The sequence below is a fragment of the Lissotriton vulgaris genome, chromosome 1_1, assembly GCF_964263255.1.
Source record: "Lissotriton vulgaris chromosome 1_1, aLisVul1.2, whole genome shotgun sequence".
Classification (NCBI taxonomy): domain Eukaryota; kingdom Metazoa; phylum Chordata; class Amphibia; order Caudata; family Salamandridae; genus Lissotriton; species Lissotriton vulgaris.
In genome coordinates, this window is record NC_141685.1 from 1409915128 (window position 1) to 1410203485 (window position 288358).

At 44.6% G+C, this 288358-nt stretch overlaps 1 protein-coding gene across 1 annotated transcript; it reads left to right on the forward strand.

Annotated features, from left to right (window-relative positions):
• The first annotated feature begins 36673 nt into the window (after window positions 1–36673).
• Window positions 36674–227087, forward strand: SLC26A4 (solute carrier family 26 member 4). The gene is made up of 22 exons (XM_086967193.1): window positions 36674–36699; window positions 40310–40465; window positions 51865–52004; window positions 74770–74880; window positions 87523–87704; window positions 154594–154758; window positions 176884–177036; window positions 189847–189929; window positions 194546–194693; window positions 199516–199629; window positions 202597–202674; window positions 203075–203170; window positions 205395–205501; window positions 207135–207204; window positions 207324–207416; window positions 207513–207608; window positions 211759–211989; window positions 214798–214852; window positions 217452–217597; window positions 219115–219198; window positions 221878–224771; window positions 224952–227087. The coding sequence occupies exons 2-21, from the start codon at window positions 40329–40331 to the stop codon at window positions 221899–221901; spliced, it is 2313 nt and encodes a 770-aa protein (XP_086823319.1). The 5' UTR covers window positions 36674–36699; window positions 40310–40328; the 3' UTR covers window positions 221902–224771; window positions 224952–227087.
• Window positions 227088–288358: the final 61271 nt, after the last annotated feature.

A 288358-nucleotide genomic window follows, 5' to 3' on the forward strand; every position in this document is an offset into this window, starting at 1 on the left:
GCAATTTTTTAGCGATTTCTTAGTATTCCTTAATTGCGATTAGCAAATTGCAAATCGCAATTAAGGAATACTTTCTCATTCATTTCTATGGGCCAGGAGGCCAATAGGAAGGAATGGGAAGTTATTCTCAATTTGCGATTCGCAATTTGAGAATCGCAAATTGAGAATAATTTCAAGGGTGCAGGGGTGTGACACCCTGTTGCACCCCTGAAATTAGCATGGGTGCACATGTGGCGCACATACATGCCCTAAAGGCATGTATGTGCTTCACATTGCACTTTAAAAAATGCAAAAAAGTGCATTTTTCAAGGAATTCGCAAATTACCACCAACTTGAAGTTGGTGGTAATTTGCGATTCCTTAAGGCCTATTTGCATTTCTTTAATGCTTCTTACATTGCATTTAAGGAATCGCAAATTTTGCGATTCCTTAAATGCAATCGCAAAATAAGGAATTGCAAATTTTGTGATTCCTTATTTTGCATGCAGATTTCTTTCATACATACCATTTAGCACTAATGCGTTCGCAAACGCCGAAATTGCGAACGCATTGGTGCTTGATACATATGGCCCTTAATCATTAAAATCCACCAGAGGGTTCCAGAGATACAGATTTTAGAACTTTAATAACTTTTGAATCAACTACAAACAATCATTGACAAATGTAAAGTTTGAAAACTTTAGAGAAGTTTGTAAAAGTTAATGCGAGTGTTCCGGCCCGACTTGGGCAACCAAATCCAGCATGGACGAGGTTTAGGGGGCTAGAAAGAATACTTGGGATAGTTACCTGGCAAATTACCACCAACTTGAAGTTGGTGGTAATTTGCGATTCCTTAAGGCCTATTTGCATTTGTTTAATGCTTCTTACAATGCATTTAAGGAATCGCAAATTTTGCGATTCCTTAAATGCAATCGCAAAATAAGGAATTGCAAATTTTGTGATTCCTTATTTTGCATTCAGATTTCTTTCATACATACCATTTAGCACTAATGCGTTCGCAAACGCCGAAATTCTGCGAATTTCGGAGTTTGTGAACGCATTAGTGCTTGATACATATGGCCCTTAATCATTAAAATCCACCAGAGGGTTCCGGAGATACAGATTTTAGAACTTTAATAACTTTTGAATCAACTACAAACAATCATTGACAAATGTAAAGTTTGAAAACTTTAGAGAAGTTTGTCAAAGTTAATGCGAGTGTTCCGGCCCGACTTGGGCAACCAAATCCAGCATGGACGAGGTTTAGGGGGCCAGAAAGAATACTTGGGATAGTTACCTGGCCACCAGAGAATTTAAGAGCGAGTTCCAAACTTTGCAGGAAAATCACCATTCACATCTATGGAGTGGTCCTGATGCTGAGGGATGAAGGCTTAAAGATGCTCAGTGATGCCCCCGATGCTGTGCGGTCCACAGGGATGAAGTCTGGTTGAGTCCTCGGTCCACAGGTGAGTGGGGGTGACGCTATCCTCGGGTCATGGGGTCTCAGGAAGTCCTCTATGCAGGGTTCCAAGGGCTGACGATGAAGACCTTGTTCTTTGCAACACAGTGGTCACTGTGCAAATTTTTGGTGGGAGCTGGTATCCGCCTTGGGTGACGAATCCAGGTAGAATCAACACTCATGGGTCCTGCACACATGGGTGCACCTTTGGATTGTCTTTTGGGGTGCCCGACGTCCAGTAGTAGTAAAACATCTGTGGTGGCTACCAGAGATGTGACTTGGGCTCTTTCAGCTTTAGTATCCCCAGTGCGCCAGTCTGGGAGGTCAGCCAACTGACCCTTGGAGTCTCTGCTTCGGACTAGGAATCAACTTTCCACAAGCTAGGCATGAAGAACAAGGTCCAAACTCCGCCAGCCCAAAGTGCAGCAGGTGTAGTCATTCCGACGTAGCAGCCTCTCTTTGTGTGCTTCAAACGGGTGCAAAGCGCTCTTCTTCCAAATCCAATAAGTACTGAAGTCTCGGGTGTCTGGGGTGCCCATTATATCCCAGTAAAGTGCCCTGAGGGGACAATGCAGTCACTTGCCAATGGGCTAAAAGGTCCCCTCCTATCTGGTGACACAGTTCCGGTGATGTGTGGAATCTGGCTATCCCAGAGTGCAACCTGAACAACACAAACAACATGGCTGAAGGCTTCCTCAAATGTAAAGACCTTGGTAGTCCACTCCCAGGGGTACGGCTACCAGGGGCTGCACATCCACGGAAAACTAGTTCTGAAACCGGTTTTTCCTTCCTTGGTCCTGGAGCTACCTTGTCTGAGAAAACAAAAGGCTTCCTGCGTGGGAGTGCTGTTACAGTGGCCCTTCAAAGGAGGCATCACCCTTTGATGCTTGCCTTTTGGGCTAATACCTTTGACAGCCCATCCTGTGGAAGGGGGGTCACACTATATAATGGAGCCACAGTCTTTGTTCCTGGCCTGGGAGTCATTCACACGTCTCCCCAGGTGGGCAGAAACCTGTCTTAGTCCCATTGCCTCTGCAAGGTCACTGGACCTGCTGGGTATAAGAATGGCAACTTTCACAAAAGTGTCAAGCATTAAATTGGACATAAATGTCAACTGCACCATTGAGTCACATTTAATGTTCCCTTTAATTTGATACCTTACATGACATAGTTAGGTAGCCCCTGTCAGGAGTTACATGGATTGGAATGCCAACAGTGAATCCTGCAATTACCTTATAAGGCTGCTTAACTATCCTCAGCAAACACCAACACTTTAGGGTTTTTCTGTACATACAAATCAAAAATATGTGTCTGTCTTATCAATGTACAGCTCCTTGCCATAGGGCTTCATAGGCCTGCCTTCGAGGACACTTATATATATAATTAAGGGATTTGTGCACTTTGCCGATAATGGTAATGGCAAAGTTGTGTGTGCAGTGCATGCACAGCCTCTTCAGTCTGCGATGGCAGCTGAAAGTCGTGTTTTAATTTTGTCACACACAGAATGGCACAACCAGTGCTGCAGCTCGTGTGGACAGCCAGCTTTACATGCCTTGGGTACCTGGGTACCATATATTAGGGACTTAAAGGTAAGTCAGCATATGTCAATTGGGGTCATCCAAATAAACATACCATTTCGAAAAGGAAAGAACACAGGGGCATATTATCAAGGGGGTTTATCTCCGCTTTTTTGGCTTTAAAAGCCAAGAAAGGGGAGATAAAATTATCTCCCTATTACCTAGCTGTCGCTAACACCAGTTAGAGACAGCTAGTAGGAGATAGCGACCATCTTGGGACCCGCTTTGCATGTCAGTGATATTTATCACTAATGACATGCAAAGTGGGCGTGCCAAGATGTTAGCGACTAGAAACAGTCGCTAACATCGCTATCTCCTATTACCAACTTTTGGAGATATTCGCGCTAAGCGCGAATATTTCCAAAAGCTAACACCTGCCCTGAGCAGTTCTTAGCCATGCTATCCAATGGGAGGTGGATAACATGGCTAAGAGCATTAGCTCGCTAATGCATGAATATCGCTGACTTTTCAGCGATATTCATGCATTGCGGCCGATTTTTATCGCATTTGCGATAAACCTTGGTAATACCAAGGTTTATTTGCGATAAAAATCGCCGCAGCTCAGCGGTAAATGTTTGTCTCTAACCAAGCAATAGCGATAATTATCGCTATTGCTTGGTAATATGCCCCACAGTCACTGAAGTCTGGACAGCAGGCCTCAGTGCACCGTCAAAGTCGAAAACCTGCAGTTAGTGGTCCAAAATGGGGCAAAATGTTGGGGGAAGCCACCAAAAAGCCTGTTTTCACACTGTATGGTCTGTCATTGTATATTATGTAATGGCAAGATATGGCACAGTATACGTATGGCCTGTCCTATGTTTGGTATGTTCTGTCATTTTATAGTATGGTATGGTAGGGGTATGGTAAGGTATGGCTTATTCTTGTATGGTATACTATGTTATGCTATAGTTTGGTACGGCTATTTTATAGTGTGGCATTGTAGGGTATAACTTGTCATTGTATAGTATGGCATGGTATGGTATGGCTGTCATTGTATGGTATGGTATGTTATGGTATGTATGATATGGTATGGTATGATATGGTATGGTACTGTATGGTATGAGTATGTGTTTATCTCACATCTCAGCCATGCGTTTCTGCTGGCACTGAAGAAGGAGTTGTATGGGCTGATCCAGGGTTAAGGCTTGGTGAAGGTCTTGAGTTTTGTGCGCAAGTAAAGAACTGAGGGAGCGGCTTGGATGTGCAGGGATAGATTATTCCAGGATTTCGGAATGAGGTAGGAGAAGGCACAATCACCAGATCTGGTTCTGCAAATGAGTCCAGCTGAACAGTGGTGTCTGGTAGTTTGTGAAAGTTTATGTGATATTGAGGTACGTGGGGCCAATGTTATGTAAGAATGTGCATAAGGGCATGAGGAGTTTGAAGAGTGTTATTTTATGGATTGGTAACCAGTGGAGCTCTTTGAGGTGCGGGGTGATGTGTGCACAGAGTGAGAGGCTGAGGGTGAGCCTGGCGGCAGAGTTTTACATATTCTGGAGTCTTCTGGTCAGTTGAGCGATGATTCTAGCACACAGTGTGTCATTGTCCAGCTTACTGGTGGTGAGGGCTTGAGTGACGGTTCCATGAGTGATGAGGGGAGCCATTTGAAGAGCTTCTTAAGCATTTTGAGTGTGTGGAAGCAGGAGACAGAGACTTTGTTAGTGTGTGGTCGGTCGTGGTGAGTTGTTTGTCAATTCCTGTTGCAAGGTTCTTTGCGTGGGCTGCCGGGAAGAGTGTAGGTCCAAGTGCAGCAGGCCACCAGGTGGAGCCCTAGAGCTAGGTGTCTTTACTGAAGATTTAGTGGAGAGGTGTGGCTCACTGGTTAGAGGCGGCAGACCCGAGTGCAGAGAACGTCCCGGGACCAGGGTTCGATTCCCGACGCGGCAGGGTCTTGGACCAGGATCAGCGGACTGATAATTCTCGCATCGGTGCCTACTTCGACCAGGGAGCACACTCGGCAACTCTGGGCATTAGCTTGCCTCATCTCCACAACGGCCCCACACAAACGCCGGGGATGCCTGGTTTCACCTTGGAGACCCCCAGGAGGGACTATCTCACAGGGAAAGCCAGGACGGGTTCCCCAGCGGTCTATAGCGCTACGAGGCCTCCGGGTAGCAGTGCGCTTTACAAGACACAACAATTTACAATTTACAATTTACTACTCCTGTCTTGTCTGTGTGGAGGGTGAGGCAGTTGGTTTTCATCCATCTTATAGCTTTACTCATGCAAGCGGAGAAATTGTTCCTGGTTTTTTGCGTCTTGTCAGAGATTGAGAGTATGAGCTGGGTGTCATCAGCATAGGAAATTATGTTGATTTCATGGGTCCAAATAATGCTGATGAGTGGGCTCATGTAGGTGTTGAACAGAGTGGGGCTGAGTAAGGATGCTTGTGGAACTATGCCGATGAGGTAGATGATAGGTGAAGGGGGCCAAGCTGACTGACTGGGTGCGGCCTGTGAGGAAGGAGCAAATACACTGAAGTGCAGGACCATAGATTCTGGCTTCATGCAGTCATTGGATAAGAATGGAGTGAGAGATGTTGTCGAAGGCTGCAGAAAAATACAGTAGGAAAAGTGTTGTGGTGCCACTTCTGGCCATGATCATCCAAATGTTGTATGTGGTAGCTATGAGGGTGGTCTCTGTACAGTGGTTAGGACTAAACCTAGATCGAATAATGTCAAAGGGGGTTGTCAGTGATGTGGTTGGTTGGGGGTTTATTATCTTTTCCAGGACTTTCACTGGGTAAGAAACCAGGGGCATGGGCTGCTCGTTAGCTACCTTTTTCGGATTGGCTGAGAATTTCTTGAGGAGGGGAAATACTGGTGCGCCATTTCCAGGCATTCGGATAGGTGGCTGTGATGTTGAATCATTCTGAGAGCTGCGCTGATGTTATTCAGTCCTTTAATGAAGTCCTGGTGTGGGCAGGGGTTCAAGAGTGTTCCAGAGTGTATGAACTGCATGATGATTGCGGTTTCTAGAGTAGTGATAGTAGGCCAAGTGGCCAGGGTGGTCCTCTGGGTGTTGGTAGAGATGGACAGGAGGACTGCGAGAGTAGAAGGGTCTGGTTGGAGCTCAAAGTTTTTGTAGATGCTGGTGCATTTGTTGTTGAATAATAGTGACAGCTGGGTGCAGACTTCCTGAGAGGGATTACGCAGGTGGATCTTGCTGCCGGAGAAGTGAAGTCTTTCACTATGGCAATGATTTCCTTGGCACTGTTGGTGCTGCTTTTGATGCGGTCGTGAGAGCAGATAATTTGGGGGCTCATATTTCCTGATGGTAGCATTTGATGGCGGATTGTTAAGTCGTCTTGTTGGTATTGTTCTAAGTTTGTCTCCATCTGTGTTGAAGTTGCTTGTAGTGGTGTTTGGTGAGCTGAGCTCCTTGCTTGAGGTCTGTTTTTCGTGATTTTTTTGTGGCTTTGAGAGGAGACAGCTTATTTGCAAGGGTGGTGATCCATTAGGTGAAGTTGGAGATGGATTCAAGAATGTTGTCAATCTGTTGATCCAGTCTCACTGTTATGCTTTGGTGATGGTGTTTCTACAATAGTGGGGGATGAGTATGCTGAAGTTAATGAGGGTGTGGTAGTCCAGGTGATCAGTGTAGAAACGTCTACTGTGATACGGCTGAAGCTGGCATAGATGGGGTCCAGTAGGTGTCCAGCGCCAAGTGTGGGACAAGTCCTCGAGGAGGTTGGTTGTGAAGGAATTGGTGTGGTCCTCCAGGTGGTAGTAGAGGCATCCAACGAGGATGAAGGTGCTGGAATCAAGGACCGGGGGGGGGGGGGGGGGGGATGAAGTCTGCGATATTGCTGCCGAAGTTTGAATGTGGTCTGGGAGGGCAGTAGACGAGGGTGCTGCTCATGGTGTAGTTGGCAGTGATGAGGAGTTTGAAGGTCAAATGTCCTATGTTGATCATGGTGTAAACTCTAGGTGGAAAACCACTGGATGATTCTTTGAGGATGACAGCGATTCTGAATCCGGGTCTGTTTGTCCTGTCCTGTCTTGAGTGTTGAGGAGTATGCAAGGTGGGGTGGGGTGTAGTAGGGGTCTGTGTGTGGTCATTTGCGTGAGTGTGTATGGTATGTGGAGTAAGTGAGTTGGGTGCAAGTGGGTGCATGTGAAATGGCAAGTGGCGGGAGAGAAAGCACATTCAGTGTTGGGTGACAAGACACAGCAGTAGTGCTGTGAGATATGACTGGGATTCAGGAATTGTCTGACCCTCGAACATGCCCATAATATATCATGGCTGCAAAACGTTAAAGAAACCTTGTTGATATTGGACTTTGATTCCCTTTTTAATGAGCCACGTACATGTCAGTCAACTTCTAAAGTTTAAATTAAATCTCAGCATAGATTACATAGGGAAAATAAAAGACATGTTCAAAACAGGGTTAAATCCACGGTAGCCATCTACTTGGGGCTGCCCACAATTCCCGATTGGGCAAATTCACATCTGTCTTTTGTGATTAATACCTCCGCACCAAATTTGAGGCGTCATTCTAAGATCACGTATTATCACCTTGCCATCCACTCGAGCGCTTCACTGGAAACCTGTCCACTCCTGCCTCTCAACTAATCTTCGCGATTATATCTCACTTTATCATGCCCTCCCTGGCTCAGTGCAGACTAGACTCCAGACTAGAGAAGCTAGGTATGAATATCTACATCATTAATTATCTGCCCAACCTGTCCAAAAACGCGATTAAATCCCTGAAACATAGACTGCTCAAAGCTAATCCAGAAACCCTTATCTCTGACCCCTATTTTTGTCTTATTAAAGAGTTGATTGATAGTGATCTGATTTTTTTATACTAAAAGAAGAGCTCAGTGGAGAATGGCATTCCATTCATTAGTCAGAATCGCCTCAGCTAAGAAATTTCCTTATGGCCTAAGACTCTCGGCTATGACATCACCCACATTCAGAGCAAATGCTACCATATCCATCTACAACAATGGGACTATTCTAATTCAAGCCACCGATCGGAATCTGGGTACTTTGATGACAGAATCTCCCTCATTAAAAAATCGCTGGACCAAAGTGACACTCTTAATCACTCTAGGGACTTTCTTCCCTTAACTTTGCCACAGGACCTTCAGAATCTCTCTCTAATGAGCCACAATCACCTGTTGACTGCCCTGCCTACCTTGAACAACATTCATAGGGCCCGCCTACCTTGAACAGCATTCATAGGGCCTTAGTTCTGCCAAATTCTGGCTCCACAGACTCACCCACCATCTACCGACCACCCAGACTTGACCACCTCCATTCCAGTAATGCTGGAGCAACAGTTATCTTTAGCTCCGACCACCTCACCAACACTTCCCCCACTCTCCTTCCTCCTGGCTCTATCATAGATAATTCCCTTTCTCCACAACAGGCTCGCCCACTCTCCACCTGGCAGTCAGCTCCCTCTAACCTCATCAACACCAAGAGACCCGCTCCCTTTCTAATCCTCAACTCTTGAACCTTTCCCTCCTTTTACCCAACCTCCTTCCTCATGCCAGTTCTAGATCCTACTTGCGTTGCTCTCCTGACAAACAGAGACGGAAATCCTCCTCAAGGGACGAGCCCTCTACTCATCAGCCCCTTTTTTCTGGGACACGCCTACCTCCACCCTAGTGAAGAACCCTCCTCCTCCCCTCCCCAAGAGCTATGAACCACAATCTGGTCCTTCATCTAAGCTCAAGGAAATAAACTGGGAGATCCTAAAACTCACAACTGACATACAAAAACATTAATTTCACTTCAGAGCTGGCCCTTGACTTCTCTTCTAACAAGACCTTGCAGGAGATCCTGAATATGATCCACCAGTACCCTAAACTACAATCTCCTTCCACTATGCTATTGAGTGACCTCGGACAGAAACCCCCAGGCCCAAACTGGAATACCACTCCCTACCCTAACGCCCCATCTAGACCCGCCAGATCCAAAAATCATTTATCGGAACCTGATATTCTATTCCTCCTCCGAGCTTCCACCTCCTCTCTTTCGGTCATCCCAGTCCCTTCTGGAACCTCTCAAACCTCTCCTATAAACTCTCCTGGACCTACTAATCCCAAGCAAGGCAGTACGGAGGCTATGCAAAGCATCTCATCTATCACGCATAGAGCTCCCATTCCCAATGCTAATGCCTTAAACATTATTAACCCCATGCAGATCCCCATTACACAGCCCTCTCTCACTAACCACAAATCACACCTAAAATGCATGTTACTTTACTGTAGCTCAGCTGTGAAACATGCCACATACCTTGCCGATCTCATCCTTGTTCAGGAACTAGACCTCCTTATCCTCACCAAAACTTGGATTATCGACTCCTCAGGTCCCATCCTTGACATTCTAGTCCCGCGGAGCCACAACATTATCAGACTCAATCGAGTTAATAGAAAGGGAGTTGGCATAGCCTGTATGTACCACAACTCTCTCTCAGCAAAGCAGTCCCCTTTGGAAACTCTCTCATCCTGGGAATATTTATGCATAGACATCACTAGCAAACATAGACCATTATGCAGCCTGCACATCTTTTACCACCCTCCAGGAGACAACCTCCCTCTGATTGAACAAACTATGGAAACCATCGCCTCCAACCATGGTCTGCACTGCTCCAGATCTTCCTTGGTGACTTCAATCTTCATTGGAATGACCCAAATGATCAGGCGGTGAACAGTCTCAAAAACTTCCTAACTGACCTCAACCTGACTCAAATCTGTGACAGTCCTATGCACAACGTAGGCTTGACCCTCGATCTAATCATCTCCAATACCAACTCCATTCATGAATCTATTCTCCCCTGTGACTGATCGGACAATCACCATATCACCTTCCGTATCCTAGAAAGTTGGAACTCCACAAGATCACCACCATTAAAACAAAAACATTGGAAAAGATCGCTCCAAAATACAAACGTAAATGAGGTTATATCTCAATGCAATATCTCCCTACCGCCGCCTGCACTGAGAACTAAAACAACACAATGTGGACTGCCCTAAATGCAACTGCCCCCCTTCAACTAAAAAGAAAGTCCAACAAAGACTCCAAACCGTGGTTTAATGATAGCTTAAATGCTGATAGACGCAGCCTGAGACTAGCAGAATGCTCTTGGAGATCCGCTCCATCTATTGGTCTCCTAAAAAATTTAAGACTACAGAGGAGTAGATACAACAAACTCATCAGAGCGGCAAAAAGAACCTTCTTCAAATCCCAACTTGACAAAGCCAAATATCACCCGAAAAGGCTGTTTGAATTGATTAAGCTACAATCCAATAACACTCCTATCCAATCTCCTCCCATCTCCTGCCCCAGCCAAACTGTGATGCCTTTGCTGACTTCTTCCTTGAAAAGGCGAGCAAGATTGAATATGATCTATGGTCTGCCTGATCGATCTATCACCCTCTCCTAACTCTTCCTTACCCTTTCTCCCTCTTACTCCGCCCTGTCTCTCCCCTAAAAACAATGCTTCTTGCAGTCAATTCACACCCCTCAACAACACATCCATCTTCAACATTCTCCCAACCCTGAAACCTTCAAATCACTTCAATGATCCCCTCCCCCCCAACCTCTTTAAAGAAATGATGAGATAACTAGTCCCGCTCTGGGCCAAAATCATCAATGCTTCTCTTTTTCAAGGTGAGATCCTTGACTACCTGAAGGCGGGGCTGGTTCTCCCTATTCACAAAAAAACAACAGCTGACCCTGAAGACCTGAATACTTTTCGACCAATCACAAACATCCCTACTCTGGCAAAACTCCTTGAGAAATGTGTCCATGAACAACTGTGCAACCACATTGAGGAATTCCAACCTCTTGATCAATTCCAATCTGGCTTCTGTCCCGACCACAACACTGAAATGGCCATTACTCATATAGTGAAAGACGCTCTCTCATTGCTTGGCCAGAATGAATCTTGCCTACTAATACTACTAGACCTCTCGTCTGCGTTTGACACTGTCAAGTATGACAATCTACTTAACCTTTTGGAATGTAGGATCGGGGTCTCAGGCACTGTACTAAAATGGTTTGCCTCTTTTCTCAATAACAGAACGCTGACAGTCAAATCCAATCAAACTCTATCCAACTCCAGTCCTTACACAATGGGGGTGCCCCAAGGGTCCTTGCTCTCCCCAAACTCTTCAACCTTTTCATTGAACCACTTACTGTAATCCTCAAAGCATCTAACATCCAATATCACAAGTATGTTGATGACACCCAACTGTACATAAAAATCTCTTCCCCTGAAGATATCAAGATACTCAACGGAACCCTGCACAAAACCCTAAATTGGCTAACATCCAACCACCTCAAACTGAACGTCCTTAAAACAGAATTCCTCCTCATTTCACCCACTAGGCAAACCCCCATTGTTGAGAAATATCTGAAAAACCTCTCTGCTCTAAACTGCACACCACACATCATTGATTCCATGAAATCACTGGGAATTGTGCTAGATAAGAACCTAAACATGCAAGACCACATCAGAGTATCTACCAAAGGAACAAACTTCCAACTGGGCAACAAACATGCTGTAAAATCAAGGAAGATGACGAACCTTACTACAAGGAAATAATGGTGCTCGAGTGGACCACAAGTCCCTACATGCAACACAGAGACCACGCCCACTGAGGGTTAAAAGCATGAAAATAATTGAAGCATCAAACAGTCCTTCCGAGCAGATTCCAAGCCAGCTATGATTAAGAGGCTGAAGGCTCGAAACGCGTCAGCAAAAGCGAGGAAACAAAGCAAAAGCAAGGATGCAAGGAAAATGAAATGGATCCAAATACCGGACTGAAGCTGCTGGTGTCCTTTTTAATACATCTTTTGATTTCATCAACTGTGTGTGCGTCCTCAACGCTCTTGGGCCATTGCGTAACATAAATATATATATACATATATATATATATATATATATATATATATATATATATATATATATATATATATATATATATATATATATTCAATGAAAAAACCATAGGTTATAGACCATATATAGTTAGGAATTAGCATTTACAAAACCTTATTTTACTCGCACAAAACCATTGAAATTCCATATATAGTTAGTTGCACTAACTATATATCGCGCACCCGCAATCCACTGCTGATGATGTCACATATTACATCATTCATGACATGGTCAGTGACATCACTGATGACATCACTGATGACATCTCAAATGACATCACTGATGACATCACTGATGACAACATCCAGTGACTGTATGTTTCTGTAAAGTTAAAATATGTCTTACATATTGAAGAATGAGTGGATGTATAAGTGTCTGGATGAAGGATTTAGTAGGTGCATGACTGACTGTATGAGTGAGTGATTAAATGTGTCTCACTGAGTGCATGGGTTAGTGACTAAACTGTCTTAATTTGTGCATCATTATGTCTGTTGTTCTGTAAACTGTTGCATGTGTTGATAAGTAGCTATATGAGTAACTATATGGGTTATTGATTGGTTGCCCAAGTATTTGTATGGGAGACTGAGTGTGTGTGTGGGTGGCTGGGAGGTGTATGACTCTGTGCATAGATGTGTGAGCAGTTGATTCACTAGATGTATGGTTTCAAAAGTGCATGTGGAAACAGCTGTATGGGCGGTTGACTGTGTGCATGAGTGTATTGGTGAGTGAATGGATATCTCAGTGCTACATGTCAAAGTAAGTACATATGTAAAACACAGTACATGTGAGAGTTGACATATATAAATAACTGTGCATAAGAGCCAGTGAATGTGTGAGTGGCTGTATGGATCATTGTGAACTTGTATCAGGGATTGTATAAGAGAGTAAATATGTGTTAGTATATGTTTCAATAAGTAAAGTTTGTATAACTGTATAGTTGAGGAAATGGAGGTGTGATTGATTTTTTGCATGACTGACTAGGTGTGCGAGTAACTCCATGGATGAGTGACAGTCTGTGAGTGTCTGTTTACACTGATTGTATCTAAGGTTATATTAGAGTCTGAAGAGGTTCATCGTATTATCACATGAATGATATCATCAGTGATGTGATCAGTAATGTCAAATGAGATGTCATCAGTGATGTCATCAGTGATGTCATTTGAGATGTCATCAGTGATGTCATTTGAGATGTCATCAGTGATGTCATCAGTGATGTCACTGACCATGTCATGAATGATGTAATATGTGACATCATCAGCAGTGGATTGCGGGTGCGCGATATATAGTTAGTGCAACTAACTATATATGGAATTTCAATGGTTTTGTGCGAGTAAAATAAGGTTTTGTAAATGCTAATTCCTAACTATATATGGTCTATAACCTATGGTTTTTTCATTGAATTTCAATGGTTTTTTAAATGCAAATTTCTAACTATATATGGTCTATAACCTATGGTTTTACGTTCTAGTAAATTTCGAAAAACAATCCGAAAAATAAAATTATATGTAATATTAAAAAATTGTTTGAGTCTTTAATCATTTTTATATGTAATTCATAAAGTAGTTAAATGTTAGAAATGTTATTAAATTTTTAAACACAATCACAACAATAAAAAATTGCTGAAAAAATAAAAATATTAAAAAAAAATCAACAAAACCAACAAATAATTAACATACAGTATTAGAAAAGTCTTTCATTCTTTTATCCATAAAGTACGCTGCCCAGAACGCTTTCCGGTTCGCGAACTTGGCGCTTACCACGCAAAAAAAAAATTTTAAATTTTTTTTTTTTGGACCCTCCTAGGCCCTTTTAAAACCTCCACATAAAACCTAGGGGGTCAACGAGGATCTACTAAGCCCCCTTATGGCAATTTCCCCCTTTGTTTTGGCCTCCTCTTGTCTCTCGATCCTACCGAGAGACAAGATGGCGGCCGCTCCGGACTGTTTAGAATGTTGACAGACACCGGAGGGCCAATCAGCTTCGCATCGCAAAGTTCCGATACGCGAAAGGTTCGCGAACCGGATCGCTGCCCGGAGCGCTGTTACAGATATATATCTTGATTTAAACGTTAATTTCTCAAAATCCACTGAAGCACATATATTGAGACCTAGCAAAGGCACATCGGGCTAACAGTCCCTACAATTTTGCCAAGTTTCGTGAAAATCCATTCAGCCGTTCGGGCTAAAAGTGAGTCCAACCGCCCTATGGAAATTAACATGGGAAAAAGGCGTTTTGGGACCCCCCTTTTTTCTCGGCCCCCCCTCCACAAAACCCGCCCAAATTTTCAAGGGCTGCTCAGAAACAAAATGTGCCATTTTCCTGAAAATTTCAGCCAATTCCGTCCACAAACGCAAAAGTTATTAGGCATAGAATTTTCAGAAATCCCATAGGGAAAAAATCCTAACTATATATACCTACTGGCGACCGCCAGTAGGTAATATATATATATACATGCCTGTTAGTTCCGAACACCAGCACGCCCTCAATTCAGGAAACGCCGCAAGAAGAAGGAACAGAAGACCCAGGATGCAGGTGAGTATTTTATTTGGCACACCTCGTCAGCATAACGTTTCGGCCTACCAAGAGGCCTTGGTCACATGACGCAATGGGAGAAGTGAGCAGTATTTAAAGTGCTAGTGCAAAGAAACAAAACATTTCATTGGCTATCAATACAAAGAGGTAGTGGTTTAAAATCCTAGACATAGACAACACACTGAAATAGTATCGGACACGAACTAGTTCTAGGGCATTCATAATGATTACTGTATAAATACAAAAATATATATCCAAATAAAATAACATTCATTGTCCTGTACAAAAATACTTGGATAAGAATCAATAAATATTTTTTTATATACAAAATTATTTCGGATTATTTACAATTATGAAAGTTTTATGTATAAATACACATAATTCATCAGTGTTTGCTTTAGGAATACCCAATCAACACTTTTCTCCACTATTGTCCGTATAACCTCTATTTTGATTTTTATATCAGAAAAACCAACATACCTAATTGACACATGACGTTTAGAAAGGACAGCCAGTGTGTAGTGAAATTGTGAAAAAAACAAATTTGATTTTTATTCCTTTTTATCCCTTGTTTTTCATAAAATAGTTTTTGAAAATGTTAAAAGCAGCGAGTAATGCAGATGTTTCATGTAGGTTACTCCTAATCTACAGCAAATACTCTAGGTGACGCACGATAATTTAGAACCTTATATCGCGCCTTTTACGGCACTCTGCCCTGCTGTCCAACCTAGTTGTTAATACATATATAGTTGGGTCAGTGTAAAACAGAGTTTTGGGTAGTCTGCAAAGTCTCAAAGCTGTTACAAGACTGGTCAGTGGCACAAATAAAGAGGGAGACAAGCATAAACCTACTAGAGACAGGTATAAAAATCTTCAGTGGAGTTGAGGCCACGTGGGGTCTTACTATCCATCTCTAATATGTATCTTGTCTCAAGTGCTCTTAAGATACCTTCTCTATTTCCACCTCTTCTTAATGGACCCACCATGTCTATGGCATAGTATTTTAGGAGTCCACTGTTGTTATTGTGGCACTCCTTAAAATGCCTGGCAACTGGATACGTGGCATCGTTGGTATTGATTGCCCTGATGTGCTGGAGTATCCTCTTGTGGACCTGCAACTTGGTGCTACCAATATATTGCAGGCCACACGGACACTCCAGCACATAGACCACTTATTCACTTTCACATGTCAGTTAGCGCCGGGACACCTCCATTGCGAGGTAGCTGTTCGCGCTTTATAAAATGCAGTATTATTATTATTATTAGTTGCTTAGTGATTTTACGGGGCACAGTGGAAAAGGCTGTCAGAAATTCGGTTTTGTTGATGCCATGAGTGCAAGCCTTACAGCTTGAACATTTTCTAAACCCCTTACTGGTAGCTAACCAGTTTGAGGGGGGATCACTTCGGGACCAGATTTCACCAAAGCGTCCTGCATAGAGTAGGCTTTCCTGTATGTAATCGATGGTTTGCATGGTTTGCATTGGTTTCACCAATCACCGGATCAAAGCGAATAAGATTCCAGTGTTTATTTATTATCTTCCTTAATGCCCCATGTTGTCTGCTGTAGGTCCAAATGAGGCGGGTTGGTTGATCTACATTGGTATCATGGATTTTCTGAGCTTTCCTGTGGACAAGAGCCTCATCTCGGGATAAGGAATTTGCCTTGTTGATGGCTGCCTCTATGAAGTTCTTTTTGTATCCCCTAGCCAGGAACCTCCCTTTACTGGCTGGCTGAGCTAATGTGCATTTATCTTTAGTACTGCAAATTCGCCTGATTCTAAGCATTTCCCCGTAGGGGATGCTTCTAATCAGATGCGGGGGATGATGGCTATCAGCATGTAAGACAGTGTTGCCCGCAGTGGGCTTCCTGTACAGTTTTGTTTCCAACTTATCCTATATATGTATGTATATATATATATATATATATATATATATATATATATATATATATATATATATATATATATATATATATATATATATATATATATATATATATATATATATATATACACACACACACACACCGGACTCCTTCCTCACGGACAGAGCAGAGGCCACACTGGGGAAAAGCGGAGAAAACACTTTAATTATAGCAAATGCATTTTGGCCCGACGGCCTTCCTCAGTGCCCAGCAGTGTGCAGGAGGTTTTTGCAGTCCCGATTATTTGAAAATCCTACTGCGTTGTAATAGGACAGCAGCAACTCCGCCCCCACCAGGTGTGTCTGTTCACTGCCCGAGTGTTCGCATTGGCAGTGAACTACATGTCCCAGAATGCTGTAGGCTTTCAGGTGACAAATGCTGGGGGTGGTAATATTGTCAAAGTGACCTTGCTGCAAATTAAACAAACAAAGGGGCTGTTTAAAACCAATGTCCTGCTGCGATGTTGATCGAGTGCTCCCCGGGTCCCCAAACCACGCCAACCTCACAGCACCGGAATCCATCCAACGGGGGCAGGTATGGCCATGCATCCCGCCCAGTGCGAAGTGGAATCACTTGGCTACTGTCTTCTTTCCCTCCGGTAAGTAAAGGTGGGCTCCAACTCCTTCAATAACTTGAATGTTGCCACAAAGCTGCAGAGGCAGCAGCCAGAACAGTGGGTGCCAACTTGCAGCGTGGGGGCCTCTGTTAACGCGTCACTGGCCGACGCGTATAACATAACACCAGACTCCTTCCTCACTGACAGAGCAGAGGCCACACAGGGGAAAAGTGGAGAAAACACTTTAATTATGGCAAATGCATTTCGGCCTGACGGCCTTCCTCAGTGCCCAGCAGTGTGCAGGAGGTTTTTGCAGTCCCGATTATTTGAAAATCATACTGCGTTGTAATAGGACAGCAGCAACTCCGCCCCCACCAGGTGTGTCTGTTCACTGTCTGAGTGTTCGCATTGGCAGTGAACTACATGTCCCAAAATGCTGTAGGCTTTCAGGTGACTAATGCTGGGGGTGGTAATATCGTCAAAGTGACTTTGCTGCAAATTAAACAAACAAAGGTTCTGTTTAAAACCAATGTCCTGCTGCGATGTTGATCGAGTGCTCCCCCGGGTCCCCAAAACATGCCAACCTCACAGCACCGGAATCCATCCAACGGGGGCAGGTATGGCCATGGATCCCCCCCAGAGCGAAGTGGAATTATTTGGCTGCCATCTTCTTTCCCTCCGGTAAGTAAAGGTGGGCCCCAACTCCTTCAATAACTTGAATGTCGCCACAAAGCTGCCTAGGCAGCAGTCAGAACAGTGGGGGCCAACTTGCAGCGTGGGGGCCTCTGTTAACGCGTCACTGGCCGACACGTATAACATAACACCAGACTCCTTCCTCATGGACAGAGCATAGGCCATATATATATTCACTGAAAAACCATAGGTTTCAGGGGCGTTATATTTATCTTGACATTTCACTCTTACAAAACAATTCAAATTCCCCAGTTATAGTTAGTTAGGGTTCCCCCTGTGATTAACATGACCTCCCCTGTAAGCCCCCCCTAGTATATATTAGAGCAGGGGGATTAAAACTACCTCTTAAAATGTGCCACAAGGCGTTCTTGCACACGTCACCTCAGGCCCCGTCCCCTCCCTTCACCGCTGTGCAAACACACTCTGTGGCCGTTTTAAGTTGGGAGAATAAGCCCCCTTGAATCCTGAGGATCCCTAAGGTCCACCTAACCGACTAGGTACCTCCAGTAAGCGCCACATAGCTGCGTTGCAGAGAGACGTAAAAAGTGGCACGGCCTGGACCACCTCTCTGCAACGCAGCGCTGTGGCACTTACTGGAAGCACCTGGTGGGCTAGTTAGTCCCCAGGGTCCCTCAGGATTCAAGGGGAATTATTTCCTCAACTTAAAACGTGCCACATGGTGTGTTTGCACATGTCACCTCAGGCTCCATCCCCTACCTTCCCCACTGTGCAAACGCACTCTGTGGCCGTTTTAAGTTGGGAGATGAAGTCCCCTTGAATCGTGAGGATCCCTAGGGTCCAGCCCGGCCTGGACTACCCCTCTGCAACGCAGCGCTGTGGCGCTTACTGGAAGCACCTGGTGGGCTAGTTAGCCCCCAGGGTCCCTCAGGATTTAAGGGGAATTATTTCCCCAACTTAAAACGTGCCACAGGGCGTGTTTGCACACGTCACCTCAGGCTCCATCCCCTACCTTCCCCACTGTGCAAAGACACTCTGTGGCCGTTTTAAGTTGGGAGATTAAGTCCCCTTGAATCCTGAGGATCCCTAGGGTCCAACTTGCCCACTAGGTACCTCCAGTAAGCGCCACATAGCTGCGTTGCAGAGAGGTGTAAAAAGTGGCACGGCCTGGACCACCTCTCTGCAACGCAGTGCTGTGGCGCTTACTGGAAGCATCTGGTGTGCTAGTTCGCCCCCAAGGTCCCTCAGGATTCAAGGGGAATTATTTCCCCAACTTAAAACGTGCCACAGGGTGTGTTTGCACACGTCAGCTCAGGCCCGGTCCCCTCCCTGCCCCACTGTGTAAACACACACTGTGGCCGTTTTAAGTTGGGAGAATAAGTCCCCTTGAATCTTGAGGGTCCCTAGATGCAAATTACCTGCTAGGTACCTCCAGTAAGCGCCATAGCCGAGAGGTGTAAAAAGGGGCACGCCCTGCACCACTTCTCTGCAACACAGCACAGTGGCACTTACTGGAAGCAGCTGGTGGGCTAGTTGGCCCCGGGGGTCCCCCAGGATTGAAGGGGAATAATTTCCCCAACTTAAAACACGCCACAGGGCACCCTGCGCAGATCTTGAAATTTTTGTTGGCCTTGGGGGCCCTTGTGGGACCCCCTGAGCAGGCCTAGGGGTCAGAGTGTTTCTACCTTGCCCCCTTTTTGCGTTCTGTGTGTTTTTTCTTCTGTTGTTTTGTGCCTCAGTTCTACCAAGATGGCTGCCAACACGTCCTGGTTTGAAGTGTTGACAGCCAATTAGCATACAGCTCGTGCTTGGCAGGGTGTGTTCAGGGTACCTGGTTCCTCCGCGGCCATAGATATTTATGTGATTTTACTTTAGATTTTCTCAGGAACAACCAAACGGATTTACACCATTTAACCAAGAGGCATGACTCTGAACCAAGGGCTACCTTTTTGCAAAATTTGGTGTAATTCCGTTCAGTAGTTCAGGCAGTAGCTGCGACTAAAGGTTCCTATGGAAAATTGCATGGGGAAAACACGTTTTGGGACCCCCTTTTTTCTCGGCCCCTGCTTGACGAATCACCCCAAGACTTTCAGGATAGGAGCGGACCGGAGCGCCCCACCAGTTTTGACAATTTCACGAAGATTCATCAATCGGCGCCAAAGTTATTCCACATAGAATGTTGCGGATTTCATATAGATAATAGGTCCTAACTATAACTACCTACTGGCGGTCACCAGTAGGTAGTTATAGTTAGGACCAAGTTTCCATAGGCAAAGCATTTTGTGTTTTGCCTATAACTTTGGCGTTGTTTGATGAATCTTCATGAAATTTTCCAAACTAATTCTTTGTTCATATTAGCGCCTATGTTGAAAGTTTGAGGTGATTCATTAAGGGGGAGCCGAGAAAAAAGGGGGGTCCCAAAACGTGTTTTCTCCATGCAATTTCCATAGGAAACTTTAGACAAGGCTACAGGTCGAACGGGTGAACGGATTACCCCAAATTTGGCAGGGAGAAGGGTATTGGTCTAGAGAGCATGCTTTTGTTTATTTTGTTGTAAATCTGTTCAGTAGTTTTGGAGAAATATCAAAATTTACAGATATCGATATTTGGGAATTCTGCCATCTGATTTTATTTTCAAGCACATTTCACTCAGGAAACTCTTAACAAACATTAAAAAATAATTGAAAAGTGTCTAAATTATAGGAAAACACTTCCCAAGACCTAATTTATTCTCCACTGTTCTCAGAAAAGAAACAAATGCAAGAAGCATTTGGTCCTCAGCAGTAGCCCAGGGAGAGGATTTGTGGGTATCCAGGAGAAGAGAGATCTCCGTTTTAGTCATGGTACACATTCTCCCTCAAATTTCAGCTGTGTGAGTGCAGCAGCCGGCCTTTCTCATAGCGCTATATAAGCCTTTGCGTGCCATGACCTGTGCTTTCATGCAGTATGTGGAATGTAGAAGATAAAACAGACAAAAGCATTAAAGATTGATCTTTAGTTTTACCCTGGCAAAATATCTTTGTTGCTTTTTTTTACAAACAAGTTGGAAGGAGTGGGGAGCAACACTGCTAGCCCAGTGGGTGGGTGTTTGATGGGGTTAAGCAGCAATTGATATGGGAAGAGGTAGAAAACGTGCACTTTCATGCAGGGTTGAAAGAAAAAGAAACAATCATTTACAATGCAATCAGCCTCGCCTTCGGGACCTTATAAGGATTTGGTAAATGCAGCGCATTGTGCGGCCCTAGAGGTTTTAGGGTGCTGAGTCGCTGATGAGCAGTGGGGCCGGGTGGGGTGGATTTTGACAGATGACGACAAGGGAAAATTAGTTATTTATTTAATTTTCCTTCATGGTTGTCTGTCGAATCCCCGCCCCACCGCTCTTACCTGTACGGGCCACTCCTGCATGCTACGTAGGGCCAGACAGTATCAAGATGAATCAAAGCTAATTTAAAAAACTTGAAAAATTACACCTAACAATTACAAGAGTTTATAATAACATCTGTGTAACCTCTCTATGTAGGGACATAACAAAGCCCAAGCAAAGTAACTGGATGGCACCTCAGTTCAGGGTTTTGAAACAGAAGGGTTTAGATACATGAAAAAGATGTTAAACTAAGTCTAAATGAGCATGCCTCTGCCATGAACACTTATTCTATTATCCTGGCATGATTATCAGCCATATTAAATAACTCTGAAGTGCAGAGTGTGTTGCTTTTGGGTGCTAGTCACTGTAAGGACATTTTACCATTGAATCCCTACATGTCCTAATTTTAAATACCATGCACCCTGCCTTGTGGATGACAAGGCCTACATACAGGTGACTTATTAATATTTTTAAGGGAGACAAATCAAATCACAGTTTTAACACTTCTACCATCAAGTCACGCCTGTAGGCCTGAAGCCCTGTTTTACATTGCCATTCTAGTGAATGGCACAATAGGTATTGCAGATCCCTAGTGACCTTTAAATTACATGCTTTTTACCATATACTAGGAACTAAAAGTTAGGTTGAATTTACCAATTAGGAATATGCAAATTCAACCATGTTTAAAGGCTTGGCACAGGCACTTTACTACTGGTCAGCAGGGGTAAAGTGACCAGAGTTCTAAAACCAGCAAAACTGTAGGGTCCAGCACTAGGCAAAAAATCTGGGTTGACCATGCAGATAAGGTGAATTTCCTACATCCTTGTCTGACAATGACCTCCAGATATTGTTTGATAACTTAAGACAATAGGTGTCTTGGGGTAGAGGGACTTGTAAGTGATGCAGCTGATCTTGAAGATGATCCTTGCTTTCAGGGGGGTTCAATGAAGTTCCTTTAGTGTGGGGACATGGTTGAATGTCTTCAGCCTCTTGATAAACAGTGCTGCTGCGTGAAGCATGCTTTTCTGTGGAACGAGGGTGGTCTCCGAGATGTGGTTGATCAAGGTGTTAACTTCAGCTAGGTAGGGTAGGTCTTGAACTGTCATTTTGAAATCTTTGCTTTTTTGGGAGACAGAGTTGGATCCAGGCTGTTTTGCTCTTCTTGGCAATAAGTTCTTTAGGTGAGATGTTCAATTTGAGCGAGAATCTGAGGCATTTTGCCAATTCGTCAGCTGGGATGTGAAGCCAATTAGGTTTTTGTTCAAGAGCCATTACTGAATTCGAGAATCTATGGAGTTACGGGCAAAGAGAAGGAGTTTGGTCTTTGTGGGGTTTAACATCAGGTAGTTTGTTGAGATCAAGTTTAGATGGATTAGAGGCAGGCTTGAAGTCTCTGTATGTTGTTGGTTGAGGAGATGTTGATATATATTTTAGTGTATTCAGGATACTGGTGGATTGTGATATTGCTATTTGCAAAGTATGCCTTCCAATAGTTCCTTGTAAAGGAGGAAAATTATGAGTGACAGGATTGAACCCTGGGGGACACTGCAGGTGACAGGCAAAGGCTGGGATCTGGTAGCTTCTATCTGAACAAGTTGAAATCGGTTGGTGTGGTAGGATGTACACCATTGTAGGATTGTGCCAGTGAAGCCCATGTGAGTTTTCAGAGTGTGGATCAATGCTGTGAGGTGAATGGTGGAAAGCTGCCAAGAGGTCAAGGACGACCATGAGGCAAGGGTCCTGTGTGTTGTTAAGGAAGACAAAGTTGTTGATTACCTGTAGCATGACTGTATCAATACAACTGTGTGCTCTGCATGCTAACTGATGGTCTTCAAATAGGTTATTCTTGCCGATGTGCTAATGTAGCTGAGTGTCAACTGCGTGCTTGGAGCGTATTTAATTTAAAGGGGAAGCACTGTTTTTGCTAGACATTTTCTTCTGTTTGTGGATCCGCAAACAATGAGATAGGAGGAAAAAATGGACTGAAGGTGGCTCCAATGTACCCCAGGATCTGTCAGGTGACCTGATAGTGTTTTATCATAGGATAGGATAGGATAATATTTATAAAGCGCACTTATACCCACGGGTGTCAAGGCGCTAAGCGAACGGGCGAGGAGGAAAAAGTACCAACATCCAGCTAAGAGGCAAATAACCAGGTTTTCAAAAGTTTCCTGAAGACTGGAAGAGAGTCTGCCTTTGAAATGGAGGGGGGCAAAGAGTTTCAGAGTTTGGCAGCCGCCACAGCGAAGGAGCGACTACCCCATCTAGACCTGTAAAATCTGTGAGAAACCATTTTTTTGTGAGGAGGATCTCAAGGTCCTCCCCGGATTGTACCACTGGAACATGGTTTTAAGTGTGATGAGCCCTTGCTGTGCATAGCCTTGTACACCATACTCAAGACCTTGAAGGAAATGTGCTTCCTAATGGGGAGCCAATGCAAGGCTCAAATTCCTTACCTGGCTGACTGATACTTTGGGATGTTAAGGTACAGAGCATTGCAGTAGTCCAGCCGGGAGGTGACTAGTGCGATGATAGTAGGCCGATGCAGTTCAGATGGAATATACAGCAATACTTTCCTCAGGGTTTTTAAGATGTAGAATCAGGTGCTGACTGTACAGCTAACCTGGGTGTCAAAGGTCAGACCCTCTTCAAATATTACCTCCAGGGGTTTTGCAATTTTGACCGGTACAGTAAGGTGACCATAAGGATCAAATGAATCCTTGAGGATGTGGCCTCCCCCAGGTGACTGGTTGGAAAGTGAAAGGTGGTCGAAAGAAAAGTCTTTGATTAGAGGAGTGTCTTGGTGAACTCTGACTAACTAATCTAAACATGAGTTGTTAAGTTAGCATTTGTAAGGTTGATAGGAGGGTATTAGTAGGAGCATAAACTATCATGAGCTGCCGCTGCAAAGCATTGACTTGCGTGTTATCTCTACCTCTACTGCGGATCGATACTCAACCTATCGATCACAAGGGAGTTTTGAGAGTCAGGAAGGACTTTTTAGCCTGAAACATAAAATAAAACCATATCCACTCTATGCCACTCCACTCTGCACTATTCCACTATAGGCAACTCCACTCTATGCTATTTCAGTGTATGCCACTACACTGTATTTCCCTCCACTATCCACCACTCCTTGCTATGCCAATCCACTCTATGCCACTCTATTATACGCTATTCCACTGTATGCCATTCCACTCTACATCACTCCACTGTAACTGTACCCTATTCTACAGTATGCCACTCCTCTGTACCATATTCCACTCTACTCCACTCCATTCTACTCTAAAGCACTCTACGGCAGTACACTTTACAACACTCTCCTCCACTCTACTGTACCACACTCCACTTAATGACACTCCACTTGATGACAGTAAACTGTACCGTTTCAAAAATATGTTTCATTTAAAAATAAAAACCACTGTAATTCCATAAATAACAAATGTTAAACCTTTGTTATAGTTAGGAACATTTTATTTTTTCTTAATTTTTTTAATAAATTCATTCTAAACAAACCGAACCTAAAATATACAAACAGTAGAAATTCTAAAGTTATAGTTATAACTAACATTTAAAATGTATGCAACTCCTTCAAATTACTAGAAGTCACACACGTCCATCCACAGACTTGACGCATCACTCCCCACATTATATTAACTATAACTCTCACCTTCTCCATGCACTGCTTATACCCTTTTATATTACATCACTTAAACTATATAATATAATTGTTTTTACAATAATACGTATGACATCGTACATCACATCATTTGTTAGAACACAATGCACGGTCGAATAGAGCGTTATAGTTAATGTAGTGTGGCTATTGAGTTGAATAATTGTGTATGAAGGTAAATGAGCTATAACAATTTGAAGGAGGTGTGTAGTTTTAGTTTGGATTGTAGAACAAGAATAGATAAAGGTATATTGATGTAAGTATTGTGTGTAAGTTATAAATTAAAGGTATTACTATAAGTGTAGAATTGGTAAGGCTTGTGTAGTTTAAGTTTGTTTAGTTTACTACAGAAAGAATAAATTAGGTTTTCCTAACTCTAACACAGGTTTAACATTTGTGTTGTTTTAATTGAATTTCAATGTGTTTTCAAAAAATAAAAATGTATTTGAAATTGTAGAATGTAGTGTTTAGTCATTAAGTAGAGAGTGGTATAGCAGGGTGGAGGAGATTGGCATACAATGTACTGTCTTAGAGTGTGGAGTAGTAGAGTGGAGTGTGGTACAGTGGAATGGCGTAGAGTGGAAGCATATAGTGGAGAGATGTTGAGTGGAGTGGCGTACAGTGGAGTGTTATAAAGTGGAGTAGGGTAGAGTGGGGTGGTGTAGAGTGAAGTGTCATAGCATATAGTGGACTAAAGTGTCATAGGGTGCAGTGGCTTGTTGTATAGTACAGTAGGGTGGAGTGCATTAGAATGTACAGGCATAGTACAGTGTTGAATAAACTGTCATAAATTGGAGTGGGGTGTTGTACAGTACACTGGATTGGTATGTTTTAAAGTGATGGAATGTGTTTTACAGTGGAGTACACTGCTGTACAAGGAAGTGTAGGGGCAAAGAGTGGGTAGAGGGTTGTACAGTGTAGGATAGAGGCAAAGAGTGGAGTAGAGTATGGCATAGGGGCACAGAGTGGAGTAAAGTCTTATACAGTAGAGTTGTATACAGTGGAGTGTGGTAACATTAGTGGTGTAGAGTGGAGTTCTGTTTAATGCTGAAGAGTGGGTTGTGTCCTGCAGTCGAGTAGAGTGGAGTAGAGTCCCGTGCATTGGCATACTGGAGAGTGGAGAGGTTTGTTTTGTAGAGCAGGGTGGCGTTGAGTGGAGCAGAGTAGCATGGACTGGTGTAGCATACTGTAGAGTAAAGTGTTGTAGAATGGAGTGGTGTGTTGTGAAATGGATTGGACTGGTGTGTTGCAGAGCATCATAAATTGCCATTGAGTGCAGTAGAGTAGTGTGCCACAGAGTGCATTACAGTGTTGTTGAGTGGAGTGGGGTGGGGCAGTGTATAGTGAGGTAAGGTATTGTAGAGCGGACTGGCATAGACTGGAGTGGTGTACAGTGAAATAGCGAACAGTGGAGCAGTGTAGTAGTGTAGATTGGATTGTGGTAGAGTGGAGATGTGCACAGTGGAACAGAATACAGTGGATTGTCTTACAGTGGAATAGCGTACAGTGGAGCGCTGCAAAGTGGAGTGGCATAAAGTGAAATGGCGTAAAGTGGAATATGGTACAGTGGAGTTGTGGAGAGTGGAGAGGGGTAGAGTGTAATAATGTACAGTGGAGTAGCATACATTGAAGTGGTGTAGAGTGGAGTACATTGGAGTGAGGTAAAGTGTAGTGGCCTACAATGGAATAGCGTAGAGTGCACTTGAGTAGAGTGGACTGGTGTAGAGTGGAGTGTCATAGAATGGAATGGTATACAGTGGAATAACGTATAGTGGAGTGGCATAGAGTGGAGTGTGGTAGTAAGTAAGCATGGGCGGAAAATCCGTTTCGCTCGCGGATTTTGCGGATTTTCGGTAAATTCGCAATCCGCGAGATTCGCGAATCTCCCGCAAAATCCGCAAATCCGCGAGCAGCGGATTTTGCTCGCACTGTTCGCACTGTTCGCGTGAGTTCGCGGCTTCCCAGTACAACTTCGCGCCCCGCGAATAAGTGCAAAATTGCAGAAATACGATCTTAGCAAAACTGAAACTACTTACCAGGTTCAAAAGTTCAGGCTCATCATTAGTAGCCATTTCCTGTAGTGCTTCCTGAGGGGCCCCTCCAGAGTTCAGTTGCCAGTTGCAACTATTATGTGACCCTGCTCTGAACCTCAGAATAGTTACACATATGCCACAAAGGTCCTGAATTACAGCTAAGGGAGACAAGCAGGAGCCAGGCTGGAAGTTCAAATCCATTAATCAGCCCCTAATTCATTATTGTCAGTTGGGGCAGGGCAGGTGTTGTAACTAATTTTGCAACAATGAAAGCACTTAGCAAGTGCAAAAGATCACTAATCAGGAAGCACTAAGGAAGCAGGTGCCAGCTAAAAAAATATTCTGTGACACATTAATCAGCCCCAAATTAATTCAGGTCACTTGAGGCAGGGAAGGTGTGCTTGCGTTGCCACAATAATGTACACTGACTGGACAACCAGAGGGTGCTGTGATGAAACAGAGGGTGGCATGGGTGGGCCAGAGGGTGGCATGAGTAGTCAGAGAGTGGCAGTGGTGACAGAGAGTGGCAGTGATGAAGAAGAGTGTCCCAAACAGGCTGGACACGTAGAAACAACAAGTTCGCGAAACTTGCGACCCGACAGGTAAGTTCGCAATTTGCGACATTGTACAAAACCCTCGCGAACTGGCAGAAACCCGCGCAAACACAAAAAAAAAAAATCCGCAAATTCGCGAGAATTCGCGGATTTTGCGGATTGCGAGTTCGCAAATCCGCAAAATTCGCGAACGCGAGATTCGCAAAATTCGCCCATGCTTAGTAGTAAGGAGTGGTGTACAGTGTAAGAGTGTACAGTGGAATGGCATAGAGTGGAATGGCATAGAGTGGATTAGCGTACTGTAGAGTGGTGTGGTGTAGAGTAGAGCGGCATAGAGTGGAGTGAGATAGACTGTAGTGGAGTATAGTGCAATAGCGTAGAGTGGCGTGGCAGAACGTGGAGTGCTGTACTGTGAAAAAGCATACAGTGGAGTGGGGTAGAGTGGAGTGCCATAGATTTGAGTGGCGTAGAATGGAGTGATGTATTTGGAGTGAGTTAGAGTGGAGTGGCATATAGTGGAACAGCGCAGAGGGTAGTAGCGTAGAGTGTAGTGGTGTAAAGTGGAAAGTGGAAAGGTGCACAGTGGAATAGCATGCAGTGGAGTGGTGTAGAGTGGAGGGTCATATTGGAGTGGCATAGAATGGAGTGGCATAGAGTAGAATAGCATACCTTAGAGTGGCATGTAGTGGTGCAGAGTGGAGCAGTGTAGAGTGGAGTGAGGTAGACTGTGGTGGCATACAGTGGCATACAGTGGAATAGCATAGAACAGAGTGGTGTACGGTGGAATAGCGTACATTGGAGTGGGGTAGAGTGACGTGGTGTAGAGGGGAGTGGCGTAGAGTGGAGTGGCATACAGTAGAGTAGTGTAGACTGGAGTGAAGTACAGTGTAGTGGCGTAAAGTGGAATGGCATACACTGGAGTGGGGTAAAGTGGAGTGGGGTATAGTGTTCTAGCATAGAGTGGAGAGGAATACAGTGGAATAACATACAGTGTAAAGGTATAGACTGGAGTGCCATAAAAAGGTGTCGTATACAGTGGAATAGCATACAGTGCAGTGCCATAGAGTCGAGTAGCGTAGAGAGGCGTAGCGTAGAGTGAAGGATTTTTAAAATAACTACATGTATCTCAATGGGGCTATCCAAAAAATCTGGCATGGATCCGGCCCTCCAGGACCGGTTTGGGGACCCCTGGTGTAAAGTGTAAAAGTGCACAGTGGAGTGGTGTACAATAGAGTGGTGTAGAGTGGAGTGGCATACAGTGGAACGGCATACATTGGATTAGCATAGAGTGGAGTGGCGTATATTTTAGTTATGTAGAATGTAGTGGCATAGAGAGGAGTGGTGTAGAGTGTAATAGCTTAGAGCGCCGTGGCATAGGGTGGACTGTAGTACTTAGAACAGACATAGCGTGAAAGTGGGTGAATGAATGTAGATGTAATATGGCAGGAATATAGATTGTGAGGTGTAAAAAGTAATTGTTGTTACTAGGTGTAAATAATAGGGTTAAAGTTATGTGTTCAAATAGTTATATATTGTGCATCTTTATACCCCGGTAACTTTATGGTATACCATTGCACATGCCGATGAGAAGGCAATATGTGATTGTTTAATGTCTGTTTTTACAAAATCCAAAAGTCAGCCATGTTATTTTCAGTACACTTTCGCTGTGTTCTGGGTTAGGGCCTCAAACATAACTAAGTAGTAGGTTTTATTGTTGTTCCCTGTCTATTACCTCTTTATTAAAGTAGTAATAGGTAGATAATTTTTGTTTATGTTTAAATAATTTTTTGCAGCAATTTGGAACATCGCAGGAATCCGCCCTAAACTCACGAATGAGGTATGGCTAGAATATATCACAGGGTTTGACATTGTCTGCCTCCAAGAAACTTGGTCTGGGGATGATATTGTTCTAGACGGATATCGTTCTTTTACAGTACCCGCAATATCCTCCTCAGCGAGAAGAGCTAAAGGAGGGAATGCGCTGCTAATCTCAGTGAAAGATGGAACTTTAAAAGCCTTCTATATAAGCTTGTTAACCTGGTACCAATTGATTATGTTATATCATTTAATTAATACTAAGATATTAGTGGTAAACTGGTTTTACAATATCTTTGATCCAAACAGTTGTCATGTTATCAAATCCTTACAGGCGGAAGTTACAAAAATAACTGGGGAGTGGCAGCCATTATGTATATTATGGGTGGGGGACTTTAATTGCAAGTATAGTTCCACTGTGTCTGTGGGCTGGTGGATACTGAAGGTCAGCCTCAGCCACATTTTACTCATTTACCTCAAGGCGAAGCTTTACATTCTATTCTCGTTGGGAATGATCTAGGTATTATTAACAACTTGGTTTGTGGTCCCTTTTCCCAGTATACTACCTATGTTGGTGGAGGTAGGTGAAGTTTCATTGACCACATGTTAATATCCAGGACATTCATTTCACTTGTACATGATTTTATGGTGGAACCCAACTGTGCGAGTGACCACAATCCCCTTATAGTCTCTCTAAATATATTCATCCAGGCGGGGAGGGCGATGACTACCCTATTTATTACAATCCAAACAAAAGGGTAAGACTAACTTGGGGCAAGATAAACCGTCAAAAATTTGAGGAACACACCATAATTGCAAATTATCATTCTATTATGATGTGTCTGCAGTACGAATCACCCCCAGTTGCGGTTGTCCGGGAGTTTGGGCTGCTCTGTGCGGATGTAGCTAAGAGACTGACTAGACCTACTTGCTAAAGGGAACCTCAAAAGGCATGGTGGTTGAATACTGAGTGTGAGTGCATAAAGGCCCTAAAGAATCTCGAAAGGGCACTTCACACTATACCTAAACATTTCATTAAAAGCAGAAGGCAAACTTACGAACTACTATAGGGAAAAGAAAAGAAGAATTGAGGAGACAGGCATGGGAAGACTTGGAGAGAGATAACTCCCTGAAAGACTCTAAAAGCTTCTGGAGTATTATTAACCAACCGTTATTTACGGAAGAACTAACACAGATGGGCTCATTGATCCTGGGAGATGCCTGGAAAGGGCACTTTACTGCCATATTTAACCCGCAGTTTAAGCAGCTAGAGGAGAACACAGGTAACTTGCCTGTAGAACAAATTGCAGCCTCCCACTTAAGTTCTTTCAATACAGTATCTGAGGTTGAGGAGGCATTAGCGCAGGGAATTTGTCTGAAAGCCCCAGGTCCTGATGGGGTCCCAGTAGATTTGTTTAAAAGGAATCCTAACCTGTGGGCCCCTCTATTGACAAATGTTTTTAATGCAGCAATTATTAGCTTCATGCCAGCGACCTGGAAGGAGGCTATTCCGGTCCCCGTTTTTAAAAAAGGGCAACAGGAGTGACCCGGCGTGTTATAGACCAATTTCTCTTATTGATGCTACAGTAAAAGTTCTGGCGAGGGTTCTCCTTGCCCGATTGGAGGCATGGGCATTCGAAACAAGTGCCATGTCTAAATTACAATAGGGTTTTAGGAGGGGATTGTGCACTACTGAGCAATGTCTCAACTTGTCCCTAATTGTCAACAAGTACATGAGGGCCAGGAAGGGTTCCATTCACCTGGCATTCATTGACTTGTCCAGTGCCTTTGACATGTTAATCTGGATAAATTGTGGGACATGGTGGGGAAAATGGGTGTAGAAGAAGCACTGATATCCCTCCTTCGTAGGTTATATTCTAATATTCAGTTGTTATAAGATATGGCTCCCATGGCGAAAAGACCAAACCGATCATGTCCACAGTAGGTGTTCGGCAAGGCTGTATTTTGGCCCCTTTACTCTTTTTAATCTACACAAACAGGTTAGAGGTTTATTTAGTAGGCAAGGAGATCGATTTTCCTCGAATCTGTGGTGATTCTGTTCCACTATTATCATACGCGGACGACACAGTGCTAATGGCATTGACAGCAAATAGTCTTCAGAAACCACTTAGCGCTTTTACTGACTTTATATTGTTGCTTGACTTAAAAGTCAATTTTACTAAATCTTATACAATGGTGTGTGGCCCTAAATTGACAAAAAACAAGAATTTTGCTATAAGTGGAAAACGATTAAAAAAGCGGAATAATTTCAGTTATCTGGGGAACTTATTTAATAATAAAATGAACTGGGAACCACTTATCACAGCAAGGGTGCATCACACAAAAAGGGCTGTGGGGGCTATGTCCATTCGCATGCAAATTAGGTCACAAGCCGGTGAGGGATAATTACCCTTTACAAAGCTAAATGCTTGTCTGTTGCAACATAAGGGGCAGGGCTGTGGGGACACCACAAAAGTCACCAATTACAAGTTCTGGAAAATACATTTATAAAAAGACTACTAATGACCCTGATTAGTGCCCCACACTCTTCTGTCATAAAGAATAGGGATTAGAGTTTATAGAAGACCGCATAGATAGCGGCCATTTACTGTTATGGGCAAAGATGTGGCTGACCAATGAACTGAGGTTCTCGAGGGAAGTAATTAAAGATTGTATTAGTCTGAATAATACCCTAACGATTCTATGGCTTCAATTTGTGAGAGCTAAATTCCAAGAGATAGGATTCGGGCACTTTTATCACAATCCAGAAAGCATACCCACAAACACAAAAGCCATTATCAAAGAGGCATACCACTCAAAGGGCGCTATGTGCTATTTGTAACAGGAGGAGATAGGTCCTTCACGCTCCTTTTTCGTGCTACAGCAATACTATTTAATTTTCAACACTAATGTTCAGGCCAGATTTTTTTCGACCAGATTCCGTCTACGCACCTTATACTTTCTAGTGGCCTTCCCGTGCCAAACAGGGCGGGCTGATAAGTTCATTGCGTGTCCATGCGATAATTCAGCCAGCCAGGGCCCTATGCACTTTATTCTATTTTGCACTTTATACAAAGAGGCGAGGAGCAAATTTTTGAGTTTAAAAGCTTTATTGAATCAACAAGATATAAAAACAACAAGTTGACATCAGGAGGAACAAAAAGAATGGGAGAAAAAAGGCAATGATAATAAATATTCAACTACTGATGTCACAAAGAAAAACCAAGCATTTTCTAATTTTGAGGAGGGGAAAGGGGAGAAGGGAAGGGAAGAAGGGGAATAAAGAAACCATGTTAAACAACAATCATAAATATGAGTAATTATAAAATAAACAGTTATCGGCATATAAAAGCAAAAAACAAGTGCACAATAATTAAAAGCAGAATAATAATAATAACATATGTGAAAAACCTAAACTGTGAAATTTAAGGAACGAAACTGCGGACAGAAATACATATGTTCAAGAGGCGAGGAGCAAATTTTTAGCCCCATTATTATTGAAGATTAACCCTTGTACTTATATTGAGGGTTTTAGTTATTTGCACACATTGCCCACCCGTTATTTGTTTTGTGGTTTCTAATTATATTAAAGTGTTGATGGCTATTAGAAAGTGCTATGATTTTTAGAGGCTGATTAAGAATGATGCAATTTTCAGTTAGTTAAATTTTATATTGATGGAATTTGGCCTGATCTATGGAATGGTATGCCGTTCTAAACGTTTTATCCTCAGTATTGAATATTTTTAATTACAGAATCTTATGAATTGCTTTTCTTCTCCTTTTTATCTTATTTACTGTGACTGTTTAAAAAAAATGTAATCTGTAAAGCTTTTATCTGTCAAACTTTTATGGTTTGTGAACCGCAATAAAGTTATTCTTGACTATAAAAATTTACGGAGAACTGTGCTTTTTAAAAAAAAAATTGCGCTAGAATTTGCAGGTATTACTGCGACAGTCCATAGCGTTTTTTGTAAACCAATATGTTAAAAATTGAAATACACTGTAGTACACTATATTTGTGAAATATAGTGTAGTACAGTGTATGTTACATTTTTTAACATACTTAATTTTTTGTCAAGGTTAAGTACCACTGTGCTTCCAATGCAGTACCACGGTACTCTGTACATTTTTAAAAAAATATATAGAAACCTATAAATAATTTCCCATATCTGCAACCACTTTAATTATGTGGTAATAGGTATGGAAAAAATATTAAATCTAATACTAACCTATATCCAAGGGTGTAACGTAGAACACAGCCAATCTGTACTGAAAACAATATGGCTGCCTTTAATTTTTGTAAAGGCAATCATTAGCCAATCACATAATGCCTTATCATCACTATGTACTGTGATAGTTTCACGAAATACCGCAAAATTACATGAAACTACTGCAACAACAAATATCACTAGGTTTAAATGTCTTATAACTTAAAAAATACTTACCCTTCTTAGTGTAGGACCCAAAAGGATCATCTGTGCAACATAATATATAATCCTGCCAAATGTCATGGAAATCTATTTAGCTATTTTTGTCTTACCTGCAAAACAAAAGTCTATGGAAAATGCATTGGTGGAAAAAAGTGTTTTGCGACCCCCCCTCTTATGTTTGCACCCCTCTTAACAACATATGTTGGTGTAGATAAGATTTTTTCTTTGGAAACAAAAGGTCTTAGCTACTGACAGACATAACAATAAAGTAGCCCAATTCTAAATTCATGATTTTTGTCAAAAACATGAATCCCATAAGGGTCAAAAGTTCCATCCTACTTAATCAACTCCTTGAGAACGTATGTCAATGAACCATTTTTATCAACCTCCCAAAAATAATAAAATACTTTTCCCACAAAATGTATCCGGAAAGCAGAAATTACTTCAAAGAATGTCCATCATCACATTGAAACAGTACGGCCAAGCACTCAACATTTTGTTTTAGGCACACTTAGGAGACGTTTTCCACATATGTGGACACCTATGTACAAAGCTCAATATATTTGAACATAAATTGCGAAGGAGTCTAATTTACCCACAGCTATATTGGCTCTGCACTACATAACATTAGACTGTTAAGCCTAGTGATTACCTATGAAATATTCTTTGAGAAGGACCAAAGGACTACAACTAGATCTCAGTCACCGGTGGTGCTAAAAGGTCGTGTCAATTCCCTGCCAGAAAAAACATTCTTCAAAAAAACATTGACAAAGCAAACACTCTTCTTCAAGATCCCAACCTTTAGTTGAATCTTATTTGAAGAACAACACAATACAAAACGTTGATCCATTAAATCCAGGTATGAGGAGGTCTAAGCCAAAGGGTTATGGGAGGTGTACATTTTTTTAATTCCATCTGATGGGTGGGACTTTTTAAATCTAATATATTTACACAATAATGTATCCTTTTCAACATAACGAGTGCTGCTGCTGCAGGCTCTTGGCATTTCACAAGACACGTATTGGTACCCACAAAAACATTTCTAAAAAAAAGTCGCTGAAGCCAACTAGAGATGAAAAACCCCAAATAAGGCCCCTGGGTCTAAGTTTAGGAGGAGTGCTGGTGTATCCCTTTTATAGGATGGTTTCCCTCACCCACCCCAAGGTGACATGCTTCATCATAGGATAATCTCCTAGCATTGTGACTAGGTCCACAATGCTAGGAGCTGCATTGTGGACCTAGTCACAATGCAGGCTACAACACCCTCTCTGAGAGCTCCGGAATGTTTTCAATGTTTCGAAAGAGGTATCCTAAAACCTGTAGATGAGCAGGGTGTGGTGAGGAGTGAGAAGGATGGTGTGCATGAGATACATCTAACTCTAAGGTACGCCAATGTTTTTATTGAGGCGTCCTAAGGTCAGAGGTAAAAACAAACTACGACAGAAGGTATTCAACCTGTCAAAGAACAGTGAAGGTCGACATGTTTCATCCTTATACCCTATGTGGAAATGTGGCAGCTTTCTTCAGGACCAAAGTGAGAGATATACAGTATGGTGATATCAAAAACATACTAAACCAAAAAAAATTTGGTGGTATACAAAACCAGTGGTTGGAGTTGATTGCCACTCAGCCAGAGGTCCACTGGTAGATGTATTACCCGCAATGTCAAGTAATCAGTGACACCATCACCACGGCGCAAACTAGAGGGGGCATCTAAGTCCTTGACTCAAACATGCAGCTGGCACAGGTTTGTGCCTCGGAAGTATCTAGATCTAGAAATGCTAATGAAAAATCAGAAAAGTCTTTAATCAAAGAGGTGTTGGGCATGGGTCAGTTTGGCGTGGACGCTTAGTGGATTTGGTGGATAACCACTGACGATCCAAATGAGTTCCATCTAGATTAGATCAACCTAAATTTACCGTAAGTGAATATCCTGAAAATCATGACATGGATACGACCGTCCTGGACATATATTGATGAGCCATATTTTATAATCTTGTGTATTTTCATCGAAGCAGGGAAATTCAGCCCCAACAGCGCTGGGATGCCTGGCTTCACCTTGGGGGTGCCCAGGAGTGGACATTTCACAGGGAAAAAGCCAGGAAGGGTTCCACAGCGGTATGCGTACAGCGCCAGGAAACCCCGGTTGGGGTATAAGTGCACTTTACAAGTACAAATTCTTTCATTTTTCTTTTTTATTCAGTTATAGGGTATCAGAGACCCTAGAAATATGTTTATCTTGCTGTTAGCAGATCACTATAATCGAATAACCAAGGCTTGAGCAAGGTAGGTGAGGGAGGCACTGGGGCTCTCGAGAACGAGGACACAAGAGGAATCTGACCACCCTGGCACCGAAGTTGCTGGCTTAGGATACACCCAGTTTGAGTCCCATAGACCGTTATTCTTCAGGCAGGCCAGGACAGAGTGATCTGCATTTTAAATTTTTGAATTGTGAATGGGGATTATGGGGCATATTATCAGTTATGTACTGACTTTTGTCTTTTTTCCATCCTCTGTCCACGGGTTAAGCTAGCCTTACTTCGAAAGCAAAGAAATGTGTTTTAGATCTGCTGGTGACTTTTTGGTAACAGGCCTATTCACGCTGCTAATGTTTTTAACCGTTTTTTTCTTTTATATATGAAAAAGTTGCATGTGGAAGTGCATCCTCACACTGTGGAGTTGTATGACATAGGGCTGCAGAGCTCTATGTCCATTTCAAGGAATGCTTCATGGATCCCATAGTGAGGGGGGGGGGGGGGGGGGGTCTGCGCATTCGCGAAGGAGTTCCTGCAGGGTTATGCGGTCTGGGCATGTCAGTGCGGTAGAGGCCCTTGTGCACATTCGGTTTGCCCACAGAAGGCACTAAGTGGAGCTGGCTTGCCGTTGCCCCTGCCCTGTACATATAGTAAACTGCTCATTGTCTTCACAGTGCACAATTGCCACAGTTGAGCATTTAGGATTTTTGCGGCCTATGGAATCTTCATTTAAGTGGACAGATTTTAGGAGATGGAATAAAGCAATGCAGGGATAGGGTACACCAGCCGACAGGCGTAGGGGGTGAACCTAGTGTGAACTGTTGTTTCTGCTACTGTGTGTATGTGTGTGTGTGCGTGTGGTCTGCCTGGCAGGTAAATTCCCACTCGAACCGGAGCTCGGTGTGTTTCTCTATAAACAGCTGGCACTGCCCAGTATATAATGCCTCTGCAAGGAGACATTCCCTTTCAGGTCAATGCCGCTGGGCTTCCGACAGGTAAGGACGCCATTGTGTATGTGTTTTCAGGGCGTTTGTGTCGCACACACAAATGTGTTGCAGCTTGTGGCGTAGTTTAAGAATACGAGTCATTTTGTCCTGAGGCAGTCATAGATTGATCAGTACGCTTGCTTATTAATTTTAGGATTTTTTTCGAAACTAGGCACTGTTATGCATATGTGTAATTGCATGTAGATTGAAAGTGTGTGTGCAGAGGAAATAACCCGTGGGATTCTATCAAACATTTGATTACAGGAGGCTTAGTAGCCTGGGGTGTGTGAAAGAGAGACATTTTGTTTGTTGTGCGTTTAACACGCTTGATAACGTGTAAAATCAGGATCGGCGTTAGGGAAGTGCGACTGGTGCGGTCGCACTGGACGCTGACCTCAGTCCTGGGAGGGGGCGCTGTGTTTACCAATAACTTATTATTGGAGAGATGTGGGGCATGTTCGCCCTGTGGTAGTGGGAGAATTCGTGGAGATGGTCATGGGAAGCGGGCCACCAAAAATTATTGTCGCAACTGGCGCCACAAGCGCATTGAGAGAGCAATATATAAAGTATACGTCCGCTTATGATTTTAAAAAATGTATCTGAGGGAAATGTATTGTTTATGATGTTACATGTCGTCCATAATGATGTGCGGATATAAAAAAAAATGTCTGTGCGACAAATGATGTTGAGTGACACAATTAAAATGATTTGAAATGTAAAGAATATATGTTGCAGCTGACATCTCACCGAAGCCATTGTTTGTTGCCTGGTCCAAGGAGGTCGCTCCTTCTCGAAGTTGCGTTGAGTGGTGCAATGAATAGTTACTGGACCATCAGGTGGGCAACTTTAAAAGGTGCATGTGGAAATATATACGTAATATAAATATATATGGGTTCGTGCGTGGCAGGGCACTAAATGACATCGAAAACCGTGGTAACCAGCAGTATCTATGCGGATCGGATCCATGCCAGAATTTCCGGATAATCACGGAAATTCGTTTGATTTACGGCCATTGTATATACATATGTGCCATGGGGATAGTCTGAAAATATACCAGCGGGGGGCCTTCCTAATCTAAAGTAACGAACAGACCAGTAAATAATTTTAGCATTTTGCGGTAGTTTGTGATTGATGGGTTGTTAGCTATTTTTTTAAGCAAGGCACCTACTTCCAGCATGAATATTTCCTCATGAATGTTCGCAGACGCAATACTGAATTTCTCACTGCCAAGCACTGTGAACTCCTGTATTCGGCGAGTCGGGCATGGTTGTCAGTGAAAGACTGGGATGCGTTTAGTTTGTGGGTTGCTACTATTGGGGTCCGTCCTGGCAATGGTTTGGCTGCTCCAGGACACGTGACCTTGTCAGGGGGGGAGGGGGGGATGTTTGCATTGTCTAGCATTCTGTCCATCAATTTATTTCTTTTGCGTATGTCGCCCTAAGTGCACTGGGTATGCCCAGACGTGGGTCCCGTGCTCCCTACACCACTGGATTCAAGCTAGCCTGGCTGATGAAGGGTGATGCCCTGAAACCGGTCCTAGGATGCTTGTTTCCGGTCCAGGGAAGGCATGGCTTGGCAGTTTGGGCTGGACTGTTCCCACGAGGAACAAGGTCAAGACTGATTCTACAGAGAGTCCTTTACAAACTGCCTCAAATCACTTTTGAGTGGAAAAGTTGATGCATGTATGAATCAGAAAATGATTTGGTTAAGGCCGTATCCTCAACTTTGTCTCCTCGAGAAGCTGTGTAAATCGAGGTACAAAAGGGGGTGGTGATGGACCGAGCATCTGAATCAATCAAACACTCACACCCAGTCAAAAGATCTGGGTTTAATCCATCACCTTCTTTAGCCCACTCTGCCACCCCAGTTCAGACATGGCCATATGCAAATCAGTCTGACCTTGTGCCTCATGGGAACAGTGTAAATCAAGCTCAGCACAGTGTGCTAAAGCGCTCATTGTAGAGGTCAGTGTGTAAACTGCTGGTCATAGATTTGAAACCAGAAATACCAAGCCAACCTTTCATCCTTGTGAGGTTGATAATACGAGTACCGTTGAGTTGCAAAAACACGCTGTTATTTGGCCACCGATTTCCTCTCGGGACGGATAAATTACAGTTTTTCAAATGTAGAATATTATGGTTTAGGCTATTTTGAATATATGGCATGGATTTAGAATTCTCGGATCTACTTTCTGTAGTTTCGTGAGAACTACTGGTAGTAAGCAGAGAATGAATGGATGGCCTCTTTGTAGAGAGTGACAGGTACCCATCTAGGGTGCTAACAAGGCAGACATTAAGACTAAGAAACAGGGGCATAATTAACCCCCACTCTAGCAGCTTGAGTTGGGTGGGGGTTGAGTGTGTGTTCAGGGTTGGATTGGGATCAAAAATTGCCCCAAGCACCCTAAAAAAATGTGGCCCACATTTGTGGATTGCGCTTTTTCACAAAACACTGCTCCAGTGTTTTAAGTATTATTGGAGGGGCGGGTCTCTAAAAGAGGCATGTTTTCTTAACTTTACTGAGATAAAAAAAAATGCAAATGTTGCCAGGACTCTTTGTGCATAGATTAGTTCACAGTTGAACCTGACTGTAAGTGAGACCACTTCTACTCAGACCTGTCCCGGCTCAATCTGCGTACATTAACAGGCGGCCCAGCAAGAGACTGGGAATGACACCTTCATCCCGTTGGCAAAAGGGAGGTAATCGAGGCACATCTGCCTCGAGAAAGGTCGCTCAGGCAGCCACTGAGTCAGTGGCAACACTTGAATGGCACAGACACAGCCCAAATCGGCTAGCAAGCTAGCCAGAAAAGGGGTCCAAAGCTGCACCAGAGAACCCGGCCCTTCGCCCGAGTGCCCGCCTTATCCATCCGACCCTGTGTGTGTATGTCAATGGGCAATTCTGTACAACATGAAACATTTAAGTTGTGATTTGTGGCTCCTTCATGTTTGATTGGAAAGAGGGTGGAAGAGTGAATAGATGGATGAAAGAGAAGAGGATACAATGGGGATGGATGGGTGGATTATGCACAGACGGGGACGAGGAGGAGAGTGAAGGAATGGTTGATGAGATGGATGGAGGGACAGATGAAAAGAAGGATGGATGCTAGATGGGCAGAGAAAGGATGCCGGAGAGAAATATGAATGGGCAGAAAGAAAAGATAGTAAAAATGGAAAGAAATAAGAGAGGTAAGATGGTTGGATGAATGGACTGCAAGAAGGAAGGATGGATGATGGAAAAAGGAAAGAAGGAAAAAGACAAGGATGAAGAGGAGTATGGAAACAAATGAAAATGGAGAAAAGGATGAGTAGATGGAAAAACAAAGATGGGTGAATGGGTAGACGGATGAGTAGTTGGATGATGCAAAAACATAAGGATGGAAAAATGGAAGGAAAGCAAGATAAAAAAAGACAGAAAGAAAGATGGAGAGAAGGAAGGAAAGAAATGGAATAATTTCCCTCATTGGGTACAGTTCACTCAGAGCTATTTGGGACATGGTTCTTCCTTGCTTAAACATATGCAAATCAGAACAACTAGGCCTTGAGGAAAAATTGGATAGTTTTGCCCATGCCTTAGCAAAAAGTAGTTGGGTTTTCACACTTTTCCTTCTTTCTTACAGGTGTCCATCGGAAGGAAGCATGGACATCCCAAACCCAGAGTATAACCACTATTTAGTGTCCAGGGCAATCTACTCGGAGCCCATCTTCCAGGGTGAAAATGAGAAGAAAGTGCGAGTGTCGAAGACTCTTCGCGAAAGAGTGCAGAAAAGTTGCAGGTTATTGATTCTTTTCCTAAGCGGTGGGAGTAGATCCGGTCTGTGTGCACAGAAGTTACTCTATAGCACTTCAGGAGGAAGGAAGGTCAACAGGGAAACTCCGTTCTGTATCCCCTTCTGTTGCACAAGACATGTGCTAAAAGCTGTTGCATGTCCATGTGGTGCTTCACCACATAATGTGCTTTTTTTGTGGGCGTAGTTGAGGAAAGAGGTTGTGTACCAATTTTGGTTATTTTATTTCTGATGCAGATTCTATCTGACCAGTTACAAATGGTCATTATTGGATTAAGATGCTAAAGTATAGATTTCTACACATCTAGTCACAACATTTTTCCCAGGAGCTAAAACGTATGTTCTGTGGTGTGACCAAGGGCCGCATTGATGCCCGGAGGTTGGGGGCTCACGGAGGGGTGCAAGGTGGACTTAGGGAAAAGCAGCATGTGCATTGTGTGGGCAGTGAGTCGCTGAGTTATTTTGAGATTTTCATTCTGTATTGCCCTCCAAATTAAGCCTCTTGCCTCCAGAAGACTAGTAGATTCGAAAATACTGTGTTATGCTGTATCTTAGTCATTATCCATCCATCGCACTCTGGTTAACCCTTCCCTGCATACTATCATTACCTTCAGCCAGTCAAGCGTACAAAGGAAATAACTTGATTAATGAATTAGAGTGAAATTGAATGTTAGACCTCACAATCTCTGCTAGACCTGTCCGCCATAGGGTGGTCTTCCCCCAAATATTTTGCCTACTCCTGTACTGTTTTCTTAAATTCGTTTTTGTTGGCTTCAGAACTCTGTGCTTTACCACTTCTAACCAGTGATGAAGTGCTTGAGCTTATTCCTTAAAAAAATGGTAAATTAGCTTACATATGATTGGCACTTTTAATTTATTAATAACTAACTAGTAAAGTGGTACAGCATATACCCAGGGCCTGTAAATTGAATGTTACTGTGGACCTGCAGAACTTTTTTTGTGACTCACTTTTAAGTTGCCTTTTATAACATGTCTCAGGCCTGCCATTGCAGCTTGAGTGCAGTTTTAAACTCTCAATTCGACCTGGCAAATTAAACTACCAGGTCTAAAGATCTCTTTTTAATACATATAAGTAATCCCTAAGGTGGGTCCTAAACAGCCCACAGGACAGGGTGCAGTGTATTTAAAAAGTTGGATATGTACTTTTAAGTTTTACTTGTCCTGGTAGTGAAAAACTCCCAGATTCGTTTTTCACTACTGTGAGGCCTACCTCTTCCATAGGATAACATTGGGTTACCTCATTACATTTAATACGTGATAACATTTGTTTGTGAACAAGTATAAATCTCATGTTTGGTCAATAAAGATTTGTAACGTAAAATCTGCTTTGATGGTAAAGTTGGATTTTTCAGTCACAATTCTTAAAATACCACTTTTAGAAACTTGGCATTTTCTTGTGCTAACCATTTGGTGTCTGCAGCCTATGTCCTGGATCACATGACTATGATTAGAGTGACAGTTGGCCTTTGTGTGCTCCTCTGACAGTGAGAAAAAGGGGAATTAGGTGTTGGCAGGATAGGCAATCCTGCCAGGATGGGAGGGACAGAGATGTTTCCTGCACCACTTACATTTCAAAGGAGCTGCCTCAGCACAGTCACAAACACTTTACACCAGTCTTTTGTCATCCTAGACCTCTTGGAGGTTGGCAGGGAGGAAGGCAATTCAACAACCAACAGTGGAGGGGAAACTCTAGATGCTTGTTCCACTTCAAAGCTGGCACCAGGTTCAGATATAAAAATAGAACCCTAGACTGACATTCAGAGGGTCTGCCTTGTACTTCAGAGGACTGCCGTGCTGCAACCAGAGGACCGCCCTGCTACTCAAGGACTGGCTCGCTGCTTGGACCCAGCATTACAAAAGACGCTCCTAGGGCTAATTGGCTGGCCTCCAGTTCTGAGCTACAGGGACACAAAAAGCTCCAACAACTGAACCCTGCACCTGGGCTCTGCCTGAAGTGAGTCCTACCTTCCAAGTGGTACCAACCCAGTCCTGACCCCTTGAAAGTTGTGCTAAAGGTCCTAAACAGCCAAAACCCAAATCTTGGGACTTAAACAATTTTCTGACAAACAGTGCGCTGAGAAACAACTGGAGACTAGGACATGCCATCTCACTGCATCACTTGTCCGTCTGACTTCGTGGTAGCTCCTGCTATGGTCTTCTCCACAGCATCAGCTGCTCCTCGAGGAGGGGTTTTCAGCCTCTGGAGCCCTCATTGGCTACAGCCTGTTTCTTCCTCCTGCTGGAGATTTTCAACTTTCAAAAAAGTGACAGAGTCCGAACATAGAAACCTTCGCTGCGACTTTGTCCAGTAGCTCCCCGAAGACAATCCTCTCTCCTTGGACACACCTCCTGCAGCCTTGCTCTGCTGACATTTTCCATCAAACTTTCTTCTAATTCCAAAGGTAAGCTGGTACCAGGCCCAATCCACTCCATGTATCCGAACTGAGCTCCTTCGCGGTCGGCCATAACTTTTGGCTTCGTCCCTGTTTCGCTCAACAAGATGCCCATGGTTGGCACTTTTAATCTTTTAGACGCTAGTTCTTGTTAAAATATTAAAACATTATAACTCCGATCCTACTAATTGGATTATTTTCCTTTTGGTGTCAAATAATTTATTAAATTTTTCTCTATTTTTTTACATTTGTATGGGACTTTTCTTGTTTTGGGTTTTCACTTTATTACTGTGTGTGCGCTACATAAATACTTTACACATTGCCTCTAAGTTAAGTCTCACTGCTTTTGTGCCAAGCTACCAGAAGGTTAAGCACAGGTTAATTTAGTAACTTTATGTGGTTTATCCGGACAGAGACTGTGGTTGTTGTTTGAGGAGGGTTCACACCTGCCTCAACCAAAACCCCAATTGCCTGCAATCTCCGTCTAGTATATGTAAACATTAGCAGTGTTTAGAAACAGGTTATACTAAGTTACCAAGTGTTATAAAAATGTCTTGCCAAAGACCCCCAGAGAAGATGTGCAATTCACTAAGGTGGGTAAACACAACTACCCAATCTCTTCTGCTAGACATGGGACAGTGGGAACTTTTTAGCCATGACATTGTGATATTTGACATTTAATTCTGGCTTTACCACTTTACCAAAATATGCTGGTAGAGAACTGGTTGTTGTGTAATGAGCAAGATGGAAACTTTGGAGCTAGAAGTCATATTTTTTTATCAATCTGGGCCTCACTTATGACAAATTGCATGCTCTTGGGTAATCACTTCCTGAAAATATTTCTCTGCTACTTTTTTTAAGAGATGGGAAAAAATAAATCAATCTACACACTAGTAGTAAGTATGTGATAAGAAAACAGGACTGTACCCCGAAATTATTTGATTTTACCCATTGGGGGTGGAAAATGGTGTAGTGAGAATGTTATGAATCTTGAATCAAGGGGCCCTGTCCTGTGGTGTTGGTACTCCTATTTGCCAAATTGGTTGGGGATAGTCAAATCATATCCTTATGCTATGCCTTTGTCCGCTTAATTGCCATTATGTGATAGAGGTGGAGGAGCAACAGAAGGCTGGAGCCAGATGCCCGGCTGTGGCTCAGCTCAAGGTTATCTTGGATCCATGAGCCCACACCCAGCTAAGCCTCAATGTGACTTCTGTCAGCCACCCGCAATGCAACCTTAGGCGCCAAGATTTATTGACAAATCATTAGCTTTTTGTAAAAGGAGGGAGGAAAGTGATACCCTTCTAGTGAGAAATTGCACAATATGAAACCAGAAAACCTGAGATCAAGCATGGCCTCTTCACTTGACAAAATTGGGTCATTCTGGGCAACACTTTGCCCCTTTTTCTTCATTATCACATATGACAGCACCTTGAAATACATGAGTTGTGGATGTGAATCGAACTTCTTTTGTATTTGATGTAACCCGTTAAGTGCTGCGAACGTTCGGCGGACGTCGCGTGCACTACCTCGCTAGTGCTGCGCACGTCCCCTGAACGTTCCGATTCCACCCGCGCAATGGAACGTCCGCACTGGGGCGGAGTTTGCGGCGCGCTTAACGGTTAATAAAAAAGAATGTTTATAATATAATAAATCCGTAGGCCACCTAGAGGGTGCACGTGACAAAAGACTTTCCGGTTAGCTCGCTAATGGCATTTTTGTCAGGGTGGGGGAAGAATTAATGTTTTTAAGTTCATGCGTGAAAACTGTCACTTTTAATATATATCTCCTTATGCAGGGATATAATATGATTTACAAAGGTGAAACGCTTATGGATGTCAATAAAATACACTTTTTAAAAATGTTCAGAAACGTTATCATATTACATATGATTGTTGCACAATGTCTTTAAAAATTAAGTTGTTTCAAATGTAAGATGTTCTGAAAGATTTGTGGTGCAGGACACTTTCTTTGCGTCTTTTCCTCTGCTTTAGTTAATGTGCAAATACATGATTGGCCGTTTAGCAGCTTTCTGAATGTTAGTGCCCAGTCAATTAAACAGCAGCCCGGTGCACTTGTTTACCATGTAATTGACGAAAGGACCTCAAGCCCCCCCCTCCCCCCATACATTCAGTATCCCCAACGTATTGTATTGTCCTTTAAGACATCCTATCGTCATAAGGATATGAGGAACCTGCGGCAAAGAATCCCACCATGGATATTGAATGCCACTTCCTATTCGAAGGACTGGACAGAAATTGAGGGGTAGAGAAAGGCATTTTATAGAAGGGCGGTATTTTGAGCGACAAGTTTGCTAAGAAGCAAAGAGCAATGTATCATAGAGGACCACAATAACAAAAAGTAACTTTGTAGAACTGTAGGAGCTGTGCTTTACATGGGGAGGTACTATCAAGAACTGAGTCCATGCACTTTTTAAAGTTTTCTAATGAATAGTGCGCTGTCAGCAAAATAAATTGTTAACAAAAAAAGTTTTAAAACTGGCTTAGAGCCCGGCCATTAGATCTTTGTATGCATGGGCAGTGCGTATACAACTCTTTATGCATTTAGACTAGGGAATGTGTTCTTTCCTTAAATATTTGAGTTAGGTGGTATCGGTAACAGGCGCCACATTCAGACTTCTCTCCTTGCAAAGCTGAATTAAGGTGCAAGCACATATGGCTTCCCATCGTGCTTCTAGGAGCGATGCCAAAGGGCTTGCATACCTTCCTCTAGAAGCTAGCCTGCTTCTTGGAGTTTCCCAGAGGCCTTGTTGGTATGGCTGCAGGAGCTAGCCCTGAGACCTTGCTTCTCTTCCTTCAGGAGCTAGTTCATACACCTTGCTGCCCTGTCACTGGGGACTATTCTAGAGGTCCTGCTGACCTGCCAGGAGGTGGCCCAGAGGCCTTGCTAACCTGCCTCTAGGAGCAAACTGAGAGGCCTTTCAGAACTGACTCTAGGAGCTAGCCAAGAGGCCTTGCTGACCTGCATCTAGGAGCAAACCGAGAAGCCTTGCAGACCTGCCTCTAGGAGCTAGTCTATAGAGCTTGCAGCTCTACTTTAGAAGGTAGCCCAGAGGGCTTGTTGATCTGCCTCTAGGAGCTAGCTGAGAAGCCTTAGCCGAGAAGCCTTGCAGACTTGCCTCTAGGAGCTGGTCGAGAGATCTTGCAGCTCTACTTTAGGAGGTAACCCAGAGGCCTTGCTGATCTGCCGCTAGGAGCTAGCCGAGAAGCCTTGCAGACTTGCCTCTAGGGGCTGGTCGAGTGATCTTGCAGCTCTACTTTAGGAGGTAACCCAGAAACCTTGCTGATCTGCCGCTAGGAGCTAGCCTAGAGACCTTGCTGCTCTACCTTTAGGCGCTGGCCCAAATGGCTTAATACCCTACATCTTGGGACAGTTCCAGAGACCCTGCTGAACTGTGTAAAGGAGCAAACGCAGAGTCCTTGCCCCCTGCCTATTGGAGAAAATTCAAAGACCTGACTGGATTCATCTAGGGTCCACCACAGAGGCCAAGCCACTCTACCTCTGTGAAAGATTTCCCCCAGATTCCACGGGGCTCTCTGTCTAGAAGCTATCCCAAACACTGAAGTTGACCACACAAGAATACCATGAATATTAGATATTGAACCAGTCCTTTCCAACAGCGGTTAGAAGCGGATTGCTTTGTTACTCATTGATAATAGTTCAAATGCGAGGGAACTGGTGAATATATCGGTAGTGCAGAGCAGACGCTGTAGACCGAGCAAGGCTGGTTCTTGCAGGCACCTGGAAGATGTTACAGGCTGACCCCTGGCAGAGAGCAGTGGCGCGTGGCACACAAACAAGGCACGCGGGGCTTACCAGCAGCTCGATGCCTCCTCCCTAGCCTTTGAAGGCTGAGCATGGAAGTCAAAGGCCTGCTGTTGAGACTACTGAATCCCTAGCGCCCATTGGCGTTCAGTAGCAAATACTCTTAAACGTTCTTGACTTGTGCAAAACAAGTCTGTAAAAAAAACTACACGTACCTTCTCCCTCAGTGTGTATTTTCTGTGCCAAAGGTTGCTAGCCCACGTTTTTTTTAATTCACAAAGAAACAGCATGTTGCTTTTGGGACCTGTGCTTTTGTTTTTAATTTTGCAAGTATGAGCTCGCAAAATATCAGCATCGAAGTACGTTAAATTGGTATAAAAAAAAGACAAAGACTGGGAAAAGGTGTTCCAGTTTGCATGGGGTAATCTGGCCCCCTTGTGTCACCTCATCCAGTTCTGAAAGCAGCCATGAGAGCTGAATCTTCTATAGGCACATACGTGATTTATTGTTGGGAAGGAATAATGCTCTCAGGAACTGAAACGAACTTGACTTTTTGGAGAATTACTTTTCAGAACTGCCTGTACAGTTTATGGATTTTAGCTCACAAAGTTGGAAAATTGTGCTGTAAGATTGATAGTTTCACCCCATTTTCGAAAAGAAAATTTATATGGATGGGACCCTCCAGGCCCATCGAGAAACTAAGGTTTATTTACTACATCTTTACATATTTTGTAGGTTTCATATGAGCTCCAACTCAGTCCTTCTCAAGTTGCCAACAAAGCAATATCTGAAGCTCTGGTATTATAATACAGTCAAATAATGGTAATTTTTTCCGTTTTCAAAAGGATGCTAAGACTTGACATGTTTCTGCCCTATATAATGGTGTGCCCTCTTGGAATTGTTTTTCAACATATGTGACGCCTCCTTTGTACATCATCAGGGGTTTCCCTAGCTGTATCAGTGGTCTCTAATTTATCTGTCCATCGACGTTACTGTACCAAATCACCTGGTAGCAGAAATGAGATCATATCCTCTTTGTCCCCAATGACACCATCTGAAACGACATACCACAACCTTTATACCACTGATGACTCGCCTTTTCTGTTTTTTAAAAATATGCCTTTTTTGCAAACTCGGGGCTGCAGCATGTCAGTGAGGGTGACTGGGGAAAGAGACAAACAGCCAGCTGCTGTAAACAGCAGAAACCAAAGGCGGACTAACCTCTAAAAGATCAGACCTCAGACTGGTTAATTCACCGGGGTTACAAAGGACATCCCATGGGCCTAGAGTGCGACAACGTCGGTTCAGTGGGGGCGACTCGAAGCTCCTCCTGATGTTTCCCCAGTGACCCCCTTGTCTTCCCTCCTGGTGTGTTCAGTGACCTGACCTGGTGTGGGCTAAATGGCCCCCTAGCCGCTGTGCATATGGCGAACTGAGGCTAAAGGCAGTGCGAGATTCTCACAGTGCCTGTCGGTGTTCAGTATGCATGCCCATCCAATCCTTGTCCCCTTTGCAGAGCACACAGAGCAATGGTGAGGTGCAATTGAAACTGTGATTATATTTAAGCATGTGTGAAGGAGGAACAAAGTCGTTGAAATATTGACACGGTAAAAGGAAAAGAAAAGTACTTACAGGTGAATAGGTAAGTTGTGTTGGTGGGATGGTAAAGAGAAGGAGATGCAAGGAATAATATCTATAAGAAGAGAGTGAAAAGAGGTTGCGAAAGAGGAAACGGAGGAGGTGAGAACAGAAACATTTCCACATCTAAATATTCACAACACTTAGGTCCTGATTATGATCAGTTGAAGTGGAATTAGTGCATGAAATTCCACTCTGCCTGATTCCGAGTAGGCAGTGTAGGCAGTGTTCCTGCACCCAGTTTTTCTGGGTGTTGGCATGGGCGTAGCTTCAGGTGGGTGTTTGGGGTGTGACACCCTAAAGTAATTCTATTCATGGTCTGGTAGTTGGGTGAGAGGGCCCTGTGTTGGGTCTACTATGTCGGTGCTGGTTTTTCCTCTTCCATCACCACCCCCTTTTGTACCGCTTTTGGCCGCCATAAGTGTGGCAGGGTATGCTCAGACGTGTGTCCCTTGCTCACTTTGCCACTGGATTCAAGCAAGCCGGGCTGAAGACGGCTGGAATGCCAGAAACCGGTCCTTGGAAGCTTGTTTCCGGTCCAGGGAAGACATGGCTTGGCAGTTCGGGCTGGACTGTTCCCATGAGGCACAGGGTCAGACTGATTTGCATATATCCATGTCTGAACTGGGGTGGCAGAGTGGGCTAAAGAACAGTGATGGATTAAACCCAGATCTTTTGACTGGGTGTGAGTGTTTGATTCATTCAGATGCTCCGTCCATCACCACCCCCTTTTGTACAGTTTTTTCCTCGTGGGCAAAGAATAAAAACCAAACCAGTGGCCCTTGCTGTAAAACCGGAAACCAGATAACCTGGCATCAATACCGGCTTCCCTGCATGTCCAAATTGTGGGAGCCTAGGCAGGCCGGACTGACCGTAGCTGGCATCGAGCCTTTGCCTAGGAGGCTGGAAGAATGGGGGCTGGTTTTGCAGTGATGCTGCAATATGGCCCCATGTAACAAAAACAGCAGTGCTGGGGGTCAGTTTTGTTAAGCAGCATTCCTTCACACTTTACCCCCCTCAACCCCCCCATTGGTGGGGGTCAGTCCAACAAAATTGTCAGGGGTGCTTTGGGTTCCCAGTCCGGCCCTGAACCTAGGCAAACATTTTATTTCACAGAGCTTCCTTTTACTTTATTATCACAAACGAGAGCACTTTTAAATACTTGAGTTCAGAATTTGTGCGGTGCATAAGACCGCTTATGATTGATTTAATAGACTATAATATTGATCCATCTACAATAAGAATCAGAGCAACCTTTTGGGTTTTCATGACTACTTTAAGGTTTGCATGAAGGGCCGGCCGCTATTCAAAAACTGCATTGTGTAGTGCATTTTGAAGTACTACAATACCAGTACAAACATACTACAAAATGCTATTCACAAACTGACCTCTAAAGTACTACTGTTTTTTCAGTAATACTTTAGAAGTAAAGTTTGTGAATGACATTTTGAAGTATGTTTGTAGTTCTATTGCAATATTACAAAACATTTTACAATATGCAGTTTGTGAATTGCCCCCAGGCATTTAATTTGGTGGAGACATTTACTGTTTTGGAGCAAATTTACACGCTGATTTTGTAAATAGGCAAAACAAAGTAAATTTTACTTAAAAGTGTAAATTAATCTAAAGTGTAAGTTACCATTTGTGAATCAGACCCATATAGTTACTAGTTTACTAATAAATACTAAATCTGCACCTATAGAAGTGCTCCTTAAATGGATGCAAATGTACCACTTTTTGGAAATCACAAACATTGGCTCTTACCTCTTTGGCCGGCCTCGTCTCTCCTACGCTACCCTGCCGGCGTCCCAGAACGGAAGCAGGAACTGGAAGCACACACAGGCCCCCTTCCCTAAGCCAATCATAACGCTGCAATGCAGTGTTGTGATTGGTCTGAACGTCATGGGTCGGCGCTCAGACGTGGAATGGGAGCCTGGGCATGTTCCTGACCAGGCTGTGCATAACAGTCTGGTGGGGAACATGCAAAGTGCGCATGACTGCTTGGCCAGCCCAAGACGGCCGACCAAACAGTCATGCACACTTAAATTATGCCCACAACTCCTCCCACTGTGACTCCAGCCCCACCCCTCACTGCCCTAACCCAGCCTCACAGCTACCAAAAATAAAATGATAAAGTTATTATCATTTATTTTTTCACTGCTTTGAAAGCAGTGAGGCGACGCTCCTCCACCTTAGCGGAGGAGCCGCCCCTGCCAGTCTCGGGGATTCCAGGCACACTACTGGCAAACACACAAAAGTTGATAGGATGACTACTTGCAAGTAGTCTAACCAGTGGCAATCATTAGGGGTTGCATTCCATTTCATCACTTTTCGCCCACTGTGCCACACTAGACAAAGACCCACCTAATGCAAATCGGTACGGATTCTGTTCCTCATGGAAACAGTCCACCCTAAACCTTGGTCACCTCACTACTCTACCCTACAGCTCACTGTTTTTATAGTCGGGATATTTAAGATTCACTCCCCCCTGAATCTCACTGAGTAAGGTATGCCCCTGAGTGTTAGAAAATTGGATTAATTTTACCAGGCAGAAATACCATCCAGAAAATTTGTATGAGGATTTGGCTGCAGCACCCAACCCATTTTACCGGATTTTACCACTTTCTGGCAGGAGGAGCGCACAATGCTCACCACTGCCAGAAGTTAGCTTCCCTTTCTCTCCCATACCGCCTCCACGCCCCACACCGCACAAAGACTACAGCATACATTTACCACCTGCTTTACTGAAATCTTCTGCCACATGGTCAATCCCCTTTTCTTGGCTTTTAATTTGCAATTGCATAATACTGGTGCAGTGCTATGACAAGGTAAGATAAATTCTGTATGCACAGTTTGCACCCTGCCAATATCACACAACTTGTAATCAGACCCTATGTCTCTTGAATAAAACATTGAGCTATTTACAAAAAAGGAATATCCATGTAAAATTAATAAACATTTAAAATGTAAATGCCCTATTTAACACATTCATAAACGGAAAACCAAAATAACCTAACACAAAATAATTTACATACTGATTTCCTTATGCAGAAATAAAAATCAATGTAAAAATAAACATAAGGAAGCTGTCATTAGATTTTCTGGACCTTGAAAGAACAGGTGCTCGGAGACAGGTAGTTATTTAAGGTATCCATGGCCGGTGCTGTTGGTTTTGTCTTTGTCAACTGTGGCAGGTAGCAGGCAATGTGAGGATAGTTGATTTTTAAAATTTTTATTCTTGAATGTGTGATCTGAGTATGCAGAGTGGGGCTGGAGGCCTAGTCAATGTCTAAGGAAGAAAAATCTTGATGGACACCTTAGTCCTACCAGAGTCTGTGATGTCACAGCCACCTTTCTACTTTATTGCAAATGATCAGGTTAGTTGGTTGATTCAGTAACTAATGATCTGGACTATGATGGAAAGTGTAACCTCACCAGAGAACCTGGAAAGAATGTAGCATACGTTGCTTTGCAGTAGGTTTTATTTAAGAACTATGTGAATGGCGTGCCACCATAACTTCGGATGATAATGATTGCTTTGTTTCACAGTTGTACCACCAGAAAGGCACTAAAAGTAACCAAGACATTCCTGCCGGTTCTGGATTGGCTGCCCAAATACAAGTTCAAGGAATGGATAATCAACGACCTCATCTCTGGCGTCAGCACGGGGCTTGTGGCCACTCTACAAGGTAGGGCTTGTTTTTGCAATTCCCACTAGTCTTGTAGATTGGACTAATACTGGCAGTAACATAAATGGTTCTAAGCTGTTCTCATCATCTCCTTCAAGGTTTAACCGCATCGCTGCAGCGTCTTTTCCCGCTGTGTGCGGCAATTTTCAAAAAGCCGCGTTACATGACGAGCTCAGCTCATCATCAGCATACGGCCGCCGTAGCTGATGACGAGCTGAGCTCGTCATCAGCAGCGAAGAGGTTAATAGTGCTGTGAGCTAAGCTAAGCCTGTAACTCAAAAGGGATCCACTTGCCCTCTCCAATGCTGTGGTGTCTACCATTCCTAGATGTCCTATTGGAGGCTTCCTGTCTGGAGACGTTGCATGAAAGATTGTGCATGGTGGAAAACAACATATATTGAGGTTAAAAGTATCAAACTGCAAAGTATCAAACCCCACTATATTGTCAGGGGCAGTATATGTACAGAAGTGTAGATTTACTATATTATTCTTAACACCAACTCATGCTATATGGTTGTCTACAATGTGGAATCGATATTTTTGAAGGTGACTATTTCAACCATGAGATTGTGACCTCCAGTCCATTGTATAAGTTCCTTCCATGGTTACAGTAGGCAAACAAATGTGGGTTCTGGAGAGAGTGACACTTTCTTTCTACCGAACCAGTACCACCACACACTTGTGGGCTGCAGATAAACATGACTTTTTGGCACTCTCGGGGTCTGAGACTGCAGATAGACGCAGATTCTTTTTACCTCTCCAGTGCCTAGATACGTTTGTGGTGTCGAGACAAACACTTCTTCTAAAGTCCTTGGACTATCTAAACAGCAAGGCCGGACTGGCTGAACCGAGCATCGGGTGTTTTCTCCGGAGGCTGGAAGGGTGGGGGCCGGTTTTGTTCCTGGGGGATGATTTTGTTACTGGGGGCCGGTTTATCGCTGAGCTGTGGGGTATTGTTTTTTGCAAATTGTTATGGGTTTAAAATCAACATCTACAGAGTTCCTTTAGTATCCAGCAGTTTTCATGCAACAATAAAAATATCAAGTTAACGCTGGTAATTATTGTTCCTGCTGGAGAGGGATTGGAGGTTTGTCTAGTGGCAGTTTTGACTCCTCTAAAGTAGTGCAGAGGATTAACATGCCATCTGCAAAGAACGTGCACCATCCAGATCACAGAACTGTATTTTATGTGGATAGCTCAGTGGGTTACTGCTTTTGTCATAGAGATCATTTTGTTACTTGCAGTTCCTAAGTTACAATCGTAATATAGCACAGTGAGCTATAAACTGCCATCAAAGACCTACATGCAAACTGCAGGATACAGGTTAAAACAAATAAATGTCTGTTCTAAGTCTTTCATTATACTAATGTTATTAAAAAGGGTTTGTTTCTGTAGAAATATATAATTATTATTAAAGCCAACCCTAACCACTGAGTTAGATTTTGAGTCCTGGGTCTGGGCTTCTCCTGACCAAGCATTCTTAAAAAATACCTGAAGTATTGATGACATTTGAATCCTACACCTTGTAGTCATCTTTGTCTTATGTAATATTTTCTATACACTGATTTACATACGTATGATTCATTGTCTCTGTATGTGCGTGTGATGTAAAGCGCTCCAATACCCTACGCTGGTATGAGAGGTGCTATAAAACAAATTAAATCCATGTGAGAGAAGGCCTATGGAGAGATGAAAGGCACTGTTGGAGAGTAATGATGAGGGAATCTGCAGACGAGTAGGTCATGGGGGGGGGGGGGAGTCCAAAAATATTGTTGCAATCTAGGTGATAAGCTCCTGAACGGTTCAGAGTAACTTGAGGCAGGTAGATCTGAGAGTGAAAGCATGAGGCAGACAGGGTCTACCTCAGTGGCAGTGAGAAAGGGGCTGCGAGAGATGGTCCATCTCAGCTCCAGCTAGGATGTGAGACTCTCAGGGAGAACATGCGACTGCGAGAGAGGGCCTGTCCCTATCAGACAAGGCTACCGGCTTCCAGAGAGTGCCAGCAAAGATGTGAGACTATCAGTGATAACATGGGGTGGCCAGAGAGTGCATTAGACTGACAGATAGTGGCAGTCTCTTTTTCGATGGGGAAGTGATTTTGCTAGAGACAGCCTGTTTCACTGTTACAAATGCCTGTCCCACTGTTAGGCTTGTACCACTGTCAGAAAAGTCTGCCCCACTGTTAGAAAGGCCTGCCCGGGCCGACCTGCATGGCATCTCCCATGCCTGCTAGCCTGACCCACAACCTCTGCCATGATCTTGCACACCTTCTCAACCTTCTTCTAGCCCCTAGCCTAAGGCATGGCCCTTCTTGTGCGCCTGCACGTCGGCTAATATCATACTGGCCAAAATAAAGGGGAACATGCGGTGCCAGCATTGCAAACAAAACATCCTTTAATTACTTACGTGCTGTAGAATATCTTTTGAAATCAAATGCGTGCCACGGACCCAAAGCAAAACTACGTACCGACAACGCCTGTTTCTGTTCGTGCTGAAAAGGGGAGAGAGAGAGAGAGAGAGAGAGACAGACAGAGACAACCCCCGCCCTTCCTCAATCAAGTACACACAGTATGCATCAGAGCCGAGGGCCTGCCTGGTAACCAAACCACCTCGCCTCTCAGCCAATCCAGATGCTGCTCCTGCTGTTACAGCAGCACCTCGATTGGCTAGGGCAGCCAACCTCAACGCTCATTACTGAGATAGGGTGCTCCGGCTTTAAGTCCTCACTAGCGAAGGTGTAGAGACTGTAGGAGGCCCCTAGTGCACATGTGGGGTTGGCCGGAGAAAAGCAGCCGTCCAACTTGACATGCGCACTTGGGCCCAGGTGCCCTGGCTAACTCCAATGAGTGTCAGTCACTGTCAATAATATTAATGAGGCCCCACCTCCCTAGGCCTGCACTGGCTTAGGACCTGACTCAGCCTTGATTATGAAACCACACCGCGGCGAAGGATGCCTGCAGAGGGCAGAACGAATACAATTAAAAATAAAACTTTGTCGCTTGTTCGCAATAATAAAGTGGAGCAATGCCTCACTGCCCTAATAGAGGCAATGCCCCTGACGGTCAGTCTCACTTGCTGCGCTCGCTCGCTTGGAATAATAAGGGGACTGACCTGACAACAATTGACAGTGCTGCTCTAGGATTCCAGTCCGACCCTGCTAAACAGACACAATGTCTTCACATACTTAGGATCTGGAGAAATGTTTGACTTATTTCAAACTTTGAAGTAGGCAGACACACTCATAGTATAGAGATAGACACGATTTCTACACCTCTCTTGTGCACAGAAACACTCTACTCCGGAGCAGCCTCTACATTACTCAGACTGTGAGGCTGCAGACAAAGTTTATATCTTAACATACTCGGGGTCTGAAGACAGACCTGACTTCTTGACAGCCTCGGGGTCTTAAGACAAACACAGCTTCTGTCCACTTCTACCCAGATACACTCGGGGTCTGGAGATAGATTTTACTTCTTGATACATTCACGGTCTGAGGACTGACACAGCTTTTTGACACAATCAAAGTCTTATGATACTTACGACTTCTTGACAGGTCAGAGTCTGTATACAAATACATATTTTTACACAACTAAGGTCTGGAAACAACCATGTCTTCTTGACATATTCAGTCTTGCAAATGGATAGTGAAATGGGCCATGTGTCGGTCGACTCATGTAACTTTCATCTCTGGATAAATCAAATGATCTCAGACAATTCCAATCCTAAAGGTGACCGTGTGAAGTGTTCCAGAAGGAAGCTGAACGCCCCTTGGTATACCCAGGCCTTAACTGAGAGCCACCTACTTTGCAGGATAAAAGAAAGGAAGTGGAGGAAAACATATGATGAGGCATCCAGAGCCCTCTATGTTCAACAGAGGAAACTATACCTCTCTAGTATAAAATCCGCTAAAAAAGAGTATTATACTAAAGCCATCAACGATGCCCACCAGAAACAAAAAACGGTTTTCTCAATCGTAAAATCCTTCACCCACCCCAAAGCCCTACAGCCTGAAATCCCTCCCTCTGAAACCCTGTGCAACAATATTGCAAATTTCTTCGGGGAAAAAATTGCCAACATTCAAAAGGATTTCCCGCCCCCCCTGACCGTCCCCATTCTACAACCCCAGAAGCAGGTAGCCGATAACCATCATTCTCTCTGCAGGTTTCAACCCGTCTCCCTACAGCAGACCCGTAAGGCGATCATGGCCTGCAAATCAGGAGCACCCACTGACTCCTGTCCCCCACGTATACTGCATCACTTAATTGAGGCAGTCAATCCGAACATCAACGCTATCATAAATGCTTCTTTAGACAAAGGGGTAGTGCCCAACGAATGGAAGAAGGCCATCGTGAAACCCTTGATGAAAAAACAAAATAAATCCCCCACAGACCTGACCAACATGCGCCCTATCTCACTCCTGCCTGCCCTAGGAAAGATCACGGAGCAGATAGTGTACTGGGAGCTGAAAGCCTTTGTGGAGGACCATAACATTCTGCATCCCCAGCAATCTGGCTTTCGCCCCAGCCACTCCACTGAAACAGCCCTTAAAGAACTCTCCGACTCCATCAAGTTCCTGCAGGATGAGGGGAGGAAAGCCGTCCTCATCCTGCTCGATCTCACAGCAGCGTTCGATACAATTTCTCATGCCATCCTGATTGACAGGATGCGTGAGATTGGCGTGACAGACACAGCTTTGGCATGGGTAACATCTTTCCTGACCAATAGGTCCCAATCTGTGTCACTGGGCCCCCATCTATCCAGCGTAAAAACCATTACAACGGGAGTACCGCAGGGGTCCATACTAAGTCCATTATTGTTTAACATCTACATGGCACCCCTCCTAGCTGTGATAGAGTCCCATGGGATCCTAGTCACGTCTTACGCTGACGACACACAACTTGTCGTCTCTATCGTCAAAAACTGCACGGACACAGAGCTGCGCTTCCAGAATTGTCTCACGGATGTATTTCAGTGGTTGAACAAAAACCACTTGAAGTGCAACAGTGGGAAAACTGAAATCATACCACTCGGTAAAGATCTGCCCTTCTGCCCTAAGGATTGGTGGCCCAAAGACTCAGAGGCCCCGCCTAGTGCAGTGACCTCTGCACGTAATCTTGGCGTGCAATTTGATACAGCCCTCTCCTTTGATGATCACGTCAGGATCACGGCAGGCTGCTGTTTCGGACTTATCAAATCTTTAAAAAAATTCTTTGACTTCCTCCCCATTGCATCCAGGAAATCGGTCGTGGTCGCATTAATACTCTCCCGACTCGACTATTGCAATGGGTTGATGGCTGGAGTGAAAAAGTCCACACTGAAGAAGTTGCAAAGTGTACAGCACGCAGCTGCAAGATTAGTGTTAAAACTTCCCAGGAAATCCTCAGCCTCAGCAGCATTAAATCGTCTTCACTGGTTGCCCCTGCACAAGAGGATCCTCTTCAAGCTTCTACTAACAGTTTTCAAAGCACTAAAAAACATTGGTCCGAAATACCTTGTCAACCGCTTTGTTCACTATGACCCCGCACGAAGTTTGAGATCCTCCGGTGGTAACCTTACCAAGATTCCGAGGTATAAATATAAAACCAGGGGCGGAAAAACTTTCACAGTCCTAGCAGCAAGGGCCTGGAACAACTTGCCTTTACACCTCAGACTGGTTGAGACTGAGAGTCTTTTCAGGAAACAACTGAAGACCTGGGTCTATCAACAATCTGATGCTTATGTTATGGCCGCTATCTAGAGCTTCCATCATCCAATCCCATCCACACACAATTTCTCAGCGCCAAGATGCTCCTTCCGGAGCGATAGGCTGCGCTTAATAAATACTCACAAATACAAATACAAATACAAATACAAATATTCTCTAGCTGAATGTCCTCTCTGCTTTGCCCCAGTTTATAACTTCTTGTGTGGTCTTTCTCTTTGTTCAGATGTCTTCAGAACAGGTCAATTTCTCTACAGGGAAATTTGATTTGATCTTTAGGTCTCTATAACTATTTGACGAATAGGACAACTTGGTGGTTATGGAGCTCCACCTCAAAAAAGAATCCAAATGAGAAGGGCATGTTATCCAGTCTGGCTGAAGCTGGCATGGTTTGCTATGTTTTACTATTGTATAGTAGGGTATGGCATTGTATGGAAAAGTAACGGATGTGAAATTTGACAGCATTATATGATATAGTATGGTATTGTTTTTATGAAATGTAACAACCTAGGCAATTCAATACTTGGTGCTCATAAAGAAGTGACAAAGGAGAGAAAATTTAGTGACTTTGATTTTATTAACATGAGAGATAAAACACACTAATGAAAAGTTGATTCTCTAATATCATTAATCAACTGCAAAGAGTGTAAAAAGAAGAGGGGTAAAGTGAGAAAAACGTTATGCCACTTTACCCCTCTTCTTTTTACACTCTTTTTTAATTGTGATTTTTAACTGTATTGTGATATTATGTAATGTTGGTTTGATTAATCTTTACAGTTGATTAATTATATTTGAGAATCAACTTTTTATTAATGTTTTTTTATCTCTCATGTTGATAAAATCAAAGGCACTAACTTTTTGCTTTATTAGTAATTTTCTCTCTTTTGTCACTTCTTTATGAGCACCAAGTATTGAATTTCCTAGGTTGTTACATTTCATAACTTGTTTATCACTGACCTAGGAATTACTATATCCATATTTTCAGGGGGTCCTTGTTACCTATAAATAATAGTATGGTTTTGTTCCACATGCTATGGTTAGGTATAGTATGCAGTATAGTGATGCATTTGGTCCTGCGCAGTACAGTCAGGTATTCTACAGTAAGGTAAACTATGGTACAAAATAGTATAGTATTGTATAATATAGTATGTTATTGTGTGGTTTAGTATTGTATGGGATGGTGCTTATTGTACAGCATGTAATGATTTGATATGTTAGGGTGTGGTATTGCATCATACCTTAGGGTCGAAAATCCCTGGCATCATTTTCCTTTTCAAACCAATCTTGTATGCTTTCAGCAGACGTTTGATTACTTGGTTGTGTGGGACATTTTATTTTTGAAGTTTTATGTGGCGTAAACTCGACCTGTAGTTAATGGAGCGTTTTACAGGAGCACCAGTTAACAATACTCAAGGACACATTCATTTTTGGTAGGCTCGTGGAGATTAAGCGGTTTGCCCAGAATCACAGGATGTTGAGCAGACGCCGAGACTTTCCGATATTGCATACTGCACAAACTGCTCAAGATATCCACGGTGCAGCACTGTCTCCTTGGCATGTCCCCACGGTCAAAAGCCACAACAAGATTCATCGACTTAGCAGCACCATGAGGGCAGTGAGGAAATGATCAAGTTGACAAAGGTGGTCAGCACAGGACTTCGCAGGGAGGAAGAGTGGGGCTTGTATAAGTGCCCCCTGGCAATTTCCTGGACAGTGGCGTAGCAAGGGGGGGTGGGGGGGGGGGGCGTTGGCGGTGCCTGGGCAGCATGAGTTGCGGGAGCGGCAGCCTCCCCCTGCTCTTACCTGCGACCGCTTGGGGTGGCAAACTCTGGATTTGTTCGCCAGCACACACCTCCCCCTGCTCTTACGGCCACCACGGGCGGCAGAAGGCCTATAGTACATCATGGCGACAGACACTCCCCCCCCCAAGCACATAGCATGCATGCAAATAAATACACACCACACACATTTTGTTATGGGAAAAACGTCTGCAGGTTTATTACATACAACGTTATGTAATATGGTGGGTTATCTTACGGGCGATCCAAGGGCAGGCAGCATTCTCGCCACCTGCCCGCCTGATGAGCCAAGCAGCACTGGGGCGAACCCCGTCTGTGCTGCCCCTACTGGTGATCCTCCTCCCCACCCCCCTGCTCTTACGGCCACCACGGGCGGCAGAAGGCCTAGTTGCGCTACTGTTCCTGGGACACTGTTCTTTAAGACTTCATGGAACACGCCAAAGAGGACTCCCGTCCACCCAAAACACCCAGCTAACCCCTAATTCTTACCCGTAATTCTAGAGCCCCACGGGATGGATCAGACTTGCTCTGACCCCATTGCTCCCCAATTTGTCCCATCTTCTAAAGCACTACTGTACAGTGATGCCCTTGCACAGGGTACAAGGTAGCCATTGTTCTGGGGTGGTGGGTTTCTATGAGGGAGGTGGAGGGTTTGTTATGTTAATTTAAACACCACTATTATCTTCTGTTTTCTCTCTTTTTTCTATACCCACGTGTAACTGGCAGGATTGCTTACCCTTGTTAAAACCATTGAGACGAATGTATGACGGTGGTTTGTTTGTGAACTAAAAATGGCAATAAATATATATTTTAAAAATGGATTATTGGGATTTACAGGGCTTTTCATTTCTTAATGCTACACAGGTGAAATCTATGCAATTCACAAATTCCACATTAGTAGGGGTCAAGAAATACATGTAAATAATTGCCTTTTGAAATAAAACTAAAATGTCTATGAGCAGCTACACAATGTAGGCATGTATAAATGAAGTGCCCGTGGAATTGTTTCTCATTGTGCGCATAGGTCATAGTTACCCTTTCTTGAAAATTGGACTCTTTGCCACTATCTTTCCAGCCTTTGGGCTTTAGGAGTTCATTTTCCATAGCATGTTGGTAGAACCAATAACCTCACACTGACTAAACCTCTCTGTTTCTGCGCCGTTCTCTGCCCAGTGAAGACTGACTTCACAAAACTTTACCACACTTACGTCCAGGTCCCTAGTACAGCTTCAGAAACAGTTGGATAAGTACTGTAATTATATGCTCTCACTCGGGTTAAAGGTGAATAAGACCAAGACCTTTGTCATGCAAACAGGGCCCAAGATCAAAAGCTCTAAACATCTCTGTATTGAGCAATCCAAACTGGAACGTGTAAGGGAATACCCCTATCTGGGTATTTTAATAGACGAACAGCTAACGTGGAAAAGGGCACTGGTAACCAGAAAACTGCTTTACCAACGTGCCACCTCTGCCCTTGTCTCATTTTCCAGAAAATTGGGTAAACCAAACCCCCCTGTATTGCTTAAAATTCACCAAGCTAAATGTCAGAGCATTGCTACATATGGAGCCGGTGTATGGGGCTATGTAAACACGAACAAACTTCAAAAAATTCAAAATGGCTTTGCCAAATATCTGTTGGCCCTCCCACAGAGCGCCCCCACATACGGATGCCATATTGAGCTTGGGGTTGACTATCTAGCTGATTACATCAAATGTCAACCAATGCTCCTATGGCACCGTATTTGGTCTAAGCCAGAATGTCATCTCACTCGTGCCTTGATCTTAGATTGCTTAGGGCTGACATCCTGGAAAAATTTTCCATGGTTGGCTTACGTTGTCAACTTCTTGAAAGATTTGGATCTTAACCAATATGTTATAGAGCCATCACTAATTAGTGAGTTAAGCAGAAAAAACCAAACCCTTAAGCGAAACTGTCTTAACCACCTTAGGGAACTTCGTTTGTGCGGCGAAGTACCCAAGCAAACTAATGCTCACATATTGATGGTCCAAGTGTCACCAGGAATACAGCCTTATCTCACATTTTATTTATCCAACCACGAAAAATACCTATTAACTAGGTTTTGTTTTAATTTGTTTTTTCGGTTGGTAACTTTTCCAAACCTTTTAAATTGGTCTCATGACTTGGAGAAATGCCCTTGTGATAAGGTCTCGTCCCAAACAACTATGCATGTAGTTTTCTTCTGCCATTTTTACGCCACAACACGCAAACGCTGGGTTCTTCCAGTGCTGCGTCAGATGGGGCTGAGGACCTGTCGACCAGCGTTTCTAGCCCTACAACAGCTTGAATCACAATACGTGGCAAAGAATTTAGCCATGTTTTTGAAATCATGTCTAACAATTCGTAAAGCAATGAGAAATGAAGACCTAAACCCTTGATAATCTGCATTAACTGTGTAATTGTTGCAAAGCGTATTTTCCCTTTTTTTAATGCTTTTTAATCCTACTGTAACATTGTAATAATAATAATGTGTTCCTTTACATGAGGTTATGTTTTTAAAATAGTTATGATGTACTTTTTATGATTAACAAATGTTTAATCGAATAAAAGACTTTGACTTGACTACGTCCAGGTCTCTATTATTACGTAAAATGTAGTAATGCCTTGTCAGTCCATCAAAGCATATTTAATCTTTTTCTGGTGTATCATAGAATAATGTAGCGGTATTTTCCTCATTTAAGCAAGCATTGGTAAAACGAATAGGTCTGACAAAAACATTAAAAAAATAGCCTCTCAGTGAAAAAAAGAATGCTTTCTCCATACAATGCACCTAAGGAAAAAAAATTGTTATGAATCAGAGTACATATTATATTTAAAAAAAAGTTCCTCGTGCATTGCAGTGCAACCTATTCAAACGAGGAGGAACGATACACTAAAGAGTCAATAGCATGAGGTGAAAGAGAAATACTGCTCTGGAGGAAGCCAACGCCCACTCAATGCATATTTTGAAGAAGTGGCTGCCCGAGGCCACCGCAGGAGGCCACTCAAGAGGGCATCCCTCTAGTGGCATCGGGCATCCCAACCCCCCCTCCTCCTGAGGGGGCAGGGACTCTGGGAGTCCCCTTCCTGGGCACCGGCGATGCTGTGTCATGTCTGGTGTGCGCGGCGGGGTGAGGGGTATATAGGTCCCCCTCACCACGCTGACGACCTCTATGTCGTCGCACCGGACATGCCACGGCCACTGCCTCGGGGGTCACGCCGTCTGGGAAGTTGTGTCCTGCCCTCGTCGCTGGTCTTGGGGCCTGGGCTCCTTAAGCTTCGTCTCTGCGGTGAGTGCTGCTCTGCGATCCCCTACCCCCCCGCCCGTCCCTGGGCCGTACCAGGTTGCACAGGGGCCATGGCATGTCCGGCCATGGGGGAGGGGGCGCAAGCTCATGGGAGGCACTTTCGCCCGATGAACGTTTATGCCCTTGGGTGGCAGCGCAGGACTTTGCGGGGCGGGACACATTCGGGAGCAGGGGATGGCCAGTCCAAGCCCCCGATGGCGGCATTAGCTGGAGCATTGGTGGCCCAGTGGGTCCCGGCCTAGGCAGGGTGCAACCCGACACTGCCCGCAGTGCCGACGGTCGGGGAAAATTAGCAGGGCAGGGCTTTTCAGAGTTGGCGGAGAGTCGCACTACCCCCTGCAATGTGAGCAATAGCCCACTCCCCCGCCATCATCTTGTCGAGTGGCGGGGAGGGAGTAAGACAAGCCTTGTCCAGCGTAAGGTGGCAGGCCGAGTAGCCTCGTGCAGCGAGGATGGCACGGGCCCCGTACTGCCCCGACTTGGCCTTGCCCACAACCATGCCGAATCCCCCCACCACCCTTAGAGACTAAGGATGGGCGAATTTTGCGAATCTGGCGTTCGTGAATTTGCGTATTTGCGAATTCGCAATCCGCAAAATCCGCGAACTCTCGCGAATTTGCAGATTTTTTTTTGTGTTCGCAAGGGTTTCTGCCAGTTCGCGAGGGTTTTGTACCAGTTCGCAATTGCGAACTTACTTGTCGGCTCGCAACGGTCGCGACTTTGTTGTTTCTACGTCTGGTTCATCATCACAGGTTCACAGCACCCTCTGTTTCACCACTGCCACCCTCTGGTTGACCCATGCCACCCTCTGGTACATCACTGCCATCCTCTGATTCATCACTGTATATTATGGGGGGGAAAAGCAAGCACACCTGCCCTGCTTCAACTGACATGAATTAATTTGGGGTTGATTAATGTGTCACTGAATTTAAACTTCCTGTCTGGCATCTGCTTCCTTATCTGTAATTTGCTTTCTGTTGCAGTGCAATTTTTTTTGCCAGGACCTTTGTAGCCTACTTGTAGCTATTCTACGAGCCTGCTGTGAGGGTCAGAGCAGGGTCATAGAATAGTTGCAAGTAGGCAACTGAAATCTAGCCCCTCAGGAAGCACTACAGGGAATGGTTACTAATGATGAGTTTGAACTTTTGCACCTGCTGAGTGCTTTCAGTTTTGCAAAACTTGTTTTTCTGTGGGGCACTTCCTTCCTCCCCCTCCCCCCAAAATGGACTCCTTGCAAAAAAAAGTACAGGCAAATGTCAACCTGAGGAGTTATTCTGATAAAAATCATAATTTTCAGAAGGTTTATGTTGCTTGCTGGTGGATTTATTGTGCAGAATTGCAAATTTTTTAATTTTGCAAGTGCGAGATTGTTGCCGCCCGCCGCATCTACATGTTCGCAATTGCGAACTCTCGTGATGCGTCGCCAAACTCCCGCGGGATCCCGCAGCAAGATCCAAAATGGCGCAGCACTCGCAAAATATCTAGAAAAGCAACTCGGCAAACGCTGAATGACGGTAAGTGAACGCCGCATGCCTCAATATTGTATCACCAAGCAAAAAAAATCCGCAGTGTGCGAATTTGCGGATTTTCGGTAAATTCGCAAGAGTTCGCGGATTGCGAATTTACCAAAAATCCACAAAATCCGCGAGCGGAACAGATTTTCCGCCCATGCTTATTACAGACATTTAGTGGCCTATTTGGGGGCAGTGGTCGCGCAGGCCAGAGTATTGATGTGCATTTAACACCGGATAGGGCAATACCCCAGGGGTGCCGGCGGCTGCCCTTGTGTACCGTCATTTGGCAAGCTGGGTTCTGGACGACCATGGAGGGGAGGTGGGCTAGGCTCCTGGCGAATGGTCCCCCCTGCCATGCCTAAACGCCGGCTCGGTTAAAATTTCATGTGCTACGAGGGAGGATTACGAGCACAGACGTGCAGCGGAGGGCTGGAGATGAACCTGCAGCCGTTCTGGGAGCACCGGATCCTTGCCGGCTGCCTCCGCGCTTCACCGCCCACGTTCAACCCTCCATTCAACCCTCGCTAGTATTCAAGGGTTCCCAACACAACGTGTGGTCACCACAGGGTCGCCTCTTCATGTATTCTCTGCCATTAAACACCTCGAACCCTGCCTCACCTCCCTGCTAACCCCAACCTGCGCCTTCCTGCCCTAGCTCCTACCAACTATGGTGGCCAGCTCAGGCCCTGGTATTCGCCTCCCCTCAGCAGGGGGAGGGGTCCACCAAGCAGCTGCAATGTTGGGAAGGGGGGACCTTGCGGGCCGCGGGCTTACCTCGGCTTATAACGGGGAGGGTGGCGCACCATGCTGCATTTGCGTGTCCCAGGGCCGGCGTGTTTCCCTGCGGCACATCCATGGGGGTGCTGCGAACGTGCGAGGCGAAAACCCAGCCCCCTGTTGATGGCTCAGAGTCTCTAATTGCGGGGGGGGCTTGAGGCTGTGCACATGGGGAGGGACCCCAGCCGCCGAGCCGCTGGCGATCCTCCCCCCTTCCGGACTTTCCTCAGGGGCTCGACGGGCTGAGGGGTCCACATGTCCTGCATGGTAGTTCCGGTGCAAGGACTAGGACGCTCCTCCTCTTCGATGCGGTTGGGGCAGACCGGGCACCCAGCTTGGGGCTTGGACCACTTGGGAAGTACTCACCAAAATAGAACTCGAACACGGGTAGGGGTCCGGCCAGGCCTCAATTACGGGTGAGACAACTGGTGCCCTCTGTTTCCCTTGATGGAATTCAGCACCCTATGCGCCGCGTATTTGGGGGTACCCGCGATGTACAGGCCTTTTTCAGTGTGCCCGGCAGATCGGCGATTGGAGGAGGGGGGGCACCTGGGTTGCTTGAATGGCGCGAGGCTGTCCCCTCCGCCCCCAACCAAGATGGCGGCATATATGTTTGGGGCTAGCCCACCCGTGCGATTTCCTAAGGCGGGTGGTGCCACATGGTGACCGTGTTCGGGCATCCTCTATCCGGTCATGAGGGTGAATATATTGGAGAAGCCATCACTCTCCCCAGTGGAGGGTGAGACAGTCGAGGGCCTAAGGGGGTTTATTACAGACCGAATTAGTCAAATTTTAACATTTCATCAAGAGTAGTAGGCCTCGGGACCAGACTTGAAGCATCTGGGGCGGAGGTGCTCTCCAGGCCATGGGGGGGAGGGTCCGTAACACACTGTTTGGCCTCACGCGCCAGGTCAAGAATTCCCATGGGGCTTTCGGCCTCTTTTATGCGCTTTGAGGCATTATAACCAGCGTTTATAATAGTTTGAGGGTAGCGCTTTTAAATTATATCGAGTTTGGGAGAGGTTGTTTTCTGACTACTACATTGCCGTCTATGGTGCTGGAAAGTAGGGTTTGAGCCAGGGGTCCACGGCCTGCGAGGCTGGTCTAACCACCTAATATCCCTGTACGTGAAGGTGTCCTTTTCAGACTCCCAACCACCCCATGAGCCTGTGGCGCGGCTCTCAGTAGTGGGCAAGGCCTGCTTCTGGGGCGCTTAGTCAAGTGACAGTATATTCACACAAGTATCCTTGACGCTCTCCTTAGAATCCAATGGCCAAGAGGGCATGGTTAGCTTTCCAGCTTCCCAGCTGTGCAATTTTCTGAAGCATTCGAGAGGCAAATGGCGCGCGGCAGAAGGAATTAGAAAATATTTTAATGTTATTTGCAGCACACCGCCAACCGGATGGGTTTACAGGGTTCAGTGGTATAGGGTAGCACGGTAGTGATAGTGTGGTGTCAGCTCTGATTATTTACCTAATATATCATTTGCTAAGCTTTTACTGTTCTTACAGGCAGTGTGTTTCCAAGAAAAGTATTTAATCACCTGCTCTGCTTATTCTCTGATAAAACTCCCCCCTTGCAATTTTCTCTGCCAAGCCAGCCATAAAGTGTTTCCACGATGCAGGGTCTTCTACATAGAGAGGTTAAGAGTGCCAGTCTGTCCGTTACACAACGTGCCAAGCCTCCAAGGGTTCCGCATGGCGGCAAGTTGGCATCACTCGAGGTAGGGACTCCATTCCAATTTAGCACGCCTAGCGTAGGGCAAATAAGCTTAAAAGCGATAAGCAAGAGCCTAGTTTCTAAGACAGAGGCTTGCTAGCCAGAACTGTGTCGTGCAAGAGCATCCGAATATGGCAAGTATGAGTCTCACGGCCGGCGATATCCGGGGTTTTGTGTGTCCGATGGCTTTGGCATCCGCAGGAGTATACAAGAATGGTTGTCTGTCTCTTGAAACAAGGGAACAAGTTTGGGTACGGAGCCAGATCGCAACACTTTTATGCTTGGCACAGCAGGGAGCATTCCGTCACCCAAATTAGGATAGCCTTGTGTAGAAGCCTATGTTACATTCGGTAGGCCTTGCGCCCCTTCCACTGGGCTTGGGGCCCGTGCTGCACACCTTGGTTTGGTGACGTGGTTCATGGCAGCACAGGTGTGTCCCCGGGCACATTTCGATCGACAACGGATTGTCCTTCTATGTTCCCATTTGGCTCATGAAAGGGCCACCTTTGCCAAGTTCGTCCAGCGCTCTGGAGAAAGCAATATTTTGTCCCCCGCAGCATTTTGCTGATCCACTCTGTTGGCACAGATTGAGCAGATGCAATTCACTACTCATGTTAAATTAGTATACATTTAATATTAAGAGCGAGTGAACTCCACCTGGCTTTTTGTAATAACCTGTGTCTTTAGCAGCTGCCAGGGGTCACTTGCTGCCCCCCCCCCACCTATAGGGACACGTCAGGTGTTAGGAGGACAGAAGCACTGTCTGGTGCCTCACTATACAAAGAGGGTGTACACTAGCTTTAAGACACTGGCAACGTTTAATACAATCAACAATTCGTTTAGACAGTTCTGGCTGGAAGTAAAGGTTAAAAGCCAATGTGATGTTTGTAATGCAGCCAAACTTGGATTTAGTGTCATTACATTGCACCAGCTGTGGGGTCATTGGGCTTCTAACCTGTGAAATATCCAGGAATATTCAGAGAGCTCCCTTGCATCTCTTAGGACAACGCTCTGAATGCAGCAGACTGGGCTCACCCCTAAGCCATGTTTAAGGATGACGTTTATCTCCAGATTTGCTTTACCCCCTAAAGGACCAGACACTCACCATTCATTAGGAGCTTCCGCCCAGAGCAGCAACCTTACAAAATGCGGCCCCATTTCTTTTCATGAAATCAAAAGCGAGGAACCAAAAGACACTTTTGGATGCAACAGATTTACAGTGGCAGATATGATATAAAATCTAGCCTAAAACGATTTAGAATTAATAATATGCAGTTATAATCTTGGGTGCTCAGTGCTCGCATTCTTCTAAAATGTGTGGTTTTTAGGTGAACCACTGGTGCAGAGTACACTCAGAGGTAGTTTTTAGTAGGGATAGCTCTGTGATCGAAATCAGTTTGTGGCTGACGTGGATGGTACAAGCATGGGCTGTGTATTACATCACCCTATCAGGCTCTAAGCATGGGCGGAAAATCCGTTCGGCTCGCGGATTTTGCTGATTTTCGATAAATGCGCAATCCACGAACTCTTGCGAATTTACTGAAAATCCGCAAATTCGCACGCAGCAGATTTTTTTGCTTGGTGATACAATATTGCGGCGTCGGGCGTTCACTTACCGTCATTCAGCGTTATTTTGCGAGTGCTGCGCCATTTTGGATCTTGCTGCGGGATCCCGTGGGAGCTTGGTGACGCATCGCGAGAGTTCGCAATTGCGAACATGTAGATGCGGCGGGCAGCAACAATCTCGCACCCGCGAAATTACAAAATTTGCAATTCTGCACAAGAAATCCACCAGCAAGCAGCATAAACCTTCGGAAAATGATGATTTTTATCAGAATAACTCTTCAGGTTGACATTTGCCTTCACTTTTTTGGATTTGAGGCCTTTTTGACTTTCTTTGGATCACTTTTGGATTAGAAATCAACTTTCACAAGTAAGTTTGTTTGGGGCATTACAGTTGCTGTTCTGCAGAAAAACGAGTTTTGCAAAACTGAAAGCACTCAGCAGGTGCAAAAGTTCAAAGTCATCATTAGTAACCATTCCCTGTAGTGCTTCCTGAGGGGCCCCTCCAGAGTTCAGTTGCCTACTTGCAACTATTCTATGACCCTGCTCTGACCCTCACAGCAGGCTCATAGAATAGCTACAAGTAGGCCACAAAGGTCCTGGAAAAAAAATTGCACTGCAACAGAAAGCAAATTACAGATAAGGAAGCAGATGCCAGACAGGAAGTTTAAATTCAGTGACACATTAATCAACCCCAAGTTAATTCATGTCAGTTGAAGCAGGGCAGGTGTGCTTGCTTCCCCCCCCCCCCATAATCTACAGTGATGAATCAGAGGGTGGCAGTGATGTACCAGAGGGTGGCATGGGTGAATCAGAGCGTGGCAGTGGTGAAACAGAGGGTGCTGTGAACCTGTGATGATGAACCAGACGTAGAAACAACAAAGACGCGACCGTTGCGAGCCGACAAGTAAGCTGGCAATTGCGAACTGGTACAAAACCCTCGCGAACTGGCAGAAACCCTTGCGAACACAAAAAAAAGAAAAAAATCCGCAAATTCGCGAGAATTCGCAGATTTTGCGGATTGCGAGTTCGCAAATACGCAAATTCGCGAACGCCAGATCCGCAAAATTCGCCCATGCTTATCAGGCTCCCCTGGGACCGGGTTTTAACTGATTAGGACACACAGCGAAATTTGGGGCAGGTAGGTGCCAAGAGAGGGGTTTCCCGATACATATATACATGGTTTGGTATCCAGGTTGAGGAGTGGCTGCTTGACACACTGGGTGGAAGCGGTCAGCCAGTGGCAGGCCTTCTAGATCTGGGGTCCTAATCAGGCCTGTCCTAGTAAGGGTTCAAGTGCCAGCACTCGGCCCTGGGATACAATTTCACAGGCCTGGGGAGAGGCAGAACTGTAAGTGGCTGGTTCAACCACTGGGTCATAGGTTTACATCCTGGCAGGTCCACTTAGCATTTCACACTCCTGAGGTCGATAATAAGTACTAAGGAGTTTTAATATCAATAAACACGGGGAGCTGAGCCTTGATCACTGGGGGAACCGTGTCCCAATTACAGTCAGAAGCGGAAATTGTTGAGGGATTCGGTGTACACAGTGGGCTCACCCATTAGGGTAGTAAGCGAGAGTCCAGCACAATTCCAATGGGGCTGGAGGGTGGTGGAGGCAACAATGCTGACACCCAAATCAGCAAGTTTTCATTAGCGCTGCAAGTGCAGTGGCATGGGGCCTCAGGAGAATAACTGCCCACTGCATCCATCGTATGTACTGTGCAACCCAACTTGACGGGTAGGGAGTAGTTTATTGTTATTACTGTGCATTTCGGCCAGGTAACCAAGTATACATAGCAGGGCTTGCAAAACCCCTACGTCTTGGGGTCAAACTGGGTTAGAGCAGTGTGCCAAAGTGAAAACACAAAAAGGCATCAGTGTATTGGAGATCATTTGGCATTCCCAGTATTATATTGGGTGGGGTCTGATACATATAGTTCCCCTCCTGCGCCCAATGCCTTGCCGGCCCCCGGGTTTAGTAGCGGAAGTTTGAAAGGGGCAAGACTTGCCCAGAGTGGTGCTGGGCTTAATTCAATGGATACATCCAAAATGTTTCACATTGACTAGCAGGTGAAATTTCAAGCTGCCGGTGCATAGTTTTATCCATATGCATAGCATCATGAGTTGAAAATTCTGAGGGATTGACCAGTGCGATCAGCGGACGGTCAAGGTTGCGGCGGGATTGTTGCTATGCGGCAAGGATATAAAGGTTTTATACCACTACCAGGTCCCCGCAGGGGTGGTCAGCCATCCAACTAGCCCATTGAGGGGGGGACAGTACAATTTTACACTTTCCCTGGGCAATTGCAACGCACAAAGAGGGCAGCGAAGGCAACGCCTCGACCCCTGATGGACTAAGTTGAATTTTAATTGTGTGGAAGTGGGGCTCGCAAACTCATACTGTCTTGTCGAGGTAGTGAAAAAGTGCCCTCGGCTTACAAGGGCAGGTACAGGTCTCAGTCATTCACCCGCAATTTAGCTAGGGCAGCAGGCGAGGGGTGGTAGTTGTAAGCTAACAGGTGTGCTGGTGTGCAAAAAGTTTGGTACACTCTGAGTTAGAGCCATGGGGCAAAAGGGTATTGTAGACCATTGGGCATTCCCTATACCTGGGAAACTGAAGGTAGTTGCACATAAGGTTTCCCTCTGGTTCCATCACACTTGTCTGCCCTCCCTGGGTGATCCTTCCATGGGCTTCAACCGAGACAGAAGGGGCAGCTTCTGTAACTGGTGTCTTATATTTATTGTTGTTTTGGGGCAAACTGAGTGGAGGATTATTTCCAAAGTCCTTGAGTCCATTCAGCATTCCTTCAATCCAAGTTGGGCGGTTAGTGATACACAGTATCAGCGAGTAGGTAACACATCCCATCTATTCAGCGACAGCGGGTCCTGGGGGCACGCGCACTTCACTAAAACACAGAGCTGCAACCAGAAGAGTGCCAAGTGCCAACAACCAGTAAATAGGTTTAAGATGTGTCTCTATGGCCTTGCAGCTGTGTGAAGCCAGTCTCAATTTTGAGGTATGCCCAGGTGGAAATTGGGTGCTTTTCTAGGTTAGCATGACCACTGCAGTTTATGGTAGCACACTAAGCGGACTGTCCAAGGTCATCCTGTGCTGCCGTCCCAAGAAATGGGGAATCAAGGTGCCATGCAGGAAAGACTTTGTTTTAGAGCATGAGGCACATCTGGTGTGCAACAAGAATTTAAATTTAGCGGGGAAGGTTATTTTACATCCCTGGGGCTGATCAGTGTGGGCAGGCGAAGCCCCCCCCGACCCCTTCTTTTACGAATATGCTAGGGTGGGGGGTAAACAGGACTTAGTCAATCCTTAAAGTTAGGCACCATATGACCGGCAGTGGGCACTGTATAAAATCAGACGTTCTGTGAGCCGGTGTGCCTAAGGGGATTCACCTCAGGAGAGCTGAGCTGGCGATCCCCATAAGGATTAAGGGATGCCGTGCAAGGGCAGGAGGGCCCCCCCCTGCTCATTGTCACATACTTATAGTTATGGATACTCAGGTGCAGCATGATTTAGAAAGCAAAAGAACCACGCAAATGCTAAAATATAATCCTTCTCGCCCTAACAGCCTAAAGTAGGCAGGCGGGGGTGGGAGCGGTCAGCTAACAAGTGTGCTGCTGTCCCTTAGATGTGGGGCACAGGTGTGCAAGATACCCGGTTCTACTTGGACGGCAGCCAGGTGAGATCAGCAAATTCAGTGGGCCATGTGAGCCATAGTGGCTGAATCCGCCCGCCCAGAGCTGGTATGGGGCAGAGTCTTGTGAAGCAATGGAACTTTCCCATAGGAGGATTAGTTCTTGGCACAAGTTTACAGGCCAGAAGGGGTTTGGTCATGAGACACTGCGGTCTAATGTCAAGGGCTATTGGGATATAGATTAGGTCTCCTTCCCGGGGTTGGCAGGTGGCCTGTACATGAGAAGTTGTAGGTGAGAAAGGAGTTGTTTTGATGGGGGGCTCTGTCGGCAACGGTGGCCGCCGCCAGAGCTGTGGCGGAGTTACAGGGCGATCTGGAAGCAAATGGATACAGAAGGGTACCTCTGCACGGCACATAGGGGTGCCAGAGGCAGAGCCCAGGAGCCTCATGGGAGGTTCCTGGAAACTGTGTAGGCGCCCCATTAGTCCTTCGGGCGGTTGTGGGCCTGAACAACCGAGGGCTTGCCTTACTACGCTCTGCCCTGAAAGGGGCGTGAGTAATAGGGACCAGGTGTCAGGTGATCCCGGAGGAGGATCACCAGAAGGGGCAGCACAGATGGGGTTCGCCCCAGTGCTGCTTGGCTTATCAGGCGGGCAGGCGGCGAGAATGTTGCCTGCCCTTGGATCGCCCGTAAGATAACCCACCATATAACATAACGTTGTATGTAATAAACTTTCAGCAGTTTTTCCCAATAACAAAACCTGTGTGGTGTGTAATTATTTGCATGCATGCATGCAATGTGCTGTGCTGTGGAGTGTTGCCATGATGGTACTATAGGTATTGCAGAGTGCTTCTCTGTCAAATGAGACCTCAGAATTGTAAGCACTCACTGAAATGGTTTCCTGTAACTGTCATTTGCTGCTTTCTGGAATGTAGTGAATGAGGTGGTCTGCACACCGTAGTTCACACATTGTAATCCATTTGATATAGTCCATATAACTTGACAAATTGCGTCTGGGAGTGGAGCGTGTATTACGCGCTCCCCACATGTTTGTACTAGGTTAAGTTCATCCAGGGCTTCGCACAACCCAGTTCTGCACGCAATTTGTCAAGTTATATGGACTATATCAAATGGATTACAATGTGTGAACTACGGTGTGCAGACCACCTCATTCACTGTTTCTACACACTTTCCCTGCGTTGGTTTTTGCACCCGGCATCAAGTTAAATTGGAAAGAAGGCTGATTTACACTCAAGATTCCACACATGGCGAAACAACACGTTCTGAGCAACAATTGTGGACGGTGATAACGAGAAACCTATGGAAGGATTCAAATATATTTTGGCTATGGACATTTTGCGAACATGCGTTTATTTATTTTTAATATTGAAGGTTAATGATAGTACGAATTATGCAACGTGTATTTTAGTGCATTATGGGTAATGCAGTTTATGTACTAGGTCGCAAGGGGTCAGGTGATGATTATGTGGGCAGAGCACGAATGGTTTAAAAGTTAGGCTTTCACACGCGGGACAAACAATTACCAGTAGCGCATATTACGCGTGAAAGATATGACTGAGCAAGCAGGTATGTCAGGTCTTTGGATGATAGAAAGGGGGTTTTGTAACATAAAGTTTTGATATGTAAAGAAGGCAAGAAAACATACGAGCGTTGTTTGCACCCGTTAGGAGAGAGATATAAAAATGGTAGATTTACGAAGGACAGGAAGGAGAAATATTGCTGGTATGCACGCATGATTTGAGTACAGCAAGACGAGTAAAATTGTGGAGGGGAAGGGATCGTGATTCTATCTTCGGGAGCAAGATGATATTTGAGCTAATGTTCGGTGAGATCAACTTCCAAAGGTCGACATGACAGAAAATATGGGGTGTCATATGGTTGATTCTCAAATTAATTTCTTAGTATTAAGTCTGTTTTGAATCACGTTTGTGGGTGAGTGATGCATATGAACAATAAGGTTTTTTTTTAAATGCAATACATGGGTTTGGACCATTATATTGTATTTCACAAATGTAATTAATTGTTGTCTAGCACTAAATAATAGATCGTTTGAGCACAAAACGTTATATGCATAAAACGAATTTTTAATAGATTTCGGTACTATCTACAAATAACACATTAATTGTAATTGTCCATTTACAGTTACCCCTGACGAAGGGCTGGACTTAAGCCCGAAATGCATTGGGTTTTAAATAAATGGTGTATTTGGATCTTAATTTCTGAAGAAGTCCGGATGGGCGCACGAAAATATGAGAAGTTTCTAAAATGCAGTACGATATACATGTGGATTGGATAAATGAGATGAAGAAATTGTGGCAAACATTAATGAATATTATTGGATAAACTTAGAAGAAGGATAATAAGAAGAAGGATAATGGTTAACAACAGGTTGGATCTGGTATCCATTCAAACGCAGTGCGTCTGGGAGTGGAGCGTGTATTACGCACTCCCCACATGTTTGCTTTCTGGAATGTATCAATCTTTACCATCGATCTCTTTCCAGGTTGAGTTCTACTAAAAAGAATGTGTATTTCTTAACTCCATGCTCTGAGGAATCGCTTAATGTTTGAGACTTGAAATAGTGAAAACCAAATTGCTTATCACTTCAAGTGTTGGAAATGGTTAGAGATGTGATATAATTTCTACATAGCTTCTATAGGATTATAAAAACATCAGTATTAAAACAGTAATATTCTTGTGTCTTCTTTCAGGGTTGGCGTTTGCCTTGCTGGCCGCAGTCCCCGTGGGGTTTGGCTTGTATTCTTCGTTCTTTCCACTGTTGACATATTTTATCTTCGGAACATCAAAACACCTCTCTGCTGGTAACTATGAAGATTTTTTATTTCATTTGAAGTTTGTGCTTTTTGCCTTTGTTGGCCTTTAATGCATCCCACCATTGTATACACTCTACGAGTTACAGGATCTTCAGTGCTTTATTGACAAAAATGATCCTTTCAGACGCCAAGATTGTCAACTGTATGCCCTCTGTATGACTTTACAGTATGTTCTATATAAGACTTTACAACATATACTATATATACCTTTGGAAGATATTTTGCATATGACTTTAGAATATGTTCTATGTGTACTAGACAACTTACTCTATGAATTTTAAACATGTTCTATATACAGGGCACACATCCTAAAAAACGGAAGTGGGGGGACTTACCAAGTTAGATAGTATGCAAGTGACTTGGTTCATTATGGCACATGACATAGCACGTGGCATCACAGTATGTGACATCACAGGAAGTGGCATCACAACCCATGACCTCGCAGGAAGTGAGATCACAAGTAGTGACGTCAGATCTTAACACGACAGACATATGTTTAGCAGTTCAATTATGAGTACATTGGAGCACACTACAAAATTTAACAAGTGAGATTTTGTGTCAGGGTTGTGCCGAAAAAGTGAGGCAACCCTGACAAAACATCTGGGCCTCCAGGTGTACATTGATTTATTTTAAACTGTGCCACAAAGAAATTGGACGTAGGCCATTCTGCCTAGTTGGTTGCAAAGTCGGCATTTTAGAATATTGTATAGTTAAGACACCTGCAGCAGAGATCTTTGTATGCGTAGCAAATCGTAGGGAATAATAATAATGGTAAAATAACTGAGGTTAACTCATTTGCTGGAGAGATCTGTGTTTTGTATAGCCCAGTTTTGAATCAAAGTAGCATAGAGGGTGAATGCGTCTCCTGCAAAGCACATCTTGTAACATGCACAAGATAGATTTTTATATTATGTAACTAGGTAAGTGGGTTGCTGCTTTTAACATTAGTATCCTTGTGTTACTTGCTGTTCATACATTGTAATCCTTCGAATGTAGTACAGTGAGCATTAAAGGACAGGTGTCGCATACACCTTGTAACCCTTACTGTCTTGTGTAACACACCCTGTACATTGTTCTACACACATATGATGTATTGCCAATGTGTAATGTTTAAGCTCCTGAAACCCTGCATTAGGATGAGTAGGACTGTGAAAGAAACAAAAGAGAATTGTGGTATTAAAATTGTTATTTGTGTTAATACTTGGGTAGCCTAACACAGCTGAAATTCGTACAGTGCATGCATATGTTGTATATACAGGGACTGAACAAAGTCAAAATCAGGCCTCTCTTAAGTACCTTTGAAGTGATAAGCTGTGAGCCTCTGTTTCCCCTCCATTGCATTAACCATTACTCCATTTTCAACCCTCTTAGTTAATTTCATTGGTGCCCTCTCTGCATACGTCCATTCGCGCCAGGATACTCCTGAGTAGTTGCGCACGTTACAAATCATATATAACATAACATATATAACATATAACATTAAGGTGTGAGGCTCCAGATAGCTCCCAGCTAGGATACTCGAGCAGAAGGAGGCCTAATGGCCCCTTAACTGCAGCCTATGCTTTGGGCCAGCAGGAATTGAAAATAAGAAGGCCCCCTCCTCGCCTGCACGTTGCTGCTCTGAATGAAAGGCAACAACGGGAAGGCACTGCTGAAAGTGTGCCGGTAACAGGTGTCTTAAACGTGTACCGGGACCAGTGCAACATGTTTTAGTCGGGCCCAACTTCTTGGCAGGGCCATCCCCTCGACTTGTGCCCTGTCTATATATGGCTTTAGAACATGTATTTACTGGACTATAGATAAAGCGTTATATATGACTTCAGGACACGTGCTATATTTGATTTTAAAACCTGCTATGTAGATATGTTTGAAACATTAATTATTATTTACCATTACCAAATGTATATATGTAGCATTTTGCATCAGCATTTGTTTTTAGAGAGTGTGGTAGGGTCTGCACACAGTGCCAGGCAGTAAGCCTCGCCCCCTCATCCCTTCAATGGTTGGCAGAGAGTGATGGGCCCAGAGCCGTACCCCAACACCAGACCCAACCCTTCAAGGCCTCGCTGCCAGTAGAATTAATTTGAAAGTTGCCTTGCTTCTGCAGAACCTCTGATGACCTCATACCCTTTACAAAAAAAGAGACTTCTAAAAAATAAAGTTTGGGGTTGTAATCTAGTGTATCGACTGTGATCAGCATGTACGAGCAGATTCTTGCACTTTACAAATCACCTTTTTTTTATATTTGATATATATTTCTGATCAGGCTATTCACTCATTTCACCCGAGCAGCTGGACTCTCAGCACCTTGATAGTCTCGTGGGTGAATAGCAGCGCTTTATAAACCCTGATTGATCGATTGAGCAATCTTGAGTCTTTGAAAGGAACTAATTACCAATGGGTAACATATAATGAGCCCAACACATGGTCTGGCTCTTAGAAAACAGTCTGCCACAGTGTGTCTTCCTTAAAAGCATTAGAGACTTTTTCAAGAGTAACTATTTACATGCACACAGAAAGCACAAAATACATTAATAACTGATATTAATTAGTTCTCATATGATTGAGCCATTATTTCTACTTTATTAAACACAGAGCACTACATGGGTACGATGACAGACAGGTTTTTATTCATAAAATGTTGTTTCTGGTTTCATGTACTAACAGCCAGGAGATGTTTCGCCCTGTGTAGCTGGTCACCCAAGAGCTTTCTCAAGGCTTCTTGTACCGTATGAAAAACACTGTCATCGAAATAGAGATAAGGTCGTTCTGAATGCCCCTTAGAATAGTAGTTTCTCCCCATCGTCTGGTGTTTGGTGAATTCCTTGTTGCAGTCTGGTACCGGGACATTCTAAAGAAGCATTTGCAATGCAATAGGTCTCGCATTTACGATAGTTTTGTAAATGCAACACCTATTGTATTACAAATACTAGTTTGTAAAAACGCCCATGCAGCACTTTAACTTTTTCTTTCCACGTGACGTGTCTAAAGAAAGGGGAGTGGCCGACATTAAAATGAAAGCGCAATATGGGATGCATTTACAGAAAAAGCATTTGTTTGGACAAATATTTTTTTTTTTGTAAAAGCACTTTAATGACAGCCACACCCTTTTATTTAGACACAGCTCCTCTAAGGAAAGGGGCACGTCCGACATTAAAGTGTAAGTGCGACATGGGGCAATGACATTTAAAAAAAAAAATAAGTAGTAAAATAAACACACGCCCCTTCTTGCCACAGCAAGTAAAGCAAAGGCACAGCCGTCACTATCAGCGTGGCGGGCAGTGCTGTGTAAAAAAAATGTTAAAGCGTTGTGAGAGAGCTGTTGCAGGCGGTAGAAAACCATTAGCGGAAATAGTGCTCAGAAACTGTAATGAAAGCCTACAGAGCAAAAACACATGTGAAAGGGGGTGTTCTCATGGGAGGTTACAAATGAATACAAGGCGGTACTAAGGAGGGACTAACAAGCCTATTAACGAATCAGAAGCCAGAATTTATGAACAACAATGACACTACACTCCATTTGGTAAAATATCCGGTGCACATTCCTTTGGCCTGGACACCTTCTTTGCTCCAGGACTTGCCTGGTGGACCACACTAACACATGAACTAAGGAGCCAAGTGAGTGGAGGGCATTAATCATCTGAAGCAGTGGTCTGTGATGTTAACTTACTAAGCAGAACCAGTTTGCGATTATCACTTTCCTTATGTAATAAGATCTTCAGACAGATGGGTATTGTGTATTTGTTATAGTTCTTGCACACAATGCATAGACAACATGTGTAGACCTTTTTAAAAGAGGGGTTCAAGATGAAAGCAAAGTTGTCTTCTGCATCCAATGCTTCAAATGTATATTAATGACCTCCTTAACATTTTCACGAGGTAGTTTTTCCTACAGACTAGTCGCCACGTTGATTCTTCTCGAACTTTTAACACTTTCAATGATTTTGCATTGTGCACTTGTGCTTCTCACCAGCATACCAGTGCCTATGCGCCTTGGTCTGTTCAGTGTTACAAATAAAGAGCTGTTGCATCCCTATTAATCTCTAATGTTTGTCCATGTGCTCCGGATTCATTCTAGATTTTTAGGAAAAGAAATGACCAAAATGTTTCTTTATGTCTGAGGTAACTAAACTAGGCCACGGGTATGCACTGCCCCATTCGTCAAGTGTAGCAGCATTAAGAAATTAGAAAAGTTTCTTCCTTCAGAAGAAGTTGAAGATTTTCTTTTTTAAGACTTCAAAAGCCCCAAATAATGCTTTTCAGCATTTGTTTATTTACAAATGAATAAAGACCTACCAGACACCACAGATACGTTTATTAATGTCTAGGTGTCTGTGCATAGACGAACCTGACTCTAAACATCCAGTGGTGGCTGCCCCAATCAAAAAAAGGCAAGGCGGTGAGGAGGGGGTGCAGGAAGGAGGGGGCAGGGGACTTTAAAATATATATATTTTTTAAAGTTACTTTTTTTAACACAAACTTTATTGATGCTCTTTGTTATATCCAGTGCATTCGTTATAATACATATAGACATTACATCTCCTTCTGTTCCGGTATTTACAGTATGTGGTTACATGCATCACATAGCCAGCGGCTAGTTCGGTATGGTTGGTATTATATCAATCGTATACGTAGTAAATTTCTGTAGTTGTACAAACTGTAATGTTCAGATTAGCATTTGATTTATAACAAGTGCCCACCCCCCTCCCGCCTCCCCTACCATTCTGAACTGTCTTATCCATGTCCAGGAATGATTCCGTGTCCTAGGCCATCGTGTTCTATGCGCATGGCGCTGGTGGGCATGTGGCCTGGTTACGCCTGCTCTGGATTGCTGCTTTTCGTGCTATGGCTGGTCATTGTCTATCTACTGTGCATTCGGGGTGTCAGGTAAGGAATGAGGGTTTATGGTTTTAAAGGCTTCTAAAATGACCTGCCACTCCATTGAGATCTGGTTTTACGTAGCCCATGGGCCTCCTCACGTTTAATAGCTGCGCTTTTGGCTCCACCCCAACATACTACTTCATTGTGCCATGTGTAGATCTCAGGACATTTTAATGATTTCCATCTCATGGTTATTGACCGCTTGGCTATAATTAGGGCAAGATCTAAAAATCTCAGTTGAACTTGCTGGGGGCTGTGCGTTTGCATAGGCCTTGCTGACATTCTGCTGCGGAGTACACAATGTGAAGGTGCGTGGCTGTTTCTGTGTCCCGTCGTACCTCCCCTAGTACCCTCTGAGGCGGGGACAGGACCATAGCATGTTGGCTAAATCTGCTTCTTTCAACTTACATCGAGGGCAGCAATGCTGTGCATTTGGGAACATCCGTTGCAGGCGTCGTGGTGTAAGGGAGGCCCTATGGAGAACCATATATTGTATCAATTTAAATTTTGCATTACTGGTCACTGTTTTAGGGTGTTCCAGAATGCTGGCCCACTTCTTATCTGAAACCTCCCGTTCTATGTCCTCAGACCATTTAGCCCGCAGATCAGTAAGAGGCACTTTTGCATGTGCCCGGATGCCAACATATAACCATTTGATAAGGTGGTGCCCCTCGCCCATGTAATATAATGGACAAACTAATTTGTGCGTCAAGGCTTCCTCCCTCTGAGGGACCCAATGTTTTTTCAGGTATTGTACTATACCTGCGGGCACAATGTATAAAAGGTTTGGCACCCGAGTGTACGGTCCAACGTTTTCATGGTCAAGTAGTATTTTATTATTGAATTGTGCCCCAACCATGTCGACCCCTTCATTAGACCAGCCGAAAACCTACTTCTCGTGAGCGTACCGCTGGGTAGTGGAATTCCCAACTGTGGGATGTTGCCCGCATATGAAGGGCATTGGGATGTGTATTGCAGTGCTTTTTTACAGCATGATAACACTGTCCTCAGTAAAGGCGGTGCATCTGGGGGAATTTTACCCTTTGGTAGTAATAGTGTGTGAAGGGTCCCCTGATTGATATCTTGCATAGTGTATCCTATCTCCCGTAGATTATGACTGGCTGTCTAATAGGATAGCCATTGTAGCTGGCTTGCATAATAATAGGCTTTACAATCTGGTGCCTCCAGTCCCCCTTTGTCTGTTCATAGTTGCATTTCCTTTAGGCTCACTCTTCATCTTCCAGTCCCCCAGATTAGGTCGGAGAGTATAGTGTCTAGAATTTGAAAGGTAGAAGAAGGAATTATTATTGGTAAATTGGTGAAGTAGTATAGAAGTCGGGGGAGAACCACCCTTTTCGGCACAGCTACCTGGCCATTGCAGATATTGGTAGCGCAGTCCAGAAGACAACCTTGGATGGTATCGCCCCTATTGCTCTAGTAAGGTTGCCTTCAAGCAGGTCTGCGTGAGTTCTGTAGACACTTATGCCTAGGTATATTAATGTGTGCTGTGCCACAGGTATGGTGTACGACCCAAAGCTGATCTTGTCTGGGCATGCATTATTTTGGAAGAAAAAGGCATTTGATTTGGCCTTGTTGATAGCTAGGCCTGGTATGCGCTCAAACCGGGAGAAGATACTAGGTATTGGCTCTAACAAGCCCAGTAGATCATGCGCATATATAATGATATCGACCGTGTAGGCTGACATCAGATGTGTAGAGGTGCCTATTTGAATCCCAATTTGTCCTGGCGCAACCTTAGCACCAAAGGCTCCAGCGCAAGCACAAATAGTAGTGGGGACAAAGGGCACCCCTGCCTGGTACTCCGACATACTGGATACTCCTGCGATATATGGCCTCCAGTGTGAACTCTCGCACCGCCTAAAACTTTTTTAGAGAAGTTTAGTTTCCGCAGAGAATACATGAAGAAAAGGTATAAATAAATATACCAGACCAGATTTAATGAAATTGTTTATTTGGTCTTTGTCTAAATCATATTGTAAGTAAATGTGAGAGGGGGTCATTTTTGTGTGTATTGCGAGCTGGTATAAAGCCACATTAATCCATGTGGATAAGCTTGTTTAGGTAGGGAGAAGCCTATTTGCCAATATTTTGCTTAATATTTTATATTCTGTGGCCAGTGGTGATAGTGGGCGGTAACCCACCAGGTCTGGCGTGCCCCTCCCCGGCTTGGAAAGGGAGACCACTAGTGCTTGCATGGTGGTAGGGGGGAGGTGGCCTATCTCCAGTGACCTACTATACAATTTCTCTAGTTGGGGAACTAGGGCTTACGAATGTGTGCGTAAAAATTCTATTGGTAGGCCATCTAGCCCATACGCTTTGTTTCATGGTAGGTCCTCTGATTGCAGCTTTTATTTCGGCTCTCGATATGGGGCCTGCCAGGCTTTCTTGTGCTTCTTCGTTAAATTGGGGATATGGTAGATTAGCCAGGAATGCATCTGTAAGTAAGTTGTCTGTTGTAGGTGGCTTACTGTATAGTGTACTGTAGTACATGCAAAAGGCCTCGTGAATGCTCTGTTGAGTATGTACCGTGTCTCCCCCAGGCGTGGTGATATCACTTATTACTATGGGAGGTGGATCCATCAGTATCCTGGTTAGGAGTGTCCCCGATTTATCTGGGTGGTGTGTTTTATCTGGGTGTAAGCCCATTGATTGATAACTCTGAGAGTCTCTAGCAGCTCTGCATGTTGTATGTGCTTCCTGTAGGAGAGACATATTCGTAGGTTCATGCACATCTTCCTGTTCTAGTGTGTTCAGTTTATTCTCCAACTCTTTCAGGCTAGTAAGTACTTCCTGCCTTGCACCCACTATGGTGCTGATCGCCGTACCTCTTATGACTGCTTTGAGTGCATCCCACTCAACTAGAATGGAAGATGCAGTGTTCCCATTGTCTGCAAAGTAGCGAGTGATGGCATTGGATAGAGTACTGCAAAATACTGCTTCTTCTAACATTTGGAACCTTAGCTTCCACTTGGGGACCAGTGTGGGGATTCTGCCCCAATTAAAAGAGATCTCTAATGGGTTATGATCAGACGTTTTTGCGAGGTAAGTGGCTTGTGTCACTTGCGTGACTACGGTGAGTGAGCATAGCATTCTGTCAATTCGTGTATGCAACTGGTGAACTGGGGAGTAGAAGGAGTATTTCTTACTTGTCGGGTTCTGCATTCTCCACACGTTACCCAGCGCCCATCCATCTACCCATTGACTGAGAGCCTTTGTCTGTTTAATAGTTTCCACTCCATGAAGAGGGGGGTGCGATCGATCTAGTAATGCATTCATGACCGCGTTGCAGTCTCCCCCTATAATCCATGGGTGCCCCACCCAATCCGCCAGTATCGTATTTAAGCTAATAAAGAATTTATCCTGACCAAAATTTGGGGCATATTAGGTTACCCGTTACTACATGTAGGCCATCAAGTATCCCACACAGGAATGTGAACCTGCCCTGTGCGTCTACCCACCTCTCTAGTTCCTTAAATGGGACATATTGTCACGCCTCTAGCAAAGGCTGAGTAGTTAGTAGAGTATATCTGCCCCTTCAATTTCTTTTGTAGTTTCCCTGCTTCTGTCTCTGTGAGATGGGATTTCTTCAAGAATACTATTTGCGCCTTTCGCTTAATCAATTGTGCATGTACCCATGCTGTATTATCGAGCCTAGCCCCCACACATTCCAGGTTACTAAGTTGTAAGAGCCACATGTGCGGTTGGTGGTAGCAGTTAAGTGCAGATCAAATGTAGTTAACAAACACCTCAGCCTAGGACGTGGTATCAGTTGTGTGTCAGGACCCCTAAACCTCTCCTTAACTGTAAATACAAGGTCCAGTAGTTGAACTATGCCGGTCCGAACAAAAAACGCAAATGTGCAAACATCGCTACATTTGTATGGTGCATACGTAATTGAGGGGGTGTCACTTACGCCATCCATGGTGTTGCACCCATGTATTTGAGCCCTGAGGAGCCCGGTACTCATACTTACATCATTTCGTTACCAAACTAGCCTTGTTATGCCATCGCTGCTGCATTTCATGTCCATGTAGCCTGCGAAGTTATTTCCAATGGGCCTCACTAGTTCAGCAGGTCGTCCGCAGTCTGATGGGTTACTGTGGGGAATAAAGTGATGCTGCTCTCAGAGTCTGATTGCACATTGCTACCCTACGAGGATTCCAAAGCGGTGTGAAGGCCACCTGCTCTGAACGTGTTTGCCGCTGCCAACGCCTCTTCTTTGCTCCGGTGGGCCTGTTCATGGGTAGGGCTGATTATTTGGGATTTGCGGGCAGCTTTGATGATGCGACATGACCGCCTCCTTAGTGTTCATTTGGGGCTATTTGGTAGGCTTTAGGATGTATTGCCGAGCATTGGGGTAGGATCCATAACTTCTATCCATTCTGCTACCTCCTCCGGACTATCAAAAAAGTATGTTTTCTGTTTGTGGATAATTTTCAATCGAGCCGGAAAAAGGAGTGCATATTTGAGATTAATAACTCATAATTTTTCTTGACAAGTTGACAGGAGGACCTTTGGCGTTGCACTATGAGTGAATAGTGATATGCTGTGATATATGCGGTGAACTATGCGGTGATAGGCGTTGGACTATGAGTGAATAGTGATATGCGGTGATTCTCGAAATGTATCTGTATTCGCTCCCTCGCCTTTTGGAGTAGGCCATCTCAATCCCTATAATTTAGGATCCTGGCTATAAACGGTCTCGGCGGAGCACCCACCTTAGGTCTGTCAGTCGGGATTCTGTGGGCCCGTCCTACAGAGAAGAAGTCCCATAAACCTTTCGGGGCTACTTATTTGCGGAACCACTGCTCCATAAAACTGGCAGCATTAGCTCCCTCACTGCTTCATGGAATCCAAATGACCCGTACATTGTTTTGTCTAGTTCTGCCCTCGGTGTCCTCGGCTCTCTTTTTTGTAGTCCATTGTTTTGTCTTTGTATCTGTTGGATTTGTGACACATGCTGCTTATGCTGGGGTAAGAGCTCCTCCAAAGTTAGGCTGTTGGTCTTCACTGTAGTTGCCAGTTTGGTGTGATCGGCCTTGAGTAGCGTTAAGCTGGTCGTAAGTGAGCCAATTTGTTGCTCTATGGCCTTATAAGACTCCCTTACCTCTTGAAGTATTAAATCCAGTTTGTCTGTAGGTGTTCCAGCAATTGTGGGCAGTATAAAGTCGAGCGAGGGTGTATGCATTGAATGTTCCGGTTCCACTGCTTGTTACGTACTAGTGGAGGCTGCCTCTGGCAGCTTCTCTTTGGGCCGCCACATGCTTTGTGCTGTACTCCCCACATGTTAGCTGTTGTTTGAGTATGGCAGGCAAACTTACTATTAATCGTTCTTATGCATGTGGTATGTCTTCCCTTGCCCGCTCAAACATGCTGCAGTCCTCTTGGCTGTTTTCAGGGCCTAGGCATGCAAGTCTCCTCTACGTGCCCCGTTTCTTTCTTGAGAGATGGGATGATGCACTTAATAAGTAAGTAGGTCCAGCTATTCCCATGATGCCCAGTCATGGTTACAGCCACGTTCAAATCTGTATTGCCGTGAATATGCCAGCAAATCACAATTTGGGCCCCTACCCCTCAGGTTACGCTGTAAGCTGCCTGTATTGACATCTGGTGTCGTTGCCTCCTCTCTGCCTTTCTCAAAGCTTTGATAGATGTCTATGGGTGCTCCTGCTTGAATGGTGCTATCACGACCAGGCACTTGTTGCCTGTGGATAGTTCCTTGCAGGGAGCAACTGTGCAGAGATAAGTCCTGTTGCGTGCCTCCTGCTCTGGTATTGCTGTGTGACCTTTAGAGTTAGTATGGCGCTCCCAGGTGGGGAGTGAGGCGGGTGGGGATTGTCTGGCCAGTAAGGCCCTCCCGGAAGCAGCTCCCAGCTTGCAATTAGTCCCAGGAAGCCCACGGGCCAACAGCTAGGCCGCCCCTTTCACTCTGGTGCTGTGCTGTGCAGTTGGGATCTGGTCCACCGGCTCAGGCCAGGTGAATGCGCAGCCCTCCGTCCAACAGTGGGGATCCCTCGCGATCACCTGCCACACTTCAGGGGAGGGTCTCTCCCTGCAGTTGGATGTCCTTCTGCTGTAGTGGTTCCTGGGCAGAGGAGGCCTCCGGTGCGGTCTTCCTCTGGGCCACTGAATGCTAGCATCTGCACTTGGTCCACCGTCCACCGGCCGCCAACCGCCGGCGCAATCACCACCCCAGTAGGGGCTTCAGAAGAACAGCAGCAGCCCCAGCAGTGCCTGGTGCACTCACGACGATTCAGTGGGAGGCCTCTCACTATGGCCGCAACTCCGGGCGGTTCTTGCGCTGCAAGGGCTGTCTTTCATGTAGGCCGCACTTCAGGATTCGTACTCCCTGGTGTTGTCAGAGGCTGATTCAATCCCTAGCAGGCTTGCCTTGGATTCACCGCATCCATGGCTTGGTGTTTTAGCACCAATGGGTCACGGCTTGTGGCGGTTTGGCAGGATCATGGCGCCCGGGCTCCGGAGCTCCTCTAAGACTCGTCCGCCATGTTTAGTGGTTAGCCACGCTCCCCCCCCCCCCCAAAGAAATGTACTTAACCTGTTGCAGGCTGCCTCCTGCATCGCGCCTTGGTGCTGGGTCTTCCTTGTCCCAGCAGACACTGGGACTATGTCACCTCTTCTATCTCTCCAATATCCTGCTCAATCCAAATAACTGAATAACATATCCACCACTCAATTTGCTTTCATATTTCAGTATACTAAATCACCACTAATCCTTTATGGGTTCCGGAGTAGCATGCTACTTGCTGAAAAAGCGCTTCAACACACCGTCAGAGGTAGCAAGCGCTATATAAATGCAAGCTTTTTTCCCTCTCCTATCCCTCCGCTACCCATCTCAATCCAAATAACTGACTAACATATCTACCACTCAATTTACTTTTGTATTTCACTATACAAATTCACCACTAATCCATGGGTTTTGGAGTTGCATGCTGCTCGCCGAAAAAGCGCTTTAACGCCTAGTTAGGGGTAGTAAGCGCTATTTAAATGCAATTACAATACAATACAATGTAAGCCAATGAAAAATAGGGTGGAGAGTGGGCGGGGCTTCACATTCATACTCTAATACAGCATGCCTTACAGAGCAGCGCATACGCTGCCTAGGCTCGACTTAAAAACCTGGATCTCCTTTCCTACTTCTTAGTCCCTCTATCACAAAACAATGGATTTACTGCAAATAGCTCCTCAAAACATGCCACCGAATTTTCAGCATGATTTACAGAGTACCTCATGTTATGCAACATAATCAAGCAAACATTGCTGCACAATTTGGTCGTACAATGCCACATAATTCTATTGGTTCTGTGCAACAGCATTAAACTATTCTGCTGAACTTGAGAGAAACTTGCTGTCTCTAGTTTTGACAGCCAGTTTATGAAAAGCATTTGCTGTGATTCATCTTTTAATCTATATTGCACCTTTTCATTTTAACCAGAGGGAGATGCGGACCGAACGCGTCTTTACTTGAACTGGTATCTGACTAAATAAGCAAAGTTACCTTATCAGTTTAATTAAGATGCAGTTGAGCCTCGTAAGGATGGTTTATAGTTAAAGATGATGATGGCCGTTTTTTCATAAAGTCATCCATTTTGTTTAAAATTATTCCATTATTTATCTAAATGTGCGAATGCGAGCAAGAATGTTTTTTATGCTTCTGTTTATTCCCACAAAATTGCACTTAAGTCATGTCTGTTCTCCTTGTTCTCATAGGGCCATTCCCCGTGGTCAGTCTGATGGTGGGGTCGGTTGTCCTGACCATGGCTCCTGATAGCATGTTTAAATTAATGAGCAACGGCACAGCCCTGAACTCAACGGTGATCAACACGGTGGCCAGGGACGCAGCCAGAGTGTCTATTTCCGCGACTCTCTCCTTTCTGGTTGGAATATTACAGGTATTACAGCGTGCAGGTTGTTGTAGTCTGGATATTGGAGATTTAGAAGGCTTCATCAACGTTTTATAAAATAGCAATGGTTTATCGAGGTAAGAAGCATCCTAGGGATAGGCAGGCCAAAAGCATAGATGTAAAGTGTGGTGACCGCAAAGTGGTTTTGTATACTTCTTTGGGTATTTCATGTCTGCTGCTCTAGGATATGGTTATTTCATACCTGCTTTAGTAGATGAGTTATTTAATCCTTGCTTTAGTAAATTGGTTATTTTACGTCTGCTGTAACAAATGGGCTATTTCATGTTAGTGACTTGTACGTTGTATTATTTCATATCTGATTCAGTAAAGGGGCTGTTTCATGTCTGCCTTAGAAAATGAAACCCCTCTTATCTTCCATTTATGTTTTGCATCACAAGCCTGCCCAGTATTTTACTACCTAACCCAGGGCCATGTCAAACGTTCATTCATGATAAGCATTGTCGGTGTAATATATATATATATATATCTACGCAAACTCCAACAACAGCCACTACTGGTTCTTGTGAAAATCAGAACCCTCCAGGCAAATAGGAGACGGACCACGAACTGGATACACAGATGGTTTATTTCAAGGGTTGAAAACAGCGAGGGCAAGACGTGTTTCGGGCTTCCAAAGCCCTTGTTCACATGCATCGATTCAACGTCATTTTTTCATTTTTATAATGCAGTGCAAGCCCGCCTTCCCGCCACATCACACTCCGGTCACATGATCATAGACATAAACAAAAGAATGTATACATAATCAAATTAATATACAAAGTAATTTGAAAGTGCATTGGCAGCAAAATATAAATAAATTATATTTGCTAATAGCTAATTGTTCACACATTATTTTAGGCATAAAAGTTGCATTAGTTTCATTTACTTTTCTGGGATGAATCCCAAAACAGGCAGTGGCCAATGTGCAAAATTACGCAATGAACACAGAACATTGTAAACAGATATAATTTCCTTTCCTTGATGGTTTGGGATGAATCCCTGTGCAAATATTAGCAAATGCTTATGTAAGCAATAGCAGATGTGCAAAAACTCGCGATAGGAATGGAACATTTGGGATAAATCCCTGTGCAAATCATGGCAAATGCCTGTGCAAATATAGCAATTGTACAAAATTACGCAATTTATATGGAACAATTAAATTAATGCCATTTTCCTTTGTTTGTGCAAATGTTAAAAATGTGCTAAATTTCGCGACCTGTAAACGATGGGGGAACGGGATAAGTGGTGAAAGTGCAATTACTAATATGTCATTGAATCGCAGTCTGCAATTCATGGAGATAATAAAGTGCATAAATGCGGATAGAGGGAAAATAAGCCAAAAAAGGGGGAGATAAAGTGCTGTGAGTGTATGATGATAAAAATCTGTGTATATAATGCATGTATGCTAATCTAGACATAAAGGGAAATTTGAATTTTTCTCCTTTTTTTGGTCTGATTAAAACCATACATAAAACTTATTAATACCAGTATAAATATATCATCATGTTAAAAGATATAGAAAAAGACACCAAATATATAAATAAGAGCTAAAAAATTCTCACATCTAAGGTACATAAATAAATACCTAAAACACAGTGAAAATATGTACATGGTGAAAGAAGTAGAGCAATATTCAAGAAAGTGGCTGACAAGGAACTTGACCAGCCACTTTGATTACATATATGAACAAGATGTTTCTAAGGTGATACATGAAAACAGATTGCCACCCTAGATCACAGGGAACCTGACTTATCTAGGGGGCTATTGAGTTGCTAACAGGAAGCCAAATTTCATTATATTAATTACAGCTAGCAGATATTTAGAGCGAGTGATTATAAAAAGTGGCGTAGATCCTCGGTGTTGTTAAGACCGTTCGGCCATTTGCTGTCGAATTCGAGGATCAGGCTCGACTCTAATCGCCTTAACTTGAGCTCCCTGTTGCCTCCTCTTCTTGGTTTTGGGACAGAAGCTATCACATAGTAAGAGAGACAATTAAGGTCTTTATTATGTGTACTCTCAAAATGGCGAGCCACCGGATATGCCTGGTCGCTATGAAGGATAGCTCTAATGTGCTGCAGTTCCTGACGTGCACTTGCTGTTTTGTACTGCCAATATAGTTAAGGCCACAAGTGCACGTCAGGACGTACACGGCATATTCAGTTTTACAAGTATGGCTACCCTTGATTGGAATATCAGCAGTAGAGAAGGGAGTTCTGTAATGGGTCTTATTAACTCCGAACTTGCAAGCCCTGCAAGAAGTACACTTTCGAAAACCCGCTGATATTACCCAATTGGGCTTTTGTTGCAATTCAGGGCTGCTTTGATCTAGAATTGTGCCCATGTTTTGTGCTCGTCTGAACGTGACCAGGGGTTTATCAGGTAACATGTATCCCAAAACAGTGTCTGTTTGAATAGTAGACCAGTGTTTGTGGATGATCTGTCTAATTTTGTTTTCCTGGCTGCTGTAGTCTGTGATGAATCTTGGACAATCTATGTCATCTGTTTCAATCTCATTTGTGGACATACTATTTTTGTTTACCAGTAGGCTTGCTCTAGACAATTTCTCAGCCTTGGCTAGAGCTTGGTTGAAAATCTGGTCTGAATAGCCACGAGCCCTCATCCGTACTCTCAATTCATCAGTGCATCTTTTAAAATCCTCAGCAGTACTACAGATTCTTTTTAACCTTAGGATTTCTCCGTAAGGTATGCTGTGGATAGTATGCTTAGGATGTAGGCTTGCGGCATGGAGCGTGGTGTTGCCAGCCGTGGCTTTCCTATGTAAAGTAGTTTGGATGCGATTATTATCATCTATATATATCTTGACATCTAAAAATTCTGCTTGCCTGGCACTGATGTTAGAAGTGAATCTTAAATTAAGGGGATTGTTGTTAATTTCAGCAATAAATAATTGTGCTTCTTGTTCATCCCCTTGCCAAACAATAAAAATGTCATCGATATATCTAAGATATTTTACAATCTTCTCTCGCACCCAAGTCTGGTGTAAGACCTTGAGGACCCGCTCCTCCCACCATCCGACGTGTAAACACGCGTAGCTGGGGGAGAAACAGGCCCCCATGGCCACACCCCTTAATTGTTTCCAGATTTCTTTACCAAATGTAAAATAGTTGTTGTTCAAACACCAATCAATCAAACTTAATATCACCTTATTGTGTTCATACATTTCAACAGGTCGTTGGCCAAGATAGTAAGTTATTGCATTTAAGCCATCCAAATGGGAGATGCTGGTGTATAATTGTTCGACATCAAGAGTGATGAGTAGCATATCATTCTGCCATTCCAAATCCTCTATTTTAGCCAAAAAATCAGTAGTATCGCGGACAAAGCTTGGAAGTTTGTTGACTCAACTCTGTAAGAAAAAGTCTATATACTGTCCCACATTTTCTCCACAACTATTAATGGCGGAGATAATGGGCCTTCCAGGAATTGGTTTTGTTCCTTTGTGGACCTTTGGAATTAGGTACAGGGACGGCAGTACGGGATGCTCATTGTACATACATTTATATTCATCTGTAGAGATGAGGCCCTCTCTGCGATATTTTAGAAGCAGTTTGTGCAAAACATCATTAGCTTTAGAGTACTCTTTGTTGTTTGATTTAATGTAACAGGCAGGATCTTGTAATTGTCTTAATGCCTCTGCAGAGTATTCAGATTTAGGCCAAATCACGATGTTACCCCCTTTATCGGCAGTTTTTATTACAATATTGGGGTTATCTTTTAACTTTTTCATGAGTTCAAAGTATTTGGCCCTTTGCACATTGTACTTCTTTTTCTTATAATTGTTAGTTCTTTTGTACAAGTCTTTGATGTCTGCAATTATACAGTCCTGAAAAACATCTACTGCATCTTTTGCCATGATCGGTACAAAGTCAGATTTTCCTTTAAATGGCGTGATACCGGCACCTTTTTGACCACATGAATTTTTTCTAATCTTTTTTGTGTGCTGGTATCGCCATCACTGATCAAAGATTGAGAGCTGGTTGCATTATCTAAGTCATTCATATCGAGAAATAGTGGTACATCAGAGGCAGTAAGTTGTGCCATGTTCTCAATATTATTCATGCCAATATTTGTTTCTTTGTTGGAAGTGGATTTTAGTTTCTGCAACGCAAAGAATTTTTTCAATTTCAGTTTTCGGATGAAACGATATACATCTACTCTGGTGGGAGCATATTTAAAGTTCTGTTCAGGACAGAAATTAAGACCTAGTAGTAGAAGTTGTTGTTCCGCCTTAGTTAAGGTCACATCCGACAGATTTACAATGGATTGATTTAATTCTGTTTTTTCTTTTTCCATGTCTGGTTTGTTTTCTTGTCGTTGTTCCATCCTCCTTTCTTTGCGTTTCCTTCTCCTTTCCGTCTTTTTTTGTTTCTACGGGTGTTGTTGTGTTCTTTTGGCGTGGTCGCAAAGTGCGCAACCTCTCTTCCACTAAAAAACCCATCTCTTCATCTATTTCAAAAATTGCCAATGGGAAGCCAGTTGTGGCTAGATCATCATTTGAACTTACTGATTCGCTTGATGTTGAAGCGATATCAGAATTTGAACTCCCCATATCAAGCTGTTGTTCTTCTGTTATTATGGTTGTTGTTGGCTGTTTTGTTGCCACAGTTCCTTTACCTCTGAATTGTTGTCGTTTTGTAGCATTAAATTTGCGCGCGAACGTGAATATCTGGCCGTTGGCATAGTCTGCCGCATCACGTGCAAATTTACTCACTTTTCTAGCTTTGATTTTATCAGTATGCTTTTTCAGTCTCTCTTGCATGGCATCTTTCAATTTTTTGACAGTTTCAGTTTCTTCTATTGCATTTATTTGTTCTTCAAGTTTGCTAATGCTAATCAGGATGGCTTCTCTATCAATAGCAGCATATTTAATTAAAATGTGGACCAAATTCATTGAGGCTGCTAGATTACTCTGTATATATATATATCCATCCTAATATTATAAAGAGAGAGCCCAAACCTTTGAGGCGAGTAAGCTCCGGAACTACAGCGCCAATCAGAACACCCAATACAGCATTAGAAAGGTAAGTATAAGCAGATGGACATAGGCTATACACCAGCCCAATATATACATTACAAGTGAAAAAGACAGTTTTGGGACAAAGTAGTCCGTTGTGGGCGTGGGCGTTCTGCTGTAAAGCAAAGCTTGCGAAAAGCGTTCTGTATGAGAATAGCAATCTGACACGTCTTGAAGTGGGCGTGTCGTTTAGCATTGTTGTGGGCGTGTGCCTTCAGAGACTCCGGAAGCATTGCGGAGAGGGGGAATAGCGTCCTTGGAGTTGTGGCGTTTGGCAGTGACGCTATGTAGGGCGTCTAAGTGCACCAAGCAAGTCTTTGGCGAGTGCGTGTATCTACTAAGGCCCACGCCCTCAGTGTGCATGCCAGGACTGATCAGGGGCGTCGGCAGGAGCAGACACACACGTTTGCATTCTGCGGAAAGGACAACAAACCGCAGAGCACACGCTCACCTTCCGCGCAACAGAAAGAGGGGTTCTGAGCAGCCGCACAGGCAAGTCGCATGAAACAATAAATGTACTATGCCATGAACTTTTAAAAAAACTTTGCCTTGCCTATTCTAACCATTTAAGACATTCTTTTTCGTACCTGGACAATGTTGGGACGGGTTGCTAGTATATATATATATATATTCACAGAAAAAACCATAGGTTATAGTGGATATATAGTTAGGAATTTGCATTTACAAAACCTTGAAAATTCAATGAAAAAACCATTGGTTTTAGGCCATATATAGTTAGGGATTTGCATTTACAAAACCTTATTTTACTCGCATAAAACCATTGAAATTCCATATATAGTTATAAGCGCTAACTATATATCGCGCACCCGCAATCCACTGCTGATGATGTCACATATTACATCATTCATGACATGGTTAGTGACATCACTGATGACATCACTGATGACATCTCAAATGACATCACTGATGACATCACTGATGACAACATCCAGTGACTGTATGTTTCTGTAAAGTTAAAATATCTCTTACATATTGAAGAATGAGTGGATATATAAGTGTCTGGATGAAGGATTTAGTAGGTGCATGACTGACTGTATGAGTGAGTGATTAAATGTGTCTCACTGAGTGCATGGGTTAGTGACTAAACTGTCTTAATTTGTGCATCATTATGTCTGTTGTTCTGTAAACTGTTGCATGTGTTGATAAGTAGCTATATGAGTAACTATATGGGTTATTGATTGGTTGCCCAAGTATTTGTATGGGATACTGAGTGTGTGTGTGGGTGGCTGGGAGGTGTATGACTCTGTGCATAGATGTGTGAGCAGTTGATTCACTAGATGTATGGTTTCAAAAGTGCATGTGGAAACAGCTGTATGGGCGGTTGACTGTGTGCATGAGTGCATTGGCGAGTGAATGGATATCTCAGTGCTACATGTCAAAGTAAGTACATATGTAAAACACAGTACATGTGAGAGTTGACATATATAAATAACTGTGCATAAGAGCCAGTGAATGTGTGAGTGGCTGTATGGATCATTGTGAACTTGTATCAGGGATTGTATAATAGAGTAAATATGTGTTAGTATATGTTTGAATAAGTAAAGTTTGTATAACTGTATAGTTGAGGAAATGGAGGTGTGATTGATTCTTTGCATGACTGACTAGGTGTGTGAGTAACTCCATGGATGAGTGACAGTCTGTGAGTGTCTGTTTACACTGATTGTATCTAAGGTTATATTAGAGTCTGAAGAGGTTCATCGTATTATCACATGAATGATATCATCAGTGATGCTATCAGTCATGTCAAATGAGATGTTTTCAGTGATGTCATCAGTGATGTCATTTGAGATGTCATCAGTGATGTCATCAGTGATGTCACTAACCATGTCATGAATGATGTAATATGTGACATCATCAGCAGTGGATTGCGGGTGCGCGATATATAGTTAGCGCTTATAACTATATATGGAATTTCAATGGTTTTATGCGAGTAAAATAAGGTTTTGTAAATGCAAATCCCTAACTATATATGGCCTAAAACCAATGGTTTTTTCATTGAATTTTCAAGGTTTTGTAAATGCAAATTCCTAACTATATATCCACTATAACCTATGGTTTTTTCTGTGAATTTCATTGGTTTTTTAATAGCAAATATGAAAAGCTTTAAAATGTCAAGTACGTGATAGATAAAAACATTTTCGTATTTATGCACGCTGATGTGCTTTGAACGCTGCACCCCCCCTCCCCTCTTTTGTCTTAGTAGTACTCTCTCTTTGCAGATAGTGAACGGTAGTTAACGCAAGCCTTTGCCCCCGTTGTAATCCGTCGTGCCTGCTTGTCTCTCCATTTGATTGATTGTTGTCCAAGCATTTACTGTTTTAGAATTGGTTCTCTTTGGATCATTCTCTATTTACAAACAAGCACAAAGTCGCAATACTCTGTTTAGTCTTTGCAGATAGTGAAAAATCGTGTAAAAAAATAAAAGTAATCGAGCAAAATCAGTAGGCCACTAATTGGATCTCTTTTTGACCTCGCTAAAATAGAAATATTAGGAACAACCCTTCATGAGAAATACGAAAATAGTGAGATGAACTGAGCTCCACACCATGAGAGCTGCAAGACAGCTCGGCTCCATCACCCATCCCGCACAAAATAATGACAAACCCTATGCAAATATTAAAAATATAGACAACACACCAGCAAAGAAACAGGGTAAAACATTTTATTAAAAAACTATTTACATAACGTTGGTTTATAAGATGATGTCAGTAGTGGACCGATGTGTGAATAGATCGAAAGCAGCACAAGGCTCCAAGATCCGGATGGCAAGCTCCTGGATGTTGGGTGCCATAGTTCAGAGTTCTGAGTTTGAGCCTTTTTCAATGCCTGTGCTTTGTTGAATCAAAATGCCGGCTTGACACAAAGCTGACTCAAGCGTTGCTACTGATGCTAAGCAGACCAAAACTGGTTTTCAGTTTGTACATTTTTCTAGATTTTTCAATCCAAGTTTGGTTGACTTTGTAGAACGATGGCTTCAAATTTTCAACATACGGTGTGGTGGCGCTGACTGGGAGGGGGCGCTTCGCTCCTGCCCCCTCCCCAAGTAAGATTTTCATACGTGAAAGTACGTTAATGGTTTTGGTCCCTGAGTTGCTTCGATGTCACTGCCATTCTCAAATAGCATAAGTTCTGGATGTTGGGTGCCATAGTTAAGAGTTCTGAGCAGTGCTTGTAACACTGTCTGAAGCTTATTTCCACCTACTGCAGCTTCACTATTCTCAAAGTAAGTGAGTGTCGTTTGTGGACCTGACTGCATTAGAAAACAATGTGATATGTTACCTTCCTAAACAGCTTGACGGAGGCCCCTGAGGGGCGGTGTGATGGCCATGGACTCGGATAAGACGCTTGGCTCCGACACCCTCCCCAAGTCTTATAGCACTGGTGTAGCCTGAGATCGCCCCCGACATAGGCGGCCGGCTCCCGGGGTCCGGCGGAACTTTTTGCCTTTTGATGACTCTTCAATTCTGGACCTTGTCCCACAATCCGTTTCACCTGAAGACAAGCTGTAGTGGGGCGCCCCTTTACCGTTTTAGTTGCCATTCCGCCCGCTTTTGCTACACTGTGCCTCTTCCGCCATTCAGCTGTTTACCGCCCGCTCTTGCGACTACAGCGTCTCGCTCACCATGTAGTTGAGTTGCTCCCGCTCTTGCGGTGCAGCGATAGGCGGCTGCCACATGGCTCTCAAAATGGCGGCCGGCTCTTCGGTTTTGGGCCTGGTCCACTAAAATGGCCCTGGGACACATTGGAACTCGGACGCTTCCCTGATAGGGCTTGGGTCCCATTCTCGAAAAGCGTCCCCTCAGCCGTGAAGATTCTACAAAAGTCTTGGGGGCCTCCGACTCCCGCAGGCTTCTGGTGGGGAGCGGCTGCCATGATTGCTCGTGGAATGGCCACGACGGAGCTACGAGATGGTAGTGGTCTCATGCTGACGCCAGCTTTAGTCTGAAACATCCAGAAACACTGTAGACTACCAATTCGATCAGTTCCGGTAGCGCCCCAACATGACCCGGAAGAGAAGAACTTGCCCTCCCCTCTTTGACTGATGGTTCTTGTTGCCTGTCCCCTCTGTTGTCATTTAACAGAACTTTTTGGACTGCTGAAAGGGGTTGTGTTCTGAACGCTGGTTGGTGGAGACATTTTGACTATATTCTTGACATACGTTGTCGCGTAATGCGTTATATGACACGCCGCGTTAGCGCACCCGGAAGTGATCCGAGGCGCAGCGCGCAGCGCGTAACGTAAGCATAACAGGTCATGTGACTTGTTAATAAAACTTTTCATTGGTTCATTTTACTTTTGTTAATTTAATGATGAAAAGCTTGGTCATATGGCCTAAAAATTACGCTTTTTATTGTTTTCGAATATTTTTTTTTCAAACATATGTTATACTATTCCAGGCTAATGTACTTTCCCGGAAAATTTACAACTGTCTTGCAAGTAAAATATATTCCTTTTTCGAGAAAAAGGGCGTTTCTTCCTTCCATGACGGAACCGTTGAGTAAAAGAGATTCGGCCTGCTGTCTTAGTCGCCGATACGCCTGATTATCAGATTCTTATCGATCACTTTATGTTGCAGACATGAAAAACACAACTGCCCTTGACCATTTATCTTTACTGCGTTCCTACATATTATACCTTTTATCCGTCATGTAATTGGACTGCTTTATTTCACTTGCCTTTTACTGATTCGAAAACAGTGACTAAAAGTAAAAACTTTACCAATGTAAATACTACTACCGTGTTTTGTTTTAAAAACCTTTATTGTGAAAATGTCAGTATACAAATACGGGCCTATAACCACGTGGGCCGGCCACGGAGCAAACTGAAATCGTATATGATGAGGAGACATTTACACTGTAGAGGAACGTAACGAGCGGGCCATTAGGTTGCAAGAACTAAGGTGTCTAACAGTTGCGGAATCGGTGGACATACATTTTGTAATTAAAATAGGACAGGGCCACTTACAATAACATTTTCTAGATATACATTTGCGGGCAAGGAGTTACGAGTCCCATTCATACCGGCGCCATTTTGGGCGAGGCCGGGCAGGTCCAAGATATAGTCAAAATGTCTCCACCAACCATCGGCCAGACCAGAACCCCTTTCGGCCCTTTATGCTACAAGATGGTGTCTTCCATTCAGAAAATATTGTTGGCAGCATTTTGAAAGGAAACAGAAACAGCCGTTCTCCTAGTGAGTTTCACATTGTTACATTTAGGAAGAATGTTGAAGAGTAGTATGTGGAAAATCTGAAGCCATTTTTCTACAAACTCTTAATCAGACTTGGATGGAAAAAAAAAACATGAAGAATGTACAAACTGAAAACCAATTTTTGTCTGTATAGCATCAACAGTAACGCTTGAGTCAGCTTTGTGTCAAGCCGCCATTTTCATTCAATCAATAGCGTCCCCCTGCACACATTCAGGGACCTGGTCGTGTCTTCAGATGAAACGGATTGTAGGAAAAGAAGCAGAAAGGAAAAGGCAAAATGTTCCGCCGGACCTCGGGAGCCGGCCGCCTATGTCATGTGCGACCTTTGGCCACACAAGGGCAATAGTGAAGCTGCAGCAGATGCAAATAAGCTTCAGACAATCTTACAAGCACTGCTCAGAAATCTCAACTGAGGCACTCAACATCCAGGACTTGCCATTCGAATCTTGGCGCCTTGTGCTGGTTCCGACCTATTCACACATCGGTCCTGGATCTCGGCGCGTTCGACTCACTGTACCGCAACAGTGACCGCAATTCAGCTGGACAAGCCGCCATTTTCATTCACTCAATAGCGTCCCCCTACACACATTCAGGGACCTGGTCGTGTCTTCAGATGAAACGGATTGTAGGAAAAGAAGCAGAAAGGAAAAGGAAAAAAGTTCCGCTGAACACCACCTTGGGCAATAGTGAAGCTGCAAAAGGTGCAAATAAGCTTCAGACAGTCTTCAACTTACTCTGATTCTTATAATAAACTTCAGATAGTCTTACAAGCACTGCTCAGAACTCTCAACTGAGGCACTCAACATCCAGGACTTGCCGTTCGGATCTTGGCGCCTTGTGCTGGTTCCGACCTATTCACACATCGGTCCACTACTGACATCACCTCATAAGCCAACGGGGCACCCCACGCCGACTTTCGGCGCAGCATTGTAGGATGACCACACCAGTGCGGCAACTTGCTGGACACAACATCGGGGCCATCCAGATCTCGGCGCGTTCGACTCACTGTACCGCAACAGTGACCGCAACTCAGCTGGACACGCCGTCTTTCGGCGCAGCATTGTAGGATGGCCACACCAGTGCGGCAATTTGCTGGACACCACCTCGGTGCCATCCGGATCTCGGCGCGTTCGAGTCACTGTACCGCAACAGTGACCGCAATTCAGCTGGACACGCCGTCTTTCGGCGCAGCATTGTAGGATGGCCACACCAGTGCGGCAATTTGCTGGACACCACCTCGGTGCCATCCGGATCTCGGCGCGTTCGAGTCACTGTACCGCAACAGTGACCGCAACTCAGCTGGACACGCCGTCTTTCGGCGCAGCATTGTAGGATGGCCACACCAGTGCGGCAATTTGCTGGACACCACCTCGGTGCCATCCGGATCTCGGCGCGTTGTGCTGCCTTCAGCCTATTCGCACATCGGTCCGCTACTGACGCCGCCTCACGTGCCAACGGATTTTCTACGCTTTTTGTAGCCCTATGCCGCATAACAGGTCATGTGACTTGTTTATAAAACTTTTCATTGGTTCATTTTACTTTTGGTTTCCTAAAGATGGAAGGCTTGGTCATATGACCTAAAAATAACACTTTTCATTGGTTTAGAACATTTTTTTTTCCCAAACGATGAAAGCCCCACCTTGTTTCTGGATCATTCAGACTGAAACTGGCGTCAGCATGAGAGCACCACCATCTCGTGGCTCCGTCGTGGTCATTCCGCGAGCAATCATGGCAGCCGCTCCCCACCGGAAGCCTGCGGGAGTCGGGGGCCCCCAAAACTTTTGTAGAATCTTCACGGCTGAGGGGACGCTTTTCGAGAATGGAGCCCAAGCCCTAGCAGGCAAGCGTCCGAGTTCCAAGGTGTCCCAGGGCCATTTCAGTGGACCAGGCCCAAAACCGAGGAGCCGTCCGCCATTTTAAGAGCCATGTGGCAGCCGCCTATCGCTGCACTGCAAGAGTGGAAGCAACTCAACAACATGGTGAGCGAGACGCTGTAGCCGCAAAAGCGAGCGCAACTCAGCTAGATGGCCGCCACCTGGGGAGGCCCGTTCACGCCGCCTCCCCCACCCCCGGGCCGCCGCTCGCCAATTTTCGGAGCAGCATTGTAGGATACCAAAACCAGTGCGGCAGTTTACTGGACATCACCTGGGTGCCTGTCGTACATGTTGTGTCAGCCATGTGACACTGGACACAGTCCCATCAACATCTCAACGCGTTCTGCTGCCTTGGGACTATTCGCACAACAGACCGCTACTGACGAGGCCTCCCCCCGCACCACCCGGGACGCCCCACGCTGTTTTTCTGTGCTGCATTGTAGGATCCCAAAACCAGTGCGGCACCCAGGCGACATCACCTGGGTGCTGTCCAGAACTCTGCACGTTGTGCTGCCTTGGGACTATTCGCACAAAAGACAGCTTCTAACCATTGTTGCTTTTTGTGTTGAAAAATGTTTAAATGTTTTTAGTTTTTGTTCCGTTCGTTATAGTTAATAGTTAATAAAGTTTTATAATCTTACTTTGTTGGAGTGTTATCTATTTTTTTTAAAACGGGTGAATGAGGCCTTGAATCGGGTTATTGTCATGTGTTTGGCTTTGGAAGTGTGCTGCTGCAGGATCGGACATTTCAAACTCAAATGCACGTTCTTTTTCTTACCTTTCCGAAGCATGGAGCGCAATAGCAGGCAGAGAAAGGGTGATGCACGTGTTGAACACTACCTGACCTGGCAAGTTGCTGGCAGTGCCCCCCCGCCCGCTCCTGAAAGAGGGCACACACACACCGCCGCCCCGAGTACTTCACAAATCTTTAAAAGACCATGCGCTTGTTCATGAGGCTTAAATGGTTTATCACCTCTTCTAGAACCCCTGCATCGACCCTCTGACGTTTCCTGGAAAAATTACCATGTAACACAATACCAAGCCCTGTCAGCTGAAACCCCCAAGGAATCGTGGGGCATATTATCAAGGGGGTTTATCTCCGCTTTTTTGGCTTTAAAAGCAAAAGAAAGCGGAGATAAAAATATCTCCCTATTACCAAGCTGTCGCTAACACCAGTTAGTGACAGCTAAAAGGAGATAGCGACCATCTTGGGCCCCGCTTTGCATGTCAGTGATACTTATCACTAATGACATGCAAAGCGGGCGTGCCAAGATGTTAGCGACTGGAAACAGTCCCTAACATCGCTATCTCCTATTACCAACTTTTGGAGATATTTGCGCTAAGCGCGAATATCTCCAAAATCTAACACCTGCCCTGAGCAGTTCTTAGCCATGTTATCCAATGGGAGGTGGATAACATGGCTAAGAGCATTTGCTCGATAATACATGAATATCGCGGACTTTTCTGCGATAATAGCAAGGTTTATCTGCGATAAAAATCGCCGATGTGCGGCGATAATTTTTGTCTCTAAACAAATAAGAGACAAAAATTATCGCTAGTTGTTGGTAATATGCCCCCGAGTTTTTGCTTGCAGAAATCGGGAGGCGGGAGACTAGCACTGAAATCAGTAGTCACACGCCTGAATCGGGAGGGTTGGCATGTCTGAATTCTCTACAGCTGGGGCCATAAACTACATCCGCAGGGGTAGGTGATAGCCTAGGTCCGGCCTGGACAATCGGACACAGAGGAAGAGGAGTGTCAGAGGGTGCGGTAGTAAATAGGGTGAAAGAGAGGTGTCGGGAGGGCACAGGGTGTGATTCTCAGAGAAGAGCAGCGCAGATGGGGGGAAGTATATGGCCCATGCATGAGAGACAGAGCGGGGATGACCAGTGCGTGGGGGAGATGCTTGCGAGGGTGGGAAGCCATGCTGAGGATCGGCGGCGTGCAGAGAGTGGGCCTGGTCAAGGCATCTAAAATGGCTGCCGTGCACGACAAAATTGTGGCATTGGACAAAAAGGCAAGATGGCGCAGACAATGTTTTTCAATAAGGATTCATTTATAACAAAATATTTACTCGCAGTGACAAAATGGTGGTCAACACTTCCTGATTTCCATCGAATCGAACGTTAACAAACGTCACGCAGCAAAAAAAAAAAAAAAAAAAAAAAAAGCTCACGCACAGAGCAGTTTTTAACCATGTTATCCAATGGAAGGTGGATAACACGGCTAAGAGCATTTGCTGGATAATGCATGAATATCGCTGACTTTTCAACGATACTCATGCATTGTGGCCGATGTGCGGCGATAATTTTTATCTCTAAACAATTAAAACGAAGCACAAAATGGCGAATTCCCGTTTCGCTACCAGTTTGCGGCCCAGTTCGCGGCCCGTGAAGCGCTTCTACCGTGAAAAATCATTTTTTTTTTCTTTTCCCCACGGGACCCTTTAATAACCCCAACAACATTCCTAGGGGGTCAAGAGGGGGATACCTTGCCCCCTTTCATTAAATTCCCCTTTCGTTTTTCACCTCTTCTTCTCTCTCGATCCTACCGAGAGACAAGATGGCGGCCGCTCCGGACTGTTTAGAATGTTGACAGACACCGGAGAGCCAATCAGCTTTCTGCACGCAAAGTTCCGAAACGCGAAAAGTAAGCGGACCGGATCGCTGCCCGGAGCGCTGTTACAGATATATATCTTGATTTAAACGTTAATTTCTCAAAATCCACTGAAGCACATATATTGAGACCTAGCAAAGGCACATCGGGCTAACAGTCCCTACAATTTTGCCAAGTTTCGTGCAAATCCATTCAGCCGTTCGAGCTAAAAGTGAGTCCAACCGCCCTATGGAAAACTCAATGCAAAAAACGCGTTTTGGGACCCCCCTTTTTTCTCAGCCCCCCCTTGACGAAACCCCACCAAATTTTCAGGGGCTGCTCAGAAACAAAATGTGCCATTTTCCTGAAAATTTCAGCCGATTCCGTCCACAAACGCCAAAGTTATTAGACATAGAATTTTCAGAAATCCCATAGGGAATTAATCCTAACTATATATACCTACTGGCGATAGCCAGTAGGTAATATATATATATATATATATATATATATATATATATATATATATATATATATATATATATATATATATATATATATATATATATATATATATATATATATCCTACTGGCGGTCGCCAGTAGGTATATATAGTTAGGACCTAGTTACCATAGGAAATTCCGAACATTCTATTGGGAAGAACTTTGGCGCCGATTGAGGGATCTGCCTGTAATTTTCCTTAAATTTGCCTCGCTCCTTCCCTGACAGTTTCGGGGGGATTCGTCAAGCGGGGGCCGAGAAAAAAGGGGGGTCCCAAAACGTGTTTTCCCCATGTTAATTTTCATAGGGACATTCTGACAAGGCTACAGCTCGAAAGGCTGAACGGAATTACACCAGATTTGGCAAAATGGTAGGGACTGGTATGCAGCAGTGCCTTTTGTATGTTTGGTGTAAATCCCTCCAGTAGTTTTTGAAAAAATTGAATGTGAAATGTAGCCCAATGCAATTTTCCATAGGACCTTTAGACACGGCTACAGCCCGAACGGCTGTATGGAATTACACCAAACTTGTCAAAATGGTAGGGACTGGTATGCAGTAGTGCCTTTTTTATATTTGGTGAAAATTGCTCCAGTAGTTGTTGAGAAAATTGAATTTTCCCAAATTATATATCTATATGTGGGACACCATGAGAGCACGTAAGCTTACCGTACTCTGTACCTTCCCGAGTATGAGCTGCATGCTGATTGGCTGCCACTGTCTGTCAACACTCCAAAACAGAAATTGTTGGCAGCCATCTTGTGCCTCGGTAGACTGAGGCACAGGAAAGCAGAAAAACATACGTATAGAACTCAAAAAGGGGGCAGGGTAGAAGCACCTTGACCCCCTAGGCCTGCTCAGGGGGTCCCACAAGGCCCCCCAGGCCCAAAAAAAATAAATATTTTCCCGGAAAATCGCGGGGGTATGCGCACCGTACAGAGTATAGTAAGCCTACAGTAAGCTTACTGTAAGCTTACTGTACTCTGTAGGGTACGCGCATGGTGCGCGTACCCCCGCGATTTTCTGAAAAAAACAATTGGGGGGGCCTGGGGGGGCCTTGTGGGACCCCCTGAGCAGGCCTAGGGGGTCAGGGTGCTTCTACCCTGCCCCCTTTGCGTGTTGTGCACCTTTGTTTCACTGCTTTCTTGTGCCTTGGTTCTACCGAGGCACAAGATGGCTGCCAACACTTCCTGGTTTGGAGTGTTGACAGACAGTGGCAGCCAATCAGCATGCCTTTCACAGGAAAGCAGCATGCTCATTGGCTGTCAACACTTCTAACCAGGAAGTGTTGGCATTCATCTTGTGCTAGGTAGACCGAGGCACAAAAGAAGCAGAAAAACAAACGTGTAGAATGCAAAAAGGGGGCAGGGTAGAAACACCCTGACCCCCTAGGGCTGCTCAGGTGGTCCCACCTGGATATTAACATATTTAAACGTTATCCGCTAATAGAATTAGCATTTAAAAAACCTTGCAAATTCACTGAAAAAAACATAGGTTTCAGGCCTTATATAGTTAGAAATTAGCATTTAAAAAACCTTGCAAATTCACTGAAAAAACCATAGTTTCAGGCTTTATATAGTTAGGAATTTGCATATAAAAAACCTTTGAAATTCACTGAAAAAAACATAGGTTTCAGGCCTTATTAAGGGCCTCATTAGGATGGAGGATTTTCCGCATTCTCCGGGCCGGCGGTAGCCACCGCCGGCCCGGAGGATGCGGAAAATCCTCTGCGGACCCATCAAAGACCCACCGCCACATTAGGATAGCTGGTGGGTCCTGGTTTCCGTCCGCAGCTTTTCCACCGCGGTTGGCTTACAACCGCGGCGGAAAAGCACTAATTTGGTGACGTGTCTCTCAGACACCGCCAGCCAGATTAGGATAGGCTCTGAAACATGCTTTTCCGCAGCGGCTTTTCCGCTGTGGAAAAGCATGTGTAACTTCACTGCCGAGGCCCGTTGCGGGCCCCCTAGGTGAAGGGGGGGGGTGTGGGGGGTGCACAAGGGGGGTACCTATGGTACCCCCCTGCATTTGTATGCAGAAAGCGGCAGGCACCGTGCGGTGCCTGCCACTTTCTACATACAAATGCAATGCATGCATTTTTAACATTGCTGCGGGTGCAGCTTGAAGCCGCACCCGCCGCAATGTTAAAAATAGAGGATGTGACCGCCAGGGTGGCGGTCACATCCTAATTGCACAGGAGGGAACTCCACAGCCCATGCGGAGGTTCCCTCCTACTCTATGGTGGCGGACGGACTCAGGTCCGTCCGCCATCATAATGTGCCCCATAGTTAGGAATTAGCATTTTAAAAACCATTGAAATTGCTCCTATATAGTTAGTTGTACTAACTATATTTCACACACCCGCAATCCACTGCTGATGATGTCATATATTACATCATTCATGACATGGTCAATGACATCACTGATGACATAATTCATGTGATAATATGATGCACCTCCTTACACTCTAATATAACCTTTGACACACCCAGTGTTAAATCCAGACTACTATTCTTGAAACCATTGACACACCAATACCAGTTACTACATACGCACTCACTGATTGCTAGGTTTACACACACATCCACTTATTCACCCATAGAATCACTCATACATACAGTCACTCATCAATACAACACTAACATATGCACTCATACCCCTATACAGACACTCACACACTGCCACTCATCCATGGAGTTACTCACACACCTAGTCAGTCATGCAAGGAATCAATCACACTTCCATTTCCTCAACTATACAGTTATACACACAACACCTTACTTATTCAAACATATACTAACACATACTTACTCTCTTATACAATCACCGATACAAGTGCACAATGATCCATACAGCCACTCGCACAATCACTGGCTCTCATGTATAGTCATTTATATATGCCAACTCTCACATGCACTGTGTTTTACATATGTACTTACTTGGACATGTAGCACTGAGATATCCATTCACTCACCAACACACACATGCACACAGTCAACCGCCCATACACCTGTTTCCACATGCACTCTTGAACCCATACACCTAGTGAATCAACTGCTCACACATCTATGCACAGAGTCACACACCTCCCAGCCAACCACACACACACTCAGTCTCCCATACAAATACTTGGGCAACCAATCAATAACCCATATAGCCACTCATATAGCTACTGATCAACACATGCAGCAGCTTACACAACAACAGACATACTGATGCACACATTCAGAGAGATTAGTCACTAACCCATGCATTCAGTTAGACAAAATTAATCACTCACTCATACAGTCAGTCACGCACCTACTAAATTCTTCATCCAGACACTTATACATCCACTCATTCTTCAATATGTAAAACATATTTAAACTTTACAGAAACATACAGTCACTCGATGATGTCATCAGTGATGTCATTTCAGATGTCATCAGTGATGTCACTGACCATGTCATGAATGATGTAATATGTGACATCATCAGCAATGGATTGCGGGTGCGCGAAATATAGTTAGTACAACTAACTATATAGGAGCAATTTCAATGGTTTTTTAAATGCTAATTCCTAACTATATAAGGCCTGAAACCTATGGTTTTTTCAGTGAATATATATATATATATCTCCTGCTTCTTCTGTTTCAGAGGGAGGTTGTGGCATATTTCCTGTGCTTACCAGAGGCACAGTTGGAGTCCCCGCCATGCTAAAGGGTCCGGCTCTACACTGGTACCGCTTCACAGCATTTTCGTCTTTCCGAGAGGGAAACAGCCAGGATCTGCCACTTCTTCTGAGGACTCCGAGCAGTGAGGTATTGCACCTCTTCATGGGCACTGTGCCTCGGCATCTTAAGCCCCTGCTCATACAAGTCCTTTCTGATGTGGCTATGGCGGTACAGAGGGGACCGGAGGACAGACTGTTTGGGCTAAGGACTGCAAAAGGGCAATATTTGGACTCCGCAGCAAACTCTACAGTTTTTTTCACTCCCCACATTTTCGCCGACCTTCGATGTCTCGATACAAAGCATCCTGGGAGTTGCAGTCCTTAACATTAAGACGACTGGCAACAGGTGAGCTATTCAGCTAGGGGGAGGAGCGGAATCCAACAGCAGCGATTTAATCACGCAGGAAACAACTTACCCTGATGACTCTATCCGGTGTTGGGCGCTGAAGAAGGCGGAAAATGCCGAAAGCATTCGGCGCCACTGGAACAGTCTGCTGCGCAAATAAACCTGTCTTCCATGATCCCTTCCGGGCTCCTGCTTCTTCTGTTTCAGAGGGAGGTTGTGGCATATTTCCTGTGCTTACCAGAGGCACAGTTGGGAGTCCCCGCCATGCTAAAGGGTCCGGCTCTACACTGGTACCGCTTCACAGCATTTTCGTCTTTCTGAGAGGGAAACAACCAGGATCCGCCACTTCTTCTGAGGACTCCGAGCAGTGAGGTATTGCACCTCTTCATGGGCACTGTGCCTTGGCATCTTAAGCCCCTGCTCATACAAGTTCTTTCTGATGTGGCTATGGCGGTACAGAGGGGACCGGAGGACAGACTGTTCGGGCTAAGGACTGCATAAGGGCAATATTTGGACTCCGCAGCAAACTCTACAGTTTTTTTCACTCCCCACATTTTCGCCGACCTACGATGTCTCGATACAAAGCATCCTGGGAGTTGCAGTCCTGAACATTAAGATGACTGGCAGCAGGTGAGCTATTCAGCTAGGGGGAGGAGCGGAATCCAACAGCAGCGATTTAATCACGCAGGAAACAACTTACCCTGATGACTCTATCCGGTGTTGGGCGCTGAAGAAGGCGGAAAATGCCGAAATGCATTCGCCGCCACTGGAACAGTCTGCTGCGCAAATAAACCTGTCTTCCATGATCCCCTCCGGGCTCCTGCTTCTTCTGTTTCAGAGGGAGGTTGTGGCATATATATATGTATATAGGCTCGTGACCAAGAGGAAAACTTCCTCGAAACGCGTCGAGTGGAGCTTACCATTAAAGCTCGTTAAACTGCAGAAGCTGGCCTGGACATTCCTTCTTCATTTAGTTGGAAAATCTTTGATTTATTGGGGACTCGCTACCCCGTCTGGGCCCTCCGCTGCAAGGGGCAGGGGTTCAGAGCGAAACTTCAGTTTTGGATATATATATATATATATGTATATATATATGTTATGTTATGTTATGATTTCTTGTATAGCGCATGACTCACCCGGGGGCATCTCAGCGCTTACCAAGGGGATTCCAAAAGGGAACAGAGAAATTATATATATATATATATATATGTTTATTCCAAAGTTTTAGCTCCTCCTGGGAAGTCCGCCCTTCATCTAGTGGCGCGCTGGGGCCGGTAGTGCCACAGCCAGCAATTATAACTCCATACAGACAAAGAATGACGGCGCACTCTCGGATGTCAATTTCAGCAGGTCTTTATTCCAATGTTATGCGTTTCGAGAGACAGCGCTCTCTTGATCACACACTGGGCATTCGTGAAAGGGTGCATTACATAGTTGCTATCACTGCACATAGAAAGAAGACTTTACAGTTTATTCTTAGTCCCCATCTTTGAAAGTGTCTTTAGTGTGGTGTAGTCATACTGTGCTTTGTGCATTATATTCATACCCAAAGGATTCATACCCAAAGGACTGATGCAGCGTGCATGCTGGAATACAACATTGTTGTAACATAAGTACTATATCTTAGAGGCATTGTAGGCATTCGGTACATTATTACACTTGAATTCAGACATGAACCACATTTTATGCATATTTATTAACCCTGGGCTAAGTACTTCGCTGCGCCCACGGAGTGGGCGTATTGTTGCCTACTTCGCTCTTTGCAAAGTAGGTGAAGCAGGCAACACTACGCCCATTCCTAGGGCGGAGCGAAGTTGCCCGCCACCCGCCTCCCTCCCGCCCTCCCTAAATACTTAAATTACCTTTTAAAAATGAATAAAAACCACTTACCTTGTCCGCTGCGTCCCCGGGGCTCCCTCTTGTAATCCCGCCGCCGTCTCGGATAATAATGCGCCTGCGCGTCCAACCGTGCATGCGCATTTCTCGCGAGAAATGAGCATGCGCGGGCGGCCGCGCATGCGCATTAATATCCAAGACGGCAGTGCGATTACGAGAGGGAGCCCCAGGGGACGCGGCGTACAAGGTAAGTGGTTTTTATTCATTTTTAAAAGATAATTTAAGTATTTAGGGAGGGCGGGATGAAGGCGGGTGGCGCATAGTGGGGCTACGCGAAGTGCGTAGGTGGGCGTAGTTTCTCGCCCACTTCACGTAGCTTCGCGTAGCCCCACTACACCTACTACACCCACCGTTAATATTTATTTTTACTGCAATTGCATTATGCTAAGCTGTTAGTCTCTGAGTACCTTACTACCGCTGTGTATTTGTAGTTACTCTATGCTTGCTCCACTGTCCTACTGCCTGTCGGGGCCCTATCCCCTCACACGCCATGACGGGACAAAGAGGCAAGAAGGGATCGCAAACTCTCCCTGAACTGTTGGCTAAATCGCAGCCCAAGCTTGGCAAAGACCCGCCGTCCCCTGGGACTGGGAAGGCATCACCGGCGACCACGGATGACCAAGTGCCCATCACCAAAGCCTTTCTGGAGACGCTCTTCAACTCACTACGGGAAGATTTCAAATCCCTGCAACAGGAGGTGGCGGGGGAAGTGAAGGAACTCCGGCGGGATGTGGAGGACCTCGGCGAACGGGTGGTCGCAGTCGAGGAGGCTGATCAAGCCAGGAGCTCCGAGATCGAACTGCTCCAGCAAGAAGTCCTGCGACTCACGGACCAGCACCTTGACCTCCAGGCCCATACGGAGGACCTGGAAAACCGTTCCAGACGGAACAACATACGGGTCCGGGGGGTCCCTCAGAAAGACGAGGGGGCTGATGTCACCGCGTACCTGCAGACCCTCTTCAGGAGCATTCTGGGAGAGGCAGACGACTTCCACATCCGCATTGACAGGGCACATCGCGTAGGACTGCCTCGCAGAGCCCCAGCCCCACCGCCGGACATATTGGCCTTCCTCCCGGACTTCCCGTTCAAAGAACGGATCCTCCGGGAAGCCCGGAGAGCTCAGCCCATCCAGTTTCAAGTCCATCCCATTGCCCTATACCAAGATCTTTCCGCCACGACTCTCCAGAAAAGGAAGGAATTCAAGCCAGTCACGGACTTCCTGCGGGGAAAAGAAATCTCATATTCTTGGGGGCATCCCTTTCGAATCATATTCAAATGGAACGGACGGCTACAGCAGCTACGATCTCTTAACCCTTTCGATGCTGATGACGAGCTCAGCTCGTCATCATCCACGGGTGTCGTGTGCTGATGACGAGCTGAGCTCGTCATGAATATATGGCATCCAGAATTTTTCAGCACAGGACGGGAAAACTGCCAGCAGCCATGTGGTTAAAGACACTTGTGATCTCCTGGGTCTAGACCAAGTGGATACTGAACCGGTTTTCAGGAGCTCGCAGGGCTCCTCCAGAGGGGGTTGGCAGACTGTACACCGCAAACGATCCCCTCCTCAGCGCTTCAAGCCCGATGCCTCTGTCATTTCCCGGGAGCGTGAGACTGCAGTGGCAGAGGTGATCAAGGAGACCTCTTCCCCAGAGTGATACTAACTCTTGCTAAGGAGATTGTGTATCGCACCTGCTCAGCCCTGGCGGGGGGCCCGGAGGAGCCGCCATCGGAAATGACCCCTTCATTGTTCTTTACCACGATCCTGTGTGCCTTGACAGGATTGGGACTACAGGTTTCCGTTTTGTTGGGTTTGGGTTGGGGGGAACTGGGTTTGGGGTTTTGTTATTACGCTGCGGCCTACTACTGTCCTTATTTGCATGTACTACGTTGCATACTTTGGTGGCTGCGGGCTGTTTCTGGGGGGGATGTTGGGTTAGAGAGGGATCCAGGGTGGGGACCAGTGTGCCACGCTACTTCAGCTCTCGCGCGAAGAGACCCCTCACCAAGATGCATATGCCGACTTGGAGTATTCACCCACACAAATGGCTCACACCCAGACACAAATAGAGACCATACCATACACTATTCGCCAAGAACCGCCACGTGCTCCCTTGGCGTGCCTATGGCCCAATCAGCGCTGCATCACACACCCCTTGCGCGATGACAGACAACACCCTTAAGATTATAACGCTTAATGTGAAGGGGCTCAACAACCCGATCAAGAGGAGAGCTGTTCTCTCTTACTTGGAAAACTCTGAAGCCGCTATTTGCCTGCTACAGGAGACGCATCTCCTCCAGAAGGACTGGCACAGAATGCGCTCGCGAACCTTCCCACAACAATTCTTTTCCTCCCTTCCAACAAAGAATGCCGGGGTTGCGATCCTAATCTCTAGCTCCTTTAGAGGGAGGGTGGGTAGCAAGGTGGGGGAAATCAAAGGCCGCCTCCTGGCATACACTCTCACCGTGGGTGACACAACACTCACAATCGGCTCCCTGTACGCTCCAAACACAGGTCAGGAAGCCTTCTTAAAAGGCGCCATTTCCGAAGCCCTCCAGACCCCACACACACCCCTACTCCTGGGCGGGGACATTAACATTGTTATGGATACACATGCCGATCGGTCTGGCCACCGCTACGGAGACGCTGGGGCCTTGTCATCTGCCGGACATGATTGGCTATCCGAAAGGGGCTTGGTAGACCTCTGGAGGGCCCGTCATCCGACTGCCTCACAATTCACGTTCTACTCACATGTGCACCACACCTACGCCAGGCTTGACCACTTCCTGGGTTCTTCAGACCTCCTTACAACCCTTGAGGACATTACCATCACACCCGCAGCCCTCTCTGACCATGATGCGGTGGAACTCTCCCTCGCTCTCCGCGCACCCCGCCGCCCCCGAGGCCCATGGCGCCTCCGCGAACCCTTGCTACAGCGCCCTGATGTCACTAAACGTATTGGGGACTGCATAGACACTTACCTATCTACCAACGATACACCGGGCATCTCAGCGACGGCTCTTTGGGGGGCTCTGAAATCGGTCGTGCGGGGCGAACTCATAGCTATTTCGGCTGCGGAAGCTAAAGACCGCAAAAGTAAGAGAGAGGAACTTACGGCGCAGGTGGCGGAGCTGGAACGGGTACACAGTCGCACGTGTGCCCCTCGAGTGTGGAAACAGCTAAAGGCTGCTCGGGCCCAACTCGCCAGTCTGGATACAGACAGGGCGGAATTTGCAGCTCTCCGCCTACGGCATACTTACTATGTCGGAGGGAACAAAACGGGGCGTCTACTGGCCAGTGCTCTAAGGGCCAAGACCCAACGGGCCAAAATCACCACTTTAGTTGGCACCAACGGTGAAGTGCTCACAGACGATGCCCAAGTGGCCGAGGCGTTTCGTTCATACTACGCTTCCCTATACGGGGGGGAGGAAGTCCCATCCAGGGATATTGAGGCATACCTAAATACTGTGGCTATCACCGCGATCCCTGAATCTACTGCAGAAGCTCTCGATGCCCCCATAAGCCAGGAAGAAGTCTTAGCTGCCATCTCTCGACTGCGCCCACTTAAATCCCCAAGACCAGACGGCTTCTCAGCGGGCTTCTATAAGCTCTTCAATCGGCGTTTGGCCCCGGTGCTTGCTCGCCTCTTCAACTCCTTCGAGGGGGCGGCAGCCATACCTCCGGACATGCTAGCCGCTGAAGTGGTGGTGCTTCCTAAACCCGGGAAAAAACCCACGCACTGCTCTGCGTTCCGCCCAATCTCGTTACTGAACCTAGACCTGAAGCTTTTTACAGGTATCCTTGCTGCCCGCCTTGGCCCGTGCCTTCCTGGTATTTTGGAACCAGACCAATCTGGCTTTGTTCCAGGCCGCCAATGTGCAGACAATACTAAACGGGTGCTCCACCTTATTGACAAGACACATTCTCGAGCTTCGGACTCTGCGCTTCTTGCCATCGACGCGGAGAAAGCGTTCGATCGCGTGAACTGGGATTATTTACAACACGTACTCCGCCGGTTCGGTCTCAGTGAACGTTTTTGCTCGCGCATAGCGGGCTGCTATCATCACCCGCAGGCCACGGTTCGCCTGGGGAGCCTGCGCTCGCCCCCGTTTGAGATCCAACGAGGTACCAGGCAGGGGTGCCCCCTCTCCCCCCTCCTATTCGCGATGTATATCGAGCCGCTAGCACAGAGAGTCCGCGACAACCCGAGGATAGAGGGCATCGACTTCGGGCGCGAACCCCATCCTATCAGTTTATACACGGACGATGTCATAGCCACTCTACACAGCCCTGATACTTCTATACCTGCCTTCATGGAGGTACTTGACTCGTTTGGGGCTGTTTCAGGCTTCCGCATTAATATCGCAAAATCCCTCATCTTACCTCTAGGCAAAAATGCGCGCCCGCAGGCCCCGGCAATGGGTCACCACAGCGGCCTACAGGTGGCCGACCGGATACCATACCTAGGTATCACCCTGACTCCCTCAACCGACCTCACGGTCTCCACTAATTACGCAGCTCTCATCACCCGGATACGCTCAGACCTGGCGAGATGGTCCAAACAACCTCTTTCTCTGTTGGGGAGGGTGGCGGCTATAAAAATGTCAGTCCTGCTGCGGATTTTATATTTGTTTCAAACAATTCCCATTGTGCCCCCAGCGGGCACATTGAAAACCTTACAAGACTTACTGTCTGGCTTTATTTGGGAGGGGAAGAGAGCCCGACTTCACAAACTGCTTGCATACAGGAGCATGGATGAGGGCGGTCTCGGAATCCCGGACTTGGCGCGGTACTTCCAGGCATCCCAACTCCGGTACCTGGTGGAGTGGTACAGACCCGAATCGGAGAAGAGATGGCTCTTCCAAGATAGAGCTATGGCTCAGACGCCGCTGTGGCGGGTTCCATTCCTGGCCAAACACCACAGGCCCAAATATATGTCACGGTCCCCAATCACTCGCACGACCCTACAGGTGTGGAATCGGGTGGCGCTTAAACGCGGACTGACTACTTTCCCTTCCCCTTTCACTCCCCTTCTGGACAACCCTGACTTCCCCCCAGGTGAGGGCCCAGGTGCATTTTCTCAATGGCGGGGCTCGGCGTGCCGAGCTGCGGGTCATCTTTTTGACCTGAACGGATTTCTTTCCTTCGACGACATTAAACAAGGATACGGGATAGAACACCCCCACTTCTTCCAATACCTCCAGCTCCGACACTGGCTCACTGACCCGAACGTCATTACCCTAGTGGGCCGCCCCATGACGGACTTCGAGAAGTGGCTGCTTACTAAGACCACAGACAAGCGCCTCATCTCCGAACTCTATAAAATGCTTGCCCCTTCACCCTCCCAGGCTAAATCACCCGGTCAACGGCGCTGGGAGGCTGAACTTGGGAGGACCTTGTCATCCAAAGAATGGGGATACATCTACCATAGAGCCTCACACACTACACGAAACACCAAAGCGAGAGAAACTGCAGTCAAACTCGCCATATATTGGCACCTTACTCCAGCCCGATTACACCAAGGAAACCCGAAGCGCAGCGACCTTTGCTGGAGAGGGTGCGGGGAACGTGGTTCCTTGACTCACATCCTCTGGGAGTGCCCCGAGCTGGGAGACTTTTGGAAACAGGTCCTGGATGACATAGACTCCACTTTCGAAACTGAAGTCCCGAGATTCCCTGCGTACACCGTGTTGGGCCTGCCCAATGCCTTAATGTTTCCCCTCAAATCACTGCGAGGCCGACAGATGGGCATCGCTATGCAGGCAGCCACACAACACATCTTATCACTATGGGGCACTACGACTAAACCTACACACACGGGATGGCTCCACAAACTGTGGTTCACCCTTGGGATGGAGCGTATCCATGCCACTCTCACCAGCTCCACAGACGCCTTTCGCAAGACATGGCTTCCTTTGCTGACCCTCTTATCCAAGGAGTTCAATGAAGTCACCTGCCCCAAATATCTTAGGGTTTTGCGTCTCACTAGCACTACCGATGGCTCCCGGTGACTCTACTACTCTTGGCCTCGTCACACTCCCGCGACACAATGCAGGTGTCACTGACCTTCCTGGGCACACTGGTCGGGGTGGAGGGAGGGGGGATTTTGTGGGGAGGGGTGGGGGTTTTTGGTTCGTGTTGTTTTACTTATGTCAATCTTTTGCCCTTCCAAGCATGACGTCGCATCGCTCATTGGGCATACCTTCATTGCTTATTCTGCTGCACAAGGGAAGACATGCTTGTCTGTCCCGCCCGCAATGTATGCTCTGAGTTTACTTTTCTCACAGAGATGTCTTACTATATGCCTGTTAAGAATTTCAATAAAAACACTTATGAAACTAAAAATGGCCGCCGGTGTTTTGTTTAGAGATTACGACACTGACGAAGGATGTAAATCCGAAACGCGTTTGTCCTAAATAAACTGCTGCTGAGCCACAGAATCCTTGTGAGTGCTATTATTTTCCTGAACTAAAAAGGGAAATTATTGAGCTTGGACTTATATCGCGGCACGCCACCGCGTTACTGCACCAGACCGCGAAGTGCCCCGCCCATGGCAAACGGAGGAGCAAGATATATATATATATATATATATATATATATATATATATATGACTCGTATCCATTAAGATTTGAGTACCAAGCAAAATATTGTATTGCATTGCATAATGCTCCCCGTATGAACTGGGCTTAGCACTTAACGTTTCAGGTATTAGTACCGTAGTATCCCTTGTAGCGAACGCGACGGCAACAGACTAAAATACGATACATCATGTGTGAGCTTTGGACATATAGATTTACATATATTTTTAAGTATTGTACTGTGCATTAATTTTGGACACTTGTCATGACATGCACCAGTATTATTAACTGTAAACATCGACTAGTCATGTAACTTTTCATGTTGCTTTGTTGACACATTGATTCTTTCCATGACGCAGGTCTGCATCATGCTCCACTCAGATATGGCCGCTGCAGTAAGCTATTGAATTTGTCCTTTTTCTGTTTTCATTCATTCCCAACCCGATGTTATAACACTTGTGTCATTGTGCACTCAGTACACGTGAGCAATGCTGAGGATGCAGTAGAAATGCGTAGTGGTGGAATAAACTTGTTCTGCAGCAAACTTTGGATGTGCGTCTTATGACCCTGAGAGCGCACTAACTTGGATTATATGGTGACAGTATATATATATATATATATATATATATGTATATATATATATATATATATATATATATATATATATATATATATATATATATACATATATATATATATATATATATAACCTACTGGCAGTCGCCAGTATGTAGTTATAGTTAGGCCTATTTTCCATAGGAAATCTGCAACATTCTATTTGGAATAACTTTGGCGCCGGTTGACGTATCTTCACAAATTTTTAAAACTGGTGGGGCGCTCCGGTCTGCTCCTATCCTGAAAGTCTTGGGGTGATTCATGAAGTGGGGGCTGAGAAAAAAGGAGGGTCCCAAAACGTATTTTCCCTATGCAATTTTCCACAGGTACTGTTCATCGCGGCTACAGCCAGAACGGCTGAACTGAATTACACCAAATTTCCAAAGTTGTAGTCCTTGGTTCAGACTCGTGCCGTTTGCTTATATGGTGTAAATCTGTTGAGTAGATCATCACAAGCGACGTACATTTGACCGATTATAAAAACTTTCCTGCTATTGGAAAAAAAATACAAATGCAATAAGATACGGTATATATGACTGCGTACGCCTAAATCGCTGCGTCGCCTTTTTGTATCCAGTCTGCTGCACCCCATCTACTCCCTGCGCTGTGCACCCACGCCTGACTACTCACCTTTTCATGGACGGGGCACCTTCTAAAGTATGCAGTCCCGCTTTGCCACCAAGAAGTCTTGATATCGCTATGGCTAAGGACATACTCGTGCTCCTATCATAATCGCAGGTTGCTCACTCACTCAGTCCTTGCGGTACCACTAACTCAGGGACAAAAGAGGCCAAGCACGTAGTGTTGGGCCCCCCTGCTCGGTGGTTCGGGCCTACATGAGGCGTCCGAACCACTAGGACAGGCCATCACAGCGCTTGCGATGGGAGCAACTCTAAAATGGCGTAGAGCATGTGCGCCCCATCTTTTTTATTGGTAGGGTCATGTGTGTAGTGACATATGTGCTGGATGGGTGTGGTGTGGGTGTATACCAGCCATGAGGGAGTGTGTTTGCCTTTCTGACAACTAGACCTGGAAGTAAGAAATCACTACAATGGAAATCTGGGCCATGTACGTACCGTTGTTGTGTTTTCCTGGAAGCGTAAGCAGAGTGGGCTGGACTGACGTATGCCAGTGCTGCGCGAGGCTGTGAATGATGACTCAGGAGCTATGGGCGTGGTTCCGTCGTGAGCTATATGAAAAATCTACTTATTTGGGTGTCCGTGTTGTAGTGCTTCCGACACCCGGGTCTTACACGAAAATGTGTCATTATGTCTGTAAAGTCCCACAATACGGCTAACATGGAAGATACGGGGTATCACTGACCCCATATTCAGCCATAAATGCACACATAAAAGATGGTGGACATGACACATTTCTGCGAATACATTCAGTGGAGTGTTGTAGCTGTAGTAATACAGGGCTGTGAAAGGTTTAGGTTGCAGTTTTTGGCACCTGAAGGACAGACAATATATATACGTATGTGGTCATTCAAGTATACTGTCGATCTTGGTGCTGGAAATCATTGTTCGAAGCTTGGAGTCGCAACCACATCCTGTTATTGTAGAGTAATGACGTAATCAACGCGTGGCTGAAAATGTACTGTAAATAAGGTAAATTGTTCATATAGTTTGAGCGAGAGAAAGTTATATAATCAAAGTTTTTCTTATTGGCAGAGGAAAGATGGTTGCATATGCTGTTTACAGCACAATATAATGTGGTAGGGCGCAGGAGCAGCATTTTACAAACATTATAAGTACACAGACACAGATAGATAGTTGAAGTGGGTACGGGCACGTGTGCTTGACTCCATTTTATTACGTTGCTGTTGGTAACAAGTAGAATAGTAATCATGATATCATACACAGATATTCAATCATAAACGGTTTATGACTTCTGCTGTTCAAAGGTAGGAGCACTATATGTGAAATTATACTCAGAAGATTCTATCGTAAAGGGTTCATGAGTTGTGGTACATTGAGGTAGGGGCGGTTTGCGTGGAGCCAACGATGATGCGTGGTTCAGGAAGAGCACACTGCACTAGTAAGAATGTCTTTTGGCAACAGAATTTTGCCTTAATAAGGCCACGTGGCAATTATTTATGGTGCACTGAGTTAGTGGTATGTATGGTGCTCAGCGTGTTGCCTACTGGACACAATCATTTGTATATGTAAAACAAAGGGGGGGAGAAGGAGGAACTGAAGACTAGGTCACCCTCCTAGGACATGACATGAAAGTAGGAGCCCAAAATATTGGGTTCTGAGACCTAGCTTGTGTTGTGGCTACTGACCAAAGTAATCAAGTAGAGCCAAGTAGAAAGAAAACTTTCTTTCTAGAGTCCCCTCACTCACCGGGGTTGCCCCACGGTGACATGCTTCATCATTGGGGCCATCCCAGTTCTCTACGAAAAGGGGCGTGCTACGACTTGCGAAATACGTAGGAGCACTTGTTTGTGAAGGACTATGCGTGGTACAGAAATGTGGTGGAGTGGGTGTAAGTGATGAAAAATACCGTGCTAGTGGGCCTCAACACATTTATTTTGCTCCTAGGTTGGTATATTAAAAATGGGGTGTGTCACTGTATTCCGACCTGTCATGAAGGTGGGATCAGTATACGGTCGACATGTTTCAAGCTTACCCCTAGCTTTTCTTCAGGACCATACAGGGACCAGCCCTGTATATGCCACTCCTATGAACCCTTACTAGGGATTTAATTATTTAAATACACAACATATAACGCTGCTGAAACTAGGCATGCATTTTTGTAAAATACATACGTTTGTACTCAATGCTGTTTCTGTAAGAGAATGACATATGATTAGTGGCACATCATCCCTTTCTCCTAGAGATAGGGTACAAATTCTCCTTCATGCCGCACGTTTGAGTATATATGGTGTTTTTTTGCCCCATATAGGTTGTGCAAGCTCTCAGGTCCGGTGCATGGCTCAAAATATACATACAAATTGGTTGTGGCGTGAATTCATACATTTAAAGGACACAGGACTTGATGTGACAAAAACGATCGACACACAATTACACAGAACAGTTATATGAAAAAGATTCTCAATATTTACTTCTACTGGGTGACACCGCCCCCCCCCCACCCCCCCGAGACCATGAAGTGCTATTAGGCACCAGTAGAAGTAAATATTGAGAATCTTTTTTATATAACTGATGAATGAAGAGTCAGTTGAATTCTGCTTGAATGTCATGTGGCGATGAATTATGGTGCACTGAGTTAGTAGTACCTTTGGGACTGAGCGTGCACATAACCTGTGACAATGCACGGTCCGGGCAGGCCACACTGGAGGTAATGTTTTTTGATTACTGAATTTTGCCTTAATAAAGCCTTGTGGCGAATATTTATGGTGTACTGAGTTAGTGGTACGTCTGGTGTTTAGCGTGTGCTCACCCTGCGATGATGCGTGGTCTGAACAGGCTTCACTTAAAGCATTGACTGTTGAATACTGGACTGCATGTACTTTGAGGGGGAAAAAAGTACCATTGATGGTTATCAATTCTTCAGCAACAAAATTATCAGAATCAGATGATTCTTCCAGTGATGTAGCTGTTTTTGTCTCCCAAAAAGAAATTCAGGATTCCAATGAAGAACAAGTGAGATTCAAATTGTGATCTGTGCTGTCTTCAGTGTAGATTGCCATTAAGTGTGCCTTTGCACTTGCATAGTAAAAGAATAAAGATAAGATATAAAAGAAGATTTTGAAGGAAGCATACTAAAGGGATATTATATAGGTTTGAAAGGTGTTATACTTAGTTTGGTATTGTACTCTGCAAACAATGAATCAAAAGTCTATTTAATTGTGAGTTGTGATGACCGCAGTGTAGGCAGGAGGCAGCGGTTAGCAAGAGCCCATGGCATTGAGTAGAGCTGCACAGTATTGGTGATTTAGCGTGTGTGCAACCAGCAATGATAAGTGGTAAGCAGAGTTAGTGGCACCTGAAGCAACAATGTTAATAAAATCAAGTTTTCTTATAAATACTTTTTGTCCTTTTACGGGACTAATTTGTAGTAGATCTCCAAAAACTATGATATGTTTTTCTTTAAATAAGGCATCGTAGTCAATACGGATATAGTATAGATTCAAAGCTGAATTGAAGTTGTGAACCTTGCTGTCCGCACTGTAGATCGAAGGCAGTAGTAAGCAGAGATATCAACGAATGATTTTTGTCACTTATTTTAACAAAATCAGAACACATACAATACAATTGTCTCTGCAATAAATAAATCAAGGTTGAATTCCCTACTGTCCGTAGTGTACTTGCAAAGCTGAATTCAAGTTGTGAACCCTGCTGTCCTCACTGTAGATGGAAAGCAGTAGTCAGCACAGATATCGACAAATGATTATTGTCACTTATTTTAACAAAATGTAAATACATACAGTACATTTGTCTCTGCCTTAAATAAATCAAGGCTGAATTTCCTACTGTCCGTAGTGTAGATGCAAAGCTGAATTCAAGTTGTGAACTCTGCTGTCCGCAGTGTAGATCTTAGGCTGCACTGCATTATCTGTAATGTACTCCATACATTTACTGTTGCTTACGGGACTGCATGAACTGGTATCAAGTGGTTCAACTCTGTTGATCGCAGTGTACATTTAAAGGCAGTACTCAGTACAGACATTGAGGAATGTTTTTGTCGCATCATTTAACAAAATTGTCCCTGGCTTACATAAATCAAGGCTAACTTAAATGCTGTCCATAGTGTAGATGCAAAGCTGAATTCAAGTTGTGAACCCTGCTGTCCCCAGTGTAGATTGAAGGCAGTAGTCAGCACAGTTATAGATGAATGCTTTTTGTCACATCCTTTTACAAAATTGGAAGACATAGAGTACAATTGTCTCTACCTTAAATAAAGTAAGGCTTGATTCAATGCTGTCCGTAGTGTAGATCCAAAGCTGAATTCAAGTTGTGAACCCTGCTGTCTGCAGTGTAGATCAAAGACAGTAGTTGACACAGACATCGAGGAATGTTTTTTTTGTCACATACTTTAACAAAATCTGAGGACACAGTACAATTGTCTCTGCCTTAAATAGATCCAGACTGAATTCAATGTCTATAGTGCTGATGCGCAACTGGTATCAAATTGTAAACTCTACTGACTGCACTGTAAATCGAAGGCAGTAGTCATCACAGATATCGACAAAGAATTGTTATGACTTATTTTAACAAAGTCTGAGGACATAGAGTAGAATTGTCTCTGCCTTACATAAATCAAGGATAACTTCAATGCTGTGCGCAGTGTAGATCGAAGGTCGTAATCGATATAGACATAAGTCTGCGGTGCTGTGGCGCTGAGTTCGGAGTGGGTCTGTATCGAGGAGGCACTTGGTCATGGTGGCAGCCACGTGGCAGGGTGAGGACCTTCGCTGTGGCAGAGTCTTTTCTCTTTGCAGAAGTGAACCATGCTGGGAAGCGTAGGCTAATTATTTATACTCTTACGCTGGAGTTGCGTACGTTGGACCAGCCCACTACGCTTCTGCTTGAAAGGGGGGAGGGAGACAACACAGCTACATGACCGAGATATTCCCCAGAGTCTGAGATAATATGGTAGCGTCCACTGTGCAATACACTACAGGTATCAATACTATATTTTCACATGGAAAAGTTTTTTGTTTCTATAGTGAGTTGTGTACAGCATATCACCGGTACACTTGGGATTCTGTAAATTATTGTTGATGTGCGAATTTACTCCCTTATACATAGTTGGTTGCCACATCTCTGAACATTCCGCTATTGTGCATTTGAGAGGATATGGTATCTTGGGAAGGTCCGTTGTCCTGTTTTGCACTGCCTCTGAGGTAGTAGGGTGAGGGATCCGTGGGGGTGGTTGTGGTGGTGGTGTTGGAGCTGGGTGTTGTGATTTTGTTGGGTGTCGGAAGTGCATGATTAGTACCGCTATCACACATTTGTCTTTAAATATGGGTGTGAGTTGGGTATAATTTACACAGTAGATAGTCGACCTCCTTACACCAGTTAAATGTTGATGTTAATTTGTTACTGGTAAGTGGAGCTATTGCCTGTTTTTTTAGGGGTTTGTGGCGATTTTGTTGGCAGAAGGAATCAATTGAAGAGTGGTAATATTTGCAGTTTTTACTAGGTTGAGATTGGGATGATAATTAAAAAAGATAGAAAAAAACATATATAACAGATATGCTTAATGAACATTATAATTAAGAATTATCATTTAAAACACCTTTAAAATTCACTGAAAAACCATAAGTTTCAGGCAGGTTATAGTTAGGAATTATTATTTAAAAAACCTTTGAAATTGAATTGAGTGATGAAAGGTTATAGTAGTGTATGATGAGATGTATCTGCTTGTCATGTGGATGATGTCATTTGAGATGTCATCAGTGATGTCACTGACCAAGTTATGAATGATGTAATATGTGACATCATCACCAGTGGATTGCGGGCGCGAGAGTTACAATTAGTAGAACTAACTATGACAGAAGAATTTCAATGGTTTTGTATGAGTGAAATGTCCAGCTAACTATAACACCCCTGAAACCTATGTTTTTTCATACACATGGCACATGAAATCGATACAAGGGAGAGATGGCGTGGTAGCACTAGGGGAGTAGAATGAACCATGGGAAGAGGCCCATCGAGTGGGGGAAAAAGGCTAGTGGAGCATAAGGAAGAATGAGTGGGGAGCCAGCAACTCATTGACCATCACCAGCGGTTGCTGCGGGCAGAGCGCCAGCGGGGAGCGCAGGGTAGGTCTCAGGGCACTGAGCATTGCGATTTAAGAGGTAGGACACAAGTGGACCCAATATATCAAGTGGGTAGGATTTCGCTGGCATTAGGTCCCAGAATTTGGACAGGAGTGTCTGAAAGCGTGAAGCATCCTCAAGCCAGATGTCAACCTTAGGGACAAGCCTGCGACCCCAGCACATGGAGACCCTACGCCGCGCAAGGAAAAGGAGCATTGCATTCAAGCAACGCGCAGCATCTGGGCAAAATTTAACGAAGCCTAAGAGGCAAAGCAGAGGATCAGGCTGGACCAGTGATGAGGTGATCTCTGAAATAGCGGTTCAGACCTCGCGCCAATATGTGAAGATCTGAGGGCACAGCCAAGCGAGGTGGGCGAAGTCTGCGCAGGAGCAGAACATTGCAGACATCTATCATTGGGGATACGTCCCATCTTGTGCAACTGAGCAGGTGTCCGGTAAAGCCTATGTAAATACTTAGGGTGAATGAGGCGCAGGTGGTAATGTGAGGATAGGCGTTTAATCTGATTGTAACAATAAAGTCAGTCTACTTGAGAGATTTTGATACCCAGGTCCTCACCCCACGTCAGACGCGCCCAGTCAGTGGAAATGGAGGATGCTGCCAGTGTAAGGGCGTAAATCTTAGTGACTAGTTTCTGGGGGTAGGGGGATGTGTAAAGGAAGGGGGGACATCCTTTACAACGCGTATTTTACTCCGCAGTGCTTTTACGACGCGTCCGTTACAATGCAAGTCGTAACCACGACTTGCGCTGGAGGGCGCTAGAGGATTAAGAATAGTATATTTACTATTCAAACACCTTCCCTAGTGTCCACGGGGACTGGTGTTAGAATAGTAAATTATGCTATTCTCAATCCGCGCCCCCAACGCAAGTCGTGGTAACGACTTGCATTGTAAGGGACGCGTTGTAAAAGCACGCGTTGTGACGGTACGCGTCGTACCGTCATACATCCTAAAGGAAGTCAAGAGTGGCTATCGAGGAATGAGGCTGGGCAAACGAGGGTTAAAGCTCCCTGCAGATAGCCCTGAGTTGATAGCAGAGCAGTGTGTCCATGGAGCCGGAGTCAGTAGCATGTGAGAAGAATGTGTCCCCGGGGTAAAGGTCCAACACTATGGTAAGCCCTAAGCGGGTTGCGAAGCTGGATGATGAGAAATAGACATGGCATTCGCGGAGAGCATGTCGGAGCCTGAGAGTTTGCGCAGCCCATCCCAGGCCCAGCGCAGGGTCTCCACTGTGTCAATCTCAGTACGTGGGAGTTTCACCGGGGCAAACAAGGCGGTCATGTGAGCCCATGGGGCGGCGAGGTTGGCTTCCACCGCAACATGCGGCTGAAAAGGAGTAGGGTGGAGCCAAAAATGGAGAAAACTGGCCTGGGCGCTGAGGGCATAAAGTTTAAAATCGGGGGCATCAAGACCGCCACGCGACATCAGAAGGGTCAGGATATTATATGCAATTCTGGACTGTCGACCGGCCCAGACCAGAGTGATGAGCAATGAGCGGACTTTGCAAAAAAAGCGGGCAGTGAGGGGAATAGGAATATTGACAAATAAATATAAAAACTTTGGGAGCACCGCCATCTTGGCGATGGCTATGCAACCGGCCAGAGACAAAGGCAACCAGTGCTAGAGGGGAATCTTATACTCAAACCAGTCCACTGTCCAGCCAAAGTTAGCTCTCCAAAGTTTGTCTGTGTCCCTGCTCAGCCAGATGCCTAAGTATCTTGTCGGGCTTGATGCCCACACAAAGGGGTAGTCCAGAGTGAAGAGCACCATGGCATCAGTGAGGGGGAAAAGCACAGACTTAGTCCAGTTAACCTGGATGCCGGAGTAGCCCCCAAACTGTATCACCTCACGAACCAGTGGACTGAGGTTCTCCGGAGGATTGCGGACAAAGAGAGTTACGTCGTCTGCATACATGGAGACGACAAGAGCGCAAGCCACGAAACTGAGACCTCTCTGGGTGTGATGCTGACGAAGTCTAGCAGCAAGGGGTTCCATTGCGATGGCAAAGAGCATGGGTGATAGCCGACAACCCTGCCTGGTACCTCTCTCAATGGAGATAGGTTCAGATATTTGACAGTTAATCTGGAGGCGGGCAATGGGAAGGGTGTAGAGAAGTAGTGTTTTGCTCAGGAAGAGCGGGCGAAAGGCCAAGCGAGGGAGGAGATAAAGAGAAAGGGCCACTCTGAGGCATCGAAGGCTTTGGTGGCGTCAAGCAGGGCGCCCACTGCTGGAAGCTTGGGGTTAATTTGATGATGGATGGAGAATATAAAATCCGGAGGTTATGAAAGGTCGAGCAGCCAAGAATGAATCCGGACTGGTCGTGGCGAGCAATGAGCGACATGAGAGAAAGAAGGCGAGAGGCAAAGAGTTTGGCAAAGATTTTGTTGTCCGTATAAATTAGTGAAAGGGGACGATATGAGTCTCATAGCTCTGGGGGGTTGTCTGGCTTTAGAAGTAGTGTGAGTAGTGCCTCATAGAGCGAGGGGGCAAACTGACCGTTCTCATAGGATTCGTTGTACATGGCAGCTAAGTGCGGGACCATAAGGGGCGCGAAGGCCTAATGAAAGGATACCGGCAGGCCATCCGAGCCAGGGGCCTTGTCACCGGGCATGCCAATAATCGCAGTAAGGATTTTATCCTTGGAGAAAGGCTCATTAAGGAATTTCTGGTAAGGGTTGCCAAGCCAGAAGAGCTGAAGGGTATCAAAACCTTGTGCGGGGGCATAGTCCCGGCTGTGTAAAGTTGTGCGTAAAATGCAGTGAATCGTGCCTTGATTTCCTCAGGAGAGATGGTCCTGTCAGGACCTCCGTCCTGGAGAACGGTTATGTAGGACGCAGCGTGATACAGGTGGAGAAGATTGGCAAGGGTCTTTCCAGGGTGGTCACCCTCACCAAAGCGGCACGCCTGCGCTTCCCTGTTAAAGAAACGGGAGCTCTCTATTGGCCTTGTCATCGAAGCCGGTGCGCTTCCCCCGGATCTGAGCCAGCGTGTCAGGGTTAGGGTCCCAGGAGTGGGATGAGTCCAAAGCCTTAATCTCCAACTCTAATTTATCAAGAGTGCCGCAAATAAAGCGTACAACACCAGACTGCTTGGAAATACATTCTCCATGGATAACGACCGTACGTCCCTCCCAAAGCGTGGAGGGGGAGTCAACAGTGCCTTCTTAAAGCTCAAAATAATTTGTGATTGCGGTTTGTATTTTGTCGCAAAAGATGGAGTCGCTTAGCGCGTTAGGGGGAAGCCACCAAGCGAAGGTGCGACATGGGAGTGAGGGAGGCGCAGACAAAGGCGAACAGGAGCGTGATCTGAAAGGGTACGCGCCAGGTGCTCAACAAAGGTGAGCCAAGCAAGAACGTCTGGGGTGGTGATCCAGAGGTCCAAGCGGGACCAACAGCCACGGGAGCCAGTTACGCAAGTGCCCTTGCGTGCCTCGGGGGGAGTGTGGTCCCACGCGTCATATAGGGAGTTATCAGTGAGAATGGAGCTCAATAGTAAAGCTGCGCGCGGGTGGGAAGCGTGAGGACTGGAGCGATCAAGCGTGGTGGACAGCGTTACATTAAAGTCGCACCCCCAGAGGAGAGCAGCGGGCCCAGGGATGAGATGTGGTGCCAAACCAGTGCAAAGAAGTCTGGGTCATTATTGTTGGGACCATATAACGCAGCCAATGACAATGGTTGGGCCTGGAGGGTACCATGAAGGACCTCAAAGCTCCCCTCGGGGTCAATGACCACCTGGGAAGACCGCCATAGAAGCCCCCAGCGCAGCAGGATAGACACCCCCCTGGAGTAGTTTGAGTAGAAGGAGGAATATGTTTTGCACCAATGCCTGGAAAGGAGCCTTGAGGAGGTTGCAGGTAGCAGGTGGGTCTCCTGTAGAAAACAAATGTCTACCCTATGCGAGGGGGCATGGACCAGGCGTGCCTTACGGTGGTCATTAAGACTGCAGACCTTCCAGGTCCAAAGCGTGGTGTCTGTCATAGTGCCTTGTCAAGGAAATTGGTGTCGAGGAAGGCTAAGAGTGTGGGTGAAACCTCGTGCAGTCGGAAGGAGAGATGAAGTAAGGAGCGGGGCCAGAAGCACAGTGCAATAACATTGGAAGTGCAATAAATCAACACAGTCAAAATTACAACGAGAGCCTCATTCGGAGGCGACAGTCCCAGTAACACAGAATCCCCAATAAGGCGAATAGTAACAGAAATGCAATGAGGATGCAATGGAGTAAAAGGGAGGAGTGCAATTGAACGACCTGCATGGCTGAAATGACGTGTCATGAAGGGACCAAAAAGAAGAGCATACATCGAAACAAACAGTAGTGCCTCAGAGGGAGGCAACAAACCCCAAGAACCCCCCTCCCCACCACCCACTCCAACCACCTAATCAGGCTGGGACACCACCCAACCCCACCCCTCGGACCCACAGCTGGGAAGGGAAAGGTCTAAGTCCAATAAGGGAATCATCCCTTGGAGGCAAGGCGTCTCTCAGCATACACCCCTGCCAAGGCGCCTGGGTGGCCAAGCCACAAGTCGTGGCAGACAACAGAAAGAATGATGCCAGGGAAGCAAGGGCACCAACTCTGAAACAAGGTTATGATGTGGAGTGCCCTGCGGAAGAAGAAATACATAGTGTGCCAAAGCAAAATAGTTACCTGAGCAACATCGAATACAACCAGTTCACAACAGTTCACTCATTCTCACTTAAGTTGCCATCAGCGATGGGCTGAGAGTTAGCAGGAGAAGATCGTTGTGACCGGCCCAGTTTCTTCGCGAAGGCCAAAGCATCCTTGGGATCCGGGAAGACAAGCATCTTGGAGCCCTGCCTGAGTTTAGCGGGATATGTCAGGGAATAGGAGACTTCATGTTTTTGAAGGATCCGTTTCGCCGGGAGGCACTCACTGCGAGCAGCCTGCACCGCCACAGTGTAGTCGGGGTTAAACGACAAGGAGTTGTCCTGATGACGAATCTCGCCCCTTTTGATGGCCGCTCGAAGAATGGCATCGCGGTCCCTGAAGTTTAGGATTTTGGAGATGATTGGGGGAGCCGGCAGGCTTGGGGAGGGTCGAGTGCCGAGGGAGCGATGGGCTCACTCTACGATGAAGACCGAAGATAGGACATCACCAAAAAGTTTGCAAATGAGCTGTTCCACAAAGTCCTCCATTTTTTTAGATATTGGTGGATTCGGGCACACCCATGATGCAAGGGTTGCTCCTGAGCGAACGCGCCTCCAAATCCTCATTTTTGTTCCGGATCAGCTCAAGTATCTTATCCATCTGAAGTAACTTTTGGCGATCCTGAGTGGCAGCATCTTCAGCATCAGAGACCCTCGTTTCAACATGCAGCAGGCGAGCATCGTGTGAGTCTACACGGGCCTTGACCATGGCAAGACGGGTGGACAACTGGTTGAGCTGTGCCACAATGCCCGTGCCGGTGGATTTGATGCCCAGCATAATGGACTTAAGATCGTCCTCCCGTGTTGGGCCATTCTCCGTTTGGGCGGCAGGGTCACCCCCATCAGTTACCGCACCATCCTGGCACGTTTGCCGGCGCTGATCAAAGGCGATCTTAGGTTGTTTAGGGTCAGTCTTCCCCATGGCCGAGAAGAAGCAGGTGAGGAAAGCCGCCAAGAAGCAGGAGGAAGGCTGCCGCGGGGGGCAAGGTTGCAGAGATGTGCGAAATGCATCGCGGTGAGAGGAAGTGGAGCAGGCGATCTGGACTTAGAGACAAGAGAACAGGCACTCAGTGAGCAAGTGGCGCCCAGGCCGGAGAAGGAGTGTGGTGAGAGAGCCGCTGATGTCACCTCCAGCAACTGCCGGCTGTAGCAGGCATCCGTCAGGCCCTCAGGACCCACAGAGGAGTGGCAGGGCCGGCGACGTGGTGAGGTCACTGGGCCGCAGATGTGGGGGCAGGATCCTTGTAGCATCAGTGCCGGCCCCGGAGAGGCAGCAGATGAGATGAGTGGGGCTGTGGGGGCTGGAGGCAGCAGGGAGACGTGGGCGTGCCGCCACCCTTCGCAGGGCCAACAAATGGAGGCAAGGGGCAAAAAGCCTCTGCTGTACGGGGAATATGCCGAGACCCCGCAGAACGGCGAGCGCACATCCAATTGAGACGCAGGCACCCCATGAGAGAATCACTTACCAAGAGTAGTCAGGGGCCAAGTGGAAATGCTGGGCCCAGCGAGTCCATGCAAAGAGGATGCTGGAGTGGTTCAGAGGCAACGCAGCGCCGGCACCGGCCCAGCGCCCTCCACGCAGTCCAGGAGGGAGATGGCCAGGGCCAGCAATGGGTGAGTGGTGCAGCAGAGGTGACGGAGGCCCAGGTGTGGTCAACAGAGCAGGACGCCATCGGGATGATAGAGCACCAGGGAGGAGAGTGGAGAGAAGGTGCAAGGAGTCCGCAGAGCTGGAGACCGCCTGGTGAGGAGTGGTTGCTGCAGTGCCGGCTCCGGCGTGGGTGTCGTAGAAGATGATAGAGCCGTGGGGCGGTAGCAGTGGGGGATCGCGGGGGCGTACAGCCTCCGATGCGGGGCCAGAGTAGCAAGGCCAACCGAGTGGGGTGTTACTGGGAGGTCCCAGCAGCAATGGAGGTAGGCAAGGCCCCGCGGTGTGGCGCACATGCCCCCAACCCCACCGTGGAAGCCCCCACAGCAGCAGCACTCACCGGGACCAGCGGGAGGCAGGCAGCAAATAGGCTGCAGCGGACCGCCTTGATTCCAGGATCAAGAGAGGCAGGCAGCGGCCGCAGGAGGGCGCATCCAGGTGACAAATGGCCGAGGCACCCTCAGGGTCGGTCCCCAGCTGGCACTGAGCCCAGCAATAAAGTCGAGGTGGGAATTGGGCAAGGCCGCTGGCACCGACAGGTGGAGAATGCGTGGTGGTGGGAGAGGGACACAGAGCTGGACGCCAGGCAGGAGGGTGTCCGTGGAAAGCCGACAGCCGGGCAGCAGTGACAGGCGGGTGGCCGATGGCCGGGAAGGCAGCAGGAAAAGCCCCAGTCGCAGCAGCGAGACACCGCAGGGAGCCGGGAGGCTGCACCAGAGGAGGGCAACGAGCAGCGAGGAGTCGCGGGGAGCGCGCCGCCTGTGTGGCAAGGCCCGGTGGGGGTAGGCCGTCACTGTGGGTGCCAGGAGCTGAGAGATGGCGCCCGCGCTGAGAGACAGCCAGGGCCCGACAGTGCGGCACACGCGCTCCAGACCCTGCCACCAGATGCCCCCACAGCGGCAGCACTCAACGGCTCTGATGATCGAGAGTTGGAGGCTGGGCCCAAATCGATGGTCTGCTCACAGGGGGGCGTTGAGGAGAGGCTCCAGGAAGGCTAGGCCATACCAGCAGGAGGGCCCAGATCAGAGGCCCAGGCCCAGCGGTAGATCTCAGCACAACGGCGTTGTAGGGGAACGAGAGTTGTATCAGGCTGTGCCCCGGGGCGAGATAGGTCAAGATGGCATGATGGCGCCGAGTGGCAGCGGTGGGAATGTCTGCAGGATTTCTGGTCGATTATAAGCATGGCCGGCAGATCCCACTCAGATTGCGGCCATCTTGCAGATGGCTAAGCCACGCCCCCTTCTATATATAGATATATATAATCGATAACTTTGTATTCATTTATGATGTTAGTGTGAAACAATATTTATTTTTCTGATATCTTTGTGGGAAAGATCGGTTACATCGCGGTCTTCACACCACAATACCTTTACAACGCGGGCATTACAACACAAGTCATTACAATGACTTGCGCTGGATGGCGCTCTAAACTAAGGAAAAGTATGATTTACTATTCCAACACCTTCCCTACTGTAACGTAGGCTGGAGTTGGAATAGTAAATCATACTATTCCTAAGTCTAGCGCCCTCCAGCATTGCATTGTAATGCCTGCGTTGTAAAGGTATTGCGGTGTGAAGACCACAATGTAACATCGTATATTAATTCTTGTACTTACCTTTATACAAAAATGATATTTTTGCAGCCAATATTTTTGACACAATATTTTTGTGTCACAATATTTGTGTTCCCGATATTATGTCTTTGATCCGTGAAGCATGGTGGAGTGGAGTACACCCTTGTGGAATAGTGCAGAGTGTAGTAGAGTGGAGTGGTGTATCGCAGACTATAGTGGTGTGGAGTGCAATAGAATAAAGTGGCGTTGCATATAGTCAAGTAAAGTGTCATAAAATGGAGTACTGTGTTGTACAGTAGAAAGTAGTGGGGTATTTCACAGTATTGGAAAGTGATGTAGACTACAGTGGAGTTGCATACAGCCTAGTTGATTTTTATAGAGTGCAGTGGTGTACAGTACAGGCCAGGGTTGTAGAGTGTGATATAGTGGATTGGATAGAGTACAATAGCATTAAGGGGCTTAGAGTGAAGTGGCATAGAGGGGAGTACTGTGTCAGAGTAGAGTGGAGTAAAGTGGGTACACTGGCATACAAGGAGTTGCGTACAGGTTTGTATAGTGGACTAGAGTATTGTGGAGGGGAATAGAGTGTTGTACCGTGGCATACAGCATAGTACAGTGTTGTATTGTGGAGTGAAGTGGTATAGAAAGGAGTAAGTGTCAGATATTGGCATAAAGTGTAGTAGAGTGCTGTAGAGGAGAGTTGCATGGAGTACAGTAGTGTGTGAAACAGTGGAGCTGCATGCAGTGGATTGTTGTATAGTAGAGTAGAGTGAGGTAAAGACTCATACAGTGGAGTAGAGGTGAGTGGAGTGGTGTAGCGCAGTATGGAGTAAAGTACAATAGAGTTTATTGGTGTGTCGTAGAGTAGAGTGGGATGGAGTGGAGTGTACTGGTGTGGAATAGGTGGTAAACTGGAGTGGGGACTTGTACAGTAGAGTGGAGTGCTGTTGTTGTGTAGTGGAATACAGTGTTGAACATTGGAGTGTATGGGCATATAGAGTATGGAGTTGGACAATGGAGTGAATGTAGATAGAGTGGAGTAGAATGTCCTAGAGTGCCATGAAGTGTGGTAGACTTTTCTAGAGTGGAATTATATATATTGGCGGAGTGGCATACAATGGTGACATCAACAGCCTTCTGGTCACCTTCCTAGAAACCAACCAACTGCTAGACCCCACCCAGACAGGCTTCCGACCCAAGCACGGAACCGAGACCGCCCTCCTCAAGGTCACCGAAGAATCCAGAAAAATCTTGGACCAAGGAGGATCAGTGGCAGTGATCCTCCTTGACCTCAGCGCGGCCTTTGACACGGTTAGCCACGACATCCTGCTTAACCGTCTGTCTAATGTAGGTGTCAAGCACCAGGCTTGGCTATGGTTCGAGTCCTTCCTGAAAGACAGATCCTTTCAGGTTTTTGACAGTGAATCAGTATCTACCAGCAGACCTTTAAGGTGCGGAGTCCCACAAGGCTCCGCTTTAAGCCCGGCGCTATTTAACATTTATATGAGGCCACTGGCTGAGGTTGTTCGTCCGTATGGAGTTAAGATCATCTCCTATGCGGACGACACCCAGCTGGTGGTCTCACTGGCGCATGAGGCCAACATCCCCATGAGCGGGAGACTCTGTAAATGCCTTGAGGAAGTAAAAAGCTGGATGTCTTCCTCATCACTCAAGCTAAACGGGGACAAGACTGAGCTGATGCTTCTAGGTCCCGCGAATCCTAGCTCCTTCAATTCCCTGTGGCCACCCTGTCTGGGCACCCCCCAACACCCAAGGACAACATCAAGAGTCTTGGGGTGTGGCTCGATAAATCCCTGTCATTCGACACACAAGCCACCAGACTGTCTGCCACCTGTTTTGGCCTTCTTAAAATGCTCAAAAAAATTCTTCATCTTTTACCTATGGAGGCAAAACAAGTGGCCATCCAGGGTCTGATCCAGTCCCGCCTGGACTTCAATAACGTCCTATACCTCGCTGCACCAGACTACACATTGCAGAGACTTCAAACAGTGCAGAACTGTGCAGCTCGGACACTGCTCCAGCTCCCACGCCGACAATCCGTCAGAGCTAGTCTGACCAGTCTACACTGGCTGCCAGTCCGCCAAAGAATCCACTTCAAAGCCTTGTGTATTGCCCACTTGGCCTTCTGGGACAAAGGCCCAATCATCACCCGCGACCTAATCTCTCACTACCATCCAAGCAGAAACCTACGGTCAAACCAGACTTTTTTGGCCACCGAACCCAGAATAAAATGAGCCAGAGCAGGCGGTAGGACCTTCACCCATAACGCTTCCAAGCTATGGAACGCCCTTCCCCTACAGCTGAGAGCCAATTCCAATCTTACCTCATTCCGGAAACAGCTCAAGACTCTCCTTTTCAACTCCCCACAATAATTCTGGTAACTACCCCCGCCTCTGCCTATACATCTGTCGGTCCCTCAGCGCTAGGACGCCCCCGGGCATCAACCGCGCTTAATAAATCCACATACAAATACAAATACAAATACAAATGGATCGGAAAGTGGAATAGCGTACAGTGGAGTTCTGTATAATTGAGTGTTGATGACTGGAGTGGCATAAAGAGGAATAGTGTAGAGTGGAGTGGTGTACAGTGTAGTTGCAGAGAGTGGAGTAGGGCACAGTCGATTAGCATAGAGTTGGGATACTTGGAAGTGGTGTAGCGTAGAGTCGAGGAAACTGTTACAAATTGGAGTGATTTCTTATAAAGAAGAGTGGAGTGATGTGTCGAACAGTTTTGGAAACTGTCAAAGAGTGGAGTAGAGTGTTATACAATAACGTGTACAGGTATTGAGTTGAGAGTAAATTTGGACAGTGCAGTGTAGAGGATAGAGCGGAGCAGAGTCTAATAGAGTGGCATAGAGTGTAGTAGAGTTTTGTAGAGTGGAGTCATATAAAGTGGAGAAGTGTATACTGGAGTACCTTACAGTGGAGTGGAATAAAATGGAATTGCGTAGACTGGATTGGCGTACAGTGAAGCCGCACATAGTGTAAGCTTATAGTGTAGTGGTAAACAGTGGAGTGGCGTAAAGAGTAATAGTGTATAGTGCAGTAGCACACAATGGTGTGGGGTACTGTGAAGTGGTTTAGACTGGAGTTGTGTATTATGGTGGGGTAGAGTAAAATAGCATACATATAGTGGATTTGGGTAGAATATAATACCATACAGTAGAGAGGCAAGGATTAAAGTTGCGTACAGTGTAATAGTGTAGAATTGAGTGGCTTAGAGTGGAGAAGCATAGAGTGCAGTACAGTGGAGTGGCTTAGAGTGGAATAGTGTAGTGTAGAATATTGTAGAATAGAGTGGCCTACAGTGGAGTTGTGTAGACTGAGTAGTGTACAGTGGAGTGGGGTAGAGTGAAATAGCATATAGTGGCGTGGCAGAGCATGGAGTAGTGTTCAATGGACTAGAGAAGAATGGAGTGGCGAAGAGTGGAGTGGTGTACATTGGAGTGGCACATAGTTGAGTGGTGAATAGGGGATGGCTTACAGGGGAATAGCGTAGAGAGGAGTGGTGTACAGCAGAGTGGCGTAGACTGGAAAGCATATAGTGGAGTAGAATACAGTGCAGTGGCATACAGTGAAGCTGTGTGGACTGGAGTGGCATACACTGGAATGGGGTAGATTGTAATAGCATGCAGTGGAATGGCGAACAGTGGAGTGGCATCCAATGGAAGTTTGTAGAATGGATTGGGGTAGAATGGAGTTGCATACACTGGAGTGGCGAAGAGTGGAGTTGCATAGAGTGCCGTGGCATTCAGAGGAAGAGCATAGAGTGGAGTGGCATACAGTGGAATGGAGTAGAGTGGAATAGCATAAATTCGAGAAGCATATAGTGGAGTGGCATACAGTGTAAAAGCATAGAGTGGACTGGCATAGAGTGGAGATGAGTACAGTGTAATAGCGCAATATGGAGTAGAGTGTTGTACAATGGAGTGGCGTAGCGTGTATTAGTGTACAATGGAGTAGTGTACAATGCAGTGGCATATAATGGAGTGGTGTAGATTGGAGTGGCGTACAGTGGCGTCGAGTAGAGTGCATTAGCATACAGTGGGGTTGCGTACATTGGAGTGGGGTCCAATCGAATAGCATAGAATGAAGTGGCGAAGAGTGGAGTGCCATACACTGCAGTGGAATAGAGTGGAGTAGCTTACATGGAGTGGCATACAGTAGAATAGCGTCCAATGGACTGTTGTAGAGTGGAGTGGCATACAGTGGAATAAAGTAGAATGGAGTGGTGTACAGTAGAATGGCATACAGTGCAATAGCATATAGTGTAGCAGCGTCCAGTGGAGTGGCGTACAGTGGAGTGACTAAACTGGAGAGGCATGTAAAGGTGGTGTTGTATACAGTGTAATAGCGTAGAGTGGAGTGGCGTAGAGTGGAGTCTCATACAGTGGAGAGTGGAGTGGAGTAGAGTGGAATAGCCTTCCGTGTAGTGGCTACAGTGGCGTGGCATATGGATGTATGTAAAATTTAGCAGCAATGTAGATTATGGTGTGCAGAGTAATGCATAATAGTACATTGTGCTACCTTGTGTTTCTCCAGAAGTACCAACCAACGCAGGGCCACGCATCTGACTTAAGTATTGCATTGCCCATGAGACACCATGAATGTCGCGAGGGTACCATAATCCAATAATACAGCTAGGCTTTAGTTAAAATTTTGGCTATCGAATACGGTGATAACTTTGCAGTATACTGTGGTACATGGCGATGACAAGCCAGTATATAATTGGGTATAGGCTGTTTTTTGAGAATTAAAAGGGAGCCATATTGTTTTACTACACTTTGACTGTGTTCAATGTTAGGGTCTTATATATAGGTAAATATTAGGTACCTACATATAACCACTTATAAATTGGTAATAGGTAGGGACATTTATTTATATATTTTTAAATATATTTTTAAATAAGTTTACGGCCATGTACTGCTGTAGTTTCACAAAATTTTGTGAAATTCCGTAAAAGTAAGCTGTGACAGATATCACTAAGTTTAAATGCCTTATAGCTTCAAAAAATACTTTCCCTACTTAACTTCAGTACCCAAAAAGCCTCACCCTTGCACCACAATATATACTCTTGCCAAATTTCATGTATATCCATTCTGCCGTATTTGGGCTGTGTCATATACAATAGTCTATGGAAAATGCATTGGTGTAAAAACACGTTTTGGGACCCCCTTTTATCTTTGCACCCCTTAACAATTCACCACAAAAATGTACATCATCTCAAAATGTAGAAAATGCCATAGGTCTGGAATGTTTTATGGCAATCCGTCAAAGAGGTGGGAAGTTATTAGGAAGGTAATATCCGAGGAATTCCTCTCTATGGGAATACTAGCTTTAACCAGTGTGGCAAGCAGATTTAATGTAATTTCTTTATTTGCCAAAATTGTATTTGGTATGTATTTGTTTATAGGTTTACATAATCCTATGACCATAAATGAGTCTTTTAGTTGTTCTTGTAGTAATTCTGAAACATTACACAAGCAGCCTAGTTTATTTTTTGGGCTTCCTTGCTGCTTTCAGTAGGATTGTGCTAAATATGAAGCTGAAGTGAATGAAACACACTCATTTTTTTCTTCCTTCTTAATTGTCAATTATCATTTCCTCCATATGGTAGTTTGTGTACCTCACTGCTAGGTTGATTTTCCATTTTGTTGCACAGAAGTACATAAGGAACATGAATTTTGTTTGGCTTGTTGGGCAGAGTTTTATTTTGTGAGCCAAAAAGCATGCAAAGAAAACTTAACTAGATTAAGATGTATTCTATTTGTTATATATTTGTTTATAGGTTTTCATTAGCATATGACCATAAATGGGTCTTTCAGATGTTCATATAGTAAATCTGAAACTCAACATATGCTGTCTAGTTTATTCTTGGGCTTCCTTACTACTTTTAGTAGTATTGTGCTACACATGAAGGCCAGAGAGAATAAAAGGCAATCATTGTTATTGCTATAAATATAGAGATTTGTTCCCCCGAGTAATCAGTTATCATGACCTTCAAATAGTAGTTTGTGTGGCTCACTGCTAGGGCATTTTTTCATTTTGTAGCACGGGCGCATAAAAAGATGTTTTTTGTTTGGCTTGTTGGCCCACTTCTATTTTGTATTAAAAGGTATTCTATTTGTTATGTATTTGTTTATAGATTTCCATTAACATGTGACCATCAAAGGGTCTTTCAGTTGTTCATGTAGTAAATCCGAAACCTTACATATGCAGTCTAGTTTTCTTTTGGGCTTCCTTGCTATTTCTAGTAGGATAGTGCTACATTTGAAAGCCAAAGTGAATGAAAGACAATCACTGTTATTGTTATAAAAATTAAGGGCCTGATTTAGATCTCGGTGGACAGGGTACTCCGTCACTACGGTGATGGATATCCCATCCGCCAAAATATAAATTCCGTAGGACACAATGAGATTTATATTTCTGCAGAATGGATATCTGTGACAGTTGTCTCCGCCAAGATGTAAATCAAACCCTAAGATTATTTTTTTTTCTAAGAATTCCTTGGCCTTCCAAGGTGAAGAACCGAGATTTATCTCCAACCACCACTTTCAATTTAGCCGGATTCATAAGATAGGACTGAATACCTTTCTCTTGAAATGAACTTATCATTTGCTGAAGGCGCCATCGTCTCTCTAGGGTAACATGGCAAAAATCAGGACGTGTGAAAAACTCTAACCCCTCTATCTGACACTTCTTATCTGGTCTGGCTTTTTTAAATACAGCCTGCCTGAGAAGATAGTTACTAAAATAAACCAATATAGCTCTAGGCCTTTCATCAGTTCTAATGTTCGGCTTGATATTTAGTGGAATTCAGTGAGCTCTCTGTATTTCTTGTGTCCAGTTCAAGCCTGTAAGCTCGGGATAAGCTTTAGCCAATGTATTGATCCTAAAGAGGCATAGATCTGTCCCCCCCCCCATTGTCTTCTGGAATTCCCAGAAATCTTAAATTATTCCTTCGTTGGCGCCTTTCCTGATTTAAAATTTTCCACTGGATATCAACCAAGGCGGACCCCAAGGACCTCAAGAACTTCCGGCCCATCTACCTGCTCCTGTTCCCGGCAAAGGTCATCGAGAAGACCGTCAATAAACAACTAACTCGCTACCTTGAGGTGAAAAACATCCTGGACCCTTCCCAGTCCGGGTTCCGCAGCAACCACAGCACCGAGACTGCCCTCATCGCCGTCACCGATAACATCAAGTCCCTGCTGGACAACGGAGAAACGGCAGCCCTCATCCTCCTGGATCTGTCAGCCGCCTTCGACACGGTCTGCCACCACACACAACGAACACGCCTTCACAACGCCAGGATCCAAGAGAAGGCCCTGGACTGGACCACCTCCTTCCTCTCCGACAGAACACAGAGCGTCCCCCTTCCCCCCTTCCGCTCCGAAACCACCGAGATCATCTGCGGCGTACCCCAGGGCTCAGCCCAACTCTGTTTAACATCTACATGGCACGGCTTGCCCCCATCGCCCGTCGGCACGACCTCGATATGTGATATGTCTAATCACGGAAATATGTAAAGATAACTATTTTTGTTGTAATGGAGATGGAGATAGAAGAGAGGCGGGGTAATGGATTGGGGATGCGGCTTCATTTTCATCTGATGCCAGACCCCGGTCTGGAAGCTTCTAAGGGGGTGGGAGGGTGGGTACGGGCTTGGCGGCAGACAGAGTGGGTCAGAAGGTGGGGGTTGGGAAAGGGAAGAAAAAGGGATGAAAACTCAAGTAGGGTAGACCAAACAAAGGGAGGAGAAAAGGAACAAAGAAAGCTAAAAGAGATGTTGGATTATATTTAAAAAGTAACAAAAAACTATGGGTAAAATTAGGGTTTGTTCTGTGAATGTGGGAGGATTAACCAATAGGAAAAAAAGAGAAAGGGTATATGAGATTTTAGGATTTTGGAATCCAGAAATTATGTGTTTATTACGAGAGACACATATTTCAGGGGCCAATAAAAAATGTCTGCAGATAATGGGATATGAAATGATAATATGCTCATCACAGACGACAACGATAATAGAAGTTGCGATATACATGCGGCATTATGATCTCATATTGGTGTGCTTCAATTATATTAAACGAGATATACTCCTCGTGCCTCTGTGTAGTACTGGTTATAGTCAAACAAACCAGTTCTGTTTGTTCTGTGAAAGGGCCTGACCTTAATTGTTTACCATCAACTGCCAACACAGTCTCCGGAATCACTCTAGGGACACGGGCCAATGCCAGTTGGTGCTCCAGCCCTTGATCTATAAAGTTACCAGTGGCCCTGGAGTAAATCATGACCATCCCATGGTGGAGCTGGTCAATAGTGTCATGGGATGAAAATGTGTGACTCAGTTTCCCTAACAATAATAATCAAGTGAGGGAATGGACACCTGTAGCGTTCAGAATCATTGGTTCAAAAAATGGAAACCCTCATAAACGCCGTGTTGTTACGATATGCTGTGTATCTTGATTATCCGCCCCACACTGGCGTTATGGCATCGTCATTGGGCATCCAGTTATTTGTGGTCTATGCCGGCCTCACCCAGAGGCAATCTCTGGGTCTGAATGCAGTGTCCAAGTAATGAGGGGCAACCCCTAGAGGTATAGTGAATAAAGGTGAAAAAGAAAATTGAAATTTAAAAACCAAATCTTCTCCTATAGGCAGCAATTTTAATATGAAAAAGGTGATAGATTTGGTATTAAGAAACTAGCAGGTATCAACTTTGGAATGAGTTACTAGGTCCAGTAGTACCTCCTTAATGGTTTGGTCGACATGTTTCAGCTCCCTATGCCCGGAGGTCTATGGAGCATTCGTCAGGACAGACATACATACATTTACTCACACGACTTGTGCGGTATAGGTCAATGTATTCACAGCCTTTAACACTCTCGTTGACCTGTAGTAAAGAGAGAATGGAAAACAATACAAACAAATGACAGACATTGCTATCATAATTATCACTCGGGGTGTCACTTTAGCTCTCTATTTGAAGCAATTGGAGGTAACCACTTGGTCGTGCAAAATAATAAAATAAAAATGGAAAAAAGGAGAAGGGTTATGCAAAAATGGGAGACCACATGGATCTTGTCACTTGTAGTGTCACAGAGCATTGAATATATGCGGTTTAAATGATGACTTATTTGCAGGATAGGCGTATTTTTAGCTGTTCTTTTTCACAGAGCTGTTCATAAGTCTATTGACAAAGGGCTGATATCAAACAGAGATGTCTATAAGTGTGTCCCCTTAAATTCATTTTACACACTGCAATGGCACAAGTGGACGACGGTGAATGTGGCGTAACACTTTTACTCTATGTATACTTTCATACTATGTTCGGCGAAAAACGGGTTTGCCACAGTAGAAGTTTATTTTAAAAGAAACAGGAGATTGCGTCTTAGTCGTTAGCTCTGTTGTATCTAGCATTGAGTGGACACATACGGAAAGCGTGGTCACGCTACAATTTAGGTATATATGCATAATGTATTTTAGTAGCATCTTGGAGAACTAAGCTAATACGTGAATACTCCGCTGGCAGTGGACGGATTCGCGTCTACCATTATAAACATAGTTTAGTTACTCAAAGATTATAATTAAAAAGACATGGAAAAAGCGGAACTCCGTCTTGTATACAGAGTGTATGTTGGTTTAAAAAAAAAAAAATGCGAGGGAGCCACTTATTATTACCTTGTGCGAGAATGCAGTCTTACTTCATCAGGGGAACGGCTATCTTGTAGCATGGAGCTGGGGACAGATTTAAACGCTTAGTTATCTAGCAACACGATTAATCGCCATTCTAGCCTCTAAACAGTCGTAGGAGCGGCGTTCGTACCTGCACTTAGAAGAACTTCCTCCGGTAGTGCTAGCTCTGACCCCGGAAACCCTGGGGCATGTATTTTCCGCCTCTATAAGGCCGTCCTAATAGAAAGAGGACTGGCTCAAATAGATAACTTTATTGGTATAATGCTACACTCACAGCATTATTTACAGACACGATCTTATTAAAGGTTTATACAAGATCGTGTTAGCTTTTTTTCAGAATGTGTGCGTTATTTTCAGAGGTGTTCATTTACAGTTCATTTAAATAAGAACAAAGAGAAAAAGGAAAAAAGGAACATTCGGTACTAGTAAGTAATGGAGTGCTGGATCGTTTTTTTCTCCCGGAAAAAGTTATGGGAAATTCTCGATCTAATGAAATAGGATATACCTCAATATTTAGTGTGTCCATAATTCACAGATTTTTAGAGGATGTATTGTATATCCCTTGATAATGGTGATCCTAAAGTGCTCATTCACATTACCAAAGGTATTAGTCATCTCGTGGATGTGATGTTTCGCAGGTAGTGCAAACATAATATCACAATCTTAGCTTTATGAGTGGCTGAATTCATATGAGGTGTTCCCCTAATGATAAATGCATACACATTAGTTGTCTATAAGACAATATATGGTTTTGCTATCGATATCTAACGATAGTTCTCTATACTTAGTGAGCTCATATTTAACTAATTATTTAGAAGATGTATTCTATGTTCCCTGATGATAGTAATCTTATGTTACAGTACCAAGAGTAATCATCATCTTGTGAATTCCCTGCTTCAGGGGTGATGTTAATTTCATACCGCACTATTGGCTCTCTATGTGGATGAATTAATATGAGTTGTTCCGCAAATGGTAAATGTTTACACAATAAGTTGTCTACTGGGCAATATAGATTTCTGCTTTCATATAAAGCAGTTGTTCACAAAGATTGTTTGTTATATATACTCTTGACTTGTTCTAAGATTGGTATTAACAAAATTTGTGCCAAGGTATGTTGTCATTCATGCCCGTTAGATGAGTCTGAAGGCGGTTTACCCATCGTTGCTCCTTTTCGAAGAGTACTTTTCCAGCATTCTGAGTTTTTTCAGTCAACATCTCCAGAACTGTCCAGCGTAGATCCTCACAATCATGCCCGATCTCAACAAAATGGGAACAAAGTTTAGTATTGTTTTTCTTTAGTCTTATATTACTTTTATGTTCCCCTATTCTTGTTTTCACCTTTCTGCACGTCATTCCTATGTATTTCTTTTGGCACGGACAACTCACCATGTAAATTACATGTGTGGAATTACAATTGGTATGTTGGCGTTGTGTCCACGTCAATGTCTCATTTAGCTGTAGAAATTTAGAGGGGGTTGTGAGTTTGCACACTAAACATGTACCACACGGGTAATGACCAGTAACAGGTGACATATCAACATTTCTTACCTTTGCAGGTTTTTTCTTTTGGATCGGACGGTTATGTACCAAAAGGTCCTTTAAGTTTTTAGTCCTTTTATTAGCAAACCTTGGTTTTGGCCAATTGAATTTGCCAGTTGATAGTACTTGCCAGTTCTTTCTTATTAGTTTTTGAACTTCATAGGTTGCTGGGCAATATGTAGTTACACAAGTCATCAGGTCCGGAATTGGTTCTTTCAGGCTTTGTTGTAATAGGCACTCTCTGGGCTGGTGTTTTGCTCGTTTCATGCATTTGGAAATTGTTGCTGCCGTGTAGTCTCTGGCTTTCAGTTTTTGACTCAATTCTAGGGATTGCTTGTTATAGTCACTGTCCTTACTACAATTTCTTTTTAGCCTTAAAAACTGGCTATAGGGGAGATTGTCCCTCAAGAGTTTAGGATGGTAGCTTTTATAGGACAGGAGGCTGTTTTTTGCCTAGGTTTTGTAAAGGTCTTTGTTTCCAACACTCCATTTTCAGCGAAAATTGTCAGATCTAAAAAGTCAAGTTTTTCATTATTCTCAGTGAACGTGAATTTTAGCCACTTGTCTTGTTTATTGAGCCATTCAATGAATAATCGGAGATCTTTTTCCTTGTTCCAAAATAATAGAATGTCATCAATGCATCTTTTCCAGTATAAAATACTGGAAAAGAAAGGGTTGATCTCATTGAGAGCAAAGTGACTTTAAAATTGGCTATCATAAAGGCCTGCCACCGAAGGGGCAAAGGCACTGCCCATGGACGTGCCATGGCATTGTAAGTACAGGTCCCCATTGTACTCAAAATAATTTTCTTTTAGGGCTAAGCGACAGCATTCCAGCACAAAATGTCGTGGAGTGTTGTAAGGCCAGTCCTCCATGAATAGTAGATCTTCCAGCATTTAGAGTGTGTCTTCCTGGTGTAAACTCATATACAGTGACTCCACATCTAACCCTACGAGAAGCATAGTAGGGTTAGATGTGGAGTCACTGTATACGAGTTTACCCCAGGAAGGCTGGAATGCTGTCGCTTAGCCCTAAAAGAAAATTATTTCGAGTACAATGGGGACCTGTACTTACAATGCCATGGCACGTCCATGGGCATTGCCTTTGCCCCTTCGGTGGCAGGCCTTTATGTAAGCCAATTTGAAAGTCACTTTGCTCTCAATGAGATCAACCCTATCTTTTCCAGTATTTTATACTGGAAAAGATACATTGATGACATTCTATTATTTTGGAACAAGGAAAAAGATCTCCGATTATTCATTGAATGGCTAAATAAACAAGACAAGTGGCTAAAATTCACGTTCACTGAAAATAATGAAAAACTTGACTTTTTAGGTCTGACATTTTTTTCGCTGAAAATGGAGTGTTGGAAACAAAGACCTTTACAAAACCTACGGCAAAAAACAGCCCCCTGTCCTATAAAAGCTACCATCCTAAACCCTTGAGGGACAATCTCCCCTATAGCCAGTTTTTAAGGCTAAAAAGAAATTGTAGTAAGGACAGTGACTATAACAAGCAATCCCTAGAATTGAGTCAAAAACTGAAAGCCAGAGACTACACGGCAGCAACAATTTCCAAATGCATGAAACGAGCAAAACACCAGCCCAGAGAGTGCCTATTACAACAAAACCTGCAAGAACCAATTCCGGACCTGATGACTTGTGTAACTACATATTGCCCAGCAACCTATGAAGTTCAAAAACTAATAAGAAAGAACTGGCAAGTACTATCAACTGGCAAATTCAATTGGCCAAAACCAAGGTTTGCTAATAAAAGGACTAAAAACTTAAAGGACCTTTTGGTACATACCCGTCCGATCCAAAAGAAATAACCTGCAAAGGTAAGAAATGTTGATATGTCACCTGTTACTGGTCATTACCTGTGTGGTACATGTTTAGTGTGCAAACTCACAACCCCCTCTAAATTTCTACAGCTAAAGTAGACATTGACATGGACACAACGCCAACATACCAATTGTAATTCCACACATGTAATTTACATGGTGAGTTGTCCGTGCCAAAAGAAATACATAGGAATGACGTGCAGAAAGGTGAAAACAAGAATAAGGGAACATAAAAGTAATATAAGACTAAAGAAAAACAATACTAAACTTTGTTCCCATTTTGTTGAGATCGGGCATGATTGTGAGGATCTACGCTGGACAGTTCTGGAGATGTTGACTGAAAAAACTCAGAATACTGAAAAAGTACTCTTCGAAAAGGAGCAACGATGGGTAAACCACCTTTAGACTCATCTAACGGGCATGAATGACAACATACCTTGGCACCAATTTTGTTAATGCCATTCTTAGAACAAGTCAAGAGTATATATAACAGACAATCTTTGTGAACAACTGCTTTATATGAAAGCAGAAATCTATATTGCCCAGTAGAAAACTTATTGTGTAAACATTTACCATTTGCGGAACAACTCATATTAATTCACCCACATAGAGAGCCAATAGTGCGGTATGAAATAACATCACCCCTGAAGCAGGGAATTCACAAGATGATGAATACTCTTGGTACTGTAACATAAGATTACTATCATCAGGGAACATAGATTACATCTTCTAAAATATTAGTTAAATATGAGCTCACTAAGTATAGAGAACTATCGTTAGATATCGATAGCAAAACCATATATTGTCTTATAGACAACCAATGTGTATGCATTTATCATTAGGGGAACACCTCATATTAATTCAGCCACTCATAAAGCTAAGATTGTGATATTATGTTTACACTACCTGCGAAACATCAAATCCACGAGATGACTAAGACCTTTGGTAATGTGAATGAGCACTTTAGGATCACCATTATCAAGGGATATACAATAAATCCTCTTAAAATCTGTGAATTATGGACACACTAAATATTGAGGTATATCCTATTTCATTAGATCGAGAATTTCCCATAACTTTTTCCGGGAGAAAAAAACGATTCAGCACTCCATTACTAACTAGTACCGAATGGTCCATTTTTCCTTTTTCTCTTCGTTCTTATTTAAATGAACTGTAAATGAACACCTCTGAAAATAACGCACACATTCTGAAAAAAAGCGGACACGATCTTGTATAAACCTTTAATAAGATTGTGTCTGTAAATAATGCTGTGAGTGTAGCATTATACCAATAAAGTTGTCTATTTGAGCCAGTCCTCTTTCTATTAGGACGGCCTTATAGAGGCGGAAAATACATGCCCCAGGGTTTCCGGGGTCAGAGCTAGCACTACCGGAGGAAGTTCTTCTAAGTGCAGGTACGAACGCCGCTCCTACGACTGTTTAGAGGCTAGAACAGCGATTAATCGTGTTGCTAGATAACTAAGCGTTTAAATCTGTCCCCAGCTCCATGCTACAAGATAGCCGTTCCCCCGATGAAGTAAGACTGCATTCTCGCACAAGGTAATAATAAGTGGCTCCCTCGCGTGTTTTTTTTTTAAACGCCAACATAGACTCTGTATACAAGACGGAGTTCCGCTTTTTCCATGTCTTTTTAATTATAATCATTGAGTAACTAAACTATGTTTATAATGGTAGACGCGAATCCGTCCACTGCCAGCGGAGTATTCACGTATTAGCTTAGTTCTCCAAGATGCTACTAAAATACATTATGCATATACCTAAATTGTTACATGACCACACTTTCCGTATGTGTCCACTCAATGCTAGATACCACAGAGCTAACGCCTAAGACGCAATCTCCTGTTTCTTTTAAAATAAAACTTCTACTGTGGCAAACCCGTTTTTCGCCGAACATAGTATGAAAGTATACATAGAGTAAAAGTGTTACACCACATTCACCATCGTCCACTTGTGCCATTGCAGTGTGTAAAATGAATTTAAGGGGACACACTTATAGACATCTCTGTTTGATATCAGCCCTTTGTCAATAGACTTATGAACAGCTCTGTGAAAAAGAACAGCTAAAAATACGCCTATCCTGCAAATAAGTCATCATTTAAACCGCATATATTCAATGCTCTGTGACACTACAAGTGACAAGATCCATGTGGTCTCCCATTTTTGCATAACCCTTCTCCTTTTTTCCCTTTTTATTTTATTATTTTGCACGACCAAGTGGTTTCCTGCAATTGCTCCAAATAGAGAACTAAAGTGCCACCCCTAGTGATAATTATGATAGCAATGTCTGTCATTTGTTTGTATTGTTTTCCATTCTCTCTTTACTACAGGTCAACAAGAGTGTTAAAGGCTGTGAATACATTGACCTATACCGCACAAGTCGTGTGAGTAAATGTATGTATGTCTGTCCTGACGAATGCTCCATAGACCTCCGGGAATAGGGAGCTGAAACATGTCGACCAAACCATTAAGGAGGTACTACTGGACCTAGTAACTCGTTCCAAAGTTGATACCTGCTAGTTTCTTAATACCAAATCTATCACCTTTTTCATATTAAAATTGCTGCCTATAGGAGAAGATTTGGTTTTTAAATTTCAATTTTCTTTTTCACCTTTATTCACTATACCTCTAGAGGTTGCCCCTCATTACTTGGACACTGCATTCAGACCCAGAAGTTGCCTCTGGGTGAGGCCGGCATAGAGCACAAATAACTGGATGCCCAATGACAATGCCATAACGCCAGTGTGGGGCGGATAATCAAGATACACCGCATATCGTAACAACACGGCGTTTATGAGAGTTTCCATTTTTTGAACCAATGGTTCTGAACGCTACAAGTGTCCATTCCCTCACTTGATTATTATTGAATTGATATGGGGAACTGAATGGACAGTAATTCCTCCTCCCTACGTGTTGTTCAGTTTCCCTAACTTCTACAACTGATAAGGAAGGCACCTTCCACTCATTGTCTGTCAAAGAGGGGGTAGTTTTAAGTTCTGCCTTTTCTTGCTTCTTTTGTAGAACCAAAACCGCCACCCTCTTGCTTGAGAAAAAATTTTGGAAAGCTTTTGTGTTAGAAGGACATTCTCTCACAAAATGTCATTTTCTTACCACAATACATACATTGTCCGTTCACAAAGCGAGCTTCTCTTTTTTCCTATGAAAGAGGGGATTGGATAGCCCCAATTTCCATAGGTTATGTGGCGGTATCATAGCTTACAGGAGGTTTTCTATAGTTCCTGCCAAGCCTGGCATACAGTCTGTTGCTTTATGTTTATCACCAGATCTTTCTGTTAACCGGTGATCTAGCCTAAAAGTAAGGTTGATTAAATCCTTGCAATTGATGGGTTGCAGGTCAATCTTGGCAAGAATTCCTTCATTTCTTCTCGAAGCCCATGATAATACAAGGACATCCTCTTCTCCTCAGGCGATTCTGTCTCTGCCACCAATCAGTTAAATGAGGTCAGGTATGCCACCAAATCTTTTCTACCATGTTTTAGTTCTAGCAGTTGTTTGTCGGCACTAAAGGTGGTCGCCCTTCTATCGAACACTTGTTCAAACTCACAATGAAAGGCAGCCCAATCAGACAATAAGGGATCATTGTTCTTTACTAACGGTACTGCCCAATTTGCTGCATCCCCAGCTAAATAGGATATAGCAAACACAACCCATGGATGATTGTTTGGAAAGGTGTCAGGCTTGCAGGAGAAATGCAACATAACGTGAGTCAAGAACACTTGAATTTTATGCTGGTTCCCTGAACACCTTTCAGGAGTGGCTAAATGCATTGGGGGAGGGATGTGTAGCTGTATCTGTGGTGTAAAGGGCGAAGCGTCAAAAGCATTTCTTGCCTGTCTGTCTATCCACTCCTTAAGTGCAGCCATCTCGGCTCACTAATTCTTGCTGCACTAACGCCAACGCCTGGAGTACATCGTCTAAATTAGCCATCTTTGAGCAGAACCCCAATCGGAAGGAGTATTAATTCATGGCTGCGTAATTCTGTCGGATCCCCAGGGCGAAACTCCTCGGAATTGGAATGATGCTCAAAGTGTTCCACCTCCCGACATCCCCAAACCTTGAAAATAGTACTATACAGAGTTTTAGGGCAATCAGGCGAGGAAAGGGATGGGGGAAAGAAGCAGCAGGAAAACAAACCTGGAGAAGACAAGAAAACACTTGTTAGAACTGCCTATTAATGTCTACACTCATATGTGTCTCACTAAACGCAGTCCTACCTGGAAGACAAGGAGATGTCTGCTCCACCAAACTTCAAATCTTAAAGCAAAGCTTCCAGTCCTTTGTTCCCTGTTGCGCCTGATAAAACAAAGTAAAGAAACACTCTGTTGCCAGACGACATACACAGATATATACTGTTCTTTTGTAATGGATGGAGGTCTCAACCCTCATTCATTCATTCCAACAATAAATGAACAATAAAGAATGTTAAAGAATGATAAGGGAAGAGGAGAAATGATCAATACAGAGTAACCCTCTTCCTCCTTCGAATGTCACCATCAAGAGCAAGATAGTTAATTATCGGTTCTTCCTCTATGTATATGAGAAAATAATCTTTGCATACACCTTTGACGCTAATCCAACTTGAAGTTCAAAATCAAGATAAGCAAGAAAAAAAACAATGACAGAGTTTAATATCCCTGTACTTCCTACCTGGAAGCAGACAATCTCCGTTTCCTCGGGCCAAAATAAATAATATCCAACAAAAGGAAACCGGGCACAATGGCTTGGTTGATCCGTGGGAATTCTTCTTTCAGTATTCCGGTCTTCCAATACACTCAGCTTTGGTGCACAGAAGTGGAAAAAGATTACGATGCTCTCTGCACTCGGATGAGGGAAAGATTGAGTCCAAGAGAGAATTCAAACTAACGCGAGGCAGGATGCTGCCTCTGATGGGTAACGTCTCTATCCACGAGGGAAGGTTCTTTTCCTAAAACCCAACCCACCGCTGCAGGCACACGAAGACTCTGATGAAGTGAATAACACACGCCGTCTTGCGTGTGTTGACATATTTTACTTCATGAACCTCGGAGCGCTGGGCCTCTTGGAATATGTAGTTCCTCCCACCCAGAAATGCGGCAAGGTAGGCACTGTCACCTGTGATCCCTGACACAAAGAGGCCATCCCAGTCACAGGCAAATGCTAGCTACATCTGGGAAGGGCCATTCCTTGGTCCCTCCAGCTAGCAGGCTCCAATCACTGTGAACATATTTTTTTACATGACAGTGTCATCTTCTGCTTCAATGTGAAAGCCTGCTTCACAGGTCTGATGGGCTTACATATAACATTTGGGAAGCACTTCAAAGAAGGGGAACAGGATGCAAAAAAATGGGTGTGTGTTTCCACTGTCTGGGGCTGAAAACAAATTTGTTCTACCAGACATATGTCTCTGGGTTTATTGGGGGCAACGTGGCTGCTTCAAACAAGATCTTGGGGTTGGATGTGGAAGGACACTACATTTATCATATTACATGCCCCACAGAGAGTCACATTCTTCAGAGCCTATGCTTAATGCAATAGAAGACCTTCCCCATCTTGAAAAATGCATAAAATGGGCAGGGATGGTCCTGGGAGTGTTTACCCCATTGGCCAGGGTGTAATCAGGAGACATTCCTACCTACTAGCTTGTGGTAACCAGAAATGCAAGGTCTACATGGTTTCCATGTCGGACAGGCCGGCATGGAAACCATGCTGGAAACTGTGCATCGTAATCCCAAGGGCAGAAAGTCCCGCCCTTTGGGTTTATGAGCCGGTTCTGACTGGCCAATGGGCTCCTTGAGTCTGTCAGGAGCCAGCCAGAATGACCGGCATGAGGGGCCAATTACGATGTGGCCCGGAAATCTCCGTCCGTGAGTCTGAGCCTTTCCGGGCCACATCGTAATCGGCCCCTTTGTGTTTCTTCGTGTTATGTCCACTTAAAAAATCATATTTCCGGTTCCCCTTGTAGGGTTTTTGTCATCTTGATGTAATTTTGTTCATTAAAGTTTACTATGTTTTTCTAATTTGGTTTGGTATTTTTATTGTGTTGCACTTAAACTCTATTACTGTTTAGGTACTGTCAAATATGTTACCCATAGCCTCTAGGTTTAGCCTGTCAGCTCTGTGCAGTACCTTCCAGGGGGTTGAGCTCTGGTTAATTTAGCGAATTTGAGGGTTCACCCTGACCAGGGTTGTGATTGTTTCTTGAGGTGGATTGTCACCCACCCAAAAAAATACTCTAATTCCTTACACTTTGCACTGGAGCATCTAAGACCAAATACAATCACAAGATGGGTTCTGTAAAACAGGCAGAGGCATATATGAGGGAATGGGGGAAATAAAAACTGCACACCCTAAAACCATCGATCCACTTATCAAAGTGAAAGGTTTACGGGCAACTAATGGGCCCAGGTCAATTCGATACAACCAGGACAGGCAATTAACAACCAGCATAACATTAATCCTTCAAAACCATATCCATTCTTTGAATGCAATATAGCATTTAAACATGAGTCAGCTGCTAGTCGAAAACAATAAAATAAATATGATACATCCTTCACACCAATTAGTAAAATTAAGCACTCTTTAAAGCGAACACCAACAAATGTAAATGTAAATGTAAATTTACAGGAATTTATATACACAAATGGCAGATATTATTATTTTAACCTTGGAGAGTAACAGGGACAGAAGGAATGGGCAAAAATGAACATTACGTCAGAATCCTGCTTACTTGCTTCCAAAAGATAGTGGGAATGAATGAACATTAAGTAGAATCTACGCCGATTACATTAGTGACATTCAACACTACTCCAAGATGAAAATTGTGTGAACTGAAATAAAAAAGCAAATATGTACCTTTGGTGTTACGCAAATCCACACATTTTGACTGTCTTCTCAGCTTGACCACCAGGAAGTTGAGCGCACTACCCATTGATGACAGAAAACGTACAAAGTGAGGTACGTGAAACTGGTATAGCTTCAATTGGTGCAGCAGGTCCAGTGGCACCGGGGCATCAAAGGCCCGAGAGGCTCGATGAACCCTGAAAATTGCTGTATTTCACAGTTAGAATTGCAGCCAGGATGCCCATTTATTTCCTTGCTATGGGGCCCATGACATACTGGCTACGCCACTGACACCAAATAAATATAAAAAAAGGTTCGCTGTTGGATAGCAGAGTCTAGATATTAGAATCAGTTCATCACAAACACAAAACCCCTACCTAGTGGCAAAGAAACAAAAAACATTCGATCTACAGAGTCAGCAACAGAGTCAGATACCACAGCATAACTTAACACTTAATAGAAGTTGCCCAAAGGCAAAACCTCATATAAACTTAATCCTGACCTGGGGGCTACTTGTCAGTGGAGTTTGCTAACAAAACAAAGTGGTGGGGCAGCGAGAGGGGGGGGGGGGGGGGGGGGGGAGATAGTAGCCTAATGTCTTCCATTATCATGCGCACTGCACGGGAAACATTGGTTACATTGCGGTTATCACAGCGCAATACCTTTACAATGTGGGCATTACAATGCAAGTGATTATAATGACTTGCGCTGGATGGCGCTCTAAGCTGAGGAATAGTATGACTTACTATTCCAACACCTTCCATACTGTAACGTAGGCTGGAGTTGGAATAGTAAATCATGCTATTCCTAAGTCCAGCGCCCTCCAGTGCAAGTCATTGTAACAACTTGCATTGTAATGCCTGTGTTGTAAAGGTATTACGGTGTGAAGACAGCGATGTAACATTGTATATTCGCACTGCACAGGCTCCCAGACTCCCTACCCAATCCAGGCGCTGCTCTCATGCCATTACCCAGTGCCATTACTCAGCACGAAAGAAACGCCAGGATTGGTCTGAGTGGGCTGGACTAACACTTGCTCAGAGACAGGGAGCCTGTGGCTCTTCTCCCACTCAGCTGTGCAACACAGCTGGGTTGGGGAAATGTAAGTGTGCATGACGGCTGACCAAACCGACATGCACACATACAGTGCACAACCCTCAATATCGCTTTGCTGTTGTCTTAAACGAAGGTCCAACCCGCCCTTGACTTGAGCCACTTGATTTAATCAGGAAAAATAAAATGATAATAAATAGTTTTATTTTCATTTTTTTATCTCCTGGCTTTGATAACGGAGGAGCGGCCCCTGCTCCTTGTCAAAGTGCAGACTGGCGTCACTCACAGTAAAATTTGCCAATGGCTGAAGTGGTCTGACCCATTTCCTCAATCGCTATGCTGTATTAGGTGGAAGAAAAAAGTGAATGACAATAGAACAGAGTAATTAATAAAAAGGGCTAGCAAAGGCTCCTTCATGTGTAATTTCATAAAAATCAAAAGGTCTTGGCTATTGCTGGACCTAAAAAACAAGGCTTAAATAATTGCGCAACCTTTTGCAAGTAAAAACAAATTCAAAGGGGAGAAGTGGAGGAAGGCATTGTTTTGCCACCCAACCTAATCCCATACTCACAAAACAGTCCGGCCCCTCATTTTGTGTGAAGACAATGGACCACTCGATAAACTGTGTTTTGAAGGCTCTCGCCTTTGATTATGGAGGGCGTCTCTTTTAATAAAAAGCGCAACAACTCCGTTGGGTGAGGAGTAACAAGGAGAGGTGTAGACACACAAGAGAATGAGAGAGGGGTTAAAGCTACCAACGAAATGGGACAACAGTTGGGAAAGAAGAAGGTATACATGCAACAGTCCAATGGTAAAAGTCAAGGAAGCAAAAGGAAAAATACTACCCTGACCTCCGCAGAGGAAGGATACAACCCATCCAGTCAAGAGATTGTGAGGCTAAAATTCTTTACAGGTACGACATACGCTAGATTAAGGAGATAAGCCATCAAACAGAAGCCAGATTGAATCAGACAAGAAAGTATTGAATCATGAGCAAGGACGTAAAGTTCATCCTACGTTTAGGGTAAAGTATTAGGGCTTAATTATGATGTTGAGCAGAAAGCCATCCAACAACCCATCCAAGGCTTTCCACCATTCATCACTGATTTTCGTCTAGCCGCCGTATTACAATACTGGTGATCGGAAGGAAACCCACGGGGGAATACAGCTGTACTTTCGACAGGCTCACAGAGCCCGTTGTGGCAGCAGGCGGAATGGCAATACCATAAAGACAGTGGAACCATCCTTGTCTCCGCCATCGGGATTACAATGCCACTTTCCACCTGCCCTCTTATGGCAGTCATTTCAAATGAGGAGCAGGGGGAGGAGTGGTGAGCACCCTTCTAAATGCTCACTTTACATGTACTCCACCAGGATGTATTGTACAGCCTAGATGGAGAACATGCACAGCTTCCCAGTCTCTCTCTGAGCGCTAAACCACGGCACATTGGCTAGGGGAGTCTGGAAAACTGGGTGCTTCCTGTTCCTGCCTCTGGAGTCCTGGAAGCGGGTGAAGAGGAGTGAGAGGCTATGGCTGGCAGGCAGCTAAGTGATTTTTAAAATATTTTTTTCATTCCCCCTCCACCCCCACGACCGCCCCCTGCCCCCCCCCAAAACGCCGGTAAAGTAGCAGCTGTCACTGCATATCTGTATCCATAATACTGCTAATATCTACATAATTTTGAATGGTAAAGTACCAAATTCAAATGTATCTTTATGTCCATCTTTATCTGTCCTTTGGGTGATGATTCAATGCCTTTCTTTCCTAATAAGTGTATTTCCGATTTTAGATGACTGGGCAATTATTTGTACAGTTCATGTGAGTTCTATATGCTATAGACCTAATTATTTATAATGTGTGACATGCTTTGTAGGGATCTTGGGTTGTTTGAGATACTTACATTTTCCTATATCCTTGTTTTAACTTTTTGCATGGTTATGCTCATGTATGCAAGTCCACATAGGCAAGACAAACAGTAAACAGCATGGTTAGAGTTACAATTAAGCGTCACCCTCCTGCATCCAAAGTATATTGTCTATTAGTGTGGTTTCTTTAGGGGCAAAGGTGCAACAACACTTTTTTCAGGCCCCGCAAGGATAGTGTCCGGTGACTGGAGATCCATGAAACACGTTAGTATATAGAGTGTACTCTGCCTTGAATCAAGTACGAACAATATGCTTTCTAAGTTTCATGGCGTGTTGACCTTTTTTGTGTAAAACTGATACTGGTTCACATTTTCACTTAGTAACAATCATATTGATTTGCATGTTTAGTCAGCTTGATACCAGTTTGTATGTTTTGACTGGGTAACACTGATTGACACCAGACTGAAAGTTTTGGCTGTTTTATGCTGTTTAATTCTGGTTTGCATGTTTTGACTCTGTGTCATTAATGCTGATTTGCATATTTTAACTGAATGACATTTATGATAACGGTTTGCATATTATTACTGCTTATCATTGTTGCTGGTTCACCTTTTGCCTTGTGTAAAACTGATTGATACTGGGTTGAATGTTTTGACGTGTGTAAAATTGACAAGTTTGCATGATATGGCTGTGGAACTCAAATTGATGCTAGTTTGCATGGTTTGGCTGTGTAACAATGATGCCTGTTCCAATAGTTTGCCTGTGTAACACGACAGAAGCCTGTTCAAATGTTTTGGCTGTGTAACACTGATAGATCGCAGTTAACATGTTTTGCTAGTGTAAAACCTGTTAACACTGATGTCGGTTGCATGCTTCGGCAGTGTAACACGAATGCGGCTTCATATGTTTCGGCTGTGTAACACTGATGCTGATTCCCATGTCTTGGTGGTGTAACGTTGGTACTGGTCCCCTCTTGTTTGCAGCTTGCGATGGGGGTGCTCCGGATCGGCTTCATCGTTAGGTACCTCGCAGATCCACTGGTTGGAGGTTTCACCACAGCCGCTGCCTTCCAGGTGTTTGTCTCACAACTGAAGCTGGTGCTAAATGTTCCCACCAGTAACTACAACGGAGTGCTGTCCATCATATACGTAAGTTTGACGCGCTTCACAAACAGTTTGTTAAACTATTATTCGCTAATATTCCTGTTACTTTACACATTTCAAAAGAATTGTAAAATACCGATTTTAAATAATAGCATTTTATGGTAAGTTATATTTACTGCATTAGAGCCACTTGTTCCCAGACATTTTTAAGCGTAATCCTGCTGGCTTGATAGTAGAAGTACTAGGTAGTCTCCCACTATCATGAGTAAGCAGTTAAAGTTCTAAAAAGTCGGGATTCTGTCTGTTCTTCTGCAATTGAAGGACCTGAGGTACTTAGAGGTTCTCTGTATAATACTGGTTTTTCTACTTATTGAAATGGTTTGGCTGATTTTCAAGAATCAAAAAAGAGAATAAAAAATGCTACCATCATGATGAGGCCTGCTCGCCTTTTCCCCTTGAGTAAAGCACACAGACTACAGTACGAACACTTTGTGCACACCATACAGGACTGTGGTACTTCCACGCACATAGCCACATCTATTACCATTATACAATGGTGCAAGGGTTCTTTATGAAAACACAATAGTACGTAAGCCTCACGCAGGACTGTCTTCAGGGCAAAAGGTGTGTTGAATTATGCTCAATGTATATATTTGAAATGTGTTTGTTTATAAAGAATACTTTCATGCATGTATTATACTCACATATGGAATCTCTTATTGGATATTAACATTATCATAATTTCGATTTATGATCCTAAATCTGGACGCTGCTTTAGCTACTGGGTTTTGGCGACAGGGAATTTTATGTTTTTGTAGGATGTTTTATTATGGATCAATGAACAAAAGTAGACGTTGTTGGGATTTTGAAAGGCATTTTGTAATTCAGCTTGGAGTGTGGATAGAATGTGCTGTACTAGCAAACTCAGGTCTGGGGTTTCTAGCCCTGGATTATCAGGTCCCAAGTTTGTGGATTTGATCATTCTGGGCCCAAAGAGACTTATAATGCCAACATGCAGAATTTTACCCAGATCTATTGCTGTGGGGGAAATGCACCCACTTGTAATAAGGGCCTGCATCTTTAAAAACCATGTCTTATCTGCCTATAAAGCCACAAGGTCAAACTGGAAATCCACAACATTTTTGCACACTTTATACATGGTAAGCATGGCATTTTTGCTAGCAAAGGAGACAAAATATTATATCATATGTTCCATGCACTGAAACCTAGCACAGATGTGTGGGCTCCCTGACAAACCTTCCTTTAGAAGGAAGACCATGGAATGTTTAATGTCTTTATGTCCATCAAGAGTGACCAATGTAAGTCCATGAGGACTGGATCCATGCCAGAGTTTCAGAATAGCCATATAGGTTAATAAATCTAAATTGAACTTATATGCGTGCTATTCTGTACATTTGTTATGGATCAAGCCCTTGTAGTCACTTACATCATTCTACAGCAAGCCCAAAACTAATCAAGTCAAGTACCACTAAGTTACCGGTTAGTTCAAGTCTTTAATATCAAATGTTTACACAAAGTATTTAAAACAACATGAAGAATGTACAGTAACTATACAGAATTGACACCAGGTTACTTGAAATCATAAATATAAAACCATAAAAATGTAATGTAATGTGAGTAGCTGGATAGAAAATTGAACATTTGTGGGTAATGAACTGAATGAGTGACCTCAAGAACGTTTTCTTGTTTAAGCTTTATTCCAATTTATTGTTGATTTAAACTTGTCTCTGATACAATGAAATGTTATGCATTGATGTAAAGAAATGTACATTATTATGGTTTTGTGAAAGATACGTGTTGTATTCATATGTTTTTATACAGGTATATTTTAATATTATGTACCCTTGTCTGGGAAATATCTTGTTGTCCTCAAGAAGGTGGTCAAAATCTGACTTAACCACCGAAATGCATCAGCGCTTTTGGTTTGCTAAACCAGATGAGCACGTGGAAACATTAGATGATGGTCCCTCTAACAATCATGTGTCTAATTCCTTGATTTACAGTGATTAGCATGTATATATATATATATATATATATATATATATATATATATATATATATATATATATATATATATATATATATATATATATATATATATATATATATATATATATATATATATATATATATATATATACAGAAAGAGAGAGCGAAAGAGAGAGAGAAGGTACAGATATGGTACACTGTTATGATGTTGAGGCAGGACACACACACAGTTTCTTGACATAAGAACTTTAATGAGGCAGAGATAAACCCCACACCAGCTTCCTCAGACACAACTGGACACCAACTGACAAACCGTCACCCCAAGAACCATGACATCACTATAGAACCCATATACATCACAAAGGGAAGCATCCCCAGCCTAGCTGGACCCGCCGAAGCACATTACAACACATCTCTCCATCTTATATAAAAACAAAACAGTCCCCACAAGGAAAGAACGCCTAACTCACAGGAAACAAGAAACAGTACAGGAAAAGCCCACCCATGAGAGACCCGCCCACAGAGAGACCCCTAGTGCAATGGCTGGAAGAAAGAGATAAAACAAAGAATGGAAAAGAAAGCTAAACAGGCAAGGAAAGAAACATACAAGAAAACATTATTGAACATAGTCGCCCAAATAGGAAGGAGGTCTTCTTTACCTTACTTCCCTCGTAACTCTAGATGCACCCGTAGACACATCTCTTCCCTTTGGCACCACATTTTCACATCAGACACAGCATCCTGAATTACAATCCAACTGGGCCCCAGTGAATTCACCATCATTCATCATCAGCTGAGGTGAATGTATATCACCCAAGACATCCTGTTCAACTGCCTCCTCAGGAATATCACCCAGTCTCTTATAAAGTGCAACACGCCTCAGATTCCATGTTTGGCCATTATCCAGTTTAACCCAATTACCTCTGACAGCTTTGACTCTGAACGGTCTCTTGAACTTGCTTAAAAATTTGCTGTAACCAACAGGCTTCACCTTGACCCAATTGTCTGCATTGATGAAACGCCTACACCCATTCTGCCTGGCATTCAAACAGCTGAACATGGTCTCTGACACATCCATCACAGCACCAGTTTGATACCTGGAGCTCTGCCACGCATCATTTCAAACGGGCTCTCGACCGAACTGCCATTACTGGTGGTGCGATAAGCCCACAGCATTTCATTGACAGCACCTTGCACAGACAAACCCGCACTATGTGCCAATTGCATTGTGCCCTTTACCATATGGTTGCCTGTCTCAACTAAACCGTTGCCCTGTGGGTTGTATGAAGAGCAACAGGTGTGCTTCACACCCACAGTATCTAAAAAATGGTTAATCCTAGGGAAGTTAATTGGGTCCCATAGTCAGTCAGGAGTACAGATGGAAACCCCTCCCTCTTGAACACACCACTCAAAACCCCAATAGTAGAGGAAGTGGTGACACACCTCATAAACACAACCTCCACCCACTTTGATTTGACATCAACCAAAACAGCTGTAAATTTCTCATGATCAGGCAGAAATCCAAAAGGTCCAAGGCAAACCTTCCCCCAAACCTTCTCAGCCTGGTGTGGCTCTTGAGAAATCCCTAAACCAACCCTCAGGCATTTCTCTGAATCCCTACAGGCTTCACACCTCACAATACAATCTGTGACCTGTCTGACCATAAAGGCCCACTACTAACTCTCTCTCAACCTCTTAATGGTGAGTGTTTGCCCCAGGTGATCTTCATGTGCCAAACTAATCAATCTGGCACGCAAACCAGAGGGTGGAACAAAACGCTCTTGTCGCATGATCAACCTATCATCATTCATGGATAACTCATCCACCACCTTCAAAAATGCTTTCACGCCTTCTGGTTAATTGCTATCTCTCCTCACACCAGCTTTCATCAGGAGTAAAACCCCATTCAAAACAGAGTCATTTTCCATTGCTTTTAGCCATTCCTCCTTTGGAATAGCACAGGCAAAACCCTCCGTGGCATCATCAACACTTGCCACAACCTCCTCAGTGGATAAGTCTAGTACTGCAGCTGCTTTGTCAGGGAGTCTAGACAGACAGTCGGCAACCCGGTTTTTCCACCCCCGGACGTACTCGACTCTGCAGTCAAACTCCTGTAATCTAACAGCAAGCCTGGTTAACCTCCCCGAGCAGTTCTTGGTACCACCAGGCCAAAATACCTTGATTAATGGTTTGTGATCAGTACGTAAGTGAAACGCACCACCTCACAAGAACACTCTGAAGTAATTGGTGGCCCAAGCAGCAGCCAGAGCTCCCGCTCAATCACTGAGTAATTGCGCTCAGCTCCACTCAAAGAACATGGGGCAAACGCAACGGTCTTCTCCTCCTCGCCATGCATTTGTGCCAGGACCACACCAATTCCTACAGCACTGGCATCGAGTTATAAAGGTTTTAAGGCCAGTCTGAAAGGAGTTAGCACACCTGCATGTGCAATGTCATCCTTAATCAAGGAGAAAGAAGACTGTTGCAGCTCACCCCACCTGAACCTTGTCCCTTTCCTTAACAACTCCCTCAAAGGTTCAGTTTGTGTGCAAAATTGTGATCACACTTAGAATAATACTCTACAAGCCCCATGAAAGATCTAAGAGACTCTGTCAAGAGGCACTTGTGCATTCACAATTGTACTAACCAAATTGACTTTTGGTTTCACACCTTCCCTTGTCACCAGGTGTCCCAGATATTTCACCTCATGCATCATCAATTGACATTTCTCCTTATGCAAGGTTAGACCCACCTTACGAGTGCGAGCCAAAACCCATCCCAAAGCTTGATTATGCTCCTACACATCCTTTCCTAAGACAAGGATATCATCCTGGAAAACAACTGCCTTGTCCAGGCATGAAAGTACAGAAGACATCAAATGCTGGAATGGGCTGGCAGTAAGGCATAAACCAAAGGGAAGCCTGCAAAATTGAAATATTCCCTCATTCGTAATGGAGGGTTCGCTAAGTCTGACTTGGTAGTATGCTCTCCTCAGGTCAAATTTTGAGAAACCTTTTCCACCAGACAGCATGAGTATTAGTTCATTTATATTGGGCAGGGGAAAGTTGTCCATTATTACATTCGCAGTCAAGCTGCACAAGTCAACACAGAACTAACCCCGTGCGGAGACCACCGCTCCGCCCGCGGAGTGTGCGTAGATTTGCCTTCTACGCGTTCTGTGGAGAACGTGGAAAAGGCAAATCTACGCACACTCCGCAGTGGAGCGGAGTTGGCCAGCCCCCGCTTCCACCCCCCTATTAAGAAGTAAGTTTACAGGGATTAAAAATAAACTTAAAACGCCGCAGTAAAGAGGTAAAAGGTTTTAAGTTTATTTTTAAATTCTTGTAAACATACTTCTTAATCAGGGGTGGAGGCGGACAATGTAGCAGAGCTCCACTGAGTTCCACAGAGTTTGTTTGCAACTCTGTGGACCTCCGTGTAGCCCTGCTACGCCCACTAGACCCAGGGTTACTTAGAACCTGAGGTACCCATTGGCCTTCTAGATAATAACGACAGGAGATAACCATTCAGCAGCTTTGCCCAGTTATGTTACCTTGTCATCCAAGAGTTGCTGAATTATTTCCTTTACCATCCCTCTAGCTGCCGGGGGCACTCTTCTAGGATCATTCTTAATGGGTATTGAATTTTTCTTGAGTTAGATTTCTTGTTCATAGTTAAGAGCTTCACCGAACCTTGTTTTAAAAACCCATTTGTGCAGCTCCAACAAGTCATTCCAGCCTAAGTCATCTACAACCATCACTTGAGCGGATCCCCGGGGACTCACCATGATGTTGAGATCATATTGATGTAACCAACACAGAATGGGTGGCCCTTCCTTTGCCACATATACCTTGCCAACTATGTGCCTCCCAGCAAAAGTGATCTTGTCTAACATGAACACCAGAACAATCATGTCACAGCCCTGGTACCCCTTAAGGACAATCTCAGACGTAGTTAATCTCTCCCCAGGCCACATTCCTTCAAAAAGATCTTGAGGAACAATAGTGTACAGGGAACCTGTGTCCACCATGAAAAAAGACTAGACAGCCATTGATGTCAAACTCTGCTTTAGAACATGTTCGTATGCTTACGACTTCTTCCACATCCCCAATGACAGCCTATTTCTGTACTACTAGAACCTTGTAGCCTGTTTCTTCTCCCTCCACAACGCCCCCACACCCACTTTCTTCTCCGATTGTTTGCACATGCGTGCTAGATGCCCCTTCTTGCCACACTTGAGACAGACTTTACCAACAGCACATAATTGCTTTGAATCCGTCATATGGTAGTTGCTACCAACCCTGAGGCAATGATGACCCCCCCGACTTGCCTTGCGGGTTTCCAGGAGCTTTAGAAAATTAGGGGCCGGATGTAGGTCGGTCGGTAACGGCCGAAAATCGGTATTTTCGGCCGTTACCGACCGAGATTCACAAAATGGTATGTAGGGCCACATATTTTACAGATTCGGTAAATTTACCGATCAGTAAATTTACCGAATCTGTAAAATACCGAATCGGTATTTTTACCGATTCGGTAACAATGAGATGTAGGTGGGACTCTTCTGAGTCCCACAAGCCTTACAGAATGAGTATTTTACCATGAAGTCCAACTTCATGGTAAAATACCGATTCCGGTGTGCATGCACATGTGTGCATGCATACCTGTGCCATATGACAGGCAGACCTGCCCTTAGGGCAGGTATGCCTGCCACATGGCCCCCGAATCTTTTTTGGGGGTGCTAGAGGGTGTCAAAGTGACACCCCCTGCACCCTTGTCAAAATCGGTATTTACTGATTCGGTAAATACCGACCGGTAATGCCCCATTCATTCCTATGGGCTTCAAAGCCCATAGGAATGAATGGGGCATTACCGGTCGGTATTTACCGAATCGGTAAATACAGATATTTACCGATTCGGTAAAAGGAACATCTGGATGTTCCTACATATCCACCCCTTAGATTTACCGATTTTTAATTACCGAATCGGTAGAATTCGGTAATTAAAAATCGGTAAATCTATTTTACCTACATCTGGGCCTTAGTTCCTGTTGCTGCCATGAACCGGCCATGGAGATTTGTTCCTGATAACATTGACTCCTTCTGTGTCATCACCTAGAGATGCCACCTCGTTTTCTTTGTTGCTACTGGAAGTGACCTTCATCGGACGCATGCACCATTCTGATTCCGCAACCATTTTAGCAATCGCTGTCGCTTCTTTAAGAGTGGGGTTGCTCGAAGCCCACAATTTTTCCTGTATCTTCTTGCTACTGCACTGCACAATTCATTGGTCTCTGATTATTTTATCTGTCATGGCACCAAATTGGCATTTTGCTGAAAGTTCCCTTAATCTGGCAACAACATCTGGGAATATCGGTTAGTGGGAAGTTTTTGGTCAGTGGTTGTGGCCCGTGTGAAAGCTACCACAAGCCTCCGGATCGAGCTCACACCCGTGCATTGCCTGTTGGCATTGGTCCCGAGGCCTCGGAAATGGAAGCTATCCTACAAGTTATTGCAATTAATGCTAATATTGGCTAGGCGCAGAGTCGCCATTACATGGATGGGACAGCGGGGCCCAGATGTAGATGCATGGCTCAGGGATGTGCGGGAGTGGACACTCACAGAGGAAACACACATGTAGCTTACTAGGAGGGATGAGAAATTGGAGGAGGATTTGTTGGCGAGGCGAGCCATGTGCATGGCAGGACTGGCGGCGGAGGGGTGCTCATCACCCAGTGACTCTGAAGGGACAAGCGGTAAATTGTACTCTGAGTGTGTATCTGAGGGGGGGAGGGGAGGGGCCAACTGATGGGTCGTTGAAATGTGCATGAAGGTGGGTTGGGCATGTTTTTCCTCACAACGTCATATGTAAATTTATTGGATCAACCGTGTTACTGCACAGCCTTGTGTGCTTTCAGATGTTGTCATACTCCGACATGTGTGTACAAATGTTTTTAATGATGCCTTGGGGGGGGATTTTTATCTTGTATTTTTCTGTAAAACTTGAAAATAAAGTTTAAAAAAAAATCTGGCAACAACATGATCTATAGTCTGGCTTGAACTTTGAGGCTGAGTGTAGAATTTGTGAAGTTGCATTACTACATTGATTTACTTAGATAACTTTGTTTGTAGTCATAAAACAGACCCCTTAAAAACATCTTCCATTGCACCACCTTGTGCATTCCCCACAGGAGGCAGATATTTGAAAATATGTTGCTCTTCTTTGCCTAAAGAGCCCAAAAGCAAAGATTGTTTCCAAATGGCAAGGAACCTTGCACCATCTAAGGCCAAGAGATAGTTCTCAAAGCAGTCAATCCAGTCCTCCCACTCAATAGGAGCTCCCCTGGTGACATAAGAAATGTGGTTGGCGTTACTATGGCAGTACTGAGATCCATTTATGCAGATTTTTATTATGTTCCACCCTACAAAGAAATCATCTTGACCAGAAGATGGTAGAATACACCAGAAAAATACACTGCTGGAAGTGAAATTTCAATACAAAAGGTGACAGGCTTGAACCAATAGGAAAAGGCATGACAACAGTATTGTTTGAATGCTAGCTCCTCCCAAAAGTTCAAAGTGTGGGCTGAGGCGTGACAGGACTAGGGAAAGAACCTCCAAGGAAGAAGAGAGCTGCACGGTGAGTAGAGATCGTCCACTTACATTGTAAGAGGCGGACGCTCACTCGCTCTCTGGCGACTCCCTCAGCGCCATCCTCACCCTCTGAGTGTTTCCCTGCTCAAAACGGACGGCTGGTATCGTAGCGCTTCGCATTGGCACTGCTGCTCTCTGCTTACATCGCAGCGCTTGTCCTCGCTGTACCGCCCGCATTTGCCTGCTGCATTTGCATGTTTAAACTCGCGCTGCGCTCGCTTTGTTGGGCTTATTTGCGTGTTTGTTGATGTTCATTTACCTGTCTCCTTTGAGTAGTACACTTTTTGTGCCCCAAGCACGCCCAGCTCGTATTTCCCTCTTCTTCCATTTTGTTTGTTGTGCTTCGAGCAAGCCCCTCCTCTCCGCCCCGCACCCGCCTCCCCAGCTGCTCCTCCCTTCCAGGATTGATCACATCTGCACCGTAGATTGTAGCGCTGTGACCTCCCTTACATTGTAAGAGGCGGACGCTCACTCGCTCTCTGGCGACTCCCTTAGCGCCATCCTCACCCTCTGAGTGTTTCCCTGCTCAAAACGGACGGCTGGTATCGTAGCGCTTCGCATTGGCACTGCTGCTCTCTGCTTACATCGCAGCGCTTGTCCTCGCTGTACCGCCCGCATTTGCCTGCTGCATTTGCATGTTTAAACTCGCGCTGCGCTCGCTTTGTTGGGCTTATTTGCGTGTTTGTTGATGTTCATTTACCTGTCTCCTTTGAGTAGTACACTTTTTGTGCCCCAAGCACGCCCAGCTCGTATTTCCCTCTTCTTCCATTTTGTTTGTTGTGCTTCGAGCAAGCCCCTCCTCTCCGCCCCGCACCCGCCTCCCCAGCTGCTCCTCCCTTCCTCCGCCCCCCCACTATCCATTAAATGCCATATGTCCCAACGCGCAGCGTCCACGCGCTATGGCCACGCCGAAGGTGCGCCAAAGGTAAGCCCGTCTACGCCCGTCCGCGCCTGGACCGCGCCCAGCGCCAGACCCCCTGGTCCCCGTAATGCCCACCCCTCCCGCATTACTTACGATGCCACCACCCTCCTAGCCCTTAACCCTGGCCGCTCCCCCATCTGCGTCCAAGCCGCTCCTGGACACACCCATGGACCCTTTTCCTGCTACTCCTGCAAGTTCGACGGCACCAAGAACAACTCCTCATCTACGAACACACAACAGATATCCGACCCCAACCACCTACAATGCTTCCTGCTCAACACCCGCTCGGTCCACAGACACGCCATTGACCTCTGGAATCTACTCGACACCATCTCTCCGGACGTCGCCTTCCTAACAGAAACATGGATGAATGCCTCTTCAGCCCCAGACATCACCATCGCCATCCCGGAAGGATATAAGATCATTCGCAAGGACCGTACAGGCCACACAGGAGGAGGCATCGCTATCGTCCATAAGAAATCCATCCGCATCTCAACCAGCTCAGACGCCAATCTCGCCAACTCTGAACACCTTCACTTCCAGATCCACATCGACCCCAAGACCACACTCAGAGGCACCCTCCTCTACAGGCCACCAGGACCCCGCGCACAATTTAGTGAAGACATCACGGACTTCATCACTCCACACGCGCTCCCCTCCGAGGACTACATCCTTTTGGGAGACCTCAACTTTCACCTTGAAAAGAACAACGACCGCAACACCACCACCCTTTTGGACAACCTCGCAAACCTCGGACTTAAACAACTTGTCACTACCCCCACCCACATCGCAGGTCACACACTCGACCCTATCTTCACCTCCAGCAAGCATGTTTCCTTCAGCCACACCACAGCTCTCCTTTGGACTGACCACAGCTGCGTTCACTTCACCTACAACAAGCCCTCACCCAACAACCACCCCCAACCCACTCTGCAAAGAAACTGGAACAAAATCACCATCGACCAGATCTCCTCATCCCTTCTTCAAAAGCCCCCCGCCCACTCCTCAAACCCAGACCAAGCAGCCACCAACCTCACCCAATGGTTATCCAACAGCGCCGACATCCTAGCACCACTGAAAAAACGACTAATCAAACTAGGCAGCAAGAAGGCCTCCTGGTTCAACGATGATCTTAAGAAATCCAAGAAACTCTGTCGCTCCCTCGAGAAGGCCTGGAAAAAAGACTCAACCACCAGCACCAAGGACGCCTTCAAAAACGCCACCCGCATACACCACCAACTAATCCGAAATGCCAAGAAAGCAGCCTTCAAGGACCGTCTAGATAACAACGCCCACAACAGCAAGGAATTATTCAACATCGTCAAGGAATTCACCAACCCCTCAGCCAACTCCAACGACATCACCCCCTCTCAAGCCCTCTGCGACTCCCTAGCCTCATTCTTCCACAACACAATCGCAGACATCCACAACAGCTTCGACAACCAACCCGAAGACCAACCCACCCAATCCCCTGCAGGACCCCCACCCCCTCTGAACATCCTCAATGACTGGAAGCCAATCTCCACTGAGGACACCATCCGTCTGATGAACTCCATCCACTCAGGATCCCCCACAGACCCTTGCCCTCACCACATCTTTAACAAAGCAGACTCCATTATTGCACCGCACCTCAGAGACGTCATCAACTGCTCCCTCAACTCCGCAACCTTCCCGGAAAGCTGGAAACATGCCGAACTCAGCGCCCTCCTGAAGAAACCCACAGCTGACCCCACCGAACTCAAAAACTATCGCCCTATCTCACTCCTTCCATTCCCGGCCAAAGTCATCGAGAAAGCTGTCAACAACCAGCTCGCCGCATTCCTCGAAACAAACAAATCCCTCGACTCCTCACAGTCCGGCTTCCGAGCCAAGCACAGCACCGAAACCGCCCTCATCGCAGCAACAGACGACATTCGAACTCTACTGGACAATGGAGACACTGTCGCCCTCATCCTCCTCGACCTCTCCGCAGCCTTCGACACAGTCTGCCATAGCACCCTTCTACAGCGCCTCAAAAACATCGGAATCCAAGGAAAAGCACTGGAATGGATCACCTCGTTCCTCTCCGGAAGAACCCAGAGAGTCCGCCTTCCACCATTCAAGTCAGAGGCCACTGAAGTCATCTGCGGGGTACCTCAAGGGTCCTCCCTCAGTCCCACCCTCTTCAACGTTTACATGAGCCCCCTCGCGGCCATCGCACGCCAACATAACCTCAACATCATCTCCTACGCCGACGACACTCAACTGATCCTATCACTCACCAGAGACCCTAACACGGCCAAAACCAACCTACACGAAGGAATGAAAGAAGTAGCCGAATGGATGAAGCACAGCCGTCTGAAGCTGAACTCAGACAAAACTGAAGTCCTCATCTTAGGTACCTCCCCCTCCGCCTGGGACGACTCTTGGTGGCCAGAGGCCCTTGGAAAAGCACCCATCCTGACGGACCACGCACGGAACCTGGGCGTCATCCTGGATTCCTCACTCTCGATGAACAGACAAGTCAACGCCGTTACTTCATCTTGCTTCAACATTCTTCGCATGCTCAAAAAAACATTTCGCTGGATCCCTACCGAAACTAGAAAAACAGTCACCCACGCTCTGGTCACGAGCCGACTGGACTACGGAAACACCCTCTACGCCGGCACCACCGCAAAACTCCAGAAAAAACTACAACGCATCCAGAACGCCTCAGCCAGGCTCATATTAGACATCCCGCGTAAAGAACACATCTCTGATCACCTGAAAAACCTCCACTGGCTCCCCGTCAATAAGAGGATCACTTTCCGGCTCCTAACCCACGCACACAAAGCACTCTACGAAATCGGACCCGAATGCCTCAACACACGACTATCCTTCTACACCCTCTCCCGCCAGCTACGATCCTCCAACCAAGCCCTTGCCACTGTACCTCGCATCAACAAAACCACCATGGGAGGTAGATCCTTCTCCTACCTAGCAGCTAAAACTTGGAACTCACTTCCCACTCACCTTCGCCTTACTCAGAACCACCTAGCATTCAGAAAGCAACTCAAAACGTGGATATTCGACAAGTAACTCCCCACCCTTCTACAAGCGCCTTGAGACCCTCTGGGTATGTAGCGCGCTATATAAATCTTTTGACTTGACTTGACTTGACCTGTTGGCTGTTGCCTCACACAGTCACAAAGTCATCAGAAAGTAGAACACCTTCAGTTAGACCTGAAACCTCGCTGAGCTCAAAGATAAACAAACGTGCGCCTTTCTATATGCTAGTGCTGGCCAAACACGTGCCTAACTCACCCCCATAGCTGTTAAGCTTTGCTGATGTCACACTTCTCTTGTGATAATCCTGAGCAGCTCGCTCGGCAGCCATTCCTTACCGCAAGCAGAGGAAGCGCTGAGTACTCCAGCATGCTTTGCGTCATTGCTGCCTCAAGTCACAATCTAAGAGCAGCACTACGCTTCTGCAGTGCCCGCTAACCCTCAACAGTTGAAGCACCGCTCAACAGCGGAGCTCATCAGCGGGTGCAAACAGGGTGAAATCAGACACCGCTGACTGATCGCTGCCTTTGCTCACACCTCCAAAAATCATTGAGTCTCTGCTTTGCCCACAGCGCTCACTCAGCGCTCACCTTCACTGTAGGGGTGGCTCTAGGCTCATGGTGGCCCTGGGCAGGGAGCGTAGGTAGGGGGCCCTGGAAGAGGGGTTCCGGGCAGGGCGGAGCACGGAGGCCAGTGATATTTGATTATATCGACTCTAATGAACCAGATCTCCTTTTTTTAACCGAGACCTGGTTCAAGACCGACTCCCTGCCCAATGTGCTTGCCGCCTTACCATCGACATATTCCGCCATCCGTGCGGATCGTCCCGAAGGCAAGCGGGGTGGTGGAGTGGCTCTAATAGCTCGTACTGATTTCAACTTTCAAGTCCTTCCCTCCCCTCCTATCACTGATGTTGATCTCCTTGTAGCTCGTTCTACTTCTCACCAAGTCCCCCTCACTTTTGTTCTTATCTATCGCCCTCCCCAGCCCACCCCTTCGTTTCTCCCTGATATCCAGACCCTCTTGGCCACTCTGGTAGTTAACAATTCTTCTGTATTAGTTTTAGGGGACCTCAATTTCTGGCCCAATGATCCTGCCGAAAGCCCCCAATCTAAGGAATTCACCTGCCTTATGAAAAGTTTGAACTTTGTACCGGTCATTCACAGTCCCACCCACCTACATGGCCATATGCTAGACCAAATTTGGACACTGAATGTTCCTTCCACACCTCCTATTATATCCCCTTGCTCATGGTCAGATCACTCCATCATCACGCTCTCCCTCGCCCTAGCACCCCTGGTCAAACCCCCCCTTCCCAAGAACACCTGGGTTCGGAAATGGGGAAATGTAGACATGCCCTCCTTCTGCTCAGCCCTGGCCAAGACCTGTCCTGATCTAACCGGCCTGACAGCCGCCCCACAGTTGGCCGCCATTAACAACTGGCTCACGGCGGCAGGTGATGAATTCGCCCCCCTCAAACGGCTTTCAGTTAAACGGGCCCACGCAGCCAATCGTTGGTTTACTTCCGACCTTAAAGAGAAAAAACTAGCTGCAAGAAGGGCCGAACGAGTTTGGAGAAGAACTTACGACCCAGCCCAAAAAACAATCTACTTGGCCGTTCTGCAAACCTATAAAAAGAGCATCCTGGAAGCAAAAGCCGAATATTACACTAACAGGGTAATGGTCGCTGAGTCACAAACGAAGGAAATTTTCTCCACTGTCCACGAACTCGCCTCATCCACCAGAGTCACGGCCACCATTCCCCCGTCCCAATCCCTCTGTGACTCGCTCAACGAGTTCTTCATAGACAAAGTTGAAAAAATCAAACACAACATCCCTCCGCCCTCTTCCACCTTTGTTGACCCTTCCCCTCCCCCCACTACCGTTAAACTGTCCAACTTTCCACTTCTAACCACTGACACCCTCCTCCCACTGCTCCAACGGGTCAAATCAGGCTCTCCCCTTGATTTTGCTCCTGCTTGTACCCTCAGGGAAGTTTACTCAGCCTGCCCCACTCCCCCTCTGACCCTTCTTAATGACTCACTTGCTCATGGTCATGTTCCTAGTTCACACAAATCGGCGGTTGTCATCCCAATTTTAAAAAAATTGGACGCCGATCCTTCCTCCCCCTCCAATTACCGTCCCATTTCACTCCTCCCTTACCTTGCAAAAGTTCTCGAAACTCACATCACTTCTACTTTGAGCACTCATATTGAAGCAAATCACTGCCTCTCCCCTTGCCAAGTTGGCTTCCGTCCCCTGCATTCTACAGAAAAAGTGGTCATCTCAGTCATGGACAAGCTGCGTGAAGGTATTGACATCAACCTTCCGCAAGCCTTGATTCTCCTAGATCTATCCGCCGCTTTTGACACGGTGTACCATACCATCCTTCTTAACCGTGTCAGGGCGGCGGGCATAGAAGGCTTAGCCTTTTCTTGGCTGGAGTCCTTCCTGGCTGGGAGAACTCAAGGAGTCCATTTGGCTGGCTTTGCGGTGGCCTCTCGCAAGGTAGAATGCGGGGTCCCTCAGGGTTCATCACTTTCCCCTCTTTTGTTCAACCTTTACATTTTTCCCCTCATTTTTATGTTACAGCAACTGGAGGTCACCGTGTTCAATTACGCGGATGACCTCCAGTTAATCTTTAATTTTTCTCATTCACCTTCATCTGCCCTGAACGTCCAAACAATCATGACTCTCATTCAAGATTGGATGAACTGCAGCCACCTCAAACTTAATCCGGACAAGCCCGAGCTGGTCTTGACCGGAGGTGGCTGCAGTCCTTGGTCCCCTTCCTTCTGGCCCCCTTCCCTTGGTGCCCCTCCACTTCCCGTGCCCAAAGTGAAAACTTTGGGAATCCTTCTCAATCCCCAGCTCACTGTTCACCCGCAAGTCAGTTCCGTGGTTTCTTCATGTTTCTTTTCCCTTAGAGTAATTAGGAAAGTTTCTCGTTTTTTTTCCCCCTCAGCTTTAAAAATCATTATGTTGGCCATGGTACTGTCCCGTATAGACTATGGAAACATAGTCTATAATGGAGCCCCTGCATACTTGATCCATCGACTGCAACTGGTGCAGAACCAGGCGGCCCGCCTGATCCATGGCCTACCCAGATATCATCGGGCCACTCCACTACTCAAAGCACTGCACTGGCTCCCTGTGAGAGAGCGTGCCCTGTTCAAACTCGGCTGCCTCACGTATCAGGCCAGATCGGGTACTGCTCCCGAGTTCATCTGCTCTCTCATTAAGCCAAACTGTCCAGGCAGAGAACTTCGCTCGGCCCATTTGGCCCTCCTTACCATCCCCCGCTTTAAAAAGCAGAAGGCGGGCGGAGCGAGACTCGCTGTCCTGGCTCCAACTTTTTGGAATTTTCTCCCGGTTACTCTACGCACCTCACCTTCCTACCTTTTGTTCCGGAAAAATCTTAAAACCTTTCTTTTTACACAAGCCTACCCGATTTAATTTCCCAGTTGCTGCCATCCACTGATCACCACTAGCGCCATGAAACCGCTGGGTATGCGAGCGCTGTACAAATGTTTTTTAAATTAAAATTAAAATTAAAAGGGGGGTGGGTCAAGGTGTTTGGAAGTGGAACAGAGCCGGAGGCCACCAAATCCCTGCCAGAGGCCACCACACAAATATGTATCCATCCTCAGAGGATTATTATATTACGGATATATATTGGTGTGGTGGCCCCTGAGATTTGGTGGCCCTGTGCAGGTGCACAGCTTGCACATGCCTAAGGCCGCCCCTGTTCACTGTTGTCACGTATAAGCCTCACACAACAGCCTCTTTCACAGTGCTCACTCCACGCTTGCAAGTTCTAGCCTCCTTCACTGAGCTAACCATGTGCTAGAAACACTGCTCACTTGTATTGTTTGATGGACCATTCTCTCAGTAGCTGTTGCTGCCTCTCCACAGAGCTCCAACACTCACAACGTTCTCAAAGCGGCTGTCGCCTGTTCCTATACATTCCACTGTTATTTTCGACAGGACATCAGACAGTGATTGTCACAGTCTCTCCCAAAAGCTTCAGCGCTCACGGCATGCTCTATGCTGTGGTCACTTCTCCCCCCGCAGTCTCCCTTACAGTTGGCGTAGGAGTTTCAATAGTAGACAGTTTCCCACACAGAGAACTCCGTCGGCATGACACCACAGCTGCCAGCAACTCCGCTCCACACGTTAAGTTTGTGGTTGGGCTTTGTGTACCTCTGCCTCTGCCTTCTGTCTGGCTAAATCATCACCAAAATTGTTATGATGTTGAAGCAGGGCACAGACATGGTTTCTTGACAGAAGAACTTTAATGAGGCAGAGATAACCCCCACATCAGCTATGCCAATCATAGCTGGACACCAACTGACAAATCGTCACCTCAAGAACCATGACATCACCATAGAACCCATATACATCACAAATGGAAGCAGCCCCAGCCGTATTTTTGCTACAGTATTTTTGTAGCACAGTATTTAAAACTTGATATCTTAGTACCATATCTTTTCATTAAGTCAAATGACACCTCTCCCATTGCATTCATTAGGTATGCAGTGACCAGCAATTTCTCATGAAATCTCCAATTAATGTAACATTATAGCCCACTGCTAATACTTACACTGGTCATGAAAACCTGCTCCCTGAGTTACGCTCCTAATCCACAGGGGAAGGCCCATAGCGAGGGAGATCGACTGTAATGCTATTAAAACCTTCTTTAAAATAAACATGGGGCTACTTTTAAGTTACACTTTGGGACATTGGAGCAGAAGGCCTGCACCAGCCATTATTAGTTGTTTGCCACTCCATTTTATTCAGTAGAACTTCCAACGTTCCAATGTTTCAGTAATTAGTTTTACTGGTTACTCGCATATGTAGGCCTTCCGTGTGTACAGCATCTAGAAGAAATGTCTTTCCCTTTTTTAAGTTATAACAGTACCTCCGTGTTTTTGCCCTGTATTTCTACATTTGGGGGCCGATTTGTGAACTATGTCAGTACCTTACAGGCTCAGGAAACACATATATTGCGTCGTACGGAGGCCCAAAGCAACCCATTTCCAGATACGCAAATACGATGCGTTTTTAATAAGTGTCGTACTGGGTCATGCCTCCGGCACGTCATAGCATTTGGACGTTCCAATGTTTCAGTAATTTGTTTTACTGGTTACTCTGTTTATAACTTGTCCGAATCGCATATGTAGGCCTTCCATGTGTACAGCATCTAGAAGAAATTTCTTTCCCTTTTTAAGTTATGACAGTACCCCCTTGTTTTTGCCCTGTATTTCTACATTTGGGGGCCGATTCCGATTCTGGAGAAAATGCCTTCCTAATGCTATTCATAGGCTTACCTTTCGACTGACTCGTATCCGGAGCTTTTTCCAACAAACGTGCAAGTACGATGCGTGTTCCAGGCAAATCCCGACCGAATCTTCGTGTGCGATTTGTGAACTATGTCAGTACCTTACAGGCTCAGGAAACACATATATCGCGTCGTACGGAGGCCCAAAGCAACCCATTTCCGGATACGCAAGTACGATGCGTTTTTAATACGTGTCGTACAGGGTCGTGCCTCCGGCACGTCATAGCACTCTGTTTATAACTTGTCCGAATCGCATATGTAGGCCTTCCGTGTGTACAGCATCTAGAAGAAATGTCTTTCCCTTTTTTTAAGTTATGACAGTACCTCCGTGTTTTTGCCCTGTATTTCTACATTTGGGGGCCGATTTGTGAACTATGTCAGTACCTTATAGGCTCAGGAAACACATATATCGCGTCGTACGGAGGCCCAAAGCAACCCATTTCCAGATACGCAAATACGATGCGTTTTTAATAAGTGTCGTACTGGGTCGTGCCTCCGGCATGTCATAGCATTTGGACGAGGCGTATGAAAGCTCAGAGTCGCACCAGAACATGATCAACGTGTACGAGACGGAGCAGCCATGTATCCAATCACGTATGTCTTCCCTAAACTGTACGCCTACCTCTACCGACGCCTACCTCTACCGACTCCCCCACCACAGAAGGTAAGTCATACAACTACACACACCAAAATGTCAAGAGTACACGAAAGGAAACACCACTATAGGGGAGTGGATGCCTATCATTCTCAGCATTGTCCACCCATAGGGGGTCGATGCCCATCACTACTAGCTTATACTAACTAGAGGGGGTGGACACCCATCATTCCCAGCAATGTCCACCATATAGGGGGTTGATGCCTATGTTATGTTATGTTATGTTAAGTCTGCTTATATAGCGCATGGCTACCCCAGCAATGGGGCGTCCCAGCGCTGCGGACATACCTAGAAGCAGTGCAACACAACAGAGAAAGTGGAGTTAGATGGAAGAGAACAGCCAAGTTTTAATCTGTTTACGGAACAGCAGGTGGTTAGAAGTGGCCCGAGCCCCAAGGGGGATCGAATTCCACAGCTTCGGCGCCAGATGCCTAAAAGAGCGACCACCAGCTCGGCACCTACGGATCTTAGTCGTGCGTGCCAGTGACAGGTCGGCTGAACGAAGGGCACGCGAGGGGACATAGAAGGAACAGAGTCCCAGCAAGGTTTGAGGGGCGGTATTATACAGGATTTTATGAATTAGACAAAGACTTTTGAACTGGATACGTTGTTTAACGGGAAGCCAATGTAACCGATGGAGGATAGGGGAGGTGTGGCATTTTTTGGCAGAGCGAATAGAATGCGCGCCGCGGCATTCTGAGCTCTCTGAAGTCTGTTTATCACCGTCAAGTTAGAACCTAGCATCAGGACATTGCAGTAGTCTAGATGGGATAAGACTAAGGCCTGAATTAAAGACTGGCGGATGCAAGGCTCAAAGAATCCGAGGATAGGTTTAAGAGAGCGCAGGCGACCATAGCAGGTGCCTGCCACTCTCTTGGCATGAATTTCCATGGAGAGTGAGTTGTCCAACATCACACCCAGGTTTTTAACAGCCTCTTTGGGGACGGGAGAGGGTCCCAGAGTGGGAGGCCACCAATGTGCATCCCATTTCTCGGTATCCCTACCTACAATGAGTATCTCCGTCTTGGAGGAATTTAGCTGGAGATAGTTCTGTGACAGCCAATTCGATATAGCCAGGATATCTTCCTGGAACTTAATTTGGTCAGCCCCACTGTTCTTAGAAAAGGAGAAGATGAGTTGTGTATCGTCCGCGTATGATGTTAATTTGATGTTACGATCCCTGGCCAGCATGGCCAGGGGGCGGACGTACACATTGAACAATGTGGGGCTAAGCGCAGAGCCCTGCGGGACTCCACAGTCCAGGGGATGTATGCTGGATGAGTACGGCGGGGCGTGCACTTGGAAGGAGCGGTCAGATAAGAACGGCGTGAACCATCCCAAGGCACTCTCCCTGACTCCGATATCCCACAGTCTCGCAAGCAGGATCCTGTGGGAGACCGTGTCGAAGGCCGCGCTCAAGTCCAGCAGAACCAGGGCAGATGTCTCACCCTGGTCCACTCCCAGCATTGCCCACCCCATAGGGGGGTGGATGCCTATCACAACTAGCATATCCTAACTAGAGGGGGGTAGATGCCCATCACTCCCAGCATTGTCCACCCCATAGGGGGTGGATGCCTATCACTCCCAGCATTGTCCACCCATAGGGGGTGGATGCCTATCACTCCCAGCATTGTCCACCCCATAGGGGGGTGAATGCCTATAACTCCCAGCAGTGTCCATCCCATAGGGGGTGGATGCCTATCACTATTAGCATATCCTAACTAGAGGGGGGTGGATGCCCATCACTCCCAGTATTGTCCACCTCATAGGGGGTGGATGCCTATCACTAGTAGCATATCTCAAATAGAGGGGGTGGATGCCCATCACTCCCAGCATTGTGCACCCCAGAGGGGGTGGATGCCTATAACTCCCAGCAGTGTCGATCCCATAGTGGGGTGTATACCTATCACTATTAGCATATCATAACTAGAGGGGGGTGGATGCCCATCACTCCCAGCATTGTCCACCCCAGAGGGGGTGGATGCCTATCACTCCCAGCATTGTTCACCCCATAAATTGTTTTGACGTGACATGTGGCTTGTTTTTTTGTGATTTGTTTGGTCCAAGTCTGTTCCATTCATTCTGGGCTATGTAGCAAGCATAGTTTGCGTCCGAGTCTGTGGCGTCGTGTATGAGCTTGTGTGTGTGCCATCGTTCACGTCTGAGTCTGTCTCGTCGTGTATGTGCTTGGGTGTGTGGCATCATTCGCGTCCTAGTCTGTGTTGTTGTGGCTGTGCTTGGGTGTGTGGCATCGTTCGCGTCCTAGTCTGTCGCGTCGTGCATGTACTTGGGTGTGTGGCATCGTTCGCGTCCGAGTCTGTCTCGTCGTGTATGTGCTTGCCTGTGTGGCATCGTTAGCGTCCGAGTCTATCACGTCAGGCTCCTTTCCAACCGACTCGTCCATTGATCTTTGTTTCCGACCGAATCCTTTGGTGAATTTTAAATTCGCATCGTACTTGCTCATTCGGATGGAGTGTATGCGATTCGGTAGGAAAACTGACGGATCCGTGTCGGGTAAAACGATTTTCACCGAATCGTTTGGTGATTTATTACTTCGCATCGTACTTGCTCATTCGGACGGCGGGTGTACGATTCGGTCGGAAAAAATTTACGGGTACGTGTCGGGTGAAACAATGTCCTGCCGGAATCAGAATCGGCCCCTAGGTGTTGCATTCTAAAAAAGCAATATATGTTTTTATATATGATATTGCACTCCATACTATTTGCTGGAATGTATTATTTGTAACTGTACTACATGCATTAATTGATTTTCCTCAATAGCAATACAATTTTTGTAACTAAAAAAATGTTTTTAACCCCACAAATCTTTAACAGGGAAGACACATTGGCAAAGAAACACGAAGGTAAAGAAAGTGATGGAGGTGACAAGTAGGGTACAAGCCTCACCGAAAAGTAACATCCAGTCAGATTTTCTGTATGATCATCAAATATGCAATTGATTACCATTGAAATTCGTTATATGTAAATGCAACTTATACATATTTGTTTTGGACATCTTGGGAACCTGACTGGATTTCACGTAGCAGTTAGTAGAAAGGCCAATCACTTGTTACTAAGGAAGCAAAAGCCTGTCTGTGTGTCTTACAGAGGCTGGATTTACGGCTTTCTTAGAAGGTTGAGATACTGCATGAACTGGTCAGGGTTGTTTGAATGTCTCTGAGAGGCATCTACATGGGCATGATTAGATGTTCTAGTTTTTATGACAACAGAGATGTCTAGTCTGAGGAGAGTTGTTCTGCAGCCTTCAGGTGAGAGGTAGCATTTTTCAGTTATGACTTGGTTGAGGCAGATGAAGGGCTTTGCAGCTAATCTTCAGGGTGATTTAGTCTTCAAGGGGTACCCTGGAAGTGGAGTTGTGTGATGCTACCTCTTAGCTTGAAAGATCTTAAGATAGGCATATTTAAAATGTGGGAAATTTTCAGTGGGCTAGGATGACAAGCAAGAATGGCATTGCCAACGTGGAAGAGGGCCAATACGTGATAAGAAATCCAAAACAGGGTTTGACTGCCACTATCTCACATAGCACTTTTCCTTTTTTTCCTTGCAGACCCTGAGAGACATATTTACTAACATCGCCTTAACCAACATTGCTGATCTCATTGCGGGGCTTCTGACGTTCATTGTCTGTGTGGTGGTGAAAGAAATTAATGATCGGTACAAACACATTCTGAAAGTGCCTATTCCCATAGAAGTCATTGTGGTAAGAAAACAACTAAACTCATCAGCATTTGTTTAACTAAATGTGAACATTAATAGTACCTGGTTGATGTGGATAATTTTGTTTCTCAAAATTGCCATCCCAAAAATCTGCATAAAAATTGCACTTAGGTAATTAGGGGCATAAAGATAGTAGAAACATATGCTAACTGGAACAGAAAAAGACAATGTATACAGCTCTGAACCAAACAATAGCTAGGTATCAAGGAGAAGTGTTCTAATGCCTCTTAGTTGAACGAGAGGTCCAAAGACATCTTTGACACTTGACCAAAGAAATGTTGCCACTTCATCTGCCTGTGCCTGAAATTTGAAATTGTGCAATCTAATATAAATTGTAAATATATGCACTGAAGAAGCGCTCCACAGTGTGTCCACAATAGTCCCATTACTCCCCTTTCTGTAATCTGGTCTCAACCTCATTTCACACACCACAATCTTCTATCTAGGGCTCCTCAAGTTTGTGTTGCGTCTACTAAAATAAATATTTTGTCTCCAGGGAACTATATTGCTCTGTCAGCTAGGTGCCATATATGCCTTGTCACTTGCCGTAAATGCAAAAAAAAGGGGTCAGGCCTTGAGCAACATCTCTATTCTTATAAACAACTTTTATCCACAGCAAAGTTATATTTGAGCACAAGCACTTTGGCATGGAGGCACACATTTATAATACTCAAGATGCATTTATATGAGTGGTAATTGGGTTACTGACTGTCACATTTTAACATATTTTCTAACATCGCCATAACCACCATTGTGGGTCTTATAGCGGAGCTTCTGACGTTCCTTGTCTAAGTGGTGGTGAAAGAAATTAATGATCAGTACAAACACATTCTCAATGTTTCTATTCCCATATAAGTGATTGTGTTAAGAAAACAACTAAAGTCATCTAAATGTATGTAACTAAATGGGAACATTAATAGCATTGTGCTGATGTGGATGTTGATTCTCAAAATTGCCACCCCAAAAAGTTTCATAAACATTGCACTTAGGTAAGTAAAGGCATAAAGGTGGTTCCCATTTGAAATATCTGCGAACTGGATAAGAAATAGAAAATATATACAGCTCTGAGCCAAACAATAGCTAGGTATCAAGGAGATGTGGTCTAACGCCTAATAGTTGTATGAGAGGTCCAAAGACATCTTTGACACTTGACCAAAGAAATGTTGTTAATTCATCTGACAGTGCCTGAAATTGTAAATTTGTAACTGTGCAATCTAAACTAAATTGTCAATATATGCACTGAAGAAACCTCCCCACAGTGTGTTCACTATAGTCCCATTCTAATTTCTCCTCTTTACGGAATCTGGTCTTAACCACATTTCACACGCCACACTCTTCCATCTAGGGCTCCTCAAGTTTGCGATGCGCCCACTGAAATAAATATTTTCTCTCCTAGGAGCAACATTGCTTCTTCAGCTATGTGTCAACCATGCCTTGTCACTTGCCTTAAATTCAATAAAAGGGATAAGACCTGGAGCAGCATCTCTATTCTTATAAACAAATTCTATCCACAGCAAAGTTATATTTGGTGCACAAGAGCTTTGGCATGGAGGCACTCATTTATAACACGCAACATTCATACATGTGTGGTAATTGGATTACTGGCATGTTTTAACACTTTTTCCTGGTTACAAATAGTGCTGTAATAATGCATTTCAGCACTGAGCAACAGTGCCCATTAGCACAAGCAAACACTTGGCATTAACTCCTCACCCGTAAACTTTGAAAAACTTGTGGTATTGCAGCAAATTTACCGAAATGTCTAAATGAGGGCCATGGAGTCTATTTGAAATAATTCTGCCCACTTTTGCTAAGCTGGGAATCAGGTAAGTGGTTTTGTTTATTTGTTTTTTTGTTTTGTCCCCCCCCCCCCACCTTTCCCTGCCCTGCCACTTTCCCCCGACACCATCCGCGACTGGGAGAGGTTATATAGATCTTACAGTCTCAGGCAACCGACTGCAACTACATATAATGCTCATAAATAATTAAACAAATAGAATATTTCTATAAGTAAAACTTAATGGAATTTCTTCACCTGATGCATGAGATATGAAATAACAGCCACTGCAGCAAGAATATGCCCTGAGCAACACATGAAATAATGCAAAAACATCAACAATAATAGTTCTCAATCAGCATGAATTCTCCTTCAATTACATATTGGGTTTTATGCTAGGCCTAAGGGAGGGACTTGGGAGGTGATGTTGTTTAAGGGAGGGATGTTACAGTTAATAGTATTATTGTATGTGGCATTTAACTAGACAGTCCAGGAACATGATGGGATTCAATGGTAAATCCCCTACTAGACAGGCTCAATTAGAAATGGTTGGACCGACAGTTTGCACCACACAGCACTTTACACCACAGATTGCATGGCTGCCATACAGAAAACATTAGTAATCTCCAACTGCGGGTGCTTAATGCTTTTCACAAGAGGTATAGAGTCTGCTACTTTTTAACAGCCATTAATAAATGTATTATGTTTCACCTATGTGATTAATAAGAAGCTTTTTTATTGTAAGTTGTAGCTTGCTGAGTAGCTGGACAACATACGTTACAGAAAGTCTGTTAAAGTGTAATGACTTTTTATGTGCAAAAAGGCAATATAATGTGCTGTTACTAGTGGTATTATAAAGTGAACAGATTAGGTAAATGGTGGAGGACAAAAATAAAAAAATGAGTACCTGATTAGTAGGCTTGAAAGTGGTGCAGCTATGGGGATAATAGGTAAAGGGGGGATGAAAAACCATTCAGGTAAGATTACGTAAATAAGTTGAAAAGGCGCTTGGGGGAAGGGGTCCGCTACTGCTCGAGCAGCCAGGTCTTGAGTTGTCTGCTGAAGGCAAGGTGGTCCTGGGTCAGCCGAAGGTGGATGGGGAGGGAGTTCCATGTCTTGGCCGCCAGGTAGGAGAAGGATCTGCCTCCGGCGGTGGCTCTTCGGATGCGTGGAACGGCTGCGAGGGCGAGGCTAGTAGACCGTAGCTGGAGGGTGGGCGTGTAGAAGGTCAGGCGGTGGTTGAGGTACTTGGGGCCCAGGTCGTGGAGAGACTTGTGTGAGGAGCCTGAACGTGATCCTCTTGTTGACGGGGAGCCAGTGCAGGTCCCTCAGGTGGCCGGAGATGTGGCTGCGTCGGGGGATGTCCAGGATGAGTCGGGTGGAGGCGTTCTGGATGCGTTGGAGTCTTTCCTGTAGCTTGGCTGTGGTTCCGGCGTAGAGGGTGTTTCCTTAGTCCAGTCGGCTGGTGACGAGGGCCTGGGTGACCGTCTTCCTGGTTTCGGTCGGGATCCATTGGAAGATCTTGCGAAGCATGCGAAGGGTGTGAAAGCATGATGAGGAGACGGCGTTGACTTGTCTGGTCATCGAGAGGGAGGAGTCCAGGATGAAGCCCAGGTTGTGTGCGTGGTCTGTTGGCTTGGGAGCGGTGCCCAGGGCTGGGGCCCACCAGGAGTCGTCCCAGGCGGAGGGCGATGGTCCCAGGATGAGGACTTCCGTCTTGTCTGAGTTCAGTTTCAGGCGGCTGTTCTTCATCCACTCGGCGACGTCTTTCATCCCTTCGTGTAGGCTGGTTCTGGCGGTGTCGGGGTCTCTGGTGAGGGAGAGGATCAGCTGGGTGTCGTCGGCGTAGGAGATGATGTTGAGGTTGTGTTGGCATGCGATGGCAGCAAGAGGTCTCATGTAGACGTTGAAGAGGGTGGGGCTGAGTGATGATCCTTGCGGGACGCCGCAGATGACTTCGGTGGCCTCGGATCGAAACGGGGGAGGCGGACTCTCTGTGTTCTTCCGGCGAGGAACGAGATGATCCACTCCAGTGCCTTCTCTTGGATGCCGATGTTGCTGAGGCATTGGACTAGGGTGCGGTGGCAGACAGTGTCGAACGCTGCAGAGAGGTCCAGGAGGATGAGTGCCGCTGTTTCCCCGTTGTCGAGCAGGGCTCGGATGTCGTTGGTGGCTGCGATGAGGGCGGTCTCGGTGCTGTGGTTGGCTCTGAAACCGGACTGCGAGGGGTTGAGGGATCCGTTCGTCTCGAGGAAGGCGGCAAGCTGTCTGTTGACGATCTTCTTGATGACTTTGGCAGGAAAAGGGAGGAGCGAGATGGGGCGGACGTTTTTGAGGTCGGTGGGGTCCGCTGTTGGTTTCTTCAGTAGGGCGCTGAGCTCAGCATGCTTCCAGCTCTCCGGGAAGGTGGTGGTGTTGAAGGAGGTGTTGATGACGTCCCGGAGTTGGGGTGCGATGGTGGAGTCGGCCTTGTTGAAGACGTGGTGGGGGCAGGGGTCGGTTGGAGATCCGGAGTGGATGGTGTTCATCGTGCGGGCTGTGTCTTCGGTGGTCACCGTGGTCCAGGTGCGGAGGGTGGCAGTGGGGTGCGTTGGTTCGACGGTTGGGTGCATAGATGGTGCCCCGAAACTGTTGTGGATGTCGTCAATCTTGCGGTGGAAGAACGAGGCGAGAGAGTCGCAGAGATCTTGTGAAGGAGTGATGTTGTTGTTGCCGGTGCTGGGGTTGGAGAACTCCTTGACGATGCTGAAGAGTTCCTTGCTGTCGTGGGCGTTGTTGTCCAGTTGCTCCTTCAGTGATTTCTTCTTGGTGGTGCGGATGAGCTGGTGGTGCTTGCGGGTGGCGTGTTTGAGGGCGGTCATGTTGTCAGTGGTCTGGTCAAGGAGCCAGGCTTTCTCGAGGGTGCGGCAGGTTTTCTTGGAGTCCTTGAGTTCGTCGGTGAACCAGGGGGCCTTCTTGCTTCTGGGTCTGCTGGGAGGGTTTTTCAGTGGTGCGAGGTCGTCGGCGCAGGCGGTCAGCCACTGCGTGAAGTTGCGGGCTGCTTCGTTGGGGTCCGTTGTGCTGGCAGGTGGGTTCTGGCTGAGGGAGGTGGTGAGCTGGTCGGCGGTGATCTTGCTCCAGCTCCTGTGAGGAACCTGTTGCGAGTGGTGGTGGGTTGTGGTTTTTCTGAAGCTGAAGTGGACGCAGCTGTGGTCGGTCCAGTGGAGTCCGGTGGAGTGGCTGAAGGTGATGTGCTTGCTGGATGAGAAGACGGGATCAAGCGTGTGGCCGGCGTAGTGAGAAGACGGGATCAAGCGTGTGGCCGGCGTAGTGGTGGGTGGGGGTGTTGACCAGTTGCTTGAGTCTGAGGTTGGCGAGGTTGTCCAGCAGGGCGGCGGTGTTGCGGTCCTTGTTGTTCTCCAGGTGGAAGTTGAGGTCCCCTAGGAGGATGTAGTCGGCGGAGGGGAGGGCGTGTGGGCTGATGAAGTCCGTGATGTCTTCGCTGAATTGTGTGCGTGGTCCCGGGGGTCTGTAGATGAGGGTGCCTCTGAGGGTCAAACGCTTTTTAGCAATTATTAAGCTAAAATACCACACGTTAAAAGTATTCAAATAAATATTAATGCATTTTACATCCATGGAAAGATGAATGGCAACATTCTCACTATTAGGAAATACCTCCTGCTTCAGTTTACAGAGTATTGCTCAATTACCACTTTACTTAGTCTCATTGCTTATTTCACATTGCTTATGGCCAACAGAAAAAAACAGCAAACGATATAACATGGTGTTGGTGCTAGAACAGGACTATCTGCACAGTAAAGACCAATCTGAAAAAAAGCAAGTCTTACCACCTACCTGCTTTATAAGCTAAATGCTCGGGCCTTATTTACAAAAATGACTCGGCGCGGTGCCGCAAGCTATTTTGCTGCGCCACACTGAGTCACTTACAAAGCACAGGGATGCATCATATGTATAATGATATGACGGATCGCTGTGCTCCCCCTCGGCTGGCCCACAATTGGCTGCAATGGTACCTGCATTGCGGGGAGATTGTTTTTGTGCAGGAAGGGACACCTTCCTACACAAAAACAATCACAAGAGGTGATTTCCTCTTTGTATGTGTGTTGCAGAAAACATTTCTCCTTGTTGCGTCTCCCTACTCCTCCTCTGGGGAGGCCTAGCATTCTGACGCATTCACATCTGGGAATGTGTCAGGTTCGATGTGTGTTGCGTGGAACACCCACAGCAACACCCATGGAACGCCCCTTTCACGCAAAGTGCTGCATGTAAAGGGGCCATATTTACAAGGACAGGAAAAGCCATGCAGGGTGGCTTTTTGTGTCCCTGTAAATATGGGGCAGCAAAATGTGCCGCCGGTGCGTCACAAAAAGTGACACACTGGCGGTGCAAGGGGCTTGTAAGTATGCCCCTCTGTGTTAAAAAAGTGGGGAACTCACACCAAAGAAGATTTTTCTTTTTCTTTTTTATTTAAAAGAATCCAAAATGATAGATACCTTCAAAAAAAAGACATCAGCACAAATCCCATACAGTTACCAAACATGCTTGCTCACAAAGGTAATGCGACAACAATGCCCAGTAGCTGGAATTTTTTTATTCAGTGCTCTTGAAACTATACAGCGTCCCTTCCCGGCCAGTAGACGAAACAGGCTACAATTACTAAATCTGAGGAATATCATTAGAACAGGCACATGACCGTGTTCACAATCGAAGACTCAGCGGCTGCTGTCTGGCTCTGTAATGTTATACAGAAACTGTCCCAATGGATAAAGGAGGTTAAAACATCCCTTCAGACCGGAGCGTGCTCATGTAAAGCACAGCAATCACTCCTTTCGGGTATACTCTACATAATGCGGCAAAAACAAACACCTGACACAAAACAAAGCAATTTTAATAGCAAGAAACGAATTACACAGAAAAAAATAAAAAAATTGCGGAACAATATCATAAAGAATGTGAAAATTAGTTAAAAGTTCCACCCACTAAAGCTGAGTTAAACAAGCACATTTTAAATATGTGCAGCTAGGGAAAGATAAGTATTAGTATAGTAATCAGTAAACTCTATGCAGTCTTAACGTAAGAATAAAGTTCCACAACTTTTGGGCCTGTTGCCTCTGCACCTGTTGCCCCATTGTAATCATGACCCTAGTGCCTGCTAGATAACTGCACTTGTGTCTGTTTAGTAGTAAAAATTTAGCAATAATCTGTGTTTAATGGAGTCCCTAGTGCTGTTGGCCCCGGTGCCCCTGCACCTGATGCACCGTTTAAATCAAGACCCTTTTAAGTGCAAGGTAACTGCAATTTTGACTGCCTGTTTAGTAGTAAAATATAGCAATATTGGGTGTTCTGAAACGTTCTGAAATCTTTTGGTCCTGGTGTTACTGCACCTGCTGCACCATTTAACACATGACCCTATTGCCTGCAAGATAACTGCACTTGTGACTGCCTCTTTAGTAGCGACATATAGCAATATTTGGTGTTTAGAGGGATTCCTAGAGCTATCAGCCTCGGTATAACTGCGCCTGCTGCACCTTTGCAATCATGACCCTAGTGCTTGCAAGGTGACTGCACTTGTGACTGCTTGTTTAGTATTTAAATATGGCAATTGTTGGTGTTTAGAGGCGTTATGCCAACTTTTGGCCCTGATGCCACTGCACCTGCTGCACCATTTCAATGATAAGAACATAGAAAACTAACTGCAGCTGACCTGTTTGATCCTGCTCACGCCTTCAAACACGTTGACTCAGATTACGAGCCGGGACAGGAACTTACCTTATACCCTGACCCTGGGGTGACCATCACTAAACACTGCTGCGACGACTCTCATCTACAAACGTGACCATACTATTTATTATTTGGAGCCCTGGCGAAGTTCCTACTGTGAAAAGGAACGAAACGCGTTGGCTGATGGCTTATTTTTATGATCAATAAATTCTCAATAAAAGATGATGAACTGACACTTTCAATATTGACTCAATATCTGGTGCATCATTCTAATCATGCACTCTTTAACTGCAAGGTAATTGCAATTGTGACTGCCTCTTTAGTAGTAAAATATAGCAATATTATGTGTTTAGTGGAGTTCTGAAAACTTTTGAGCCCAGTGCCACTGCACCTGTTGCACCATTCAAACCATGATCCTAGTGCCTGCGAAATAACTGCATTTATGAATGCCCGTTTAGTAGTAAAATATAACAATATTTGATGTTTAAAGGAGTTATGACAACTTTTGGCTTGGTGCCACTACAGCTGCTGCATTATTTTAATCATGACACTGTTGCCTGCAAGGTAACTGAACTTGTGACTGCCTGCTTAGTAGTAAAATATAGCAATATCAGGTGTTTAGTGTTGTGCCTGGAGCTTTTGGTCCAGGTGTCACTGCACCTGCTGCTCCATTGTAATCATGACCCTTGTGCCTGTTAGATAACTGCACTTTTGACTGTTTAGTAGTAAAATTTAGGAATAATATGTGTATTGTGGAGTCCACCGAGCTTTTGGCCCTGGTGCCACTGCAGGTTACTACTTCACAGGAAGTCAGAATTGCAGTTACATTCTGGTAAAAGGGGCCTGATTTAAATGGCGCAGCAGGCGCAGTGGCACCGGGCCAAAAGAGCTAGGGATGGTAAATCTGGCCCTAAGTTTATATGCATCGTATTTCTGCTACTAACTATAATACTACCCAGCTCATCCTCCAGATCTTTGGCACGTGGTTCATGAACCTTCACTATATGCCAAATAACATTCCCAAGATGCCTTAATTAAAAACTTTAAAGCCACGTCTTCCCCATAGTTAATGTCCACATAACAGAATTTATTTATTTATTTATTTATTTTTTAAATTTGTAAGACGCGACAGCTACCCAAAAAGGGTTTCCCGGCGCCGAGACACAGCAAAAAGATGGCAGGAGATTACTGGCTATTCTGGTTATTGTTCGAATAGCCAAGTCTTAACGTACCTTCTAAACCTGACATGGTTTTCCTCCTTTCGAATGTAGGGAGGGAGTGCGTCCCAGAGGGATGGCCCAAGGTGGGCGAAAGATCTGCCTCCCATTCTTGCCAGTTTAAATCTTGGTACGCAGACGTTGGCAGCTGATTGCGAGCGAAGGTTTCGCTTGGGAGTATAAGGATGAGCCAAAGCTAAAAGGCATTTGGGTGCAGTACCTGCTTTGATTCTGAACATATAGTTCAGGGCTTTAAAACGGATTCTGCTTTCTACCCTGAGCCAGTGGAGTTCACAACGGTAGCTCGAGACTCCGGAATTTTTAGGGATTCTGCACAGTAGTCGAACAGCTGCGTTCTGGACAAGTTGCAGTCGACTGACTACCGCTTTGTTGGAGCCAAGGTACAGAATGTTGACGTAGTCAAGCCGTGATGTTATGAGGGCATTGACTACGGTTTTTTGAGTGGAGGAGGGCAGCATCCAAAGGATTTTCCTCAGCCATTTGATAATGGTAAGGCATAGGCCGACAACTTTGCTGGCCTGTTGGTTCATGGAGAGAGAACTATCCATGATGACTCCCAGATTACGAACTTGAGTAACTGGGGTGGGAAAATTACCCATCTGGTTTGGCCAGTGTGAAGGGTTCCAAAGATCTCGCCGTTTCCCTAAAAGAAGAATCTCTGTTTTGTCTCCGTTAAGCTTTAATTGATTTCTTGTCATCCAATTAAGGATGTTTTGAAGCCCTAATTTGAGGAGAGATGGGGATGATGGACAAGATTCAGATAGGGAGAATATAATTTGGGAATTGTCGGCGTAGGTCATGAGGGTAAGTCCAGATCTTTCCGCTAGGTCGGCCAGGGGTCTAAGGTAAAGGTTAAAAAACGGGGGCTCAAAATAGATCCCTGTGGCACTCTGTGAGGGGCTTTGAAGGTGTCGGAGCAGGCCAAGGAGGATGTTATTTAGAATGTCCGTTGCGCCAAGAAGGACCGAATCCATTCGAGCGCTTTCCCACGGACACCGTTTCTGTATAACGCCTTAATGAGTGTTTCGTGGGATATGGTGTCAAAGGCCGCGCTCAGGTCTAAAAGCACGAGCGCGACCGTTTGATCATTATCAAGGAGATTCCGGATGTGCTCCGTGACTCCTAGAAGGGTGGTTTCTGTCGAGAAACCAGCCCGAAAACCCGATTGCGAGGGGTGCAAAAGCGAGTTGTCTTCAGCAAAGGTGGATAAGACCGAGTGGACATGTCTCTCTAAGCATTTGGAAAAAGCAGGGAGCAGAGGTATGGGTCTATAGTTTGCTGGGGTTTCCGGATTTGCTGTGGGCTTTTTTAGCAATGGCGTTATCATGGCGTGTTTCCAGAGGGCCAGAACTGCGGAAAGTTCTAACGAGGAATTAAGCGTATCCACGATGATTTCCAGGGAGCGATCGTCCAGTTGTTTAATTACTTTAATCGGAATCGGGTCCCTGGGGGAGCCGGATTTGATGGTCTTAAAAATGGTCGTCAGTATGTTTACCGTGATGGGAGGCCAGGATTCCAAGGTATTTTCGTTGGTGGGAGCATGTTCCGAGTCAGCAAAAGGGGATGGTTCATTGTTATTGGTTTTAATGTCCCTGATGATTTTCTCGATTTTTTCGGTAAAGAAACATGCTAGATCTTGGCATTGTTGAGTATTCAGAGGGGGAGCCGTGGCTGTGGTTTGTACACCCGCAAGTTCTTTTACCTTATTAAACAGAGTTTTCGACGTATTAGTTGCTTCCATGATGGTGTTAGAAACAAACAAGGCTCGCGCTTTCGCGCAAGCAGTGTGGTATAAATTTCTGGCTTCATGGTAGGTCTTTTTAACGTCAGGGGCGTAGTCTTTACGCCATTGATGCTCAAGTGCCTTATATTTCGATTTTCCAATTTTCAAAAGGTCATTAAACCATGGGGCAGGGTGACGGTGTCTGTTTCCTTTGATATGAGGGGTGGGTAAACAGTGATCAGCGGCGTCACTGAGCCATTTTTGAGTAGCTGCTGCTAAGCTGCCCATGTCGTGAGCGTTTCTAGGAGGGTTTTCATGGAGTGCTGAGTTAAGTTTTGCCATGTCCAGTAACTTCCAGTTTTTCCTGGACGTAGCTAGAAAAACAGATTGCATAGTGGTGGTAGGTGGGAGATTGATGCTGAATTTTACTAAATGATGGTCAGACCAACAAATGGCAGTGGTGTTCTGCCATTTTAGCTTGTTGATATTAGAAATAATGGGGTCGAGTAGATGGCCCACTTTATGTGTAGGTCCAGAATTGACTAAGGTCAAGTTAAGGGCCGTCAGATCATCTAACAAATTAGAGCAAAAGGGGATGGAAGGGTCGTCAAGATGTAAGTTGAGATCACCAATAAGTGAGAAATTTTTGGAGGCAATGTAGTACGGAGTGATATGATTGGCTAGGTTTGACGCCCATTGGGATGAATTGCCGGGGGGCCGGTATATCAATAGGCCAGACATCGTGAAGTTCGGGTTCAAAGATATTTTAAAAAAGCCGGCTTCGCAGTCAGGGATCTCGACTGGTTCTAATGTACATTTCAAATCTCTATTAAAGATGATTGCAATTCCACCACCTAGTTGTCAGAATCAGAAATTACCTACACCAGCCCCTGTCCTGAGGAGACTTCAGAAGGGAATGCGTTTGAAACATGTCGATATCAAGTGGAACAAGGGTATAGGACCTAGAAGGACTTAGAAAGGACTTCTCCAACATTCAGTAGAGGGGGACATTGGCTAAACGTGGACGATTGACTATCTGAAGGGGTGCAATAAATAACTGTGATTATATCCTCACAAGGACTTTTTTGAGTGAAGGACTAGTGTCCCAGGACAAGACTGTATATTAAGGTTCTTAGTTTTAACTGTTTAAATCCTTATTCACTCATGCACAATTACACACTTTAGTGTGTTTGCACTTACTATGGTGACTCACCGTGTTCTGTTGGGAGCATATCCAAGCACAACCTATGTTAAAGATCTCAAATACTTTTATTGATCTGAAATGTGCTCTGAACTATTTTTGAAGAAAGTGATAAAAATGTTCATAAGAAACGATACATTTTTACAGTTTTACAATTCATATTTTACAGCACAACTGCAGGTTTCGAAAGCACAGGTTACCATATCCGAGCGCACTGTACTTATTGAAGTTATTGGTGTGGCATTTCCTGTCGTTTTGCTTTCATAAACATCCTGCTTTATTCCCCCTTTTTACTAACTCACCCGAGTAGTGCAGCAGTGTCTGTTTGTATTCATGGAGCAACTTCAGAACCTGTGAAGAAAAGTCTGAGGGAACATCTCGCCCACTGTGTAGTCACCAACCCGTAGAATGCTAAGAATTGAATCAAAAAACATGTAGAGTTGCTGAACTCCAAAAACAGTATCAGTGACTATAAGGCCTGTCTGCTATACTACCATGTGCAAGGTCACCTGCAGTCTAAGCCCACACACATGTACACATACACATGCACAGGTGCACTACTGTACACACCAGGCTTACATATGCACAAATAAAGAGACACACTCTGACATATACATAGGCCTTTCGATGCACAGGCACACACATAACCATCTATGAAATGACCTTCCTGTCTGGTGGTGTCAGCAGCTACTCTCAGCTCTGGTCCTTGTTATGCTGTGGGGCAGGGGCCGGAGGTGCTGCTGCCTGTTACTAGATGATGTGGAGAATGCACACAACTTGCACTCTCTATGTTCTGGGGCCCTCACAAAGGGTCATCACTTGCAAGACTCCCCCCGCCCCCAATGGTCATTGAAGGTGCAGAAGCCTGGTTTGCAAAGCATGGGGAATGGTGCTGTGCTGGCTCCCACTCTGTTGCATCCAGGAACCCACACACGACTGGTACTACCAGGAGGAGCAAGTACCTGTTCTCTTCCTTCTCGACAGCTGATTGTCGAGATTAGGAACAGCAAGAGGTACTGTCAGCTACACCTTTGAGAGCCAAGATACAATGATAAATAAAAATAAAATATATTGTAGCCTAAATAATTTATTATTCACTTGGATGTTTTTTTTTGTTTTTTTTAAATCCAAAGACAATCGTAGCAACAGGGATTTCGTATGGAGCTAATCTTGCGGGAAAATACAATGCTGGCATTGTGAGAACCATTCCAAGAGGGTGAGTGAATTTCTCTTTGTTTAGCGAAATCCTGCAGCAGTTATCTTCTTTTTCAGTATGTATGTTATTTCACAGTTTTCTTTTCTTCCCAGTGTTCTGCGTCCTTTAATGTAAATCATAGCATTTGGTAGAGCCAGGCAGGCACTGGTGCAGTTGGTACCTTGCAGAGCTCTGGCAGAAGGTGGGTCTTCTGGATAAGTTATAAGATCCAGCTTGGTTGGTAATGTTAGCCCAAATTTGCAGCTTCATCACAACAGTTCATTTGAAGAATTCAAAAAATGAGTATCCTCTCTGTTGTTCGGTTTCTATTAGCAACCCCTTCAAATAAGTGTTTGATGACCGTCACTCATTCAATCTTTGGTAGCATATTCCATAGTTTCCTACTGAGATTCCCATAGAGAGGGACGTATCCTACAACTACTAAAAAATTGTCTGAACTGTTTTTTGATTTTTAGAATGTAAAAAGTACATTTCACCTGTATATTACATGCATAAATGTCCCACAATCCTAGTGTCACCCCAAGGGAATGTCATTAGTTGTCCTCCACACCATCTACAATATGCATGCATAGCCATGTGTGGGCAGCAATCCCTATGTACAATACAACGAATCTTTTATAATTGCAAATTTTGCAATAGCATCAGTAAACTCAATCGCAGATCAGTACTCTACATGTTTATACCAGAAGTACCAAGGTGAGTCCAAAGGTTTGCTCCACTAAACATGGGCTATGCAGGAGAGCAATAACAGGATGCCATTATCATCAGCCTCAAACATATTAGGAAGGAACATACACATTGTAACCCATCATCAGGATCAAACATTAATAAACTTCAGGCATTTCCGTGTACTGCGAACCCACCAGACAACCACCACATGTCTCTGGATTACAGCAAAAATAAAAGATTATTTCCTATACATTGACATTCTGTTAATCATGCCCGCATGTACATGGCATCCCACCATGTGTGTTCTATCAGGGTGAACTTTGTCTTGACTCCTCAAGTAATCCCCGGTTCCTCATTCTGTGAGCGATTCTCTATCGGATCAGGGAGCATGTTCATTTGCAACATCACTAGTATAGAGTTCCAGCTATCTGCAATGGGATATTGGAGCAGCCCTAAGGTGTCTTCCTTCGGGTGCGATGCCGCCACTGCTCTAGCCCGGTTCAGTGCAGAGCGGGTCCAGGCTACTGGTTTTGGGGGATCTTCAGACTTCCATCTTTTCTTAGCCACCACCAGCCCCAGATCAAAAAATCTATCCTACCACTTCTAATGCTTCACTTCAGCCATTCCAGCAGTTACAACATATACTGACTCTTTACTTCCTTCATGCTTCCTATTTGTTACCGCACACCAGATTGGCTAATTATACTTTTTAGGAAATTAAAGTGAAGTATCATTTGGTTAGTTGTATGGCATATATAAATAAATAAATAAATATATATATATACACACACACAAACACATACATATTTATATACAAATATATATATATACACAAACATATATAGATATAAACATATATAGCAGCTCCAATCGTCCCTTGCTCCAGAAACGATAACGCACTCACGGGGGTATGTTTACAAAGATTTATTTCGGCTTTTCTGACAAGACAAACAGACGCGTTTCAGACCTCAAGTCTTTCGTCAGTGTTCGTATGTGCCGCGTTACCCAACACAATATATACAATTCACTTCCTGTCAGATGAAAGGGAAAAGGGACAAATCATGCAAATATTTACAAAAGGGCAGCCATTACTAAGTGGGTCAGATACTTCACACAGTGACATATTCGCAATGTGTTCTGACCCCTGTGTTATACTAATGCCGATTTCACTGGATTACAGTGAATTTTAATCTCGCTGTGTATCAGCGTGTCATGGCATCTCTATAGCCCTATTTACAAATATTTACACTATATACAATGTATACACCATTTTGGACAATACGATTGTCATCCAGTTGCACCAGGGATTAAGTTGTTACCGTCATTGTTACATTAACATATGACTTGAACCCAAGTCGGTGAAAATTGATGTAATCTCGCCGTGTATCGGCGTATCACCGACTGGGGCAACATCGGCAAGGTCGCAGTCCACAAGAAACCATCACCTTTGTAGCATAGTTTTTCATTATTTACAATATTTTCATCATTTATAAATCAACTCATTCATTCTTCCAATAGGAAATGCCAAGGGAATGCATCCGGGATATATCAAATTGCACTCTCATAATTAATATTAATATATATATATATATATATATATATATATAAAATCAGTCCTTTCAAAGAGTTAAAACACTTCAATATAACACCTCAAGAAGGCTAACTTTAAGCATTTCCTCCTTTCTCTTTCTAACCTCAAAAGTAAATGTCCATCGAGCCTGACCCACCAGAGTCAGAAGATACAAGGCCTTTCCTAAGGAACCTGTTTCCCTTATTACTGTCTCCATACATGACTGAGCCCCTTTTAACTCTGACTTTCACATATCCCCCAGTGTACGGCCACCACCACTGTCCTATATCTGTAGCTAGCAGAGTCTCCATCCTATTCTCCAGTTTAAACCCTTTTCAAGGCAACACAATTTTTTCCACCCTAGATGGACATGGCTCATTATCCACATCCCTGCTGAAATCCTTTCAGATCTACACACCTCAAGTGGTCCCCGAACTTCTCTGTCTTGTTGTTTGCCTGTGTAGCCTAACCCAGTGCATGGTATATGGGTTTCACTACCCTTATCTTGATATCACTGACTCTATAGAATCTTTTGTCCATCTTATATCAGAATCCCACTTTCTCCCCCCCAATCAAAGCTTTTTTTCGTTGCGCTTCCTCTCCAATTAAGGCATTGCACGACGTATTTGCGTTGCCCACATCCCATCCCTCGATAACTGTTAACTTCACCTATTCGTAATAGGGAGGATCTATGTGTCAGGGTAGATTTACAACACAATATTGGAGGAACCATTGTAAAAAAATAAGAATTCCATGGAGAGTGGCCATGCTGGCACTCATTTCAAGGAGGGACTTTACACCAAGGTTGGAAAGTCTTATACTTGTCGCCCTCCCCTACAATGCCGACAATAGAGTTAGATGGATAAGGTGCCTGATGGTTAGATCTGACCTCTGGCTCTGAGGAAGTGTCTAGATCTGATTCACAATCTGCACTTTTCAGTATGTTTTGTAATACTACAAAGCGTAAGATTTGCCTATCCTCATGTGTGTGGAGTTCTTCGCCCTGACTGCAGAGTCACCACACAGGTAAGTATAGATTTTAGTCGTTTATGTGGAAGGGGCCCAGGGTAGTGGGAGGAAAAGGGTGGCAGACTTACTATTAAAGGGGATGAGATTAATGAGGAGTAAGAGTGGTTTAAGGAGGGCCAGAGGCAAGTTTAGGTAGGGATGTCATCCACACTCACAAGAGTAAGCCAATTGCATTATTCTGGGGTGGAGGCATGTAACTCAGACTTTTGTAGTTAGTTTACACTCTGAGTTTGTGAATACCAAAAGTGGTAAGCCTACTACAAAGTGTAAACGTACTCAAAAGTGTAACTTACCTTTGTGAATGAAGCCCTCTGACTTTAATTCACTACATGATTGCGAGAGGCTCTTTGAGATTTTGGCTTGGGTTTTATATCTAAGATGAATTGAAGAATTGTGACTTCAGCCTATAAGGATGACTTCTCTCATTACCCCAGCTACATTAAAGTGTATTTCTTGGTTTGAATGATGTTTTAGGATGTTATGTGTCCTGTAATACCATTCGTTGTTTCCTTAGTTAATTAGCACAAATATACCACAGACCACTTACTAAATGGTACTATATGAAAACTATATGAAAGGATGACATATACAATCACGTTACAACATATACAACTTGCTCAGTGTACCAAGCACTCTAAATGTGTATTGTCCGATTGTTTTAGGGCTGTGTTTGTTATCCAGGAGGGCAGAACCCGATCTAATTTACAGAACACTCAATGGGGCCGATTCACAAAGGGCCTCCACACAAGTGGCAGAGGCCCTGCGGTCATGGCAGGGGGCCTGCACCCTTGGCCGTACCTCCGAACTACAATTACTCATTGCAGACGTCCTGCCACTACTGCGGGGCCTCCACCACGACTGCGGGGCCTCCACCATGACTGCGGGGCCACCACCACGACTGCGGGGCCTCCACCACGACTGCGGGGCCTCCACCATGACTGCGGGGCCTCCACCACAACGGCGGGCCTCCACCACGACTGCGGGGCCACCACCATGACTGAGGGGCCTCCACCACGACTGCGGGGGCCTCCACCACGACTGCAGGGCCTCCACCATGACTGCGGGACCTCCACCACGACTGCAGGGCCTCCACCAAGACTGCAGCGCCTCCACCATGAGTGCAGAGGCCCTTTGTGAATCAGCTCTACTGTGGCTATGTAAATTATTCTCATTTAGATTCCCAGCATGCAACTGTATCCTTGTGAATAGCCTGAAAATCTAGAATGTATCAGGTCCTGGAGAAGGAGTGCCGGCCTCCTTGCCAAGAGGCTGCTAGAATGTGAAGAGAATCTGGGCCAAACCTTGCAGCAGCACACCAACATATGTGTCTCTGTTTTTGATGTTCCAGGTTCATACCACCTGTGGCCCCGAATGTGTCAATGTTCTCGGATATAATTGGATCGGCCTTCCCTATAGCCATAGTCGCGTATGCCATTGCTGTGTCCGTCGGAAAAGTATATGCCACGAAGCACAACTATGTTGTTGATGGAAATCAGGTGAACTTTTAAAAATGTTTATATATTTGTATATATTTGAGAACATGCTACAAAATAAGTAACATCAAGACCTACCATTCATCACACAGGAGAAACATCAAATTGAGTTCCAGTGCCACTTGGATATTAACTGAACCTAAATGGAAAGCTTAAAGTAAAAATAAATCAATGATGGAACCTAATGTGTGAATCAAAAGTCAAGATAATATTATTGAACTTTCTGACACATTTCTATTAAGGAAGACAAAAAAGCAAGGTAGCTGTTTTATTTTTGCCTCTTTCCTATTAAAAGAGACAGAAAATGGGACATAGGCGGCCCCACATCAAAACACAAGATGACACTGTGGTATAGGCAACCAACTAACTTCCTAGTTTGTCTAGCCAGTTGTTTAACTAGGAAAATAGATTTTTGGACTATATAATTTGCCTCTCTTAAAAGAATGGCCTCCATTAGCCTTCTAGGTGTTTCTAGACTCTTCGGCATTAATCATCTTCAGTCAGAACCGACACATTACATATTTACTCCTATCAAGTCAAAGATGTACTATACTTATTCCTGAGTCTAGTACAGTCTCCAAAAAATATTTCCATATGAAGAAACCCCATCCTCTGTGCCTAAGGAAAATTTGTGGATATTTGGGGAAATGTCGTTCCTGGCTTGCCCTCTTAAGCTCACAGTATGAGTTGTGTGGAGTGGCACCTCTGCAGGAGATACCCACCACAAAGTTCCAAGTGCCAGTAAAACCGATTGTGTTTCTAGGCATACTTCTAAACTTCTAAATGCTGGAGGAAATGGGAGCAGAAAGGGGCCCGGAACCAAGTACCCCATGTGGAAATGGACCTGGTAATTCCAGCTCCAGCATTTTGTTGCATATTCCAAGGCTGACATCTTGTGATGGCAAGGTATTAGGGTGGAGATACTAGCCGGAATCGATAAATAAGGCCCCGGTATTGTATCCTCCAGTTAGTGTTACTGTCCATCTCGAAATGGGGCCGTATTCCAGTATTTTGTCCTATGCACAAATTGGCTGCAAAAAACTATTGGGAGAATTTGTGAAAACTCACTAAGAAGCAAGTTTGTGAGTGTTCATCACATTTTCAACCGCTGTCTCCCTGCCCCAATCCACACTGGTGTTACTATAAGATTCTGAACCCAATGTTCCCCTTAATTATTTTTTTGGTGTACTCCAACAGTATGCTTGCGTGTACTCTTTTTTTATGGTGTGAGTAATCGAGGGACACAATGAGCTACTAATGCGAGTGTTTTGAGCATGCTCACATGTCAGATGGCAGCTGGTGCGTTGTCAGGCCTCACAAAATTAGATCATCTAAAAAAAATTTTTTTTAAAAGAAATAAAAAATATATATATTTAAAATTAGAGCAGAGCTGTTGCAGAAGCACTTTGGGGTTCAGTAACATGTAGGATGGCTCATAGAGTTAAACAACAGCTGCTACTGACATAAATGTTGAACAGTAGGTCATGAGTTCAAACCATTGTATGGTCAACTTTGCCCTCTATCCTTTCAAGGGCACTAACTCGAGAATCATATAACTGGCTATTAATAATACATCTTAGTTACACCTCTTAAAATGGCGCCAGTGCTGTATACAGAACCATTTCAAATAGTGGTTATGATTATTGTGAAGCTGCTGACAATTTAAATGTGGATTTATTTCCATGCAAAACTGGTCCAGTTTATTAGGGGAGAACTAAAATCTTGTCCACTGGGAACCTGATTTGGAGCGCTGTCTAACACAAATGGGGGACCCAAAGGAAAGAAATGTTTTTGGCAGATCTTTATCTTTTCAATTTCTGTACAGATTAATCCAAGGCATTTAGGGGCTATTATGTATGCATTAGAGAGGTATACACCAGCTAATTCACAAAGTGAGCCAAGCCATGTGTCTACTCTAGGGCCTCCGAGCCAAAGCATGAACCAAGCCATGGACATACTTGCTATAGCTTCTACATAACAAACACAATGTACAAATTCAGTAAGGTTTTAAATCTAACATGTTAGTTAATATCGCTGTATTGAATGACATTTATCAAAAGCATTCGTTTCTAAACATAACCTTAGACATATTCAGGAAAACATCTGTGCCATGACAAGGTTGCAATAAGTCAACCATGAAAGATATGCTCTGTTATCTACTTTAGCTATTGAAACAATTTCAATGTTACATGTGAAGCAATGTTATTTCATATTAAACCTTGTAGGAGTGCCTTTTTGTGTAGCAGATATCCATATCTGATTTATTTCATGGTGCTCTCCGATTGGTCACTCAGGGAAAATGAAGCGCAGTAAAGTAAAGTGAACTGCCCAGTAGGATCAGACAATTTGATAAAGGATGGACTCCTGTGGTTGACAGCCCGCCATATTTAGAGGCCTTTTCCACGGAGGCACATATGTCCGTGCCTTCAGCAGAGTTGCCTCCACAGCGGCTCAGATGAAGGCACTGAGACTTTACTGTGTGCTCACCATGTTCAGTGGGCTGGCACACCAAAGCGTACTGTTTTTTTAAAAACAAACTCCTCCAGTGAAAGTCTGATATTGAAAAACGAAACACATATTGAAGTTTTCTCCTTGCATGTGGGGGTCAGTTTTATTGTTCAGGAACGCCAGGCTTACCTTGGCGGCCCCAAAAAGGAAACAATTGTGGCAGACAGTCTGAGATGCTTTGACCAAGGGCTTAAAGTCAGTCAGTCAGTCGGGCAGTTGGTGAAAGGTTTCCACCAGTGGAAAGAGCGGGGCTCCACCAGCAGAAACATGCTAGTTCTACTGACTCTAAATCGAGCAGGAATAGTATGAGTTGGGCGCCGGGGTACTTATTCCACCAGGTTTGTGATGGAGTACTCTGTCCACCAAACTCTAAAAAAGGCCCACTGTTTTTATATGGACAGCTGTCAATGGGCATTGAGGTCACAGCACTCTGAAGGATAGTGGACAAAACAAATGGCCATAGCTACATTGTGTAACATAGGACACCACATTTCTAGTATCAGTAGAAGCCATACGCACCAAAGCTTAACCCCTCTGCTGAGGGGGTAATCCCCCACGGCGCGGGGGAGGGGGGGGCGCGGTGCTCGTGACGAGCCCAGCTCGTCATGAGTCACAGTAGAGCTGTGCTCATGACGAACTGGGCTCGTCATGACTCCGCCCACTGATTAATTCGCCCGCACAGGCAGGGAATCAATCGCGCGTGGGTGGACCGCGGCAGTTATGATGAGCCCAGCTCATCATGAGCACAGCTCTACTGTGACTCATGACGAGCTGGGCTCGTCATGAGCATGGAAAAGGTTAAATTAACCAACTACGTTGAAAAAATGCAAAGCAGGGTTGGGGCAATAAATTGATGCGAACAGAAATGCCCCGCTACCACATAACTTATGATGACAGGAAGTGAGAAGGGTTTTCCCAGTCACAGACACATGCACCCTGAGCAGTGTGGTGGGGTCTTATATGTTGCTGAAACAGGCCCTGCAGCATCATCAAGAGCATCATCAATGGAGAAGTACACCCAGAATGATCATGGTCGGATGTATGTCACAATATCAAGGTAAATAAAATCGACCTGCACGTATACCAGCTTCGCACTGTCCATACTGCTGTTTCATAAACAGTAAGCATACATAGTGAAGCGTAGATTTACTTTTGTAACGCCCCATCTACTTACCTTGACAATATATTGCCAAGTCGATATTGTGCAGCGAATATATGTGCCGGTCGATATTAAAACTTCGATATTGTGGCTCCAAACCTCTAAGATGAATAGTGCCACTGAAACTGCAGGACATGCAGCTAGAGGACCACCAGGCCACAGAACACACCCAGCAACCAATAAGCAATTGGAATGTAGATCAGAGGCATGACCTTAGTATAATCTATGGGGCCACAATGGCATACATACCTCCTGGATCTCTTTCAGTCTGATTTGCAGACATGCTTACTTCATTTGTCTCCATCCTTAAGCCTGGTGACCTAATTTCACTGCTTGGGAGCCTTTGAGAGTACGAGTGATGCCTTATAGAGCACCAAAATCTGTGTGAACCCATACATATTGAGAACTGGGACACAGTCATGGGCACAGTACCTTCAGAGGTGAATGCTATGCATTGGAATGTCCAAGCAGTATATTGACAGCTCATCTCATGTAACTGATCAAAAAACAACCCTTGAAAAATATGTAATCAAAAACTATTTTATTGCAAAAACAATGCAAGTGAAGTACAAGTGACCTCATTCAGCATGAGGGCTAAAATGGAGGTCAGGGTTAGGGCGAGATTTAGATTAAACGATAAGGAAAGGGTTAGGGTTAGGGTTAGACTAATAGATATTTTAAGGGTAAGTGCAGCATAGATGTGATTATTGTGGTAGAGTAAGGGTTAGTGTTGGTCAGAATTAATATTAGGGTTTGGGTGACGTTTATGGTTAAGAGTAGTTGAGACCAAGATTAAGCCCAAAGATAGGCTTAGTTTAAGGATTAGGGTTATAGCCACAATTAAGAGAAGAGTTAAGGTAAAGTGTATGATTAGTATCAGGGCAAATATTAAGAACAAGGATAGGGACATGGTAGTGTTAGGGTATGATTGGACCTGGGCAAAATGTCCTTAATACCGGTGTAATCTAGCCAAAGTTTGGTAATTTTGTGTGATGCTTCTCAGTGATAAAATGGAGCACAGTCCTACAAAGTTTGTGCTACACTCTTAATAGGTGCAAGTGTTAAAATGGTAGCAAAAATCGTTTGTATTTTACTAAGAAACTGCGTATGTGTTTAATATCTAATCACTTACGACCTTGTTAATTCAAATTTTACAAGGAGTTCATCGCCTTTGGGATCACCAACATATTTTCAGGTGCTTTCTCTTGCTTCGTTGCAACCACTGCCCTCTCAAGAACCGCCGTCCAAGAAAGCACTGGTGGAAAGACGCAGGTAAAGTTCACTGTACTTAATTCTCTCTCAAGTGTGGTGTTTTTCTGTGCTTGATTCAAACCGAGGGTTGCAGGTGCTCAACATTGGCACTCATTTTTGGGAACTAGGACTTACTTTAACCCAGAGGAAGAGAAACAGCCGAGTATAGCCCGCCGTGCTTAATCACTCGAAAACACCCAGCGTTATAGGACGACCAGTTCCAATTTTTATGAATAAAAGAAAGTAGTGCTCCATTACATGAGAAATACTGCCAGCAGTGAGTTCTACTCAGAAAATCACTTCTTTCTCAGCTACATTTGATGGTGTTGCAGTAATCTATACAGTCCTGTGTTGAATAAAGCTGGTAGTAAAGATACATGCAGTACAGTTCCACCTCCCGGAACAAAACAATTACAGTTGGTTTTAAATAATACCACTGCCCATTGGATATTTTAGTTTTAGTGGCAGGGCTAGGGCGCCCATGACACTCCCTCGTCATTATATTAGTGTTGTTTGAGCCCACCCAGTCTTTGCTTTACGTGGCGGCAGTATGGTATAGGTCGTATCCTCTCTAAGACCATTTTAGAGCTCATGCTATTTTGGGGGTAATTTCTGTTATTTTATGTGATCAGCACCTGTAATGCGGTTGCTGCTCATGGTACTGCATGTGTGCTGGAGGTATTTGTTTTTACCAATCGTAGTAACTGTTGGAGTTGATTGGTTGTGCTCCATAGTTTGAATACCCATGATAGCTTGCGTGTTTTCCAATATCCTTGCAGCACTGATTCTGCTTGACTCTAAAAGGGTAGGACAATCTCGTTACTGTTTTCGGAAACCCCTCTAGTCACTAAGTCAGATCTCTTTATCAAACTATCTCCATGGATAGCCTCAGAACATCCAGTCCTAGATTGACATCTTTCTCTTGGTGAAAAGCCTTGAATATCCAGCTTTCAGTGGAAACCTCTGAATGGTCTGATTCACACTATAGTATACTTTAGTCGTGGTCACACTGATCTTACGGCCAGTGAGCATTTCTGCTGTTGTACGCAAGAACTTTGATCTCTCAAATAAGCATGGGTGAATTTTGCGAATCTCGCGTTCGCGAACTTTGCGGATTTGCGAACTCGCAATCCGCAAAATCCGCGAATTCTCGCGAATTTGCGGATTTTTTTTTTTTTGTGTTTGCCACTCTCTGTCACCACTGCCACTCTCTGACTACTCATGCCACCCTCTGGCCCACCCATGCCACCCTCTGTTTCATCACAGCACCTTCTGGTTGTCCAGTTTTACATTATTGTGGCAAAGCAAAGCACACCTTCCCTGCCTCAAGTGACCTGAATTAATTTGGGGCTGATTAATGTGTCACAGAATATTTTTTTAGCTGGCACCTGCTTCCATAGTGCTTCCTGGTTAGTGATCTTTTGCACTTGCTAAGTGCTTTCATTGTTGCAAAATTAGTTACAACACCTGCCCTGCCCCAACTGACAATAATGAATTAGGGGCTGATTAATGGATTTGAACTTCCAGCCTGGCTCCTGCTTGTCTCCCTTAGCTGTAATTCAGGACCTTTGTGGCATATGTGTAACTATTCTGAGGTTCAGAGCAGGGTCACATAATAGTTGCAACTGGCAACTGAACTCTGGAGGGGCCCCTCAGGAAGCACTACAGGAAATGGCTACTAATGATGAGCCTGAACTTTTGAACCTGGTAAGTAGTTTCAGTTTTGCTAAGATCGTATTTCTGCAATTTAGCGCTTATTCGCGGGGCGCGAAGTTGTACTGGAAAGCCGCAAACTCACGCGAACAGTGCGAGCAAGCCATAAAATCCGCTGCTCGCGGATTTGCGGATTTTGCGGGAGATTCGCAAATCTTGCGGATTGCGAATTTACCGAAAATCCGCAAAATCCGCGAGCGAAACGGATTTTCCGCCCATGCTTACTCTCAAATTATTCACCTAGAAGAATTATCAGACTTCCAGTGTCAGGGCAGGATGGACAACCTAAGCAACATCTTTTCTCTGTTAATACCACCAGGTCTGTGGTGGCTTTTTCATTGGTCACCCCAGCTTACCACAAAGCCATGGCTCATGAAAATCTATTTTCCTCAAACGTGCGGTTCTTGTCTGCTTATCAAGGGGAAAGAGCACATGCAAATGGGTGTAGAACCTTATGCTCTTCCTGGGTGTAAAGGGAGCACCTTAGTTCAATCCTCTTTAGGCGAGTAGGAGCGAGCTGAAGGAGTTACTAATTTGGTTTGAACCAACTGCATTGCTGATAACTGCATTGCTCTCCTGTCTCTGTTTTATGCGACCTCCTGATTCTCCCCTCAGCTGCAATTCTGATGTTGCTCCCCTTTTTTATTCTTTCACCTCCCTTTGAGCCTGTTCGCCTATTATTTCTTGATCTAGCCTCAGATTCTTCCCTTCCTTCTTGCATCCTCCTCTCGGTCTTACTTACCTAAAGCAAACTCTCACCTCTGAGCTAAGCTTGCTTGCCACGACTTCTCAAGTTCCTGTTGTACTCCCCTCCATGTATCTGTATTGTTTACTGTTTGATTAAACTCCCCATTGTTGTTTATATATACTTACAATTCCATTCTATTTTTATTTTGTTGAAATGTTCCTACATGGGTATGTGCCTATGTCTCTACAGTCTTAGTCTTGAAACTATGTGCCTAAATTGTAGAACACTTCAATGCCCCTGTTACATTTCAGAAAGCCGCATGAATAAATGCCCTAATATATATGATGGACTTAGGGGTAAAGAGGGATGTGCACTTTGACCTTCTTTTAGGGTTGGATCTCAGTGTATGTGGAGTTTGCAACTGTTGGAGTGAGCTGTGCTCAAGTGACCTCCTAGGCAAACGTGCAAAGAACATTTAGCTAGTCAGTTCATTAGCTGAAAACTGAGAACAAAACAAAACCCTAATGGGGAGAAAATGGCTCTTGCTTGCTCTATTTTGACTTTAGGTTTTCTTTGTTTGTTTCTAGGTGGCTAGCCTTATTTCAGCTTTAATAGTGTTGATAGCCATTGTGGCCCTTGGGACGCTGCTGGAGCCTTTGCAGAAGGTACAACTTATTTTCTTTGAAATAACACAAAATGTATTTATTCTGACAGTGTACACATTGGTTTGAGCTTCTAGGATTCTCAGTGGTGGGGAGGTAACCTTACATCATCCATGGAAGAGCTTGGGAGAAAGGTATTGGCTTTGAATTCATGTTATTGAATCTGACAAAATCCATTGAAGAATAGAAACACACCAAGGCAAGTCAAGGGGATGATGATGGGTAAGCTCTGCCATCCACTACAGAGAGTTTCTGAGAAGTGATCAGGTTCAATGAAGCATGAGAACATATATCTTAGATGTATCCTATAACAACCTACAGCCCAACTTATAAGAGAGCTTTGACTCAACATTGTCTTTCACCTCTTTTGTTGAATGCAACTTTTCTCTCATCCCCATCGCAGTCTGTGCTGGCAGCCATTGTTATCGCTAACCTGAAAGGAATGTTCTGGCAGGTATTGGATGTGCCGCGCCTGTGGAAACAGAATAAATTCGACTCAGTAAGTTCCTGGCATCCACTTGACTTCTACCCTTTTACCTTCACCACTTTTTTTCTAACTCTAGAACTCTGGCTCTACTGCTCTCTAACCCTCTGCCTAGATGCCTCTACTCTGCCCTCCTTCCTCATCCCATCTTGTATTGCTCCTTTATCTTTACCGCTCTACCACTTTGCCCCTCTATCTCCTTCCCTCCAATTTCTAAGCTTCTACCGTTCTACCCCTCTTCCCTCATCTCATCTTCTGTCTTCCAACATTTTCTCTTCACTCCCCACTCCTCTGTCTCTTCTGCATCACCCGTGGCCCTACTGTAGATGGGAAAGCCAATGCAGGCTTGAGTCATGCCTTGTCGCTATTCACCAGCTGCACCTTTGTAGTAACGTAACACTTTTGTAACTTACACTTTTTGTAGTAAGTCCACCACTACACAGGGCCAACCACTGGTACTGAAACACCCACCCACTTAAAATAATGGTGGTAGGGACTTACTACATAAACGTAAGATACTATAAAAGTGCAGCCTGTGAATACTGAAAAGTAGCAAACGTACTCAAAAGTGTAACTTAGTACAAAAGTGCAGTTTGTGGGTAGCACTTTGTAGTACTGCTTTTGTAGTAATACAAAGTGATGTTTGTGAATCAGGCCCTTAGTAGGTCATACGCCCTTTCCACAAATTGCAGGGGTGCCACCATCCAGCAGCCTTTAGCATGGTCTAGTTCACAGCAGCACATTTTGTCAAAGTCTGAAACTCCAACCCTCACCAGCTCTGGGACATCCTTGCATTTAACTATGTTATAGACAACCAAAGAGCACTGCAGTTCCCTACATAGAACTGTGAATCATATATTTAATATTCATTCACTTCTACACCTCGGAACCACATATCTATTAAAGTGTTACATTGACCTTTTCATGCTTGGGAAGTGCAAGTCTCTATGCACACTGGTCTGCCAGAAAAAGGTTCAATTTAACCTGTTCGCTGCGGGGTGTTTCCCCCCGCTGTGCGGGGGGGCCGCACGCAGCGCCACTGTGCTGGTGACAAGCTCGGCTCGTCATGAGGCACAGTGCAGCTGCACTCATGACGAGCGGAGCTTGTCACAACCACACCCGTTTTCCGAATGTTCAGCACAGCGGGGTAATTATCCCCGTGTGCAACGTTCCAACGGCCGTGACGAGCTGAGCTCGTCATGAGTGCAGCTGCACTGTGCCTCATGACGAGCTGAGCTCGTCATGAGCATAGATGAGGTTAACAGGACTGAAGTGTGGAAGCAGGCGTCAGAGGTGTAGTAGAATACTTGTATTGCAGTGCTGCAGTTGCATAGTGTCTGCGGTGCATCTGAAGAACTCTTTGCCCTCTGCTAGATGTGTCAAGGGATAGTGGCTGCATTAAAAAGGGACACTTTCAGGGAGGGAAACTGTGGAGAGCATGCAGCTATCCATGAGCCCGCTTTCTCCTTTCTCCTGTGCCCTCAGCTGTCACTTTCACAGTGGAAGCTGTCCCTCACCAGCAACTTCCACCCAATGAATGACTAAGGACTGTGGCCTGGAACCTTTCAATGCTTTGTGACTCCTTGAATGGTCACAGTGCACTGAAACATTTCTTAGCGAATCACAAGAAATGAGGTGGAATCCCTTTTCCTTGCGATTCACACAGAATCACAGTGTTGACTTTTGTGACTCACAGTGTCATTTTCAGACATTGCGATTGGGCTTTTCGTCGTTGTACAATCGGGCACTTTGCACACTCACGTTATACGAGGGTAACCATCCCTTGACCCATTGTGCCCCAAGTGGCTCTAATGTTCAAGCCCTATCTTTGGCAGAGACTCAATTTGAAGGCCCTAGGTAAGGTAACAAACCTATATAGTGCTCATACCGATTAAAGACGAAAAATCAAACTAGTTGTTTCACTCAGCCTTTGCTTTGCCCCCGTGATGTGGGGCCATTTTGGATAAGATTCACAAGGCGCTTTTACGCCTATCATTTGCTGGAACTGGTCAAATAATCTGAAATCCCCTGCCTGCTGAACTCCAACTCCTGCTCAGTTTTCTGTTGTTCTGGGCATAAATGAAGTCTATGCACCTTTGTGTCAGTGTTTCCTAGACATTTTCTGCCTCAGCGTGCTTGCATCAAACCTGTCCAGTTTGTACTGTCCTTCCCAACAAGGTGCTCTTAAATACACTTTAATGAGTACAGAGATGACTGGCTTTGCATTTGTTTCCAACAGGCCATCTGGGTTTTCACCTGTATCGCAGCCATCATTCTGGGTCTCGACCTTGGACTTTTGGCCGGGCTGGTCTTCGGATTGCTGACCATTGTGCTGAGAGTGCAATTGTAAGTAGTATTCTATCATTAGACCTTCCTTAGTTTCTCTCTTAGTGGAACACGTGTGTGACAAGAATGGCCTCTGGTTGTCCCTCCAAAACCTGTAGTTCTCGCATAGGTAACGGGTGGGGTGCAACACCCATGACGGTGAATCATGGCAATGCCTTGACAAGGTCCAAGCTCTGTACCAACCACTAACAAACAATGGTCCTTCTAGTCTGCTTCTGTGTTCTGCTTCCAGTATTAAAACAGTCGTAGTTAGTTCTATACAGATATAAATAACATAATAAAACGTACATTTATAACCATGGATCAGACACCACCTGTAGCTTTCATGTGATGCACATGGCTGCCCATATGTTTCAATGACGTCACATCTGCTTTTCAGGAAATGGAAACGTTGCTTGTCACTTCTAAACAACGCTCCCCAAGAATCCTGGCCTATCACCCTATTCAATGCAAATTTACTGATCTCGAATAATAGGCTCAACATGACTACAGACCAGTCTTTTTAGGATTGTGGTCCCACATTCTCTTAGGAAATCTTTGGTCAAAGCACTTCTCAAGAATTCATCTTTACACCCTCTCACCACAGCTTGTTTATGCATGCATTGAAACTCCCAGATTCCTGGAAAATTTTGGAGCACGTCAATAAGCAACAACTGCAGAACTACTTGGATCCACACCACCTTCATGACCCTTTGCCTCTGTCTTTAGACAGAAAGGGATTGCGACAGTAGCATCTGCCGATGATTGTCTTGCTCTGAGTAACTAGGGCTAGTCCGCTCTACTGGCAATTGCTTCAGTCTAGCCCAAGATTGCCGAATATTGGTCCGCAATAGAGGATCCATGGCACATTTTAAGAGTATCCAATTGAAATATATTTGGATTCAATGAATATAAATGGGAACCATTCATCTACTCAAGGCTTACACAGAAAATTTTTCCTGTCTCTCGCACTCTGTTGGACAGCCCGTGAGAAGGCTCCAGCATTTCGAAGGTTTTGTCCTTCCCATCTGAGTTCTTTCGTAGTGAGCCTCTATTGGTAGATTCTCAGCTCCGCCACATTCATTTTTGTTAGGCACTGGGAGAATAAGTGATTCACCCAGAATCACAGAATGTTGAGCATCCCTTCTGAGACTCGAGCCCGGTTCCCCAGCTTCGAGGTCGACCGTTCTAGCCGTTAGGCCACATACTCTCCCCAATGTGGGGAAATGTGTTCCCTGTTGCTATGCAAACATCCCTCTGTCACCAGTCATCGTCAAGTTTGTCCTGTAATTCCCTGACTTATACAAAACACTCCAATTCCCTCTGAGCTAGGTACACTATATAAATACTCCCAACAAAATAATTAATAGAATTCCATCCATAGATATGGGGAAATATAGTTTTGCCCCTGCCAGGTTTAAGTGCTGCTTTTGTAGCGAGAAACTCAGACAGCTACGTCAAAAATACATTTTCACCAGGATTTACTTCTGTCTTAAGTAATTAGGTGCCATGAGCATACCTTGATGTACTCAGCACATGCATTATCGTGAGCACTATTTTGCTTCAGTGCACTGGGGGCATGATGTGCCCATCATGTAGGTTTGGGAGAGTTCGGATGCATGACTGACTAAACTGTATTTTTGTCGTTTGTTAGCCCCAGCAGTGGATCGCTTGGAAATGTGCCTGGCACCGACATCTACAAGTCAGTCAAGGATTACAAAAATGTACGCATTTCAGGTTTTCTCTTTCTTAATACCCTTTTTGCCATGCGAGCAACAGGTGCTTTCGAGCAATAAATGTCAGCTTCACTTCTCAAAACTTTTATTCTCACTTTTATTCTCAGGTGGTTGAGCCGGAAGGAGTGAAGATTATTCGATTCTCCAGTCCGCTATTCTACGGCAACATCGACAGCCTTAGAAAGACCATTGTTTCCATTGTAAGTCATTTGTTTCTTGTTTTGTGACCTTTGGTGACTATGCGACGCTGCGCTCACGCGCTCACGCGCTCACGCTGTCCCCTCGTCTTCCTGTAGGTGGGGTTCAGCGCCATCAGAGTGTACAACAAGCGGGCCAAGGCTCTAAGCCTCATCCAGAACCTCATCAAGAAAGGGAAGCTAAGAGCCACAAGGGTAAGCCAGACCTATTTTTCCAGTTCATTGGTCATTGCACTTTTCATTTTTTCATGTTATATCATTGTGAACCAATTTATTTATTTTATTTTATTTTGAAGGTTTTATATAGCGCGAATAAGACCCTTGCGGGTATCAGAGCGCTTTATAGGGAGAATATAGGAAACAAACAGGCAAATAGTACATAACATGATGTTCCATACAAATCGGGAATCTAATCGTATCGTATAACCAGTGGTGTAGCTTTCATTGGTGCAGCATGTGCAGTGGCACCAGAGCCCACCGAACCCTGATTATTGCTGTATTTCATAATTTTAATAGCATCCGGGGGCCCATTTCGTTTTACTTGCACTAGAGATCACGACACACTGCTTGCGCTACTGATGTGACCAGCATCACAGTAATAAACCCCTGGAAATCAACATGTGTTTATTAAAATAAAATTTATTGAAATTTTCACCGAGAGTGCAACAAAAGCAGTACATATGCAACAATTCTCAATATTACCATCCGCCCAGGTATACAATTTGTTCAGAAAAATTACATTTTACCCTCATGTCCAGGTGAATGAGCTTTTTAATATATGGCACAGTTTCATTAGGACATGACATGTTAGCTAATAACCAGCTACCCTCCCAAGAGAGTAACATGAAAAGGAAACTTAGCGAACCTTAAGAAAGAAAAAAAGGAATAAGTCTACCTAAGATGTCATGGTGAAAATAAAAAAGCAAAGAGAAATGGGTGGGAGGCGTGGGGTACTAGGTCTTCGCCCCGATGATCAGCGCAGTATTTATACCTCCCGGCGTTTGAGGACAGTTAGATTAGAAATAAGTGGAGGTCCCCAAGTCTTGGATTGCAAGCTGTCAAAGGGAGCCCCTCTGAAAGGTAACTGACTAATGGTGACCAAATATAATCAAAACCTTTCCTGGTGTCCTCAACGATATCAGTCATTCGCTCTAGAGCCAAAGCCCGCCACAATTGTGCATGCCACTGGGTTAGGGATGGGGCCTCGGGTTTCTTCCAGGCCGCAGCTACTGTCATTTTGGGGACCCCCATCAACCTGTGTTTAATTTAACTTTAGATTTCATGTTTAAGATTGGTATTGAAAAAACTGAAGAGCAGAGCCTCGTTGAACTGTCAGAAAAATAGAAATGTGAATGAATATAATAAATAGTGATTCATTTTTTAAAGAAGTAAGTTGCGGTTCCCTTCTCACGAGGCTATTGCATCTTGAACAATCATAGCACCAACAGAAACACTAACCAGCACACTCATACAAGTGTGACTATTCAGAGTATTCCAGGCCACCCAAAGTTATAAGCAGTGGCGTAGCTAGGCTTTGCCGTGCATGGCGGCCGTAAGAGCCAGGGTGGGGGGCATAGGGGAATGCGGGCAAACAAGTCCAGGGAGTGCCGGGGAAAGACGCCCCCCCTCTGCTAAGCCACTGGTCATAAGAATTGCGTGGGCGGCAGCTAGAATTAATGTTTTCATTTTTTGGAATGGCTTTTGCACAACTTTATTGTTAGCAGGGCCAGACTGGTCGTAGCGGGCACCGGGCGTTTCCCCGGTGGGCCGCTAGGGTGGGGGCTGGTATGGGCCCCAGGGGGGCCGTTTTTGTTACTGGGGGCCGGCAATATCTGCCCCTTGTAACAGAATTAGCCAAAACCGGCCCTCGCAAACTTCTCAGCGGCCCCCCTCTCACCCCAGAGGGTGCCAAACGAGCAGTTGCCCTGATTGTTAGGGAAGCTGCCGGATCGTCCTCATTCTGAAGAAAGAATCATTGGCTAAAAGCAGCCGTGGTCTGTGCAGGTATCATCGGTGGGACGGCGTGGGGGGGGGGGGGGGGGGATTTCGAGGGACGATGCAGAGGGAAAATTAATTAATTATTTAATTTTCCCTCTGCGTCATCCCTCGAAATCCCCCCTACACGCCCCACGGCCCCACCTCTTTTACCTGCATGGACTGCAGCTGGCTAAAAGCAAAAATATGTTTTTGGTCTCAAAAAGCACCCATTGCCATAGTAGTCTCGGCCACTGTAGGGAACTATTTTGTGTGTGGAGGTGCTCCTTGTAAAAGATAAGAAATGCCATCACTCACAGTGAAATTAGCCAATTTCTGAAGTCGCCTGAAAAGCTGCCACATACAGTATACTATTGTGGGTAGAAGAAAAATGTGAATGACACAATAACAGGCTAATGGAGATAGAGCGCTGGCTAAAAACCCCTGTAAGAAAGTATGCTATACATACACTTTTAGTAAAATCACAATGTCTTGGCTAACGTCAAAACTAATAAAAAACACACATACTTTTATATTCTATGACACTCAATAGAATGTCCACTTAGGATAATAAATCCAACATAAACACGCACACACATATATATATGTATACAGAGAGAGAGAGAGAGAGAGAGGTACATTTTGGTACAAATTAGGTAAGAGGAACTATGATATTAGCTTCAGGGAGCAAACCAACCCAGATCCTGATACGTAGCACTGAGCAGGTAGCGTGGGCAGGTTGGTAAATTAGCATTTGAGTCAAACACCTGTGATGATGAAGAGAAATTCAGAAGAAGATGAAAAATCTAAAATTTAGAGTCGCACACCAATTTGCACACTTTTCTAGTTTTGTCAAAATACATAGGACATGGCCCGGACCCTTTGCCTAGAAGCCCTTCTTTTCTTGTCATGAAAAATGCATGTGCGTGTGTATGATCACCCTTTTCTCTGAGCATGGTTTCGGAATCACACCATTTTCTTTTTACTAAAACCCTTCCAGTACTGTTTCTCTCCATGTGCATGCCCACATACCAGAATGCATGTTGCTAAGACCTGGCCATCCTCTGAGTGCTGTGGTCATTATGTGGAGACTGCCCAGGCCTCCTGTAATGTAAATTAGAACATTGGAATGTTGGGAGCTCCATTGCAGACAATGGAGTGCTCCCTGCTTCTACGGGCCGGTAAAGGCCCGCAGAGCAACATTCCAATGTTCTACAAAGGTTTTTCGAAGCTCAAGGGGATTTATATCCCCTCGAGCTTCGAGAACCCTTTGTTTAATTTGTTAGAACATTCTGCCCTCTAGTGGCAGAATGTTCTTATAGCCCTTCGTAGCAGGGCTATACCGGCTATTAAAGTCCCGCTGTCTCGTTAAAGTCCCTTGTCTTTGGCTCCGGCCTTTAACGATTCAGCGGACCTTTAATAGCCGGTATAGCCCGCTGCGCGGGCTATAAGGCTATAGTGAAGTCACTTTGAATGGGGCTCACACCACACAACAAATAGACTTTGATAGGACGACTGTGGCTAATGCGGTAGGTTGGTGATAAATAGGTGATAACTGCTAAACGTGGTTAAATTACAAAAAGAAAATCTACTGGCTCCTGTGAGGACCATAGTGATGGCATGAAACTTTCACAGGTAGTGTTGGTTCTTGGTAGAGATCATTAGCTTGGGTTGGGTAATGGAACAATCTGCTTGTGCAGGTTGTAAGGGTCCTCAGGGCAAGCTGCATACACTGGTGGTTAGAGAGCAAAAGAGGGCCACCGGTGAAGGTCTGATTGTCCTTAAAACATGGAGCATACATTGAAGGCTATGAGAATCCCTGGGACAGACTTCTGGCAAAGATCATGATTGCCCTGAGGTCATCACACATGCACTGCTAGTGAGCTAAGAGTGGGATATTGAGTCGCACTGACGGTCACTGATTAGTTCACTGGACCTAAAGGAAATTGTTGGTAAAAAATTCACTTGCAGAAAATTGAGTGACTGCGCTTGAAAGGTGCTGAGATTTCTGTGTTTGTGGGTGCTGCAAGGCTAGTAGTAATTATACTTAAATAGTGCTTCGCAGAACAGCTACACATAATTATTACTATTTACAAAATGTACATTTCCTTTACTTACATTTACTTACATTCCTAATTAAAATGGTTTTCCAGAGGGGGACTGTGCATGTATTTTTTTGAGGTGGAAATGCAATGCTTGGTTGATTTTGTGTTTAATAAGGTGGATCCTACAAGAGTCTTAAGCACCATACTTAGATATCTCAATATTTACATAAAGATTAAATAACAGAAATAACGGGTCTGAATTTGGTGAATATCTTGTATTTTTTCCATCCGCTTGATGTGGACCTTTCTCTTTGTGCTCTTCACAGAATGGTATAATTAGTGAAAGTGGTGTTACCAACGAAGGCTTTGAGTCCGATCCTGACCTGGATGACCCCGAAGAGAGTGAAATCCAAACCAAGGAGGTGGAGGTGCAAGTGGATTGGAATTCAGAGCTACCAGTCAAAGTGTCAGTCCCCAAAGTCAGCATTCACAGCATCATTTTCGATTTCGGAGGCATACCCTTCATGGATGTTGTAGCTGTGAGGTCAATGAAGCAGGTACTGCCGCATCTGGATCTGTAGTGCAGCATTTGTAAACACAATAATAATTTGACACATACATTTGAATGCTTTTCTTACAAGGTGTGTTTGAGAGATTTACTAGGTAAAACAATAGAGGGGTACAGGAGCTGTAGGTGAAAGTAGCTCTGTTCAATCTTTAACCTTTTCCATGCTCATGACGGAGCCGCTCCGTCATGAGCCTCGGTTGAGCTGTGCTCATGACGGAGCGGAATTGACGCCGCAGCGAAGGGGTTAAAAATTATGCATTGGTTCCAGAATCACATTTCTTTTCAATGATGAGGATCGCAAATTATTTTTCTTTGCTTACATGCAGGAAGTAATTATAGGTTACATTATGAAACATGTAAAAATATAGTTGATATCAGATATATTTCTTCCTCCTCATCAATTACTTGGGACAATATAAAACAGGTGTCAGTTGATCGTGAGCTACCAGTAGCTCGCAGACACCTTCAGAGTACCTCGAAGCCTTGAGTTCATTTTTAACTAAGCACATGGTCACAGTTTCCTTTTAAAGTTAAGCGAAGTCTGTGTTTATTTTACAGTATTTAATACCAGGCTGCAGATAATAGGGCCTGATAATGAGCAGTACTATAAAAGTCCTTGTCAACTCAAATTTGGAGGGTAGCATGAGAGCAAATAAATGTTTCTGAAGGCTTTGAAATGGGAGAAAATTGAAATGGAAAGTCACCCTAATGATTAACTTCTTTTTAATCTTCTCCCATTTAAAAGTCTACCATTTATAGCAGGTCTCTTGCTCTCAGTGGCCAGTGCACACTGTGCCATATTAATAACAGCAAAGCACACTACTTTTTTTCAAAATGGGAGAAATTTAAAGGGAAGATAAATATTTATATTAAACATAAGTCTTTATGTCTTTCTCTACTTTAGATTAAGCCAATTACATCTTAATGTTTTATGAAGCATGATTCTTTACTTTAAATTACTCCTATTTAAACAAATGGCTGTATTTTCCTGTTATAAATATAGCACCATGTCTACAGGCCATTGGGAGCACAATAGCTTGTGATTGTAAATGTAATGCTTGAAAATGGGGGACATTTTAAATGATGAGCTTTGTGGAATCTAAATAAACATAAAGTTAGCTGTTCAATTTTATAATTTCCCATTTTAAAGTGTCAATTTTACACAAGCATGCATCTTTCTCCAAGTGGCTGATAGACATGGTGCCATATTTATAACTGAAAAATACAGAAATGATTGTAAGTAGAAGGACTTTAAGGTGCAGATAAATTTCCACATTATGAATATTGTTTCATAGCACTTTTTTCTGCACTTTAAATTTGACCTGATTTAAAAGTTTTACTTTGTTGGCTACCTTTGATGCAGTTCAGAAGTGCAGAGAAAACTGATCCATTTAATGTAAATTATATTCTTCATATTTGAACGTGGCATACTTAGAGTATATTGTTAATTGATAGAATATTAATATACAGAAATACTGAGGAATCAATTTCAGTATTTTCTGCCCTGACCATGAGGGTATTGTGAATGCAAAGGCACCAGAGTGACTCCTCTCTTAATGAATTAAACAACTACTTTCAGCCTGCAATGATGATGTTGCTGATGTTTTTTAACTAACATGACAAATTAATCTTCTTCTAAGATGGTATGATAGATTCTTTTTTTATTGTTTTACAAATTGCCATATGGTTTAATGATTATTTAAAAACAACGTTTTAAAAAAGCAATACACTATGGGGTCGATCGTATTCGGGAAACGTTTCCATACGAATCGTACAAATCCGTTCGAATCGCGTAGTACGATCCGTAGGTAGAAAATCCGTCCGAATCCGTGCGAACCGTACAAAAACCAAGGGTCGATCCGTACGACATAGACCCTCACATAGAACCGTACGAATCGTAAACATGCCGTACGACCCGCCAAGTACGATCCGGACCGGGGACTTAGTACGCGATTCGTACGGAAAACGTCGCGTATAGGCAATTCGTACGGAGAGCCACACAATAACATAGGCACTGTACCGCTGAATTCAAGGGGTGTACGCACGGGGTGTATGCATGGGGTCTACGCACCGTACACCTACGGCCTTGGGGGGTACGAACCGTACCCCTATGCACCGTACATCAACATACATGGGGGTACGCACGGGGACATACGCACCGTACCCCTGAAATCCAGGGGTGTACGCACTGTACACTTACGCACCGTACCCCTGCAATCATGGGCTCTACACACCGTACCCAAGGGGGGGGTCTGCTCCGTACACATTACGAGGCAAAATCTGCTTTTCCGGTCGTTTTCAGCTCCCGTAAAAAAGAGTCGTGCGGAGTGTTGTCAATACGAATCGTACTTGCTGGGTCGTACAGAGCTGCTTCGATATGTACGGACATCGCGTACTGCTTGTTCCGAGTGCGATCTGTACGGATTATTGAGTCGTACGGTCCTTGGTACGATTCGTCCGGAGAACTGCATTGGGTGCGTACATCGTACGTACGGGGATGGTTAGGCATACGATTCGTACGGGAAAAACGATCCGTATGGCGATTCGGATTGGATTTTACTGAATCGTAAACGGCCCCTATGTCTGCCAAAAATCTTTTAATTTCATGTTTATGATTGTGTTGCATTCCTTTCGCTATCAAATTGCATTTTTATGGTTTTTGATATTCTTCACACATTTAAAAAAATCTTTTGGATGACTAATATAGAAATGAGTATATTTAATATGCACAGAAATAAGACCTCAGATGCATTAATATGAATATGTCAATTACTGTAATTTCCTCCTTTATTTTCAGATTATAAAAGAATTCCAAAGGATTGACGTGAAAGTCTTCATTGCTGCATATGATGGTACCTATCAAAGACTGTTTTCCCTATCGTCTCCAAAGGGAGTGCCTGCAGTGCCCATGCACCTTTGCTAAGTTTGCCAATGTAACATTTGTATTTAGCCACTATATTCTCCAGATTGCACTGTCCAGCATTTTAAAAATTATTTCAAGTGTTAGTTCTTATTAGACACTACACTACATGAAAACATAACAGAAGGCCAGATCTGAGTATCAAGTGCTATCAGTATTTTAACCCCTTCGATGCTGATGACGAGCTGAGCTCGTCATCAGCCACGGGGGGCGTGTGCGGATGACGAGCTGAGCTCGTCATCTAACGCGGCTTTTCAAAAAAAGCCGCGTAGGGGAAAAATCACTGCAGCAGCGATGCGGTTAACACACATATAGCAAGAAGCCTATCCTAGGTTTCACAAAGATGATTTTACGTTAAAGCTTACGTAGAATATCAATTGTGGCCTTTCCCTATGCTGTTCAAGAATGTTCTTGAGGGACCCAGCATGACTAAACAAGTAGAAGTACAGCGTGTGTTTCCTGATGCTTATTGCAGGTTCTCATATCCTTTATCCAGTAAGGCAATTTAGGTGACAGTCCCCACAACCGTGTCTCGGCCTTGAGCCTTATTATTCAGAAATAGCACCACTGCCGCTGGCTTTCTAGCTGCCTTTGCAACTCTTGCCACAAAACCCACGTAAAGCTGCATCAGAGGTAGTGAACAATATTCTACGTCTATCAGTTGTGGGTGTGAGACTGGCTCACTCTATTTCTCTCTTGCTAACACACACTCATGTCAGCGAGCTTTAGTGGAAATGTGGTATAAGCAGCAACTGTGTCTCATTGCAATGATGTCTTGAGTTGCCTCACACAACACCCCAGTCGTCCATGCCACTTCCAAATGCTCACTACCCCTCCCAGAGTGGGAGGAGTTGACCCACAAGCAAAGTCACAGTTAATCAAATAGTAGGTCATGATTCCAGAGTAATAGAATAATATTTCCACAAAAGTAACCTAAGGCTTTGCAACCTCTCATGTCCCCATTCTAGGATCAAATTATATATTGTAAGTGGTGTCCCATAACTTGAGAAACAAAAGCCCCTCCTCGCTGCATGGTTAACTAAACACACCGGGAGGAGCCTCCGCCAGCACTAACTGGTGAAGATCCAATGTCAATAAAGCACTTGAACCTTCACCACTACCCTCTGCCATGACATTATTTTTTAAACAGATTTTATTAGTCAAATAGCAAATATGATGCAGAGCTCTGTACCCCAGAAAACATCTGCACAATAATCTTACAACATCATGACTTTGACATTTAGACAATACTTTCAAAGAGAAAAGGAAGGAAATACAAAAAAACACACAAAAAACAAAGAAAGTAGAGCTAAATAACCCCCCTCCCATCGCACTAAGGGGCACATGCATCAACCTATTTAGGAAGTGCAAACGGTGCGAATCGGTAAATTCGGCCGTTTGCGCTTCCTAAATACGTTTTTGGGATGCATGAAACAATTTTTCAAAATTCGCTTTTTTTTGCATTTCCTAAAAATGCGAATGCATTTAAGGAATCGCATTTGTGCAATTCCTTAAATGCAATGCATTAATTTTTTTTAAAATGTGAATTTTGAAATAGGAAGTGCAAATTAACACGAGGTTGACCCTCGTGTTAATTTGCGAAATTCTTTAAAAAAGCATAAAAATGCATTTTGGAAAGTGTCATGTTACAGACACACATGTCCTTAGGACATGTGTGTGTGAAACATGCACTTTAAAATACATTTCATGGGTGCAGAGGGGGGTCCTTTGGACCCCCCTCTGCACCCTTGCAATGCATCAACAAATTGCGAATTCCAAAAAATAGAAATGCAAAACGGCATTGATTCCTATGGGCCGCTAGGCCCATAGGAATCAATGTAATGCCATTCCTTAATTGCGATTCGCAATTAAGGAATCGCAAATTCCGAAAATTAAGAAATCCTAAAAAAATTTAGGATTTCTTGATGCATAGGATTTTGCTATTCCTAAATTGCGATTCCTTAATTTTCGCAATTTAGGAAATGCAAATTCCTGCAATGATGCATGTGCCCCTATAATCCTTCCTTAGCCAACAGGTCGTGAAAACACCCACACCAACATGTAAAGTATATTATCACACCTTGACCTTTTGTTTGCATTTAATTAGGAAGTTAAACTGAGTCCAGTACACCTGTAGTGGAGACGGCTCCAGCTGCAGGCCCGATCTCTGCCATGACATTTAAGGGAAGTGCAGGGCTCTATGAATAACAGGATCACCCAGTTGTCCAATGAATGTAACCGGACAGGTGATACCTTAAACAAAGCACCTACAATATTGAGGAGAAATATTATGAAACACCAAATGAGTTGCAGGGTCCTTTTGTTTTGTCATGACCATCTTTAAATTATGTGCATTCTTCTAGAGCAATAGTATGCGATCATGCTTACTGTTGTACATTGAAAATAAAAATGTAAATTAATTAAGTGAAACCTGCAAAATATTTGTTCAAGAGTTGGGTTTTGGTCCTCGTTTCTTGTTCCACTCTGTACTACTGCTCGGTAACGTTCCCTAAATATCTGATTTATTTTAGATGAAGTTCTCAAGAAGTTTGAAATGTGTCTGTTCTTTGACAATGATATGAAGCATGACATATTTTTCCTGACTGTCCATGACGCCGTCCTCTACATACAAAGCCAGAACATGTTCCGAGACCTTGAGGATCCAATCTTTGAGAAGGTAAGATAATTGGCCTTCTTGCTGACACTCAATAAAAGATTACATGGTGGTGTTAGTACATAAAGAGATTCACGGACCAGGTGGGAAACACCCCTTCTGCCATCCGTGTATTCCGCAGGCTTCCTCTCATAAACATGTGATCTTTTATTTCCCTGCATGGAAGTGTAAGAGGCAGGGATTCCCTGTACAGTTCCAAAACAGTCTTCAAAGTCCTTTAGAAACAATTTCCAATCCTAAGATTTGTAAAGCGCACAGTTTATTCTAACCACAGCCCTCTACATACTTCCCTCTCTCTTTATCTGTTCCACTCTTTATATTTTAGTTCAAGATGGACACAGTGTACACATTTTCCTGTTCATTCTGCAGATGAAACTCTCTAAAAAGTACACTCTGGCGCCTATCTACATACTTACACTTAGTAAGAAGAGTTGAGATAAAATATGGTTTTAGACAAACGTTCTCAAGAGAGAAGAAGACTTTCATTATAAGTTTGAAGATTCTGAATCAGAAAACAAGTTCAATAGTGAATGGTTGACCTCCGGCTAACCCGGCCTCATCGAGGACAGCTTCAGACAATCCTTATTTTTATTTTAGAACGGTTTTGCTCCTTGGACATGTAGTCCTTATCTGAAGACAGAAAAAGACAAAGGCCCACATGCATCATTGTTACATTTTGCGATTTCTTAATTGCGAAAATTAAGGAATCGCAATTAAGAAATCGCAAAATGCTATGCATTAAAAAATCGCAATATTTTTTGCCATTCGGTATTTTTCCTTAATTGCGATTCACAATTTGCGAATCGCAATTAAGGAAAACCCTTCCCATTGATTCCTATGGGCCAAAAGGCCCATAGGAATGAATGGGAAGGCATTCACATTTTGCGAATTTTAAATTGCGATTCGCAAAATGTGAATGCAATTTCAAGGGTGCAGGGGGGGGTCCAAAGAACCCCTCCCTGCACCCCTGAAATGTAACTTTCAATGCAATTTACACACACACATGCCCCAAGGGCATGTGTGTGTATAAATTAAAAGTTTCAAAAATGCAATTTGTGCATATTTTAAACTTTTCGGTAAATTAGCATGAAGTTCAACTTCATGCTAATTTACCACTTCCAAATTGCGAATTCGCAATTACAAAATGATCATGCGTTGCATTTAAGAAATCTGAAATTGCGATTTCTTAAATGCAATCGCAATTTTAGAAATTGCAACATGGTTGCGATTCCTAAAATTGCGAAATGCATGATGCATTCCAAATTAGTCAATTGCATTCGCAAACGGCCGAAATTTGCGATTCGCACTGTTTGCGAATGCAATTGACTTTGATGCATGTGGGCAAAAGTGCAAGTCTGAGAACTCAGGGGAATGTTTGGTAAAATACCAGGATCTGCTAAAGTTGACCCTGATGAAGTGGGATGACAAAAATATGGATCCTCAAAAGTACTTCTTGTGCAAAGATTTTTGTATTTCCCTTTCTGCATTTACTAATTATGTCATCTTCTTTTAATGTTTAGATTTCACTGATGCAAGAATCCAAGGAACCTCTGGAATTCACTGGTCTTGAACCATTAGAAAACGAGCTTGATGCTCAGGAAGAGGTATCCCAGTCAACTTATTTACCTTGAGATTGTCTGTATTTATGTTGACCGTGCTGTTAAGGATGTGGTGGTAAATAGTGTGGTGGCAGCATACAGGAAAACGAGGCACTCTAGAACGATCGCACAGTAATCTGTGGTCAACCGCACCAAGCAGGGGTTGGTGGTGTTCGTCGTGATTTTGGAGTGGGAAGAAGAAGTGGGTGATTTTTTTTAGCTTTAACAATTTAATTGCTTTAAGGTGCAATTTGGAGTTGTCTGACAGACGTACAATTTCTAAAGACCCTTTGGTAGCCGAACCTGATATATTTAGTCATCTCTACCATACTGATGGATTTGGAGAAAACACCGGTGGGATTTCATCCAAAATTGCAAATGCTGAATATCTATCAACATGTGAAAACACTACAAATGTACATTCCACATCTCAGGCCCAGTTCCTGGATACGTACTGAGGAGGGGGATTTGCTTTAGAGACAAGGGCAAAGAAAAAACAGTGATAAATTACAAATAGGTGCCAATTTTAAATTATGGAGGTATACCACTGCGGGTAATTCCAGGTTGTTGGAATATCAGGGGATATTGCCCCTTGGAAATGGGGAAAAGCATTAAGGAATCAGGGTTTCGACAATAATACAATGATTCCTATTGTTCATGATTTGCCATTTTGAGCCAATTCCCCACCTTTGCCTGTTACACAGTGAAAACCTGAAGTGTTCTTATATTACTCAAATCCTGATTAGGGCTGCAACCTGTTGCCGGCTATATCGGAATTTTGACTAAACTCGTAATGGTATCCATTGTGTACCTTGGACACTGCTAAGGAAGGGAATAGTGTCTAGAGGTTTTCCTGCATAAGATGGATACATTTGTTTAGATACCTTATTTTGCTGTTTCCACCATGTTTCCATGACAGAGGGAAAATCTGTAAATATAGTGGTAGATGATCATCTTTTGATGTTGGAGACTTCTGCCTTTTCCAGTGATTTTACTGCTGCCTATTGACACAAACGGTAGCAGACTTGGCGCATCACCACAGTAGAATTTCTGCCAATGAGCCTCGCATTACAGTACCAGGTGACATTTGAGCAGATTTCCCTTTCCCACCCTCCCGTACGTTTCCCACCCTCCCGTACGTTTGCCCATAGCACGTCTTCCACCATTTCGTTTAACTATGCTGATCACCATTTTGTGGGCTGTAAACATAGAAACTGAAAGTGACTTCAAAGAAGGAAAGGAATTGAAGTTTCTAGATGTATTACAGTGGCAAACGTGCAATGCAATAGTTGTAATCTGATTTGACTTTCCCCACAAAAACATTTTTATTTTACATTGCACCTTCTTTGCCATAATTGTCCTATAGGCTATAGTCCTCGTCCTACAAACATCTAAATTTTTTCAGAGGTTGAACAAAATTACAAAATGGAGGACAGCAGAAGTAAGAACCCTATTTACGAAACTTGAGAATAAGATAGCTTTTAAAGGAGAGACTCAGTTAGAACATTGATCTATTTGTATTTTAATGAGTCGACTAACGCATAAACCATTTAACAAGTCAAATGAATGAACATCATTAAAGCTCAGTTACTTATGGGAAGATCTACAGTATGAGGTACCGCTATGTTACAAGACATCATAAGGTTAGGCAAGAGTATCTCAGACATAAAAAAAGAAGTGTGAACCATCTCAGTAGCCTGTGTTTCAGGGTGTTCTAGTCCAGTAGTGCATAACATTTGTCTAGGAATCCCCAGTCATGCCACATTTTAAGGGTAGCCACTGAGATAGAACATCGCACAGTTAATCTGAATTGAATCCATTAGTTAGTGGCTACTATAAAAAAGGGAATTGCACCAGGCTCTCTTGCACCTAGGCTGTAGCTCCATCTGCACATTATTAGGACCTTTCATTTGTGCTATCATGCAGGAAAGTGTTCACTGGTCTGTTTAGAAGCATAATAGCGCTACAGAAATGATATGCTTTGGCTATCCTAAAGTGGACTTGTAGTATGAAAAAGTTAAAATATTTTGCTCATGTTAATTTCCTAATTTCTGCTAGATTTCCAAGAGTTTCTTTTTACCTTTTTCTAAGCATTTTTCTCTCCATCATTTTGCGTCCAATTGGGAAATTTGGACTTTTCAGATTATTGCTGCGTTTGGAGCAAGCTTCCATAATTTATGGAGTTCTTAAAGAATTCCAGGAGCGCTCCTGGAAAACGCAAGAGAACCATATGTTTTTGGGAATATTTGGATGCGTAACATTTTATGGCACTGCGGCTCATATCAGGGCAGATGTATCCATTTTAAGGATCGGCAGTGTGGACACACTAGTGCTCAGTGTTAACCCACTTTCTAGAACTGTGCTTCCTGCCAGTCTAGATGTAGCTGTTTCCATATCACTTCTAGAAGGTCTTCAGAGTCAGAGGTTCTGCCACACCATTGCTAAGGGCAATGACATGTCCTACATGACTAGTTCTACTGTAGGCTCCCAGGGTGGACACAACAGATAAGAGTGGTAAGACATGTTCTATCATTGCAGCACCTGCCAGTGAGGATATAGTCTTAGTGAAAGCTCGTCAAATACAGGTGTAGTTGTTTCATAGAAGAAGGAAAACATGGGTCGGAAATTGAATCTGAATCCAATCCAAATTTTATAACGATTTTTAAAAATTTTCTTTCAACACAGGCAATGCGCAGACTGGCTTCATGAAGAGGTACCAGGGAATCCATACACATGGGGTGGATGAAGAAGAAATTGAGGTTCTTCGTGGCAATGGACTCTACATCTTCACTATTTATCAAACTCTTTTTATTTCATTGATACTTCGTTGGTGAACAGCAGATGCACATGAAGCCTCTGTTTTAGATATATTTCCACAACATTTATTTTTGGACAATATCAGCAGCTCTGTTATGAGGATCACCCAAGCAACATCACCAGTGGCCTGCTGTTCATGAAAGTAAAGCTCATACAGTGGGTATCAGTATTACCTATATACTGCACTTGGAGCCTCTTTTCTGACAGTGCACTGGAAACAATACTTATCAGATCCTTTTTTGGACTTTGATCATCTAAAATCACCCTTTTTGTTTGTAATATAATTCTTTTTTTAATTAGAAATTCTATTTTGCTAACAACATTGTCTTTCTCAAAGGAGCATGCAATTTATAAACTAATATTATAGCAACTATGTTTTAAATGGTGGTACGCAGATAACTATGGATTCTGAAGACTCTGTGACAATATCCTACATTTTAATGTTTTCCTTCATGGTGGTTTTGCCAATGACATAGGGTCTAGCCCTTCCAAGTTTATGACTTACTGCATTTGGCACAAGAGCAAGTTTGTCTTGCAATTTGGTGATGGACCCTCACTGAGAAAGTGGGTATCTGTTGATGATTCAGTCTGATGCAGACGGGGAAGGCTAAGGGGTTCTACTTCCGTATCAGCTACCTAGCAAAGAAATATCAATATTTAAGGAAGCATTTATGAGGGCTGTTAATGTTGGCACTGTGTACTCCATCTCAACATGTTGTACTATCTAACAAGCAGCATCTGTACCTATTGAGGGACGGTGTGGGATAGGCCAGTAAAACACTGTTTTCATTTGCAGTACACACATTGTTTCCCTCCTGGGCCAGATCCAGGCAACATCCGAATAGTATAATACAAACTGCATAGGGTACTCACCCAGAAAGGGCACCAGTTTCTCTTGCTACATGGACAAGTTGGTATTAGAAAATGAGCCTCAAGTATTCGCAAAGCCCCTTCTGTGAGACAGATTGGGTATGTGCAAAGTCAATGTTCTCACAGCAATAGAGGCAACGCCACAGCAGATAATAATCAAGTCCTGTGTGTGCTGTACAAGCTTCCAGCATGGAATCAGGCAGAAGCGTAAAGATTCCTCAAGAGATGTGCTGAATGTCTGCTGGAGGCACACAAGATTAGAGTGTCCCCTGGGAAAGTAAACTTTGAGACCTTCTTGCAGGGATTGGGCTGTAGAGTGCAGAAAACAAAGCATGGAGTTCATAGGCCATTCCAACCTGAGGCTAGGTGTGCTTATGCACAAACGTTTCTAGGGGACTGCAACCATCACAATGGAGGCTTTAGCCCCTCTGCCCTCACGAAAGGTCAGAAACCCTGCAAAATGCCATCAGCGAGTGGTGGGTAAACTTTCTTTTTTGTGATCCCACGCTACACGATCCCCCACACACCTTCACAGCGTGAGAGGAGAGGGCTGGAACCAAGAGATTTACAGATTCCTGAGGCTCATCAAAAAGAACGGTTTGCATTGCACCCCCTGAACTCAACAAAGAGGCTATCTCTTGAAGGCTTCACTCTTTCAATACATTGTAAGATCAACTTACACTTTGCCTCTTGTCACACAGTGGATTTGAAGACTTGTAGGTTATAAAATTGTCTTAGTATGGGGCACTTAGAAGATGCCACATTCTCTAATGAGGTTTGGGTATACCAAGACTAGCTCAAAGTTTGTCTTTACCCTGAGTGACAGCATATTTTAGAGCAGGTATAGAATAGTTTTTTGAATCTGCAGAACCACTTGTAGAAAGAGGCCAGTCTAGTTTGTCATAGGGGAAGTAGGTCCAATGGTTATGATGGAGTGTAGGAGGATGCTAGAGTCTGTATTATGTAGAGAGAACCCTGCCCTGGTCTGTTCCAAGGCTCAGACCTGGACAGTTCCCCCTATTACATTTACTGCATTCCCCTGGTGCAGATGTCAACATGCACCTGCCCTGGGGCAGCACATTGGTGAAAGGCGAACCTGCTTTTTGACGTTCACTGTGGATGTAGTAATGAGTCTACACTTCAATGGGGGACAGATATTCCCCAGTAGGCAGGTGCAATGACTGATTGCACCTACCTATATGGGGATGTTTGGGGGTTCATTCCTGTCTTTCAAGGGTCTCCCTCGAGGGGCGCACTAACTGTGCTCCTTTGCCTCTGAGCCCACATCTGTAATATGGCCTTGGGGCAAAGACAGCCTGTGTCCTCATTTGCATGGGCATGACACCCATGCATATGAGGGAAATCCACACTGAGATGGCGTTGGCACACATGCAGCACCTACATGATCTCTATTACAGAAGGGCTCGCACAAGGTTCTGACGCACTATTTGTAACACCAAGTGCTGCGGAGTGGCAGAAAGTGGGCACAAACGGCTGTTATGATCCCTGGGCATCTGTAAAATATTGCCCCAGATACAATTTTCTTTTTTGGGGGTTGGTGTGGAAGCTGTTGAGGGATATGAGGAGGGTGGTAGCACACAAGGCAATTTATTGATACAACCAGGGAAGCAGGCCTGTGGGTGGCCATGGAGGGTGCAGGACACGAGGTATGTTTTTTAGGGTGAGGTGGCGGGAGTGTCTGAGGGTGTGGTGGAAGCTGGCAGAATTAATAAGTCCTTTACCGGATGGGATAGGCAGGCAAGAGTGAGATGGAGAAAAGTGGCATTACGATGTCTATATATTTTTTAAAATAAGAGATGTTGGGGGTAAAAAGCAGAGTCGACGGAAGGCCGTGTTGTGCGCGGCTTCTCCGTGACTGACTTGCTGCAAGGGTGATCCATGGGAAACGCTTGCAGACTGCGATGCTCACGTGGGAGACATGCATGATGCACAACATAACATTGACCATCAGCAGCTGTCAGTAAAGTGGAGATTCTCACCTCGAGCTTCACTCTAGTTGTCTATAATGTTACTTGGAAGCACCTGATGGAAAGGGGACTCGTTATTGGCAGTTACACGTCTATTAGTCTATATATTTACCCCATACCGTCAGACAACAGAAGCTGTTAATGGCTCTTTGCCTCATTATGTCCCCTCACTTGCAGTGCGGGCCAATAATTTCAGGGTTGGCAATTGGGAGCAGTTAGCAACCTCTGGAGAAGGTCTTAAGAATTTGGTGCCAAAGGCCCTTGAACATTTGAACTCATAGAACAGAGGTCAGGCAGTAAATGCTTCTGCAAGCAGCAAGTGAGCGGTCACTAACACAGCTAAAAGAAGGAATCCAGTAGCAGCAAAGTGAAGGTTAAACGTAAGAATGAAATATTCCCGATTCCAGCTGCACTGTGTTCACATAATATACTTCGAAACATCTGCACCAGACAAGCTTTAAAATGAGCTCTTTCGTACCTTTCCTCCTTCTTTCCTTATTTCATTCATCGCTACCCTTCCACTCTATATGCCTCCGCGCCCTGTATCCTCCATGTCCCATTTACCTCACCGTCTCTACCCTCATTCATTGTCATCCTTCCTCTTCATCTCTCCCCTCCCATCTATTCCCTCCTTGAATATGTGCTCCCTTCTTAGTTTCTCTCCATTCTTCTTTCTTCCTCTCAAGCCTTCGCTCCTTTTTTCCCCTTACCGCTAACCACTCCTAGCCATTTACTTCCTTCCGTCTTTCCTTCTCCCTTTTGATCTGTTCTACACTCTTTTCCCTCATCTTTCTCTTTCTTTTTCTTTCTCGTCCTCCTTTCCCTGCTTTCGTCCTTCCATGCCGCTATCCTACCTCGCTGTCTGCCTCCTCGTGCGTACTCTTCTTCCCCATCCTTCTTTCTCTTGCTCTCTCTTCCATCCTTCTGTCCTCTTTCTGTCACTCTCACTCTCCATGTATCTTCCTCTCTCCCTCCCTTTCTCTCTCTTTCTTTCTTCTTTTCTTTCTTCCTTCCACAAGTACTGCAAACACTGCAGAAGTAGAAACTAAGATAATCTGTACTCGAGTAGAAAGGAAGGGTAGCAACACACAGACTCAAAGAAAACAAAACAAAACAGCACACAAAATCAGCCTTTCTTGAGATTGCCTGAGTCACTTCAGCAGCAACTGCACGGTACCTCCTTCAGCCCAGAGGCACGACTAACTAACATTTCACTAGCATAGAAGAAATAACTATAGCCGGACCAGTGGAATGGCTCTATACTCACACGGGTGGATTTGTTTCTTGATTTCTTAAACAAGGTATATACAGTATTGACTTCCCGTGCAAAAACATTTACAATTTTATAGGTTCGTGTTCGAGATTTGTAGGTAAAAAATAGGTTGTCTCAGAGAGCAGAAGGTAACTGCATCTCGGCCTGTCTGAGACTACGAATGAACGAAAAAAGCAGGTTCACAAAATGTAAAACCTTAAAAAATACGTGCAGAATATATTTTGAATAAAATGCAAACAAAGTCAGGAATCTGCATAAGAACCTCAACTGGCTACAACAGAATTTCACTTTTTTGGTAAACGTTTGACCCTGTGTTCAAGAGTCATGCACTGGAGGTCAAGAGTGAAAAACGTTCATTTACTGTTTTTATTTGTACTGTATATTTGTTGGTAGTGAGAATTGACAAAATAGAGAACATCTATATTATCTTGGAACTATATCTAGTGAGTTGATTGCTGGGTGAATTTCTGTGGTGTATGAAAGGTGAAGCTTTTTTCATTAATTGATGTGTTGTTTGGTGAAAGGTGAATGTGTTGTTCGGAATCTGGGTGATCTATAGTTCCTGGAACCTGACAACAAATGAATCCATACTAGATTGTCATTCAAAAGTATAGTAAATGTCTCAGAAAGTAACTAATTTTTTGTTGTATTTGCTACCACAGTCTTTAAGTTTTAAAGCTCTGTCAAATAAAACTGAAACAAAGGATCGAATACCTCTTTGAACAATCAAGATAGAACTTCACTAAATCAACATGTCTGTATAATGTGGGAAAAGAGCACCACTTTTAAAGCACTTTACAATAATGAAGAAATAAAGCACAGTAACAAAATATGGAAATAAATTGCACTTTATGTTTTAATTTTTAATCTTTGCCGTTTCTTTGACACTATTCTACTCTATAGTCTTTTCTGTTCAACTATACAATTAAATACAAACTGTGTGCAAACACTAGTGTGACTTTTCTTTTAAACAAATAAATCACTAATGAAAGATGTTTATTTTTAATGGGTTTATACAAAGAAAAACAGAACAGTCAAAACAGTGGGTCACTATTCGCAAGTATAATGGCTCTAAGTCTGGGGTATCGAACCCGGTCGCCCCCGCTATCCCTTTTCCTTTCAGAGGCCTCTGCAGGTTCACCAGGTGGACCAAATGTTGTCCCATTTCTTGAGGCATCCCGACACACATAGACCACCCTCTTCCCCAGTATACACCAGCCCATGTCCGTTTCCCATTCGGTCATTTCTGGTGCTACTTTTGCCCCGCCACCCCCGACCCCACCCCCTCATGTTTCTCGACTATGAACTCTAGTGAAATCCACAATTTCAGGTGCTTTGGTATTCTTTCTTCCCCTCGTCCATTCAGCACAAACCATTTTGACGTCTTGACTAGAGGAATGCCAGTCACCTGCGTCATCCATGGTACCAACCCTTCCCAAAAACTCTGCAGTTTGGGGCATTCCCACACTTTAAGGGAAAAGGTGCCTGCCTGATAGCACTCCCTAATGAACATATGCGAGGTGCCCCTCCCAAGCCTTTGCAAAACTGTCTTGAAATAGTAGGCTCTGTGTAGTGTCCAGAGTTGGATGGGCTAAAACCCTGCCCTAATCGGAATCTCTCTGGGGCCTCTGACGGCTTCCTTTGACTCTTCCTCCTCTAGGTCTCCGAGGTCGCTTTCTAAGTCAACTTTCCAGGCCTCATTTACGAGGTTTTGGCGCAGGGCAGTGACCCAAAGAATCTTGCTGCACTGCCCTGCGTCAAACGTAAAGGGCAGGAATGTGCCTTATCTATGAGGTACAGTTCATTCCTGTCCTTTTCCCTGTGCTAGCGCAAAATGGGCTGCCATGCGCCAACCCAGGCATCCTTGCACCACGGTACAAGGGTGGCTGCGTTGTATGGGTGATTGTTTTTGTGCAGGAAGAGTTAAGGATAAGGATATTTTTCCTCGTGCCGCCTCCCTAACGCCACCCCTGTGGTGGCGTTAGAATCTGACGCATTCCCAGGTTCACGATTAATCATAAATCTGGGAATGCTTCAGATTCCATGGGTGATGCACAGGAACACCCACAGCAACACCCATGGAATGCCCCTTTCATGCAGTGTTCTGCGTGAAAGGGGCACATATTTACAAGGCCGGATCACTGACATAATATTGAATACAAAAATATAGACTTACCAAAATATCGTTGATAACATATAGAATGCAAAAATATCACATTCCTATCTACAAACAAGTAAGTACAAAAATATTGAATCAAAAATATCGTTGTAAAAAATATAGTCAGAATATATCGAATTTTTTTAAATGTCTTAAAAGTAATTTAAAATTAATGAAATAATGAATATAATTAACTGCAACATACTTAAAAATACTTAAATAACCTTAAAATTAATAAATAAATAATTTAAGTTAAAAAAACATACCATTTTATTTTTTAATACATATATATAGTAACATAATATTAATAAAAAATATACAATATTTTTACTGTAAGATAGCGGGAGGGTAAAATTTAGTATTACCACTCCAGTGAGTGAAACAGTAGGGAAAGCGTTGGGTTAAAATTACTATTTCCACTCCAGTGAGTGCAACAGTTGGGAAAGCGTTGGATAGCGGGAGGGTAAAAATTACTATTCCCACTCCAGAGAGTGCAACAGTAGGGAAAGCATTGGATAGCGTAGGGGTAAAAATTACTATTCCCACTCTAGAGAGTGCAACAGTAGGGAAAGCGTTGGATAGCATAGGGGTAAAAAATACTTTTCCCACTCCAGAGAGTGCAACAGTAGGGAAAGCATTGGATAGCGGGAGGATAAAACTTACTATTCCCACTCCAAAGAGTGCAACAGTAGGGAAAGCGTTGGATAGAGGGAGGGTAAACATTACTATTCCCACTCCAGAGAGTGCAACAGTAGAAAAAAGCGTTAGATAGCGTAGGGGTACAAATTACTATTCCCACTCCAGAGAGTGCAACAGTAGGGAAAGCGTGTATAGCGTAGTGGTAATAATTACTATTCCCACACCAGAGAGTGCACAGTAGGGAAAAGTTGGATAGTGTAGGGATAAAAATACTATTCCCCTCCAGAGAGAGCAACAGGAGGGAAAGCGTTGGATAGCGGGAGGGTAAAAATTACTATTTCCACTCCAGAGAGTACAACAGTAGGGAAAGCGTTGGATAGCGGGAAGGTAAAAATTACTATTCCCACTCCAGAGAGTACAACAGTAGGGAAAGCGTTGGATAGCGTAGGGGTAAAATATACTATTCCCACTCCAGAGAGTGCAACAGTAGAGAAAGTGTTGGATAGCGCAAGGGTAAAAATTACTATTCCCACTCCAGTAAGTTTAACAGTAGGGAAAGTAATATTTTAATATATCAATACAAATAAATGAAATATCAACACCAATAAAACAACTAAAATTAATTACCAATTTAATATTATATACCAATTAATTAATTAGAAATACAAATAAATATTAATTATTAAAAAGGAATTACATATTTATAACTAATTAACAACGAATTAATGTTCAATAACAAAACATAATTCATTATAAAAATTAATACCAATTATTAATCAATACACAAAAAGTATTTTTAATATGTAATTCATTACAATTACATTACTTCCCACCCTATTCCCCTATAAACCCACAACCTACTACACAAAATACATTAATAAAATAATCATAATTATCAAATAATCAATTAATAAAAATTAATTACCAATTAATAAAAAGTAATTACCAAGTAAATTAATTAACAATAAAGTAAAAATCAATACCAACAAATAAAAATAAATTATTTACTTAATTACTATTAAATTAATTTCCACCCTATTCCCCTATAAACCCACAACCCACTACGGAAAATAAATTAATAAAATTAACATAATTATCAATTCATCAATTAATAAAAATTAATTACTAATTAATACAAATGTATTTCCAATTAAAAATTAATTAACAATAAATTCAAAATGAATACCAATAAATAAATAAAAATATTTAATTAATTACAATTAAATTACTTCCCACCATATTCCCCTAAAAACCCACAACCCGCTAAATTAAATTAGAAATAAATAATAATTGCTAAAAAATAATATTTAATTTAATATAATTAAATTACTTCCCACCCTATTCCCCTATAAACACAAAACCTGTTACAGAATTAAATTACTCAAAAATTAAATAACATAAAATTAATTACTTAAAATAAATTAAACATACATTACAAAAATAATATACACTTTTCACACATATACTAACATACAAATAAACTTAAAAAAATTGGATACTATTAAAAATTCGATATCGTTTAATGGCTATAATATATACTTTGATATTTTAAAGTTCTATATTTTGACAATCGATATTATATTTCTTACCTTCAATTCGAAATTTTTTAACCACTATATTGTGTCCATTCCATATTTTGTCCATTCTATATTTTTACTTAGATATTATGTCCATTCTATATTTTGTATTCAATATTATGTCTAGTTACCACAAGGCCATATAAACTCACGCAGAGTGGCTTTGCATGACCTTGTAAATATGCTGCTGCATATAGCCAGGGCCATTTCTACCATTAAGCAGGAGTAGACGGCTGCCTAGGGCGGCAAAAGTGGGAGGGCGGCAAAAACACACGTTTGGGAATCCCCAGTACATTCAGCAAGTGGGTTTTATCTACAGTTCAAGAAGAAAACGCGCAATCTTGTCACTATTACTTTGTTAATTAACTGAGATACCCTGGCAACAGAATACTATCAGAGATTAAACATGACCGCATCACCTATGTGTTCCTGTAGGCATTAACGCTTTCCTCTTTCAGCATTCGCTAATTGCTCTCCAGCCGGCAGATTGCACAACTTTTTTACTTGATACAGTCAGCATGGGTTTGCTTATAAATGTAGAGTCAGGGCTGCATGTTGAAATAAGAAGGACCAGATCGACAGCATCAAATCACCAACAACTCTATAATATATGCGCACTGTTTAAAAACACGTGTATCTTTAGATCCAATAAAGCAAGCTCTCACTCTAATTCATGATGGCGGTGTTAAAGGAGCAGCAATATCGTTCTGAAAAAGTACAAGTCTTAAAAACTGCTGTGATGGACAAACAGCATACATTTATTTTTATATCTGTTTAATTCATAAGCGAGGGTGCCTTTTGAACATGCAATACTTGCTATTTATGAGTTTACGTCAGCTGGGGATGGGCTGGACGTAACTTTCAAACTAATTATTTCATGTCTCCTTCCACCTGACCTTTTCCTGTATCAGGCCTCTGTGGTATTAACTCTGAGCTTTATTAGCTAGCAGAGTCAGGGCTACCTTCAGGCATCCCTGACTCGGCTAGTAGCTAACCAATCCTGAGGCACAGAGGACCTCCCAGTGGACTTGACAGTAACAGAAATTGCAAGCCCCTTTCTAATGAACACTCCTAATGCCACCCTAAGAATCTCGTTTACTTTCTATAGTTTCCAGTCATTGCACTTACCTTAGCCCCTCTGTAGCCTATAGGAAGCTGGTGAGGGGTGAAGAGTTGGACATGAGATCAACCCTGTGATGCTATTGGGGTCACAGGGAGTGTGATGTTCTCCTGGTCTTTTGTTGAATCTAGATAAGGTAGATGTGGCATTTTCTGTTGAAAATGCTTCCATAATTCACATTCTAAAAAATATATAATATCAATCTAAAAAGGAAAACGAAAATAAACAACAGCGAGTATAATAAATGCACCCGCCTGTGAAAGCATTTCAGAGTTGGGCATAATTCTGAGTACAAATTTGCTTTTAAAGGTTATAAATTGGTAAGTGTATGATAAAAGTGAACACAAATCGCTTAAATACCAAATTGGGTCAAGTATTCCCTTTCGTCTAGTAAAAAAGAAAAAACATGTCTTTGAAACCTTTCCCTTATAATCTCATTAAGGTAAACTGGAAGGCCTGCGTGGAAGTGACAACCTGTATTCCGAATCGTTGTACCTTGGTGGACATTTAGGCCTCGAGGTGCAAGACTAAAAGGAACGTGTTTTATGTACTGTCTTCATAAAGACAATTTCCTCGGGTAACAATTTTTCCCTCTCCACAGGTACTAATAATGCCTTTAAAAATATTGACATCCAACAAAGCAATTCTGCTTCCAGCAGAAACGTTACCCAGAGCATAAGTTCTAGTTCTGGGAATACCCATAATACTCAGAACATCTCACATGGAAAAACAAAAAAGGCACGGTGGGATCTTTCTATTAAATTCAGCCACTGGTAACTACATGGTGCATCATCCAAATTCATACTTTTTTTCACCCACTAAGCCACTCCAGCCATTTACAATTCAGTATTGGGTGAGAGGGGTCAGAAAATTAATGAGGATAGGCAATGCAAAGTCTGGTTGAGAGTCAGAGTAGAAGCTGAGCCTGTCCAGTTTTCAGTGTTTATTTTGTTGTGAATTTCAGTGGTATTTAATGTTTGATGTGTCTTTCTTCTAGTCTGGATGACGGGGGAGAGAGTGATGGTAGTAAATGGGAAGGGCGACATTCTTCAATTCTCGCCTAGGGCGGCAAAAGACCTAGAAACGGCCCTGCATATTGTGCCACAGGAGCATCAAAAAAGTGCCACTCCAGTGGTGCAAAAGTGCCCCTATGAGCCTCGTAAATGAGGCTCTAAGTTTGTGCAGGACATTTGGGGAATTGTTTAATATTTTATTTGTATACTAAGGAGGTTGTGCCCTTGGTCATGCGGTTGGCTAGTAGTCTGTCCTCAAAGGGGGCTGACTCAGTGAGGTTATGGCTCTGTGACAAGCAAGGTCTCAAGGCTTGCTTCACTTGAATATAGCTAAATGTTTCTGTGCTTGCCATTTGCTTGACTATCTGACTATCTGAGGGTGTCAAAAGGGCTGACATCACCATAGATCACCCAGTTGTGAAAATCCTTATCATGTCCCGTGCAGTGAACCCCTTCAGTTGCACCCCCCCCCCCGCCTTGAGTACGTCACTGTCCCATAGCAGGGTCAGTTCCATGGGAGTGTCTTTCCAATCCAAGAATGACATTGCGGCCCCCACAAGACCGCCCTCATTGTCCTAGTGTGGGTGATAAGGTTTGCCTCGCTGCTTCTGTATAACAATGCAGGATATCCCCTTGCTCCCACCGATTCCATATCCATCCACTCAGACTACAGAGTCCTCCTTTCCTCCTTCTTCACAGAAACCTAGTTGTGTATAATTCCCAGTTGTGCTGCCCAATAGTTTTTTAATGTTCTGTAGAGCTGTACCCCCATCGTAGGCAACCAATGTCAATTTCAACAGGGAGATTTGTGGAGGCCCCCACACCAAAGCAGGAGCTGCACTTCAGTCTCCACTTTCTTGTATTCAAGTCTGTTTTATTTTCAGGCAATAACATGTGCTACAGGTTTGATTAAACACAGCGTTAAGCCTACATCCCTAAACAGGGCCGGCCGCGAAAGATGTCAGCGTTGGGGCCTTAGAGCCTGCACAGGAAGGCAAATTGTTACACAGCGTCTTGCCTACAACCCCACTGGGGCTGGCCGCATTTCATAATGCAAGCTGTGGCATCTTCCGGACGTTCAGACAACCCAGATCCCTAAGATCATTGTCAAGTAAGAAGCGGGCAACTAGCCCAACATGTAATGGCAGTCCAACAGGGCCCAGTAACCATAAGAGTAACCAAGAACTGGAGAAAAGAAGAAGGGGGAAAAGAGGACACTGGAGGTGAGAGAGAAGAGAGTACAGCAAGAGTAAAGGTAGTGAGCGCAGAGGGGGGAGCAACGTTAAAAGGCCCAAGGCAATGCCCACGCCTCAGGGGGTGTTTAAGAAAGCAATCTGCTGCGGTCAGGAGGAGCAATGGCATCCTCAAAGAGCTGCAGCGTTCTGAGCCTGGTAGGCATGTGGCGCGCATGCTCTATAGAGCAAAGGTATTGGACTAGGGGTCTCCAAACTGCCTTATAACGCATGTCACTTGCTTGCAATCACGCTGTGAAAAGCTCCATCGTGAGGACATGCCAGAGCCGTACAAGCCAGGCTGCTATTGGGGGGGCTTCAGTTCTCCTCCAGTATAGGGTTATAAGCTGCTTAGCTGCTCCCAACATCTGGACCACCAGGATCCAGTCACTTCGGGTGAGTGCCTTAAGACTGGCAGGTTTGATGCCTAGTAAGATCGTGCTCGTGGCTTCAGGCAGGGGAAACCACAGTACCCCCCTGATGTGATAAGGACCTCCTTCCAAAAAACGGTCAACATTGGGCACGCCCACCAAACATGGATAAAATCCCTAGTTGCAGACTGACACCTCCAGCACAGGGGAGAGGATGTGGGAAACATCTTGTGAAGTCGCTGCAGCGTATAGTACCACTGAGTCAAGAGCTTATAGGCATTCTCCCTCTGCGGGATGCTCCGGTATATCTTGGGAATGTCCTGCCAAAGTCTATCCCACTGCAAAGGCTCAATGTCCGTACCGGTCGCCAGCTGCCATTGGTGCTGGTATGGGTGAGAGGGTGTAGTCGGCGGGTGCTGCAGAATCTGATAGATCTGAGAGATCAGCCCTTTTGATCCCCCCAGAGAGCGCGCCAACCTCTGAAAAGGAGTACATTTGTTTGTGGCCGCCTGGTACATTCCCCCCTCAGAGACCCAATGTCGCAGCTGGGCATACTGCATTCTCGCCTCTGGTGGTACACAAAACTCCTCCCTACATTGCAGTCCCCTTGCATCCATTTGTCAAAGGCGCGGGATCGGAGGGCCGGCGGGAAAAGCGGGTTCCCCGCTATGGGGGTGTGTGGAGATGGAAACGTACTAAGGCCTCTGGACACAGCTATGTCATCCCATATTTCTAGGGATGTTCTCGTGGGCACCGCTTTATAAGCGCTCCTAGACCGGGCCGTCCGGTGCAACCATGCCAGATCCCAGATGGTTTGCCCCGTTACCGCTCGGTCCATATGCAGCCATCCCTTCTCGCTCTCCCTCACCCCGCACTCCACCACGAAGCGGAGGTGCGAGGACCAATAGTAGTCCACTAGATTAGGGCAGGCTAGTCCCCTCTATCCCGCGGTGTCATAAGGAGCTTCTGGGAGAATCGAGGCTGCTTCCGCCCCAAATAAAGGATGTGAGCTCTCGTTGCAGGCCTCGTATACAGTGGAGTGGGACAGGAGTGGGAAGACATTGGAACAAATACAACATTTTAGGGAGGATCGACATCTTGATGGCGTTAAGTCTGCCCAACCACGACAACATCAGAGGTCTCCACCTCCGTAGGTCTTCAAGGACCGCTCGTCGACACTCTCGCCAGTTCACCGATGTCCATGTTTCCAAGGAGGGGGTCAGCAGGAGGCCTAAGTAGCGAACGCGTTGTTCGGTCCACTGGTAGGGTACCACGTCTTTCAGAGGAGGTATCTCTTCTTTCGGAATAGTAAGATTAAGGGCCCAAGACTTATCATGGTTGATCTTGAGGCCAGAGGCCCTCTCGAATAGGCAGAGCACCTTATGCAGTGCCAGGAGAGACTCTCGAGGGCGTGTAAGAGTGAGGATGAGATCGTCCGCAAAGAGCGCCACCTTGTTTTCCCGGCCGCCATGGGAGATACCATGAATGTCGGGTGCTCGACTAATCATCTCTGCAAGGGGTTCCACTGCAAGGGCAAACAGCAGGGGCGATAGGGGTCACCCCTGTCTTGTACCCCTATGAATAGGAAGCGGTGCCGTAAGCTGACCATTGACCCGGATCCTGGCCTGCAGCCCTACGTATGGAGTCATGATCCTCGTGATCATCTTCGGACCCAGCCCAAACTTTTGTAGGACCGCCCAGAGGAACGTCCAGTCCACCCGGTCAAAGGCGTCCTCCGCATCCAGCGACAGAAGGCAGGCCGGGAGTTTCCAATGGTGCGCTTTCCCCACAAGATGCGCAAGCTTACGCACATTGTCCCCTCCCTGCCGGTTGCGCATGAAGCCGGCCTGATCCGGGTCCACGAGCCCCGGCATATAAGGATCTAGGCGTTTTGCGAGGAGCTTAGTATAGATTTTAAGATCGGTGTTCAGTAGAGCTATGGGGCGGTAGGATGCACACAGCGTGGGGTCCTTCCCAGGCTTCGGTATCAACGCAATCTCCGCCATGCCCATGTCGGAGGACGGTCCCTCGATATCCATGAAAGAGTTGAATAACCTCAGAAGGTAGGGCAGAAGCTGTGACTAGAACGTGCGATAAAAGGACAGGGGTAGGCCATCCTGCCCCGGTGTTTTCCCCAAGGGAAGGTCCCTCACGGCTGCCGTTATCTCCTCCTCGAAGACAGGGTCCTCCAGAGTCTTTGCACACAGTGGATGCATTGGCGTCCATTCATAGCTATTCAGAACAGCCGCAACCGCGTCTGTAGAGGGAGTCTCCCTCTGGTACAAGGCGGCATAATAGCCCCGAAATGCCTCGTGCTTGTCTCTCTCCGAGATAACCCTGGTCCCATCTGGGAGCTGGACATTGGCTATGTGGGCCCTGGCCGCACGTGCTCTCAGTCTTCTCGCCAGCAGTCGGCCCACCTTATCTCCTCTCTCAAAATATCGCTGCTTCAACGCCAGCAGAGAGTGCTCTGCCTTGTTGGTTCACAATAGCCTGAGCTGCCCTCTCAGGTTGGCGAGCCACCGCCTGGACTCTAACGAAGAGTGCTTCGTTAGAGTCAAGGCCTTTAGCTCAGCTCGCTTTATGTCCTTCGCCAAGCTGTCCTCCAATTTACAAGCCTCGCACCTCTGCGCGATCGATAGAGAGGTGATGTGGCCCGGTTCGTGGCATTAAAGGCGTCACACACCACAGGGAAGGGCATCTCCGGGATATCATTACTAGTAAAGTAAGAGTCAATGGCGGCCCGGATGCTTTCAAAGTCAGCTGCATCCCGGAGAATACTCGGCGGCAAGCACCATCGCGCCTCCCGAGCAGGGCAAGCGGCCGGGTCCTGCAGGAGCAGCTCAACATGGGCGTGATCAGACAAGATATCTGACATGGAAGCCCCAAGCATGTTCCGCACCAAGGCATGTGAGGCAAACAAGAAGTCTATGCGAGAGTACGAGCGGTGGGCGTAAGAGTAAAATCAGTAGTTCCTCAACCCCGGGCAGTGGTAACGCCATGGGTCTATCAGCCCCAGCTCTGTTATCTGTGTACGCAGCGCAGAGGACATGGCCCCGGCTTCACTGAACGAGGCGTCACTGCGATCCGTGTCCGGGTCCCAGACTAAGTTGAAGTCCCCTCCCAGTACCAATGAGGGGTCGCCACGTGGAATATGTGCCTGCAAAAGTGTCTGGAGGTATCTATCCTGCAGCTGATTGGGCGCATATACATTACATAAAGTAAACCGTCGCCTCCCGATTTCCACTGTGACTTTAAGAAAGCGCCCGTCTCCACTCCTAAAAGGCTTAGTGTCCCCCCGACTGAAGCCAGTCCTGCACAATATTGCCACAACCGCCATATTAGAGTCAGCTGCAGCCCAAAACTGGAGAGGATATTTAGGGAGCGCCAAGCGCTTTGTGTCCGCTTGCAACAGGTGAGTTTCCTGCAGGAATATGATGTCAGGGTTCTGCTGTAGGTGGTAACGCCATGTTTGCCTCCGCTTATAGGGGGAGTTCAAGCCCTTAACATTAAGCTTTAAAATCTGTAAGGGCCTAGGCAAGGTCGTGGTCATGCTATGTGTCAAGCGGGGCCCACCCACGGCCCCCAACTCCGCCACTGCAAGGATATAGACTCAAAAAGGACCTCCCCCACCCCCGCCACTCAGAAGGTCGCGGCCACCCGATCCCCCACCCATCGCACACAGAAGAAAGAGGAGAGAGGAGAAAAGAGATCAGTAAGGAGCCAAGAGAGGGAGAAAAGGTCAAGAGCCCCAAAGGTGGCCAACCGGGCCACCCAGCAATGGACGTCAACAAAGGCCAACAGGGCCACACTGTACTGTCCCAGTCACAAGGCATCCTCTACCCAAGGGTTCACACGCACTCAGAGATGTCACTCCCTTAGGAACAGCTTGGGGGAGGCCTACAGTTGTCTCAAGGGCTAACCACACTAGAGCCCCGGCGCCCCACCACCCTGGTCAGTAGCTGGAGCGCAGGTGTAAGGCTTACTACCTAGGACAGACCCCGGGGAGAGGAATCATTATCAGCAGAGGTGCAGGCATCAATATATAGCTTACTGCTGGCCGATTAGTCACTGGGTGGATGGATGTGAAGGTGGCCCTTCTCGGTCCCCTTCGAGGTATCTGATGTGTGCTATAATGTCTTGCTTGGCCTGCGAGGCAGATCTCTCATCCAGTGGAGGGGAGCGGCGGTGGCGCTGCACAGTAGTCCAGGACGGCCTGGCCGGGATCCGCCCCTGACGCCACTGCCGAGAAGGGCTGTTGGATGGCGACTCCGGTAGTGTAAGGAGCTGCGCCGCCTCCCGATAGGACCTTATTACTCTGCGCTTGTTTTCCCATTGAAAGATGAGGGCAAAGGGATGACCCCACTGGTAAGAGATGTTGAGGACCCGTAGCTTCTCCGTCACTGGCTTGAAGGTTCGCCGTCTGTGCAAGGTGTTGGGTGCCAAGTCCTGAAAAATCTGTATCTTGTGCCCCTCGTAGCTGAGATCCGGCTTGCCCCTTGCCGCCTTCAATATAGCCTCCTTCTCGGTGAAGAAATGCACCTGTGTCAAGATGTCTGGGAGAAGACAGGGCCTCCCTGCGGGCCCGGAAACCCAGTGGGCCCGGTCCAAAACCGGCGGGGAGGCGTCCTCATTCCCCCAAACCTCGTGGAGGAGTTGCGCCACATAGGTCAGGATGTCCTTCCCCTCTGCCTTGATAGGAACCCCCTGGATACGGTGGTTGTTCCGGCGACTTCGGTTCTCTAGGTCCTCCTGCTTGACTTGCAGCTCTATGCTTTGCTCTTCCAATGCCGCCAGGCATTGCCACAGTTGCTCCTGGTCCTCCGTGCGAGCATCTACCGTTTTCTCCAGCCCATCCACTCGGTCCCCCAGGTCGGTGACCTCCTTCCGCAGTTCCCGTAGGCAGGAGTGCACCTCAGAACGTAAAGAGCCTGTTTCCATCTTGAGTTCGGACATGAAGGAGGTCATAAAGGCCTGGGTCACTGGCATCGTGTCTCCAGCGGCTTGTGGTGGCCCCTCCGCAGGTGCCGACGCCCCCGCTTTACCCCACATCACCACAACTGAATTGTCTCTGGAGGCCGCCGCCTGGCCGGCTTTGCCCCCTTTGGACCGCATCATCGCCAGTTCCGCAGAGGTAGTCGGGCAAGCAATCAGCGTACTCTGCACTTGCCAGATGGTGTGTGCCCAGGAAAGACCCAATCCCAACCCCGGTCCCACCCCAAGGCCTAACTAGCAATAAGCAAGGAAGTAGCTAGAGGACCAGGTGCGTTAGAACCCCCCCTCAGTCCCAAGCCCCCCAGGACCAGCAAAATCAGGGCACTGCTATGCCGGTGGCCAACCCTCCCTACCAAACAACGTGTACCTCCCCTGTCGTCCGCCGTAATCAAGCAAAAAGCGCAATATCTCCAAAAAGTTTGTGCAGGGCAGTCTGGGGGTTGCGCTGTCCACCCGCCTCCTCACCCAGCTCAGGCACTGCAAAGCACCCCCCAGACCCCACCAAAGTCAGGGCCAGCCAGTGCGGAGGAGTCACTCAGTAGAGAGTCTAAACAAAGGGGTGCGCCAATCCACGTCACTGCCACTTTCATGGGCGGCCTCCACCGGATCTCAGCACCGCAGAAGGCATAGGCCCTCAAAGCACCACCAGCGCATCACCAGTCCACCCCAAGCTTCCACTAAGGCCTAAGGCAGCAGCACAGGCAAAGGGAGGGGCCCCCCGCTATAACACCAGTCTCTGGGGAACATCCAGGTCGGGGCTCAAAATGGCGGCGCTCGCCTACAGGACCTTCAGGTGCCCACCACTGGCCACAAGGCGTCAACGCGTACAGCCGCGCTTCGCCTACGATGGCCTCCAGCAAACCCACCAAGGATAAATCCCAGGCTGCTCAGTCCAGTGTATATAGCAGAGTTCCACTGCCGCAGTGCCGGCCGCCCTGAACCCCCGGGGCGACCTGACGCTTGATTCAAAATGGAGGCGCACCTGGCACCCAAATAGCGGCGCGGGGAGATCGGGGAGCAGGACTCCGGGGGACAGCAGTATGTACCGTCTAGGGTCCCCCAGTGCCACCTGTGTTAGCGCTCTCAACAATGGCCCGACACCCCGCCGCGCCGCACCTTCAACAGGCTCAATGATCCGCCGCCGCCGTCACAGGTCCATGTCTGCAGTCCGCCTCCTGCCGGTCATCCAAGAGGGTCCCACCATTCCGCCCCACCACTCCAGTCACCTCAGCGCAGGCCACCCAGAGCAGCTGCCAAGCACCGTCCGCCTGCCCTGCGCCACCCTCTTGAGTCCCGCGCGGCCTCCGCACTTCCACAGGCAGAAGTCACCGGGCAAGGGCAGCTAGGCCACTACTCCACAAGGTCGCTCCTACGTCTCCCCTGCTCGTCCCGGCGCAGATCTCCTCCGTGCTCCGCCTGTCAGCCTGCTTCAGTCGCCTCCGGTCCGCCGCAGGGCGCCAACGTCACCGCACCTGCCTCCGGGCCTCACCACAAGTCCCCACTCGCCTGGGTCCCGGGGATTCTCCAGACTGCTGGGGGAGATCGCCGTCCTGGCCCTCCCTAGATGGCAGCCTGCACCTCCCGGCCGCCCGTCTCCCGCCTCACTCTGTGCCGCCAGCCGTTGCCGGGCAATGTCAGGGCCGCCCCCAGCTCTCCAGGGCACACCGTCCAGCATCTCCCCCAGTGGATGTCACTGCAGCGTCTCTGCCAGCGCCGCCATGGAGGCCCCAGCAGGCCGCTTAGCCATCCCTGGCCGTGTCACTTAATCCGCTCCTGCCTAATCACTCGGCCCGCTCTCACCTCCGCCGGCTGCTCAAAAGCGGGTTTCTCCACCACAATCCACAGAGTTACTACTGCCGATCAGGACACCCGGGCCCCCGTCCAGGCCATCAAGGGAGTCCGTGCCTCCAGCCCCCAGCAATTCCAGGGTGTCGCACGGCTCTGGGCCAGCTCCGTCTGAAGATGTACAAAATGGTGGGACTCCCCTCCGGGCCTCTAGCGTCTGCGAGTCTTCGCCAGGGGATCACCTTCACGCGATGCGCAGCTCCTCGAGAAAATGCCCCCAGGCCACAGCGATCACAGTCCACCCCTATGGCTGCAAAAATAGTGCCCCGGCTCCGCTATAATTGCTGATGTAGGTGGCGGGCCGCCGGAGCTCTCCAGAGTCGCGTCTTAAGCCATTGCTAGGAAAATAAACAGGGGAACCCTACTCACTGGGAGCCTGGGTAAAGTATTTCTACAAAAACAATGGCTCCTGTGGACAATTACTCAAATAATATGGCAATATTACTGCACAATGGCAATGTGGGTGATTTGAAAACAGACGAAAGGCAAGTAAGTGGTATTTGCACTGGAAGAATATATTTGAATACCAGCCAAATTAAATACTGATTTTACACATATAGACAATATACACATTTATGTACACTTATACAAATTGAAAACAGTGAATTTGTGTCCCAAGTGAATAATTTTGAACAAAAAACACAACTTATTTACAAAAATTCATACAGAAAAAAAATGACATAGGGTTTCTTTTGTGAATTCGTTTTTTGGAAAGGAAAGAGGCGACCTATTGGTTAATTTCAAAATTATTATTCAAGTTGACCAATAATGACAACTTAAAAAACGGTCTGCTTCTTTACAAGTTGTCGACGACGTTTCGACCTTGTATGGATAGAAGGTCTCTTCAGGACTGACTGTATATGGGGCACCTGCTCAATGCTGGTAAATATGATACAAAGACAGTGACACCATGATGAAGGTGAATGAAAGCAACTTACAGAGATCCCAGCCGGGACCCCTGTCGTGACTCAATTTGGTATGAAACGACTTTTTACCAATTCATGAAACTTGTCCAGAGGTTTTTTGACCCGTGGACAAGTTTCATGAATTGGTAAAAAGTAGTTTCATACCAAATTGAGTCACGACAGGGGTCCCGGCTGGGATCTCTGTAAGTTGCTTTCATTCACCTTCATCACGGTGTCACTGTCTTTGTATACATACTAGCAGCCCGCCCCAGCGTTGCCTGGGGCAGAAGGGGGCTAGGGGCAGCATTTCCGGATTGCGGCAGCGTTGCCCGGGGCAGAGGGGGGCTGGGGGCAACATTTCAGGCTTGGGTGCACTCCCGCCCCGACATTGTCCAGACCGCCTCCCTCCCGCCTCCTGCCTTCCGCCTCCCTCCCACCTCGCCTTTGCCTTACCTGAGCCGCCGCTCTTCCCCGTGCTCCGGACTTCACCGCCACTCCTCGCTGCTCGTCACCGCTCCTCCCCGCCTGTCGTCATCACGCACGTTGCGGACATCGCTAGGTCGCGGCCAGCGCTATGTCGCGGCCGGCGCTACTTTTAGGGGACTACTTTGTTTTTAAAGTTTAATTTTTTAATTAACGTTTTATTTTTATTTTATGCATCCTATGTCCATCTACACACCCTGAGGATTACAACAATGTATTGGGTGTATGGATTGGCGCTGTGGTTCCCGAGTTTACCTTGCCAAAAGGTTTCTGTTCTCTCTTTATAATAGTAGTATAGATTTACCAGCATTGAGCAGGTGCCCCATATACAGTCAGTCCTGAAGAGACCTTCTATCCATACAAGGTCGAAACGTCGTCGACAACTTGTAAAGAAGCAGACCGTTTTTTAAGTTGTCATTATTGGTCAACTTGAATATTAATTTTGAAATTAACCAATAGGTCGCCTCTTTCCTTTCCAAAAAACGAATTCACAAAATAAACCCTATGTCATTTTTTTTCTGTATGAATTTTTGTAAATAAGTTGGGTTTTTTGTTCAAAATTATTCACTTGGGACACAAATTCACTGTTTTCAATTTGTATAAGTGTACATAAATGTGTATATTGTCTATATGTGTAAAATCAGTATTTAATTTGGCTGCTATTCAAATATATTCTTCCAGTGCATATACCACTTACTTGCCTTTCGTCTGTTTTCAAATCACCCACATTGCCATTGTGCAGTAATATTACCATATTATTTAATTAAGCCATTGCTAGTCTGGCCACGCCCCAGACTCCACTTTCTTAAAGAAATCTGTGGGTGCAGGGAAGGGGGTGCATGTTGTATGGTAATTTGGGCAGTGTCATAATTTAAAAGAGGGCTGCTCTGCCTAGCAGCGATAGCAGGAGTGACTGCCAGTATTTCACGTCCTCTCTGAAGTGGTTGAGAAGTCGGTATAGGTTTATGGCAATAAATGTGGCCCTTTCTCTGGTGATATAAATGCCCAGGTATTTGAAGCTCTCAGTGCCAGTGATAGCCCACAGTTGATGAGGAGCCTCAGTATGGGCCCTGGAAGGCAGTATGGCAAGGACTTCCCCTAACTGATCCTGTAGCTAGAATGTAACCAAAATGTAAAAAACTTGGAGCATTGTCGGTATGGATTGAAGTGAGTCTGCTACATATAGCACCACATTGTCTGCGTACAAGGATATTTTCTCTTTTCACGTGATGTCCAATCTCAGGCTTTGGATGAATGAATGAGTCCTGCCGGAGTGTGGGCAACCACGGATCTGAGTAGCTGCTGTTAATTTTGCCCGCAGCAAGTGGCCATTGATAAAGGAGCTATACCCATCCTAAAAAGCCAGGGTCGAATCCCATCTTTTCAAAGACTGCGAACATATAGAGCCATTCCAGTGAGTCAAATGCCATTGTGGCTTTCAACATCATCAAGGTTTGCTCCATCACTCTGTTGCTGAGCCCCATCAACCATACAGGTGCTGCACATTGGGTTTGGTCCCTCCTTGGGCATAAATCCTGTCGATCCAGGTTGACTAGCATGAGGATTACCTGTATAACTTGCATATCTAGTACTTTAACAAGAATTTTGGCCTTGGCATTTAGTAATGAGATTGGACTAAAATAGGCACATTCATCTGGTGGTTTGCCTTCTTTAGGTATGACCACAAATTTGACCAGTCTGAGGTCCTGCAGGAGAAGGCCTACCTTAATTGCTTCCAGGAACATGCTGAGCCTTGACTGTGAGAGATGGGATGTCAAGTCTTTGTATTGTTGAACAGGGATGCCGTTCGGTCCCACTGCTTTCCCCGATTGCATTGTAGCAATGGCTGCAGCGATCTCAGTTGGTTCTATTTGCTCCTCAGAAATTGCCTATTTTCTGGTATGAGTCTGGTCAGGTGTTGTGACAAGGAGAGTCCACATGGGAGTCGGTTAGGAGATACAGTACCTACCAACAGCCCCTCACCGTCTCTCTCCCCACAGCAACCAGAAACATCACCATTCTGCCTCCTAGAGACCGAGAGGGGACCCTGTTACTTTAACTAGGCCGAGTTAGCAGGAGTCACTGACGTTAAGGAGGCGGGAGAAAAAACACCCGGAACAACGAAACGAGGAGGAGTAGAGTGCAGACGAACGGAAGAGAGCAGCGTGTCGAGAGGAAAGAGCGAAGCAGAAGAGGACGAATGGACAGCGAGCCCGAAGAGCGAGAGAGGACGCCTGGAATTGCCAGCCCTAAGTCCACCGGAGCCAGGAGGCCAACGACACCACGCTCCGCCCAGCCATACTTCTGGAGAAGTGTGGCTAGCACAGGTATGTGCATGTATAGCGGGCTGGGCGGGGAGAAAGGTTTAATACCGTCCCGATAAGTCACGGACTATCCTCACGCACTACCTACCCTGAGCACTTCCGGCACCCGAATCTTCTAGAGCGTACGACACCGAGTGACTCCTCACACCCTATCCCTGTGTGCATTTAACACACACCCCAGACTAAAATAGGTTTCCTTTCTTTCATTTGTTTATGGTCACCAACGAGTCTGGGGCACGCTGGAGAGGCGCCGACGCGGACTAAGAGGGAGCGGATCCCCGGAGAAGGACCAAGAGATCTCCCTTCCGTATTAACGAGCCAGCCCAAGGAGGAGAAAGTTACTAAAACCAATAAAGCCACAGTTACCCAAGTTACCTGTCTCCTCTGATTCTTCAGACCCTGCTTACAGTGGTGGAGAATGCGGGTACTGAAGTAACCATCTGCAAAGAAAAGATGGAGGAATTACTACAGCACTTAGTTAAAGGATAAGAGCAGTTAGGCTGGGCAGTGGAGCAACACCTAACATCCGCCCAAGCCGATAGAGAAACATTTAAATCCACTATCGCGGCTCAGATCGACGGGCTACAGAAAATGATTACAGACCCCGTCATGCCTCAATGTAGAGAATCAAGGAGCCCACATCCCAGTCCATCAGGGGTAGCGTTGCAAAAGTACATACCAGGAGAGGACCCGGACGCGTTCCTTCTGAACTTTGAACGGGCCGCCTATGCATGTGGCTGGCCTGTGGAGAAATGGCCATTTTTTTTTGCACCCTTATTGTCTGCTGAAGCCCAGGCGGCCTATCCTGTTGCAAACCCTCTGAGGGAACGTCCCATATGCCACCATAAAAACAATAATACTTGACCACTTGGGTCTTGACTCCGAGGCATACAGCGTACATTTTCGGAAGGAAAGGAGGGTATCAGGGGAGATTAAAAATGGCAGCCGACAAATGGCTTACTCCTGCCACCTCGTCCAAAGAGGACATTATGGACAAAATTTACTTGGAGCAGTACTTAGAGGCCTTGCCTTACAATACCCAGAAATGGCTCAGACAACATTCAAATCTGACCACGATTCAGGCCAGCTTATCACCTTACACCTTCTTGCCCACATACCCCCACTTCACCATAAGGCTGTTGGATAAAAGATCTCCGCCAAAGAGCCCCTCTTGAGGTGAGCCCGTCGGGGATTGCACCGCCTCCCCGACGAGGAGCAAACGCCGATGATGAAGCATGACATCCCTCGGGGTGTGTGAGGCAAATACATCCAACACAATGGATGCCCCAAGGTGCCACTTTTACACCTTTGGTCATGCCAGCTAAACCTCCCTCGATTCTACATAGGAACAGTACAGCAATCCCCCTCTTGTATTCCTTGTACCAGATACGGACACAAGCTGTTACTGGACCTTCCACCACCCTGAGTGGTAATTGGTGTCTGTGGATCAAACGATCAGTTTTCCTCCCTATCTCTTGATAAAAAGGTCCGAACATGCCAGCTTTTTTGTCTCCAGAGCCCTGGGCCACAGACCGAAGTTTCAAGGTTGCCCAAGCTAATGATAGGACCCTGTTCAACGCCTGGGAGCAGGCCCATAGTACACAGGATTCGATAGACCCTTGTTATCCCATTTTGTCATACAAGAGGGCCTACTATATCGGCAGGGTTGGTCCTCCACCTCCCTTCAATTGCTGGTTCCTGTGTGCTTCAGGGAACAGATCATGTTTTGTGCGCACACCCACCTCATAACGGGACACATAGGGACTGAGAAAGCCACACATAACTTTTTAAGACACTTTTATTGGCCAGGTGTTTATCAAGACATCAAAAATCATTGCCAAACTTGCGAAGTATGTCAGCAGAAGAATACCCACAGGCCCCCATCGGTACCTCTCCAACCCCTACCGATAATATGCACACATTTCGAGAGAGTGGGGATGGATTTATTAGGGCCCCTGCCTAGAACAAAAAAAGGTAACCTGTATGCTCTTGTGATATTAGAGTATGCCACCAGGTTTCCCGAGGCTTTTCTCTTAAAATCCCCCACCTCCCGAGTACTAGCTGACAAACTCATCGAATTTTTTTCACACGTTGGTTTTCCGAAGGAAATCCTAACCGACCAGGGGACTCCCTTCGTGTCCTGACTAATGAGAGAGGTGTGTAAGCTCCTAGACCTACAGCATATTAAGACATTGGTGTACCACCCGCAAACCGATGGTCTAGTTGAGCGTTGTAATGGTACCCTCAAATCCACCCTCAAAAAGATGTTAACAGTGAATGGGACCGAATGGGACCGCATTCTTCCCTTAGCCCTTTACGTCATCAGGGGGCAAACTAAAAGCAGTCTGGGATGTTCGTCCTTTGAACTATTATATGGACGTCAACCTAGAACCCTTTTGGAGATGACAAAAGAGGCTTGGGATACCGAAGAGGCAGGAGAAACCAGGAACATTTTGGAATATAGTCAGAATCTGAAAACCCAGCTAGGAAAGATCAGAGAATTAGCATACTCTAACCTAGAGAAAAGTCAGGAAAAGCAGAAAGTAGCCTATGACAAGGGCAAACGCTGGAGAAAACTAGAGAAGGGAGACCGGGCGTTGGTTCTCCTTCCCTCCAGCACAAAAAAGTTCCAGGCAGAGTGGATGGGGCCATATCAAGTAGTGGGAACGATCGGAAATACTAGCTATCAGATCCAGGTTACTCCCCAGAACAGACAAACTTACCACATAAACATCCTGAAAAAATGGCTAGGACCTCCCCAAAGAATAACAATCTGGCCATCCCCACTGGTACTTTCCCCAACTCCACTCTAGAGAGCCTGGTTACCAATGAAGATCTAAGGGAGCCCGAACAGAGCGACCTACAGAAAGTGTTTCGGCCTTTTTCTTCCTTGTACTCTGATCTTCCAGGAAAGACATCACTAATCGAACACCGAATAGTGACAACCACTTGCGCTGTGGTCAAGCAACGACCATACAGCATCCCTGCAGCCAAGAGAAAAGACATACAGAAAGAAGTCAGGGAAATGCTTCGTCTTGGGGTGATCAGACCTTCCAGGAGCGAATGGTCCACCCCGATAGTTATGGTACCAAAACCAGACGGCAGTACCCAGTTCTGTATGGACTTCCGGGCCCTAAACCGTATCTCCTCATTTGATGCGATACCCTATCCCTCGCATTGACGAGCTTATTGAGAAACTGGGAGAGGCCAAATATAACAGTACCCTAGATGTGTCCAAGGGATATTGGCAAGTACCGCTTAGAGAAGAAGACCGGAAAAAAATAGCTTTTTTAACACCCGACGGGCTATACAAATTTAATGTCCTTCCTTTTGATTTACATGGCGCTCCCGCCACGTTCCAACGCCTTACAAATGAAGTCCTAAGGGAACATCAGAGCTTTAGTTCAGCCTACTTAGACGACATCATAATCTTCGGTCCCACCTGGGAAAGCCACATGAAACACATGCAGACCATCTTGACAGCCTTCAAGGAAGCGGGCCTTCACGTAAACTCCAAGAAGTCCCGAAACGGATATCAAAGGTGAAATACCTAGGGTACCTATTGGGTTATGACATGATTGAGCCGCAAATTCAAAAAGAACGGGCCATTGCAGAAACACCATTCCCCAAAAATAAAAAGGAGATGAGGGCTTTTTTAGGGCTCATAGGTTATTATCGTCGCTTTATCCCGTCCTTTTCAGAGGTCGCAGCCCCTCTGACGGATACGTTAAAAAAAGAATACAAACCCTCCGTCTTCCATTGTCTCACAACCCCCATGTGGGACGGCTTCAATACACTAAAACGTGCTATCACTACCAGTCAAGTATTGTCTAGTCCTGACTTTAACCGTCCTTCTTATTACACACTGATGCATCTGACTATGGGGTGGGGGTGTGTAATGACCGGATTCTCGGACCAAGAATTACCCACTCACTCAGATACAACCAACCCGGCCAAAACGTAACACCATCCCTTCCCGGACCCTATTTACAACAGTCCCTGAGTACTTACCCGGAAATGGGGAATTTGCAATATAAAAGCTTATACCATCAAAAACACTGCTAGATCTAAGGGATTACTAAGAATAGTCACTAATAACTACGGAATTCCATATCTCATCCTATGATCTCACCTTATAGCCCCGCGACAATCAGGCCCGGACTATTCCACCCTCCCTCTCATATTGGAGAGCAGCTCACTCTACCACACCAACCACAATTGGTGTTCTCATTAACGCCCTATCTTGAGCGATCTCACTACACACCATCCCCAATTGGTGTTCTCACTAATGCCCTATCTTGAGCAATCTCATTACACACCAATCCCAATCGGTGTTCTCATTAACGCCCTATCTTGAGCGATCTCACTGTCCTATTAGTACCTTCTGCTCTCTCTCTCTATTGGGGAAGTTTCTAAGTACCTAATATTTACTGGGAGTATCTTCTACCTTATATGAATTATTATCCCTCATGTGATAGATAGGAGATCCGATCCTCACACACAAGAACTGCCAAATTGTTACACTTAAGAATTATTCCCTGACATAAAACTCACATCAATCTCCTGCATCAGTTACCTGTAGGAAGGGAATCGCCCAACCTTCCATACACTGGCACCTGGCTGTAAAGAAAGGTTAGCTTTATCATAGAAATAATACTCAAATATATATATGTTCGTTACAAACTGGGGTTCCTTTATTACACAATAACAGACAAAGAAAACATTATAAAGTTACAATACTATCTAACAGTCTAAGCATAGCCTGAAAAGTAAAGGAAAGAGTTAATATATTTGCATACTAAAATAGCAGGACAGACTTCACCTTATAATTACGGAGTCCGGTTCTAGCTGTCCTCTGGGTCCCTCTCTCGTCTGTGCCTTGGCTCATCTCAGATTCTACTCTTCACCCACGGATACACGTCTGCACCGCTATGCTCCTTCAAAGCACTGGAACCCTCTTGTCTTCTTCTCTGTTTCTCAGCTCTGCACTGATTACTTTGCACTGGCTTCCTCTCTCCCACGAACTGTCTTCACCTCCAGACTTCAATCTAATAATATAGTTTCAACCCCTCTGGAAACCATCTGTTCAACTAACTTCTTCACTCTGATTGTTCTAACTCCGACGTTTAACTATCTCCAACTGCTCTAACAGACTGACTCACGATATAGCTTCAGTCTCTCCAAAAGATCATCAGCCTTCGATCGTTCCAAACTCCAACTGTCGACTGCAACTGCTAACTGTCATCTGCCTGCCTCTCCTCTCTACACCTCGATAATATAAAGAGCTCTTCGTTCATGGAAATTTTCAGACAGTAACCTGCCGCCCACCAGATTCCTGTACTAGGCTCTGGGCCTCCGACGCTCCCACAGTGGCCAACTGTTTTTTCGTCTAAAACCCGAGCTCTGCTTACATTCCTCCGATAAGGGCCAGCTCTGACCGGTTCCTCTCCAATGAACAACAGCTCATAGCTAAAACATCACTCTTGACCTACAAGCGCCTCGAGCAACCGAGGCACGAAAGAAAATGGAGTCCCTCTCGTTTGGGCCCTGTAGGCCCGAAAAAGATGAAAGAGACGCATAGCTCTATCTAAATACATAAGCAAGCCCTACCAATAGGTAATAATATCAGGAATGAAGGATCTACCCTCTAATATAGGCCTTCAGGCCCGAAAATGATGAAAGGACATATTATTATGCCAAAGTCAATAGGCTAACCCTAAGAATAGGCCGAAAATAGGGATTTATCCACTATACTAAGATGGTAGTAGACTAAAGTCACCATCACTCAGAAATAGGGCAAAATATCCAGTCACTACAGGGTGGTGCTTTCCCAGTTGTCCCCAGATGGCATAGAGCATCCAATACTATACATCAGTTGAAAGCTGTTTCCTCGTGAATTGAAGTACCCTACTGTAGAGAAGGAATGTCTCGCTATCAAATGGGCGGTAGACAAATTAAGATATTACCTGGAGGGACACCCATTCACCCTTTACACTGACCACGCTCCTCTCACCTGGATGAGTCAAAACATCTCCCATAACCCAAGGGTGCTGAGGTGGTTTTTGACCCTACAACCCTTCGCCTTTAAAGTATGCCATCGAAAAGGAAAGGATAAAAACAACACTGACTACCTCTCTCGTTTTCCTCTCCCCGATCGGGAGAATCCAAGGGGATGTGACAAGGAGAGTCCACATGGGAGTCAGTTAGGAAATACAGTACCTGCCAACAGCCCTCACCGTCTCTCTCCCCAGAGCAACTAGAAATGTCACCATTCTGCCTCCCAGAGACCGAGACGGGAGCCTGTTACTTTAACTGGGCCGAGTTCGCAGGAGTCCCGGTCCCTTTCACTGATGTCACGGAGGCGGAAGAGAAAACACCCGGAACAATGAAGCGAGAGGTGTGTCATTCACCCGGAGGAGTAGAGTGCGGATGAGCGAAAGAGAGCAGCGTGTCGAGAGGAAAGAGCGAAGCAGAAGAGGACGAACAGACAGCGAGCCCGAAGAGCGAGAGAGGACGCCTGGAATTGCCAGCCCGAAGTCCACCGGAGCCAGGAGGCCAACGACACCACGCTCCACCCAGCCATACTTCTGGAGAAGTGTGGCTAGCACAGGTACGTGCACGTATAGCGGGCTGGGCGGGGAGAAAGGTTTAATACCGTCCCGATAAGTCACCGGCTATCCTCACGCACTACCTACCCTGAGCACTTCTGACACCTGAATCTTCTAGAGCGTACGACACTGAGTGACTCCTCACACCCTACCCCTGTGTGCATTTAACACATACCCCAGACTAAAATAGGTTTCCTTTCTTTCATGTATTTATGGTCGCCAACGAGTCTGGGGGACCGCTGCAGAGGCGCCGACGTGGACTAAGAGGGAGCGGATCCCCGGAGAAGGACCAAGAGATCTCCTTTCCGTATTATCAAGCCAGCCCAAGGAGGAGAAAGATACTAAAACCAATAAAGCCACAGTTACCCAAGTTACCTGTCTCCTCTGATTCTTCAGTCCTGCTTACAGGTGTATATCCTTTAGGACATATGCAATATCGTCCTGGTTTTTTTCCATAACACTTTTTAGAAATTTGATGCGAATACCTCCACCATTACCTGATTGCCTTATACTTATGTTCCCTCACTGTTTTAACTGCTATATCCCAGATCCTTGCCCAGTCTCTGGTCCAACCAGGCCAGTTGTTTACCTGACTTGTTTCCTACCTTGTAGAGTTAGCATTGAGAGTATGTGTGGCCCTAGTGTAACCCTCTGATAAATCTCTAAGTCCCTGCTGCTTTAGCTTTAACCTGTGGTGTGTCTGTGTCTTCCTGTCTGAGTATGTGTGCCTCAAGGTCATGGATCTCAGCATCTAATTCCGTCACTCTGGCTACCTGTTTCTTTTTTTCACTTGTAAATATCCCTATTATTTGCCCTATCACCACTGTTTTATAAGCCTTCCAAAGGAAGGATGTAGATCCCACCGACCCTGCATTCTCCTTGAAGTAGAGTTCACTACCTTCTCAGAGTTTTGAGGTGAGGCCTTTATTTATTTATAAAGTTTTATATAGCTCGACTTGACCCAAGAGGGTATCAGAGCGCTTTACATTTAGGATCTTTGTGTTAAAAGTTACATCAGTTACAAGAGCATAGTAAAGTACAGTACACAAAACAATGTTGCAAGAATTCATCGGAGGGAGGGGAGGAAGGAGTCATAGGGGGGAGATGAGGAGGAACTGTGCCTAATGTCCGGCTGGGTAGGTGACGGTCGAGGGAGAAACCAGGGCCAATCTCCTCAATAGCTGTCTAGCAGCTCCACCTGGCATCAGCTCTCAGCGTTGCTCAGGTCTCAGCATTCAGGAAAACCAGTTTTGAGTATATTTGATTTGAGAAAGTGTATATAGCGCTGTCTTGACCCAGAGGTATCAGAGCTCTTAACCAGAGGATTGTTACATTACAAGGTACATCTGAAACTTTTACATAGCGCTGGCTAGACCCGAAGGTATCAGAGCACTTTACCAGGGAAACATTGCATTACAGGTTAAATCAGTTACAATAGCTTAGTATGGTAAAGTAAACAAACAACGAGGTTGAGATGAGAAAATTCGTAGGAAAGGAGGGGAGGAAGGAGCCACAGCAGGGAGACGATGAAGAACTCTGTCCAATGTCCAGCTGGGTAGGTGATGGTCGAGGCGATAACCAGGGCCAATCTCCTCATTAGCTGTCTAGCAGCTCCACTGGGCATCAGCCATGTTGATCAGGTCTTAGCGTTCAGGACAACCAGTTTTGAGTACATTTTATTTGAAAAGTGTATATAGCGCTGTCTAGACCCGGAGGTATCAGAGCGCTTAACCAGAGGATCATTGCATTACAAGGTATATCTGAAACATTTTACATAGCGCTGGCTAGACCTGAAGGTATCAGAGCACTTTACCAGCGGAACATTGCATTACAGGTTACATCAGTTATAATAGCGTAGTAAGGTAAAGTAAACAAACAACGAGGTTGATAGAATTTGTAGGAAAGGAGGGGAGGAAGGAGCCATAGCAGGGAGATGATGCAGAACTGTGCCCAATGTCCGACTGGGTAGGTGACGGTCGAGGGAGAAACCAGGGCCAATCTCCTTATTAGCTGTCTAGCAGCTCCACCGGGCATCAGCCATGTTGCTCAGGTCTCAGTGATCAGGAAAAGAACATTTTGAATAGATGCATAGGTCTTTAATCTTTAGGTACAAGGGGTTCAATGGCGCTGGGTCTGTTGTGCCTGTCCCCCCTCCCTTGTAGTTCAGCCCATAATGAGAGTGGTCTGAGATATCTCTAGCTAAGTATTTCGTTTCAGTGAAGTTCCCTACAGTGTATTGCTGTATCAGAAGATACTCTATTCAGTAGAAGCTCCTGTGGCCTCCAGATCAATATGTATACTGTTTATGAGTGGGGTGTTGAGCTTGCAGTAATTTTAGCGAGTCCTAGTGCTGTAAGAAACCCACGGCGGGGGCCCGAGCTGGCATGCTGCCCTGTCATACCCCCTCACCGTCCATTACTGATGACAGCATTAGGTCACCCCCAGGTCGAGTAACCCCTGGGATAGCTGTACCAGGAAGAACAGTCTGATAGTACCTGTGCATGTGGCGTATTGGCAGAATATAAACAAAGCAGAGGTTTAATGTAATGCCATCCCACTATATTGAATGTACCACATATCGTTCCTCTTGATCGCGCCATATCCTCAGAGGGAGGAACAACGTAGTCTTTTTTTTAAATATGCCCACTTTTCTGGAGTCTGATGCATAGCCAGAGTGGGCATTTTGTAGCCATATCTGTCTAGTGCTTTGCAGTGGTTACCTTTCAGATGTGTCTCCTGCATTAGAACAATATCGGGGAATTCTATTTAAGGTTTTGTAGGACCGTTACCCGCTTAATTCGATATCCAAGGCCATTGACATTCCATGGGAGGACCGTCAAGGTCTCCCTATGTGCCACTGCTTGTGCTTGCATTTATTCTCATTGCCGAACTCAAAATTGGATACCCTTTAAGTGACCATCTTGCATATATTTGTGGGTGTTTTGGATTGCTGACTGGTGAATTCAAATCAGCTAACATTAACATTCTCCAACCGTAGAACTCCACTCCCTAGTTCCCCTACCGAGCAGGCTTTGAACTGCCTGCATCCTCAGCTTGCAATTGCTGTTGCCCATGAACAAGAATTTACTTACAGATGGGTGAATGCATGCACCCTTATTTCCGACCCACCCCCTTTACTTCAGTATCCTGTCTTGTCCCCTTGACATCTTTTGTCTATCTGTATGCCGGCATTCAGAGCCACCTCTGCTCCCCTCCTGCTTTTTACTCTCTCATTGTGTAGTTTCTGTGTCCAGGAGACTGTCGTTGGTGGCCTGTGCCCTCTGTGGCAGCAGCTGGGAGTTTCTGTGGTGCTGAGGAGTGTCAGTTCTTGCAGACTTGCTGCCACTGCGGGTGGCCATGCTGCCAATGCGGGTCCCATGATGGTTGTGAGCTAGTCTCCACCCCTCCAGCCAGCCCCAGGCTTAATCCAGAGTGTTAAAGTGCCACGTTTTTTCTTCTGCCACCACCCTCAGCTTGTCAGGGAAGAGCATCATGTATTTTAGTTCCTGGGTCCTGAGGGTCTTTTAAAATCCCTCAAAAGTTTGCCTCTGTTGTTGGACTTTTTAATGGTGAAGTTCTCAAATTGGACAACCCTTGGCACATGCTGCTTGAAGGACGCCATTGCTCTCCTGGTAATTTAATATGTGTGAAATAACTTTCCTGTTCCCATTCCCAGACCACCCCCCCCCCCCGATCCCCGCGTCTATCCCAGTTCCCTACTTGGGTCCACCCCCAGGCTGGGCCTGTATTATATCGAGGTGCTGGGGGATAAAAATAAGACAACCTATTTGTCCCTATCCCATCCATGGTTGCGTGGTCACCCCACGAGAAAATGTGCTCCACCGTGTTAGGATCCACGAAGTTAACAATAATGCAGTCGCCCTGAATGTTTTTGGGCACAGCGCCCAGCCATGCTACCCTTCTCACTGACGTGACTCTGCTGTCCACGAATGATGGGAGGGGTCTGTTCGTGGACAGCCAATGAATCACTTTATTTTTCAGCGACCAGGGAGTTTCGTGGGCACCTTCCGCAAGTTCAGGGACACCGGTCATGATTACCACATATGGGGTGGATTCGGGGGGAGATGAACAGGTAGCCCTCCCCTATTTCTATTTCTAAGGGTGGATTTAGGGGCTACAGGTGCCTTAGTTGTTACAGGGTTAGGGGTTTGGAGAGGCGCAGGGGCCTTAGGGGGTGGTGGGGCCAAGACAGTTTGTGCGGGGGCTTTGGGGGGTGGCGGAACCAGAGCAGTTTGTATTGACGGTTTCTTCTGTTGCACTGCTCCGGTCACGCCGGGTTTCTTGGGTGGAGGAGGCAAACCCTCCTTAAGTGCTTTTGGGTTTGTTTTAGGAGGCACAGTTTGTATGGCCCTGGCATCTCTTTTTGCTGAGGCTAGGGTCAGTTCCGCCAGCTGCTTTTCCACCCTCTGGAGGGACTGCTCTAACGGTTTTAAGTGAGTTCTAATTAAATCCCAGATTTTTACCAAGAGGAGGTCATTATTACTACATGATTTACATTCCCCATCTATACTAGTGTCGCAACTACTCACACTTTGATTCGTATTGACCATGAGCGTAGAGATTACAGTTTGTGCAGGTGGGTCAATAGCTCCCTCCTGCGACAATAGACCTAAACCTACAGGCTGCGCAGTTGGAGGTAGTGTGTGCAGGGATTCAGGGTTAAGGCAAGTCAGGGAAGAGGTGGTTTTATGGGGATTATTCCCTTTGTTACTGCCCTTTTTCCTTGTCGTAGGGATTGCACCCTCTTTTAGCCCCCTACTTACAGACGGGCTGGGAGCAGTAGTAAGTTGGGAGGTAAACATTACAGGTGACTTCTCTAATGACAGGTTAGAATTGGTAAGGTTTAGGGAAGCCGACAAGTCCACATGCCTGGAACGCTGTGGACTTCTGCTGTTGTGGTCAGCAATGGGGCAAGTTCTAAGGGGCGGTGTGGAGTTGTTGCTGCCGCTATTAGGCCCAATGAAGAGCGTCTTGCGACCGCAAGGTCCTGCGAGACTCGACGCTCCAGCAGAGTGATACCCTGAGTAATTGCGTCGTTGGCCTTGGCTATAAATTTATCAATGGGGCCTATAGCCTGGCCTGCAGTTTGTGCCTGTTTTTTTACAGCACTCCTCATACTTCTGGGTGACATAATCAATCACAGGCAATAAGCAATACAATAATGCAATACCTAATAGTTGATAGGGAAGGGACAATCGAGTAACGGGCACCTATGTTAATTTTAACTTTGCGTAAGAATAAAATTAATAAATAATTACGTAAACACATAAAACCAATTATAAGGGGGGTTGCCCAGTCCAGTCCTGCCCGGTCTTGAACGAGCTTAAACGGGCCCGCTTTTTGCCCGGTCTTCGTCCCGTGCACGTCCCGCTGCGCGTTGAAAATGTACCTTATCTACCCTCCAGGCGTGGGGCGGTGCCGCTGCGGGAAGAGGCTTCAGGTGTTGCACAGCCTCGCAGTACCGCAGCGGTGTGGGCGGGGATGGGCGGAGTCGAATTGGTCCCAGCGGCAGGCGAGGAGCGGGAGCCGCGACCTCAACAAAGATGCCCCTTCGCAATGCCCAGGTCAGGAGTTTGCTTTTTCCACGTTGTCACCAGAGTGCAGTGAGTAGCACCCGCAAAGCGGGTGCTGCAAAATTTATCAAGTCAGCCAGGCGGGGGGCGGTGCCGCTGCGAGAAGAGGCTTCAGGTGTTGCACAGCCTCGCAGTCCCGCAGCGGTGTGAGCGGGGATGGGCGGAGTCAAATTGGTCCCAGCGGCAGCCGAGGAGCGGGAGCTGCGACCTCAACAAAGATGCCCCTTCGCAATGCCCAGGTCAGGAGTTCGCTTTTTCCACGTTGTCACCAGAGTGCAGTGAGTAGCACCCGGGAAGCGGGTGCTGCGAAATGTATCAAGTCAGCCAGGCGGGGGCGGTGCCGCTGCAGGAAGAGGCTTCAGGTGTTGCACAGCTTCGCAGTCCCGCAGCGGTGTGGGCGGGGATGGGCGGAGTCGAATTGGTCCCAGCGGCAGCCTAGGAGCGGTAGCCGCGACCTCAACAAAGATGCCCCTTCGCAAGCCCAGGTCAGGAATTCGCTTTTTCCACGTTGTCACCAGAGTGCAGTGAGTAGCACCCGCAAAGCGGGTGCTGCGAAATTTATCAAGTCAGCCAGGCGGGGGGCGGTGCCGCTGCAGGAAGAGGCTTCAGGTGTTGCACAGCTTCGCAGTCCCGCAGCGGTGTGGGCGGGGATGGACGGAGTCGAATTGGTCCCAGCGGCAGCCGAGGAGCGGGAGCCGCGACCTCAACAAAGATGCCCCTTCGCAATGCCCAGGTCAGGAGTTCGCTTTTTCCACGTTGTCATCAGAGTGCAGTGGACGCCATTGCTCTCCTGGTAATTTAATATGTGTGCAATAACTTTCCGGGGCGAGCCTGGTGCTCCCACACAACCGTAAAGAACTTCAAAAGCCTCTTGGGTTTCAGGGTCTGTGTGATCAATTGCTCTAGAAACAATTATACACTAGGCCATACTGCTTTTTCGGGTACCCCTAAAACTCTGATATTGTTCCTTCTTGCTCTCCCCTCTTCGTCCTCAAGCTATTGCTATTTCTATGTCCCAGGTGAGCAGAGCTACAGCTGCTTGCAGGTATTTATTTCTGCCCTTGCAGGTGGTTAGCAAATTTTCTGTTTGGGTGACCCTTTTGCTAACTTTATGGAGATCCGCCTGCAGATGGGACTCTTTCAGAGGTACACTGTCTATTGTATAGACAAATGCTTCTTAACTCCTCCTACCGCCACCTTTATGTCTTCGAAGGAGGGTTCCTCTGTGGGATCTCTGGTCTTTTCGCCACTCACTGCCGCTGTAGTGGATGTCGGTAACACCAGTGCGTATGCGTCAATCTTTTTATGTTGGACACTTTATGATCCATTTCCTCCCACCACCGCGGTCCTCGATGGGTCACAGCCTGAGTTGCCTTCTACTGCTCTGTTTGCGCCCTCGCCACCTGTTCAATGAGGAGGGGTGAAGGTAAATGTCATTGCCTCACCAGACCCTGTGCTTTCCAGGTGCTCTGTAACAAATTCAGAGGTACCTGTCTTGTAGGAATGTTACAACCTCTGCAGTACTTTCAACTTGCCCTACCAGAATCCACTGACCAAAAGGAATTCACTGTTGGCACGGCATGGGGAGGGGGATATGGAAGAGAAAAAGACAGCTGCGTCAGATGTATGTCTCACTGTAGGTCTGATTCTTTTTTCTCTCCAGTGAAAATCTAAAATATAAGAACATTATGTTACTAAAGTATATGATTTTAACCGGGAACATTCTCACACTTAAAATATTTCTATACGTGCAGATTTACATTTATTTTCTCAACTATTTCTTCTCTATTGTATTAATCTAAAATGGCAGTCTGCTAAATAAACATAAATTGTGAATATCTGTGCTTACACTCACCTCCATGCCAAGGATACTTGCGAGAAAAGAATAGGCTCATAACACAAAATCTGTAAAACAAATAATTCTCTCTTCACACCAAAATGTGTCAAGCACAGAACATTTTTAAATAAATCTCCAAATACTTTAAGTTACGTTAGTGTCCATCCAAATGCCATGATCTATGGCTTGTAAAATTTCAAAAAATTAAACAAAGTTCATCTGCAAGTTTGGACAGTCTTTCTCTGGATGTCGAGATTTATGGCCTTTGGTACCTTCTAAAACTAAACTCAAATTAAATAATGTTCACAAAACAAAAATGCACTTGCACTTCCTTATCAACCTTAATTATACAAAAAAATGAAACTTCAGAAAGTACAGGAATTATTTGTCTGTTCTTTTACTCTGTGACAACTTAGTTCATAATCTTTATATTTTAAACAAGGGATTAATGAAATCAGAATTCTTTGGTTTAAATGTTTTGTTCCAATTGCTGAGGGTTCACACATCTAACTCTGCCAAACAAAATTCAAAACAACCATACTATTCTATTCAGGGTAAAGGTTACAAGCCAAGATAACATGAAGTATATCTTCTACCTGAAAGTTTCTTTACAGCATACAAATGGAGACAACAGTCTGAGAGAAGAGATTACCTGTTTTGGGAAGAAACAGCTGCCAAATTGTTTTCTTAATATAATGTTCAAACTACTTCCTCCAACACAAATCAGATTTCCTGACAAACTTGTCTGTTTCTTGCCTCACTACTTCGCCAGCCTTTGGGCAGCATGTTGTAAGTATCTTCATGCTCTATGTTATTAAGGAAATCAACTTCAACTCTGTCAAATATCACACCTCAGTTATTTTTACATAGATAATGTATTAAATGTTTCATGTGGTTATTTCCTATGACAGGCACAATTTGCAAATTTGCACCTTTATTCACAATACTGACACTCCCCCCACTACAGTCAAATTCTTTGAAAAAGCCCCAACTGGGTAGGTGAGGTCTAGGGTCAGTGCCTCAGTGAATTTACTTGTAGGCCCTTCAATCTCTTCACGATACCCCTGGTATTATCTTGCCTGCCCTGTGGGTCATTGAACTCGCACCCAGGCCTCCCTGACATAGAGGGTTGTCCTTGTGAGGTCCAAGTGGCGCACTCACATGAGAGGAACTGCTTTCCAGACACTGGACTCCTCGTTGTCACTTGTGGCCTCAACGTAGTCTGGTCTGCCTTCTCCGCCCACCCCGGAGGCCCTCCATCTGGGCGGCAGCCCCAGGAAAACTTGGAGCCTCACAACTGCCTCGAACCCGATGTAGGCTCCAGCTTCCTGTGGGTGTTCTGTTGTCTCCCGGAAACAGTTCTGCAGCCACCAGCTGTCCTCCGCCATACATCTGTGCCAGGTTATCTCACCCGGGGTACAGATGTCATGTGGCATTAAGGAGGGTTGCGTCTGAGGTCGCCAGAACCACGGTGTCAGTCAGCCATCTTGCTCGGCACTAGCCACGCCCCCTCACACATCAACAAAGTTGTTGAGAAAAACGTAAACTTATGAGATGATTCAAAGACCAAAAAAGCCAAATATACTGAGGTCATAACTCTGCCCCATATACAATGGAAAGGACCATAGAGAACTGTAATGAACTCATGTAGTTGGAGAGTGCTTCAAAGGGCATGCAGCAATGACCTTGTGTGGTGCCACAATGTGTGAGTGAGTGATGGGGTCTTGAAACAAAATAGTTTGATGTAGGTGGCAAAAAAGAGAATTTAATTGAACAGTTAATTATACTATACTATACTATACGATACTATACGATACGATACTATAATATACTATACTATACTATACTATACTATATTATACTACACTATACTATACTATACTAGGAGTATTTGTAGAGTGCACAGCGACAAGTAGGCAACTCAGCGCTGGTTGAGAGATACTGTGACACTGACCACACTGGATACTTAGCATAGGGTTAGTTCTTGAATAGCCAGGTCTTGAGAAGTTTTCAGAAGGACAGCTCATTGTCAGTTTCCGTAGTGCTGGGGGTAGGAAGTTCCAAAGTTTGGGAACAGTGAAGCTAAAGGATCATCCTCCACTTCTGGCACTTCTAATATGGGGAACTGCGGCCACATGTGCGTTGGTGGATCTTAGCAACCTATTGGGGATTTAGGGGACGTTGAGCTGGTGTGAGATGGGATGTTCTTGTGAGCAAAGGGCTCACTGTGCACAAAGCCTTAAATTCGATTCTTTGGGTAAATGGGGGCCAGTGGAGATCTGCCTGACCTTGTCTGGCTGAAGTTTGTTTGGGATCCCTAGCAGCATGCATCTGCATTTTGCATGACCTGTAATATTCGGATGATTGCCTTGGGTGCACCCAAGTAGAGCGAGTTGCCGTAGTCCAGGTAGGAGAGGATCAGTGCCTGGACTACCAGCCTCCTTGATGTTTGGGGTGAGCAGAGTAGTATTCTGAAACAGCTGGTTGCAAGTTTAGTAACCTGAGTTTCCATCAAAAGGGTTTCATACAACCACACCCCCAAACCTTCTATAACCGTTTTGGAGGTGAAGGGGTGGTCGGGTGGTCGAAGGCGTTCTGGCCAACCCAGGGCCCGTTGTGGGGAAGAATGGCTTCCAAAGATCATAAGTTCAGTCTTGGGTTTGTTCAGCTTAAGATATGATTTGTTCATCCAGCTGGCTAAAAGCTCTAGACAAGGTCCCAGGCTGGGGGCTGAGGGGTCCAAATCTGGGGTGACCAAAAATACCAACTTTGTGTTATTTGCATAGGAGACTATGGAGATCCCGAAAGGAGTTACGAGGTCTGCTAGTGGTTTCATGTAAAGATTAAAAAACGTGAGACTAAGGGATGATCCTTGCAGTACTCTACAGTTAATTAACCTGAACACACTCTTTCTTGGCCATGGCACAGCTAGAGAGTTTCACCTGGCTGGTCAAACATGCATAGGCATCATCCCACTGATAACATTGCAAAGTTCAGTTTTCTGAAATTCTGATATTAATCCACCAGCTTACCCATACACTGTCTTATTAATGTCTTTGATATTCTATGAATCGAAGAACTAGAGGTGTAAAACACAGGTTCGGGAGGGAAAAATATGTGGCAGATTTACAGGGTACCTTCATACCATATATTTACATAAAATAATGCTAAATGCATATATATATAAGAATTGGAACACACGACAATGCTCCTAGAAATGATTAACATGTGTTTAACAAATAACGTCTCTCTCGTCAACAAAGAGCTCTATAAACAAAAGTGTGGAACTGCCATGAGGATTTCATTTTCCCCCAACTATGCCAATATCACCATGGGCTGGTGGGAAAAGACGATTGCATGGGACAGTAACAATCAGATCGATTTAGATCGCATTATTCTGTGGGTACATTACATGGACGACCTATTTGTGATCTGGAACGGAACTGACCAACAGCTCAAAGAATATTTCTCTAGAATGACGATTTTTTGGATACCAAAATATATATATCCGAAGGCAAAATTTAGTCAACTCTGTTCCGGAAAAAAACGTCTACTAATAGTGTGCTTCACGGCACCAGTTTCCACCCCAAAGCCCTGATAAACAGCATACCATATGGGGAGTTCATACGACTGAAGAGAAATTGCTCGAAGGAAGATGATGCGGAAAGCAAAATTCAGGAGAGTAGAAAAAGATTTGAATCGAGAGGGTACAGACAACGTGTCCTAAATAACTGTAAGAAAAAAGCGGATCAGAAAACAAGGGCTGAAACCCCCATAGAGAGACCTAAAATCACTCAGGACAAAGATCCCCCAAGATTCATAACTACCTATAGGAAAGAGAGTGAGAGTATTGCGAAAAAAATGAGGAAATACTGGCACCTAATATCAGGGGACCCTGACATAGGAGAAATTGCTGGAAAACAACCTTCAATAACCTATAGAAAAAATACATCTTTACAAGATCTCCTTGTGAAATGCCACTTTGAAATGAAACAACAACCAGATTGGCTGACACAACAATGGAAAGGATTCCAACCATGTACATCTTGCAAGGCCTGCAAAATTGGAAAAAGCATGAGGAACATTGAAGAACCAGATGGAAGAATCATGCCTATTGAGCAGTATATTACATGCACCTCAAAAAATGTAGTGTACATGATAGAGTGCAGATGTGGAAAGAAATACTTTGGCAGTACCACGTATATGTTGAAGAAGAGAATTCTTGAACACATCCGCGCAGTAAAGAACTCAAACATGCTATATGCAACTGCCAAACACATTAGCACATGCCAAAATGGAGACTGGAGAGCAATGACTTTCTATGGGATCAGAATGTTGCCAAAAATGGAAAGAGGGGGAGATTCCGTTCGAAAACTACGTCAAATGGAATCACGCCTCATAATCAGATTTCGAACTAAGAGCCCAAGAGGCCTTAACTTTGGAGAAGAACTTTATATACATCTGGAATAAATGTGCAAATGAACTCCCAAAAAATGGGGTACTAACCCAATACGAACAGAATTTGTAAATAGGGGTACTAATCCCACGACGTTTAATACCTGTAAATAACTCTGCCGATGTGAATTAACATTCGACGCCACATACTATATGAATGTAAAGAAAAGCGCACTTGTCTTTCCTTTTCTTTTAACTTTAATTAATTGTTTCAAACTACATATCCCATAATGCCACTTAATGGCCAATATGGGCCAGTATAAATATGGAAACAGTAGAAGGACTTACTGACCGTGATCAAAGCCTTGTCTGGCTGAAACGCGTTGGTGGGGTGAAGCGTTAAATTAAAGGTTTCCAAAAGTATCCGGTTGTGCCGCCTCCTTTGTCCAAGTTAATTATTTGGGTCAGGATCCGACCCTTGGGCTGAGCACACGCTGTGGAGCGCTCTCATTAAGCTTGAAGGATCACATTGCTGAAATATATATATATATATATATATATATATATATATATATATATATATATATATATATATATATATATATATATATATATATATATATATATATATATATATATATATATATATATATATATATATATATATATATTACCTACTGGCGATAGCCAGTAGGTATATATAGTTAGGATTGTTTTCCATAGGAAATCCGCAACATTCTATTGGGAATAACTTTGGCCCTGGTTGATGAATCTTCGCAAATTTCTCAAAGAAGATGGCTCGCTCCGCTCCGCTCCTTCCCTGAAAGTTTGGGGGGGATTTGTCAAGTGGGGGCTGAGAAAAAAGGGGGGTCCCAAAACGTGTTTTCCCCATGTTAATTTCCATAGGACCTTTAGACTCGGCTACAGCCCGAACGGCTGAACAGAATTATTTGAAATTTGGCAAAATGGAAGAGACTGGTTCGCAGATTACGCTTTTTTTTAAATGATGTAAATCCGTTCAGTATTTGCTGAGAAAATTGCATTTAAAATCAATTATATATCTATAAGCGCGCACGCGTGCACGCACAGTCCCCGCCTGCCTGCCTGAAATGGGGCCGCCGCGCTGCCCGCGGCGACCCGGAAGTGCTGGGGCCGGCCGGCCAATCCCAGCGCGGCCGGCTGGAAATGCCCGCCCCTGCCGCGAGGGGGAAGAAGGAAGATGGCGGCTGACTTTGCAGGGCTCCCGTGATGGGAGGGAGCCCTGCCGCCTGTAAGAGAAGTGTCATCTGCCCAGCTGACTGCCCAGCTCGTTTTGGTCCCCACCTGCCTGCCTAAAATCGGGCCGCCGCGCTGTCCGCGGTGACCCGGAAGTGCTGGGGCCGGCCGGCCAATCCCAGCGCGGCCGGCCGGCAATGCCCGCCCCCACCCTTCATCATGACTCGGCTCGGTCAGCACGTAATGTCAGCCCAGGGAGGTCCGGTGCCTGCCACGGAGGGAGCGCTGGCCGCCTCCCTCTGGTGCTGTCAGTGGAGCTGAGGGAGGAGACAGGCAGAGACCGCGCGGGAGGCGAGAGCCTGCTGGCGGGCTTTCTGTACTTTTCTTCAGCTGCCTGCGCACCGAGAGAGGACGGGCCGTTGGCCGGCTCAGTCCCTGGCTACCCCCGCGCTACTACCACAGTGTGGCTACATTCCATACCCCAGCGAACGTTGAGGTACTGCTCGTTATTCTCTGTACCTAAGGTGAGCAAGTGGCAAGCAAACTGCAGTTTTTTAAAAAAGATTATGTAGCCCACTACAATAACTGACCACTAAAATTTACAGAAAGATTCTTTTGTTTACAGTGGCACAGCACACACTATAAATGACTGGTGGAGACACGAGTCCTCGTTTTGTATAACAGTACGAACAGTTTAGAACAGGACTAGGTGCTTCAGTTTCTGGTGCTTTGCTTTCCAGCAGTTTTAACATCTTCTTAGTATGTCTTGTTGCTCAAATGGGTTTAACTGCTCATATTTATATGTTTTCCTGTTTTTCATTGCTTGATTTTGGTTGCGACAAAGTGTCCCTCATATTTGTTGAAATGTCACTCATAATTACGGTGAATTTATGAAAATGCCACACACAGCAATCTGAAACCTTGCCAGCTATGGTTTTCAGCCACTACTGTGCTTAAATAACCATCATGCATTCACCAGCCATCCATCCATGTTCCAGCCAACAATCATGCATCCATCCAACACCCACCCACCATTCATGCACCACATCCATCCACCCACCCATCCATCCATCCTGCATCCATCCATCATTCATGCATCCATTCACCCATCTATCATGCATGCATCCATCCATGCATCCACCCAACAATCATTCATCCATCATGCATCCAACCATCGTTCATGCATCAAAAATCGGATCCCTAGGGCTGCTCAGGTGGTCCCACAAGGATAGTAACATATTTAAACGTTATCCGCTAATAGAATTAGCATTTTCAAAACCTTGCAAATTCACTGAAAAAACCATAGGTTTCTGCCCTTACATATCTATATATTAGCATTTAAAAAACCAATGAAATTCACTGAAAAAACCATAGGTTATACACTATATATAGTTAGGAATTAGCCTTTAAAAAACCAATGAAATTCACTAAAAAAAACATAGGTTTTAGGCCTTATATAGTTAGGAATTAACATATAAAAAACCATTGAAATTCCTCCTATATAGTTAGCTGGACATTTTATTGACATAAAACCCAATGAAATTCCATATATAGTTAGTTGCAATAACTATATATCGCGCACCCGCAATCCACTGCTGATGATGTCACATATTACATCATTCATGACATGGTCAGTGACATCACTGATGACATCACTGATGACATCTCAAATGACATCACTGATGACATAACTGATGACATCTCAAATGACATCACTGATGACATCATGACACACCAATACCAGTTACTACATACGCACTCACTGATTCCTACGTCTACGCACACATTCACTCATTCACTCATACAATCACTCGTACATACAGTCACTCATTATTACAACACTGTCATATGCACTCATACACCTATGCAGACACTCACACACTGCCACTCATCCATGGAGTTACTCACACACCTAGTTAGTCCTGTAAAGAATCAATCACACTTCGATTTCCTCATCTATACAGTTAAACACAGAACACCTTAATTTTTCAAACATATACTAACACATACTTACTCTCTTATACAATTACTGATACAAGTACACATTGATCTGCACAGAGTCACTCGCCTCCCAGCCAGTTACACACACACTCAGTCTTCCATGCAAATACTTGGGCAACCAATCAATAAGCTATATAGCCACTCATATAGCTACTGATCAACACATGCAGCAGCTTGCACAACAACAGACATATTGATGCACACTTTCAGACAGTTTAGTCATTAACCCATGCATTCAGTAAGACACATTCATTCACTCGCTCAGTCAGTCACGCACCTACTAAATCCTTCATCCAGACACTTATACATCCACTCATTCTTCAATATGTAAAACATATTTAAACTTTACAGAAACACACAGTCACTGGATGATGTCATCAGTGATGTCACTGAACATGTCATGAATGATGTAATATGTGACATCATCAGCAGTGGATTGCGGGTGCGCGATATATAGTTATTGCAACTAACTATATATGGAATTTCATTGGGTTTTATGTCAATAAAATGTCCAGCTAACTATATAGGAGGAATTTCAATGGTTTTTTATATGTTAATTCCTAACTATATAAGGCCTAAAACCTATGTTTTTTTAGTGAATATATATATATATATATATATTTATACAATCAAGCATTATGAAATCGATATGTCAGAGATGATCCAATAAGACTCAACTTGAAGGGGAATGTTGCATTGAACTGTAATCATATCTTGCACTTGCAACTGATTTGTTTTCATTATTAATATATGCATTAAGATATGCAGCTGAGATTGAGTATTTAAACACTTTACAGCCAACTTTGTTTTCATGCTTTAACAAATAGTTTTTCAAGATTCAACTATATCATTTTGTTTATACGTGTTTGTTTTACCCCTTCTTTCATGAGCACTATGCTTTAATTGTTTTTCTGGTTGTATCTCGCTGTCAGGATCTAGCTATAATTGTTTAATTCTATGCTTGTTTTATATCACTTCCACCCATGCGTCCTGTTTCTTTAGGCGCATGGGCTTTTATTGCCCATATATTGCTCTGCCTACTCCTGATGCGTCATGTGACCAAGCTCCGTTCGCGGAGCGAAACGCGTCAGGGAGGGCACTTGCTCTGACACTTTCAATAAACTTTTGCACTGCTGACACCTTTACCGGTGTTATGGCGTCAATGATTTAACATTGAATTGTTTGTGGAGAGGAGGTCTGTGCCCGTGTAGGACAGCAGCGAGAAGCGGTCGGGATTCCTTTCATATATATATATTTATATATATATATATATAACCTACTGGTGGTCGCCAGTAGGTAGTTAAAGTTAGGACCTACTTTCCATAGGAAATCCATAACATTTTATTTGGAATAACTTTGGCGTTGGTGGACGAATCTTCGCGAATTTCTCCAAGAAAATGGCCTGCTTGGTTCCGCTCCTTCCCTGAAAGTTTGGGGGTGATTTGTCAAGTGGGGCCCGAGAAAAAAAGGGGTCCCAAAACGTGTTTTCCCCATGTAATTTTCCATAGGGACCTTTAGCCAGGGCTACAGCCCAAACGGCTGAACGGAATTACACCAAATTTGGCAAAGATGTAGAGTTTGGTTAGCAGATTGTGCTTTTTGTTAAATGGTGTAAATCCGTTCAGTAGTTCCTTCGAAAATTACAAGTAAAATCATAGCGATATCTAGAGACGGAGTACAGCACACGTACGGAAATGCGTACAATTCCGAGCACGAGCTGCATGCTGATTGGCTGTCAACTGTGCGTGAACACTCCAAACCAGGAAGTGTTGGCAGCCATCTTGTTTGTCGCTAGAAGCAACTCACAAGAAAACAGTAAAACAAATTTGAGAAATAAGGAAAGGGGGCAGGGTAGAAACATCCTTACCCTCTTGGCTTGCCCAGGGGGTCGTACATGGATATTTAGGCTCAATTTTTATTTTTTTAAATAAAAAATCGGTGGAAAAGGGAAATAAAAAATAGAAGTCTGTTTTATTCATTAGGTTCCGGGGGGGGGCAAATTTCGGGGGCAATTTTTTTCATAGTGGGGGGCTTGTAAGGTGCCTGAGCACCGGGGAACGCCACCCCTCTGTGGTTTTATTTTGAAGTATGCGAGGGGGGTTACGATCCTCTTCCCCTCAGTCTCAGGGACCGTACCCTGACGAGGCTTTTAAAAAAAATATATATATTTTTTAAAAGTGTGTTTTCAGCTCTCCCTCTCTCTCTTCCCCTACACGTCGCGGGGACCGCCACCTTCCTGGGGCAGTAATATGTAAAATGACCTTCCAGCCCCGTGTACCTGCACTCCTCGGGGTTTTTTAATGCTGGAGGGGGTCGTGCTGCCCCCCTCCTGGAACCCTCCATAGCCCTAGGGTCCACCATCTCCCAGGGTCGGTTCTTGCAGTGTCTCGGGGTGTGTACTTCCGCGATACTGCTGTTTGGTATGTCAGGGCGGTACCGTCGGCGCTTTCACTTTACCACAGAAAACCGCTTTCCTATTTGAAAAAGAGAGCAAGTTAATCTGTTCTCTCTTTTAAGAGAGCAGATTGTTTTTCGAAAGAGAGAGCAGCATATAAGGTGCTGTCTATGATAAAGCAATGCGGGCTCACGAAGGACGACGGGAGCCATCTGCGATCGTGGGGGCATTGGGGCTAAAAAAAAGGTCTTTTCAAGAACTAACTTTACTGGTCAAAAAAAGAGCTATATTTCTATGATAGCATGTTAAACTTTCAGTTTTTTTTGTGCACCAGTTGTACTCTCTACGCATGCACAGCCTCGTTTCCAAGCCCATTTTTTTTCTTTTTCTTCAAGTTCGCCAAGCAAACTTGTCCTCATTTCAGGTATTACTTTTGCTGCTTTCTTTTCCCGGGCCGTGTGTGTCATCCGCTGCTATACTTTTGTAATATATTAATGAACATATTGTATCTATGTTTATTTGAAATGTAGTGTTGAGGCGCCAAACTTTGATTACATACTCCGTCCACCGCCATTTTAGTAGTTTTTCTCCGTTATTTTTATTATACCTGTTACTTTCATTTTACTCTCTGCTTATCTTCTCTAAGATCCATGAGATTTCCTGGCACAGACACCACGGTGTTTGTCCTTGGCCTCCGATCTTATGACTTGGTCACACGTGTACCTAAAAAATGATTTGAAGGACGCCACCTTCCTGGGGCAGTAATATGTAAAATTACCTTCAAGCCCCGGGTACCTGCACTCTCCGGGGTTTTTTAAGGTTGGGAGGGGTCGCGCTACCCCCCTCCTGGAACCCTTGGTGGCCCTGGGGTCCACTATCTCCCAGGGTCCGTTCTTGCAGTGTCTCAGGGTGCGTACTTCCGGGATACTGCTGTTTGGTATGGTATGGCAGTACCGTTGCCGCTTTCACTTTACCACAGGAGACCGCTTTCCTATTTGAAAAAGAGAGCAAGTTAATCTGTTCTCTTTTTCAAGAAAGCAGATTGTTTTTTGAAAGAGAGAGCAGCATATAAGGTGATGTCTCTGATAAAGCAATGCGGGCTCACGAAGGACGCGGGGAGCCGTCTGCGATCGTGGGGGCATTGGGGCTACAAAAAAAAAAAAAATCTTTTTTAAGAACTAACTTTTCTATGATAGTATGTAAAACTTTCTAGTTTTTTTTGTGCATCAGTTGTACTCCCTACGCATGGGCAGCCTCGTTTCCAAGACAACGTTTTTTTCTTTTTCTTCAAGTTCGCCTAGCAAACCTCTCCTCATTTCAGGTATTAAATTTGCTGCTTTCTTTTCCCGGGCTGTGTGTGTCATTCGCTGCTATACTTTTGTAATATATTAATAAACATATTGTATCTATGTTTATTTGAAATGTAATGTTGAGGCGCCAAACGTTGATTACATACTTCGTCCACCGACATTTTAGTAGTTTTTCTCCGTTATTTTTATTATATCTGTTGCTTTCATTTTACTCTCCGCTTATCTTCTCTAAGATCCATGATATTTTCTGGCACAAACACCACAGTGTTTGTCCTTGGCCTCCGATCTTATGACTTGGTCACACGTATACCTAAAAACTGGTTTGAAGGACGTAGGCCAGAGCCATTACAACGCGTGTTCGTCAACACAAAGATATTATTAAGATTACGCATTTAACATGCGTGGTAAATGCATACTAGTTGTAAAAGCATGTGTGGTAAAGCCATATGAGTGCTAATGGCTTCGTTGTGACGATCACGCGTGGTTATGACCGCGTTGTAATGGCTGTTTCCCCCCAGGACACTGCAGGAACCAGGTCTGTGTGTGGTGGACTCCAGGGTACCAGGCAGAGGGCACGCAGTCCCTCTCATACAATGTTTGTGGGATGATTGTTTCCGTGGTTTGAGGGGCGTCATTGAGACCCACACTTAATTTTGTAGGGTGGTAGGTTTGCAAGGGAAAATGTTGCAAGAGGTTTGTAAATGTGGTACACATTGTTTCGTATTAGTTTGATTTCTTTACCATGTTGTAGTGTACCCAGAGAAAATATAAGTCAGTACTTTTCAATCTTACTCTTGAACATCTTACTATAGTACTTTAACATTATAAATATTATTTTTATTGTGGACCGTCAACCCCCCGACAAAAAAAAAGTAATATGTAGTTTTTTTAATTAACTTTTATTAAAAGAATAACTGTAAACAAAACTTAATGATAACTATATTATGAAGAACTAGAAAAATATCTTTTAAAAAACAATATTATAAACAAATTGTGAAGTGGACTCCAAAGGACGTTGGATTGGTAATCTGCAAAATAAAAAAGAAAATTAGAGTTTAGAAATATGTAGATGTGAGTAAATGAGATGAAGCATTAAAAGTCAAGGTAACAGTACAATTTTACGTGTGCAGTGTGCCTGGTACATTTTACTTCTGTTATAGTGCCGCGTTCAAGTGGTGTCTATATGGAAGTGCCTACTGCGTCACTGACACAAAAGTGGCACAACGGGATTGTAAATATGGCGACTTATTTCTAATGCATTGTAATGAAGGCATTGTATATCTAGGCCTCTGTGCTTAACGTTGTATAAACACTGCGGCCAGTGGAATTCAAAACTTGAAGACTTCTTTGCTTTTATATGTGAAAGCAGACAGCATTTTCTATAACTTTAAAACTGTCTCGCAGAGTCTGGAGTTGAGATTTTTTTCTTGAAAAGTTAGACGTAGATTTACAAGCTGCTTGTGTCACTTTTCCCATGTTAAAAGTGACACAAAAGTGGTGTAATAAGCTTGTAGATCTGTTTGTCAGACTGTTGTAACCTATCAGCTGTCACTGCTCAGAGGTAATTATACATTTTAGACAGTGAAGCTGCTGTACACTATCCACTGTCTCCTTTCACAATTGAAGGTAACACTACAGTTTTACGTGTGCAGTGTGCCTAGTACATTTCAGTTCTGTTATAGTGCCGCGATCAAGTGGTGTCTATATGGAAGTGCCTACTGCGTTACTGAAACAAAAGTGACAGAACGGTATTGTAAATATGCCGACTTATTTCTAACGCATTGTAATGAAGGCATTGTATATCTAGGCCTCTGTGCTTACCGTTGTATAAACACTGAGGCCACTGGAGTTCACAACTTGAGTTTAACTGTTGTTCTAGACGTCAAAGCAGACAGCAGTGTCTATATGTTTAAAAGAGAAAGAGAAATGATGTCACAGAGAGTGAGCGAGAGAAAGAAAGAGAGAAAACAACATTAAAACTGTCTCGCAGAGTCTGGAGTTGAGATTTTTTCTTGAAAAGTCAGACGTAGATTTACAAGCTCCTTGCGTCACTTTTCCTATGTTAAAAGTTACACAAAAGTGGCGTAATAAGCTTGTAGATCTGTTTGTCAGACTGTTGTAACCTATGTCTTGTCACTGCTTGGAGCTACATTAACCTTTTAGACAGTGAAGCTGGTGCACACTACCCACTCACTCCTTTCACAGATAATTTGTTGTTGTTTCGTAAACAAAATTGATTGTCACCTGGTGCCATTGGCATGATTGAAACATGGTGCTCTACGTGTGGAAGAAGCCTTCACTGTAATCAAGAGAGTTAATCATTTCAATTCAGATAAGGTTGTATACAGCAGAGTGGAGATAGCAGCGTCCAAATCTTTAAAAAAGAAAGAGAAATGATGTGAGAGAGTAAGAAAGGGAAAAAAGGATATTAAATTGTGGGAGACACACACACGGCAGGGGAGGGGTACGTGAAGCCAGAGGCGCAACCAGTCAAAAATAACGGGGGTGGGGGGGCTAGAAAGAATTTGGGGTCGGGGCTTTAGTTCAAGCAAAAAGAAGAGTGGAGCTGCAGGGGCTGTAAGCGGGGGGGATTATCAAAGCCTCATTAACAAGCAAAATGTCTTTAAAAGACCTGCCACGTACTCAGGTGCGAGTGTGTGCGGGCCTAGGAATCTATCTCATCCTTGCTGAAGCCCCGTTAGCCCAATGTTTCTTTTGCGCCTGCTGCATGCTACATATTCTCTCCTTTGACAGATAACTTGTCGTTGTTTCAGAAACAAGCTTGTTTGCTCACCTTGTGCTATTGCTGTTGTCTGTGTTACATAATCCATCCTGAAACTGTACATCTAAAAGGTATTAAAAGAAAGATGTTATGATTGGTAATTCTTGCTATATTAATTTGGAGTTAGATAATATCGCGCTTTTATAGGTGTTTGATTGTCAAATTTCTACAAACTGTTTGTATTGTGAATATATTCCGGACATTTCAGAGATTATAAAAACGTTTCTGCTATTGGGGAAAATAATTAAACATGTAAATTAATACATTATGTAGGAGTGTGTTCGTCTAAAATATTAAGTAGCATTTTTGTATGTAGTCAGCTACAACCCTTTGACTCCTTCCGATGCGTACTCAAGCTTCACTGCTCACCTTTTCGTGGAAAAGACACCTTCTTCATAAGGTAGTTCCGATCTCTAACAAAGAAGTCTCATATATGGTGCCGAGTCTTGTTATGTCTATGGCTAACGACATACTTGTACTCCCATCATCATCATCGCAGGTTCTTCACCCGCTCAGTGCTTCGGGCACCAGTAACTAAGTGACCAAAGAGGCCACGCATGTGGTAGTGGGCCCCTTGTTCGGTGCTTTGGGAACAACTCTAAAATGGCGTAGAACACGTGCGCCCTGTCTTTTTTATACATAGGGTCACGTGTGTAGTGACGGATGTGCTGGATAGGTGTGGTGTGGGTGTATACCAGTCATGAGAGAGTGTGCGTCGATCTGACAACTAGACCTGCAACTAAGAAATCACTACAATGGAAATCTGGGCTTTGTACTGTTGTTGTGTTTTTCTTGTAGCGTAAGAGTGGCCTGTACTAACGTATTCAGTCTCGATTAATTTATCACCTACACATGGGGCTTTTAAATGTTGGGATAAGGGTCAATAATTGTGTTGACTTTTCTTCCTTAGTGTGCGGTGCTATATTGTTTTATAAAATGTATAAGTCTTCAAACTATCTTTACTCTTACGATGTACGTGATATTTCCGTAATTGATTTTAAAAGTAATATACGCTTTTTTACAGTTTTAAAAAACTATTTTTATGATTATCCCAGATAATGTCTTCTCTTAATATGTACATTCAATACATAAATATATGTTTTTGAATAATTAGAATCTTACATGGAGTACGTGTACGGGGCGCTGTATATGACGTCACGCGGGATATTTTCTTTTTTTATTAAAAAAACGCAGGGTACGCGTTTTGGGTGAAAAAGAAAAAAAACGTGAAGCCCCCTTTATTGATAATTAGCCTCCGGGGGGGTCAAATCTCTGGGGCTATTTGTTTTTCATAATGGGGGGCGTAGAGTGTCTCCCCTGTGCGGTGATTGCTACCCCCGAATGTTTAACTATATGTATGCGGGGGGACTAATGGCCTCCTGGAATTCCGGGGACCGCTTTCTCCTGCACTCGATTCCCTCCCCCCTCCCCCACCTCCGGGGCCTCTTTTTATTAAAAAAAACTGTGCAAAGGTGTTGCAAATATGGTATTTTGGTTTCGTTTCTGTCTTGTAGAGGATCGAAGGGAAATATAAAGTTTTTTTGTACAGCCACTACTTGTCTGCCTGTTACTATAGTAACAGTTCATGGATCAGTTGTGTGAGTACAGAGGTTAGAAGTTCACCACAATATGTTGGTAATTGAAATACTTACTGTGCTGGAGATTTATATTTATTTTTTTCATAGGAAACGTTAGCCATAGAAGAAGTTTGTGGAAAAGTTTTATTAAGGATTCCTTCCTGTTTGGGGAGTATTAGGGTAACGTGCTCCAAGCGGGACTTTATGAAGTTTAATGTTCATTGGCTGTAAAGTATTAAAAGTAGAAGGCTTAGCAGTCGTTCCTTGCTCGTCTTTGGAGAACATGGACATTTTATTAGCTAAAGTGTTCCGAACACAAGTTTGCTCCTTATTGGGTGGGAACGGTTCACTGTTGTCAGTGATATTGTGATGGATTTTCCAAAGGAGTATGGGGAAAGAAAGTAGTAGAGGGTAGGTTAGGAAAACTATTAACTGTGTACAGTGCCCATAAGGTGCTGGAGAGGAATTATGAGGTAAGCAATTTTTTATATATGTTTCAAGGGCCATTTATATAATTGCAGTGTGGTGCAAAAATCACGGCGGAAAAATGACATTGTTTTGTGCTGTTTTCTTTTATCAAGTTTGTAGGTGATAAACTTCTTACTACCACTATTTAATTATAATGTGGTGTTTACTTTCATGATGGGGAGGTGTGGTTGCACAGCAAAAAATTCAGTCTAGGTTTGAAACAGTTTTTATTAAGCAAATACAAATAAACTTTCTTCAGAAACTATCGCAGTATATATGAAAGGGCTGACAATTAAAAATGGAATTTCATAAAATATCAGTTAAGCGTGGCTATATAGTTAATTTTTGTGCTACAGTTTGTAAAAGTGTTGCTCCACATTCTTGTTGATGTAAGAGGACATCAGTTACTTTTAGATAAAGTAGAATAGAAGTGCTACAACAAACACTCCAGCACTACATTATCTCAGATCAAGAGAACAAGTAAAACATTAAAATCTAAATTGTTTCATAAAACATAGAAGTACATGCATAATTATTTTTAAAATGTGTATTCTGTACAATTCAGAAACATGCTGTCGTAATGTTTATAAGTTGCAGACTGTTCCGCTAATAAATCACATACTCACCAAAGAATATATAGAATGCTACTCTTATAATATATAGTACAGGTCCTATATATTCTTTAGGGAGAAGGTGAATAGGAATTGCAAATAAGAATAGAAATTAGAATATGACATTCAGAAATGTAGGGTTTATTAAATATTTCAAGTAACAAAGTATGCATGATAGCTATATTTTAATATATATAAAAATATCTGATCAAGTTTTTAAAAATATTTGCTAATTATATTACAGATGGCGCTGACAAATCTCCCATTCCTGTTCTGTAGCAATAGGACAATCTATTATAATATAACGATTGATAGCATTGTTACAGTGAAAAGAAAAGGAAAATAAAGTTATGTATTTAACAGAACATCCATAATGAAATAGTTTCGAGCGGTAATTATTTACTGAACTTCTTTTATCCGGGAGGTGAAAAAGTTAGATCTTTGTGGCGACGGGTCATAAACTCCTCTGAGATCATGACGTTGAGAATAATAATATGTATATATTCTCACAGGATATGATCACAAGGGGAAAATAGACTGAAAGCCGCAAGCCGGTAACGTTGCTAACTTATCGTTACTGTTTGTGACGACGGATTGTGAATTCCGCTAGGATCACTAAGACTGTTAATGTTATAATGTACATATTAACAGTATGTGATCTCTAGGGGAAAACATAATAACAAGTGTATCATTGTCACGTTGATTGTAAATGTTTAGGGTTTGCGTCAACGGGTTAGCAACACCTCTCGAGCGAAGTACGGTATCAATATTATAATATAAAAAGTCACTATATATAAGGTAAAAGGAGCCGGAAAAGGAGTAATATTTGTAATAATATATATGTTTCTAAGAACAAGCTGCTGACGTTACAGAGAAAAAGGGAAAAACATGCAATAATTTTTTTTCTACATATAAATGTTTAAATATTGACAAATAGTCACAATTTATACCTAAGTACTATGCCTATGCCATCTTGAAACATCTTACAACTCCGGAATATGTTTGTTGACGCAAAAAGAGAATCCGATGCTGGAGAACGGAACCTGCAATAGAGATTGGCGATTCAGAAATAACTCGGGAAAACAAAACTAATTGCATAGTAGGTGTGGTTTATATAGTTTTTTTTTGTTTAGTAGTCTATGGAAGGAAGATGTGGCTCTGCCTATGTAGATTGCACATTTTGCAGTTTACACGTGCTCACGTTTTAACTGTTTTTCGTCTGCACGTGTTCAGAAAAGTTTCAAACTGTGAAGTTGTAAAGGATTCGATTTTGATGGTAACACGTATACGGTATTATTATCTACATACGTTGGAGAGTTTAAAAAGTGTTATTCTGTAAACTGTGTTCTTTGCATTTTCATGATGAAAAGCATCTAAATAGAAGACGTATAAAAAAATATCGTTATCATTAGAAGAAAAAAAAAAGGTTTAATATTTGTTATTTTTATGGTTCTTAATTTAAAAAATGCTAGCATTTGTAGATCGTAATCCTACCCTCGGAAAGGTGTACTGGCGCTTGGAGCTTTGGGAAGGGTATTAAATAATCAATGCCGTTTTCTATGCACCTGTAGACTTGGCTTTTAAACTTTCAGTTGCCTAGTCTGTATATTTACACTTCCTCCAAACTTTGTGGTACTGCTATTTTAGTATTGCAGTGAACCATTTAGCAGTATGTGTTTATGTATACACTGTTCTAAAAGTGAAGCTGCTGCACATTTTGCCAGACACTCTCCTTGCAGAATTGTAATAATTCAGCCAGTACCCAAGTAGTCATGGTGCAAAGTGGACCTTAGGGCATGGACTGCTTCAAAGTCCTATACACTATGCATGCACTCTTCTATGCACGGGCAAACTTGTATTTTATAGCTTTTATTATCTAGTCTATGTTCTTACACTTCCAGCAAACTCATTGTGATTGCTGATTCAGTATTGTAGGGAGCTATTCAGCAGAATGCCCTTATGTATGCACTGTGCTAAAAATGAAACTCTTTTAAATTCAGACAGACACTCTCCTTGCAGAACTGTAATTATCCAGTCAGTACTCAAGTAATCATGGTGCAAAGTAGGCCTTAGGCCATGTACTGCTTTAAACCTGCATAGACTATGCATGCAGTCTTCAATGTAGCTGCACTTTTGTTTTTTATACATTTAATTCCCCAGTCTGTATCATTAGACTTTAACAATCACTCTCACTCTACTGTTTTAATATTGTAGTGAGCCATTCAGCAGTATTTCCTTATATATGTACTGTGGTAAAACTGAAGCTCTTATAAATTCAGTCATGCACTCTCTTTGCAGAACTGTAATCATGCAGTCAGTACCCAAGTAATTATGGAGCAAAGTAGGCATTAGTATATGGACTGCTTCAAACTCATATTTACTATGCATGTATTGTTTTATGCACCTCCAAATTTACCTTTTATATTTTGAATTCCTCAGTCTTTATCTTTACCCTTCCACCAAGTACTCTGTCATTACTGTTATAGTTTTGTAGTGACTCATTGATGAGTGTGTACTAATCCATTCACTACATTCAAACAGTAATCAGCAGATGTACAATAAGTGGTACATCCCCGGAGATATGCCAGTTATTGTGCACTGTGATATCACCACAATGGATTCACCGTATTTACAATGTGGTGTATTATAGAGCAAAAACGGCACAGATATGTGATGTATTTGGGTTGTGAAGGTGGTGCATTGCCTGACTTGCGTTCCAAGCGCAACGCAGCTCCAGCAATGCTCTTGGGGTTCTATGCTCACAATGCTGTGTCAATCCTTACACCTGTTTCAAGCAGGTGCAGGGTTTTGACGTAGCATATGCCTAAAAGTGACTGAATGAAATCTTATAGATTTCACTCAGTCACTTTTAGGAGGCGTTCCTATGCCAGAACACCTCCACTCCCTCTCCCCCCCACTCTCTGCACAGGAAAGCCTCTTTCTGGCGCAGGGCTTTAGAATGTGATGCACCGTCCATATGCATCACTTTGTAAATATTAGACACCATGGCACATCTTTTGCACCACCGCTGTATCACAAAAGTGACGGAAAAGATGTGTAAAAGAGGCACAAAAGGGTTGTAAACCCGCTCCTAACACATACAAATTCACCCAGGCAGTTTTACTAGCAGTGCAAATTGAAGTATAGACTTCTAACATATTTATATGGATGTGTTACATTGAAGTGCTTCGGAGGTACTACAGTATAGTATAGGTAAACACATTATACATTTATGCTGTAGCACTCTCTTATAGTTTTGCACTTTCACATTCATCATACACTACTAATTCATTCATTCATTTATGCACTACACATTCATTCTGACAAACTTTTACACACTAATATAGAAATATAGTTTTTAGGTCTCGCCTGTCGATGCGCATGCGCATCGAGCAAGCGAGACTATGGGGGCTTATCCACTCTTTATCCAACTTGCAAGGAATCGTGGCGATTCCTTGCAGTGCCCGTGACTTTTAAGTTTAATGCGCATGCGCATTGAGCTTAAAAGCGCGTGCACATGCCCCCAGCCGCCTGCCTTGCCTACTCTCCCGCCCCCTCACTTCTTGATTGCACGGCCGCTAGGCCGTGCCTCCCCTACTCTCCTCCTCCTACTCTCCTCCCCTCGCCGTCTGTTCCCGCACTCCTCCCACACCCCCGCTCCGCCCCCTCCCCTGCCTGCCATGTCGCGTCGCATTTCTCCTCCCCCCTCCCCACAGCAATGCCCTCCATTTTGACTCGCTGCCTCCTCCTTGTTTTATTTATCAGAGCCGTCCAAGCCGATGCAGTTACATCGGCAGAAATTGCCAAATGTATCCCCAGACCAAAACAGATGACGGTATGCCGCTGGAGTTTTGGTTTCTTCTGTTCCTTTTGAAATTCATTTTACCAAAAGCACCTGGAAATGAAGCCCATTTATTAGCCGCATCGGATGTTGTTGTTATTATTTTTTGGGGGTAGGATTCTGTTGTGAGCAAGAATCACTGGATTGAATCGCACTGCTCTGAATTTAAGATGTGCGAAATCCGCGCGCTGTTTGCCTGGGGGTGGGTGGGTGAGCCTGGCAGCAGTGACGGGTCCTGGTGTAAGTTTCACAGCGTTCTTTCCTTTCCGGGTGTCCGACAACACACAGTATAGGGCTCGACTGCCTATTTATTACTGAGCCGGGCACTCTGGTAACAACCCCCCCTTCCCAATCATCCGTCTAGGACAGGGTCTTCAGAGCGCATTAAACTCTCTCGCCCCTCTTTCATATTTACATGTCTGCCCGCTCCCCTCACAGTGAGACCAGTAGCAGAAAAGGGCAGGAGGGGGGCAGTATATATTTTTTAAGATTGTGTGTGTATTTCCACATAACTCTTCTCTTTACACAGTTGAGTAGCAGTGAGCTTACAGATGATTTGTGAAATGGTAATTGTGTGTCTCTGGTAGTTGTGAACAGAGGTTTTTACCAGCTCCAGAGCCGAAAGTGGGTTTGCACCGTGTGAATGTTCTGCTGGACTCCTCTGAGAGCATGACACAAGAGCTCTGTGAGGTGGTGCGTGGTCATACATTTGTGAACGTCCGTTTATTAGTATACTAATAGTACATGTTTTAATTGGGGACATGTTTGCACACCGGCATGACATCAATGTGTTTATGCCTCACTGGTGCAATGTATGAAGCACACGGAAAGATGATAATAGGAGCGAGCTTACTAGTAAACTCCGATTCATGCATTTATTACCACAGTGTTTTACCACTTCCTGTGCTCTAACTCTCCTTTAACACCTTTCGCAACTATCGGCATGAATCCATTATCGGCACGGCGTAAAGCATGTGTGCAGGTCCGCAGAGAGGGATATTATTTATTACCATGGGGGGGGGGGGTCGTGATCAACTCGTGCCCTCTTCCGAATCAACGTTAAGCTGCACTAGTTTATATAGCGGACATTTTTCCACTGTCCTACATCCACCACCCCCTCACACCCCCTAACCCTCACCACCTCACACACCCTCACACACCCTCACTCACCCTCACACACCCTCAAACACCCTCACTCACCCTCACACACCCACACCCTCACCCTCACACACCCTCACACACCCACTCACCCTCTCACACCTGCTGCACTCTCCTGCTCTCTAGAGATGTGGCCTAACGACCAGAGCTGCCATCTATGTCACGTACATACAAAACATGTTGCATTCAAAATGCTATAGGTGTCACATTCGCGAAAGTTATAACTATTGGCGTTGTAAATGACAAAGCTATCAATTTAGCTATTTGGAAAACCAACAAATAAATAAAATATTTGTCATTTACAAGACCAATAGCTCCAACTTTTCTAATGCGAGACCTATTGCATTTCCAATGCTTGTTTCTTAAGCCAGTGGAGGTAGTTCTGAAAAGAACAGTTTTTTTTCTTTTTAGTTTTCTATTTTTTTTTGTATTTTTTCAGCAAGTTTTTAGTTGTTTTTTTTTTAAACCAAAAAAATGAAACTGGAAACAAAAAAACTGTGGAACAGGAACAAAAAGAAAAAAAAATATGATTGTTTTGGCAACGGTGCTCTTCTTTCCTCTTCACAATGAGGTGAATAGACTGCTCACCGTAACAAAGGAGTTCTCTGCAAAATTTAAAATGAATTGTAAGATCCGCAAAGTAATAGGATGTGGAATGCTCGGAGGAGGTGGTGGTGCAGTTGAGGTAGAAGGAACTGCAGGTTGAGGGTTCTCCTGGAACCTTTGTGTTGCCATCCTTGCATAATTATTTGGATGCAAATTTTTGACATGGCGAACCATTGAGGCTGTCCCGAAAGAGTACTTTTTAGTGGGGTCACCCCTGGAAAGTGTAACCTCACAGATCTTGAACATTACTTTCGGCGCATTCACCTTTTTCTGTCCCTCCGGATATGAAAAAAACTTCCAAATGAAAGCTTCTTTTCTCTTTTTCTGAGTTCTAAAAGACTACAGCTCAACAGAGTAGATATTTCCCCTGGGAAAGTCCAAGTAGGTGGATCAAAATGAGAGGGGTCTTTCAACAGTTGGAATAGGAAGTATTATGAATCATTCAAAACTCTCCTTTTATGGTTACATGACTTTGTGTACGCTTACAGTGCTCTTACGGTGCTCTTAAGATGCGAGTACGTACGATGTACCTCTGCGATTTGCGTAATTGCTTTTAAAAGTAATAATCGCTTATTAAAAGTTAAAAAAAACTATTTTCATGATTGTCCTAGATAATGTCTTCCCTTAATATGTACATTAAATACATAAATATATGTTTTTGAACAATTAGAAACTTTCGCGCCATGCGCTTACGGGGCGCCGTACATGACGTCACACAGAAGCGTTGATGCGACGCGCAAGGTCAAAGCATATCTGTAATGAGTGCACGGCTACGCGCAGAAGACCATTTACCGTACAAAGTGTGGTGCGATAACTGTACGCGTACGGTGCGATTACCCAAAAAAATATGAAAAAGGAATTATACAGAATTTAATTGTAAAACATTGGAGAAAATAAATTATTTATAAATAAAAAGGGATTTAGATTTGTTATTATTTTACATTAAGAATATGAAATATAATTTAAAAAATAAAATAAATATAAATATTTATAATACAAATGTAAGAAATTAGTATAAAAACAAAGAAATATAATAATTTATACATTTAAAAATTATCATTTACAAAACCTTTGAAATTCACTGAAAAAACCATAGGTTTCAGCCGCGTTATAGTTAGGAATTAGCATTTAAAAAACCTTAGAAATTCACTGAAAAAACCAAAGGTTTCACACATGTTATAGTTAGCTGGACATTTTACTCATACAAAACCATTGAAATTCCCCTGTTATAGTTAGTTCAGCTAACTATAACTCGCGCGCCTGCAATGCACTGCTGATGACGTCACATACTACATCACTCATGACATGGTCAGTGACATCACTCATAACATCACTCATGACATCTCAAATGACATCACTGATGACATCACTTATGACAGCATCCTTGTGAAAGAGTGGCAGACCTCCTCTCACCCTACTATAACCTTTGATATACACATTCAAAAGTAGAACCTAAAATTTTCAAAAAAATGGAGATACCAATACCAGTTAGAACAACCTATTCAGTAATTCCAAAATCTACACACACATCCACTCATTCACCAATAGTTCTATATAGTCACTCATACATGTACTCACTCATCATATGTACTCATACACCTATACATCCTGTTACACACCTACACTTATAAATAGATTTATTCACAGATATACTCACACATGCAAATAAACATCCATTTACTTGCATATACAGCTCTACACACACCACTACAGGAACTAACACATACTTACTCTCTTAAACAATCAGTTATAGAAACACATACTTATTTATACAGGGACTCTTCCAATCCGTCACTGTCATATATCCTTACTTATATACATCAATACTCACATATACTAGTTTAAAACATATGTACTTATTCATAAAGACACTATTGAGGCAGTCATTAACTCACTAACACACCCATACACACAACCATCCACCCATACAGTCCTGCACACATGCTGTCTTCAAAATACATACAAACAGTGAGTCAGTCATTCATGCATCTGTGCTCTAAGTAATACCCCCCACCAAACCATACAGACACTCATTCTGATACTCAAAAAATCAACTAATAACCCATATAGACACTCATGTAGCTACTCACTAACCCATGCAGCCACTTATTCACAAAGTGAGACACTGATACAGATATTTACATATTTAAACATTACTCTCTAATACATGTAGTTACTAAGATATACTTAATAAGTCAGTTATACAATCAATTTTACAAAAAGAAATCATTTAAACACTTATTTACCCATTTATTCTTCCATCAACCTTGACATATACATATATAAAACATATTTAAATTTCAGAAAAACACACATTCACTGGATGAAGTCATCAGTGATGTCATTTGAGATGTCATCAGTGATGTCATGAGTGATGTCACTTACCATGTCATGAGTGATGTAGTATGTGATGTCATCAGCAGTGCATTGCGGGCGCGCGAGTTACAGTTAGCGAAACTAACTATAACGGGGGAATTTCAATGGTTTTGTATGAGTGAAATGTCCAGCTAACTATAACATGTGTGAAACCTTTGGTTTTTTCAGTGAATTTCTAAGGTTTTTTTAAATGCTAATCCCTAACTTTAACGTGGCTGAAACCTATGGTTTTTTCAGTGAATATATATATATACATATATATATATATATATATATATATATATATATATATATATATATATATATATATATATATATATATATATATTACCTACTGGCGATAGCCAGTAGGTATATATAGTTAGGATTGTTTTCCATAGGAAATCCGCAACATTCTATTGGGAATAACTTTGGCCCTGGTTGATGAATCTTTGCAAATTTCTCAAAGAAGATGGCTCGCTCCGCTCCGCTCCTTCCCTGAAAGTTTGGGGGGGATTCGTCAAGTGGGGGCTGAGAAAAAAGGGGGGCCCCAAAACGTGTTTTCCCCATGTTAATTTCCATAGGACCTTTAGACTCGGCTACAGCCCGAATGGCTGAACAGAATTATTTGAAATTTGGCAAAATGGAAGAGACTGGTTCGCAGATTACGCTTTTTTTTAAATGATGTAAATCCGTCCAGTATTTGCTGAGAAAATTGCATTTAAAATCAATTATATATCTATAAGCGCGCACGCGTGCGCGCACTGTCCCCGCCTGCCTGCCTGAAATGGGGCCGCCGCGCTGCCCGCGGCGACCCGGAAGTGCTGGGGCCGGCCGGCCAATCCCAGCGCGGCCGGCTGGAAATGCCCGCCCCCGCCGCGAGGGGGAAGAAGGAAGATGGCGGCTGACTTTGCAGGGCTCCCGTGATGGGAGGGAGCCCTGCCACCTGTAAGAGAAGCGTCATCTGCCCAGCTGACTGCCCAGCTCGTTTTGGTCCCCACATGCCTGCCTAAAATTGGGCCACCGCGCTGTCCGCGGTGACCCGGAAGTGCTGGGGCCGGCCGGCCAATCCCAGCGTGGCCGGCCGGCAATGCCCGCCCCCACCCTTCATTATGACTCGGCTCGGTCAGCACGTCATGTCAGCCCAGGGAGGTCCGGTGCCTGCCGTTGAGGGAGCGCTGGCCGCCTCCCTCTGGTGCTGTCAGTGGAGCGCGGTCACAGCACTTTCCCTCAAACTGAGGGAGGAGACAGGCAGAGACCGCGCGGGAGGAGAGAGCCTGCCGGCGGGCTTTCTGTCCTTTTCTTCAGCTGCCTGCGCACCGAGAGAGGACGGGCTGTTGGCCGGCTCAGTCCCTGGCTACCCCCGCGCTACTACCACAGTGTGGCTACATTCCATACCCCAGCAAACGTTGAGGTACTGCTCGTTATTCTCTGTACCTGAGGTGAGCAAGTGGCAAGCAAACTGCAGCTTTTTAAAAAAGATTATGTAGCCCACTACAATAACTGACCACTAAAATTTACAGAAAGATTCTTTTGTTTACAGTGGCACAGCACACACTATAAATGACTGGTGCAGACACGAGTCCTCGTTTTGTATAACAGTACGAACAGTTTAGAACAGGACTAGGTGCTTCAGTTTCTGGTGCTTTGCTTTCCAGCAGTTTTAACATCTTCTTAGTATGTCTTGTTGCTCAAATGGGTTTAACTGCTCATATTTATATGTATTCCTGTTTTTCATTGCTTGATTTTGGTTGCGACAAAGTGTCCCTCATATTTGTTGAAATGTCACTCATAATTACGGTGAATTTATGAAAATGCCACACACAGCAATCTGAAACCTTTCCAGCTATGGTTTTCAGCCACTACTGTGCTTAAATAACCATCATGCATTCACCAGCCATCCATCCATGTTCCAGCCAACAATCATGCATCCATCCAACACCCACCCACCCTCCCACCCACCATTCATGCACCACATCCATCCACCCACCCATCCATCCATCCTGCATCCATCCATCATTCATGCATCCATTCACCCATCTATCATGCATGCATCCATCCATGCATCCACCCAACAATCATTCATCCATCATGCATCCAACCATTGTTCATGCATCAAAAATCGGATCCCTAGGGCTGCTCAGGTGGTCCCACAAGGATAGTAACATATTTAAACGTTATCCGCTAATAGAATTAGCATTTTCAAAACCTTGCAAATTCACTGAAAAAACCATAGGGTTCTGCCCTTACATATCTATATATTAGCATTTAAAAAACCAATGAAATTCACTGAAAAAACCATAGGTTATACACTATATATAGTTAGGAATTAGCCTTTAAAAAACCAATGAAATTCACTAAAAAACCATAGGTTTTAGGCCTTATATAGTTAGGAATTAACATATAAAAAACCATTGAAATTCCTCCTATATAGTTAGCTGGACATTTTATTGACATAAAACCCAATGAAATTCCATATATAGTTAGTTGCAATAACTATATATCGCGCACCCGCAATCCACTGCTGATGATGTCACATATTACATCATTCATGACATGGTCAGTGACATCACCGATGACATCTCAAATGACATCACTGATGACATAACTGATGACATCTCAAATGACATCACTGATGACATCATGACACACCAATACCAGTTACTACATACGCACTCACTGATTCCTACGTCTACGCACACATTCACTCATTCACCCATACAATCACTCGTACATACAGTCACTCATTATTACAACACTGTCATATGCACTCATACACCTATGCAGACACTCACACACTGCCACTCATCCATGGAGTTACTCACACACCTAGTCAGTCCTGTAAAGAATCAATCACACTTCGATTTCCTCATCTATACAGTTAAACACAGAACACCTTAATTTTTCAAACATATACTAACACATACTTACTCTCTTATACAATTACTGATACAAGTACACATTGATCTGCACAGAGTCACTCGCCTCCCAGCCAGTTACACACACACTCCGTCTTCCATACAAATACTTGGGCAACCAATCAATAAGCTATATAGCCACTCATATAGCTACTGATCAACACATGCAGCAGCTTGCACAACAACAGACATATTGATGCACACTTTCAGACAGTTTAGTCATTAACCCATGCATTCAGTAAGACACATTCATTCACTCGCTCAGTCAGTCACGCACCTACTAAATCCTTCATCCAGACACTTATACATCCACTCATTCTTCAATATGTAAAACATATTTAAACTTTACAGAAACACACAGTCACTGGATGATGTCATCAGTGATGTCATCAGTGATGTCACTGACCATGTCATGAATGATGTAATATGTGACATCATCAGCAGTGGATTGCGGGTGCGCGTTATATAGTTATTGCAACTAACTATATATGGAATTTCATTGGGTTTTATGTCAATAAAATGTCCAGCTAACTATATAGGAGGAATTTCAATGGTTTTTTTATATGTTAATTCCTAACTATATAAGGCCTAAAACCTATGGTTTTTTTAGTGAATATATATATATTCAAACAATGAAGGATTGCCCATGTGGAGAAAGCCTGACAGGTAAGTTCAGTCCCAGCATGAGGGTGCAGCAAGTGGGGCAGACACACCCAGCAACATCAGCTGCCAAACGCGTTTCGGGCTCCCACCCTTGGTCACTAGCAATTCAGGTTCGCACACATGAAATTAGCAATTGACTACTTTATTCAAAATAAACTCCTCCTCCTGGCTTCAGGGAATCATGGTCATTGTAGTTTTGCAATTTCAACTCAGTGAGTTATATTATTATTGCAGTCTTTTTAATTGCAAAATAGCATAAAATAAGTTACATTATGCAAAAACGAAACAAGTGTTTGTCTTGCTGATAATAGAACAATAGTCTGTTTTCATTGTCGTCTTTTGCACTGTCACTTTAAAAAGGGAAAAAAGTCACAAACATGCCATGTGATCAAGGGCTGCAGAGTCTGAAACATGTCATGGCGGCATCTTGCACGAAATAAATCTTCAATAGCACAAAGAAACTGGAGTCTGTTTCTCTTCTTGCAAGTTCCTGAGAGCAAAGGTGCTTTAAAGTTGGAAAATCGACATATAACTTCCAAGGCGGCTTACTTGGATCAACGGACCTCCTCCCGTTTGGGTAACGGGACGACAAGCTAAATTCGTTTTTTGAACCGGAAGTATAAAGTTCCGTAAGGAAGTTATGTTATGTTAATTTATTTTTTTCTAATGCGCACAGCTACCCAAAAAGGGTTTCCCAGCGCAGGCCATAAAAAGAGACTCTGGAAATCTGAAATTAGAAATGTTCAGTAAAAAGCCAAGTTTTTATTTGCTTGCGAAAATTGGGGTACAGCTTCTCCTTCCGCAACACATCAGGTAGAGAATTCCACAAAGTTGGTCCAAGAAGAGAGAAAGAGCGCACTTCCATTCTCATTAATTTGATCCTGGGAATTTCGAATTTTTCTTCTGAGGAGCGAAGCAGGCGAGAAGGGTGGTAAGGGCGTACCAGATCTTGTAGGAATTTAGGGGGGATCACTGACATAATATCGATTACACAAATATAGAATTACCAAACTATCGAGGAAAAAATATAGAATGCAAAAATATCAAATCCTATCTTCGAACAGGTAAGTATAAAAATATTGAATCAGAAATATCGTTGTAAAAAATATAGTTAGACAAAATATCGAAACATTTTTAATGTCTTAAAGTAATTGAAAATTAATTAAATAAATATAATTACCTTAAACATACTTAAAATACTTAAATAACCTTAAAATTAATA

Excerpts from the sequence above, each read along its gene's own strand:
- SLC26A4 (XM_086967193.1), top strand. The coding sequence starts at position 40,329 with ATGGACATCCCAAACCCAGAGTATAACCACTATTTAGTGTCCAGGGCA. Across the intron at positions 74,881-87,522 it reads ATCAAAACACCTCTCTGCTG|GGCCATTCCCCGTGGTCAGT; the intron begins GTAACTATGAAG and ends TTGTTCTCATAG. Across the intron at positions 219,199-221,877 it reads AGCTTGATGCTCAGGAAGAG|GCAATGCGCAGACTGGCTTC; the intron begins GTATCCCAGTCA and ends CTTTCAACACAG.